Source organism: Mobula birostris, chromosome 2 (assembly GCF_030028105.1).
Source record: "Mobula birostris isolate sMobBir1 chromosome 2, sMobBir1.hap1, whole genome shotgun sequence".
Lineage (NCBI taxonomy): Eukaryota > Metazoa > Chordata > Chondrichthyes > Myliobatiformes > Myliobatidae > Mobula > Mobula birostris.
In genome coordinates, this window is record NC_092371.1 from 25,555,179 (window position 1) to 25,843,536 (window position 288,358).

Consider the following 288,358-nt stretch of genomic DNA (forward strand, 5'->3'; position numbering starts at 1 on the left):
CACAACAGGCACATTGGCTGCTGGTATAAATCCATATTTCAGATACTCCAAACTGTCTTGTCTACACTTATTTTTGTTTGGTCTGCTGCCGCTATTTGCGCCCATTGTTTGAAGTCCAATCTCAAGCACTGCGATCATTAATGGTGAAAGTTAGGATGTCATCATTCTCTTCAAATGTTCAAGGAGCCTGGATGGTTAAAATTGCCTCATTTCAAATAAAAATTCACACAACAGACATTGTCTGCTGTTGGTGCTTGGTCTTGGTATAAATGCAAATATAAATCTTATTTTAGATACTCTGCACTATACTGTCTACACTTTGTTTTCATTCATTTTGTTATGGATTAACAACCACAGGCAATAGCCTGCTATTTAAGTCCAACCTCAAGTGCTGCGATTAATAAAGGGGAAAGTTGAACCCTGATGAAGGGTTTTGTTCCGAAATGTCAACGGTACTCTTTTTTCCATAGATGTTGGCTGGCCTTCTGAGTTCCTCCAGCACTTTGTGTGTATTGCTTGGATTTCCAGCATCTGCAGATTTTCTTTTGCTTGGGAAAGTTACGATGCCAGGTAAAACCTGAAGCGGCCTGAAGTGGTTTGGCGATATCTCGGTTGGGCTATGGAAATGCGGTCTAGACCATTTGAAAGGGCAGATTCTGAACTTTTCTCCATTAAACGCCACACATTAACGCAGAGGAATTGTGTCACTATGTGACTAGAGTATGGTAATTGTACTAGCTAACACTGTCTTCTCCTTCGGCTGTCCATTGATTTTGATGTTGACTGTGCTGAGAGTTTAGTCTCTGCAGGCACGTTTATGGGCCACAAGAGCAGCATTGGATCGGCACTGTCTCCCACATTGGGTTGCATTTGTGATTTGACTGGTCTAGCACCGAATGTCTGCGTTCATGACCTGCTTCATATTTCTTCTGCCTTTTCTCCTTGATAGCTGGGATTGACTTCTTGACAAAGCAGTGCCAACTTCCTCTGTTCAAAGCATCTTTCTCCCAGGTGTTGACATTCATGTCAGTGTTCTTCATATGGTGCTTGAGCACATCTTTGTAGTGCAGCTTCTGACCACCATGCTTCCTCTTTCCTTCATGTAGCTCGCCAGCTTTGGGTAAACGATCATCGCTCATTTGTGTGACATGACCAGTCCAACGCAGCTGAGAAGCTGTAATAAGCGATTCTACGCTGACTGTCCCAGCACGTTTGTGCACCTCCACATCTGGTACCCTCTCTTGCCACCTGATGTGTAATATTTGGCGTAAATGCCTATGTTGTGTCTTGGTCAATTTCTTGATGTGTTTCCAATACAATGTCATCATTTCAGTTGAATAAAGCAGAGATGGTAAAACAGCTGTGTTGTACACTTTGACCTTGGTTGCCATTTTAATGTCGTGACGAGACCAAAGTCACTTCTGCAAAGCACCAAAGACTCCTGTAGCTGATTGAATTCTCCTCTCAACTTCCAGATCTGATGAGTTGGTGTTGGTCACAGCGCTTCCTAAGTATGTGAAAGAGTCAGAACATTTCAGTGCTACCCCATTGACCGATATGACTGGTGGTTGGGTCTCACTGGGACTACACAGAGGGCGAGGCAGGTACAGAAGTTCGGTGTTGGAGACATTGATTCTTAGGCCAAAAAGAGTGGCAGCAAACGAGAAGCGGTCTACAATTTCTTGAATCACATTGACATCAGTAGCAACCAGGGCTGAGTGGTCTGCATACAGAAGCTCTCTTGATTTGGTTGAGGCTTTGAGTCTTGACAGGTTGAACAATTTTCCATCTGAGCGAGTCCTGATGTACACACCTTTGTCCAAATTATGGTCCATTATTTCCAAAACTGCAGCAAGGTATAGTGTGAACAAAGTTGGAGCAAGAACGCATCCCTGTTTTACCCTGTGGTTGATGGTGAAAGCTTCACTGATGTCTCCTCCAATAGATACTTTGCCAGACATGTTCTCATGAAACAACTTGATCATTGTAACCAGCCTATCTGAACAGCCATAAGTTTTGAGCACTTCCCAGCATGTTTCTCTGTCCACTGTATCAAATGCTTGTGAGAAATCAACAAAGACAATGTACAATGGCTGCTGCTGTTCTACTGCCTTCTGGAGTTGCCTCAAAGTAAAAATCATTAGTAGTTGCTCTTCCAGCCCTAAAGCCACATTGGCTTTCAGGAAGCACATCTTCTGAGATGATCTTGAGCCAATTGAGCAGTATCTTCACCATAATCTTGCCAGCTGTGGACAGAAGGGAGATTCCTCGGTGGTTTCCACAAACACTATGGTCACCTTTCTTCCTGTAGATGGTGACTATTAGCGCATCTTTGAAGTCCTGAGGGAGACATTGACTCTGCCAACGAGCATTATATAAGTTCAACAGTTCAGTCTTCAGAGCAGGACCACCTTGCTTCAGTACATCTGATGGAATGCCATTTTGCCCGGGTGCTTTACCACTTCTGGTGTCTTTTAAAGTCTTAAGTTCTGTCATAGTGATGAGTCCACATAGCTCGTCTTACCGGTCTAGTTGTGAGCCTTTCACATGCATTGCGGTCAGCCGCACCTTGTTGGTTTAGAAGGTTACAGAAGTGTTCCCTCCATCACTCAATGATGTCTTTCCTGTCAGTGTATAGCTTGCTCCCATCTACAGTTTTTACTGGGGCCACTGTATTGCTTCTTGGACCATAGATAGCTTTCAGTCCTGAGAAGAGCCCATGGTAGGCATTCCTGTCTGACATTGCTTGCAGTTCTCCTGCTTTCTTATTCCACCAGTTGTTCTTCATAGCCCTGATCTCCCGTTGAACTTTGGCTTTCAGGGCCTTAAATGCTGCTTTGCTTCTTTCAGAGTTCTCTTTCAAATGACACATATAAAGCCTTTATTTCATCTCCAACAGTTCTTGAATTGAATCATTTTGGTCTTGAAACCAGTCAGGAGTTTTTCTCGTTGGGTGACCAAGCACCGCACTTGCGGTTGAATGGATGGTTTTCTTGAGCTGCTTCCAGCATTCTTCAATATTGGTTGTGTCAGTGAGAGGGTCTTTGTCTTCTTGGAGAGATAATGTCAATGCTAAGTCTCCTCTAATGTCCCTCTAAAGTAACTTGTTGATATCCATTTTCTTGGGTGTTTCACTGGGTGTTTTTCGCCTTGGCAGCAACAGTTTAAGTCTAAGCAACACACATCAAAGTTGCTGGTGAACGCAGCAGGCCAGGCAGCATCTCCAGTCGACGTTTCGGGCTGAGACCCTTTGTCAGGACTAACTGAAGGAAGAGCTAGTAAGAGATTTGAAAGGGGGAGGGGGAGATCCAAAATGATAGGAGAAGACAGGAGGGGGAGGGATGGAGCCAAGAGCTGGACAGGTAATTGGCAAAAGGGATATGAGAGGATCATGGGACAGGAGGCCCAGGGAGAAGGAAAAGGGGGAGGGGGGAAACCCAGAGGATGGGCAAGGGGTATAGTCAGAGGGAGAGATAGAGAAAGAATGTGTGTATATAAATAAATAATGGATGGGGTAGGAGGGGGAGGTGGGGCATTAGCGGAAGTTAGAGAAGTCAATGTTCATGCCATCAGGTTGGAGGCCACCCAGACAGAATATAAGGTGTTGTTCCTCCAACCTGTGTGTGGCTTCATCTTTACAGTGGAGGAGGCTGTGGCTAGACATATCAGAATGGGAATACGTGTGAGTTGTGATCGTACCATGTAATGATCAGATGAGCACTCTGCTCCACGCATTGCTTTTGTCGATAGAACCGCCGGCATATCTGCTCTGCGAGTCACAACGTAGTCAAGCAAATGGAGATGCTTTGACCTTGGGTGCATCCAGGTGAAGTAGTTTTTCCCGTAACACTGTATTACAGTAGTGAATGGTAATAATGCAGGGCATTTCTTCAGGTCAGGTTTCTCATGATATGCCAAATACAGAAGTGTCACTTTGCTTTCCCACAGTTGTAATGCGCTTCGAGCATTCTAAGAGAACGGTGGGTTAGCAAGAGGCGAATACGTTATCACTGTAATCAATTCTGAGGCACTGAGGCTCAAATGCTTATAGTAAGCAATTCATTTCTTAAATTAAGCCTGTAATTCCTCAATTGCCACCCCCCTATATCTTTATTGGACTTTAGAAACGCCCACTGACCTCTGGGGCTGATAATCGCCCACTTTAATACTACCGCCCCACATTTCCCGCAGCAGGAGGCACGGGGACAATGGCCCGTCGTGGGCACGGCTTGTAGTCAGTGGGCGGCTTAGTACGGGCCAATGGGCGAAGCCTCTGGGGCCGGACCAATCTGATGCGCCGATAGGGGGGCGTGTCTTTAGAGCCGCAGGCGTGTGGGTGGAGCCTAGACCGGGCCATGGGGGCGGAGTCTCGCGAGAGCTGAACTCAGCTGAGGCGGGCCAAGATGGCTGGCGTGGAACTGTGCTTCAGCGCCGGTAGTGGGGATTCGGAGCCTCCCAGCCGGCCGCTGCTTATCGTCGGACAGCTGCCCAACCTGCAGAAGCTGCGGTGGGATGAAATTAGCGGCAAGCTGTCGCCTCAGGTGACGGAGGAGGTGAGAGGTTGCGGGCAAGGGCGTATGGATAGCTGGACTTGGCCCCGAGGTCAGGGCATGAGGTGACACTGATCTTCCCCGGGCATCGGGTACCCGAGCTCTCTCCCCTTCCCCTAGGTATCGGGGACCCGAGATCCCCGTCCTCCGTCGGGGATTCCAACTCCAAAACTCCCCCCCGCAGCGGCAGGACCTTCGACCCCTGTCCTGCACGGGATGCAATTTTTTCTAGTTGCAAAGATTATTAATACGACTGCCAATGACAACCATTGCACGGGAGAGTATTTCATAACTGTTGCACAGTTTACGCGGCTCTGAAACAAGCCATTCAGCCCAATCCAGTCAGTTTATTCATTACCTAATGCCCTAGTCATCGCCAAACCTCGAGTTGCTCCCAGAAGACTTGTCTCCTGCCTTTCCGCATCTATAAACGTTGTTACTTCTCCCTTGTAGGCCAGTGCCGCTTACCCCAAAGTGCATTTCTGTTCTTTGCTTCAAACAGTCCCTGTCCCACAGTCATACCACACTTTGCTGGGTTTCTTCTGAATTTATCGTGTGTTCTGGTTATGCTTTTCCTGAGTGAAAGTATTCTCTCCTTCTCCTCCATTATCAAAACCCTTTTATAATGTTAAAGGGTAGGTCTTTCTGCTTGCATATCCTTACATTATTTGGCATAATCTCCATTGTTTCGATATTCCTGCTTGTAATGTGGCATTTGGAACTGCACATTTTGCACCAAGTATAGGTCAACAGGTTTAGATCTGAGTTCAATGCAAGTTTGCATAACTTCATCACTTTTTAATTCTCCTTTTTTGAAACAAGTACAAGTGCTTGGTTTCTTTATTTTATAAGCATTGTTGACTTGTGGTTCAAATGTTAATGATTATATGTTTGTCCCTTTACTCTACGGAGGCTCACGCCTTCCAGGTAATAAGCAATCTCCCTGTTCTTCCTTTCAAAATGTACTATTTTGTATTATTTATCCATTCTGCAAGTAATGGCCTTTGTCGATATTTCCAATCATCAGCATTGATTATCCTCCCAATGTTATTTTCAAATTAATTTCATATCATTTTTGTAAGTTGCAAATACTTGTGCAAAATTGATTCCTATTTTTCTTTCTTTCTTTATCAATCTTTTTATTGATTTTTTAAAAAGTACATATACAGACAAGAGGAGGATTATCTCAGATATCTATATCGATAACAATACATATAAAGGTAAAATAAACATTATCAAGATCATACATAGTATTAATCATTAATTATATACATAGTATAAATGCTCCTCTTATTTCATAAAGAGAAAAACGATAAAAAAACTTTTATAATTTTATATATAGGAAAAAACCCATTATTCTCTATAAACAAAAGCAAAAAAATAATAAAAAAAGGAAAAAAAAAGGGGATTGGGCAGTCCATATTGAGAATAGAGTAAGAAAAAAGAAAAACTTTCTGATCAAATCCAAAGTTTTGAGAGAGTAACTGGGAGAGCAATAAATCAAACCATATGAAAATATTGAATAAAAGGTTGCCAAGTTTCTTCAAATTTAATGGATGTATCAAATGGCCGACTTATTTTCTCTAAACTTAGACAGGACATAATGGAGGAAAGCCAATAAAAAACAGGTGGATTAGAGTCCTTCCACTTAAGCAAAATGGTTCTCCTAGCCAATAAAGTTGTAAATACTATCATCCGTTGAGCGGAAATAGGAACATATCCTGCTTCCGGTGGAATGATCCCAAAAATTGCTGTAGATAAATTCAGTTGTAGGTCCAAATTCAAAACTTTTGATAAAGTTTTAAAGACATCTTTCCAAAAATTATCTATCGTAATACAAGACCAAAACATATGAGTTAAAGTAGCCACCTCAATATTACATCTGTCGCAAATAGGATTAATATTAGGAAAACTATGGGTTAATTTATCTTTTGACACAAATGGATGAGGTATTTATCAAATGAAAAATTTTATCCCATTGATTATCTGAAAGTGACTCTCAAAATTGACTCTCAAAATTCCAATTCCCATGCACCTTTAATTTTATCGTTAGATACCTTTTGCAAATTCAATAACCATTTATACATTATAGCTATCAGTCTTTTTTGAAATGGTTTAACCTGAAAAAGAGTATCTATCATATTGGGTGGACAAGCAGAGGGAAAATTTGGAAGTAAACTACGTAAAATATTCCTAATTTGTAAATATCTAAAAAAGTGTGCATTAGATAAATCATATTTGTCCACTAACTGAGTGAAAGAACCTATTTTTCACTACAAATAGCTACAATTTACTTCCATATGTTGCTCTCTTCCTTGACGCCAGCCAGCAATCTGTTTTGGTACTTGTACCCTTACTCTGCATTCTATGGCATTTGTTAGTCTATCATAAGATACCTTATCAAAGATCTTTTGAAAATATAGATAATTACATTTGCTGAATTAAAGTTGTCTATCTTTTAAAAATCTTATCCCTGAAATAAAAATTCAATGTGGTTCCTCAAGCAAGACTTTCCATATCTTAATTCATACTGTTCTCATTATTACAGTTTTGGACTTTAGATTTTTTTAAATACTCTTTAATAGGGATCCCATTGTCTTTCTTTGCACAGACTGGTTTATAATTTACCTGATGTGAATGTAGCCATTATGTTGGCTATCATCCAATGTCATGTTTACCTTTTCTACCTCCCCAATAGGAAAATAATGATTGACTGTCTTTGGCATTCCCCGTTAAACCTGTTTTTTCCCCCATTTGTCCCTTAGTGGTCATTCCTCATCCTTTTTAATTCTCATGTTTGTAAAATATCTCACTCCTTTACCATATTTTAATAATTTAATTTCATCATTCCTCTTTGCTTTCCTTTTTTTTTACTTCTCTCCTGATCCCTTTGTCTCCCCTCTTGTAAGGAAAATATTGAAGGGGAATGAAGAAATGTCAAAGAAATTAAATGAAATGTCAAAGAAATTAAATTTTCCATCAGTCTTTAGTGTGTAAAATGCTACAATCAACCTGAATAATAACAGGAGGAATTAAATACCAACACTACCCAAAGAGTCGCATTAATGAGACCAGTGCCTGATTCGTCCCCCAAATGGTTTGCATTCTCGGATCCTAAAAGGAGTGTTGCTGAGTTACCAGATTAATTGTAATCTTCCAAAAATCCATGAAGTGTCAGAGGATTGAAATGAGCCAATGTGATGCCCCTATTCTGAAAGTAGCTAACTAAAGGAAGATTAGCATAACCTACAGGGTACATGATGCTGTGCTGACCAATATAAACTACACCATGATCAATCTAACTCTTATACAGACCATAACCTTCCATTTTTCTTACATTACTGTGCCTATTTAAGAGTCTTTAAAATGTCTCTTTTGTATGGTCCTGTATCACCACCCCTGGCAGTGTGTTCTAGGCACCCACCATTCTATGTGTGTTTTTTTTTAAAAAAAAGTCTTTCCTCCACTCACCTTAAATGGATGTTGTCTGGTCTTGGCCATTGCTGCCTGTGAATAAAGTGTGGACTCTTCACTCTATCTTTGCCTCTCATATACCTCCATCAAGTTGCCTCTCATGCTCCAAAAAGAGAAGCCCTAGCTCACTCAACCTTCCTTCATAATATATACTCTTTGATCCAGGCAGTATTTATTATTAAGGAAGCACTAACAACGCATTTAGTAAATCATAACCTAAGCAAGCAAAAATTTGCCCTGACAAACTTGTTAGTTTTCTGAGGCAATCTTGAATGAGGAGATAGAGCAGAACCAGTAAATGTATTTGGACTTCAAGATGATTGATGAGGTGTATCAGAAAGAGACCTTACAAATTCAGAGCCAATGGTGTTGGAGGCAATATATTGAAATGGGTTGAGCAGAGGCCTATATGTGGAAAGCAGCAAGCTGTAATGAATTTGTAGTAAGTCGGCTGGCAGAAACAACCAGTGGGGGTACCAGAGGAATCAGTACTGAGACCAGAACTGCTTGCAATTGATAATGAACTGAAGGAAGGTGGCCAAGTTTGTAGATGGTGCAAAAAAAAATGGGAAAGTGAGCTGTGAGGAGGGTACACGCAGCACCCAGAGTAATTTACTAGGGTAAACGAGTGACCAGAAATCTGGAAAATGGAGTGCAACTTATGAAAAAGTGACGTTGTTGTTTTGGAAAGAAGAATATTAAATGGAAGAAAGCTACAGCACTACGTTGGTTGGGCATCCTTAAACATGGAACACAAATCCAGAACACAAGCAGCTGCTAACTAATGGAGTGTTGTTCCTGGGGATTGGAGAACAGAAACACAGAAGGCTTACTGCACTGGTGTGATGACATTCAGAGTTACAGCAAACAATTTTGGACCCCTTGTTTAAGCAAAAATATTCCATTGGTGGTTGTTCAGTGAAGCTTTGATAGCAGGTTTTGAGTGATTATCCTACAAGAAAAGGTTTTAATGAATTGGAACATGACTCATGGTAGTTTAAAAAAAATATGAAAAATGATCTTGAAATGTAAAAGATTTTAAGGACAAATGCTGAGATGCAAAAGAATTTCTTTGGAGTTTAGTACCTTTGGAATTCCCTGATGAAGAGAGCTATAGGAGCAGCCTCCTTTTAGTATAATTTATATGTCTATGAAGCCTTCTGAGTGGCAAAGTTCTACGTTCCTATCGGCACAATATATTTTTTCTCTCTAATCTGATCATTTTAACTGTTTCCCAAACATGAACGGTGAGTTAATTTGTATTTGGTGTGGAATAAACATGGGCAAGAACGTCTCTGTGAGGGAGATACTTATGGAGCACTAGGAGGAGGCACAGGAGTCTGTACTATGGAAGATACTGTGATCATATTATTATTGAATAATGTCACGCAGGAATTAAACATTAACACAAGAGGAAAAAGACCATTAACAGGGCTTGTGCTTGTTAAGTTCCTGGATGATTTGCATTCTAGGATCCTAAAAGGAATGCTGCTGAAATGGTGGATTAGTTGTATCTTCCAGTAATGATTATGCAAGTGAAGTGGCAACCCTGCTTGCAAAGTTTCTCGTTCCTGTTCCTCATTCCCTACAGAATGCAAAGGGATAAAAAGCGATTCTCCTTGACATGGCTCCCTGCTCCTGGTTGCTTCATTATCATTTTAAGCCCACTCTTTTGATTAAATATTAGTAGTCATTGTTAATGTGTACACTATCATAAAGAGAGGGAGGCTGAAAGATTGCACTGAGCTTGATCTTCTTTTATCAACCAGTCATTATAATTTTATGATGTTCAAAATGGCAAAGTTCAATTGACTCAACCAGTGTTACACTTATTGTCAGCACTTTTGCAGGAGTTTCTTGATGATGAAAGACAAGGCTTGTCTAGCACTCATACTATGATGCAAATCTGGTCATTTGGCTGTCCTCGTCCATCCAGCATACAGCTAGAGGTTAAAGAGCAAGGCGCCAGAGGTAAGGGCACCAAAGAGGTAGTTGCAGGAGGCAGGTGAGCAGCTACAGTATTGTTGGAGTCAGTGGACTGGGCCATGTTCAAGGACTCATCAGAGGATCTAAATAAATACTCCACGGTTGTAACAGGCTTTCTAACGTATACAAGTATGTCCCCACAAAAACATTCAGTGTCCCCCAACTCAAAGCTCTGAGTGAACCAAAAGATCTGCACTCTGATGAGGGGGCAGATTGATGGTGTTCAGGTCTGGCAACCAAGGAAAATATGTACAAGAGGTCCAGATACGACCACTGAAAAGCCATCTCATATGTTAAGTGTCAACTCTTACTGAACTTGAATCACAGAAGGATGCTCGACAACTGTGGCCAGGTTAGAATGCTATCAGCTGCTACAAAGTAAACCAAATGACATGTGACAACAAGTTATCACTCCCCAGATGAGCTCACTGCCTTTTATGCTTGCTTTGATCGACAGAGCATGGAGACACCTTCACAAACTCCCACAGCCCCTGACAGCCCTGTGTTTTCAGTCCCTGATACCTACATCAGCGCATCCTTCAGCAAGTTGAACCCATGGAAAGCATTTGGTGCAGACAGTGTACCTGCTGAATACTGAAGACCTATGCTAACGAACTGGCTGGTGTGTTTACTGATATCTTTAACCTCTGGCTTCAGCAGTCTATGGTACCCACCTGCTTCAGTCATACTGGTGCCCATAAAGAACTTGGTAACCTGTCTCAGTGACTATCATCCAGTAGCATTAACATCCACTGAGAGGAACTGCTCTGAGGTTGGTGATAAAGCATATTAACTTCTACTGGAGTAATTCGGATCTACTCCAGTTTGCCTATCATCACAACAGGTCGACAGCTGATGCCGTATCACTGGTTCCTCACTCAGTCCTGGAACACCCAGACAGTGAAAGGACATGCATCTGGATGTTCTTTATTGACTACAGCTCTGCATCCAACACTGTTATGCCATTAAAACTAATCAATGAGCTCCAATTCCTAGACCTCAATGCCTCCTTGTGCAACTGGATCTTCAATTTTCTCACTTGCAGACCTCAGTCAGTTCGGATTGTCAACATACCACCACAAGGCTGGCTGCTTACTTGCTTTACCTGCTCTACTGGCTTTATACTTATGACCGAGGTTAAGTACAGCTCCAATACCATATTTAAGCTACACTCACAACACGCTGGAGGAACTCAGCAGGGCGGGCAGCATCCGTGGAAATGATGAGTCGACGTTTCGGGCCGGAACCCTTCGTTAGGACTGAAGAAAGAAGGGGGGGAGGGTTGGAAGAAGGCTGGTAGGTTCAGTTGAAAAAACAGTAATTTGAAACACAAATGGGTGGGGGAGGGGAAGCAGGGACGTCATTGGCAGGAAAACAATGGGTAGTAGAAGAAGGAGGCGGAACCATGACGGAGGTGATAGGCAGCTGGGGGAGGGGGCAGAGTGAGATAGGGATAGGGGAAGGGAGGGGGAGGGAATTACCGGAAGTTGGAGAATTCTATGTTCATACCAAGGGGCTGGAGATCTCCCACCCGGCACTTATCCCTGTAAGCGTAAGTGCTACAGCTGCCCCTACACCTCCTCTCTTGCCACCATTCAGGGCCCCAAACAGTCCTTCCAGGTGAGGCAACACTTCACTTGTGACTCTTTTGGGGTCATCTATTGCATCCGGTGCTCCCGGTGCGGCCTCCTCTACATCGGTGAAACCCGACGCAGATTGGGGGACCGCTTCGTCGAGCACCTCCACTCCGTCCGCCACAACAGATAGGATCTCCCGGTAGCCACCCACCTCAACTCTGTTTCCCATTCCCATTCAGATATGTCCATACATGGCCTCCTCTACTGCCATGATGAGGCTAAACTCAGGTTGGAGTAGCAACACTTCATATACCGTCTAGGTAGTCTCCAGCCCCTTGGTATGAACATAGAATTCTCCAACTTCTGGTAATTCCCTCCCCCTCCCTTCCTCTATCCCTATTTCACTCTGCCCCCTCCCCCAGCTGCCTATCACTTCCCTCATGGTTTCGCCTCCTCCTACTACTACCCATTGTTTTTCTGCCTATGACGTCCCTGCTCCCCCTCCCCCACCCCTTTGTCTTTCAAATTACTGGTTTTTCAACTGAATCTAACAGCCTTCTTCCAACCCTCCCCCACCTTCTGTCTTCAGTCCTGACGAAGGGTTCCGGCCCGAAACGTCGACTCACCGTTTCCACGGATGCTGCCCGACCTGCTGAGTTCCTCCAGCGTGTTGTGAGTGTTGCTTTGATCCCAGCATCTGCTGATTATTTTGTGTTTACCATATTTAAGCTGCTTGTTGGCTGAAATCAAAGGAAGTGACAAATCAGCATATAGGAAGGAGATTGAAAATCTGCCTAAGTGGTGCCACAACAACTTCTCACTCAATATCAGCAAGACTCAGGAGCAGATTATTGACTTCAGAAGGAGAAAACCAGAGGTCCATGACCAGTCCTTACTGGGGAATCAGAGTTGGATAGGGTCATTAACTTTAAATTCCTCAGTGTTATCATTTCATCAGATCTGTCCTCTATCAGACACGCAAATGCCATTATAAAGAGAGCACCCAGTGCCTCTACTTAAAAGTTTGCAAAGATTCAGCATGTAGTCTGAAAGTTTGACAAACGTCTGTAGATGCACTGCGAAGAGTACAGTGACTGGTTGCATCACAGCCTGGTATGGAAACACCAATGTCCTTGAATGGAAAATCCTACCAAAGGTCGAGGACACAGCCCAGTCATCACAGGTAAACCCTCCCCACCATTGAGCACATCTACAAAGAGTGCTGTCACAGAAAAGCAGTATCCATCTTCGAGGGCCCCCACTATCCAGGTCATGCTCTCTTTTCGCTGAAGCCATCAGGAAGGGCGTACAGGAGCCTTGGGTCCCACACTGCCATGTTTAGGAACAGTTATTACCCCACCTATCAGGCTCCTGAACCTGCTACCTTCACTCACCCTAACGCTTAGGTGCCAGCTGATTTTATAAGCGATTGATTCACTTTCAAGAACTCTACAACTCATGCTGTCAATATTATTTATGACTTATTTATTATTACATTTTTCTTTTTGTATTTGCACAATTTGTTATCTTTTGCATATTGGTTGTGTGTCCATCTTGTGTGATGGTTTTCATTGATTCTGTTTTTTGTATTTGCTGTGAATGTCTTTCGGAAAACCAATCTCCGTAGTGTATGGTGACGTATATGTAGTTTGAGAAATTTTCTTCAAATTTTGACATATCATTAACAATTGCTTTCCTTTGATGGGTCTACAATGCATTCAGTATGATTCAAGGTGAGGAAAAACCAGTGTCATATTTTGTGAGTCAGTTATGTAGACATCTACCAAACATGCTACATTTTACCAGACTTACCTTAGAAATCCATCTACTCTGCATTGAAAAAAATCAATACAAACTGCATCTAACATCTCCTAAGGAGTCTGTTCTGCAGGCAGACCATTTGGTCACATTAATATTATTTTGAGATTACATTTCCTTCAAGTGCAGACCATGTTTCTGGGTATGAGGCCCGTCAGCTACACTCACCTGGTTTAACCCACCTGTCCAAGATGTGTACTGGGGTGTGGCTGCTGACTCATGCAAACAGCTACTTGGAGCCACAGGTGAGATCTGAGTGAATGGTGGGGGCCAAAGGTGGGTGAGCTGCCCCAGAATGGACAGCACAAGCCCCTTCACCAGAGGTGCTAGCCCTCCCTGTGCACCCATTAATGGCAGTGTACACTGGACGAATTCCTCTGCTGATAACTATCAGGAGTTAATACACAGTTTTATGGCATTGGTGGTGTTCTAATTAATTCTTATTTCATTTAAGTACATAATTTGTTACTCAGTTAAACAGTAGTTTGTCTTTTTAACACCTTTTAAACTATTTCCTTGAAACTTCAGCTAATTGAGGCAGCCACCTAATTAGGCTAAGATGTACTGGCCCCGATGTATCCCAGAATCTACTGTATTGTACTGACCAGGAAACACTGGGCTTGTCCTCAGTAGTAAAAGATGTTCGTAAATGTAACTTGCTTTCTTTTTACAGGTCTGGAAGACAGCACTGAGCAACCTCAACCCCAACCCTACAGATAACTGCCCCCTGTACCTGACATATGCCACTGTCGCTGCCCTGCCCTCTCGAGTCAGTCGTCACAACAGCCCATCTGCAGCAACGTTCCTCACCCGCCTAGTTCGAAGCTGTCTGCCTGGGGGAGCCAACCGCTGTATTGTGGTGAGTACTAATCTCTGAATAAGGTCATTGAGTGTATTTAAGGCGGAGGTTGATCGATTCTTAATGTAACACGCTGTAAGGATTCACTGCTAATGTAATAGCTTCTCTGTAATGTTTCACTGCTAAGGCTAATGAAATGGCTTCTCTGTAAAGTTAACTGCTGAGGTCAATGGTTTCTCTGTAGCAGCAATGTTTGGGTTATGGCTGGAAATAACAGGACTGTGGTTATGCATGCTAGCCAATCAGGAGATTGTTGCTCTGTCTTGTGAATCTGGAAGGAGGTTTTTCGTGGTCTTTTGTCGAGGAGAGATGAAGAGGGAGGACGCGTGTGGAGAGAGCTGGTAGACCACCGGATGGAGTGGACTGGAATCTGAGGGTCCGAAGGTCGGTGACGCTCGGAGGAGATCGATAGTGGAAGAATGGCGAAGTTGTGAGCTCCAACGTGCACTTTTGACTTTTCCTTGAAATGGACCTTTTTTAATTTTCATTACTAACCCTATATTCAGATTAAGATTCATAAAGTTCAATCATTTAATTGCATATGATGTACTGTCTGATATTTTGCGTTGTGGGTTTGTAACTGGGCGGTACATTACACAGCATCCACACAAACGTGATTTCTCAGTTTGGTGGGGCCAGAGGCTGTTTTCGACGAACACGAGCTGGGCGAGCATGAGTGTTATGTTAATGCCAGGGCATGTAAGGTTACTAGGAGAAGGCAGGAGAATGGAGTTGAGAGGGAAGTGGATCAGCCATGATCAAATTGCAGAGCAGACTCGATGGGCTGAATGGCTTAATTTTGCTCCAATGTCTTATGGTCTAATAAAATGGCAGTGAATGAGGAATGACCAGAAGGAAAAGGTGAATTCTCAGACATTTCATATATTTAAATATCCTTTGTTTAGTATGGAACCAGCTTTAAAAGAGTCAGTCATTTCCAACTGTTTGTATCCATTTGTTAAGTTATCTTGTCATTTGAAGGCTACTGCTCGGTGATTAAATGAAGCTCAAAAAAAAAAAACTGTAGATGGTGGAAATCTGAAATAGAAACAAATTGCTGGAAATACTCAGCAGGTCAGGCAGCATCTGTAGAGAGAGGAATGGATTAAATGTTTCAAATTTGGGACCCTTTACTAAAACTGGAAAGAGTGGAAAACAAATTAGTTTCCAGCAGCCAAGAAGTTGAGGGTGTTGTGAGTAGAACACAGAATAAAGAAGGAGTAAGAGGAGGAAAAATCTAACTGAATTATTATCATAATCACAAAAATTTGGAATGGTGCTGCATGGAAACAACATTATATTTGTCTGCGTAATGTGCTCCTAATTGCATTTCTAATTGCCGCCTTTACCCATTTTGTCTTGCCCAAGTATAGTTTCATACAGAATTGAAATGGGCCCATGCCGTCCTTGTACCTATCGAAACTAATCCTATTTATCTGTATCATTTCTGCTTCATCCAGCTCCGTCGCATTTTGTGGTCCATTTCCACTCACCTTACTCTCCCTGCAGATTACTATTGCTTTTTCCTTGGCTAGTGGCTCCTTTCCTCTGTCCATCCCTGCACCTGGTGCACTCTACATGAAGCACTGCACCATCACTCTCATCGGTCTACTTTCTGCCTCTAGTTTGTCAGATCCATTCCGATCATCCTGCTCTCTCTGTATTCTTCCTTTCTGTCCGCTACCATTGTGCTCCTCTTGATTGCTGTGCTTTCTCAGGGTGTTCATATTTCATGTGATATGCTCCTTGCCCTGCGTTACCTGATTCTCGTTCAAATGCCCTACTCTCCCTTCTTCACCCTGAGGCCCCTGGTTTGCAGTTGCTTTGCTCTGTCCATCTCTGTTCCTGGTTCATACACAGTCTGCCCTGATATGTCTCTTCCATGTCTGCTTGAGTTTCATCTTGTCTGGTATGCCCTGAGATGGCCAGAGCTACCTCAAATCACCCAGCTCCCTTCAGCATTTTATTTCAAAATACATTTTATTTACAAAAACATCCAAAACATATCAATATAGAGCATTCAAGTTACCCTATCATTTATATACAAAATTTTTAAAGTTTGAAGTTTTGAAACAACTTGTTAATTTTTCCTTTTTTCAAAATTAATATAGTCTGGTTTGCTGGACACGTTTCACAGGCTTAACATAATGTGCTTCTAATGCCTCCCTCCCCATTAACCTATCTGGTCTTGCTCCATCGGAGATACTCCTTTGGTTCCACTCATCCCTCCCCCATTTTTTCTGTTGCTGGAAACTAATCTTCTTCGCTCAATTGTCCACTTCTGAGGAAGTGTTGTGGACATGAAATGTTAAGATTCACTCTCCCAGTGCTGCCTGGCATGAGTATTTCCAGCATTTTCTGCTTTTAGCTGAGTGAGTAACTCTTAGGCTTCATGTTACTGTTTCTTTTTTGTGAAAATTGTTTTGCACAGATGACAAGTGTAAAGTCTGGAGTTTGAGTGCATGTTGACAGGAGACATTTTAAAGCAATTTCAGTCAGTTTACATACGGTGTTTTGTCTTGCTGTCTCTCTCTCTCTCTCTCTCTCTCTCTCTCTCTCTCTCTCTCTCTCTCTCTGTCTCTGTCTCTGTCTCTGTCTCTCTCTCTGTCTCTCTCTCTGTCTCTCTCTCTGTCTCTGTCTCTGTCTCTGTCTCTGTCTGTCTGTGCTGGAATGTCCACACTTTCATCTCTTCTGCTCCATCTCCTGGACAATCCCAACATTGGTCCTAAACTGTCTTTTTGCATGTTCCTTCCCTCTTCATATTTTTTTCTTAAGTTTCCTATTTATTCCCATTATTCCTTTCTAGATCTTTTTCTTTTTAAGAAATGAATGAAAACAACAAGATAAAAGTTGAATTTGTGCTGAAGCATTTTTGATTGAATCCTTTATTGAGAATGTTACTGTTTAATCTTCAAAGGTCAAAGGTGTTTTTACCAATGTTTCTTCCTCATCTAGTACCACCTAAACAGAGCAAGTTGCCATTGCCTCCTTGGTGTCTATTGAATCCAACACAATTGCTAATTTATCTTTACAACGGTGGCTGCACTTAAGTGCAGTTGATAATAAAGTACCTTCGGGTGTTTCTTTTGGAGAGATGTGATGAAACTTGATGCAAATAGGGTAAAGGAAGTTTAAATGTAAAATGTACAATGCAGGTAAGTATATCTTTCTAAATGCTAGCCTTCTCAAAAATAAGAATTTATTTTCTAGTGTGACACCTCTTGTTACTGTGAACACTACAGCTTGGGTGCAATTCTGATTAAGTTTGGGGTGAATGCGTCTCTTCTGCACCAGTGATGTATTTCCACATTCTACAAATTCTGTGCATACACTTTCTTATAACTTGTGTAGTTTTCTAGGTAGATATATTGTGGTTCTTGCCCAAGAAAATGTTTGGAAGCTAAGTGCCTTTGCATTAGGTTAGTAAGAGTCAAATTTCAAAGCCCTCCTTCCTAACCCTACTGCCACATAGATACAAAGCCTGATTTACCACTCCTGTGCAGAAGTTAAGGAGCAGGGTTGGGGCGACCTTGTGCCAGGCAGTTGGTGGCAGGATGGTGTTATCTCACAGCTCCAGGGTCCCAGGTTTGATCCTGACCTCCATTTGATCAGTGACTGTGTGAGTTTTCTCTGGGTGCTGCAGTTTCCTCCTACATTCCAAAGACATGCCGATCTGCAGGTTAATTGCTGGTCTAAATTACATCTCATGTAGGTGGGTGGGGGTCAGAATAATCAGGGGAGTCAGAATAATCAAAGACCATGTTATTAGGAAACAGTGAATCGATTTCTCTGACAGTCTGCATGGACTTTATGGGCTGAATGGCTTGTTCTGTGAGAAATATAAGGTGCTGCATCAAAGGTTATTATGGTAAATCAAAGCTCACGTAGGAGGCAATATGCTTACAAAATCTGTCGGCTAATGGGAAAGAAAGTAGGTATAAATGGATTTCATTTAGGCTAGCAAGATATAATGAATTATGTGTCACAGGGATTGGTGCTGAGATATCACTTTTATGTATGGGTTAAATGGGTAGGTGAGCAGGCAAAGCTTTGGTAAATGGGGTATAATGTGGGAAGATGTGAATTTTTCCATTTTGGGGGAAAAATTGTATTTAAGTGATGAGAGACTGCAGAGCTGTGAGATGTAGAGGGGTCTGGGTCCCAGTGCATAATTCACAAGAGGTTAGCATGCAATTCAAAGACTAAGGGATTGTTTAATTTATTGCTAGAGGTATTGCATATCAAAATAGGGAGATTGTGTTCATTCTATCCGCTGTGCCAGCCAATATCTCCTGGTGGCCAGCCATTTTAATTCCACTTCACATCCTAGACTGAAATGTCTGCCCACACCCTTCTCCGTTGCTAGGACATGGTCAAATGAAAATCAGAGGAGCAAAGTGTTGTATTCCGTCTGAATAGTCTCCAGCCTGGCAGCATGAGTGTCGAATTCTTAAACTTCTGGTAACCACCCCCACTGTGTTGCTTTCCCCCAGTTTTCTTGTTTCTCTCTCCTCCTGATCCAAGTGGTCTCCAGTCACCTTATGACTCTCCCCTTCTTTATCCTCTCTATTTGCCCATCACCCACTGGTCCCCTCCCCAACTCCCTCCCTATTCCATGTCCCACTTCCTCTCATCAGATTTCATCAACTTCAGCCCTTTGTCACTTCCACCAGTCACCTTCCAGTTTCTGACATCATTCCCGTCCCACCTATCCCCTGCCAGCTCTTGCTCTGCCAACCTCTCCCCACCCTTTTATACTGGCTGTCTCCCCTCTTTCCAGGTCAGATGAAGGGTCTCGACCTGAAACATTGACTGTCAATATCCCTCATTGGTCCTGACCCACTGAGTCCCTCCAGTCCCTGACCTCCTCCATCCTGATCAAAAAGCACCTTTATTTCTTGTGGAGCATCAAGAAAGCTCACCTCTGTCCCAGGAGACTGATGGACTTTTACTGCTGTACCATGGAGAGCATACTCACCAACTGTATCTCAGTGTGGTATGGCAATTGTCCCATATCGGACCGACCGCAAAGCACTCCAGCGTGTGGTGAAAACTGCCCAGCGGATTATTGGCACCCACTTGCCCACCATTGAGAACATCTACCATAAACGCTGCCTGGGCAGGGCAAAAAGCACTATCAAGGATGCATCTCACCCTAACCATGGACTTTTTACTCTCCTCCCATCTGGTAGGCACTACAGGAGCCTCCGCTCCCGCACCAGCAGGCTCAGGAAGAGCTTCTTCCCTGAAGCTGTGACCGTGCTGAACCTCTCATCACAGTGCTAAGCAGTATTGCACCCATATTGTACTGTCTCAGTACTTTTATATTTGTCACTTTTTACTGGCAGTTATCTTGTAAATAACACTATTCTTTGCATTTCTGGTCAGATGCTAACTGCGTTTCATTGGCTTTGTATCTGTACTCAGCACAATGACAGTAAAGTTGAATCTAATCTTAAACTTAAACTGTCACTTTGTTTGGTCTTGCCTCAGTTATACCCTTAGTTCTACTCATTCCTCCCCCACCTTCGCTGTAACTGAATTTTAATTTGTTTCCTCGTTTTCTCAGTTCTGATGAAGGGTCCTGTGTCTGAAGCGTTGGGTTTTTCTTTCCTAAGCCTGACCTGAGTGTTTCAGGCATTTTTATTTATATTTCAGACTTTCAGCATCTGCAGTTTTTTAAACATTTCATTATCAAATTCTTTCATTAACAGAAATGCTGAACAATTATTGGTAAACGCCAGAATCTGTTTCTCCTCTGCTCACAGAAGTTATCTCATCCAGTTTGAAAGAATTGGTACTTGATGTGGATTTTATTTTTATCTCCTGGCATGATGCAAGGAGTTTCCTTGCTGTGTGTTCAATCAAGGCTACCATCCTTCTGAAGTACAGTGTCATGGTTCGGGTGAGATGAAATTGAGGCCTCATCTGACCTCTTGGCTAATTTAAAGAGACTCATCCATTGTTATCAAACACCTTGCCATTTGGTGGATGTTCTCGTGGTGTGCGAGTGGTCAATGATGTTTTCGATTTTAATAGTGGCTGCATTTCAAAAAAATATTATTGTCTTTAAAGTAGTTTTGGAGGTCTTGAAGGTATTCATTTTAACACAAAAAACAATCATCATGTAAGGTCCTACTATTGTTTATGAGCTAAAAAGGAGCTTTCCTGTGGAACGTGCCAGATCCTACTGATAGTTGCAGAGTTTGGCTGAGGTTTCTAGGGTTGGCTTTGAAGTGGTGTCATTTAACAATTGCCTGTCCTTTCTTGCTCTTTAACACCGATTACAGTGGTGGTAGAGAGTGGAGGATTAACTGGTGTGTCCACCTCATGATTATCGGATGAATAATCCCGACAAATAGGATTAAACTGTGGGGTTTCCCACAGTCCATTCCAGGGAAAGCAAGGTCAAAGGATATTGACAAGTAGTATTCACTGCTGCGGTTTAAGTCTATGGCTGGGAAAGGAATGGTTTGGTGGAGGTTGGTGAAGATGTGTGTGTGTGTATAATTATTTAGAGGGGTTAGAATAAGCCATACCTGAGAATGATAGAAAATTACTTTTTATTAACCTGGCCTGTTGCATCCTTTCAGATGGTTTGTGAGTGGTCTGATGTCTTTGCTTCTGGCTGTGCAATTGCAAGGGCCTTTCCACTCTTTTCCCGCCGATCCAGTGCCTCTCGACGCACGGACAAACGTGTAGTTACGGTGGAGTTCCTGCTTGTTGGACAAAACAATGGCCCGATCGATGCAATGGCACTCGAGGTAACTAATCAGAAAACATTCCTGTTGAACTCTACCCTGAATAGGACAGATTACAGTGCAAGTTATGGACAGAGATGTACAATGTAAGTTATGGATTTTTCTTCCTGGAAAGTAGTTCTAAATATTTTCATTGTCCAATTTTCTTTCATTCCTTCTGTTTTCAGCTACCTAACCCACTGTTAAATTTTAGCACTGGTTGCTTGAGTCACCAAGTGACTGACAAGTCACACTTGTATATACGGGCCATACCCAGATTCAGGATGCCCGACTGTGGACACACCTACATACGTACAAACAAGCTCGCATAAAGTTTTCAAATAAATAATTTGTGACTGCAAACGACAGAGCTAGTTTTCTCTACATCTGTTACTTTTTGTAATTGTTCCTATCAGTATTACGTGATTTTGATGCTACCCATTCTAAAACTGTGCAGTTATGGTTACCACAGAGTGTTGTTTTTTGTGCACAGTATTTTCCTACTATTGGATGAAAGCTATTTATGGATAGCTGGATCAATGGAGCCTGATTGTTGTTCAGGGACAGTCTATCTTGAATCCATACTTCATATTTTCCTCCACTCCAAAATTTTACATTGACAGGTTCAAACAAGATGGTTTAACTTGCTTTTAACCTTCTAGAGTTACTTGGCTTTGATAATGTTACCATGGATAATGTACTTTCCTGCTCTGGGAGAATAAGGACCAACAAATTATGAATGATGATTTTTAGTGATTTAGAAATTATCATATCAGAATCAGTAATTTTGCCTCTCCAGTCCTAATTGTTGTGAGCAGTAGTTGTAATCCTACGGCAAACTCCTGGTGTTTCTTTGATGACCATTTCCCTGGCGCACTTGCAGCCAGAGGCAGTACGGATTTCATTTGCTCTCAATGGTGTTGATGTAATTCTGGGTGTTTCTAGGGAAGAATGCAAGTGGTAGGTGCAGAGCGGTGGGATGAGCAGACGGCTTTGATCAGTGAGATTGAAGATTTACACATATTCTCCTTTATTTACAGTGTCTGGAGAATGCAGCAGATGGAATCCGACTGGCAGCCCGAATTGTGGATACACCTTGTAATGAAATGAACACTGATACTTTTCTCGAGGTGAGTGCCCAATGGTCGATTCCAGTGACCTGGATGTGAGAAACACTCACACCCAAGTTGCAACTGAAGAATCGGAGCTGGAACCTGTATAGACCTTGGACCATGTAATGTGAAAGGTTGTTGAAGCAAGGCAGGTCAGAGGCATAAAAATACCAACCTGTCATCTGCTTAAAGGTGTGAATGATCCCCTCTCATTCCTAGACTGCCTAAGTGGGTGGAGAACATTCATGGCAACTGAAAATTAAGTACTGTTGTGTTATACAGCCTTTCACCTTTGCCTACTGTGCCCACCCACTGTGCCATCTCTATCCCAACTGTGCCCACCCACTGTGCCACCTCTATCCCCACCCCCACCTCTGGCACTCATTTGGCATCTGTCCCACATCCCTCTCACACACTCCACCCTCATAATTCCCAGCACCCTTTGCTCCTACCAGATCTACAAATTTCCCCTCCGCTCCACGTTGACAAGTACAGTTCTGTGCCTAAGACTTTTGCACGGTACTGTATCTTACTTTATGTGGAGGTACAGTGCGGGACAGGACAGGCCCTCCTGGCCTTCCGAGCCATGCCACCTAGCAAACCACCGATTTAACCCCTTAGCCGAATCTCTGGATAACTTACAATGACCAATTAACCTACTAGCCAGTACAGCTTTGGACTGCTGGAGGCAATTCACATGCACACAAGAAGAAACGTACAAACTTGCTTACAGAAGACACTGGGATTGAATTCCGAACTCTGACGTGCTGAGCTGTAATAGCGTTGCGCTAGCGGCTACGGTCCTGTAGACCCCACTTTGAAACTTTCGAAACTCCTTCACTTCTAAAGAGATCTGCTGATCGATTTAGAATATGGTAGTCAGGCACACTTTCCTGGTCTTTAGTTCACATTGCTGGGTCTCTAATTCTCTTTCTGAAATCTAACCCCTCACACAGCTGGGTTTGAGTATTAGACCTCTAAATCTCCTGACTGTTCCATGTCAAGCGATATTTATGAGGCTATCAACAGAACTTTCTACTGAGATTTTGTTCACTCAAGTATTTTATCTTGCAGGAAATTAAAATGGTTGGGAATGCGCTAGGAATTGTTCCCACCATTATTCGTGACGAGGAGTTGAAAAAACAAGGATTTGGAGGTAGGTGTGTACTACTTTATCTTGTGTCCAGGATGAGATACTTTATGCACGGCTGATTCTAGCAACGAACACAACACCTCTGACACATTAAGTAGTGTTTTCAATGTGCATTGCAAAACTTCCTAATACGTTGACATGTCGTTACCTGAACCCACTTTTGTTTCATCATTTCTAGGCATATATGGTGTTGGGAAGGCAGCAATGAATCCTCCGGCACTTGCAGTTCTCAGTTATTTACCAGAGGGCGCCACACAAACGATTGCCTGGGTGGGCAAAGGCATTGTGTATGACACAGGAGGCCTGAGCATTAAAGGAAAGGTAGGAATATCATTGTGACAGGTAATAGGGGCCAAGTTCTATACATCAAGACATGACGATTTCTATTTGTCATTGGTGTATCATTCCTAATCCCATTAATATTATTCCTGGGAGAAATGGTAATCTCAAGCCCAAGTTATTGGTTCACTTCACATGAAGGGCCTGCTTACTTCATGTTGACTGCACTCTGCTGAAGTCTGACTCGAAATCCTGCTGAGTGAGAATATTTGATCTTGAATAGCCGTGATTGTTCATTGTCAAGCTGTGCACTTACCAGTCCACAAACAGAACTTGTTTCATTCACTGTGGTACTTCATTTTGCAAGAGATTAAAATGGTAGGGAATGCAGGCAGCAGTGCCACATATTGATCGAGCATGTACACTGCTGATTTTGTTTCTTACCCAGGTGTCCAAAGCTCAGCTGGACCAATGTGTAACAGCAGTAAAAGTATGCCTGATCCAACCTGCACTATTCCTTTAAAGATTTCTTCTGAAGAGCAGCCCCACATCAGGCATTATGGGCAGTGGTTCAATTCAGGTTTCCCGGTGAAGGACTAATCATACTTCTGATATTTCCTGTGCTGTGTGCACCCTTGATTCTTCTTTGCTGCAATTTATTCAGTATAGGAAAATCCCAACTTGCAACTGTACAATGTATTCCTTTTAAGTACAGGTGCACATCCCTTTATCCGAAATTCTGAAATCCAAAAAGCTCTGAAAACCGAAGTTTTTTTCGCCAACAGTTGACATCACTCAGGTGTGACGTGGCAGCACTATCAGAGGCCGCCAGACGTCAGTTGTGGCTCAGCGCTCGTACTGGTTACACGTGCACTTGCTGTCGGCTGATATTTTGTGTTCACTGTTGACTTTGTGTTTAATTTCACTGTGAAGATGTCAAAAAGAGCTGCAGATACCCCTGTGGGTAACAATGAGAAAAAGAGAAGGAATCTTCTCTATCAATAACGCAGAAAGTGGAGTTATTGCAGAAGCTTGATCGTGGTGTGTCTGTGCGGCGTCTTACTGAAGAAAATAGTGTCGGAACTACCACTATATATGATTTAAATAAACAGAAAGACAAGTTACTGAAATTTTATAGTGACAGTGACGTTCTACATTTATTCCAATAAGTCATTTACCATGTGTTTGATTCGGTTTGTTTGAAGCTGTATATTTTTATGTTTTATTGAATGTTTTTGTTGGAAATAAAATTTCTTCTTGTCATTATTCCCTAAACAATACAGTATAACAATTATTTACATAGCATTTACATTTAATTAGGTATTATAAGTAATCTAGAGATGATTTAAAGTATATGGGAGGATGTGGGTAGGTTTGGTGCACCGCTGGGTCCTAAAGTCCACCACACTGAGACAGGTTAAATAAGGTACTTGAGCATACGTTTTTTTGGTATCGGTGGCGTGGTGGGGGGGGGTTGTCTGAAATCCGAAAAATTCTGAATTCCGAAATGCAACTGGCCCCAAGGATCTCGGATAAGGGATTGTGGACCTGTACAAATTATATGCAGACCTCAAACAGATATAGGGCTTTGCTGTCCATCATGCAGTTTCCTGGGTGAGGTGATCCTCTCTCCCATTGCCTGCTGCAGCCAGAAAGGAGGCCCTCCATGGGGAGTGCTGCAACTGATAGTTGTTTGTCCTTGCTAAAATGTTACTACGTTATGGCAACTTGACATTCATAGTTATAATTGTGGCCACAACAACAGGGTACAAGGTGGATAGGAAAGGTTTGGAGGGAGTTGGGCCAAACATCAATAACTTGAAGTGATTTAGATGGGCATCTTGATTGGCAAGAACCAGTTGGGCTGAGGGGCTTGTTTCTGACTCTGTGACTCTGTTATTATTTTGCACTTTTTACCAGACCACCATGCCAGGAATGAAGAGAGACTGTGGAGGAGCAGCTGCTATTCTTGGAGCTTTCAAGGCAGCAGTGAAACAGGTGAGTGCTTCAGAGGTTATAGCTAAAATTCTTAGGCGATAACAGTAATATTGCTGAAGCCAAACCGGTCTTCGTTGTCCCTCATTACAGCCTATTGACTAGCGTGGTATCTACATTCTGTTTGCTACCACAACAGCAACGTCAGTGTGAAGTCTAAAGCAAGATCCATCCTAACAGCAGAGAACTTGGAGGACTAAGTTGTGCTAGACTTTGGTGTTCGTTTGAAACCCCATATCCGATTTAGCCTTGTGTAAATAATTTTAGTCCACTAATCCCATCAGCTTGTTCCGCATAATTGCTGAATTAATAAAATCAGGCTAGTTTGGAAGGAAAATCCAGGAAATTCCATCCCAACTAAAGTAATGGGATGAGTTCAGGAGGTTGCACTGGTCCTGATGAATGCCACAGGGTGTGTTTGTCAGCAGTCACACCGTGCTAGCCTTCTGTAGTGTGAAGTTGATCTCTATTTCCCTTCAGTCATCCTTAAAGAGTTGCCAACATAGCAACAGTTGTCTTACAGAGGTTCCAGATCCCAGACTTGGCAGTCATTGACCTGAATTGTTAATCTGATTTCTCTGTTCAGATGCCACCTGACCTGCTTTAACTCTCCAGCAGTTTCTGCTTTTTTCCAAAACACAAACAGAAGTTTTTCTTTGAATCCCACAGAATGTTTTGCAGACACTATCCCTGATTTTTCTTGGCATTCTGAAATTAAAAATGATTTCTGGAGATACACTTGAATTGATTGACTTTGTTAAATACTTGCATTTGGTGTGTGGATCAACTGGTCAGAGAGGATATGACATTGATTCTGCTTTTTACAGAAGTCATGAAGAATAATTCGAGTTCAAATTTATTGTCATCTGACTGTACACATATACAACCAAGGGAAACCACGAATGGTTAACAAATTATAATTCAAAATGCATGTAGTGTAAACAGCTTGCTGAGCTAGTGACGAGTTCTTGGTGGTGGCAGAGTATTGTTACCCAATATGGCAGTCCTAGTCCTGATGCTCCTATACCTCCTTCCCGATGGTAGTGTCATAGAATCATAGGAAGTACAGCATAGAAACAGACCCTTTGGCCCATCTAGTCTGTACTGAACCATTTAAGCTGCCTACTCCCATGGACCTGTGCCCGGACCATAGCCCTCCATTCCTCTGCTGTCCCTGCACCTATCCAAACTTCTGTTAAACATTGAAATCAAGCTCGCATGCACCACTTGTGTTGGCAGCACTTTCCACCTTTCACACTTAACCCATGATCTTTAGTTGTAGTTGTAGTCCCAGCCAAATAATGGAAGAAGCCTGCTTGCATTTGCCCTATCTATACCCCTCATAATTTTGTATACCTCTATCAAATCTCCCTTAATCTTCTACACTCCAAACAATAAAGTCCTAACCAATTCAACCTTTCCTTATAACTCAGGTCAGGACCCAGAAACATCCTTGTAATTTTTTTCTGTACTCTTGCAACCTTATTTACATCTTTCCTGTAGGTAAGTGACCAAAACTGCACACAATATTCTAAAGTAGGCCTCACCAATGTCTTAAACAACTTCAACATAACATCCCTCCTCCTGTATTCTGTACATTGATTTATGAAGGCCATTGTGCCAGAAGTTTTCTTCACAACTCTATCTACCTGTACTGCTACTTCCAATGAATTATGATCCTGTATTCCCAGATCCCTTTGTTCTACCGCACTCCTCAGTGTCCCACTGTTCACTGTGTAAGACCTACCCTGGTTGGTCCTACTGAAGTGCAACACCTTCCACTTGTCTGCAATAAATTCCATCTGCTATCTTTCAGCTAATATTTGCAACTGGTCCAGATCTCACTGCAAGCTCTGATAGTCTTCCTCACTGTCCACTACACCCCCAATCTTCATTCGCAAATTTGCTGATCCAGTTAGCGACATTATCATCCAGATCGTTGATATGGATGACAAGCAACATTGGACCTAGCACCAATCTCTGTGGTACTCCACTAGTCACAGGCCTCCAGTCAGAGAGACAAACATCCACTACCACTCTCTGGCTTCTCTCACAAAGCCAAAGTCTAATCCAGTTTACTACCTCAGCTTGAATGCCAAGAGACTGAACATTCTTGACCAACCTCCCATGCAGAGCCTTGTCAAACGCCTTTCTAAAATTCATATAGACAACATCCACTGCCTTGCTTTCATCAACTTTCTTAGAAACTTCCTCAAAAAGCTCTATAAGATTGGTTAGACATGACCTAGTACACGTAAGACCATGCTGACTATCTTTAATTAGTCCATGTCTATCCAAATACTCATATATCTGGTACTTTAGAATACCTTCCAATAACTTTCCCACTACTGATGTCAGACTCACCAGCCTACAATTTTTTGGTTTATTTTTAGAGCCATTGTTAAATAGTCGAACAACATTAGTTATCCTCCAATGCCCCGGTACCTCAACTGTCGCTAAGGATGATTTAAGTACCTTTGCTAGGGCCCCTTCAGTTTCTGCGCTTGCTTCCCACAGAGTCTGAGGGGATACCTTGTCAGTTCTTGGGGATTTATCCATCCTAATTTGCTTCAAGGTAGCAAACAACACCTCCTCTGTAATCTGTATGGGGTCCATGACCTGACTGCTGCTTTGCCTTCCTTCTATGGATTCTGTGTCCATCTCTCGAGTAGATACAGATGCAAAGAATCCATTTAAGATCTTTTCCATCTCTTTTGGCTCCACGTATAGAATACCATTCTGATCTTACAGAGGACCAATTTTGTGCCTTGTAATCCTTTTGCTCTTAACATATCTGTAGAATCCCTTAGGATTTTCCTTCACCTTGTCTGATAGGGCAACTTTGTTCCTTCTTTTAATCCTCCTGATTTCTTTCTTGAGTGTTCTCTTGCATTTCTTATACTCTTGAGTACCTCATTTGTGTACCTGCCTAGACCTGCTATGCACCTCCTTTTTTTTTCCCCCTTAATTAGTGCTTCAATATCTCTTGAAAACCAAAGTTTGCTACACCTGTTATCTTTACCTTTACTCTGGCAGACACGTATAAGCTTTGTAATCTGAAAATTTCACTTTTGAATGCCTCCCACTTACTAAGTGTACCTTTGCCAGATAACAGCCTGCCTCAATGCACATTTGCCAAATCCTTTCTGATACCATCATATTGGCCTTCCTCTAGTTTAGAATCTAGACCAGTGGGTTAGAGAGATTGTGGGTTTGTAGGGATCCTCAACCATGTTTTGGGCCCTTTATCTACAATGCTCCCGGTAGATGTCACAAATGGGGAGAGAGAGACACCAGTGGTTTTTGCTCTCCACAGTAGGGTCTGGCAGCTTCTGTAGCAGTCAGTGATGCAGCCAGACAGGGCACTCTCAATGAGGTTTCTGTATCACGTGCTTGTCGATCTCACATCACAGGCATTTACAGTATAATCTTGCTGTTGGTGTAGATTATTTTGGTACTGGAGATGAATAATTGTCGTAGTGAACAATTTGAATTATTCTTTTAAAATCTGCAACCCAATCGTGCTGTCCACTTTACTTGACGTTGTGTACTTTGAATTTGTACAAGTTAATCCTGTCCTTTGGAACTAAGTTTCTGGTATTTCAAGCCCTCAGTTACAGGAAGTTACTTTGAATGGTTCTAACATTGTGGGTATGTGGGTGGCACGGTAACATAGTGGTTAGCACAACACTTTACTGTACAGGCAACCCGGGTTCGTTACCTGCCATTGCCTGTCAGGAGTTTGTACATTCTCCCGTGGCCGACTGGGTTTTCTCCGGGTAATCCAGTTTCCTCCCACAGTTCAAAGACATACGGGTTGGTAGGTTGGTCATTGTAAGTTATCCTGTGATTAGGCTAGGATTAAATCGGGGCTTTGCTGGGTGGCGCAGCTTGAAGAGTGGGAAGGGCCTGTTTTACACTATCTCAATAAATACAAAATAAATTATATGGTTCTTTCAGTGGGATTAATGTGCTAAATAAGCAATCTACTGGAGAAACTCAGTGGGTCGAGCAGCAACTATGAGAGGAAAAGGAATTAATTGTCAATGTTTCAGGTCAAAACCCTACAACAGGACTGAGTGGACAGGCGAGGTGACGAGTGGTGACAGGAAGGATAATGTGCTCTGCATTGAATGACACAGTGACAGGAATGTCCTGTTTGTTGTTTCAGGGTTTTAAGGACAATCTGCATGCTGTGTTCTGCCTGGCTGAGAATGCTGTTGGACCTCGAGCAACCAGACCCGACGATATACATCAGATGTACTCTGGAAAGTAAGCCATATATTATAGCGCAAACCTTTGTTGCCAGTGGGCTCAGTGCAGTGTAAATATACACAAAAAAACACAAACTGCTGGAGGGACTCAGTGGGTCAGGCAGCATCTATGGAGGGAAATGGACAGTTAATGTTTCAGGTCGTGATCCTTCATCTGGACTGCTCCCTTCTAGCAGTTTGAATTTTGTTGCACATTCCATTATCTGCAACCCCCTTTGTCTCCTGTAAGTATATGCAATCAGTTCATTGTGCATGGTGTATTTCATGAGATTCATTACTTAAGAGTATTTACAAGTTTAATGCCCTGGTTAGAAAAGGTATTTTTAGGTGGCAGTTCACCATGAATCCTAGATCCTTTCTAAACTGCTTTCTGTCTAATAAATCTCTGTGTAGTGACTTGCATACGAAAGGAAGGGCCAAGGAGAAAAGTGCTGTTGGTGGAGATGATAATTGGGCAGATTATAAGACATTTCTCTCTTCCTTTTGTATCATGGGGTCTTCACTATATAAACATGCAGGGGAACTCTCGGAAGGATGGCAGCACTGTGGGGTGCATTGTGGGCAATTCTGGAAGAGAGATTTCTCCAGTGCCTGTATTTTAAGTGTGAATTAATTTGCATTTTAATAAAATTACCCACAAGATGTTTATTTACACTGTGAGCACAGCCACCAGTATTGGTCTTGTAACTTTTTACCAACAAAGGACAGGAAAAATCCCCAATTAATATCCTTTTCAATGAACTGCCTGGCTTTAAGAGGAACATGTCATAGGACATGAGTGGTTCAGTTTTGGATAGCGTGGCGAATGAAGAACAGTATTGGAAATTGGAAGGCCTGGGGATGGTGGGGGATGTGGTGTCCATACATCAGCATTCGAAGATGTAAGTGTGTGTGTGTGAAACGTAAATGATGCGGGAGATTTAATGTTGAAAGGTGTGGGTAGGTGTGTGTCAGTGTTACTGTGTGGCACGTGGGTGTGTCAGTGTTGGATGGCTGGGTATTGTTAAGTGTGGTTGAATGACTATTTGTAAACCTATAGAACAGTGGATCATACGGTGCAGATATGATGTATTGGCTTCTGTTCATTTGTAGGCTGTAGTTTTAACACCTCTTAACTATGAGAACCTTTAATATGCTTAGGGACTGAGTGTCTGCACTCCAGGCAGCATGTCAGGGTTACCATTTTTTTTTTGTTTGTTTTTGCCATTTCTGCGTTAACACTTCCTTTGTTTATGTAATTATCTGATCAAGTTGCCTTTGATACAGGACAGTTGAAATCAACAATACTGATGCTGAGGGCCGCTTGGTACTGGCGGATGGAGTTGCCTACGCATCCAAGGATTTGGGAGCGGATATCATCCTTGACATGGCAACTCTGACAGGAGCTCAGGCACGTGCTGGCTTTTCAATGTTTATGTTTTTGGTAATACTGGCACTTACCGTCTTTCCCTAACTGCTGCTGGCTGAGAACAGTTAGCTCAGAGCTGCTAAAGATGAGTGAACCAAATGGGTTCTGTCTGATCTCCGATCACTAGTTTCATGGTTCTGTAACTGAGACCAGATATCTTCAATCCAGATTTTTATGTTGAAGGAATTAGCTCTGTCAGCATACTCCTGCAGTAGAGGGAGTAGAAACAGGTGTATGTAAAGGAGCACACTACTAGATCTGTGACCTTATTCTTAGTGAGCAGTATTGAAACCCATTATTACAAAGCCTCTTATCCCCACTCCCCCCACATCCCTGTTTTCCTCTCTGCCTCTCATTCCTGCTGAGAGCCATAACTCTCGCTAGAGTACAACCATTCTTGTCGGCCTCTGATGTTTGGTTATCTCCTCCAGCACCTTGAACTGCTGCTGTTCATTGCTCCACTCGACAATGTTCTATCTGTGGATTGTGTTACTGTTGAACTCGGACACGTCCACCCCTAAATGGGTTCAGCAGTTTTGCTTTTAGTCATCTGTCTGCCCAGACAAGCTGCATGCAGTTGAGGGGGTCAACACTAATTAGATTAGATGAGATTCAACTTTATTGTCATTATGCCGAGTACAGATACAAAGCCTATGGTTAGTGTGAGGTGCATCCTTGATAATGCTTTTTGCCCTGCCCAGGCAGTGAGCTGCTAATGCTGGAGGCTTTACAAGTAGAGCAGACCAGAGGTCAAATCCACCATGCATGATATTTTATCACTATATCCACAGCACTTGCTTAAACCCCATGTGACTTCGACTCTTTCACACGCTCATGGAATTCTGTATCACCCACTCCTGCTGCATCTGCTAACTTATTCTCTCTCTCAAACTGTGACTACGTGTGTGCACATATGAACACACACTATACTACATCAGTGTTTTGATCAAGAGATAATGACCTGTGATCTGTCTGTTTGATAGTGGGCGCAGTAGACCTAATTTATCAGAGTATGGTACAATTGGAACTTCTGCTGTCTCTGCAGGGTATCTGTACTGGGAAGTACCATGCTGCTGTCCTGTGCAATACTGAGGAGTGGGAGATGGCCTGTGTTAAAGCTGGCCGGAACAGCGGAGATCTCGTCCACCCACTCGTCTACTGTCCTGAGCTCCACTTCAGTGAGTTCACCTCTGCTGTGGCTGATATGAAGAACTCTGTGGCTGTAAGTGTGTGCTCACTGATCGGAGGTGGTGGGATTGTGCTGTTCTTTCCTCTTGGTTTTTATGCCTGATACTGTTGGGAAGGAGATGAGCCTTGATCTCTCTCTCTGCTGGGCAGTAAACTATTAGATTGTCTAATGGGCTTTTGATGACCATGAAATAGTCAGCAATCTGCTGTCTGAAATGTAATTACAACAGTTACATAGCAAATTTAGCTGCCAGTTTATATGCAGCAAGCTTTGCCAAACAGCATTGTGATTATCACCAGATACTGGACTGAGAGATGCCTACTGAGCAGAAACCAGGGAGAGCAGATAGGATTTTCTGAGAGGGCAGATTGGACTTTCCCAGTGTCACCCTTCAGGCGGGACATTACATTGTCAGTGGAACACTTCCTCGCTACACCAGCTGGTAAAGTTACAAAATGGGAATGATAGGACATTTGCCTTGAGATTTCAGTTCCAATCTTCGTATTTCCTCTCTGGCAGGATCGTGACAATGCTCAAAGTTCCTGTGCTGGTCTTTTCATCGGTGCCCACATTGGATTTGACTGGCCTGGTGTGTGGGTCCATGTGGACATTGCAAGCCCTGTGCACACAGTGAGTACATGGAACAGCTTCAGCAGCACACAGAATCTGTGTGGGGGTAGGTATGGTTGGCGGTGAGGGAGAGTGTATGCGGGAGCAGGGACAACGTCTTATGGTAAAACAATGTTCAACCCCATCTGTTGGCAAATCTGTAGTGGCACAACACCTGGAGCACAGTTGGAGATCAAAAAAATGAGGCATTTTAATTTTTAAACACTAATATTATGATTGCCTCATTTCTTTATGCACTTCCGATAACATTGATCCCTTCACCAAATTAGTAAAACAGTGTAGATTTTAAATGATCATACAGCAATTTGTTATTCATCCTTGTTTCTCTGATAATGTAGAATTTTTTTCCCCTTTATTTGTGCATTATCATTGTATTTTCTTTGCACTGTCATGCATGCTGCTTGTGTTGTGTGTATCTCTTTGCTGCTGATTCACTGTGCATTTGATAAATCCAAAGACTTGTGCTGCCCCCCCTCCCCCCCAGATAATCGACTAGACTGTGTGGGATAGTGAGCTGTTCATTCTCTCTGCAGGGGGAGCGTGCAACAGGCTTTGGCGTTGCCTTCCTGCTGGCCCTGTTTGGTCGGGCTTCCAAAGATACCCTGCTGAACCTTGTGTCTCCGCTGGGCGCCAATGCAGACACTCACCTGGTGCCAAATGAGAGTGATGGCAGCTTGTCCAAGCGCAGGCGGCTGGTATAAAGGAAGTAAAGCTCTCCACGTGGTCACGTCATTGATGTATCTGCACCAGTCAATTGACTGCCCACCCAGGTATAACAGATCTCATGCATCACTAGCTGCCCTGCTTTTTACCCCCAGAGAGACAGTTTGCTTGTCATCATGAGGGAGTGTTCAAGTATTATTCTTGAGAAGGACAAACCTTGTACTGGTATTTCACTGATGTTTCTGCTCTTTCACCAATCAGAAAGAACAAGGTTTAAGACCTCCAGCTGAGGCGGAGCCTGTACCAAATGCATAATCTTCTCCTCCCCACCACTTCACTCTGATATGTGGTAATGAACATGAATTCCACTCAAAAACAAACTGCCACGAACCAGCTAAGAGAGTAGGCACGTACTGTAAATGTCCCCAACCAAACTGAGAGACCATCTCCAATGAAGCTGAGAGCTGTTGTACCAAATGGCTCCATTCTGTTATAGGACCTTCTCTGTTTGATCAAACACAATACCCCGATTGAAATGCCTGATCTTATTAAAATGTTTTGCACAATTTTACTGCTGTTAGCTACTTATTATTATCATGTGTGTATCATTTTTTTCCTTGTAGATTTCATTTGGAGCATCCTGTCTCATAAATCTGAACTGTAGGCTTGATTATCAGTAAATAGATTTACTTGTATCTTAAAGCAGCAAGTTCTGTCTCAGACACTCACAGGGTAGGGGGAAAAGATTCAGTTCCTTTTTCATCTTGTGGCAGAATAGGCTACCTTGGGATTCCTTTTCTTCAGACCAAATAAAGTCCAAAATTCTCTTATACCCCACCTTGTTCTTCCAAACTGGACAATGTTAAAAACCTGCAGAGAGACCAAGACAGGAACCAACTTAAAATAAGTAACAGTTTCAAGGTTTATTTATAGAAATGCAAGGTGTGCTGCTGGCATAGAAACAGGAAATGGTTATTTACTGCATGTCTGTACAGCATTTTAATGAAATGATAGTTAATCTGTAGATATTCCCTTTTCCTGTATTCCAAAGTACTGACTCTCTCTGCCCCCATCAGTGTGAAGCACCAGCCTGCTCAATGTGCAAGGTTTCTGAAAGTGCTAGCTTATAGAACTACAGCAATCTGTGAACATAGGGTGTCACTCCAGAATAAACCTCGTTGGGAAGTCCCACTGGAAAGGTGAAAGAGGTGCCCCTTGCTGTCAGTTTTCCACATACAACTGCTGCATGTTTACAGGACGTGCCTGCTGTTCCTTTAATTGCACCCAGCTGTGACAAGAAGATCCGGAGTAAATCCCATTCTTTTCCACCATAAAAATTAATTCACCATCATAATTGCAATGCAGGTAAAGTAAGTTTTTGTTAGAGGTGGCAAGGCAGATGAGTTAGCTTCTGTGCCAAAGTACTCCTGCCCTTTCCTTTATCAATGAATGTCCAATGCACCACGAGTCAGACAGTAGCAGTGTTGAGCAGCCACACAGTTTGAGTGCTCAGCAGCAAATGGTGAGTCACTGACAGAGAAAGGAAAGATGTTTAAACTGGGGAGGGAGGAGGATGGACTGTTGCCAAACCATTAATCTCATTTACAGCTGTCTTTTCCTGTTACTTCTGAGGTGTTAGATTCTTGAAACAGAAGGTAGCATTGACTATAAAACTGTACAATGCCTGAGACCAGAGTCATCTGAGAGGTAATGTTCTTTTTGACAGCAAGTAAGTTGACCTATAATGCAGACGCTAGTTCCTTCCCACTTACAGAGCAGGAGCCACCTCTGGGGCATATATGACAAACAAAAGGTTCAGTCTAGTGCATTCTGAAGCCAGCAAACATGCAAATTTTCTTTCATTTATGGCACTGTAACAAAGAATTTGATGGAACCCAGGACTGTATAAAGTTCCCTCTGTGTAATCGGTCCTTTTCTGAGTGTCCAAACAGTTCAGCTCAGCCTGAATCAGTTAATGCTGTTTCTCCCGAGTCCACTTGATCATGGTCTCAGGAGATCGGTAAAGGAAAATGAGTTTGGCAAAGAGTTGTTCTTCCAGTTCCAACTCCCCCATCTCACGGACCAGGAAGATATCGGTGCAGAGCTTCAAGATTCGATCAGGGTTGGGTAGCTCCTCAAACATAATGGAGCGGGAGATGCCATTGAAGAACTCACGGACAAACTTCCCAATGACAAGCACAACAGACATATACAGACCAACGATTCTGTCAGAAAAAAAGGAAACATTAGTTTGTTGACCACAGTAATCATAATAATCTAGCAACATTAACAAGATGCTGGAGGAACTCTGCAGGTCAGGCAACGTGTTGAGGGAAATAGACAGTGGGCATTTCAGATTAAGATAGTGAGGGGGTTGCTGGGCCAGGAGCTGGTTTTATACCTATGCCTTCCTGTAGAGGTATTACCTGCTATTTATTTTGCTGCAATGGTACACATAGTTCAAACAGGTATCTGGTTTCCAGCTAGGAGTGAGGATTACTATAGCCATAATTGGAAGATTATGAATGGAAATCACTTACCCATATCCTGCCAGGAAGCCCAGACTGGAAGGGCTGACTTTATCATTAAAGATAATGAGTTGCATGTTGCTGCAACCCTGGCTTGCACAGTGGGGGCTCCATTCTTTGATCTTCCACCACTTAACTTTGGTGTATGAGGTGTTGCCTTGCCCTGGTTCCTCTTCCAAATGCAGAGAGAGATTCCTGTAGAAGGCAAGGTTGTCCTGGTTATTTCTAGAAGCACGTGTACCTGTTATGAAAGCAAAGCACACATGTACATTAGTATTCTACAGAGTTGTTTCTTTAGGGTTGTGCTCATTATTTACCATTTAAAAAATTCTGCATGGTTAACCCCTACAACTTTGTATGCAACTAATTGGGTGGGGTCTCAGTTGATGACCAACTGACTCCAATGGAGGTGCTACTTGAAGATCTGAATCTCTGGCAGAGTGGCTTTACACTCTGGCAGTGGGGCAAGGACCCTATTTCCCACACACTTTTTAAACTGACCCAGTTCACGGGGAAATGTATTATAACAATGTGCACTCATCTGACACCTAAAAAAGCTTACCTATGCCTGATAGTTGGAATTTTCCTGCTCTGGCAGGCTCAGGAACAAACAAGTGGAAGGATTTTTAATCTGTGCGTTACCCATGCTATCTATACATGTTGGATGACCTGTCCTGGGCCCAGCACGTAAATGCAATCACTAGGAAGTTGTACCAGCATCTTTACTTTCTTAAAAATTTAAGGAGGTTCGTCTTATCACCGAACTCTATTAACAGACTTCTACAAGATGTACTGACTGGTTGCATTGTGGGTCTGGTACAGCAGTTTGAATGTACAGGACTACAAGAAGCCGCAGAGAGAAGGGGACTCCATCCGATAGATCATGAGCACATCCTGCCCACCATCAAAGGTATATTGAGGCAATACCTCATGTCAAAGGCAATGTCTATCATCAAGATTCCCCATTATCCGGGCTATACTATCTTTTCATAGCCAGTATCCCATTTCTTGCACTTCCTTTAAATTTACTTGGATCCCTGGGAAATGTATTATAAAAATGTATGGACAAGAGGTAGAGAAGCCTTTTGTCCCACACTATCACCAACCTGCACAACCCTATCCTAATTACTACCTCAGTATAGCACTACAGTTTTGTTCTAATTGTGTTCTTTCTTTTATAATTTTCTATCATTTGCTTTTTTCATTGCACCAGTGCAAACAACAGTAAACTTGACGTTGATCATTGTGACTGCTGGCCCGAGTGTCCTGGTGAGCAGGTTCACCTTGTGGACACCTGATGTAACAACACTCCTATGCACTTGAAGCAGAAAAAAAATCTCTGTCTCTGTCACTCTGTGTCACTCACACAGCTAAGATCAATTGTTAGACATTATGCTCACCTAATCGCAGACGATAAGCTGGTTTGGCTTCAGTCTTGTGCGTTGCTCGAATGTACTTTGGGAGTAATCCCTGAATTACCCTAGTTTGAAAGAGAATGCTTGTCAGTGCTTATCTTCAATATAAATAAAAATCGATCAAGGCCAAATTAAACAGTGGATTAGAGTTACTGGGCAAAATTCACTGATTTATAGGGAGGTGGGAATAGCAGGGCAGTGGGGGTAGGAAGGGAGGTATGAAAGACCAATTGAGAGGAGAAAAGGTGAGGGGAAAGGGAGGGTGACAAGGTGATACAAAGGAAGAGGGGAAGTGAAAGGTATCAGAACTGTAATGAGTGACTGCTGAAAGAAAGCTAGGCATGGAGAAAAATTTGAGGCTGGGTATCATGAGCAGAAATAGCACTGAGAAAGGAGTGTGTACAGGGTTTTGGGGCTTGAGGAAGCAGGGCAAGAGGCCAGGAGACTGGTCCAGATGGGACGAAGTCAGAGCAAGACAGGTGGGGTATTTGAAATCAAGGGTCAATGCTAAGATGATCAAGAGGAAAGGAAAGTACATCCTTATCTGAAAAAAAATATCCACAGAGTCTCCCCAAAGTGTATAAAATTTTGGAAGTTCCTCTGGTTGACTACTTTCAACAGATCGATCTATTCCTCTATTTGTCTCTTGAGTTCACTGTACAGGTGACAACTCAGCACTGGGCATTTCTGTGAGAACAGGCCAATTAGCCTTTGCATGTCTAAACTAGGCAGTAATCTGTGCCCCTTCTCCCTAGAATCACCTGAACATTTCCTAGATCATTTCCCCCTCAAAATGTCACATTCCACAGTTCCTCATCCTTCTATCCCTGTAATCCTTCTGGATCTACCTCAGTTTCCTGTTTCCTCTCATTACTGCTCTCCTTCCACAGCTGAGAACATACATGTGAACAAATGAACAGTGATAAATCAATGGCATTGAGTGTGATAGGCTCGTAACCCATCAGTATCCTTGTAATCAAGAATTTATTTATCACTGCCTTTTTAAAAAAAATCTGCCTCTACCGTTTCTTGAGGAAGAGTCCTAAAGACTCTTGACCCCAAAACCAAGAACTTGCCTAGCTTCTGTTTTATTCTTAATCTAAGAGCCCAGTTTTACATTCTTCCACAAGGAATCAACCTCTCCATAACCAGCTTATTAGAACCCTTCAGGATCTGTCATGGTTAAACTATGTCTCTTCCAAACTCCAGCAGACCCAAAACCTCCATGTACAATCTATCCTCATGCGACTGCTACCTATTTTGTGCATCATGGGGTCACTGAGGACTACAGCACAGAAGCTGACTTTAGCCCACCTAGAGCAGAACAGTCTGGTTTTCTGTCTGGACCCATCTACCCTGCACCCAGACCATAGCCCTCCATAACCCTTCCACCCATGTAGCTATCCAAACTTTTCTTAAATGTTCTCTTAAAAACCCTAATGTTACAATTTCAACTTGCATCTAGTACTTCTGCTGGCAGCTCCTTCCACACTCACACTTACTCTGAGTGAAGTTCCCCCTCAGCTTACCTTTAAATATTTTATCTTTTCCTAAGCCTATGGCCACTAGTTCTATTTTTACTCAGCTTGAGGGGGGTAAAACCTGCACGTATTTACCCTGTATATATCCCTCATAATTTTGTATACTGTACCTCTGTAAGATCTTCCCTCATTCTGTCGTACTCCAGGGAATAAATTACTACTCTATTCAACCTTTCCCTGTAACTCAGATCCCCAAGTCTTATCAGCATCCGTGTAAATTTTCTCTGCACTCTTTACTGTTTATTGATATCTTTCCTGTAGGTAAGTGACCAGAAATGCACACAATACTCCAAATTCAGCCTCACGAACATCTTCAATGTAAAACAGAACAGCATAGTACAGGACATGTGGTCTGTTGTGCTGACCTTTTAACCTACTTAAAGATCAATCTAACCCTTCCCTCCTGCATAGTCCGCCATTTCTCTTTCATCTATGTGCCTATCTTAAGAATCTTTTAAATGTCCCTAATGTATCTGCCTCTACAAGACCAAAGGCAGTGCATTCCACACGGACCATTTTCTGTATTTTTAAAAATAACCCATCTCTGACATCCCCACTATACTTTCTTCCAATCACCTTAAAATTATGACTCCTCATATTAGTCATTTCTGCAACGGGGAAAAAGGTGCTGGCTGTCCACTCTATCAATGCCCCTTATCAAGTCACCTCTCATCCTTTTTCATTCTAAAGAGAAAAAACATACTGTGCTCTGTGTTTCCTCGTAAGACATGCTCTCTAATTCGGACAGCGTCCTGGTAAGTCTCGTCTGCATCCTTCTTGTAATGAGGAGATCAGAACTGAACACAATACTCTATGTGTGGTCTAACCAAAATTTTATAGAGCTGCAACTTTATCTCACACCTCTTGAACTCAATCCCCTGATTAATAAAGGCCAGCATACCATACGTCTTCTTAACGACCCTAGCAACTTGCGTGATAACTTTGAGGGATCTGTGGATGTGGACTCCAAGATCCTTTTGTTCCTCCACACTGCTCAAAATCCTGCCACTAACCCTGTACTCTGCCTTCAAGTTCAACCTTGTAAAATGTATCACTTCATACTTTTCTGGACTGAACTTCTGCCACTTATCTGACCAGTTCCTCCTCCTATCAATGTCCCGTTGTAAACTACATCTCTCAATGCTATCGACACCAACAACCTTATACAAATTCAATATAACATCCCAATTCCTGAACTTTTATGCCCTGATTTATGAAGGCCAATGTGCCAGAAGCTCTTTTTATGACACTATCTGTGATGCCTCTTTCAAGGAATCACAGATTTGTATTTCCAAGTTCCTTTGTTCCACCATACACCTCAGTGTCCTACTTGTACAAGTCTTAACCTGCTTTGTCCTCCCAAAGTGCAACATCTCACACTTCCTGCATTAAATAAAATATGCCTTTTCGGCCCATTTTCCTAACTGGTCCAGATTAGTTTGCAAGTCAGTCTACTAAATTTGCAGAGGCTAGAATTCTTCCAATGCATTTAGATATGGAGACCTGTACTGTTGATGTTGTTTCACTGTTACCCTTTATAACTTGTGTATTTCAATTCCTGGTTGGCTTTCCTAATTAGTTGCATGCTAGCCTTTCTCCACTCTTAAAGCTTCCACATGTTCTCGGATCACTATTTTACCATGGGTCCAGAATTCTGTCTCCCTTTCTTCCATCCCAACACTAAAGCCAAATGTCTCAAGCAGCTCTAGGACATAAGGCGGTAAGTAAGACACAGTTTGGCAATTGTTGACAGTGATGATTCAAGTTCAGTTTTGGAGCTAATATTTGGAGATAACTGAGTTTTGTGAGTTAAGATGGTGAGACACAAGAAGTGAGTGAGTGTAAAAGGGAGACAGAAAAAGATAGAATGGGTGAAAGATGGGTGTAGGAGACAGCTGAGCGAGATGGAGTGTAAGAGGGAGAGGCATTGAGGGAGAAGGGCATAGAAGAAATGGTGTGAGAACGAAAGAGGAACAAAGTAGTGGGAAAATCAGAGAAAGCGGTGAAGGAGAATGGTGAGGTAGACTGACAAAGGGTGAGAGAATAGGGATAGGAATTTCCTAAAGAGAAAATGATGGTGATATATGCACTCTGGTCACATTATTAGGTACACCTGTACATCTGCTCGCTAATACAATTATCTAGTCAGCTAATCATGTGGCAGCAACTCAATGCATAAAGGCATGCAGGCATGGTCAAAAGGCTCAGTTGTTGTTCCGATCAAACATCAGAATGACAGAAGAAATGCAATCTAAGTGACTTTGACAGTGGAACGATTGTTGATTGCAGAAGAGCTTCTCTGAACGTACAACACATTGAACATTGAAGTGGATGGGCTACAGTAGCAGAACACCACAAACATACACTCAGTGGGCACTTTATTAGCTACAGGAGGTATGGGTACTTAATAACGCGACCACTGAGTGTATTGTGACATGGAATCAATACAAGAGGAGTGACAGAGAGGGTAGAATTATTTAGTTGGAGCTGTGATAGATGTTAAAATGTTATAGTGCCTAAGGCAGCACAGAATTACTTACACGGGCTTCTTATGGGACCCTTCCAAGAGCTGAAGCAACTTCTTTCTGACTTCCTTATCTGTGCAGAGCACGGTGTGTTCACCAAAAGTTTCAGGATTCAACATGAGAGAAGCATTCCTATGGGAACATGAGAAATAGGGTTCAGGAACCTACCAGAACAACTCCATTCAGAAGTGATTTGTGAAGTAGGGTCACAAAGTTGTGCAGTTCTGTAATTGGAACAGAGGTCGGAAAAAGCACAGAGTCCACAAGAGAAACATAAAATACAAAGGAAACAACCTGTAAATCATGCCACCTGTGAGGGCATGCGATATTGGAGATACTCTTCCACTGGAATTGGATGGGGTATGGATTAGACACATAGCAGAACTTCCTCCACATTGTCCCATGAAAATCTACCAGCAGAAATATGGAAACAGTGATGCTTCCTCTGCCCTGTCCCATCAAATATTCTCAGTAGGGGTGAGCTAAAGAGTGAAGGCCTCTGTTTAGTCCCTTTTAATATTCTGGAGTGAGAGTTCAAGAGAGGTACAGAGTGGAACTCCCCCTGCACTGCCCCATTATAGTTGTATTATTTATTAAGACCTTGATACCAGCCATTGTTTAGTTACCATCTTGAATAAAGGATTCTTTGTCTACAGTTCCCATTTCAGCAATATATCAGTCCAATAGAAACTACGCTACTCCTCTCTCACATGAAGGTGTTGGAAACAAGTGCCCACAAGGCTTCTCTTCTCCTTCCCCCCTTTCAGATGGCTTTACTGTTTGGCTGACAGCAAATGCCATTATGTGTCGGTGCCAAAGGTCCAAGCTCTCCCACTGTTCCCGGCTGATGGTTTACCTCAGGATGGTCCAGTGAAGGTGGATGTAAACCTGCGAAGAGTTAATTAATTCCTCTTTCATGGCCCTGAGGCTAGCCGGACTAATGCTCCACAGCAAGTGGGCATCACTCTTCATGTGAGCTATCATTATGTCTTCAGGCTTGTAATTCACCAGAAACTGCATAGCAGACTACAGAAATTTAAAAAAAAAAGGTGTTATAAAATACATAGGAACTGACTCCCTGCCATGTTCATCCCATTCATTTCTTCTCATCACCGTCAACTACCTCCGTGAGGCCTTTGTTGATTCCAACCCTGACGCTCAACTCCCCTCATTACAGTCAAGTTTTGTTTCATAATTAAATTTGCACAGCTGTTTCCTGCATCTGAGGATAAGTCGATCATATTAACCACCCTGCATTATACTACAATAAACTAATTCCAGGTCTGAAAAACTTATGGGTATCACCACTCTTTAGCTCCTAATCCTTATCCACATCACTGCCTTGAGCTTAATTTCCTGGAGTTTCATCTGCTTAACAAGCATCCTGTGTGATTAGACCTTGAGAGCTGGGAGAATAATTGGCCCATCTAGTTTGTTCCCCATTCAATCATGGCTGATTTATTTTCCCTCTCATTTTCTGCCTTCTCCCCATAATCTTTGATGCCCCTATTAATCAAGAAATTATCAATCTCTGCTTTAAATACATCCAATGTCTTGGACTCTACAGCTTTCTTTAGCAATGAATTCGAAAGATTTACCACACTGTGTGTAAAGAAATTCCTCTTCATCTCTGTTCTAAGGAGACATCCTTCTAATCTGAGGCTGTGCCCACTGGCCCTAGACTCTCTCACTGCAGTATTGGAAATATCCTCTGCACATCCATTCTATCCAGGTCTTTTAATATGAAGAGCGCCTTTAGATCCACCATTTGATCTTGCCATACTTTTTCTTCATGAAGCACAATACTGAGAAACAGCTTGCCTTTCACAATTGTGCACTGGCTAACCAGATTTTCTGCATGAAAGCTGAGTTATGGTGTATATTGAATGTGTGTGTGTGTGTGTGTGTGTATATACCCTTAAAAACAAGTCTGCCTTGTGGTATGACTTCATGGTTATATAAGAGACTGATTAAAAGAAAGATCAAAGTGGTGCACATGGTCAGCGTGAGTACACCTTTAAGAAGTAGGACTACCATATGATAGAACTTTTGGCACTCAGTTGTGCCAGCCAGTGCTGTAATTAAGTGTCGTCTACTTTCAAAAAAGGATATCTTGTAGTAACCTTGTAATTCGTCTTACAAATTGTGGACAATACTTTTAGCATTTTCTAATAACATCCTAATCCACTATGTGACTGGTCTGTGGTTGACCACTCTCTCACCTCTAGTTTGAATATGGATGCAATAACAGTACCTGACATGAAGACAATGAAAGGATCTGGCCAATGACTCTGTTGCAGCTTCTGGAGGGTACTCCTCTACCCTGCAATTCCCTTGTCCAGTTTAGATCCCTCCCCTTTTCCCTTTCCTGGTGGGATGCAGGTGCACTCCGTGTCTACTCACCGGGTAAAGGGCATACTGACTGCTGAGACGATTGTAAGCGGCAGTGGAGAAGGGGCTGAGGTTCTGCTGCTGTGCACTCATTGTGAACAGAGGCTGCACCAAAAGAAACAATTTTAGAGCATCTGTTTTGTTAAAACAGCTTCCAACACAGTAAATTATAAATTTCGCACGGTTCTTCACAGGAGTGCACTCAGACAGGATTTGATGCCAAACGAGATAGAGATTTTCTCCTGAGGTTCCCTCTCTTCTTTGCCCACTATACTGAGGCCTGTATTGGTGTGACCTCCTTCTCTCCCACAGAAATTGACACCGTGTCAACTTTGCTACAAATCCCCCGCTCTCACCTTCACATTGTCCATCCCCAACTCCCCTTCCCTTCCCTGTTTTGTCTTCATCGAGTAAAGATCAACCAACACCCTGTGACTGACAGCTGTCTTCACTACATCCTTCTTTCTGTTGGGTCCCTTGCCATAATGAATGTTGAATTTTCCAATTTTAGGTAACTCTTCCCTCCTGTGTCTCTTCACCAACCACTCCCCAAGCCACTACATACACACACCCCTTTGGTACCACCCACCCACCTGGTCCCGTTTTCTGATACACCTCCAACCTCACATCCCCTGTTACCCATTTTTGTTGCCCTCTCCTAGTTCTATTCAGCTAGTAGCTGACCATTTCAAATAGATCCTCTCCTACATATGGTTTCATATGCTCTTTATCTCTCTCCTAATGGTTCCCACGGTCATCTTTCCTACTTATCAGGTCCCATCTCTTTTGCATTACTACCTGCCTTGTGGTCTCTATGTTTACCCTCTCCTTCCTCCACTTCTGGCTCCGCCTTTCTTGCGTCCGTCTCCCAACCTCCCTCCCAGCTCCTTCACCCTTCACCCTTCCCCTCAGTCCACCTCATCCCTGGCTCACCATCCCTCTCTTCTTTTTTACTGACTATCCCCTCTCTGCACTCTGTGCCCTGACACAGGGTCAGCAGTTCTTTATACTGACTATCCCCTCTCTACACTCTTGTTTTCCCCCATTCTGGTGGCCTTTCATCACTCCTCCTCCTCCTCCGATCCCATAACCTGGTTATCACCTCCCACATGTTCCCCACCTCCTACCCCTTATTTCACAGTCCATGGTGCTCTACTTCACCACTTCCGCCTATCACCTCCCAGCTTCTCATTTTATCTCCCCCTTCCCCACCCACCTCCCCCCTCACCTGGTCTCACCTATCACCTGTCAGCTTGTACTCCTCCCCTCCTCCACCTGACTCTGATTTCAGCCCCTCTCCAATCCTAATGAGAGATCTGCACCTGAAACATTGACTGTTTATTCCCCTCCAAAGATGCTGCATGACTTGCTGAGTTACTCCAGCATTTTGTATGTTGCTTAAGATCTCTGTGCAGTCTGAGTTGCAAGGTTGCCTCTGTCAACTAAATACTCTGGCCACCTCCCACTGCCTTCCCCATGTTTGGCTTGCTTTGCTGTCCCTATTTCAATGTAGCTTTCAGGAATGACACCTCACTTTTCCATGAGACTATAGGACACAGGAGCACAATTGGGCCATTTGGCCCATCAGGTCTGCTCCATTCAATCATGGCTGGTTTACTAATCCTCTCAACTCCTCTCCTGCCTTCTGCCCAAAGCTTTGATGCCTGTATTTTTCATGAACCTATCAACATCCACTTTAAATATACCTAAAGACCTGGCCTCCACAGCCATTTGTGACAATGAATTCCACAGATTCGCCACACTCCGGCCGAAGAAATCCCTTCTCATTTTGTTCTAAAGGGACAGCCTTCTATTGTAAGCCTGTGCCCTCTGTCCTAGACTCGCCCACTGTAGGAAACACCTCCATATCCACTCTGTCTAGGCCTTATATTTGATAGATTTCAATTAGATCCCCCCTCATAATTCTAAACTCCAACAAGTATAGGCCCAGAGCCATCAAACGCTCCTCATATGTTAACCCTTTCATTCCCAGGATCATTCCTGTTGACATCCTCTGGACCCTCTTCAATGCCAGCGCATCCTTTCTCCAATAAAGGGGCTCTTTCAACTGGGCATTGTACACCTGTCCAGATACAGTCCTTCCTGCTTGCAGCTGCTGTCAAGCCACCTTTTATCTCTCTACCTCCTCCCAGTTCATTTGCTTTAACCTGACGCTGATGTTCCGTTTGCATTTCATATTTCCTGCTGACCTCTCTCCCTGTTTCCTCTCCCTCCCTCTGCAAGTTAAAAACCTGCAGAACTCCCAGTTCTGAGGATGAGCCTTTAACCTGAAACATTACAACTCTGCTTTTCTTCCCACAGCAGCTGCCTGACCGGTGAGTATTGCTAGCACGTCATCTTGACTAACTCTGCCTCCATTACCCTCTGTCCACTGAAGGAATACCCCATTGCCTGTCACTGACTTTGCTCCAACTCCTGTTTACCATTTAATCCAACCTCCACTCTGTGCAGAAAGCACAGTAAGACAAGCACGTGCTGAACTGACTAAGGGAATGCTGCTCTGTTGCATTTTGGATGATGTGTTAAACTAAGGCTTCACTTTTCCTGCCCTGAGAGTATAAACACGTTCTTGCCACTAGTTTGAAGAGAGGGGAATTTTTCTGGTGCCTTAGATGAGAATTACTGCCCAGCCAACAGCAGAGAACATATCCTTTGGTTCTCATCTGACTTTGGATCTTGCTGTGCACACTATAAGACCATAAGATGCAAGAGCAGAAATAGGCCATTTGGCCCATTGAGTCTGCTCTGCCATTTCATCATGGCTAATCCTTTTCTCTCTCAGCCCCAATCTCCTGCCTTCATGCCCCGATTAATCCGGAATCCACTAAACCCCATTTATCTGCTTTCTTAATGCAACCTTTGAGACCCTTAGTAATTAACAGTCTATCAACCTCTGCCTTAAATATACCCAATGACTTGGCCTCCACAGTCATCTGTGGCAATGAATTCCACAGATTACCACTCTCTGCCTAAAGAAAATCTCCTTTATCTCCATTCTAAATGGACATCCCTCTATGTCCTCTGGTCTTAGACTCCCCCACCATAGGAAACATTCTCTCCACATCCACTCTATTGAGGCCTTTCAATATTCAATAGTTTGAATGAGATACCCCCTCATTCTTCTGAATTCCAGTGAGTACAGGTCCAGAGCCATCAAAAGCTTTTCATATGACAAGCCTTTCAATCCTGAAATCATTTTCATGAACCTCCTTTGAACCCTCTCCAATGTCAGCACATCTTTTCTTGGATAAGGGGCTCAGGACTGCTCACAATACTGCAATACCAGTGCCTTAAAAAGCCTCATTATTACATCCTTGCTTTTATATTCTAGTCCTCTCGAAATGAACGCTAACATTGCATTTGCCTTCCACACCACTGACTCAGCCTGCAAGGTAACCTTTAGAGAATCCTGTACGGGGACTCTCATTGGCACCTCAGATTTTTGAATTTTCTCCGTTTAGAAAAAACTCTTTTATTTCTTCCACCCAAGTGTATGACCTTACACTCCCTGACACTATTCCCTCTGTCACTTCTTTTCCCATTCTCCTAATTTGTCTTAAGCTTTTCTGTAGCCTCTTGCTCCCTCAACACCACCTGCCCCTCCACCTGTCTTTGTATTGTCTGCAAACTTGGCCGCAATTCCATTATCCAAACCATTGACATGTAGCGTAAAAAGATGCAGTACCCTGTGGAACACCACTACTCAGCAACAGCCAACCAGAAGAGGGTCTCTTTATTCCCACTCTTCGCCTCCTGCCAGTCAGCCAGTGCTCTATTTATGCTAGTATCTTTCCTGTAATACCATGGACTCTTAACTTGTCAGCCTCATGTGTGGTATCTTACCAAATTCCTTTTGAAAATCCAAATACACAACATCCACCAATTCTCCTTTGACTATTCTGCTTGTTATTGTGCTATTCCCACTATGTTTACCTCATATCCACCAAAGCTGATCTTGATGGAGACATCCAGGGGTTGACTGGTCACTCCCCCCACAGACTTGACCAATGACATGAAGAGCAGCGGGAACCATACGATGCAGATCAGCAAAGTGATGATGAGGCCCCCCATCCCGTATTTCACCAACATGTTCTTCTTCTGGCCAACTGCCTGTGGATATCTCTGAGGAGAACATGGACATGTTTAACATGGAGGCTGCAGAAGATCATCTGAACTTGGGGAAGAGACAGGTGGTGCCCTGTGGACTCAAGGGGCGAGGTCGGAAACTCCTCTTTCAAATAAAAAGTCAACTTCCAGCCCAAACTACAGAACTCAATTGGAATGCAGCCCAATCCTCAGGGGCAGATTTCATGAGTTAAGATCCACCCTTGTTCGCAGGGCTTTTGCAGAATAGGAAAATGAGTTGATAATCCAAGATGAGAGGTCTAGGAGATGGATTTGCGCCACATTAGTCAATGGATTGAAACTCCTGCAGCAGACAGCAGGATACATGGACCCTGCTATTTGAAGCTTTGCTGCAGGGTATAGAGATCACACATACATCACATTCTTATAGAGTCATCAAGTTGTACAGTCCAGAAATGGACCCCTCACTCTATCACGTTCATGCCATCTATTTTGTCCATCTACACTCATCCCATTTGTACCTTTAGAATTGAATCTTTCTTTAACTTGCCTTTCAACTGTCTGTCTAAATGCTTCTGAATAGAATCATTGCATCTGCCTCCCTCTGCTCCTCTGGCAGCACGCTGCAGATATCAATCACTCTCTGCGTGAGAAACTTTCCCCTCAGATTCCCTTTAAACCTTCTTTCTCTCAACCTAAACCTCTTGTTTTGATACCCTCGGCATGGGGAAAAGATTCTGACTGTCTAACTTTCCTTTGCCTCTCATGATTTTATCTTCCTCCATCAGGTCGCTCTCAGCACTACTCTTCACCAGGAAAACAAGTCCAGCCTATCCACACTCTCTTGATAACTGAAGCTATAGTCTCATCAGCCAATGGGAAACCGCATTGTATCCTGTCCCACTGATCCCTGCACCTATAAATAGCAAGAGAAATTAAGGGTTACTTTCAAGATCATGCGCTCAGAGGGTGGTGATGGGTTTGAGGAGATCATTACTCTCTGGTATAATACTATGGATAATGTGTGTCCCACCCTGAGCCGTTGGTTAAAAACGGGACTGAGCACATTGACGATGTGAGGAGACAATGTGGTTTCATAGAGGATGGGTAGCAATTCCCCACTGTAAATGAGACAAGCTAAGTCTTCCAGCGGATTAACCTATACTCACTGTGTTCTAGAGGAGGTTCCGACTCTGATTTTATTGTCAGCAGCAAGAATTATAACAACAACTTTGCTAAAATGGAATGGGCAGAAGTAAAATTGGGAGAGACGGGGCTAACAACTGGGTGTCTGATACACTGGACTACCATCCAGTCAGATGTCTGATCAGGAGAAACCACAATGTACAGTGGAGGTTACAGTAAAGGAAGCTAGAACTTTGCTGTCTCATAAAACTTTTACTTATTCCATTTCTGGTATTTGGGTGCTGCTGATAAGGTCGACTTGCAAACCACCAAGCCCCTCCGGTGAAGGTGATCACACAGTGTTGCTGACAATGGAGTTCCAAAATTTAGTCCCAGTGAAGGAACAGTGATACTGTACAGTTTCAGATATAGATTCCCCCAGCAGATTGTTTCTTGCTAATATATTTTCCAGGTTAGGATGGTGTGCAGGTGCTGGTAATAATTTTCCATTGCACCTCCTGTCCTTGTCCTTTTTAGTGGCAGAGGCCATGAGTTTGGGAGGCAAGGCTGGAGTGTAACTGCAGCACATTTTGTCAATTTCATGCATCAATTTCAGCAGCAATGGAGGGAATAGGTGTTCAGGGTAGTGGACCAATCAAGTGAACTGCCTCATCTTGGGTGGTGTTGAGCTCCTTGAGGGATATTTGAGCTGCACTCAGCCAGGCAAGTGGACAGTATTCCACCACATTCCTGATGTAGGTGGAGATGGTGGAGAGGAGTATCAGGAGGTGAGCTGTTTGCCACTGGATATCCATACCGTGGGTTTTAGAGGGCCAGCTGCCTTTCTGGAGAATGGTGGTGCCATTGCGTATGAAGCATAGTTGCTGGGACTCTGTGTTGTTGGAGATTGTCATTGCCTGGCATGTTTGAGCTATAATATTACCTCCACTTCTCAGCCAATGCCCGAATATTGTCTGTATCAAAGACATGGGCTGTTTCATTTGCTGAGGACTTCTATCATGCATTAAAGAACATCTCTACTTCGGACCTTACCATAGAAGGAAGGTCATTGATAAAGCAAATGAAGATGGTTTGGCCCAGGATGCAACCCTGAGGAACCAGGGTCATTGGCCTACGCCCAACAGCATTATTTGTATGTTTCCCTGAATAATCACTGTCCAGTTACATACTTTAAAAGACAACGACAGAAGTGCCGACTGAGCTCCATCATAAATCACTGCAAACCCACCCAACACGGACAATCAAAACCCCACTGGAGAGAGGCTGCACTCACCTTCTCTGACTCATTCCAGCATTTCAGGATGAAAATGTTGGCGTAAATGTCCTCCACGCAAATCCAACTGGAGATGCTGAGTGTGGTGTCTGTCCAGACCCAGTCCATCACTGCTCTCAGCTCCATCAGGAAGGGAACCAACCGGAACCTGTAACCATCCGAGGAAAATCGTGAATGTGGAAACCCTGAAGTGTGTCACAGATGCCCAAGTTTAGGAAGAACATTCAGTCAGCATAGCTCCACATGTAACGCACAAGTAGACTGAAATAATAGAACTAGCCCTTTACCATTCCTCAGTCTCACATTCAACCTGAAAATTGTTTAGAAAACAACAAAAACTGTAGATGTTGAAAACTGGAAATTGGGAAGATTAGGTACTGTCTGCATTTACACCAGTCCGATGTCACTGTGGGAATGTGTATCCCACCAGGGCCACGGGTTATCAGCAGGGTTGAGCTCAGTGCCACTGTGAGGAGAGAATGCAATTTCACGGTGGAAGCAGAGGTTTCTGAGCACGGGTAGCAATTCCCCACCGTGAATGAGCATTGAAGTCTTCCAGTGGATTCACCTATGCTCACTGTGTTCTAGAGGAGGTTATCCTCATGATTCTTTATTCCTTGATTTGATTGTCTGCATCACGAATTTAAGCAATGAGTTGGAGAGAAGTTGAGCAGGACTGGGGCAGACACTGTGTTGAGCTACAGGTGAATAGAGGATGCACTAGACTTCCATCTGGAGGTCTGAACATGGGAAATAGCCATACACTGAGGGAGTTACAGTAAGGGGAACTGGGACTTGACTGTCTCATAGAACATAGAAATCTACAGCACATTACAGGCCCTTCAACCCACAATGTTGTTCCGACCACATAACCTACTCTAGAAGTTGCCTAGAATTACCCTACCGCATAGCCCTCTATTTTTCTAAGCTCCATGTACTTATCTAAGAGTCTCTTAATAGACCCTTTTGTATCCGCCTCTACCACCTTCGCTGGCGGTGCATTCCACACACCCACCATTATCTGTGTGAAAAATTAACCTGACATTCCCTCGGTACCTACTTCCGAGCACCCTCGGAAAACTATACCCCTCGTGTTAGCCTTTTCAGCCCTAGGAAAAAGCGTCTGGCTATCCACACGATCAATGCCTCTCATCATCTAATACACCTTTATCAGGTCACCTCTCATCCCCTGTTGCTCCAAGGAGAAAAGGCCAAGTTCAGTCAGCCTATTCTCATAAGGCATGCTCTCCAATCCAGGCAACATCCTTGTAAATCTCCTCTGCAGTCTTTCTATGGCTTCCACATCCTTCCTGTAGTGAGGTGACTGACCAGAACTGAACTCACAAAGCTTTTGTTCTGTTTATTCATCTGGGTGCTGCTGATAATATTGACGCTAGCTTCCCTTATGAACCGTTGTGCTCCTTCTGGTGAAGGTGTTGTTGAGAAGGGAGTTCCAAACTGGAAATACAGAGAGAAGTTGCTGGAAATACTCAGGAGGTCACCAACCTTATCAGTTGACTCACCTTCTCTCTCCACTGATTTGCCTGACCTGCCGTTTGATTTCAGCACTTCCTGTTGGTTTCAATTTTCTGTACAATGCACCCACCCGCCACCCTTAGGGCAGGACCATGATGCTGACCCAGATTTTACAGGGACAGGTTGGTGATTTCACAAACCTAGCTCTAGGTATGGATGACCCATTGATCTCTCCTTAACAGACCTCCCTGTGCTTTGCCATTTCCTTCCCTTTATTCCATGGCCCATGGTACTTTCCTATCACATTCCTTCTTCTTTAGCCCTTTATATCTTCCAGCTAACACCCCCGCCCCCCCCCCCCCCCAATTTCTCACATCATACCCACTCCCCCAGGTAACCACCTTCCCTCTCACCGGGTCTCACCCATCACCTGCCAGCTTCTGCTCTTTGCGCTCCCCCACCTTCTGATTCTGGCTTCTGCCTCCTTCCTTTCCAATCCTGATGAAGGGTCATGGGCCTAAAACATCAACTGTTCATTTTGAGTGCTCCAGCAGTGAGGTCCTCCAGCATTTTTGTGTGAGAGTCACAGCTTGGGGCTTTTCAGAGAAACAATTTACTGCACAAAGCCCAGTAGTTGTGGTTCACCTTCACTTTGGCATGATGCCAGGGCAAGCCTTCGATGTGTGCATCTTTCCATGCTGAAGGAAGCAGGGCAATGACTTCATAATTCCAGCACATTTCAGCTTGAAGTTGTCATTCATTTTTACGGTTTTACATGATCTTCTTGTGAGCATTCTCTGAATTTCTCTATATTTGGTCATATAATCTGCAGCAATACCATCACTGTTTGTACTGAGGGACTGGCACCTTCTAACTGTGTGATAATCATACAGTGCTTACGGTATGGCTGAGTAATTGCAAATTCCGAGTGCCAAATTCAATTCATGTCTGTCAATTAAGTACAGTGATCATGCTGCTGTGATTGAGGCTGACATTATGGATATGATTTGTACATGCGTATCCTTAACTCACTGTATTTCTTCTTGAAAATTTATCCTGCTTTCATTCAGAGAAGTTGCTGTAATTTCTGTCATGTTGTGTTTTATCTCCTATTTTGTTTATTATAACTGTTTGTTATGTGCACAGTCATCTGCTGCATGCTGCTTCTAATGATCTGGCTGTTAATCTGAACATAAAACCTCAGCTGGTGGACTTATCTCTACCTTGCTGAGGCCGGGTGGCAACTCTCAGATGCCTCCTCTTACTTACCCCTTGAAAAAGACTGCACTCTGGACCATCAGGACATTGTCTCCAACACCATCATCAACCTCATCATCTCTGGAGATCTCCCATCCACTGCCACCAACATCATCAACGCCTTTACTGCTCATTTCTACCTCCTACCCAAGATCCATAAACCTGACTGTCTGGTAGGCTCAGTATCTCTAACTACTCCTGCCTCACTGAACTTGTGTCCACATACCTCGATTCCATTCTAACCTCCTTGGTTCAGTCCCTTCCATCTACATCCACGACACTTCACATGCTGTCGACCTCCTGAACATCTATCAATTCTCTGGCCCCAACGGCCTCATTTTCACCATGAATGTCCAGTCCCTATATACTTCTATCCTCCATTAAAACAGCCTTAAAGCTCTCTTGCTTCTTTCTTGACAACAAACTCGAGTAATTCCCCTCCGCCACCACCCTCCTCCATCTGGTGGAACTGGTCCTTACACTCAACAATTTTTCTTACTGTCCCTCCTACTTTCTCCCAACCCAAGATGTAGCCATGGGCACCCACATGGGCCCCAGCTATGCCTGCCTTTTCATTGGCTATGTGGAACAATCCATGTTCCTGCTAATGCTCCCCAAATCTTTCTGCTTGTTCTATATTGGTGCTGCTTCATGCACCCATGTTGAGCTCGTCCATTTCATCAACCTTGCCTCCAATTTCCACCCTGCCTTTAAGTTGACTTGGTTCATTTCTGACACCTCTCTCCCCTTTCTCAATCTCTCTGTCTCCATCTCTGGAGACAAACTGTCTTCCGACATCTTTTATAAACCCACCTACTCCCATGGCTATCTTGCCAATACTTCTTCCCATTCTGTCTCCTGTAAAAATGCTATTCCATTTTCTCAGTTCCATCATCTGCTCTGCATCTGTTCCCAGGGTGAGGATTTCCTATCCAGGCTGATGTCCTTCTTCAAAGAACAGGGTTTCCCTTCCTCCACCATTGATGCTACACTCACCCATATCTCCTCCATTTCCTGACATCCACCCTCACCCCATCTTCCCACTGTCTTAATGGAGATAGAGTTCCTTTTGTCCTCACCTACCACCCCATGAGCCTCTGCATCCAACACCTCATTCTCTGCAACTTCCGCCATCTTCAACACAACCCTATGACCCAAAACATCATTACCTCTCCCCCACTATCTGCTTTCAACAGGGGTCACTTCTTTCATGATTCCCTTGTCCATTTGTCCCTCCCACTAATCTCCCTCCTGGGAAGTGAGAGAAAAGCTACACCTGCTCATTCAGCCTCCTTCACTTCCACTCGGAGCCCAAAACAACCCTTCCAAGTGATGCAACACATCACCTGTGAATCTGTTGGGGTGGTCTATTGTGTCTGGTGCTCCCAATATGGCTTCCTCTGATGAGACCTGATGTAGATTGGGGGACCACTTCGTTCAGCATCTCCACTCCATCCACCAAAAGCTGAATTTCCCTGTGGCCAACCGCTTTAATTCCTATCCCCATTCCTGTTCTGACATGTTGGTCCACGGCCTCCTCCAACACTCCAACCCTCTAACTCTCAATACAGGAGCCCCTCAGGGCTGTGTACTGAGTCCCCTCCTTTACCCCCGTATACCATGACTGTGTTGCCACCCACAGCTCCAATCTGCTAATTAAATTTGCCGACAACACTACATTGATTGGCGTTATCTCAAACAATAACGAGGTGGCCAACAGGGAAGAAGTCATCTCTCTGACACAGTGGTGTCAAGAAAACAACCTCTCCCTCAATGTCGCAAAAACACTGAGCTGTTTGTGGATTACAGGAGGAATGGAGACGGGCTAACCCCTATTGACATCAATGGATCTGGGGTTGAGAGGGTAAACGGCTTCAAGTTCCTCAGCATCCACATCACATCCTCACGTGGTCTGTACACACCAGCTGTGTGGTAGAAAAGGCACAACAGCGCCTCTTTCACCTCAGACGGTTGAGGAAGTTTGGTATGGGCCTCCAGATCCTAAGAACTTTCTACAGAGGCACAGTTGAGAGCTTCCTGACTGGCTGCATCACTGCCTGGTATGAGAACAGTACCTCCCATAATCACAGGACTCTGCAGACAGTGGTGTGGCCAGCCCAGCGCATCCATAGTTGTGAACTTCCCATAATTCAGGACATTTACAAGGACAGGTGTGTAGGATCGTTGGGGACACGCTGATTTGAGTGTATATATTACATTGACTGTTCTATTTATTATAAATTATTATAAATTTCTATGATTGCACATTGATTGAACAACGACATCTATCTTGGAATGTTCTGTGGCAGATGGAACTGCTCCGCATTTCTTTTCTATGCAGAGCAGCGTACGATCTGCTCCGAACACCTGCCAACCTCAGCGCCTGGTATGAAAATAAGACAGACAGGACTGCTGCTTGTGGCGAGAAGGGAACACTTCAACATATCTTGAGTGCATGCAGAGTCAATCTTTCCAGTGGCATGTACGCTTGGAGACATAACAACGTTCTCAAAGTTGTAACAGAAGTGGTTGAGCAGAGAGTACTGCAGCACAACTTATCTTATGCCCCATGCTGCACAGAACATCGCATATCAGTTGTGAAAGAAGGCTCCAAGTCAAGGGTGTACAGCGCAGGCTCACGATCAAGCATACTTTCTTCAGCCAATGATTGGTGTGTCAAGGCTGACCTGGACGGGAAAGGCAGTTTCCCAGAGCAAATAGCTTTCACAACATTGCGTCCAGATATAATCGTATGGTCTGACACCAGTAGAGAAGTGGTTATTGGTGAACTCACAGTCCCCTGGGAAGACAACATCGATGAAGCCAATAAGCACAAGTTAGCCAAGTATGCAGAATTAAGATCAGAGTGCAGAGACAGAGGGTGGAAGGTCTTATGCTATCCATTCGAAGTAGGCTGCCCTGGGTTTATTGCATTCACTCTCCAGAAGTGGCTGCGTGACCTTGGCTTCACTAGAAGAGAGATCAAGTCAACCAGCAGGGCTGTAGCTGAGGCAGCAGAGAAAGGATCAGCATGGGTGTGGACCAAGTATGTCCAGAGGGGCAGATAGTCAGACAGTGTATACATATCTTGCAAACCCTTCAGTAGTTGCATAGGCACCTGGAGAGCAGACTATCTGTTGGATGGAAGTGACTGATAGAGGCAGATGCCAAGTTTTTAAGCTCACCAGTGGGAGGTGGTGATTTAGCACTGCTGGCCCACCACCTCGAGGGAGTCTTGATCATAAGCGGGCCGAAACTCCTCAAGACAGGTGGCAGATCAACTGATGATCCCACTGGTGAAAGCACAGGACAGTTAACAACTTAGTCCACGTGTATTTTGTAACTCATTGCACGTTGCACATTTAGATGGAGACGTAACATAAAGATTTTTACTCCTCATGTATGTGAAGGATGTAAGAAATAAAGTCAATTCAATTCAACTCAATTCTTCTGCACGATGAGGCCACTCTTAGTTTGGAGGAGGCACACCTCATATTCTGTCTTGGTAGCCCCCTACCTGATGATACGAACATTGATTTTTCTAACTTCTGGTGATTTTTTTCTCCCTCCCACTTCCCTCTTCAGTTCCTCTCTCTGGTCCCGCTTGTACTTCTTCTCTTCTCCACATCTGCATATCACCTCCCTGTGCTGCTAATCCTCAGTCCATTTTCCCCATGGTCCACTCGCCTCTCCTATCAGATTCCTTTTCCTCCAGCCCTTTATCTGTTCCACCTCTCTCCTCCCATTTTTCTTAATTCAGCCCCTCTCCCCCACCCACCTGATTTCACCTATCAACCTTCTTGATTGTATTCCTTTCCCTCCCCCCTCTCTTTTTCTGGGTTCTTCCCCCTTTCTTTCCAGTCCTGGTTAGGGTTTCGGCCCTAAACATCGACTGTTTATTCCTTTGAATAGATGCTGTCTGACCTGCTTCGTGTGTGTTGCTCTAAACCTCAACTAATGTTCTTTAAATTCCTTCCTAGCTGTGGAGCAGGCACACTCCTCGATGCAATAAAAAATAAAGAACAGCCTTACCCAAGACATTTATATCCTGAGAATGAATAACTTGTCAAAATGAAACAATGAAATGTGATTCACTGAGCCGTAACAGGGAGGGACACAAAGATTTGGCATTGATGTTTACTTAATTCTACTCACGAAGAGTGCTGAATGGATTGTCTACAATAAAATGGAGGTGGGGGGTGGGGAAGAGTGTAGTGCTAGGGTCTAATTAACAAGGCTTACAAACTATTTCCCTACACACCACCTCTGCAGTGTGAATCAGAACAGCTAACTAATGTACCACCAGACACACTAATGACTCAGTCACCCAGTGGTCATTTTGTTAGCTTCAGTTACTTCAGGATTACTCCTCATTGGCTAAAGTGTGTCTTTCCATCCCCACCCTCCACACTGTGTGTTGGGACCCTCACTTACCCCTGAAAGAGGAACAGGTTGAAGTAGTTGTAGCTCTTTGTCAGGAAGTTGCCCAGGACTCGGTTTGGGTAGCCACATTTGATCTGATATGCCGACAGGCCTAAGTAAATGCACTTAACGAAATACCATAGCTGGGCAATTTGGTTTTGGTTAAACCTCCTGCAAGTATAAAATAGAAAGGCTTTTAGAAGACTCATTCTGGTTACCCTCTCACCCTCGTGACCTGCCCATCATCTCCCTCAGATTCCCCACTTCCTTCCCTTTACTCCACTTTCATCTCCTTTCAGATTCCTTCTTCTTCAGCTCTTTGCCTTTTCCACCTATCACCTGCCAGCTGGCATTTCTCCCCCCACCCCTTCACCTTCTTATTCTGGCTTCTGCCCCCTTCCTTTCCAGCCCAAAGTGAAATTTATTCTCCTGTCTGATCTGCTGAATACCTCCAGCATTTTGTGTCTGTTGCCCAAGGTTTGCAGCATCTGCAGAATCTTTTTTTGTCTTGATCTGATGAAGCACGTGTTTCGAACGGTTGACAGAGAGACAGAGGGTGTCAATGGCTAAGTGAATGGAGTAGGTGTAGGAGCTGAAAGACAGTGGTACCTGTTTCTTAATATTTATTTTGAGGAGCTTTCTACTCAACATTTCTTTAACTTATTCATGTTATGGCATCTGGCATTCATTGCCCATCCCAGATTGCCTTTGAGGAGGAGAGGGGTGAGCTGCCTTCTGGAACTGCTGTGATCCTTCTGGTGGAAGTGATCCCACTATGCTGTAGAGGAGGGAGTTCCAGGGTTTAGACTCAGTAGCAACCTCACTCAGGCCGTCTCACAATCAGAGGTGCTGGAATAACCAAGAGAAGAAGCAGTGGTGAATTGGAGCTGGTGTGATCAGCGCTGTTCCTTGAACACTTTCAGGAAGTGTTAGACACAGTTGACAGCTCATCTTGGAGAAGGAAATCTCTGATCTCAAATCTCTGCTGCCTTGCCGCTATTTCCACTCATGGGGAACGCTTTGAGAGTAAGCCCTGAGGAAATATCTCTTGCTGGAATCCCTACGGCAGTCCTACGTTGAGTTCAACACTGACTGGCAGCTCCTGTGATGCCAATCGTGCCAAACTGTATTGGTCTCTGCCATTCCTTTGGATTCCTCAGCTGTGCTGAGAGGGGCAGCCTGCTGCATGGGCAACAGCTTGCTCTCCATATCTACTGCCCTGGCTTGTAACGTAGACAGCTAGGATGCAATATCCAAGGCAAACCTTGACCAATGGAGGGCCTCTCCTTGAACACTGATGGGCCTTACTGCTAGAACTCTCCACATTGTGACTGAACCTTCCTCAGACATACTATGGTGTCTCACATGTATGGGTCATGGTCAGTAAACCCACCTCCTGTAAAAGATTCCAGAATCATCAGAGGGGAGGGGAAATAAAGCAGGCTAATATAGTGAAGAAAGCAAAAACTTTGAGTGTTTAGTGAGTTGGGGGTTAGCGGACCTCTCTTTGAACTGCATGTCAAGAGGGTGCAGGCAGAACAACATCAACTGCTGTGGCCCTTCATAGTTTCTACATTGCTGCACGAGAGAAGTTTCTGTTAACTGGTTCTGGTCCAGCTCTTCATCTTCCCCCACCGTCCCAGAGACACACAGGCTGAGAATGAGTTTGCATGTCCCCACACTCCCAACACCAAGTTGGAGCAGACTCTACACAGCTTTGAGACGGGTAATGACGGCACCTTCACTACTCCCTATGTGTCAGTGCAAACAAATAAATGGCTGTCTTTAACCAACCACAACGGAGCAAAGATGATTGGTGGCTTGCGATCGCTTATGTCACCTCTCTGTTATCCCGGGGAGAATAAAGAACATCCAGAAGTGGATCCCAAGCACCAGAACGACCTGAAAGACAACTTTCCCCAGGACGGTCTTGCGGAGGTAGAGAGCGCGGTCGACCACCATGCTGGCAAACTGGACCAGCACCATCACCAGGAAGACATGGGGCACGTGGTCCTCTGAGATGGACTCTGTGATGTCGGCCACAGCCGTGTGCTTCTGTTGGAGGAGCAGGAGACAAGCTGGTTACGGACAACAGTGAAATTGTAAAACAACATCAGAAAGGCACAAAGACTTAATGAGAAAATAACACTTACAAGTAAATGAAGTAAAAGCCTAAGCATAGAACAGAACAGCATATCAACAGGCCATTTGGCCCATCGTGCTGATCTAATTAAGAAAGTAATTAAATGCCTAACTGAACTAATCCCTTTTGCCAACACAATGTCCTTATTCCTCCGTCTTTTCACACTCATCCAGATTCAGATTCATTTATTTATCACATGCTCATTGAAACATACAATGAAATGTGTCATTTGTATTAACAACCAACATGACCTAAGGATGTGCTGGGGTGAGTATTTCATGCCCCTATTTGAAAGCCGTTTAAACACAGTTATCATACTTGCCTCCATCACCACCACAGGCTGCACATTCGAGGCACCCACTACTCTCCGTGTAAAGAAAATTGTCCTGCACATTTCCCTTGACTCCTCACCTTAAATGCATGCCCTCTAAAATTAGAGACCTTGAATCTGGGAAAAGGATACCCACTTTCAGTGGGAGAACTAGAGAGGGAGAGAGAGTGAATGAGAGTGTCTGTGAGAAGGAAAACGAGAGGGGAGAGAGACAGAAAGAAAGACAGAATTAAAGTACGGTTTGACCACCACAAATCCAGAATGATTGGGACCTGTGCTGTGCCAGATTAGTGATTTTTGCCGAATCATGGGTGGTTAGGTTGAGATTAAATAAATAAACACCCCTAACCCACTTGATGATCACCTCAGCCTTGGACAATAAAGAAAAAAAAGAAATGACAAATGAAAAGCAATTCTTTCACAAGTTACTGAACTGGTCTGCCAGAGTCAACTGCACTCAGTTGCTGCTTTGTAAACAGGGAATGATATTTAGCCTCCAAAGAACATAGTATGCCATTGTCCAGGGTTTGAAATAATGATGTATGGTTAAGTGACAGGTAGATACCGTAAACGTGATTCTTTACCAAGAGTTCTGCTTTTGGATGAGCAGAGCAGTTATCTAAAAGCAGCAGTATTTTACAATTTTTGTCCAGACCAATAGTGTCATAGTGAACTCTCACTTCTGGAACAAAGTAATGTTCAAATCATTCCACTATAATGTCAGTTGTAATCCATCCTTTTTTTGTTGGCACGATATATTACTGGAAACTGCTTCATACCTTTGAAAGCTCTGGGACGTAAGCTTTTGCCAATGTCTGACGACTTATACCTGTGGGTTCCCGTAGCATTAGAGCAGCCCAACACAGTGCCATGATCTTTTGATGCTTTATAACTTGTTGGTGATTCTGTATCCTCTGTAGTCTATGTTTGTCTTGGAGTACAATGGCAACATAAGGTGGTTTCATCCACATTGTAGACATGCTTAGGACTTAAATTTTCATCAGAAACTAACTTAGCGAACTCATCAACAAATTCAACAGCTGCCCCTTGTCTGCTGACCGCTTTTCACCACACTCTGCATGAAATTCTGTGCCATGTCGCTGCTTGAAACACTAAAGCCACACTTCGCTGTAATCACATTCATAATCCAGTCCTAAGTCCTCATGAAATAATTTCGCTCATTCCTTCACCATCTCCCCTGACAGTTCTACAACTTCGCTGATGTGGAATTTAAATCACTTTATGAGAACTCTATCTAGTTGTGAACATCTTCCCTCTTTCATTGTGTTCCTTATGCATATCTGTTTTCTGATTCACTGTCAGCAAAGAACTGGAGCAACTTTTCTTTTTGTTTCTTTATATCATAAATAGTGGAAGAGCCAATGTTATACAAATCACAAATTCCTTAGACAGATACACCTCTGTTGAGTTTTTTCAGAACTTCCACCTTATCTGTGTAGATAACGTATGGTGTTTGCACTTTACACCATGAGAAGCACTTCCTCCATTCAATGAAGACATGCCTGGAGCTAGATAAGCATAAGTTATAAAAAATAAATGCAGAATAACAGTAATGATTTGCTTCCTTTAAAGACTGTGCCAACAACTGATTCTGCTAATGGTGCCACCAAAACAGTGGTGAAGCGGGAAATTCGAAATTAGGCTGGTGAAAATTATGTCTGAACCAGCAGTGGAACCGGATTCGAGGTAGTCAAACTGTAGAAGAGTGAGCACTAGAATGAAAATATTGAACTGTTCTAGATCTTTAAAAAAGATTAGATTAGTGGATCAGGTTAAAGTGACACAGGCATTAAAAAAGAGAGGACAACACAGTGGTGGTCGCAGGAAGCAAAGGCGTGGCTATGAGGTTGCTTCAACTCTGTGTGTTGGGCCATGTTCAAGGACTCATCAGAGGATCTGAAGGAGTATGCCACAGTTGTCACAGACTTTATAAAGTCAGTCACGGATGAGAGCATCCCTGCAAAATGATTTGGAGTCTTCCCCAACCAGAAGCTCTGATGAACCAAGAGACCTGCAATCGGCTAAGGATCAGATCAGTGGCATTTAGGCCTGTTTTCCGAGTAAAGTGCAAGAGATCCAGGTACAACTTCCGAAAAGCCTTTTCATATACGAAGTGGAAACTCACAGAATCACAGAATGTTGCTCAACAGGGCTTCTACAAAGTAAAACCAAGTGACATATGTGACAACAAGCTTTCACTCCCCAGATGAGCTCAATGCCTTTTATGCTTGCTTTGACCCACAGAACATGGAGACACCATCACAAGCTGACACAGCTCCTGATGACCCTGTGATTTCTGTCTTTGAGGCCAACGTGACAGCATCCTTTGGCAGGGTGAGCTCACAGAAAGCATCTGGCCCAGATGGGATATCTGGCCAAGTACTGAAGACCTGTGCTGATCAACTGGCTGGAGTGCTCACTGAGAACTTTGACCTCCAGCTTTGGCAATCTAATATACCCACCTGGTTCAAGCAGCGTTCAGTTACACTGGTGCTCAAGAAGGACATGGTAACCTGCCTCAATGACTATCGTCCATCCACAGTGATGAAGTGCTTTGAGAGTTTGGTGAAGAAACGTGTCAACTCCTGCCTAAGGAGTGACTTGGATCTACTCTTGTTTATCTACCTTCACAACAGGTCAACAGTAGGTGCCATTTCATTGGCTCTTAGACCATAAGACCATAAGACAAAGGAGCAGAAGTCGGCCATTCGGCCCATCGAGTCTGCTCCGCCATTTTATCATGAGCTGATCCGTTCTCCCATTTAGTCCCACTCCCCTGCCTTCTCGCCATAACTTTTGATGCCCTAGCTACTCAGATACCTATCAATCTCTGCCTTAAATACACCCAATGACTTGGCCTCCACTGCTGCCCGTGGCAACAAATTCCATAGATTCACCACATACTGACTAAAAAAATTTCTTCACATTTCTGTTCTGAATCTTCCCTCAGTCCTGGAACATCTGGACAGCAAAGAGTCATAGGTCAGGATGCTCTTCATTGACTACAACTTGGTATTCAACACTACTATCCCCTCAAAACTCATCAATAAATTCCAAGCTTTAGGCCTTACTTGGATCCTTGACTTCCTCACTTGCATTCCCCAATCAGTTTGGATTGGCAACAAGGTCTCCTGCACAGTCAGCATCAGCACAGGTGAACCACAAGACTGTACTCTACTCACTTTATACTCCAGAAGAAACCAGAGATTCGTGAGCCAGTTCTTATTGGGGAGTCAAAGGTGGAGAGAGTCAGCAACTTTAAGTTCCTTGGCATTATTATTTCAGAGAATCTGTCCTGGGCCCAGCATGTAAATTCCATTTAGAAGAAAGCACGGCAGTGCCTCTACTTTCTTAGAGATTTGCGAAGATTCAGCATGTCATGCAAAACTTTAATAGATGTGCAGAGGAGAGTATACTGACTGGTTTGCATCATGGCCTGGTATGGAAACACCAAAGTCCTTGAATGGAAAAGCCTACAAAAAGTAGTGGGTACAGCCCAGTCCATCACGGGTAGAGCATTCCCCCCCTCCACTGAGTGAGGAGGTGTTGCAGGAAAGTAGCATCCATCAACAAGGACCCCCACCATCTAGGCCATGCTCTCTTCTCATTGCTGCCATCAGGAAGGAGGAACAGGAGCCTATCAGGTTCAGGAATGGTTATTACTCCTCAACCATCGGGCTCTTGAACCTGAGGGGATAACTTCACTCATACCAACAGTGAGCTGTTCCCACAGCCAATGGACTCACTTTCAAGGACTCTTCATCTCATGTTCTCAATACTTATTGCTTAATTATTTATTATTTATATTATTTTGTTTTTTTTGTATTTGCACAGCTTGTTGTCTTTTGCACACTGGTTGTTTGTCAATCTTGAGCGTGGTTTTCCATTGATTCTATACTATTACTGTAAATGTCGCAGGGCAATGAATCTCAGAGTTGTATCTGGTGATATATATGTACTTGGATAATAAATTTACTGTGAACTTGTTTTGGAACCCTGCACTCACATTTTCTCTATGGGCAAAGGTGTAGCTGTGGAGGACTGAACTACTGAAACATCGCTGATGTTCTACAGCTGTTTAAAAAGGCTGATAGAATAAATAACTACAGTGGGTAACATCTGGAAAAAAAATTCCTGAAGAAATCAGCAGTTACACAGCCATATATCAATCTCAGGCAGTGCACATGGTTATGCAAAAGGAAGGTTGTGTCTGACTGAGTTTTTTGAAGTAATAAGGAAGGCCGATGAGGGCGGAGTATTTGATGGCACCTACATAGAATTTTAAGATTTTAACAAGGTTGCACAGATCAGATTGTCAGACAAACAAGGGATCACAGGACACCATGGAAATTGGTAAGTTGAAGTTGTTGCAGGGGCAGAAAGCAGAGGGTAATGGCCGACAGGTATTTTTGTCACTGGGTTATATGCAATGGGCTTCCATGGGGCAAGGGACGAGGTTTGTTTCATTTTGGGGTTTTTTTTGATGATCTGGGTGAACATGGAGAACAGGATCAATAACTACCCAGTTAATTCCAATGTTGGCAGAATGGGTACCGAGAGGAAGGGAGTTCTGAACTGAAAACATCAATGGAGTGAGTAAGCAACAAATCAAACTGAACACAGAGAAATGGGAAATGGATTCGGGAAGACCGAACAAGGCAAGAGAAGGACTAGTGCAATAGGAAGGACTGAATGAGTGGACTGCCTCAGATCCCCAAATGTAACAGAGCAGGTACGACTGATGGTGAAAGAGATACACGATAGTTGCTTTTATAAACTGCGGATTAGAATTCTCCGCATTTTTTTTCCACATCTTTACTTCCACCAAACTCTCCACTTTTCGTAGCAATCACTCCCTTTGTGATTCCCCTGTCCACTTGCCTACCCACTAATCTCTCTCCTGGCACTTATCCCTGCAGGTGACAGAATGCTACACCTGCCCATTCACCTCCTCCCTCATCTCCATTCAGGGCCCCAAATAGTCCTTCCAGGTGAGATAACATTCCACCTGTGAATCTGTTGGCATCATCTCTTGTATCCAGGGCTCCTGATTCAGCCTCCTCTACATTGGTGAGACCCGACATTGATTGGGGGCCACTTTGGTGGGCATCTCCTTCCCATCTGCCAAAAGCAGAATTTCCCAGTGGCCAGCCATTTTAATTCCTACCCCCATTCCCATTGCAACATGTCAGTCCATGGTCTGCTCTTCTGCCTAGATAAGGCCACTCCCACACCCCATATTCCGTCTAAGAAGCCTCCAATCTGATTGCATGAACATAGATTTCTCCTTAATGTAATTCTTCTTCTCTTTTTTTCTCTACCTTTCCCCACCCCTCTTCTTCCATCCCCACTCTGGCCTCTTAGTTCTTCTCCTCACCTGCCTATCACCTCCCCTGGTGCCCCTGTCTCCCATGGTCCAATTTCCTCTCTTATCTTATTCCTTCTTCTCCAGCCCTTTAACTTTCCCACCCACAGGGCTTCACCTATCACTTCAGCTTTCCTTCTTCCCCCCTCCCCCCACCTCTTTTATTCTGGCATCTTCTCCCCTCCTCTCCAGTCCTGATGAAGGGTCTTGGCCTGAAACGTTGACTGTTTATTCATTTTCATAGATGCTACCTGACCTTCTGAGTTTCTCCAGCATTTTGTGTGTGTATTGCTGGTGATTAGAATGTAATTTGAAAACAGGACAACAGTGTGGGAACTGTGTAAAATGATTAGACAGTTGTGGAAGGTTATGACAGCAACAAAGGCGCAGTGTCTACCAAACTGTTACCAAACTTGAGAAAGTTGGTTACAGGAAGAGATTAGCCATGCCAAAGTTGGGTGCTTTGGAACAAGAGAGACTGGATAGAGACTGATTTAGTGTTGTAAAATGAAGAGAGGCTTAGATTGGAATGAAGTATTCCCTCTGCAGAGAGGTCAATAACCTGCGAGCATTGACACAAGGTGGTGGTCAGAAGTTTTAGAGGGGATTGGGGAATCCAGTCTGTTCTAGGTGCAGGGTTTGGAACTCCCTGTTTGAGGTGATGGTGGTGAAACCTACATCACATTAATGTGCTACCCGAACAGGTACCTGAAATGCTGTAACTATAGGGCTATGAGCCAGGGCTGGGAAGAGAAGTGAGTTGAACAGGTTTATACTTGTCTTACGTGAACACAGTACAACAGATTTCTGTCATTCTATGACACAAAATATCGCTGACCAAGGGAACTGCTTCTGAAGAAGTTTACGAGTATTCTCTATCCTGAGCTCAGTTGTGGTGTCTCGGTCAACCATTACCCCCCATCCTCAAACCCAATGGAGTCATCATTTATTTGGTAAAGAAATTGAACTGTTTACCTTATCCCATGTTTCATTCTCTTTCCGAATATTTTATAATGATGCAAAATTAGGCCGTTCATGCCATTAAGTCAATGCTGGCACTAAGAGCAATCCAGCCTCCCTTCTATGGACTCTGTCTACACTTGCTGCCTCAGTAACGCAGCCAATATAATTAAAGATCCCACCCACACCCGGTATTCTCTCTTCTCTCTTCTCCCATAAGATACAAAAGCCTGAAGGCGCATGCCACCAGGCTCAGGACAGCTTCTACCCAGCTATTATAAGACGATGAAATGGTTTCCTGGTATAAGATAGACTCTTGATCTCACTATTGACCTTGTTACGACCTTGCACTTTATTGTTTCCCTGCACTGCCCTTTACACTTTATTCTGCATTGTTATCATTCCACCTCCTTCTATCTCAGTGCGCTGTGTAATGATCCGATCTGTATGAACAATAATGCAAGACAAGCTTTTCATTGTATCTTGGTACATGTGACAATAAGGAACCAAACCTTTTCATGCTCCCATACATGCCCATTAACTGACGCTCCCTTACACCCAGCCCCGCGACTCACCTGCTAAGCATCTGGGATAAATTAGAGTGGCAAATTAACCCACTAAACTGTGTGTCCTTAGGATACAGGAGGAAACTAGGGCTTCTGGGAGAAAGCCAGGCAATCACAAGGCAAAGGTGAAAGTTTCACGCAGACCGCAACGGAACTCTGGTTGTCTGGAGTCATAAGGCAGCTGTTACACTAGTGACAGCACTGTGCTGCCACATGACTCAGTCCCCACTGAGACTGCAGCTCACAGTGAATCACTGGAATGGAAACTGGTCTATTACTGCTACTGAGATACAGCGAAAAGCTTGCCTTGCACATAGACTCTAGGGATTCTGCAGATGCTGGAAATCCTGAGCAACACACACAAGTTGCTGGAGGAACTCAGCAAGTCTGGCAGAATCAATGGACGGAAATATACAGTCGACATTTTGGGGAGAGACCCTTCATCAGGACTTGCATCTTGTGTCTGTTGTCTGTATACTGTTTACACCGTGCATTGAGGTAGAACAAGGCAAAACAGTAACAATGCAGAATAAAGTGTAACAGCTACAGAGAGAGTGCAGTGCAGGTACACAATAAAGTGCAAATTAGATTGTGAAGTCAAGAGTTCCTGTAGGGAACTATTTAATAGTCATATAACAGTGTGGTAGAAGCTGTTCTTTAGTCTGGTAGTCAGTGTATCTTCTGAGAGGTGAGAAGAGAGAGTGTGTAGGGTCAGTGCATCTTTGATTATGCGGGCTGCTTTACTGAGGCAGAAACACACAGTATTAGCTGGTAAATGCAACTGTAGGAGCAGATTCCTTTACTTACTCCAAATGCCCAATATCCAAAAACAATGATGATGAAGTTAATGACATCGATCAGAAACATCAGAGCGTAGACATCGCACACAGCGTTATACTCAGGATGGATGATGTTGTAGAAGAATTGCTTCATGGGCAGGAAGATCTGAAGAGCTCTGCAGAGTGAAAGACTTTGGAATCAATATTTCACACGTGTGCTTTGACGGAAATTCTGTTCACATGCATCTTACTAACATGAGCAAACTCTTACTACCATTGCACAGCACAGTGTATGCGTGGTTCTCCCTCTACCCAGATAAGTTAACACTTCAAACAGCAATAGGAACAGAAAGACCCCAGTCCTGTCCACTCAGTCAATGTTGCAATGTTACTAATTTGGCAAGCTATGGCCCATTTTTGTTTCCACACAGAATGAAACACAGAACACAGAATAGTAGGGCACAATATGGGCCCATCAGCCCACGACATCTATTCCAAGATCAATCTGATCCTTCCCTCCTGCACAGCCAATAACCCTCTATTATTCTTTCAACCATGTGGCTACCTAAGAGTTTCTTAAACATCCTTTACCAGCAGTGTGTTCTGGGCACTTAGCACTCTCTGTGTGAGAAAAAGCACCTCTGACACCTTCCCTAACTGAGAGGTTAGACAGACTTGGGTTGTTTTCTCTGGAGAGGCAGTCTGAGGGAAGATCTGATAAAGGTTTATAAGATTATTAGAGGCATAGATAGAGCAGATGGATAGTATCTTTTTTTTCCAGGGTTGAACTGTCTAATGCCAGAGGGCATACATATAAGGTGAGTGTTGCGGGGGGGGGGGGTACCTTTGCCACCACTTTCAATGAATTATGAATTCAGACCTGAGTGCCCTACCGTCCATTGTGTAAGACCTGCCCTGGTTGGTCCTACTATAGTGTAGCACCTTGCACCTGTCTGCGTTAAATTCCATCTGTCACTTTCCAGGCCATTTTTCCAGCTGGCCCAGATCCCACTGCAAGCTCTGATAGTATTCCTCACTGTCCACTACACCTCCTATCTTGGTGTCACCTAAGAACTTTCTGATCTAGTTAACCACATTATCATCCAGATCATTGAGATAGATGACAAACAGCAACAGATTATTGGTAGCTTCACTGTCATGCACTTGAAGAGTGACAGGAGCAGAAACAGCAGCAGGTCTTTTTTTTTTTTGCAATTTAGTGGGACCAGGCCCAACTTGTGACTTCATTCTATACACTTGTCCTTGTCCCATTTTCTTTGACCCCTTGATAAACCAAAACCAATAGTCTTCTGTTAAAAATAAATAAATATGTTGCAATCAGCTGCTGATGGGAGATGGAACTCTCAGCTTGCAATTCCCTTTATGTAATGGAAGAATGTACTAACAACTACCCTAAAATGGCCTTGACTCTAAATTTAGCTCTACCTAGTGCCAGACCTCAGCAGGAAGAGCTTCCTTCTGCCTGGCCTCAATACCCTCAAACTAATTATCTCAACATACTAAGTTTCAGAGAACATGGTCCTTGCTCATGCAACCACTGATTCTTCATGGAGGCTAAGAATTATTCTGGTAAATCTGCTGTGCAATAAATCCAAGCCCAATGTACGCTTCCTAAGGTGTGGTTCCTGAATTCTCTCACAGGCATCCAGATATGACTATCCAGCCTTGTTTGGCTGAAACACAATTTCTAACCTTTGTATTTTAACCACCACCCTTTTACTAAACATTTGGTCTGCTCCCTCCACCCGTGAAGACATTTTAATTGTCACATAAATAAACCCCAAAATTTCTATTAACCTTCTTTGCTTCTTGCTTTTTACTTTTTCAAAATCATATATTGATTCATTATCTTTAGGCCACCGTGGAAGCCACAATATTGCTTGTTGTGGAATCTATTTGCTACTGATTTATCCATTCATAGTCCAGAAATTAGATTGCACATTGCGATCAGATTTAATTTCAGTAAAAGAAAGAAATGTAAAGGAAGATCAGGGATTACCATTGTTAGTAATTCGCCTTGCTAATCATTCATGCATCTGCCACAGGGCACCCTAGACATTTTTGGAGTGTTCACTTACACTCAGGATTTTCACAGGTACGTTCCTGTTACAAAACAGACCTTCACTGCTCAAAGCTGTGCCATATTAGTTGGGGAGCAGTGGTAGACAGCTAACTTGAAGTCTTGCCAAATATGTTTGATTGGGTTAAGGTCAGTATTCTGACTGGGCCACACAAGGACATCAAATTATATCATTTGAAGTCACCCTGTGGTTGCTCTGGCAGTGTGCTTTGGGTTGTTGTCCTGCTGAAAGATGAACTTCCTCCCCACTTTAAGCTTTCTAGCAGAGACTAGCAGGTTTTTATCCAAGATCTCTCTGTATTCAGTATCGTTCATCTTCCCATCAACCCTGATCAGATTTCCAGTCCCTGCTGCTGAAAAACATCCCCATAGCATGATGCTACCTCCACTATACTTTACAGTAGGGATGGTGTTACCTGGCTGATGCGCAGTATTAGATTTACGCCACACGTACCGCTTAGAGTTGAGGCCAAAATGTTCCACTTTAATCTCATCCGACCACAAGATTTTCTTCCTACCTTTGCAGTGTCTTCTAAGTGACACTTTGCACTCTTTATGGGCAAGGGGATATACTTCTTTTTCAGCCAAGGATTTCTCCTTGCCACTCAGCCAATAAACACCCTTTTTATGCAAGGTCTTAGAGATTGTGGAGCCATGAACTTCATCTCCAGCTGAAGCTACTGACTTCTGCAGCTCATTCAGTGACTGTTGATATCACAGTAGCCTCTCTTACAAGTTTCATTCCTCAACAGCGACTACGTTTAGAGAGTGGCCTGACCAAGGCAGTGTGGCTGGGGTTTCATATTTTTTCTACTTTTTCCACAATGGACTGTACTGAGCTCTGAGGTATGTTCAGTGCCTTTGAGATGGTTTTCTATCCTTTCCCAGATCTATGCTTCTCTATTATTTCCTTGACTTGTCTTGAATGCTCTTATTGTCCTTATTTTGGTTTGGTGCGTTGAAAATCTACTATACTGTTGGACCTTACAGAGAGAGGGGGTGTTTATTCTGATGAATTCATTGAAAACAGGTGATCCTCCAATTTTCAACATCAACAAATTGGATGAGTTGGCACCTGAGATTACAAAGGGGATGAATACTTTATCAGCCTCACAATTTTGGTTTTTAATTTTTAGTAAATTGTTTTGGGTTTTGGAATTTTCCTTTTGATTTGACATGATGTACAATCCAACCTCAAATAAGACAGTAAAATGTGAAAATAGTTGTGGGGACTGAATATTTTTTCAAGACACTGTATTTCAACCCAACGTTGTTACCTGAACATGGTGGTTATGTTACTAAGTTAACCAGTTCTTCGCATATTTTATCATTCCTACAAAATCAGGCAATAATGGCTAGCCTTGCTGATGATGTAACATCAGTGCTCTCAAGCCAAATGGAAAGAAATTCACATGAACTAACATCTTTTGTTAGTTGTTCTGCAATTTTGGTTTCGATCATTAATATTCTTTCTTTTACCATTTATGCTCAATGGCAAATCCTTAAAGCACTATTTTTTTTCATTTTCTGGAAAACTGTCAGATAGGAAAGCAGTACAATCTGGCTGTGATTCTTTAACATACTCCCCATCACTGAGTGATTTTCCATGTTGAACCATCATATTTGAAACCTCAAAACAAGCAGCAACTACGTTCGAATTTCGTGAAGTAAATATTATCAAAATATTTGACTGCATTTCTTGCTGCTGATTTCATGAGAAATGTGTTTGTTCTTGCTCACTTGTATCACAAAGCATGATGAACAGTTATGAGGGACGTCCCCCACATCACTACTTTTGAACATAAGATGCATAATACTTTCTCACTCTTTTCAATCTTGCCAAATCTTTCACTCTATCACTCTTGAAAATTTCCAGAGGACATCTCCAGATCCAATAAATGGAGTCAGTTCATTGCAACTTAGCCCCTTAACACCCCTCACTCATTGAAAAGCCAGTTTGTAGTCTCAGGGAGTGTGTGCCCACTTAGAGCAAGGGCAGACTCTCGAACGACTCTTCAAATCAGAAACCAGCAGGATATGCTTACAGGGTGATGATGTATCGTTTCACTCTCCGCCCTTTCTCCCTTATCCATTCCTTGATGGTTTCTCTTAACCCACTGCGTGACTTTGGTTGTTGCCTTTTCTTTTTCGATCGCTTTGAAATTTTTGTTCTGTCTGAAGAGAAACACGTCAGTGACTCATTTCCACAGTAATGAATATTCCACCAGTTCACTCTACAACACTATCCCATCCTACACATGCAGGGGTTTGGCCAAATTTGGTCATGCCTGCTTCTTCAATTAGTCACAGCTGGTCCTGTGCTTCATTACCTGTCCAGCCCAAGCACTCTTCTGAAACTGCTCTGTCATTTGCCTTCACCAAGGCCAATATGTACCTGATTAAATCCAGAAGTCACTGCCTCAAGCTATGGACAGAACTGAGAGGCTCTAGATTTTCAGCTCACTCCATTTCAGAGGCTGTAGATGCTTTGCCATGGAGTAAGATCAAGTTTGAGATCAATGGGGAAATGAGGGATACGGGGATCGGGCCAGAAAGTGGATGTAGTATCAGGTCACGCATGACATGAAGAAGCAGTCCAAGTGTCTGGTCAACACTCTCTCCCATTCTTCAGTGTTTACATGTTTGAACTCCATCAGTGGCCTTAATCTCTGTTGCTTGATCTCCAAAATATCTCCCTGAAAGCTTCCTTTATCCCAGGCTTTTCCAAATTAATTTACAATGCATGAATTGTTTTCAAGGTGCAGTCAATGTTATAATGTAGGAAAATACAACTTCTAACTGGAGCACAGCAGGAGTTCATGACCAGCAACTGACCAAAACGAGCAATGAATCTGCTGTAACAGGTTGGCCAAGGGAGGGGTTTTGGCTCAGCTCTGGGAAGGGCCTGAGTTCAAGAGTGTGATCGTGGGTGGCTGTTACGTGTATGTGGAGTGACAAGAGGCCTGTTGAGGGAGAGATTGAGTATCCAAACTGGGCTGGGCAGGTGAGTGAGGTCAATGGGCAAAGTGTGAGGGAGTGAGGTGTGTGGGGGTGATGGGGAGTGGGTTACAGATGAGTGATTGTGTGCACAGGCTGTGAGGGGAATGGGGGAATGCCGGAGGGTAGGAGGGTGGGGGTGAGGAAGAAGGAAGGGAGAGAATGGGAGGAAAAGAAGAGGGGTGGAGGGGGAGGAAAGGAGGGGTGGAGGGGGAGGAAAGGAGGGGAGGAGGGGGAGGAAAGGAGGGGAGGAGGGAGAGGAAAAGAGGGGAGGAGGGGGAGGAAAAGAGGGGAGGAGGGGGAGGAAAAGAGGGGAGGAGGGGGAGGAAAAGAGGAGGGGAGGGGAAGAAAAGAGGGGAGGAGGGGGAGGAAAAGAGGAGGTGAGGAGGGGGAGGAAAAGAGGAGGTGAGGAGGGGGAGGAAAAGAGGAGGTGAGGAGGGGGAGGAAAAGAGGAGGTGAGGAGGGGGAGGAAAAGAGGTGGTGAGGAGGGGGAGGAAAAAGGAGGGTTTTTTTCTGATAGGTCTTGCTGAGTTACCGGAGTAGAGAGAACACACAGAGAGGACTCCTGGATTGATCTATCCTTCCTTTGTCCAAACTCACCTCCCCTGTCTAGTCGTCTTGACAATCGCCTGGAAATGCCTTTCCTCCCTGTTGCCCTTGCCATGTCCTCTGTGCTCTCAGTGTAGCTGTTCTCTTCCTTCGCTTCTCCTTTGCCTTGTTTCTGCTCCTTCTGTGCGTCATGGGAATCCCACAGACCGTGACGCTGTCAGAGAACAAAGGAGATGACGACCATCAGCAATCAGACTGCCAAAGAGAAAGATCACCCTGTTCAGATTGTATCTGCCCAGTTGAGAAGTGAGTATTTCCTCCAAGAGAAAAACCCAGAAATCTCTGTGAAACAGGGGCACTAAATCCAAGCTGCTTCTCTACACCCTGCTGATCGCTGGAAGTAGAAATCAGCCCCAAAATATCAGTGAATGTGTTGCATAATCAAAGACCCCCCACTAACCCTGGACATTCTCTCCTTGCCCCCTCCCATCAGGCAGAAGATACAAAAGCCCAAAAGCTCATGTTATCAGCTCAAGGAGAGACTGCACACTGCTGTCATGTGACAATTGAACAGGTTTCTTGTTCAATCAGATGGACCCTTGATCTCATAATCTATTCATCATGGCCTTGTACTTTATTGTCTGCCTGCACTGCGCTTTCTCTGTAACTGTAACACTTTATTCTGCTTTCTGTTATTATTTTTCTTTGTACTACTTGATGTACTGATGTTATGTAGTGTCTGTAGGGATGACATGCAAAGCAACGTTTTTCACTGTATCTTGGAGCGTGTGTCAACAGTAAACCGATTTAACAGATTCCATTATCTCACTAGAGCACTGTTGGTACAGATACAAGACAGGTACGATGAACAAAGTCTGCCTTGTGCGTGCGAACTGAGAGTAGGAGTAGGTCACTCTGCCACGCAGACATGTACAATAAGATCATGGCTGTTTGGGGGTAACCGAGCCACCACTTTTCGACCTATCCACGATAACCTTCATTTTCCTATGATAATACATTTACTTTGACTTTGACATTGAGAATTTATTTACATTTGCCTTAAAAATATTTAAATATTATACAGTACCTCCAGACCTTTGTGAGGAAAGATAAAGGAGCACCAGATGAAGGGGCATAGATCGAGTGGGCAGCCAGACACATTTTTCCAGCAAGGAATTGGCTAATATGAGGAAGTCAGCTGATTGGAGGAAGGTATAGGGGGGATGTCAGAGGTAAGTGTTTTTTTTACACAGAGAGCAGTGGCTGCGTGAAATGTAGCGGTAGAGTCAGATATATTAAGGACATTTAGGAGACTCCTTACTTGGATGAAAGAAGGCTCTGTGGGAGGGAAGGGTTAAAATGATCTTGGTGTAGGTTAAAGGGTTAGCACAACATCATGGGCCAAAGGGCCTGTACTGATATATGTATTATGTTACGAGAGACTCATAACCTTCAGAGTGAAAAACATTGCTTCACCTCCATCTTAAGTTGGCAGCCCCATATTAATTAAACAGTGACCCCCTTTGTACTGGATTGACCCACAGGAGAAACCACGCTTCACAGACCCTGTCAGGATCCCCCAGGACAAAGAGTTTAGCTCCCTGACTACTCTTGGCTGGGCCTGAGCAACAGCCCTTGCCCCTTTCCTCCCTCAGGGTCCACAGGCATCTCCCCTCTGCATCTGTCTCAGGCAAAACCTCTCAGTGGTGAATTATCCTCACCCAACAGTCTGCAACAGCCTCCCTAGCATCCATCACCTCTAGTTCCTTGCAGCACACTCTACGGGCAAGTGTCAAGTGCTGTGACTTGACCTTTAAACAGGGCACTTGCAGTGAGTTGAGCTGAGTGAAAACATGCTTCTCAGTGGTGGCTGGCGACCATCCAGTTTCAGCTCCTTCTAAGACCGACGGGTGACAAGTGAGGTCACCTCACACATCTCCAGTGGCCAGAGAGCCACCTGGCTACAAGTGCCAGTCAAATTTCAGAAACTGCAAGATGATCGTTTTTTTTTCCAGAGATTGGCGGCTGCCAGGGGCAGTAGTGGAGAGCTGTTTAAAAGGCTCTTCGCTAGACACATGAAAGTGCAGAGAATGGAGGGATATGGACGCTGTGTTGGCAAAAGGGTCGAGTTCAGTTAGATATTTAATTACTGCTGTAATTAGTTCAGCACAACGTTGTGGCTGAGAGTCCTGTTCATGTTCTGTTTCTGGATTTATACATAAAGGCCTTCAATTTAAATAGAAAACGACATGATCTATTTTCTATTTTCTCTGCCTGTTTCCCATTTAGTGATGTCTCAATAACTCGATTAGTAGGATTGCTGCCTCACAGTGCCAGTGACCTGGATTCGATCCCAACCTCAGGCGCTGTCTATAGATTTTGTACATTCTCCCTGTGACCATCGAGGTTTCCTCTATCTTCCTGTCATATCTCAAAGACATGTGGGTCAGTGGATTAATTGTCTGTTCTAAATTGCCTCTAATGCATGGGTGAGTGGTGAATCTGCGGGGACTTGATGGGAGTGTGAGAATTAATGAAACGGGTTAATGGGGGATCACTGTAAATGGGCGGTTGTTGGTCAATGCAGACTCACCGGTCTGAACAGTCTCTTTCTGTCCCATAATTCCGACTCCAAGATGCAAATCCCTGCTGTGTCCAAATAGACATCCTTCATGTGCAAACCGTGTCTGAGATTGAACACTCCCTGGCCGTCCAACAGCAGCTCAACAGAGACACATTCATCCTGGCATCCAGACACATGCACTGTCCAGAAAAACACACAAGACACGGAGGTGTTCCGGTGCAGGAGAGCTGGGGCTAGCTGGATAGCTCAAAGGAATAGCAAACACACAGAGCACCAAAAGGTCTGCCTCGTGCCATAAAGTTATTGTTCTATGAAGACCAGTGAAAATAAAACCAAGACTGGCAACATATTCCAGGGATTGGTCATTACGTCAGAGGGCATCATTTTAAGGTGTTTGGAGGGATGTCGGAGGTAGGTTTTTCTTTACACAGAGACTGGATGGAATGTGCTGCCAGGAGTGGAGGTAGAGGCAGATATATTAGGGACGTTTGAGAGATTTTTAGGTAGGCACATGGATGAAAGATGGCTGTGTGGGAAGGAACCATTAGGCTAATCTTGAGGTAGGTTAAATGTTTGGCACATTGCGAGCAGAAAGGCCTATACAATGCTGTACTGTTCTATGTTTGATGTTGGCATATCTGCTTTCTGAAGATTCCTTTCCCTCAACAGAGTACCCTCGTGATTGAAATTTGTAATGAGAATACTCAAAACTCTCCAAGTTGTCCAGCTATACCAGTGGTTCCCAAAGTGGACTATATCGCCCCCACCCCCAGTGTGGGGTGGGAGTTTCAACAGGGCAATAAAGATAAAGGGGGTGGTGGAGTGTGCTCAGAAACAAGAGGGGGCAGCTAAGGAATTGTAGGCCCAATTTAAGAAATTAATGACTTAGTATTAACATTTGATAGTCAGTGCCTCTTAATGGATTACAATGATCACATAATCACCTCATCTCTTGCTAACCCACCATTCTCTCAGACTTTACTCAAAGTGCTTTACGGTTGCTGGAAAGCAAAGTGACACTTCTGTATTTGGCATATCATGAGAAACCCAGACTGAAGTTGTGTTATTGCCATTCACTACTGTAGTACAGAGTTAGCTAGTACGATTCCTGTACTCTAATCACACAGTGATGTAATTTGAGTGATTTGGTGTATGCAGTCAATGGGGTAAAGTTCAGAATGGTCTTGACCGCATTTCTCTAGCCCACGGCCCAACCAAGATATCGTTGCCCCACTTTATGCAACCTTCAGGCAGAGAGTCAAGTTTTCCTGAGCTACTATGATGTCATAACTTTCCCCTTTATTGATCGCAGTGCTTGAGGTTGGACTTGAACAACAGGCAATTGACCGTGGTCATTAATCCATAATGAAAACGGCAGAAGCAGACCAAACAAAAAGAAGTGTAGAAAAGACAGTGTAGAGTATCTGAAATATGGATTTATACCAGCAGCCAATGTGTCTGTTGTGTGAAATAGTTTTTTTCAAAGGAGGCAATGAAACCAACCAGGCTCCTTGAACATTTGAAGAGAACACACTCTGACAAAGCAAACAAGAATTTTGCTTATTTTCAGTCACTTTGTGAAAACTTTCAGAAACAGAAAACACCTCAAGACATGTTGTGCAGCACTTCACAACAAAACAGTGATGGCTTGCATGCTTCATGAAACGTTTCATTGCTCATTACTAAATCTGGAAAGCGTCATACAATTGGAGAAGATCTGATACAGCCAGCAGTAATGGAGGTTCTGTGTACGGTTTTACATAAGTCACCAGACCAAATAATTAAAGTGATTCCACTCAGTGACACCTCTGTTCAAAGATGAATAGATGAAATGTCTGAGAATGTGGAAAACAAATTGTGCAACATACTTAGGACAACTCTGCAGTTGGATGTCAACTTTGCCAGGCAGCGAACCTTTGCTTCTTGTTTATGTTTGTTTCATAAAAGATGAAAGCATGATTCAAGAGTTGTTATTTATGAGGAGACTAGAAACAGATATGAAAGAGAAGTCAATATTTCAGGTTGTTAAGCAATTTTTCAAAGTGGAGGACATTCCGCCTAGCAACATTCTTTGCTTGTGCAACAGATAGGGCACCATCAATGATCAGACATTACTGTGGAATTATTATGTTCTTGAACAAAGCCGTACTGATATATTTATCATTCACTGTGTAATTCACAGACACCAACTTGTCACCAAAAACTTAAGTGATCAGCTTCACGAATAATAAAATACTTATATCACAGTGGTAAATAAAATCAAGTCCCGTACTTTTGATTCTTGACTATTTGGAGAGATTTGTATTGAGAATGATGAACAGTTTGAATTCTTGCTGTTGCACACAGAAGTCAGGTGGATCTCAGAAGGAAACTGCCAGTGATGTCTTTATATGCTTTTTGAAACTGATAAAATTCTTTGAAGACTTGAATGCTTCATTCAGTAATCAACTCAAGAATATTAGGCATGGCATTGCTTATTTGTCAGAATTATTCACAAAGTTTGATGAAATCAACCTTCATTTGCAATGAAATGCTATGAATCTAATCAAAGTCCAATCAGTCGTCTCTACGTTTCTGTCCAAGTTAACCTTATTTAAATGCAATATTGGCTGTTGTGACTTTTTCCAATTTCTGAGTCTCTTTGAGTTGGAAGAGAAAGAAAGAATTACAGGTGATGATCTTCAAATATACTGTGCCCACCTGGGTGAGGTGCATAAGGACGTGTCAGGGAAATTTCAGGATCTTCTCTCAGTCCAAGTTCCAGATTGGGTAATAAATCCATTCCTGAACACTGGTCATGAGGAACTAACAGGAAGGATGGAGGAAGAACTGATCTCGTTACAAAATGTCTTTGTGCTGAAGCAGAGGGTCAAAAAAGTCATATCAAGACTTTTAGTTATAGACTGTGAAAAAAGGTCAAGATGTTCTTTATTGTCTTTCCAACATCATACAGTAGGTAGTGGAGTGCAGTTTCAGTGCAGTCACCCAATTTCTTTCCAAGAAAAGAAACAGACGGCAAGTTATTGAACGTAGGGATCTGAGACTCCTACTGAGTGACATTCAGCCTGTTGAGAAGCTGATATCACTGCACCAAGCCCATCCATCTTAATGAATGGAGAAAAAGCTATGAAGAAGTGAATATTAATGTATGTTCTAAAATTGACGATGAAAATTGCTTTACTGCAATTAAATAAAGAAATAATTTTATTTGCAGCTTTAAATAGATCTGAAATTTTTTTGCAATTATTTGTCACTGCTTTGAATTTGCAGTTCTTGTTTTCTTTGCGTCATAAATCAAAATTCTTAATAGTTTTTATGTAATGTCTGGAAAGGGAGAGAGGTGCATTGGGAATGTGGCCTAACAGTGTGGGGGGGGGGGGTAACTCAAAAAAGTTTGGGAACCACGGAGCTATACCTTACTGTTTAAATTAGCTAATCTGTTTAATTTGGGGTGAAATTATACATTAGAACAGAAAGAAATATGACATTAAAACCTAAACTGCATCCCTGAGAACAGATATTGCAACTTGAATTAAGATGCTACTTTGTACAATTCTCTGAAACAACTTGCTTAGACAGCAGCAAAATGGGGAGAGAATGAAAGTGCTGGAGATTGGGCTTTATCCTAGGGCATCACTTGACTTCAGGTAGCGAGCACTGGCAGGAGAAATCATGTACCCATTACACAGTCCACTTGAATTTGTCCCATTATATAAAGGGAAGTGCTTGGATAGAATTTGCTACTGGCAGTTGAGCAACCCTTTCAGTTCCACACAGCCTCTTGCTACACAAGGACCAAAATCTCCTTCTGTATCAGGAACCCTAAACTCGGATGCCTGTTGGAAACATTGACTGTGGAGCCACAGTACAAATGTTTCATGAACTTCTTACAGTTTTTTTTTCTGGAAAACAACTCCTGTTCAAGGTCTATTAAGGGATGGAGAGCTTGGCACTGGATACATGGAATAAAAAGCCGTCTCTCCATTCAGCAGCTGACGTTCGGACCCTCAGCATATAGTGGCAAGTGAAGTTCAAAATTCAAAGTACATTTATTATCAAAGTATATATATATGTCACCATATACAACTCTGAGATTCAGTTTTTTGCAAGCAATCACAGTAAATACAAGAAACATAATAGAATAGGCCACACCCAACAGAACAGATGACCAATAATGTGAAAAAAAACACACCAATCTGGGCAAGTACAAAGAGCAAAAGAGTGAAAAAAAGAAATAATAATAATAATTATTATAATTAAATAAGCAATAAATATCAAAATGTTGAGATGAAGAGTGCTTGAAAGAGAATCCATAGGTTGTGGGAAAAGTTCAGTGATGGGGTGAGTGAAGTTATTCCCCCGATTCAAGAACCAGATGGCCGAGGAGCAGAGGAACTGCTCCCTGAACCTGGTGGTGTGGGTCGTGAGGCTCTTGTACCTTCTTCCTGATGGCAGCAGTGAGATGAGAGCACAGCCTGGTTAGTGGGTGTCCTTGATGGTGGATGCCGCTTTCCTGTGACAGCGCTCCATATAAATGTGCTCAATAGTGGGGAGGGCTTTACCTGTCATAAACCGGGCCATATCCATTACTCTTTGTAGGCTTTTCTGTACAAAGGCATTAGATGTTTTAGAAAGGACAGGGAGGGAGGGAGGCAAAAGAGGTGGGGGTGTGGCACTGCTGATCAGAGATAGTCTCACGGCTGTAGAAAAGGAGGAAGTCATAGATGGATTGTCTACTGAGTCTCTGTGGATGGAAGTTAGGAACAGAAAGGGGTCAATAACTCTACTGGGTGTTTTTTTTACAGACCACCCAATAGTAATAAGGACATTGAGGAGCAGATAGGGAGATAGATTCTGGAAAGGTGTAATAATAACAGGGTTGTCGTGGTGGGAGATTTTAATTTCCCAAATATTGATGGGCATCTCCCTAGAGCAAGGGGTTTAGCTGGGGTGGAGTTTGTTAGGTGTGTTCAGGAAGGTTTCCTGACACAATATATAGAGAAGAGGAGAGGCGGTACTTGATCTGGTATTGGGAAATGAACCTGGTCAGGTGTCAGTTCTCTCAGTGTGAGAGCATTTTGGAGATAGTGATCACAATTATATCTCCTTTACCATAGCATTGGAGAGGGATAAGAACAGATAATTTCAGAAAGCGTTTAATTGGAGTAAGGGGAAATATGAAGCTACCAGGCAGGAATTTGGAAGCATAAATTGGGAACAGATGATCTCAAGGAAATGTACGGCAGAAATGTGGCAAATGCTCGGGGGATATTTGCATGGAGATCTGCATAGGTACATTTCAATGAGACAGGGAAAGGATGGTAGGGTACAGGAACTGTGGTGTACAAAGGTTGTTGAAAATCTAGTCAAGAAGAAAAGAAAAGCTTACGAAAGGTTCAAAAAACTAGGTAATGATAGAGATCTAGAAAATTATAAAGCTAGCAGGAAGGAGCTTAAGAGTGAATTAGGAGAGCCAGAAGGGGACATGAGAAGGCCTTGGTGAGCAGGATTAAAGAAAACCCCAAGGCATTCTACAAGCATGTGAAGAGCAAGAGGATAAGATGTGAGAGATAGGACCTATCAAGTGTGACAGTGGAAAAGTGTGTATGGAAGTGGAGGACATAGCGGAGGTATTTAATGAATACTTTGCTTCTGTACTCATTATGGAAAAGGACCTTAGCGATTGTAGGGATGACTTAAAGCAGATTGAAAAGCTTGAGCATATAGACATTAAGAAAGAGGATGTTCTGGAGCTTTTGGAAAACATCAAGTTGAATAAGTCACCAGGGTCAGATGAGATGTACCCCAGGCTACTCTGGAAGGTGAGGGAGGAGATTGCTGAGCTTCTGGCAATGATCTTTGCATCATCAATGGGGACGGGAGAGTTTCCAGAGGATTGGAGGGTTGCGGATGTTGTTCCCTTATTGAAGAAAGGGAGTAGAGATAGCCCAGGAAATTATATACCAGTGAGTTTTACTTCAGTGGTTGGTAAGCTGATGGAGAAGATCCTGAGAGGCAGGATTTATGAACATTTGGAGAGGTATAATATGATTAGGAATAGTCAGCATGGCTTTGTCAAAGGCAGGTTGTGCCTTACAAGCCTGATTGAATTTTCTGAGGATGTGACTAAACACATTGATGAAGGTAGAGCAGTAGATGTAGTGTACATGGATTTTAGCAAGGCATTTGATAAGGTACCCCATGCCAGGCTTATTGAGAAAGTAAGGAGGTATAGAATCCAAGGGGACCTTGCTTTGTGGATCCAGAATTGGCTTGCCCACAGAAGGCAGAGTCGTTGTAGACGGGTCATATCCTGCATGGGGGTTGGTGACCAGTGGTGTGCCTCAGGAATCTGTTCTGGGACCCCTTCTCTTCATTATTTTTAATAATGACCCGGAATGAGGAAGTGGAGGAATGGATTAGTCAATTTGCTGATGACACAAAGGTTGGGGGTGTTGTGGATAGTGTGGAGGGCTGTCAGAAGTACAGTGGGTCATCGATAGGATGCAAAACTGGGCTGAGAAGTGGCAGATGAAGTTCAACCCAGATAAGTGTGAGGTGGTTCATTTTGGTAGGTCAAATATGATGGCAGAATATAGTATTAATGGTAAGGCTCTTGGAGGATCAGACGGATCTGTGCTGTAGGTTTTCTATGTTCTATCTGTTCTCAATCTGTGGACGTAGAGACTAATCTAACAGGAACTGTAGGAGTTACACATCTGTTCTCTGTCTGCATTGTGTTCTGCATTGTGTGTTTATTCTGTGCATTACAGTAACCAGTCATGTGAGTCGGGGCATGGTAAAAGTAAAGGGAATAAGTTAGGCATTCATGTTTTGGTAGTATGTAGTTGTAATTATTACAGTATAATAATTGGAGGCTGGCATGTAGTGCCCCAATTCTAACAAATCAATGCTGCTGCTGGTGACCCCCATAGATTATTATCCTTGCATGACATGCCCTCTGATCAATCCGATAATAATGCTCCAAAAGACCTGTATTCAATCCTTCTTTTAGCAACCTGCAAAACGTATAATCTTGAAGCAATGAAACCTAAGTGTAATTAAGTGCAAATTAAGCGTACTTAAGCGGTTAACAAAGAATATGATCTCCAGCTCCAAGCTGCACAGAACAAAGCACAAATATGGAACTTATTGCCTTCGCTTTTACCACACGTCTACTCATGAGACTAGTTACCACAATACACAGAATACAATGCAGATAGAAAAGACATGTGTGGCTCCTACAATCCAGCCCCCTAATTATGATGTTATAATAATTACAACTGCATACTACCAAAACACAAGAGGCATAGAATCTGAACATTCACACACATGTCCTCTTTCTGGTATGTGGTCTATCCTGGATTGTGACCTTCTCTTGAGAAACCAGGTTGTTCCTCTTGACTGCATTCAGGGAAATCTGTCTTGAATTACAGTTGCCAAAGTGCGTCAATGTTCAAAACTGAAATCCTATTAACTGTCAGCCCCAGCTGAGAGTAGTCTCTTCCACCACCATGGTCTCCTTTCAATGGTCAAGTAACAGTCCAACTCTTGCTAGGCTGCCAGCAGCGCAAGTTGATTCATTAGAATTACCACTGCATTTTGTCAACAAAAAATTTCAACAATTTTATCAAATGAACATCGGCATTTGGACGTGTCTGTGAAGATGGGAGCACTGCAGCCAAGAGCAGCTTGTGGCAAGTAACAACCTTTTGTTGATTCATGCTGTGTGTTTGGGTTTGGAATGGTCATCGCTGACTGTATATTCTGTGCTGTGGTGTTTGCTGAAAAATTCGGCATTTGGTTCTATTGAAATGTCGAAATACTTTGACTGCCAACATATGAATTGAATGTCATTGTTTTGTCTGGTTCGTGCACTTGGAAAACGACATGGGTCAAGTAGGACACAGTGACCTTGAAGTCAAGACTAAAAGAGAAATTAAACTTACTGAGAAAGCTTTGGTGGCTAGAATTGACAATATTTGGAAAGATTACTATGAGGTTGTTAAGAAGGTTAATGATTTAATACCATTAATTAGAAGTTTCCTGGTACCAAAAGAGCAACTAGATGCTTCGTGAGTGCAGTCTCATTTGGGCAATATAAAAATCTTCATGAAGATGTTGTTAAGCAATATAACTTGCTGTTGCCTTTAGTGCCCATCTCAGAGCAAGGTACACGAACTGAAAGCAATCCAAGTATTGATACACTTATTAATACAGTCATAGCAATTGTTGACCAATGGTTGAAACAAACATGTGATGTTGAACGCAAACAGGAGAAAATCTGCAGATGCTGGAAATTCAAGCAACACAAACAAAATGCTGGTAGAACACAGCAGGCCAGGCAGCACCTATAGGAAGAGGTATAGTAGACGTTTCGGGCCGAGACCCTTCGTCAGGACTAACTGAAAGAAGAAGTAGTATTATTACTGTAGTATATAGTATTACTATTTCTTCTTTCAATTGGTCCTGATGAAGGGTCTCAGCCTGAAACGTCGACTGTACCTCTTCCTATAGATGCTGCCTGGCCTGCTGTGTTCTACCAGCATTTTGTTTGTGATGTTGAAGGCCAGATTACTGGAGGAAATGAAAATATTTATAAAGCTACTGGTCATTCTGTGACCAAGTATAAATCTGATGGTTTTCAGGATGATGTTCACCCTGAAGACAGTGCGTCTAACAAGCATGCAGTAGGTTCTATTAGTAGCAGGGTGTCCCATACATCAGATACCTCCTCTGCATGCATTAAAACAGAAGCTGACTTAGCTGCTTTATTTGCATGGCAGCAATTATTGAAAGAAAAACACGCGCTGGAAGAACAAGAGGAGCAGCTACAGAAAGGAAAGGAGCAGCTACGGAGAAGAAAGGAGCAGCTTAAGTTGCAGGAAGAAATTGCAGCACGAATGGCCGAAGTTAAAGTGCTGAAGGTTTCAAGTGCTGCGGGTGCTAAGCGTGCTTCAGCGGGACAGTGCTATGGTGTGACTTCCTCTGTTGACATGCCACTGAGAAAATCCAACATACTCGATGTCAACATGCATACATTTATTCCTCAAATGTCTATGAGCCACGAGCTTGGACCCCAAGGGGTAGTTCAGGATGTTCACTCTCAGCCTGCACTGAGGAGGCACTCTGAACCTATGCCATATCCCATAGCACAATGTGCTTCTGAGGATATTGATTTACGGTACGGTGACACTCGTGTTTCATGTGCTAAAATTCTATATCGTGTGTTGGAGGCCATAAGGACATGGAAGAAAATAGCAAGCTAGTGATGCAACAATGCATTGCAACTCTGCTTAAAAGAGAGCTTCAAATCTTCAATGGTAATCCATTGCAGTGTCATTCATTTATAAGAGCTTTCAAGTATAGCACTGAAGACAAGACTGATGATTATGGCAGCTGTCTCTATTTTCTCGAACAGTTCACTGGAGGTTACACAAGAGAGCTTGTCACAAGTTGCTAGCAAGCCAACCCAGGGGAGGGCCATCTGCCACAAGAACAGTTTGATCAGGAGCAGAAAATTGATGTGACCCACATGGGAAAGGCTCTTCTTTGGCCAACTATCAAATCAGAAGGAATGAGAGCTCTTCAAGACTCTTTTTCTTAGGGCCTGTTGTAATGCAATGACAGATGTTCGGTATCTGTGAGAGCTGGACATGCCTATTAATATATCGATTATAAAGAAGTTGCCTTACATGCTTAGTGAGAAATGGAGATGTCTTGCCTGTGAGCTACTGGATAATCACAGCCATGAGGCTGCTTTCATCGACCTTGTCGAGTTTATCCAGGAACAAGTAAGGATTTCTACACACCCAATGCATGGAAGTATACAGGGTACTACCCCACCAGCAGTAAGGAAAAGTGTGAACAAAACTAAATCACAAAGTCATTCTGAAGCTAAAGGAAGGAGTTTTGCCATTACTGTGGCTATTGTGAAAAGTGAAGCTAAAACTGAGTGAGCCTGGAACTGATGAAAAGGGTGCGGATTTGAAACAAGTGTGAAAGAATCAAACACAATGGTGAGTAACACCCTGGTGTCCAATAGCTTTACGGGAGCTGGCGACCATGATTGTGAACTTCCTATAATTCCAGTTCAGGTGAAGTCTAAGAAGGGTAACAAGACAGTGGTTACTTATGGTTTCCGAGATCAATGACGTACAGAGTGTTCTGCACAGGGAGCCTCATGACTCATGAACAAGCTCAACCTAACAGGAAAAGGAACACACATTCTCTTACACACCATGGGTCAGATAGTGAATACCACTGTGAACTGCCTAACATCTATACCCAGGAAAGTGTGTCTGTCCACAAAGGGAATAATCCTCGTCAGTGAAATCTTCAGGAATGGTCTCACCTGAAGCATGTTTATCTGGTGGAAATTGATTCAGAAATTGAGCTGCTAATAGGGGTGAATGTGCCTAAGGCATTGGAGTCATTGCAAGTGATTCGCAGTGCTAATGATGGACCCCACACAGTCAGAACAACGATAGATTGGACTGTTAATGGACCATTGAAAGACGACCATGGTGATGGAAGGGACTACACTCGGCCAGAACTAACAATTAACAGGATCTCAGTTTTGAACTTGGATGAGCTTTGGCAGCAACATTTCGAGACAGATTTCCCTGAATGCAGTCAAGAGGAACAACTTGGTTCGTCAAGCGAAGGTCACGATCCAGGATAGACTGCTTACAAGAAAAAGGACATCAGTGTGAATGTCTCCTGTGTTTTGGTAGTATGAAGTTGTAATTATTATAGTATCATAATCAGGGAGCTGGAATTATGAGCCATGCACGTGTTTTCTATCTGCATATTATGGTAACTAGTCACGTGAGTGGAGGTGTGGTAGAAGCAAAGGGAATAAGATATGTATTCATGCTTCGCTCTGGACAGTTTGGAGCTGGAGGATGTAACAGCTTTTCTTGACCACTTAAGAACACTTAATTTACGATTAGTCATGCTTCAAGATTGTATGTTTTGTGAGTTGCTAATAACGGATCGAATACAGTTCTTCGACTTTTGGAACATTATTATCCGATTCATTGGAGGGGTTGTCATACAAGGATAACAATCCATGGGGGGGGGGGTCACTCGCAGCAGCACTGAGTTGCTAGAATTGGCTGCTGCAGGGACATTTTAAAGACTCTTAGAAAGTCACATGATATAAAAAAAATGGAGGGCTATGGGCCATGTAGGAAGGATTGATCATGGAGTAGGTCAGCACAGCATGATGGGCTGAATGGCCCGTAATGTGTTGTTCTATGTTCTGAAGCTAGGCAGAGTACACACCCTTATCTGTAGCAACATTACTTAAATGAAATAGTTGAGAACTTCAAGTTTCTAGGTGTAAGTATCACCAACAATCTGTTCTGATTGAGCCACGTAGATGCTATGACCAAGAAAGCACACCAATGTCTTTACTTCCTTAGCAGGCTAAGAAGGCTTGGCATGTTCCCAATACCCAATTTCTACATATGCATCATAGCTTGCTATGGTAGGCCAACAGCTGTGCCAGTTTCACATGAAATTGCAGAGTTGTGGACATAGCCCCGTCTGTTGCAAAAAATTGTGTACAGTTCTGGTCACCGAATTATAGGAAAGATGTCAACAAAATTGAGAGAGTACAGAGAAGATTTACTGGATTGTTACCTGGGTTTCATCACCTAAGTTACAGAGAAAGGTTGAACAAGTTAGGTCTTTATTCTTTGGAGGGTAGAAGGTTGAGGGGGGACTTGATAGAGGTATTTAAAATTATGAGGAGGATTGATAGAGTTGACGTGGATAGGCTTTTTCCATTGAGAGTGGGGGAGATTCAAACGAGAGGACATGAGTTGAGAGTTAAAGGGCAAAAGTTTAGGGGTAACATGAGGGGGAACTTCCTTACTCAGAGAGTGGTAGCTGTGTGGAACGATCTTCCAGCAGAAGTGGTTGAGACAGGTTTGATGTTGTCATTTAAAGTTAATTTGGATAGATATATGGACAGGAAAGGAATAGAGGGTTATGGGCTGGTTGGTGGGACTAGGTGAGAGTAAGACTTCAGCATGGACTAGAAGGGCCAAGATGGCCTGTTTCCATGCTGTAATTGTTATATGGTTATATGACTATAGATAGATACATTTGCCCGGTTACGTTTTCACTTATATTCTGTGCTTTTATGTGTGAGGGCAGGTCCTCAAAACCATGGATTTGCCAAGCAAGAGTCGGTTGTCGGGGCAAGGACTGGTCCTCAAAGCCATGGTGTTGGGGTCCATTCGACAGATGATACCAGTGGGCTAGGGGTTCTGGACTATATATGCATATTCTGTGTCATTGTGTTCTTACTGATATTCTGTATGGGTTTGTTGACTTGCATGTGCGAGGACTGGGCATCAACCTGTGGCATCGCGGGATGGGGATGGGGAGGTGGGCATCGGGACTTTTATTACGTGATTGTGATCTTGTGTGTGCTTACTGTGTGCAACTGCTGGTAATGTGTCTTTGCACGTTGACCCCACAGTAATGGTGTCCCGTTTGCCTGCATTGATGAGTATTCATGTATGGTTAAGTGAAACCTGAATGGAGTTGAATTGAACCTCGTCATGGCCCCTGACATATAATTGTCTACCTGCACTGCACTTTCTCTGTAATTGTAAAGAGAAAACAATATCAAGATTAGCTTTACTTGTCACATGTACGTCAAAATATACAGTGAAATGCTTCAATTGCACAAAATCGAATCAAATCAGTGAGGACTGTGCTGGGCAGCCCACAAGTGTCGCCATGGCTCCAGTACCAACATAGGGTGCCTGCAACTCACTGATCCTAATGATACATCTTTTGGAGTGTGCAAGGAAACCCACACAGTTACCCACTCCTTGCAGACAGTGGCAGGAATCGAACCCTGGTCTTATAGGCTGGAGATGTAAAGCTAGGTGCTAACCACTACGCCACTGTGTCCTATATTCTGCATTGATTTCTTTACCTTGGTGACCTACTGTATTGAATAATCTATCTAGATGCATACAAGAAGCTTTTCATTGTACTTAGTACACTTGATTACAATAAACCAATTAGTTAAATATGTGTTCTAATAAATGAATAGATTTATAGTTCAGCATAATTACCTTGAGGACTGACCTATGCAAGAACAGAGCCAGTAACTGGATAAGGTCATAGTGCACATAACCATCCTTCTTCTCAATGCCGATGATGTTAGGCAGGTAGAAAGGTTGATTGAAGTAAAGCAATCGATAGGAAGAGGTGGTCCAAGGAAAGAAGCCAAACTGAAAGCAGTATTTCACAACCACGGTAATCTGTGGGGGAACAGGTGTAAGGAATTGTGAAATACTTGGTACACATGGAGGGACTAGGTCTGGGACAAAGGTCAGTGACAGATAGCATGAAATGGCAGTAGCTGTCTCCTTACTGTCGCGAGGAAGGGTGTTTTATTTCATGCAAGGCCATCAGATAATAATGAATTCCACACCTCAATAAACAAAGGAGCAATCTAAACTTGCAACAGTGAGCTGGTAAGGCTGATTGGGCCTGTAACAGCCAGGATCTCCTGGTGGCCAGTCATTTTAATTCCATTTTCCATTCCCGCAGTGACATGTCTGTTGTGGCCTACTCTAATGTCAATTTGAGGCTAGATGCAGATTAGAGGAACAATATCTTGTATTCCATCTTGGTAGTTTCAAACCTGATGGCATCAATGTTAGATTTCTCTAACTTCTGGTAACCAGTCCCCTCTGTCCTCCCTCCCCCTTTTCTTTACCCTCACCCCTTTTACACTTTTACCTCTTCTCATTCCCTTCCCCTGCTCTCATTACCCACGACTTTTCTCCTCTGGTTCCCCAACTCCTTCTCTTTATTTCATGGTTCACTGTCCTTTTCATCAGATTATATCTTTTTCAGTCCTTTGCACTTCCACCTGTCACCTCCCAGTTTCTCACTTCACTCCCATTTGTCCACCTTCGACCTCTCACCTTGATTCACTCACTCATCACTCACTACCCTGTGCTCCCTCTCCTCCCTCAACCCTTTCATTCTGCCATCTGCCCCCTTCCTTTCCAGTCCTGCTGAAGGCTCTCAGCCTGAAACATCGACCGTTTATCTCCCTCCATGGATGCTGCCTGTCCCACCGAGTTCCCCCAGCCCCTTGTGTGTGTGCTGCTGCATGGACAGCGCTCTCAGATTACATGGAAACAAGCACACATCATTTTGGAATTTTCCGCATGCTGTTGCAAGGATGGCAGGCTGTCAATGAAGATGGATATTGGTGCAAGCAGGAGCAACTTGGTGAGACAAAATATGTGACTTCATGAAGTTTGAGGAGAATGACGTGAACTTTTCGCTAAAGGTTCAGTTTTAACCTTTTGATCTTTCTGGTGTTCAAGGCTCCTCCTTGTCCATTTCTTTTTTATAGGAAGGAGATGGACAAGGTGGAGCTTTGAACCTCAGAATGATCAAGAGGTTATAATTGAACTTCCCACAGATTTTGGGGATGTGCGGGGCTAGAGAAATGGAGAAATCATGGAGGGATTTGAAAACAGGTGAGGAGAATTTAAAAAATTTTTTTTTTAGACTGGGAGCCAGAGTTCTCTGAGCATCGGGATAACACTGAAGGAGACAGCACAGGTTAGAAATGGATCAACAGAGTTTCAGTTGACCTTGAGACTAGAGATGGCAGTGCATTTTAAGGGTTAACACTGGAAGTGAGAAGCGATGAGGGTCAGTTTTGTCAGCAGATGAGCTGAAACACAGTTGTAGTGTTACTGAAGTGTGGATAGTGGTTCTTAGTGATCGTAGTTCATGGTTTGAATCTCATTTGGGGATCAAATAGGATACCAGAATTTAACATAATCACAATAAACTTCTAGGAAGAAGATTGGAGTCTGTAATGAAAGCAAGGAGTTTGATGACTGATGGCAAAGGATCTAGCCATTGAATTATACTGCACAGAAACAGATATGCCGCCCTACCATGCCTCTGCCTACCATTGTATTTATCTACACTAGTCTCATTATTTTGTCCATGGTCATCTATACCTTGGCAATTCAAGTCCTTTTCTAGATGTTTCTCAAGTGTCATGGGTGTATCATTGCCTTTCAAACACTGCATTCAAAATTCCAACCATTCTCTGTGAAAATGCGACCCCTCCCCCCCAGATCCCCTCTAAACATCAAGCTTCTCACATTAAGCTTATAACCCCTTGTCTTAAATAGCTCCACCATGGGAAAATTATTCTTGCGATCTGTCCTATCTATCCCCCATGTGATCATGTACAAACACTGTAAGGTCACCCCTCACCTCCCTTTGCTCCAGGAGAACAATCCCAACCTGTCCAGTCTCCTCTTATACTGAAATGCTCCAAATCCCAGAGGCTCTCCTCTGTGCTCTCTCTAGAATTACACATGATACTACAGGAGTGGTCTAACCAATGTCTTAACCCTAATACTCTCAAAGGTCATTAGGAAGAAATTTCAGCTCATCCAGCACTAGATGTCAGTTCCCCAATTCAGAGACAGTGGAGGGATAAAGAACTATTTTCACTGAAGGATGGGACATTCAGTACTCATCTTTCCCTTGCTCCTCCTTTGCCAATATCATTTCCTCTGTGATTTAAGGCACAATCCATTTGAGTCTTGCGGCATGTTCCAAAACAATATATTTGACCTCTTCATCAAACACTTTGATAAGAATAAATCCGTTTGTACATCTGGATTACACAGTAATCCAGAACCTAATGCAAACTGATGAGCTGAAGTCTCCTGTTAGTCTGCTTCACAGAACCCAGTGGGAATTTCCTCTATTCCTCACTTCCTCTAATTCTTAGGCAGCTTCTGCTTAAGTGCATTATTTAGTAAGGATTCCATGCATAACTAGTAGCTGATTAAAGATGTTTCCCCTGAACACCTTTTCATGATGATTGTATTTTTATGGCCACTGAAGTTATTTTTTACCCCAAGTATCAGATTTTTCCTGCATCTTCTCTATTGTGATTTTAATGATATGTGACCGATCAGTGTTGAATGTTTTCTCCTGCCGGGGTGAACGCCCAGATACAGCAGCCAAAGTCACGTGCGAGTGTTTCAGTTTTTCTCTTCGTACCTCAGTGTACAGGATGGCAAACATCCAGAACCGTTTCTTCGGCCTTGGCATGGAGAGCATTGCCCAGAGAAAGACAAGGATGGGGAGAACCAAGGTGAGCAACGAGGCAGAGACCATGTGGTTGAGGATTATGACAAAGTAGCACAGCATGTCTGACTGCGACATCATGGTGTTGTACAAGGCAAACAGAAGCTTCAAGAGGCAAGGCAAGTTACTGTAGAATTTATCCGACTCCTCCAGCTCAGTATCATGGAACATTCTGGAAGAGGACAGAAAGTTTGGCAACAAAAGATGGTTGACTTAGACATGAGTAAAATACAGGACAGCCAATTTTCTGCCATGAAACATAATACATGTGGCCATATTAAATGGATAATGTAAACATAATAATCTTCAAGTGGTGGGAATAAAGATTGGAACAGAAGGAGAGGTATACATTATTTATGAAGCTCATTTTTAATTCCAGCTCACCCAGTCTGCCATTATTATAATTCCTTTAGACAATTCTGTCCCAATCTGTAATGGAACTGCTTATAAGAGCTGTCATGCTGTGAGTGTGCCCTCCTGATGCATTTACTCCCCAGGAGTTAATTACAACATAATTATTTTTGATGAGCATTTATGTTGGACTCATAGACATGGGAATTACATTGGGAAAGCTAACTGGAAGTGGGCGCTGAAGCAAGCTCTTTAATTGTACACATCTAACAAATATTACCTGCTTCTGGACAGGCATACAGAGGTAAAGTCAAAACAGATATTTAGTCACCAGATCCAAAATGACAGTCCTCCAAAACTTGATTTTAGTGCAAAATTCATGAATTTGCAAGTAATGCTAAAACATTTCATAGTCCTACAGTGCAGAAGCCGGCCCTTCAGCCCACCATGTCCATGCTGACCACCAAGTACCCCATCTTTACAAAGCCATTTCTCAGCACATGGTCTTTCTGTGCCTTGACGTTTCATGTGCTCCTTAATGTAATTACTAAATTCTCTTTTGAGTCCCGGCCCCCAGAGCCTTTTCAGGCAATGTATTCCAACCCTAAACATTCTTTGGGTGAAAAACATCTTCCTTTTATCCTTGCTGAACCCTTTACTCTGTAACTTAAACCTATGCCCACTGGCACCTGCTCTGAGCAAAGTTTTATTACAATCTAGCCCATCTCTGCCCCTCATACTTTTGTACATCATTACCTGGTCTTCTCTCAGTCTCCCTTTCTCCAAAGAACACAAACCCAGCCTATCTAATTTCTCCTCATGACCGAATCACGCCCATCCCAGACAATATTCTGGTGAACCTCCTTGGCATCCTCTCCAGAGTGCTTTCTATACTGTGGCAAACAAACATACAAACAATATTCCAGATGTGGTTTCACCATACTTTTATGAAGATGTATAATAACCTCCTCCTTCTGTTCCCTTTGCCCATCTGATACTGGTATGCCTTCTTCAACATCCTATCTACCTAGGCTGCCACCTTCAGGGATCTTCTGACTGTACACCAAGGTGCCTTTCTTCCTCAATACTCCAGCCTTACCACTCATTGTGTACGTCCTACTTTCATTAGCCAATCGATATCCTTCTGTAGCCTGAGATAAACCTCCTGACTGTACACAACAGCCATGATTTTTGTGTCAGCTTCAAACCTACCAGTCAGACCTCCTACATTCACATCTAAATTGCTAATATATATTATAAACAGGATGGAGCCCAGCACTGAACCCTGTGGTACACCACTAGTCACAGGCTTCAAATCACAAAAGCAACCTTCCAACATTACCTTCTTGTCCTCTACTACAAGCCAACTTTGGATCTAATTTGCCAACCTGCCTAGGATCCCATATGCTCTGACCTTTTGTCTTGATTAAGGATATCTTACTTTGGGGTTACAGCTGCAAGAATAAACTCACTTTGAATCACAATCTTAAAACCTCACCAGCTCTGTTTCTATTTCCGAGCCCATCTACTTGTCCACCTGCTATCTGCATCCTCCTGACTTTCCAACACAATTCACATCCTCTTCCCTTTTCCCTCCTCTTCAGCTGTTCCATCTTCTCCATCCCTTATTTTCACTCTCTGCTTCATATCTTCATCCATCTCCTCCTCCCTTTAAAATGCTTGAATCCAATCCCAATCCTCACTTCGTTTTCATGCTGCCCCTCCCACACACCGTGGGAAATCAGCTAGTAATTGTTAACAATAGAAGAGTCATTTCTCACTTGTTCAGCATCAGATCACTTGCTGTTAGGAGACGGCTCTGATAGTCAAGAGTTCCTTGGCCTGTTTTCAATTTCTGCTCTTCAGGCTCTGAGTACAAGTTCTCCTCAGAGAGGCTGCCTACTACGGTGTTGTAGCCAGGCGGGATATCAGATTTGTGAGAACACAGAGTTATGCAGCCTTCGGCAATGTCTTCACCTTCTTCTTCCTCTATGGTTCCCTGCTGTGAATGTAGCAAGACAGACTGGGCTGGTGCACTAGGAAAGAAAATTCATTTCATAAGAGAGAGAGAGAGAAATAAAATATTCAAAGTCTGCATACGATGATAGAGGAAGACCCAGGGGTTGCAGATACATCGTTCCCTGAAAGTGGTGTTGGAAGTAGATAGGTTGGTGAATGTGACATTTGGCACAATGGCCTTCATCAATCAGAATTCTGTGCACAGGAGTTGGGACTTCTTGTTACAGTTGCACTAGATGCTGGTAAGGCTACGTTTGGAGTTCTACATACAATCCTGGTCAGCCTGCGATAGGAAGGATGTTATTAAACTAGAGAGGGTGCAAAAAAAGCTTTAACAAGGATGTTACCAGGAGTAGAGGGCTTGGATTATAAGGTCAGGCTGGATAGGCTAGGACTCTTTTTCTCTTGAGTTTAGGAGGCTGAGGGGGTGACCTCATAGGGGTTTATAAAATCACGAGGGGCATAGGTAAGCTGAATAGCCAAAGTGTTTTCCTCAGGGAAAGGGAATCAATAGTAAAAAAAAAACATAGGTTTAGAGTGAGAGGTTAAGGATTTAAAAGGAATCAGAGGAACAATTCTGTCACATAGAAGATGGTCAGTATATGAGGAGTGGTAACACAGCTATTATATTTAAAAGGTATTTGGACAGCTACATGGTAGAAAAGGTTTTGAGGGATATGGGCCAGATAAATGGGTCTGGCTTACTTAGGCAACTTGGTCAGCACAAATGAAATCAGGTCAAAGAGCCTGATTTTATTCTATACATCTTTATGGCTCTATGTCTCTGCAACTGAAACACATCTTTCCCTACCACCCTCCCCCTCCAACACTTTCTGCATTCTGCAGGGGATGCTCCCTACGCGATTCCCCTGTCATTCATCCCTCCCTACTGATCTCCTTCCTAGCACTTATCCTTGCAAGCAGAACAGGTGCTACACCTGTCCCTATACCACCTCCCTCACTACCGTTCAGGGCCCCAAACAGTCCTTCCAGGTGAGGCGTCACTTCACTGAGAGTCTGTTGGGGTCATCTATTGCATCCTGTGCTCCCAGTGTGGCTTCTTGCATATCGGTGCGACCCGACGTAAATTGGGAGACCGCTTCACCAAGCACCCAAGCCCCGTCGCCAGAAAAAGCGGGATCTTCCAGTGGCCATCCCTTTTCATTCCACTTCCCTTCCTCATTCCAACATGTCAGTTCATGACCGCCTCTACTGACGCAATGAGGCCAGGTGCAGGTTGGAGGAACATCACCTTATATTCGGTCTAGGTAGCCTCCAACCTGATGGCATGAACATTGATTTCTCAAACTTCCGGTAATGGCCCCCCTTTCTCTAATCCCCAGCCCCTTTTCCCTCTTTCACCTTATCTCCTTGCCTGCCCACCCCCTTCCTCTGGTGCTTCTCCCCCTTTTTCTTTCGCCCATGGCCTTTTGTCCTCTCCTATTAGATTCTCCCTTCTCCAGCCCTGTATCTCTTTCACCAATCAACTTCCCAGCTCTTTACCATACCTCCTCCCACCCTCCCAGTTTCACCTTTCACCTTGTGGTTCTTCCTCCCCTCCCCCAACCTTCACGCTCTGACTCCTCGTCCTGTAGTATGGCTGAAAGGGGAGGGAACGCTGTGCACCGGTTGGCTGGTAAAGTGTGTGTAAGTGGCTCTGCTGAAATCTATGGAAACATTGGTAAGCAGGGGGACAAAGCCTTCCACCAGTTCTCTGATGTTCAGTGAACTGCCATATAATACAATCAAATTTAGCAGCACCGGCATCTCCAATGGGGTCATTCTGGAACGTTACCCTTACCACAGTATCAAGGTGCAGTCGGGCACCAAGGCACAGATCTCTGTGCAATCAGGAAACAACCTGACAGGCTGTAATGTGCATTTATAAATGTAGACATACGTGTGAATTATGAACTGGAGTAGGCTAGTCCCTTGACTTCATTACGCATTGACCTGATATCTGCATTCCCACCTAACCCCTGATAACTTTTCACTCTGCTTATCAAGAGTCTATTTAGATCTGTCTGAAAAATGTTCGCACACTCTGCTTTCACCACCCTCTGAGCAAGAGAGCTCCAAAGACTGACAGGTCTCTGAGAGAAAAAGTAAGTCATCCCATCTCTGTCTTAGCTGGACAACTCCTTACTTTCAAACAGTAGTTCCTACTTCTAGATTCTCCCACAAGCTCCTCTCCACATCTACTGTGTCAGGAGCCCTCAGTCCTCCCTTGTAAGTAGTATTATTTCTGTGCTTTATATTGTATTAAAATGTAGAAACCCAGAATGATCATCCTATCTACTGTTCATTCCATAATGGACATCAAGGTGTTGAAGTGAATTTGTTCCTGGTCTAGAATGAATGCCAGTAAATGGTTGTTTGTCTCTGTGTGATATCTTTAACACAACCATCCGCCCTGTTTCATAAGGTATTGTATTAGAAGCCCCTGAGGAATGCGCAGAATGATCATGAATGCATTGTCAGTCACCAGCTAGCCCACAGCTGCCAAGCTAAAATGGACTAGTGAATCATGGAAAGAACACATCATGATTTACCTCAAAATCTCACTGTCCAAGGACATGTCAATCTGGGGCATCTTCTGCAGTGTCCGCCTACTGTAACTGCTGGGCCTTGGGACCTCAGTGATGGGCTCCTCAGTCTCATCTACATTATCGCAGGTCGGCTGTCTGGAGCCCAGTGTAGTGACTTCAGTGTTACAGCTGTGGAAACACAAAGAAGAAATACACGCCGCGGTCACTTCATTAGCAACACCGGAACACCTGCTCATTAATGCTAATATCTAACTTACCAATCATGTGGTAGCAACTCAATGCATAAAGTTCAGACCAAACACCAGAACGGGGAAGAAGTGTGATCTAAGTGACTTTGACTGTGGAACGATTGTTGCTGCCGTACGGGCTGGGTGTGAGTATCTCAAAAAATGCTGATCTCCTGAGAATTTAACACACAACAGTCTCCAGAGCAGGAGTTCCCAACCTTTTCTATGCTGTGGACCCCTACCATTAACCAAGGGGTCCATGATCCAGGTTGGGGACCCCTGCAGAGTTTACAGAGAATGGTGTAGGAAACAAAAAACATCCAGTGAGCTGCAGTTCTGTGAGTGAAAATGCCATGTTAATGAGAGGTCAGAGGAGAATTGCCAGACTGATTCAAGCTGACAGGAAGGTGACAGTAACTCAAATAACCAGACATTACAACAGTGGTGTGCAGAAGAGCATCACTGAATGCACAAAACTTGAAGCGGATGGGCGACAGCAGCCGAAGACCATGAACATCCAATTAAAAACAGCAGCTACATCTTCCTTTACCTAATTGATAAGACTACCTGTTACCCAGCAAGGGGATTTGCTGCTACAGGGTCTTTGACCTGACATGTTATCCCTGTTCCTCTGTCCACAGATGCTGCTTGACCTGCTCAGTCTTTCCAGCATTTTCTCTTTTTATTTTGGCTTTCAGTTTCTTTGAGTCAGATAATCTAGGCACACTGGGTTAGGAGACTTACAGCTTAGCATTTACACCTTCTCAACAATCAATGTGAGCGTCTATTGGTTATAAACAGAAGCACTGTGTGTATTAAGGAGTATATTAAATTAAACATAATTTGCTGTTGTAATAGCAACTGGACTGTTGCAATGGAGCCCAAAGCAAACTTGAGGAACAGCCTGTCATCTCAGTCTGGGCATATTGCAGCCTTCTGGATCCAATATTGAATTCTGCAGCCTCATGTAACCCGATCTGTCAGTCTGCATCAGTTGTCCATCTGTGATATCAACAAAGAGGAGTTGAGCATTCTTATTTCACAGTGGCCCCACTTGATGATTTGGGAATCAAGAATATTCCACCAGTGTTCATATTCACTTAGATCAGCTGATTCTTCCACCTGACAACAGTCTAGTACCAGCAAAAGAAATGGTTGTAAAGAACCCATGAAAGCAAACAGAAATAATTACCTAGCGCCCTCAGTCTAATAAAACATCGCTTGAGTTGTACGGGAACACAACCCAACAGTGAGACTGAGCCACAATTGGGAAGGTAAGACAGGCACCAGTGTCACAGGATAGGCTTAAGCGGTGAGATAGAGAGAGGTTTAGGGAGGGAATTCCAGAACACAGGACCACAGTAGCTGAATGCATGGCTGCCAGCCGTGGAGGTGGCGAGTCAGTATGCCAAGAGGTCATTACTTGAACAGCATTAAAAGGTGGTGGAAGTCACAGAGACAGGAAGGAGTGCTTTAAATTCCAGGTACAATGGTGAAATAGAAACCAGTTTCAACCAGCAAGTGAAGGGGTGAGAATTGATTTTCTCCCCCAGACATCCTTGAAGCCCCTCTCTGTCCGTCTCTGATCCCTTCTCTCTCTGTCCTCTCTCTCACCATCTCCGTCCTCTCTCTGTCTCCAACCCTCTCTGTCCATATCTGACCCCTCTCTGTCCCCACCCTCCCTCTGTCTGTCTCTGAACCCTTCTCTCTCTCTGACCCCCCTCTGTCCATCTCTGAAACCCTCTCTCTGTCCGTCTCCGCCCTCCCTGTCTGTTTCTGACCCCTTCTCTGTCCATCTCTGACCCCCTTCCATCTGTCTCTGACCCCCTCTCTGTACGTCACTGACACCCTCTCTGTCCATCTCTGACCCCCCTTTTCTCCCCCTATGCCTCCCTCTGCCCCTCTGTCTGTCTCTACCCTCCTCTCTGTTTCTAACTACTGCATCTACTGCATAACACGATATGTAGATAAGCCTACAAGAGGAGAGGTGTTGGGAAATCAACCTGATCAGGTGTCAGATCTCTCAGTGTGAGAGCATTTTGGAGATAGTGATCACAATTCTATCTCCTTTACCATAGCACTGGAGAGGGATAGGAACAGATAATTTCGGAAAGCGTTTAATTGGGGTAAGGGGAACTATGCGGCTATCAGGCAGGAACTTGGAAGCATAAATTGGAAACAGATGTTCTCAGGGAAACGTACAGAAGAAATGTGGCAAATGTTCAGGGGTGATTTGCATGGAGTTCTGAGTAGGTACGTTCCAATGAGACATGGAAAGGATGGTAAGGTACAAGATTCGTGGTGCACAAAAGCTGTTGTAAATCTAGTCAAGAAGAGAAGAAGAGCTTACGAAAGGTTCCAAAAACTAGGTAATGATATGAATCTAGAAGATTATAAGGCTAGCAGGAAGGAGCTTAAGAATGAAATGAGAAGAGCCAGAAGGGGCCATGAGAAGGCCTTGGCGGAGAGAATTAAGGAAAACCCCAAGGCATTCTACAAGTATGTGAAGAGCAAGAGGATAAGATCTGAGAGAATAGGACCAATCAAGTGTGACAATGGAAAAGTGTTTATGGAACCGGAGGAAATAGCAGAGGTAATTAATGAATACTTTGCTTTAGTACTCACTACGGAAAACGATCTTGGTGATTGTAGGGATGACTTGCAGTGGACTGAAAAGCTCGAGAATGCAGATATTAAGAAAGAGGATGTGCTGGAGCTTTTGGAAAGCATTAAGTTGGATAAGTCACCAGGACCAGATGGGATGTACCCCAGGTTACTGTGGGAAGTGAGGGAGGAGATTGCTGAGCATCTGGCAATGATCTTTGCATCCTCAATGGAGGGTTGTGGATGTTGTTCTCTTATTCAAGAAAGGGAGTAGAGATATCCCAGGAAATCATAGGCCAGTGTGTCTTACTTCAGTGGTTGGTAAGTTGATGGAGAAGATCCTGAGAGGCAGGATTTATGAACATTTGGAGAGGCATAATATGATTAGCAATAGTCAGCATGGCTCTGTCAAAGGCAGGTCGTGCCTTATGAGCCTGATTGAATTTTTTGAAGATGTGACTAAGCACATTGATGACGGTAGAGCAGTAGATGCAGTGTATATGGGTTTTAGCAAGGCATTTGATAGGGTATTCCATGCAAGGCTTATTGAGAAAGTAGGAGGCATGGGATCCAAGGGGACATTGCTTTGTGGATCCAGAAATGGCTTGCCCACAGAAGGCAAAGAGTGGTTGTGGATGGGTCATATTCGGTGACTAGTGGTGTGCTTCAGGGATCTGTTCTGGGACTCCTACTCTTTGTGATTTTTATAAATGACTTGGATGAGGAAGTGGAGGGTGCTGATGACACAAAGGTTGGGTGTGTTGTGGACAGTGTGGAGGGCTGTCAGAGGTTACAACGGGACATTGATAGCATGCAAAACTGAGCTGAGAAGTGGCAGTTGGAGTTCAACCTAGATAAGTGTCAGGTGATCTATTTGGTTAGGTCAAATATGATGGCAGAATATAGTATTAATGGTAAGACTCTTGGCAATGTGGAGGATCAGAGGGATCTTGGGGTCTGAGTCCACAGGGCACTCAAAGCTGCTGCGCAGGTTGACTCCGTGGTTAAGAAGGCATACGGTGCATTGGCCTTCATCAATCATGGGATTGAGTTTAAGAGCCGAGAGGTAATGTTGCAGCTACATAGGACCCTGGTTAGACCCCACTTGGAGTACTGTGCTCAGTTCTGGTCGCGTCACTACAGGAAGGATGTGGAAACCATAAAGTGTGCAGAGAAGATTTACAACAATATTGCCTCGATTGGGGAGCATGCCTTATGAGAACAGGTTGAGTGAACTCAGCCTTTTCTCCTTGGAGTGACGGAGGATGAGAGGTGATTTGATAGAGGTGTACAAAATAATGAGAGGCATTGATCATGTGGATAGTCAGAGGCTTTCCCCCAGGGCTGAATTGGCTAGCACTAGAGGGCATAGTTTTAAGGTGCTTGGAAGTAGGTACAGAGGAGTTGTCAGGAGTAAGTTTGTTTTTTTTTTTTTTTTTTTTACACAGACAGTGATGAGTGTGCGGAGTGAGCTGCCGGCTGCGGCGGTGGAGATGGAAACAATAGGGTCTTTAAAGAGACTCCTGGATGGAGCTTAGAAAAATAGAGGGGTATGGGTAAAGCCTAGGTAGTCCTAAGGTAGGGACATGTTCAGCACAGCTTTGTGGGCCGAAGGGCCTGTATTGTGCTATATGTTTTCTATTTTTTTTTTCTTTCTAAAACATTCATCCACACATTTTGTACAGATGTTTCAAGTGATCGACAAATTGTTTGAAATTCCAATCAGGCCTATCAATGCCCAGCATAAGCTAGCCATGGAAGGAAAGGTCAATTAAACACTGGGCCCTCAATCTGGTCAGTAAGAGTTGCAAACACATTTAACATAGAGGCACAGAGCCCATTTCCATTCCCACAGTATTCTTTGTCCATTGTGACCTGGAGCCAAACTGAACTAGACGCATATCCACTATATTAACTTGGACACTGAACTGGCCATTTCTGCCAGCTGTCATTTTTGTTCAGTTTTATACAGATTAGCCAGCTATGCATGTCTCACAGACTTAAAGGACATAACGCAAAGGAGCTTCATTGTTCATAACAAATAATTAACTGCCCCATTGACTCATTTGGTCTCACCCTTTCAGAGATATTCCCTTACCCCCCCCCACCTCCTTTGCCACCTAAATCCTTCACAGTTCTGATGAAGGGTCCCAACCTAAGATGCTGACCGTTTCTCTCTCTTCAGATGCTGCCTGATTTGCTGAGTGTTTCCAGCAGCATCTCCTTCCTTACCTTGACACACTGCTGTCCCTGGAGAGCATGGAATTAATACTGGCCAGTTTCCGGAAACCTGATGCCGCCGTTCTCCCTCTCTCCATCGTCCTGTTCTGTGTCCAGTCTCTGTCAGAGCTGCAGGATGCTTGGTTTTTCAGTTTGGCATTGTAAAAGCGATGGATACTGTCCTGGTCTGGAACCTTTCCCTGAGTGAAAAGGAAATGTTTCATTACCAAGAAAAGACTCTCTGCTTTACTGAAATACTGCTGATAGAGTTCCTACTCTATTTTTCTTCATGCCTTTACCCTTTTTTCCAAAGTACACTTTGCTGATTAAACTGCTGGTTTCCTAACATGTCCTGGGGAGAGTGCAAAGGTGCAAAGACCAGAATCGTGTCTAATATCACTGACATATGTCATCAAATGTGTTTGCAATACATAATAAAAAAACTAGAGATTACAATAAAAGTATACAAAAAATTAAATTAAATAAGTAGTGTAAGAGGAGTGGGAAAAGTAGTGAGGTGTGTTCATGGATTCATTATACATTCAGAATTCTGATGGCGGAGGGAAGGAGCTGCTCCTGAAACGTTCAGTGTATTTTCAGGCTCCTGTACCTCCTCCTTGGCGGTAGCAATGAGAAGAGGGCATGTCCTGGGTGGTGGTGGGGCCCTTAATGACAGATGCCTCCTTTTTGAGGTAGTGCCTTTTGAAGCTGTCCTCAACACTTGGGAGGCTAGTGCCCATGACAGACTGGTTGAGTTTCCAACTTTCTGAAACCTTTAACTGATCCCGTGCAGTGGCCCCTCCATATCAGATGGTCCTGAAGTCCAAAATCAATTCCTTGGTGTTCCTGACACTGAGTGCAGGACTGTTGTTGCAACACCACTTAGCCAACTAATCATTCTCGCTTCTGTACGTACCCTGGTTACCATCTGAAATTCTGTCAACAATATGGGAGTCATTTGCGAATTTAGAGATGGCATTTGAGCTGTGCCTAGCCACACAGTCGTGGGTGTACAGACAGCAGAGCAGTGACTATAAGACATAGGAGCCAATTTAGGCCATTCAGCCCATTGAGTCTGCTCCGCCATTCCATCATGGCTGATCCTGGATCCCACTCAACCCTGTACACCTGCCTTCTCGCCATATCCCTTGATGCCCTTGAGGTGCGCGAGTGTTGATGGTCAAAGCCAGCATAGAAGGGGTTGAGCTCATCCTGCAGTGAAGCCCTGTTGTCTGTCCAAGGCTGAGGGACAAGATAGGATAGATATACTTGGAAATGCCAAATACTAAAGAGCACAGCCTTAAGCTGAGGGACGAGGCAAGGTGTTTTTTAAAAACAGAGATTGGTAGATACTGCCAGAGTAGGTGATGGAACTAGATTCAATAGCAACAGAGGCATTTGGCCAGGCACATGAACATGAAGAGAACGGAGGGATTACGGATCATGTGCAGGCAGATGGGATTAGTTTATACTGGCATTGTGGTGGGCATGGACATTGTGGGCTGAAGGGCCTGATCCTGTGCCGTACCGTTGAATGCTCTGTGTTTACTTCATCGTTACTTGCTGCTTTTTTTTTTAAAAAGTGGGTATCAGGAAAGTAAGCTCGTGCACTATAGTCCCACTTAGGTCAGCTGGAGCTGGGCAGGATCATGTGAGACTATTGAGGCTGACTTCTGTTATTAATGCAGGATGGAATTAGAGTTACAACACAAAGCTGGAGAACATTACCATTGGCAATATTTTGTTGCATATCAAGGCCAGGGAAATTACAATTCCATTCCATCGATAACGAAGGAACACATTAAGTTCAATGTAACCAGTAGCAATGGGGTCCAAAGCAAGCTCGAGGAACAGCACCTCGACTTCAGCCTGGGCACACTGAGACCTTCGTTATACTTCATTTTCGCCAAACAATTGGTACTAGAACATACAACCATCACAGCGATAATTTGATTCTGCGGTTCACACTCCCTGGATTACAAATATTAAAAATAGTTAAAATTAGTAAATATTAAAAAATTAAATTATAAATCATAAATAGAAAATAGAAAAATGGGAAGTAAGGTAGTGCAAAAAAACCGAGAGGCAGGTCCAGATATTTGGAGGGTACGGCCCAGATCCGGGTCAGGATCCGTTCAGCAGTCTTATCACAGTTGGAAAGGAGCTGTTCCCAAATCTGGACTCAATATTGAATTTTACAACTTCAGATAACTTGATTTCTCTGTCTGTGATGTTGGCTCAGATTGCTTCTTTTGGAGTGGAGGGCATGGCCAGTCTGATTTGCCAGGCAACATTGCTTCAACATTGTGGGCCGAAGGGCCTGTACTGTGTTGTACTGTTCTATGTTCTATGCTTTTCGATTTGCAGTTCCTGCCTTCTTTAGTTGATGTTCTCTGATCACTCCCATTCGCTCATTAACCAGGTAACCTTGTTTACGGCTTATCCCCATGGTCAGCCTTGTTTTAATCTATCAGAGACATCCCTCACCAACACGAGCTTCCCTGTAGTTCATTGTTTGCCTCCTTCCCAGTTCTGACAAAGGGTTTTCAGCCTGGTACATTGCTGTTTCCCGTCCCACAGTTGCAGCCTGTATTTCCAGCATTTTCTGTTTTTACATTAAAAAACAGATGCATCCCTTCTGAGAGAGAGCCCATGGGTTACATATACCGGGTACCTGTTTCAATTCTCTTCTTAGAATGGATCGTTCTATCCTCAGCACGGTGGAGATATCAATGTTATCTTTGGAGATGGTGTTAAGTAATTCAATCAAACCGTCAACCAGTGCTTGAATAAACATCCAGGTGAAGGTCGCGATGTTGACACCTCTTCTGATGAGGTTATCTGGAAAGAGTAAAGATATGAATGTGTGAGAGACCAAGAAATGGTGAGAGTGGAACACAAGCATTTGGATTATTGGGAGATTCACAAGCTCTCTCAAAACTATAATAAACATGAGTATAAAGGGCATATTTCAAAGTGTTCAGGTGACATAAAGCCTGGAAACGTAGCAACACAGGTAGATACATAGTAGGAACATAGACAAACCTACAGCACAATACAGGCCCTTCGGCCCACAAAGCTGTGCCGAACATGTCCGTATCTTAGAAATTACCATAGCCCTCTATTTTTCTAAGCTCCATGTACCTGTCCAGGAGTCTCTTAAAAGACCCTATCGTATCCGCCTCCTCCACCATCGCCGGCAGCCATTCCACACACTCACCACTCTCTGCGTAAAAAACTTACCCCTGACATCTTCTCTGTACCTACTTCCAAGCACCTTAAAACTAGTCCTCTCATGATAGCCATTTCAGCCCAGGGAAAAAGCCTTTGACTATCCACACGATCAATGCCTTTCAACATCTTATACACATCCATCAGGTCACCTCTCATCATCCATCGCTGCAAGGAAAAAATGTCAAGTTCACTGAACCTACTCTCATAAGGCATGCTCCCCAATCCAGGCACCATCCTTGTAAATCTCCTCTGCACTCTTTCTATGGTTTCCACATCCTTCCTGTAGTGAGGCGACCAGAAATGAGCACAGTACTCCAAGTGGAGTCTGACCAGCGTCCTATATAGCTGCAACGTTACCTCTCGGCTCCTAAATTAAATCCCACTGTTGATGAAGGCCAATGCACCATATGCTTTTTAAAACCATTTAAGACACAAGGTGTGAAGTTATGAATATTAGAAAAGAATATGAGCAAAGTCAAACAAATTTTAATGTGCTGAGAAACAGCTGATGCCCCCAGAATAAATCATGGTAAGATGATTGAGCTGTTTATAAACAGCTTTGGGGAGCATTGGTTTTATACATTGGGGTGGGGGGGTGAAAACACAGGGGATTAGGCTAAACCGCTGGTGAGGTTTCAGTCTGGTATTGCATCCAATTCAAGGTATCCTGCTGCAGAGGAGACAATTACCAGAATGCTGCTCTGGATGAGCGACAGGTTTGCAGAGGGATTAGTAAAAGTCGGATTGTTCACTGTGCAACGCAGATATTTTAAAAATCAAAGCTTTGTTTTTTATTCCAATTCTGGGACCAATTACCTTGTACGAAGTCCCCACTGTAGGTGTGCAGGGAGGTTGTGGCAAGTATTCACATCTGGGGAAGGGGATTTGGCAAACCAACTGACCTCAGTTGTTCTACTCACTCTCATTTCTTCCCAACTTCTAAGGTTCTGCGATACGGAAAAGCACCTCAGCAGCATCGTCCTCAGATATCAGATTATAACTGCAACTGACAGAACTATTCAGTTGTGAAGATTGAAACAGTTAGGTATCTGATGATCAATTCCAAGCCAGGCTAAAGCAACCAAGGAGGTGCTGAGGGTGTATGTTTGTTCAGTGTAGTCCCATTAAACAGGTAGTTAGAGTGTGAGTCAGCCCACTCTAGCCCTGTTACATAGGCACTGGAGGTGTGAACCTTTGCATGATTGAAACAAGGTGTTCTCCAAGCTTTTAACCTGTGCTGATGCTAAACTGCCCATCAGGTTGTATAATTTATCTGTATTGCACCTGACTAACAATTGAATTGACTGACCTGGGTGCTGAGAATCCAGTTCCTCTGTGCTCAAGAGATCCAGGTCATCTTCGCTTGAATCAAATCTGCTCACATCTGAAATTCAGAAGGGCATTAACAGCTTCTGACCTCTTGAAATCGTATTTTATATATACATATGTGTGTATGTATATGCATGTATATATACACATATACACACACAGGCATTAATGTGGTCATACCTTTCTTATTTCTCAGTTCCACCCATAACACTCACTGGATGAGCCCTATAAACATCCATGTTTTGCTATCTAGAGAAATCACAATTCACATTGACACCCCTTCCATTATAATCACTCTCCCTCGTATCTCAGACAGTGCTGCTGGTAATTTGCTACTGCAGTTAGATCTGCTGTTCTTCAACAGTCTGTAGCTTCCTGGCAAGGTTTGCCCAGTGCCTCTTCGCTCTGTGTGGCACTGAGCCCCATGGGGCAGTTAGATGCCAGTGAAAAGCGTAGATAGAAATGACCTTCCATCCGTGACTCTTGTCTAAACTTCTTGCTGCCTTAGTAAATGAGCCAGCATAATCAAAGACCCCAGCCATCCTGGACGTACTCTCTTCACCCTCTTCTCATTGGGCAGAAGATACAAAACCATGAAAGAAATGAGAGTGGGTGGAATAACTGAGGTCAGTTAATTTGCCAAATCCTCTTCCCCAAATGTGAACACTGCCACAATCTTACTGCGCACCTATAATGGGAGTTCATCCAAAGTAACTTGTCCCTGAATTGAAATGAGAAATAAACAAAGCTCTTTGATTTTTGAATAGCTGTGCTGCACACGGAACAATCCCAGTTTTACTAATGCCTCTGCAAAATCCATTGCTCCTCAAGGGGATCATTTAAGGACAGCTTCTACCCTGCTGTTATAAGACTATTGAACAGTCTCCCTGTAAGATCTAAACTGTCTTCTTGTAAGATGGACTGTTGACCTCACCTTCCACCTTGTCATGGCCTTGCACCCTATCGTCTGCCTGCACTACACTTTCTCAGTAACTATAGCACTTTATTCTGCATTTTGCTTTTGCTTTTCCCTTGCACTAACTCAAAGTAGAGATGAGGTGAAATGATCTGTATGGATGGCATGCAAAACAAAGTTTGTCACTCTACCTCAGTACATGCAAAATAAGTCCAATCTACTGTTAACTGGAGCAGACAAATAGGAATTTTGGCTACAGATTGCTTGTAAGGTTTGGGGACAATGCAAAGGGGATTGTAACAGGGTAAAGAGATCTGGAATGAAAGACAAATCCATGCACTGAACAGCGTAGTAACACAAACATGGTTTGTATCAGAAAATCACAGAAATGCACCACAGGTCAATCAGCATCTGTAGAGAAGAAGAGAATTAATGCTTCAGGTGAACGATCCTTGATCGGAACTTTTGGAGCATATACGAGGTAATTTTGTGACCCAGATCCACCTACCTGCCTTTTCCCCATAACCTTTAATTCCCCTGGTATGTAAACATCTTTCTAACTGTGTCTTAAATATGCTTAATTAGGTAGCTTCTACTGCAGAGAATTTCACAGATTCATACCCTTTAGGAGAATCAGTTTCTCCTCATCTCTGTCCTACATCTATTCCCCCGAACCTTGAGGTTGTATCCCTTTGCTCTAGTCTCATCAGTAGAAACAACTTTACTGCTTCTATCTCATATATACCTTTCATAATTTTAGATAAGATCCCCTATCATTCCTCTGAATTCTAGTGAGTATAGTCCTAAGTGATTAAATCTCTCCTCATAGGAACCAACCACGTGAACCTCCTCTGCACCGACTGCAAACCAGTATATCTTTCCTGAAGCACGGAGACCATAATTGCACACAGTACTCCAGGTGTGACCTGGAATTATGATATCGTAGCAACTAGTGAGACTTGGCTGCAGGAGGGACAGGACTGGCAGTTCTGTATTCCGGGGTATTGTTGCTTTAGATGCGACAGGGCAGGGGGAATTAAAGGGGGAGGGGTGGTGGTACTAGCCAGGGAAAATGTCACTGCAGTTCAGAATCAGGACAGATTGGAGAACTCATCTGGTGAGGGTAATGGGTGGAACTGAGAAATAAGAAAGGTATGACCATGTTAATGGAGTTATATTACAGCCCACCCAACAGTCTGAGGGATTTAGAGGAACAAATTTGTAGAAAAATCACAGACAGTTGCAAGAAACATGTTGTTATAGCAGGTTATTTTACTTTCCACATATTGGCTGGGACTCCCAAACTGTAAAAGAACTAGAAGGGATAGAGTTTGTCAAATGTGTTCACAAAAACTGCCTTAATCATTACATAGAATTCCCAATGAGAGAGTATGTGATACTTGATATGCTATTAGGGAATGAGACAGGGCAAGAGATAAAAGTTTGTGTAGGGGAACGCTTTGCATCTAGTGATCATAATGCCATTAGTTTCAAAGTAAATATGAAACAGGATAGGTCTGGTTCATGGATTGAGATTCTAAATTGGAGAAAGGCCGATTTTGATGGTGTCAGAAAGCATCTGGCATGTGTGTATTGGGATAGGCTGTTTTCTGACAAAGGTGTACTTGGGAAGTGGGAGGCCTTCAAAAGTGAAATTTTGAGAGTACAAAGCTTGTATCTGCCTGTCAGAATAAAAGGTAAAGATAACAGGTAGGGAACCTTAGCTTTCAAGAGATATTGAGGCTCTGGTTAAGAAAAAAAGGAGGTGCCTAGTAGGTATTGGCAGTAGAAACAAATGAGGTTCTTAAGCAGTACAAGAAATGCAAGAGAAGACTCAAGAAAGAAATCAAGAGGGTTAAAAGAAGGGATGAGGTTACCCTAGCAGACAAGATGAAGGAGAATCCTAAAGGATTCTACAGATAGGTTAAGAGCAAAAGGATTGCAAGGGATAAAATTGGTCCTCTGTTAGATCAGAATGCTAATCCATGCATGGAGCCAAAGGAGATGGGGAAAATCTTAAATGGATTTTCTGCATCTGTATTTACTCAGGAGACGTACATGAAGTCTATAGAAGTGAGGCAAAGCAGCATTGACTTCATGAACCCTGTACAGATAACAGAGGAGGAGTTGTTTGCTGTCTTGAGGCAAATTAGGGTGGAAAATTCCCAGGGCCTGACAAGGTGTTCCGTCAGACTCTTCAGGAGGCAAGCGCAGAAATTGCCATGGCCCTAGCAGAGATATTGAAAACATTCTTAGCAACAGGTGAGGTACTGGAAGATTGGAGGATTGCTGATGTTCTGCTGTTTAAGAAAGGCTCTAAAAATAAACCAGGAAATTATAGGCTGATGAGCCTGACATTGGTAGTGGGAAAGTTATTGTAAGGTATTCTAAGGGATCAGATATATAAGTATTGGGATAGATGTGGACTGATTAGGGATGGTCAGCATGGCTTCATGCCTGGTAGGTCATGTCTAACCAAACTTACAGAATTTTTTGAGGAAGTTACCAGGAAAGTGGATGAAGGCAAGGCAGTGGATGTTGTCTACATGGACTTTAGTAAGGCACTTGACAAGGTCCCACATGGGAGGCTGGTCAAAAAGGTTCTGTCCATCAGCATTCAGGATGAGGTAGTAAATTGGATTAGACATTGACTTTGTGGAAGAAGCCAGAGAGTGGGAGTAGATGGTTGACTCTCTGTCTAGAGGCCTGTGACTAGTGGTGTGCCAAAGGGATCAGTACTGGGTCCTTTGTTTGTTATTGTTGTTGTTCCTTTTCATGTCTTGTGGACGGCATTGGGTGGCATTCTAGTTGTTTCCATAGCATTTTGACTGTTTTATGAGGCCAGGTTGCTAGCTCGATGCTCGACCCAGCATGGGTGGACAGCATGCAAGGAGCCGGCCGGAATTGAAGTCCTGTGCTGATGTCATTACACCACCGGCCAGCATAAGGTCAGTTGTTGTTTGTCATCTATGTCAATGATCTGGATGATAGTGTGGTTAACTGGATCAGCAGATCCGCTGATGGCACAAAGATTGGGAGTGTAGTGGACAGTGACGAAGGCTATCATGGCTTGCAGAGGGATCTGCATCAGCTGGAAAAATGGGCTGAGAAATGGCAGATGGAATTTAATGCAAACAATTGTGTGCGATTTTGCACTTCAGTAGGACCAACCAGGGTAGGTCTTACACAGTGAATGGTTTGGTACTGAGGAGTGCAGTAGAACAAAAGGATCTGGGAATACCAGTCCATAATTCATTGAAAGTGGCATCACAGGTATACAAGGTCTTAAAGAAAGCTTTTGGCACATTGGTCTTCAGAAATCAATGTATTGAGTACAGGAATTGGGATGTTATGTTGAAGTTGAGTAAGACATTGTTAAGGCCTACGTTGGAGTACTGTGTGCAGTTTTAGTCATCTTCCAACAGGAAAGATGTAAATAAGGGTTAGGGACTACAACCAGAGTTCATAGGTTATACTTTATACTTTATTGTTGCCAAACAATTGATACTAGAACATACAATCATCACAGCGATATTTGATTCTGTGCTTCCCGCTCCCTGGAGTACAAATTGATAGTAAATATTAAAAATTTAAATTATAAATCATAAATAGAAAATGGAAAGTAAGGTAGTGCAAAAAAGCCGAGAGGCAGGTCCAGATATTTGGAGGGTACGGCCCAGATCCGGGTCAGGATCCGTTCAGCAGTCTTATCACAGTTGGAAAGAAGCTGTTCCCAAATCTGGCCGTACGAGTCTTCAAGCTCCTGAGCCTTCTCCCGGAGGGAAGAGAGACAAAAAGTTTGTTGGTTGGGTGGGTCGTGCCCTTGATTATCCCGGCAGCACTGCTCTGACAGCGTGCGGTGTAAAGTGAGTCCATGGATGGAAGAATGGTTTGTGTGATGTGCTGGGCTGTGTCCACGATCTTCTGCAGCTTCTTCCTGTCTTGGACAGAACAACTTCCATACCAGGTTGTGATGCACCTTAGAAGAATGTTTTTTTTTTAGGGGACAGGCCAAATTTCCTTAGCTTTCTCAGGAAGTAAAGGCGCTGGTGGGCCTTCTTGGCAGTGGACTCTGCTTGGTTAGACCAAGTCAGGTCATTTGTGATATTGACCCCAAGGAACTTAAAGCTTTTGACCTGTTCCACTTGCGCACCACCGAAGTAAATGGGGTCGTGCGGTCCACTACTCCTTCTGAAGTCAACAACCAATTCCTTCGTCTTGCTGACGTTGAGGGATAGGTTATTGTCTTCGCACTATGTCACCAGGTTCTTGATTTCCTCTCTGTACTCAAACTCATCATTACCCGAGATACGGCCTACAATTGTTGTGTCATCAGCAAACTTATATATTGAGTTCAATGGAAACTTGGCTACACAATCATGGGTGTACAGTGAGTACAGCAGGGGGCTGAGTATACAGCCTTGTGGGGCACCGGTGCTCAGAGTGATTGTAGAAGAGATCTTGTCCCCTACTTTTATAGCCTGGGTCCTGTCTGTGAGGAAGTTGAAAATCCAGCTGCAGATCTGAGTGCTAAGACCCAGGTTCCAGAGCTTAGGAATCAGTTTATTTGGAATGATTGTATTAAAGACAGAGCTGTAGTCAATGAAAAGGAGCCTTACATATGCGTCTTTATTCTCCAGGTGTTCTAAGGAGGAATGTAGGGCCAGAGAGATGGCATCTGCCGTTGACCTGTTGCTCCAGTAGGCGAATTGCAAAGCGTCGAGGTTGACCGGTAGGCTGTGGTTGATGTGTGCCATAACCAATCTCTCGAAGCACTTCATAGCAATTGATGTCAGAGCCACAAGTCGATAGTCATTCAGGCATGCCACTTGCTCTTCTTTGGTACCGGGATTAACGTTGCCTTCTTAAAACACGAGGGGATCTTAGACTGAAGCAAGGAGCAGTTGAAAATGCCAGCAAACACTCCAGCTGGCTTGCTTGCACAGGCCCAGAGAACCCGTCTTGGGACGCCATCTGGGCCCGTCGCCTTCCTGGGATTTATCTTCAGGAAGGCCCTTCTAACGTCCTCCACAGTGACGATGAATCTCGATGCCACCAGGTCCGGTTCATCCGGAGGGAGCAGGACACTCCTCTTCTGTTCGAATCTTGAGTAGAATACGTTAAGTTCATCAGGAATAGAAGCGCCACAGTTATTGATATTCCCAGTCTTTTCTTTGCGCTCAGTGATATCATTTAGACCCTGCCATAGTCTACCGGCATCCCCAAGTCCTTCCAACTTGGCTCGATATTGCCTCTTGGCGCCCTTAATGGCTTTCCGGAGTTCACGCCTGGATTTCGTGTAGCGACTGGTATCCCCGGACCTAAAAGCCGCAGCTCTAGCCTTCAAAGGGGACTTGAACTCATACTTCATCCAAGGTTTCCGGTTAGGGAATACCCGGATCGTCTTGCAAGACGCACAGTCCTCTGTGCATTTCCAGATAAAGTCCATGACAGCTGAGGCACACTCATCGAGGTTAGCTGCCGAGTCCTTGAATACTAACCAGTCGACTAATTCAAAGCAGTCACGGAGGACTTCATCCGTTTCCTCCGTCCAATGCAACACCACTTTTGACACCGTGACCTCCCGCTTCAGTTTCTGTTTGTAAGACGGGAGGAGGAGTATGGCCTGATGGTCCGATTTTCCGAAGTGAGGTCGTGGGATGGAACGGTAGGCATCCTTGACTGCTGTGTAGCAGTGGTCAAGTATATCCGGGCCTCTAGTGGGGCAGGGGACATGTTGGTATAACTTTGGCAGCGCCTTCCTGAGGTTGGCCTGGTTAAAATCCCCGGCTGTAATGAGCAAAGCCTCCGGATATCTGGCCTCAAGTTCACTGATGTTGGCATACAGTATGTTCAGAGCACACTCCACGTCCACCTGGGGGGGAATGTAGACCGCTGTCAGTATGACTGAGGTGAATTCCCGTGGCAGATAGTAGGGACGACACTTCACCGACAGGTGTTCCAGGTCCGGGCTGCAGGAGCTTGTCAGTGCCACTGTGTCCGAGCACCACGCAGTGTTGATCAGTAGGCAGACACCACCTCCCCTCGTCTTGTCTGAAGACGCTGTGCGGTCCATCCGATGGATCGAAAATCTCTCCGGTCAGATGGCACAGTCGGGGGTGGCAGGGGAGAGCCAGGTCTCGGTGAAACAGAATACACAGCAGTTCTGCATCTCCCTGCAGTAGGTGAGTTTCCCTTTAAGATCATCCACTTTGTTCTCTATGGCTTGCACATTAGTTAGTAGGATGGTGGGCATAGGGACCCTGAAGCCGCTCAGCTTCAATCTGACTAGCAGCCCAGCTCTTTTCCCATGCTTCCTCAGCAAATAGAGCACCTTTCCACTATTAAGTTAAGGGTCAAAGGTGAACGTTTAAGAGGAACATGAGGGGAAACTTCTTCACTCAGAGTTGTGAGAGTGTAGAACGATCAAGTTCAGCATTTAAGAGAAGTTTGGAAGGTACATGGATGGTAGGGGTATGGAGGGCTATGGTCCCAGAGCAGGTCAATGGGTGTAGGCAGTTTAAATGGTTCGGCACAAACTAGATGGGCCAAGGAGCCTGCTTCTGTGCTGTACTTTTCTATGGCTATATGACTCTGTACAGTTGCATCATAACCTCCCTGCTATTAAATCCAAACACCTGGTCCCCTTTTCCAAATCATTATATCACGAACAGTTGCAGGCCCAGCACCAACCCTTGTGGCAATCCACTCACAACTGACTGCCAACCAGAGAAACACCCATTTATCCCAGCTATCTGCTTTAACCAGTCCTCTATCCGTGCAAATACTTGTCAATGAGAAACACAGCTGTAACACTGAAAATGCAAACATGAGGAAATCTGCAGATGCTGGAATTTCAAGCAACACACACAAAAAATGCTGGTGAACGCAGCAGCATCTATAGGAAGAGGTATAGTCGACGTTTCGGGCCGAGACCCTTTGTCAGGACTAACTGAAAGAAGAGATAGTAAGAGATTTGAAAGTGGGAGGGGGAGGGGGAGATCCGAAATGATAGGAGAAGACAGGAGGAGGAGGGATGGAGCCAAGAGCTGGACAGGTGATTGGCAAAAGGGATATGAGGCTGGAGAGGATCATGGGACTGGAAGCCTAGGGGGAAAGAAAGGGGGAGGGGGGGAAGCCCAGAGGATGGGCAAGGAGTATAGTGAGATGGACAGAGGGACAGAGGGCTCTGTCTGCCAGAGAAAGCAGGATCTCCCAGTGGCCACACATTTTAATTCCACATCCCATTCCCATTCTGATATGTCTATCCACGGCCTCCTCTACTGCCAAGATGAAGCCACACTCAGGTTGGAGGAACAACACCTTAAATTCCGTCTGGGTAGCCTCCAACCTGATGGCATGAACATTGAATTCTTAACTTCTGTTAATGCCCCACCTCCCCTTCGTACCCCATCCATCATTTATTTATTTATTTATTTTCTCTCTCTCTCTCTCTCTCTCTCTCTCTCTCTCTCTCTCTCTCTCTCTCTCTCTCCTTTTTCTCCCTCTGTCCCTCTCACCATACTCCTTGCCTATCCTCTTGGCTTCCCTCCTCCCCCTTTCTTCCTCCCTAGGCCTCCCGTCCCATGATCCTCTCCCTTCTCCAGCCTCATATCCCTTTTGCCAATCAACTTTCCAGCTCTTGGCTCCATCTCTCCTCCTCCTGTCTTCTCCTATCATTTCAGATCTCCCCTTCCCCCTCCCACTTTCAAATCTCTTACTATCTCTTCTTTCAGTTAGTCCTGATAAGGGTCTCAGCCCGAAACATCGACTGTACCTCTTCCTAGAGATGCTGCCTCCTGGCCTGCTGCGTTCACCAGCATATTTTGTGTGTGTTGCTTGTAACACTGAAAAGACAGCATTGCCGTGTACTGTCTTTGAAACGGATTATTCTTCTGAAGTCACACAGCTATTGATTTCTCTGAACTGAGTAAAGTATTAGTCAATTTAGAGTCAATAACCACTGAACTGTTATATTAAGACTGGCGATAAATCAATGGCCAGATTATAAAATTAACCCAGTTTAAACATTCCAGGGTATATTACACAGAGCTTTATGAGTCAATACTAAGATCTATTTATAGGAAGAACTGTGAGTACATCTGCCATTTCAGGAGTTGGAACACTGCACAATGACAATGTGAAGTTTCACAATGTTGGACAGCAAATAGAAGCTAATGCAAATTTGTCAGATAGAGTAAAACTGGGGACAAAACCATACTTCACATTTTTGCCTGAGTAATCTACAGTGCAATAGCATGGATATTGTATTTCAGGAAACTCTCCTCTTTGCCCACCCACTTTCACCCATCTTTATTCCACTCCCCCAACCCCAAAGGTTCTATCCTACCAAACGCAGCTTTCTTTCATCTTGCGGCCCCCACCCCTCAATCTGACTCCACCTACCTTTCACCTCTCCCCTAACCGTTCCCATTCTCCTCTCCAGCTACCAGAGTCCAGCTCTGGCAGCGTTTTGTGTTCCTGCTTGTCTCCCTACAGCAGCTGCCTCCAACCTTCACTCTCTCTGCCCCCACCTTACTCCATCTTCTTCGCTTCTTCTTTCTCTTTTTGCCTGCCACACTCTTCCACCTCCACCCCTGCTTCCTTCCTCTACCTGACACTACCTGCCTGTCATCTCACGCTCTTCCTCAGTCCACCAACTTCCTTGCCACTCCCCTTTTACACTGGCCATCTCCCCTCACTGTCCTAGTGCAGGGTTTTGACCCGAAGCTTTGACAGTTCCTTTCTCTCACGGATGCCGTTTGACTGATTGAGCTCTCCCAGCAGGTCATTTGCTGAGAAACTGAGGAGCTGCTCTTGGTCCACAGAAAAATAACCTGTGGACCTAGCGCTCAAGCTGGCAAAGGTGATGAAAATGGATCTTCATGAAGTTGCATTGCACAATGGAGAAACATGGATGCAGTCACATGGAAGAGATGCAGACACAGATAGTGGGAGTTGGAAGAGAGGCTTGGGCTTCAAGGGTCTGTTGTAGGACTTACAGTGCATTCAAGTTATGTTTAATTTTTCATATTAAGTAAATATGTAACCTCTGGTATTCATTGCTATGAACCCAATTAATATGTGGAGCAAATTATCAGTGAGGATTCACCTATGTTGCTCCGTTCCACTGAAATCAGAAGTATGAGTTTTACTGACTCTAGTCCAACTGCTGGTAATCTAGTGGAATTTTGGTGCACGAGTTGCTCCTGAGATTAACCATCACCCTTTTAGGCTGGTGCAGTTCCTATACCAGAACCACGACGATAATTACCTTGCTGCGTCCTCTCCTTCTTTCTCTGTGCTCTCTTCACTTGCTTCAGCTCCTTGTGTCTTCCCTTCACTGCTGCCTTTGAGTCTTTGACTAAGGCTATGTAAGCAAACTGCAAGGGAAGAGATTAAGCAACATGTTAATTGTGCTTAGTTCATGAGCCACGAAAACAAGCAAGCAAGAGGAAACGAGCTGCCATACTTCGCAGACCGTAAATATAGACTGCTTTCCACCTGCGAACACTGGGTTGTCATGTTCCTTCTTGTAGGTTTTATTCTGCCTCTGAGGGCTGAGGACTTCACACACTACAATATCTTCCAGCGTAATCTATCTTTTTACTGGGACCTTGTTTTATTTCATTCTGGGCCAGTTTGGGTGATTTGAGATTCGGAGGACGTTCCTTACAATGATACCAGGAATGAAAGAGTTAACATACAAGGAGCATTGGATGACTCTAAGCCCGTACACACTGGAGCTTAGAAGAATAAGGGGAGATCTCATTGAAACCTATAGAATATTGAAAAGCCTAGATGGATTGAACATTGAGAGGATGTTTCCAATAGTAGGGGAGTCTAGGACTAAAGGACACAGCCTCAGAATACAACAACATCCCTTTAGAACAGAAATGAGGGAACTTCTTTAGCCAGAATGTGGTGAAATTGTGGCATTCTTTGCCACACACGGCTGTGGAGGCCGAGTCATTGGGTATGTTTAAAGCGGAGGTTCTTGATTAATAAGGGCATCAGACAGGATGGGGAGCAGGCAGGAGAATGGACTTAAGAGGGATAATAATAAATCAGCCATGATCAAATGGTGGAGCAGACTCAATGGGCTGAATGGCCTAATTCTGCTCCTATGTCTTATGGCCTTATTTGCACCAGGAGCCACTCCTGGACATTGTGGAGACAGTGAATAGATGGACATTCACTCAAATACTGTTTGAAAGGCTTCTTGAATTACTCAGTAACCATGCATCATTGTACTGATTTGGATTTGTAGATATTAATGACTGTAGTTTAAAGGTGTTGTACTTATAGGTTATTTACCGTCTTCCACAAGGACCTCATCTAAGCTGACAGCAACAGATCAGATAGCAGGTCATGGCTTCTAGTAAATCATTGCACTGTAATAAACCCAAGTATGAATTAGTTAATGGTTGGATCTGTACCAGTGCTGTCCACAGAGATGGGCATGTGTAAAGTGAAGGCTTTGTAGTTATGAGCTGATCAATTAATTATAATAACAGGAACATGGAGAACTAAATCTTTATTTTGCCAGTCAATGACATTATAGCTGATATGTGACGTAGTCGATGTAAGTGTCTTTTTCTCATGCCAAAATAAAAGGTTAATAGCAAGTACTCAATCTCCACCATGGACAGTCCCTTGCTACAAAAGGAGGAGGGTTGGACACAGGGCTACCAACCCATCCCATAAAAGCCCAGTGCTGGAGAAATGCCAAAGACCTCATCCCTGGGAGAGGAAGAAACCTGGCTGTCAGAGGCCTAGGCCCCAGTATGGATGAAGGGCCGAAGAAGAACAAATGACCAATCTTAGTTTTAAAATTTACAATCTTGATTGTGAAAGCAAGCTCCTCAATGTTTGGAAGTGATTTCTAAAATAATCTCTCTTCCTTTCTGCTGTATTTTCACTTGGTCTTGACAGGTGTTAAAATGACTGACAAGGTGAATAGAAGATAAACTGGAATGGGAGTCAGAGAGTCATACAGCACAGTAAAAGGCCCTTTGGCCCACTGAGTCTCTGCTAGAAAACAAGCACCCATTGACAATAATCCTACACTGACCCCTCATTCTGAATCAGAATCCGGTTCATTAGCACCGGTACACATCGTCAAGTTTGTTATTTTGCTGGCAGCAGTACAGGGCAAAATATAAGAATTACTGTAAGTTTCAATAAATATATAGATTGATAGATAAATAGATGGACTAACAAATAAACAGAGAAATAAATAAATAAATAAATAGTGTAAAAATAAAATGGCAAGGTAGTGTTTGAACTTGGTATGTAGGAGACACTACTGCAACCTATTTGAGATAGATGGCTGAATTCAGAGAACAGACTGGAGAAAATGTTTCAGGATCACAAAGGAGAAACTGAACTTGACATTTAAGTTACCAGTGGTTGTGATCACAGGAATGCTACACATACCATGTGCTAGTGCGGCCAAAATTAGGGAGACGATACAGTTTAACAGGTGACTTTAGCCATGGGTGAAGTGCTGGAGGATTGGAGGATAGCTAATGTTGTTCTGTTGTTTAAGACAGCTATAAGGGTAAGCTGGGAAATTATAGGCCGGTGAGCCTGACGTCAGTAGTGGGTAATTTGTTGGAATGTATTTTAAGAGACGGGATATATAAGTAACACACATCAAAGTTGCTGGTGAGCGCAGCAGGCCAGGCAGCATCTCTAGGAAGAGGTACAGTTGACGTTTCGTGTCCTGACGAAGGGTCTCGGCCCGAAACATCGACTGTACCTCTTCCTAGAGATGCTGCCTGGCCTGCTGCGTTCACCAGCAACTTCGATGTGTGTTGCTTGAGTTTCCAGCATCTGCAGAATTCCTCATGTTTAGGGATATATAAGTACTTGGATAGACAGGGACTGATTAGGGATAGTAAACTTGACTTTGTGCGTGTAGGACATGTTTAACCAATCTTATAGAGTTTTTCGAGGTAGTTACCAGATAAGGGAGTGGATATTGACTACACGGATTTGAGCGAGGCCTTTGACGAGGTCCTGCATGGGAGGTTGGTCAAGAAGGTTCAGTCCCTTGGCATTCAGGTTTAGTAGTAAAATTAAACATTGGCTTCACAGGAGGAGCCAGAGAGCAGTAGTAAATGGTTGCATCTCTGATTGGAGGCCCGTGACTGGTGGTGTGCCACAGGGATCGGTGCTGGGTCAGTTGTTGCTTGTCATCTATCTCAACGATCTGGATGACAATATGATTTTACTGGATCAGCAAGACACCAAGGACACCAAGACTGAGGGTGTAGTGGACAGTGAGGAAAGTTATCAAACTTACGGCGTGACTTGAACCAGTTGAAAAAATGGGCTGAAAAATGGCAGATGGAATTTGATGCAGACAAGTGTGAAGTGTTGCACTTTGGGTGGACCAACCAGGCTTAGGCTTACATGGTGAACAAGAGGATGGTGAGTGCTGTAGAAGAGGGATGCGGGAATACAGATCCATAATTCCTTGGAAGTGGTGTCACAGGTAGACAGGGTCATAAAGAATGCTTTTGGCATGTTGGCCTTCATAAATCAAAGTATTGAATACGGGAATTGGGATGATGTGTTAAAGTTGTATAAGACATTGATGAGGCCTAAAAGCAGTTCCTCCTCATCTATGTCCTAAATTTACTCCCCTGAATCTTGAGGCTATGTCCCCAGTTCTGTTTTCTCTTTGTGTGCAAGTTAGTATAAAGTCACGAGCATGTGGTATGCCTCAACAGATCTGTGGTTTATTAGTGAGTCAATATAAGATGCTGACATGCTGTTTTAGAGTGGGGACAATGGGCTGTTTTCTGTAGCAGTGGCTTGCGTTCTTGCAGCTATGTCGGGGTGTGCGTGTTACAACAGTTACTGGTGCAAATGGGTCAGTGTTCTGTAATGGATCTGTAGCTATCTATGACTAGAGACTGTAACGCCCTCTAGATCACTAGCCATATGGACTACTGTATTGTAATTGACTTGCTGCTCTGAATAAGTGAGTGACTCTGAATAACTAATGTACAGCAAGGGATTTGCAGCCTAAGCAATGTAGAGCTTGTCAATTCTAACGCAGTACAGTGACAATAAGTATCAGATCCAGTCACAACAGCTTCCATTACGTACACACCTGGAACGCTGATGATTTCTGAGTTTCATCTTTAGCAATTTCATTTTCCTCCTTTGTCTCATCCTCACTGTCAGTATCGAACAGGTAGTAGCTCCCACTGTGTATCACTGCATGGAAAGAAAGCACAGGGCCCAAGTTGTACATTGTGCAGCAACCAGAAACTTCTAACTGGATTCTAATAGCTTTCTCCAGATCAAAAGCAACTACTGTAATAAATGGCAGGATGTTTAAGAGCATTGATTGAGGAGCTCTTGGGGTGCTTTTCTATAGGCTCTTAAAAATGGCAACACAAGTCAATAGGGCGGTGAAGAAGGCATATGGCAAACTTGCCTTCATCAGTCAGGGCAATGAGTATAAACGCTGAGAAGCCATGTTGCAGATATATAAAACTTTAGTGTGACTCTGGTCGCCACACTACAAGAAAGATGTAGTGGCTTCAGAGAGGATGTACAGGAGAAGAGTTTCACCAGGATGCTGCCTGGATTGGACAGTATTAGCTATAAAGAGAGGACGGACATATTCGGACACAAGAGATTCTACAGAGGCAGGAGATCTTGAGCAACACACACAAAATGCTGGAGGAACTCAGACAGACTCTATGGAGGGGAATAAACAGTCAATGTTTTGGGTCAAGAAAACTTCATGCCCAGTTCTGCTGAAGGATCTCAGCCTGAAACCCACTGTTTATTCCCCTCCATAGATCCTGCCTGACTTGCTGAGATCCAGCATTTTGTGTGTGGACAAATTTGCATAGATTTATGAACCAAGTTTCTTTTACTTTTGCCTGAAATGCACTGCCAGAAGTGACAGGAGAGGACACAATAGCAACGTGGAAGTGGCATTTGGATAGACAGATGAGCAAGCAAGGAATAGGGGAATGTAGACCATGTGCAGGCAGGTGGGATTAGTGAGATTGGCGTCATGATCTGCACAGACATGGTAGGCTGAACTGCCTTGTCCAGTGCTCTACTTTCCTTTGTTCTGCAAGCAATGAATACCATTAAAGCTTCACTAACAAGCATCTAAAGCTGTAATGATACCGGATGACTCTTAAGGCTTGAAGCTTGACACCCATCCTTATTCCTTGAGTTACATGGACATTCCTTCGAGCCACAGTGCTCAGCAGTCCTCCGATTTAATCCCAGCCTAATCAGGGGACAATTTACAATCAGCAATTAACCTACTAATTGGTATGTCTTTGGACCGTGGGATGAAACCGAAACATTTGGAGAAAACCCTCATGGTCTCACGGGGAGAAAGTACAAACTCCTTACAGGCAGCAGCAGGAATTGAACCCGGGTCATCTGTACAGTAAAGCGTTGTGCTAACTACTGTGCCGCCTCTCCACGGCCATCAAATCAGTTAACGCAGGGTGTTAGACGTCACATAGCTCTTTCACATAAAGAAGGTACATGTGCTGCGGAGGTCATTTTGTGGGCAAGGGTTTGGTATTCATTCAATGGGATGAAAGGAAGACCTTTGAACTTACTTGAGTTATGAGTTACCCAGGGCTGCCACCAATTCTTCTGGCTACCTTTGTCCTTTTTATTATCTGTGGAGAAATAAATTAAAGAAACACATGAATCAGTGATTTCAAGAAAACTGCTGAGCACTTGTAGTCCCTTTAACAACTGAACTGGGAACCAGAGTGTGGCTGTGGTGTTTATCTATAAATCTAGGAGTTGGAATGAACAGCAAGGCCAACAGAAACCAGGGAATAGCACCATTACCACCACCAGCATCTCCATCACCACAATCACCACTGTTGTGTTTGATATTGAGGGTTAGTGCAGAGCACACCAGGATGCCAGCATGCATGATACTCAACTGACCTTTATTGATATCATTGTTTGTACAGTATGTGAACTCCACCCATGTGGCAGTGGCTAACACAGTGACATAGAAATAACAATATTAACCACCACATCTCTCCCCTTTAAAAAAAACAAGAAAAACTAAGTATGTACTTCTTGTCTATAGGATCCATTGAAATTATAGCCATTGAAACTGAGTGATCAGTTCTCTTTACTCAGAGTACGTAACTTATGCTGCTTACATAAACATAAAAAACTGCCATTATAAATGTCTTTCCCTTTGTTTTTAACAGTCTTTTTTCTTCAATTCCCCTTTTTCTTTATAAAAAAAGTCTCATTTTGTCAAAATGTTTTCAAAATTAGAACTGTTTAAAAAAACACTAAGTCTAATAGACATTAGGGTAGACTACCTGAACACTCTGGCAAAGTGAGAGGGTGATTCTGTCTCTTTAGTCACTTGCCCTAAGCTGTTATGGAGTACATCTCTGTGGTGGGACAGGTAAATGACCCGATCTGGTAAAGTTTCTTGGAAGTGTTGGAGGGGAGGGGATGGAGATTCTTGAACAGATGTCTCCACCCCAGGTATGTGGTTCTCATCATAAGGATCAGGCCCCACTATTTCTGTCTCTACCTTTCGTGGACTTAGAAGGCGCACGAATGCACACCTGTTCCGCCCATTTCACCTTGTGAAGTTCTGATCACAAACGTCATGGTGTATGCTGCCCGACTATTGTTCCTTTGGTGAGTTGGTCTAAAATCCAAACAACTTCATCACTCCTGAGGATTTTTCTCTGTGTCTGAGATCATGCAGGCTCTTCGTTTTCTCATGCTGTGTTGTCTCAATATTTCTCACTTTGCCTAAGTCCAGTAAGTGAGGTGGGAGAAGGGAAGGAAGAACGGGTATGCTTGTTCTCATTCTCCAGCCCATTGACAGCTCTGATGAACTGTAGCCATTCTCAAGAGGCGTGGAGTGATAAGCTAGGAGTGCTTTGTAGGGGTCCTTTGCCTTCAGTAGGAGACTCTTAATGGCTTGCACTGTTCTTTCTGCTTCTCCGTTTGCCTGTGGGAATGGGAGACCTGGGCTAGACGTCCTGCTCACTTAAGGAAGGAAGGTGAAGCATCTTCCATAGCATCTCCTTTCCAGGTGTAGTGATCGCTGCAGGACCACTGTTTGGCTTGCCATGCAGGACGTCACTCGATTATGGCCTCTCCTATACTACTGTGACCATAGCAACACCTTCAAGTGGCGTCCCTGTCTTACTGGGATTGCTGTGTCATGGTGTGACCGAGTGTCCAGTGGTATAACTGGATGGGCAGGCTGGGCTCATCAGCCTTGCCATTAAGCCTGCATAGGAAACACCAATTCCAAACCCGGGTAGATGGAAGGTGTAGGGGCAGGTGTGGCACTTGCTCTGCTTGCAAGGGTAAGTGCCAGGAGGGGGGATGGAGTATAAGGTGTCACTCCTCCAAGCTGAATGTGGCCTCATCGTGGCAGTAGAGGAGGCCATAGACTGAAATGTCAGAATGGGAATGGGCAGTAGAATTAAAATGTGTGGCCACCAGGAGAAAAAAGACACACTCCATGCGATTCCCTTGTCCATTAGCCCCTCCCCACCGATCTCCCTCCTGGTAATTACCCTTGTGAGCAGAACAAGTGCCATACCTGCTCCTACACATCCCCCATCACTACCATTCAGGGCTACAAACAGTCCTTCCAGGTGAGACGACAGCTCACCTGTGAGCATCTTGAGGTCATCTACTGCATTGGGCACTCCTGGTGTGGACCCTTGTGTACTGGCGAGACCTGACATAGATTGGAAGACTGCTTCACCAAGTACCTATGCTCCATCCACCAGAAAAAATGGGATCTTCCCCTCTCCTGGTTTCACCTATCACATACTACCTTGTACTTCTTTCTCCTATCCCCCCACCTTCTTACTCTGACTTCTCATATTTTTTCTCCAGTCCTGATGAGGGGGTCTTGGCCCGAAACATTGACTGGTCATAAGCTTCTTTTGGATCCGCTGGCCATCCATGCTCACAGTATTGCATGACCTTGCTGTGGATTTGGTCCTTTTTCAACTCAGCGTGAATTTTGTCAAGTTTACTCTGTGATGCAGGAAAGCTTTCATGTACTGAGCTACATAGATGTTGGTATCTTCCATGACGGTGGAGTTAGCTTCCCTCCACTCACTTTTGCGTGGCATCCTCGACAGTGTGTCTGGTGTTGTGAAAGATTTGCAGGGGACATGTTCAATGTCATAACTGTATCACATAAGCCTCATACTGAGGAGGCTGACAGGTGGTTTGTGCTCTGTTCTAAGTACAAATTTTGTGCCTATCAAGAAACAGCTGAAGCGTTCACAAGCCCACACGAGAGCCAATGTCTCCTTTTCGATTTAGGCATAACACTGTTCAGTAGGAGTCAGTGCTCTTGATGTACGTGCCACCGGTTTCCATACACCACTGCAGAGTTGCATCAGCACTCCCCCGAGGTCAAAGGAAGACACGTCTGCTGAGATTTTGATTGCTTTGTTTGGATCAAAGAACGCCAATGTTGGTGGGGAGATAAGCTCTGCTTTAAGTGATGAGAATGACTTCTCATAAAAACATAGAAAACATACGGCACAATACAGGCCCTTCGGCCCACAAAGCTGTGCCAAACATGTCCTTACCTTAGAACTATCTAGGCTTTACTCATAGCCCTCTATTTTTCTAAGCTCCATGTAGTCATCAGAAGTCTCTTAAAAGACCCTATCGTTTTCGCTTCCACCACCGCCACCGGCAGCCCATTCCACGCACTCACCACTCTCTGTTTAAAAAACTTACCCCTGACTTCTCGTACTTCCAAGCACCTTAAAACTATGCCCTCTAGTGCTAGCCATTTCAGCCCTGGGGAAAAGCCTCTGACTACCCACATGATCAATGCCTCTCATTATCTTGTACACCTCTATCGAGTCACTTCTCATCCTCCGTCGCTCCAAGGAGAAAAGGCCAAGTTCACTCAACCTATTCTCATAAGGCATGTTCCCCAATCCAGGCAACGTCCTTGTAAATCTTCTCTGCACCCTTTCAATGGTTTCCACGTCCTTCCTATAGTGAGGCGACCAGAATTAAGCACTGTACTTCAAGTTGATCTGACCAGGGTCCCATATAGCTGCAACATTACCTCTCGGCTCTTAAAGTCAACTCCATGATTGATGAAGGCCAATACACCATATGCCTTCTTACCCACAGAATCAACCTGCGTAGCAGCTTTGAGTGTCCTATGGACTCGGACCCCAAGATCCCTCTGATCCTCCACACTGCCAAGAGCCTTACCATTAATACTATATTCTGCCATCATATTTGACCTAATGAAATGAACCACTTCACACTTTTCTGGGTTGAACTCCATCTGCCACTTCTCAGCCCCGTTTTTCATCCTATCAACGTCCCATTGTAACCTCTGACAGCCCTCCGCACTATCCACTACACCCCAACCCTTGTGTCATCATCAAATTTACTAACCCATCCCTCAGCTTCCTCATCCAGGTGATTTATAAAAATCACGAAGAGAACGGCTCCCAGAACAGATCTCTGAGGCACACAACTGGTCACCGACCTCCATGCAGAATATGACCCATCTACGACCACTCTTTGCCTTCTGTGGGCAAGCCAGTTCTGGATCCACAAAGCAAGGTCCCCTTGGATCCCATGCCTCCCATTCTCCTGTGGTGTGTCCCAAGTCCAAACATTTCTCTGAGAGAGGAGATCATAAATTGGCTTCGTTTTCTCTGCCAAATCTGGAATGAACTTTGCCAGCTGGTTTACCATGACAAGGAAACTGCAGATCTCTGATATATTCATAGGTTGTTCCATGTTCTGAGTTCCTGCTGGTTTGTTTGAATCCCTCTGAGGATAGTAAGTGGACTGAGGACTTCACCTACGTCTTTGCAATTTCATATTTCTTTTTGTTCAGGGTGATATCAGCCTGTTTCTGCTTCTCCTTCTCCAAGACAGCTTTCACTCTTTTGTCATGTTCCTCACTTGAACCTCCAAAGATGAGTGCATCATCCATGTGGCAGATACTCCTTCCAGTCCCTCCAAAATCTGGTTCATCCTCCTCTGAAAAAGTTCAGGGGCTGATTAAATGCCAGAGGGAGTCTCTTGAAGGCATAGCGTCCGTATGGTGTGATAAAGGCTGTGAGATTCTGAGACTCAGGAGCTAAATGGATCTGTCGGAACCCTGAGTTTGCACCTAGTTTGGTGAAGAACTTTGCTGCCCTCAGCATATCCAAAGTGTTCAACAGAGGGCAGAATAAACTTGTCCCGTCTCACTGCATTATTCAATTTTGTTGGATCAACACAGATCCTCACTGTACCATCTGGTCTGGTAACAGGAACAATGCCCGCACACCAGTCAGTAGGTCTGTTCACTCCAGTTACGATGTCAAGCGCCTCCATTCTCTCAAGTTCAACAATGGGACTGGTATACACCTCGCTGTGGTCAGACAGTAGGGTGTGTCTCCTGGCCTCAGTTGGACAAGATACTCTCCTTTCAGTAACCCCAGTCTGTGAACAACTCTGGGTACTTCTCCTGCCACTGAACATTGTTTAGCAATTCTAACCTTGCAATGAGGTCCAGCTTCTTGATGGCAGTCTGGTGAGGAGAGATTCTGAACAATATAGACATCCTATTGCTCATTTTTATGGATGGAAGTAATAAATATTCCTTTCACACTGAGCTTATGTTTCCCTAGCCCCTTGAGCACTTCCTTTGTTGAGTTTAATGTAATACCTGTTTTCTTCATCAGTTTTGTTAACAGACATTCGGGAATGGCTTTGACATCTGCCCCAGTGACCATTTTGAATCTTACTGCCTCATTTTGCAACTGAACCACAGTACACCAGCTTTGTCTATTTGAATCTAGAACCCCAAGGAAAGCTCTCTCTTCGTCTGAATCATGGTCTTCTTTGACCTCCTGAAAAACTGTTTTTGAGTGGCACTGGCTTTTATAATGTCCAACTCAATTATATTGATGGTATTTCACTTCTTTTCCTGGACAGAGCTCCTTGACATGAAATGGAGACTTGCCGCATCTTCTGCAGTAGGACATTTTACTTGCATTTGTTTTGCTTGTCTATTTTGTTTGAGCTGAGCTCTACTGTCTCATCTTTCTGTAATGTTTCTGACTGCACCTCATTTGTAGCCTTCTTTTGGTACAGCTTCTAGCTTTACCTCAGTATCGTTTCCATGCCTGAGTTCTACCTGTGGCTGACTAACATTCTCACTCTGCCTGACTGCAGTTATAGCTTTCTCTAGTGTGAGATTTGCTTGCAACTGAAGTCTCTCTCAGACAATTTGGTATCTGGTAGCTTGACAACAATCCTGCCTTTAATGATCTCATCTTTCAGAGATCCATATGCACAGTTGTCTGATAGGGAATATATTGCTGTGATGAGATCATTTACACTTTCATCTGGCTCCTGTTTTCTGGAGTTGAACTTTGCCCTCTCATATATCATATTTTGCTTTCCTGTGAAATACTCTTTGAATTTGTCCTGAGCTGTTTTGTACTCTTTTTTTACTGAGCATCTGTCAGTCCTAATCCACCCATGGTGTCATCTGCTTTGTCATCCATGCAGTATAACAGTGTGCTTACTTGATGCTTTTCTAAAGTCTGAGTGAGATTGCTCACAATCTAAATCTCACCAAGCATCTGAGCATCCTAAATCTCTCAAATTCCTGTGGTTTAGAGAAATCAAGTATCTCGGGAAGGGGAGAGGGGGATTTATTCGAAGTAGATGTAGATACTGCAGGTATTTGCTCAATTTTCCTGTTTGTTTATCTATTATTTTATTTATTTGGACTACAAAAGTCTTCTTTTCTCTCCCTGAGAGCTTGACTGACTTCTATGCTGTATCTGTGTCTCTGTGCACTTCCCCAGGCTAGTGGCCCACAGATGATTTATTACAATGTATCCACTTTGGGGTGTAGCTTGAATGTGTTGCTAAGCGACCCTGGTCCTTTCTCAGCTTATACGTCCTTAGGCATACAATCCGAAAACTGGCATAGGCAGTTTTTGCCAAGTCTCTGGATATTCTTTCATACACATATGTGAACAAGAACTGTCTTACTGTAAATTGTTTTTTTTGTTGGGGAATCTCACTTGGTCTGTTGCAACAATTCATCCACAATCAACCACTTTTGACACCATGTCGTGTTCATTATTGAGGGATAACGCAGAGCACACCAGGATGCCAACATGCAAGATAGCCAACTGAACTTTATTGATAACCCTGGTTGTTTAGTATGTGAACTCCTCCCATGCAGTAGTGGCTAACTGATTTGCATATGAATAACACTATTAACTATTACTACAATCACCATCAGCAGCAGCACCATCACCATCATCACTCCCATCATCCTCACACCAACATCATCCCTATCATCACCATCATCATCAGCACCATCACCATCATTACCATCACTATCATCACCATCATTATCATCACCACCACCATCGTCACCATCATCACCATCACCCACCACCATCATCACCTTCATCACCATCACTACCATCATCATTATCAACATCATCACCACCATCATCACCAGCATCATCTCCACCAACATCACCACCATTACCACCGGCATCACCACCACCATCTCAACTGGCAGGGCGCTGACTATCCCTGGGAAACATATCATCACTCCCTCATTGATTCAAAGTCCAGAAGCACCCTCTGCCCAACAGCATCATGGAACAGCTTCTTCACATGAAAGTCACCACCACCTCCACAGGAGCGATTCACAATAGTTTAATTTCTAACTTTCTCATTTAAACCCATTTTAAGTTGCTACTGTGGAGGTGTTGGTGAGACTGCAATCTAGGAACTGAGTAAAACACAGATGGATCAACATACAACGTGGCCTGTTCCATTAAAACACTGCTTTAAAATTGGTCTTCAAGTTGAATGGGATTCTGGTATGGTGGAATGGGGACTGTTTAACAGAAAATAGCAATTAGCAAGCCACTTTTGGGTTGGGAGGTTGTAACTATGAGGATTTTATTGGGGGTCAGTGCTGGGGCCCCACAATGGGAGGGAACCAAGTATAATATATCCAAATATAAAGTTGGCCAGCACTTTAACAAAAGTCTCAAGATGAGGTTTTTTTCTTATATAAGGTGGTGAGAGATGGAAAGGCTTTGGGGCTCAGAGGGACCTGGATATCTTTGTACATGATCACACAGGTACAATATACACTGCTTTCACAAAGAGGTAGTTGCACAAGGCAAAGGAGCACCTATAGGTTTGCTTCAAGTCAGTAGGCTGGGCTGTGTTCAAGGACTCACAGGATCTGAACAAATTCACCACGGGTTGTCATGGGCTTTATAAAAACATTCATAGATGAGTGTGTCCCCAGAAAATCATTAGCAACCAGAAGCCCTGGATGAACCACGAAATCTGCAGTCTGCTGAGGGCCAGATCAGTGGCATTCAGGTCTGATGATCAAGTAAGATACAATGGTGCAGCTATAAAAGAGGCAAGTGAGCGGCTAGATTTCATCAGCAGTTTGAGGAGATTCAATTTGACACCAAAAAACACTTAATAATTTCTGCAGGTGTACCGTGGAGAGCTTTCTGACTGGCTGCATCACCGCCTGGTATGGAGGGTGGGTCTACTGCACAGAATTGAAGTAAGTTGCAGAGTTGTAAAATTAGTCAGCTCCATCATGCATACTAGCCACAGCAGTATCCAAGACATCTTCAAGGATTGGTTCCGCAAGAAAGTGGCTTACATTATCAAGGACCCCCGCCACCCTGGACATGCCCTCTTCCCATTGTTACCATCAGAAAGGAGATACAGAAGCCTGAAGGCACACACTTAACAGTTCAGGAACAGCTTCTTCCCCTCTGCCATCCGATTCCTAAATGGACTCCTAAAAAAACCCTTGAACACTACCTCACTACTTTTTAAAAAATTTCTGTTTTTGCACTAATCTTAACTATTTAATATATATATATATATATATATATATATATATATATATATACACACATATATATATACTTACTGTACTTTTTGTTTTTTAAATTCATGTATTGCATTTTACTGCTGCCACAAAGTTAACAAGTTAACTTGTGCAGTGATATTAAACGAGATTCTGAGTAGGTCCAGGTACAATCTCCAGAAAGAGATCTCGTGCTAAGTGTCAATTCCAGACCAAACTTAATATTCAAAAGCAGTGGCAAGGCTTGAATACTATTATCTCTTACAAAGTGCAACTAAGCAACATTAGTGACAACAAGGCTTCGCTCCCAGATGAGCTCCATGCCTTCTATATTTGTTTTAATGGTCAAAACATGGAGGAACCTTCAAGAATTCCCACAGCCCCCGATGACCTTGTGATTTCAGTCTCTGATGCCCATGTGACAGCACCCTTCAGGAGGGTGAACACGCTGAAAGCACCTGGCCAAGCACTAAAGACCTGTGCTAATCAACTGGCTGGAGCGTTCACTGAAATCTTTAACCTCTCACTTCGGCAGTCTGAGGTACCCACCTGCTTCAGGCAGACTTCAATTACGCCAGTTTCTAAGAAGAACGTGGTAACCTGCCTCAATGTCTATCATCCAGTAGCATTAACATCCACAATGATGAAGTGTTTTGAGAGGTTGGTGATGAAACACATCAATTCCTGCCTGAGAAGCAACCTGGATCTGCTCCTATCTGCCTATCATCACAACAGGTCCACAGCAGATGCCATTTCAGTGTCTCTTCATTCAGCCCTGGAACACCTGGACAGTGAAGATGCATACATCAGGATGCTCTTCATTAACTACAGAATGGCATTCAGTACTATCATCCCCTCAAAGCTAATCAATAAGCTTCAAGACCTTGGCCTCAATATGTCCTTGTGTGATTGGATCCTCAATTTCCTCACTTGCCGACCCCAGTCAGTTCAGATTGGCAAAAGCATCTCCTCCACAATTTCCATCAGCACAGGTGCATCACAGGCTGTGTGCTTAGCCCCCTGCTCTACTTGCTTTAACTTATGACCGAGAGTAAGCACAGCTCCAATGCCATATTTAAGTTTGCTGCCATTTGTCGGATCAAAGCTGGTGATGAATCAACGTGTAGGAGGGAGATTGAAAATCTGGTTGAGTGGTGCCACAACAACAATCACTCACGAAACATCAGCAAGACCAAGGACCTGATTATTGACTTCAGGAGGAGGAAACTAAAGGTCCATGAGCCAGTCGTCATCAGATGATCAGAGGTGGAGAAGGTCAGCAAGTTTAAATTCCTCAGTGCTATCATTTCAGAGGAACTGTTTTGGGTCCAGTGTGAAAATGTCATTATGAAGAAAGCACAGCAGTGCCTCTACTTCCTTAGAAGTTTGCAAAGATTTGGCATGACATCTAAAACTTTGACGTACTTGTATAGATGTGTTGTGGAGAGTATATTATCTGGTTGCATCATAGCCTGGTATGAAAACATCAATGCCCTTAAATTGAAAATCCTACAAAAAGTAGTGGGCACGGTCCAGTCCATCACAGGTAAAGCCCTTCCCACCATTAAACACATCTACATGAAGCGCTGTCACAGGAAAATAGCATCCATCATCAAGGATCCCTCCACCCCACCATCACCCAGGCCACGTTCTCTTCTCACTGCTGCCATCAGGAAGATGATACAGGAGCCTCAGGACCTACACCACCGGATTCGGGAACAGTTATTCCCTATCAGCCAGAGGGGATAACTTCACTCGACGCATCACTGAACAGTTCCCACAACGTATGGACTCACTTTCAAGGACTCTTCATCTCATGTTTTCAATATTTTTTGCTTATTTAGTTACTATTATTTTCTTTTGTATTTGCACAGCTTGTCATCTCTGGCATGATGGGTGGTTGTCCTGTTGGGCGCAGTCTTTCATTGATTCTATTGTATCTCTTGTATTTACTGTGTATGTCCACAAGAAAATGAATCTCAATATTGTATATGGTGACATATATGCACTTTGGTAACAAATTTACTTTGTGTTTTGAACCTGTGAACTTGTGAAGTCTGTGCATGGGTTCTGCTGGGACTCGGTGTCTATCACTAACCAACCCCCACTATTTCTCCAATAAGGCCAGCTTGACTGCAAGAACCAAGTGGTGAAGGTCACAGAGTCAGGGACAACCCTACCTTTGTTGAATGACTACAGCAGTTTCCAGACAACTGGAGAAGCTAGCAATGTCAGTAAACACTCGGCATTAACAGTTCCCTTCAACTGTCCATGAACAGACAAACCTGGAGATGATTTCTCACCGTCTGACTTTGAGTTTCCGACTCTATGTGAGTTATTGACAGATCTTGGTACTGATTTCTTGTACTTCTCCTGTTTGGCCTTGATCCTTTCCATCCTAGTGATGAGATTCAGGGAGAAGTGTGGAGAAAAGAGAGAAGATTGTCAGGGTCAGTAGAATAATGCACCTTTACTTTACTGTAGTAAAACACTGATAATCCACTACCCGATTATTTGGAAATCCTGAAAGGGTTGGCATCTGACTTGCTGGGTATGCATCCTGCACTCCCTGTAAAACACAGGGGTCCGAGCTCCTAGGATCCTTCCAGTACACAGGGGCCCCAGTTGGTGCAATCCCTCGAATACACAGTGGTCCCAGTTCCCATGTTCCCTCTGATACACAATGGCTCCAGCTCCCATGTTACCTCAAATACACAGCGGTCCCAGCTCCCACATTCGCTCAAATACACAGTGGCCCCAGCTCCCACATTCCCTCTAATACACAGTGGCTCCAGCTCCCACGTTCCCTCAAGTACACAGTGGGCCCAGCTCCCATGTTCCTTTTAATACACACAGTCCCAACCTAGACAGGGCCCCAGTTCCCACCCTCTCTCTAATACATAGGGGCCCCAGTTCCCACGTACCCTCTAATACGCAGGGCCCCAGTTCCCACACTTCCTCAGAAGTGGAGACAGAAGAGTGGGGTGAATTGGGTTGTTCCCGCAAAGAGCTGTAACAGATACAACAGCCCGAAAGGTCTCCTTCTGTTCCATGCATCATGTTGCTAGCGTATCTTCCACCGGCAGCTTTGCTTGTCAGCATAGACAGCAATAGACAAACACGCTCGGGGCAATCACGAGGAGCACTGTCCATTCCAGCTTTGTTTAGCATTGTGAATTTGATGTGCAGGGAATTAAAGATTAAATGTCCTGAGTGAGGAACTAGCCTGTTTCAGCACGTCACCTGTCTTCCTTGCCTGCACTGATTAAATTAAACTTACTGTTTCTTCAGCATCTCCATGGATCGCCTTTCTTTCTCCAGTCTCATTGTGATTCCCTTTTTAACTTTTGCTTCAAACAGTTCAGCTCCTCTGTGCAAACAAAAGAATTATATTTATGCAAACCTGGTCATCTGAATACATCATTTGTAATATAATCATCTCTTTGCATTTTAGATTTCAATTTATCACCTTTCTGCATTTCACGTTTACACATGTTGGGTTTTGTAATTGGTTTATTATTGTCGCATGTATCGAGATACAACGAAAAGCTTGTCTTGCATACTGATCATACAGATCAAATCATTACACAATGCATTGATGTAGAAAAAGGTAAAGCAACAACAGACGCAGAATAAAGTGTAACAGCTACAGAGAAAGTGCAGTGCAGGTAAATGTGAGGTCTATTTCGACATCAATTGACAATCTCTCAGGACTCTGCTTTGAAATGCAGATCAACACTAGAGGCAAAACACAGAATTCTTTGCCAATAATGAGTCAAATAGCCTGTTATTTTGGACATTATCCATTGAAGGAGAAATGTTAAGTAAGACATTGGAGAACCTGAAAATAAAAAAAAATGATGCAGATGCTGGATACCGAAAATATAAACAGGAAATGGTGTTAACATTCAGTAGGTCCTGCAGCATTTGTGAGAAGAGAAACAGAGTTCATGTTTCAGGTCAAAGACCTGTCGCCAGAACTAGAAAGGAGACAGATGAAGCTGGCTCACCAGCAGGGAGCATAAGGAGAGGGAATCTCTATCTGTTAGGATATACCACAGTGAAGAAAGTTATCTGGTCAGTGAATAAATGTGAGCAGTTCGAGAGTGATTAAAGACAGGCAATACGATGTAGGGCTTCTCCTGAATGCAGAGCAGGAAGACATGCCCAGCATATCACTGGGGAGCTCTCTGTTCTGTTCATAGTTAGTGTAAGAGCTTAAGCCTAATTAAGTTCCATTTGGCTTAGTTAGTCACACTAGTGATATAGTTGGTATAAATTGGGAGCAGATATTCTCAGGGAAATAAGACCATAAGACCCATAAGATATAGGAGCAGAAGTAGGCCATTCGGCCCATCGAGTCTGCTCCACCATTCAGTCATGGGGTGATCTAATTCTTCCAGTCATCCCCACTCCACTGCCTTCTCCCCATACCCTTTTTTTGCCCTGGCTAATCAAGAACCTACCTATCTCTGCCTTAAATGCACCCAATGACTTGGCCTCCACAGCTGCTCGTGGCAACAAATTCCACAGATTTACCACCCTCTAACTAAAGTAATTTCTCCGCATCTTAGTTCTAAAAGGATGTCCTTCAATCCTGAAGTCGTGCCCTCTTGTCCTAGAATCCCCTACCATGGGAAATAACTTTGCCATATCTAATCTGTTCAGGCCTTTTAACATTCAGAATGGTTCTATGAGATCCCCCCTCATTCTCCTGAACTCCAGGGAATACAGCCCAAGAGCTGCCAGACGTTCCTCATACGGTAACCCTTTCATTCCTGGAATCATTCTTGTGAATCTTTTCTGAACCCTCACAATGTCAGTATATCCTTTTTAAAATAAGGAGCCCAAAACTGCACACAATACTCCAAGTGTGGTCTCACGAGTGCCTTATAGAGCCTCAACATCACATCCCTGCTTTTATATTCTATAGAAATGAATGCCAATATTGCATTTGCCTTCTTCACAACTGACTCAACCTGGAGGTTAACCTTTAGGGTATTTTGCACAAGGACTCCCAAGTCCCTTTGCATCTCTGCATTTTGAATTCTCTCCCCATCTAAATAATAGTCTGCCCATTTATTTCTTCCACCAAAGTGCATGACCACACACTTTCCAACATTGTATTTCATTTGCCACTTCTTCACCTACCTTTGTATCATCGGCAAATTTAGCCACAAATCCATTAATACCATAGTCCAAATCATTGACATACATCGTAAAAAGCAGTGATCCAAACACCAACCGCTGTGGAACTCCACTGGTAACTGGCAGCCAGCCAGAATAGGATCCCTTTATTCTCACTCTCTGTTTTCTGCCAACCAGCCAATGCTCTACCCATGCTAGTAACTTCTGTGTAATTCCATGGGCCCTTATCTTGCTAAGCAGCCTCATGTGTGGCACCTTGTCAAAGGCCTTCTGAAAATCCCAAGTACACCATGTCTACTGCATCTCCTTTGTCTACCCTGCTTGTAATTTCCTCAAAGAATTGTAGTAGGTTTGTCAGGCAGGATTTTCCTTTCAGGAAACCATTCTGGCTTTGGCCTATCTTGTCATGTGCCTCCAGGTACTCCATAATCTCATCCCCAACAATCGATTCCAACTTCCCAACCACTGATGTCAGACTAACAGGTCTATAGTTTCTTTTCTGCTGCCTCCCACTCTTCTTAAATAGCAGAGTAACATTTGCAATTTTCCAGTCATCTGGTACAATGCCAAAATCTATCGATTCTTAAAAGACCATCGTTAATGCCTCTGCAAACTCTCCAGCTACTTCCTTCAGAATCCGAGGGTGCATTCCATCAAGTCCAGGAGATTTATCCACCCTCAGACCATTAAGCTCCCTGAGCACCTTCTCAGTCATAATTTTCACTGCACAAACTTCACTTCCCTGACACTCTTGAATGTCTAGTATACTGCAGGTGGTTTCCATTGTGAAGTCTGATGCAAAATAAGCATTCAACTCCTCTGCCATCTTTGCGCTCTCACTACAATACAATATCTCCAGCATCATTTTTTATTGGTCCTATATCTACCCTCAACTCTCTTTTACCCTTTATATACTTAAAAAAGCTTTTAGTATCTTCTTTGATATAAGTCATCAGCTTCCTTTCATAATTCATCTTTTCCTTTCGAATGACCTTCTTAGTTTTCTTCTGCAAGTTTTTAAAAGCTTCCCAATCCTCTATCTTCCCACTAGCTCTGGCTTCCTTGTATGTCCTCTCTTTTGCTTTTACTTTGGCTCTGACTTCACTTGTCAGCCACGGTAATGTCCTTCTTCCCTTTGAAAATTTCTTCTTATTTGGAATATATCTGTCTTGCACTGCCCTCATTTTTTGCAGAAACTCCAGCAATTGCTGCTCTGCTGTCCATCCTGCAAATGCCTCTTTCCATTCATCTATGGATGGTTCCCCTTTCATGCCATTGTAATTTCTTAAATGCACAGCAGAAATGTGGCAAATGTTCAAGGAATACTTGTATGGCATTCTGCATTGGTATATTCCACTGAGGCAGGGAAAGAATGGTAGGGTAAAAGAACCATGGAATACAAAGAATGTAGAAAATCTAGTCAAGAAGAAAAGAAATCTTATGAAAGGTTCATGAAACTAGGTCCTGTTAGAGCTCTAGAAAATTACAAGGGTGCCAGGAGGGCACACAAGAATGAAATTAGGAGAGCTAGGAGCCATGAAAAGGCCTTGGTGAGCAGGTTTAAAGAAAATCCCAAGGCATTCTACAAGTATGTGAAGAGCAAGAAGGTGAGCCGTGTGAGAATAGGCCAATCAGCAGTGATAGTGGAAACGTGTGCGTGGAGCCGGAGGAGGTAGCGGGGGTACTTAATGAATACCTTGCTTCAGTATTCATCAGTGAAAAGGACCTTGACAATTGTGGGGACGACTTAAAGCAAGACTGAAACGCTTGAGTGTATAGACATTAAGGAAGAGGATGTGCTGGAGCTTTTGAAAGGTATTAAGTTAGACAAGTCACCAGGACTGGACAAGATATACCCCAGGTTACTGTGGAAGGTCAGGGAGGAGATTTCTAAGCCTCTGGCAATGATCTTTACATCATAAATAGGGGTGGGAGAATACCGGAGGATTGGAAGGTTGCAAATGTTGTTCCCTTGTTCAAGAAAGGGAGCAGAGATAACCCAGGAAATTATAGACCAGTGAGTCTTACTTCAGTGGTGGGAAAGTTGTTGGAAAAGATCCTGAGAGGCAGGGTTTATGAGCATTTAGAGAGACATAAACTGATTACGGATAGTCAGCATGGCTTTGTCAATCACAGGTCATGCCTTACGAACCTGACTGAATTGTCTGGGGATGTAACAAAACACATTGATGAAGGTAGAGCAGCGAATGTAGTGGATATGGATTTCAGTAAGGCACTTGATAAAGTTCCCCATGCGAGGCTCATTCAGAAAGTAATGAGAGTTGGGATCCAAGGAGACCTTGCTTTGTGGATTCAGGATTGGCTTGACCACAGAAGGCAAAGAGTGGTTGTAGATGGTTCATATTCTGCATGGAGGATGGTGATCAATGGTGTTCTTCAGGGATCTGTTCTGGGACCCCTCCTCTTTGTGATTTTTATAAATGACTTGGGTGAGGAAGTAGAAGAGTGGGTTAATAAGTTTGCTGATGATATGAAAGTTGGGGGCATTGTGGATAGTCTAGAGGGTTGTCAGAGATTACAGCGGGACATTGATAGGATGCAGAACTGGGCTGAGAAGTGGCAGATGGATTTCAACCCAGATAAGTGTGAAGTGGTTCATTTCATTAGTCAAATTTGAAGACAGAATGTAATATTAATGGTAAGACTCTTGGCACTGTGGAGGATCAGTGAGGTCTTGGGGTCCATGTCCATAGGACACACAAAGATGCTGCATAGGTTGACAGTATTGTTAAGAAGGCGTATGCTGTGTTGGCCTTCATCAACTATGGGATTGAGTTCAAGAGGTGTGAGGTAATGTTACAGCTATGTAACACCTTAGTTAGACCCCACTTGGAGTACCGTGTTCAGTTCTGGTCACCTCATTAAAGGAAGGATGTGGATACTATAGAGAGAGTGCAGAGGAGAATTATAAGGATGTTGCCTGGATTGGAGAGCATGTTTTATGAGAATAGGTTGAGTGAATTTGGCCCTTTCTCCTTGGAGCAATGGAGGATGAGAGGTGACCTGATAGAGGTGTATAAGATGATAAGAGGCATTGATCATGTGGATAGTCAGAGGCTTTTTCCCATGGCTAAAATGTGAAAATGAGGGGGCATAGTTTTAAGGTGTTTGGAATTAGGTATAAGGGGGATGTCAGAGGTAAGTTTTTCCACACAGAGAGTGGTGGGTGCATGGAATGTACTGCCAGCGGAGGTGGTAGAGATGGATACAATAGGTTCTTTTAAGAGACTCTTAGATAGGTACCTGGAGCTTAGAAAAATAGAGGGCTATGCAGTAGGGAAATTCTAGGCAGCTTCTAGAATAGGTTACATGGTTGGCACAACACTGTGGGCCAAAGGGCCTGTAATGTGCTGTAGATTTTCTATGTTTCTAACTCCTTTCAGGTCACAAGCCATGCTGCACTTTACTGAGGCACTGAAGGAACACAGCAACAAAGGTGTGGAATTTCTATTTAACTATCTCTCAAGCGGATAGTTAAATCATAGAAGTCATTTGATGAGCATTCAACATCAACCCTGATCTTTCCCTAGTGCCAATAAGCATAGATTTTCCAACAAAAATTCAGAGACAGGTGTGCAGGTAAACCAGCCTTGGAAGATCACCCCTGTGTGGGAACTAATGAATTGCAGCGTATTAGTAATCACCTTGAAGGAATCAGCTAACACCCTGTTTGAAATGAATTGGACATGGGAACCTTTGAACCAACATATTCAATGGTGCACACACCCCTGAATAAATGCCACAAAGAAGAGGTTATCCAGAGCCTATAATGATTTAAGCCTACAGGAATTATGCTCACCTTGCTGCCAGGAGCTTTGAAGCCTTCAGATCTGCGACCACATGCAGAAAGTAATAGCTCAGAAAGACTCTCCGCTGGGCTAGTAGGAAGAGGAAGCAGACACTATCCCAGATAATGCCCGCCTGCTTGCTTGGGACTTCACAGGCTTCATGCAGGTTGTCTGTATTTGCTGGAAACATATAGGGACATATGTAAAACATATAAATTTAGTGAGATGCCATCAGAGACCTAAGCACCAACATCTCAGTGCCATCCAATTGCCATGTTCTTCCTATCAACTTTCTCTGCTTCTCTTCAGAGGGTCTTCTTCTGTGAAAATATTGTTTGGGGTTGCAGATCTCCAGGTCCTACCTGAAGCCCACAGAGATTTAAAATCTAACATATCTCCTAGATTCCACTTAAAGCAACTTAACAGAAAATCCATGGACCCTTTAGAAAGAATTCCCTTTGAACCATTTTGTTTTTAAAACTATAGGAGAAAGAGGAAAAGGTCACTGGTCAAGAATCTTCTGATTGCATAATGGAGTGCCTTTGCTACATCCAAGTTGTGTAGCATGGTGGGACACCACAACCATGGCCCATGTTGATCAACCAGTGTAAATGGTGTGGAGCCAGGCACTTGGAGGTAGAAAGTCACGTTATTCCCTGTCATCAACCATCTTACAATGGTTTAGCCACTAGCCTCATACCAAGAATGGAGTGAGGTAGTGTGAACCAGCAGAACGTTTTGTACACCACTGCCATGAAATTCAACTGAATCATGCTTTTTATCCAACAAAATACAATTAAAATTCTATTGATTTTCTGGACTGAGTTTCCAGTTTGTTTCATATCAATTAAAAAATGAGCTAGAAACATTCCAAAATGTCACCTTTGTGATGCTGATGTGATTTCACATCAGGTCTCATGTGACAATGTTACTTTCCTTGCTATGATTCTATGAAGCAGCACAGGGGAGGCTAGGACTAGTTGTCTTAGGAGTGTCAGTCGCTGGGCAGACCATGAAAATGTTGTCTTCCCAGCACATTTCCTCACTTTGCTAATGATCTCCCATCATATTCCCCTGGTCTGCCAAACAACAAGCCCCTCTCACCAATCTGCTGGCAGCTCCAGTGAAAAGAGTGAGCAGCACTTCCCATATCACCCCTCCAGGAGGTTGGGTTCATCCTGATCCCAATCCCACCACACAAATTCTGATCTCATCCAGGACCCTCCTAACACCAGTTGCTAACCTTCCCAGTTTCTGCCTTGCCAATGTCACTGACCTTCCTCAACACAGTCCACTGAACCCTCCCTCAACAGGAAGCACCAATCTACCCCATTCCTGGCAACAGCAGGCTGATAAACAGCCAACTCATCAATAACAAATACTGATCAGTGCCCATCTGTCTCCACACCTCGCTCATCCCCCCTCGTCCCCGATCATCACCTGCCTCAATCTCTACAAATATACTGCTGATATTGACTAAATTCCCCCAGCACCAGATGCTTGTCTCCCCTGATCCTTGACAACACTAAGTACTGAACTTCCCCGATCTCTCCCAACACCAAACAATGATCTCCTCTGATCTCCCTCAATACCCGACCTCAATCCTCCCCAAAACCAAACGCCAATCTTGCCTTGATCCCCTTCAACACTGGCTGCTCATCTATCCCATTGCCCCTTTCCCCTAAAATGCCATTCTGTTTTCCTGCTCCCAATCCACCCTCCCCACCAAAGCTAGGTCTGATTATTTTCCTCATCCCCCATTCTCATTGACAGTGGTCCAAGAGGTCTGTGGTCACCAGGTTCAGCATTGGGATGGGCGATGGCTGCCACATTTTCAAGTTCAGCATGTCTGTCGGCTCTCTGTAGGAGGCCAATGCCCATCCCAGACACACACACCAATGGGTGCTCTGGATCTTCCTGACAAGTACCTCTAGGTATCCTAATATTTAATTAGAGGATAATTCTGCTAATTTGGTACTGGATGTTGGTAAGCAGCATGATAGTTCTGATACAGTGGAGAATTCCTCCCGTCATGCACTCCATGCAGGGAATCTCACGTCTGACTTCTAAGTCTGGTGAAACAAACTATTATCTACTCACGCAGATCATACTCCGTGATCGTACAAGCCATTCCAAACGTCTGCACCACCCAGCAGTTCCCCTCAAGCAAGCTTTTCAAGTAGACACAGGAGCCAATCTGTCAGGGGTCAATCACAGCACGAGTTAATTTGCCATCAAATTTGTTGCAGCGGGTTTGACCGCCTCTGTAATGTTTCCTTATTTCCCTCTCCCATTTAAAAAACATTGTCAGCAAAGTGAGACCAAAGGCTGGAGCGAGTGCACGTTCTGCTGGTGAACAATGACTGGGGGATGCCATGCGTCAGCAAAAGCACCTGCTTAAATATGTTCCTCCTTTAAGAAAATGTACTTTTGGAAGTGCATTCACTTAAATGTCTGTATGCATTAACAGTTAAATACAGATTCTTGGCTAAGCATGCTCCGCTGATTAACCACGCTCACACATTGTTAAATGTGCTGAATAAAAGGAATACAGGACACAGATCCCCAGTCTGTGTGGCAAACAGAATTCTGGGGGGGGGGGGGTGGAAGCAACCTGGCAGATCGAAGTCAATGAGTTTAAACCAACGCTCCTTATATTCTCAAATTTTATTTCATGTCTGTAGATGAAAAGAAAGAGACAGGAAATTAAAATGTTCATTAAAGCCAAACAGGGTTATAGGAGTAACTGTATTTTATATATTATTTGTTAATTGAATTAATCCAATCAATAAAGATACCACAGGGCACCTTAGTTCCATGGAATGGCCGTGCTGTGTTCGGGACTATCGGGATAAGGGAATGGTTATCACTGAGGGCATAAGCTCTAGAAGCCTAACCTTGACATCACTACATTCTGCCTGTGAGACTGTGTGCTCTGAGAACAGCACATTTCCAGAGATGCTCACGAGGGTACAGGCAGAGAGGGAATGGGTGACCATTAAAGAGCAGGTCATTGACAAATCTCCCAGAGCATTTTGCTCCCTCACTAGTATTTAGTTCTGAATTCTGTGTTTGGGGGTGGGGAGAGACGAATTCTCTGAGGAGCAAAGACTACAGACGAGACCACAACACCATGTCAATTTGAAAGTGGCAGGGTGGAGGGTGGAGGGTGGAGGGAAGGAAGGATAGACCAAGCTGCAGTATTGAATTAAATTGACTTTATTACTTACATCCTTCATATACATGAAGAGTAAAAATCTTTGTTACATCTCCATCTAAGTGTGCAATGTGCAATTTATAGTAATTCTTAATAAATAGTATTTACAACAGGACGGTCAATATAACATAAAAATACAATTGTATCAGCATGAATGAATCAGTCTGATGGCCTGGTGGAAGAAGACATCCTGGAGCCTGTTGGTCCTGGCTTTTATGCTGCGGTACTGTTTCCTGGATGGTAGCAAGTGGAACAGTTTGTCATTGGGGTGACTCGGGTCCCCAGTGATCCTTCGGGCCCTTTTTACACACCTGTCTTTGTAAATATTCTGAATAGTGGGAAGTTCACATCTACAGATGTGCTGGGCTGTCTGCACCACTCTCTGCAGAGTCCTGCGATTGAGGGAAGTACACTTCCCATACCAGGCAAGTGATACAGCCAGTCAGGATGCTTTCAATTGTGTCCCTGTAGGAAGTTCTTAGGATTTGGGGGCCCATACCAAACTTCTTCAACGTCTGAGGTGAAAGAGGCGCTGTTGTGCTTTTTCACCACACAGCCGGTATGTACAGACCACGTGTGATCCTCGATGATGTGTATGCCCAAGAACTTAAAGCTGTTCACCCTCTCGACCCCAGATTTATTGATGGCAATAGGGGTCAGCCTGTCTCCATTCCTCCTGTAGTCCATAACCAGCTCCTTTGTTTTTGCAAAACTGACTGAGAGGTTGTTTTCTTGACACCACTGTGTCAAGGTGATGACTTTTTCTTTGTAGGCTGCCTCATTATTATTTGAGATTAGGCCAACAATGTAGTATCACCAGCAAACTTAATTAGCAGATTGGAGCTGTGGGAGGCTACACAGTCATAGGTATACAGAAAGTAAAGGAGAGGGCTTAGGATACAGCGCTGAGGGGCACCTGTGTTAAGGGTCAGAGGGGTTGAGGTGAGGGAGCCCACTCTTACTACCTGCTGGTGATCTGACAGGAAGTCCAGGATCCAGCTACGCAAGGCAGGGTGAAGGCAGAGGTCTCCAAGCTTCTTGTAATGAAAGATGATTTCCTCTAATGGAGGGAAGTGTATTTGGACTTGCTGTAGGTGTTTCAGATACAACTTTCGTAACAGTTGATGACTCAGAAGAGTGATGCATTAAACTGTGAAGAGAATAGTGATAGAGTGCTTGGAGATAGAGACAAGCTAGTGGATCGGTCGCAGATAGAGCTTGATGCTGAAAAATGAGGTGCATTACATTTTGGAAGGATGAATAAGGTGAGTCAACATGAAGCACAGAAATTAGAAGCAAGAATCAGTCAGTCAACTTATTGGGCCTGCTCCACTATCCAATTCAATCATGTCTGATTGTCCAGATTCAATCCCTTATTCACACTTTCTCCCCATATCCCTTGATTTGACTTCAGCTGCCTTCTGTGATAGGGAATTCAAGGTTCTCCACTCTCTGTGTGGATAAATTTCCCCTCATCTCTGTCCCAAATTACAATTCTTACATTATTAACAGTGACATCTAGTTTGAGACTTTTTTGGAACATCCTTCCTTCATCACATCTGTTCAGTCCCACCAGGATTTTATAAGTTTCACTGAAGTTCAGTTTTCTTCCAAACTCTAACAACTATAAGCCCAATTCCTCTTCCTATGTGGATCCCATCATACCATGAATTAGTCTGATGAATCTGTACTACTGTCACCCCATGATAATAACATTCTTTCTCAGATAAGGGGACCAAAACTGCACACAATACTTATGGTGCATTCCCACCCTGATCCTATAAAAATGCAACGAGACATCCCTGCAGTGGAAATACATCTGTAATCCTGAGGTTTTTATGAATTTATAACTTTTGTTAAATGTAATATGACAAAATCGTATCTGTGTGATCCCAGAGTGCTTTGTTGGTTTGCTGATGTGTGTGTTTTGTGGCAGGGAGTATTTTGACAGCAGAGAAAAACAGGACATTGGGGTGGTGAGATGGATGCAGATAAGTAAGGAATGCAGTTATGGGATGGAATGATTTCAAAGACATGAAATTGATGAATTACTGAAGTCTGTAAACATATAAAAATGATCTGCTTTGAGCTGTAAGATTGAAGCTACCTACTGACAACTTAACATATGGAGGTAGATTTCCCCTTGCAAGTAGTAAATATGATTATAATTTGATTCACTCTGAGTTTGTTGTAGTCTGTTGCTGTATATGAGAAGACCTAGGTGAACAGTACACGCACTACGCCTGTACTCAACCCTCTGGCTATGAAAGCCCACATACCATTTGTCTTCTTAATCATCTAAGACACCCAAAACTCATTGCATCCCCTTCTTTCTCATTCTATTGCCAATCAGATAATCTACCTTCCTGTCTTTATCACCAAAGTGGATAACCACACATTACTTTATCTACTATATATCTGCCAACTCACTCATCCTGTCCAAATCATTGGATCCTCCACAACTCTATCCAACGCAACATCCTTCCTCCACAAACTTGGAGATATTTCCATTTAATTCCTACATTTAACTCATTATTATCTATCATAAATAAGCTGGGTTCCAATTAACAGAATGACTACCACTTGGAAAATAATCTGTGTAGTACCACTCTTTGTTCAAAGTGTATCTATCATCAAAGTTTGTGTACTATATACTGTACAACCTTGAGACTCATCTTGTTGCAGGCAGACACAAAACAAAAAAGCACACTAGAACCCATTAAAAACCGCACACAACAAAGACTGTCAAACACCCAAAGTGTAAAAAAGAAAAAATCATGCAAAAGATAAAAATGTAAACAAATAACACGCAGAACATGAACCAGAGAGCCCCTGAAAGTGAATCCCGAGCCACGAAGCAAGCTCAGCACTGAGACAGGTAAACCTCAGAGTAGTGAGCTGAACACGATCCATCCTTTGCCCTCGGCCTTGATATCTTGACCTTTTTAACCTGGCTTGGCACTTAAACATGCCAAACATCAGTTCACTTTTCACTCTTGTGCCTGGGCCCCGCCGCTTCGATCTGGCCCCAAGTCCGCTTTAGCAGTGACTGCTGTGGCCATGCCTGCATGCTCAAAAAATCCAATCACAAGCAAGAGAAAATCTGCAGGTGCTAGAAATCCAAGCCACACACACACACACACACACACACACACAGAGAATGCTGGAGGAACTCAACAGGCCAGGCAGCATCTATGGGAAAGAGTAAACAGTCAATGTTTCAGGCCGAGACTATTCATCAGGAGCTGTCCTGATGAAAGGTCTCGGACCAAAACATCAGTTGTATTCTTTTTCATAGATGCCACCTATGAGGCCTGCTGAGTTCCTCCAGCGTTCTGTGTGTGCTTCTGTAAAATCCAGTTCGCTGAATCCTACAGGATATTGTAAAAATGCTAGGTTATACTGACAGTTCGAAAAAACAGTTTCAAAAGGGGAATTACAGACTGTGGATTACAGTGAATGTAGTCCAGAAAATGTGTAATTAATGGAATAGTTAGTAGTTTTGTCAGCTGCCTGTACCTGCAAATCGTCTCCGTGTCTCACCAGCTCCATCTTTTCGATACCTGTCTGCCAGTTGGACCTTGTCTAGATCAGTACATTACCCCCAAACCATTTGTTTTAGCTTTGCACACTGATCTCTTATTTCATTCTCCTTTACTGGAAATAACATTAAACTATCTCCAATCTTATCACAGGCCTTTTGAAAGTTCCAATACACCACATCTATCAGTCTCCCCCATCCACTTTACTATTGAAATCGTCACTAAATTCCAGTCAATTTGTCAGGCATTTGTCAAAGACAAAGAGGCCCAAACTTGTTCCTTTGCTGTATTGTTCTATGTTCCTTTAATTCAGTTCAGGACACTGGTCTTGGAATTAACTCCTTCACACTATATTTTGATGCATTTTATTATATGATGGTCACCCCTTTCTCCTGAAATACTGTAGTATTTACAACAAGATTGCTCATTACTTCCTTCTTATTACACAAAACCAGTGCAAGGATGCCCTTGGTTGGTGTAGGAAACCCCCTTCCACAGTATTGTAACTAGTTTGGTTAGCCCAACCGATTTGTTAACTTAGCCCGATTTCTAGGCTCAGCATGCAATTTAGCTTTTGTTTAACAGACATTGTTGGTCAGGTTGATTTAACAAATTTTCTTGCTTCGCCTAATGCTCCTGATTAATTATGCAGCCCAAGGCATGAAAGTGGCTTCCCGGTATATTAATGTTAGAGTAGTCAGGAGCCACTTCTCTCTCCCACACGATTGGAACCTGCTCCATATGTGAGAAATTGAGTCTCAGCTCTTGCTACAATTATCACAGATCTCACTACTTGTATCTCATGTTAAATCACTTCCTGAAGCAAAATTCACCCTGTTCATTAAATCTTCCCAGTGATTATCATCCCTCCTGCTGAATCTTATGTTTTTAACTCTCCCAAATCCAGCATGCTTCCAGAGCTATTCTACTTTAGATCTATAAACTGTACAAATCAAATATCCTTTCACTACTGTAAAACTCTGTTAACCCTGCAAATGTAGGACTTTACTGATGCTAGACTAGCAAATTTTCAGCATTAGAAGATGTATTTTGTTAATAGCAGTAGGTTTTCCAGAATAGTATTTTGTTAATGCTGAAATACACTCTTTATTACTTTCTTTGAAAAGATAGTACACAGTTAACCAGGAAGGTTCAAGTGAACATGGCCAAGAGAACTGGGATCTTGAGGCAGCGCAGGGTGAGGGGATGGATGGGCAGCGTTGAAACAGAGTCCCCAGCGAGTGGTAGGAGGGTGTGAGGAGCAGGCTCCAGTGAGTGGATGGGGAAATTGGTGAGCGAGTGAGGACCGTGGCAAAAATTACACGGTGAGACAGAGTCCAGCCATTGGAGAGTGGATTACTGGAGTTTGATTATAATACGGTGCCCAAAGCGCTCCCTCTAATCAAAGAAATATCTCGTAGAACATTGCCCTCGTATTTACCAAACCAAGAGCATGAGTGTGATGTGGCGGCTGTGCAGGGCCCTCCATTCTGTTTCGAGGCCTGTTGGTGTACTGGAAAAGCTTCAGATCGTTTCCCACTGTGTGCTTCACTGGGAAGCAGGAAAGCCCAAGCGTCACAGGGTCAAAGCAAAAGGTGGGGTGAAGAGGAATTGATTAAACTGGGGGTTGAAAGTCAGCCTCATCGCTGGGCTGGGGAATCTGATAGTGTGACATAAAGAAAAACTGCCGCACTGGGTCTGTTTTTAAGTAAGAAGTACCTGCTTGGGGTGGATTCCCAGGGCTGTACTCAAAGGCAGAAACAGAGACATACAGCAAATAAATTCATGGCCAGAGAGACTGCGGGGAGGGTGGTCTTTAGACCTCTGAGCCATTGGAAGTATTTCTGGGATGGATAGAGCCTGTGTGAATCAGGCAAGTTACATCTTAGCCCATATAACAATAATATCCTGGTGGTTGGGCAAGGTTTGCTGGAGCTGTTGGAGGGGGTTTAAACTAGCTTTACAGCAGGATGGAACACTTTGGGGTGTTCAGCAGGAGAGAATCAAGGTGGAAGTGAAAGGTAAAAAGGTAGTCATCCAAATCAATGGGAAGAGGAAAATGGCACTGAGGAAGATCAGCTACCCTCTTGATGAATGGTGGGGCAATCAAGACAAGTGTTCTCCTGCTCTGATTGCCTATGTTGTGGGTTGCAGAAGCAGACCTCACACTTGCTAAGGAGGCTTGCTCCTGCATAGCATGGAGAATGGAAGATGGCCCTCTGACCCACTGTGTCTGTGCAACCATTAACTAGCAATCTACACTAATCTATAGTACATTAATCTGGGGATTAATGCAGGTAGCGGTCTGGTATCATCCAAAGGCCATGCATAGGGTGAACAAAACATTCACAGGATAGGCTCTCAGCTGTGGTTTGCAAACCACCCATATTAGTGGAGGAACCAATCATGCAGTACAAGAATTCCATTTTCCCTTTTCCAACATTTTTCCCCACAGAAATCCTACCAAGCAGCAGAGTTGCACACAGAGCCAGCCAGTGGGATTTCAGGACCAGACTTAGACTTTTTGGACTGGGGGGTTGGCCATGCCAGTGAATGAGACCAGCAGAGTGAAGAGCACGTACAGAGAAGATGTTCTTTGTCACAATCACCAGGATAGTGTAGCCAATCAAGTAGTCCCAGTGGTCGACTATAACCCTGACAGGTTTCAGCAGCAGCTGTCCTCCGGAGAGCAGGAAGTAGAAACAGGCCACCAGGTAACCCATGCAGAAGATGTTGATCCTGCTTGTCCCAGTGATAAAGATGAGGCAGAGTACAAACCAGAACAGGTAGCTGAAGACCACCACTTTCAACATGTCTAAGTAACACCTGATGGAAAAACAATCCACGAGGTAATTACCATTAGTGCAGTAACTTCAGCAGGGAAACACTCACTTGACCAACTTTCACTTCCAGAAGCAATCATCAAAAATTCCAAAAGGTTAGCGTTGTTTGTCACATATGCACCGAAACATCAAAACATGCAGAGAGATGCATAGTTTGCTCCGATGACCAACAGTTTGAGGATACGCTGGGGACAGCCCGCACGTGTTACCAAGATTCCAGTGCCCAGAACTTACTAACCCATTCGTCTTTTGGAATGTGGGAGGAAACCCAAGCAGTCTCAGGGAGAACGTACATGCTCCTTAACGACAGTGGCAGGAACGGACTGTCCATACATGCCCTCCTCTACTGCCATGATGAGGTTAAACTCAGGTTGGAGAAGCAACACCTCATATACCGTCTAGGTAGTCTCCAGCCCCTTGGTATGAACATAGAGTTCTCCAACTTCCGGTAATTTCCTCCCCCTCCCTTCCCCTATCCCTATTCACTCTGCCCCTTCCCCCAGCTGCCTATCACCTCCCTCATGGTTCCGCCTCCTTCTACTACCCATTGTGTTTTCCCCTATTCCTTCTTCACCTTTCTTGCCTTTCACCTCCCTGCTTCCCCTCCACCACACCTTTATCTTTCTTCTTACTGGTTTTTCACCTGGCACCTACCAGCCTTCTCCTTCCCACCCTCCCCCTACCTTCTTTATAGGGCCTCTGCCCCTTCCCTCTTCAGTCCTGATGAAGGGTTCCGGCCCGAAACGTTGACTCATCGTGTCCACGGATGCTGCCCGACCTGCTGAGTTTCTCCAGCATGTTGTGAGTGTTGCTTTGACCCCAGCATCTGCAGAGTATTTTGTGTTTATTGATCCCTGATTGCTGGGGCAGTAGACCATTATGCTAGCCACTACACTACTGTGCCATTCAGTAGCTACAGAGTTGCATTCGATAAACTGTAAAAAAAAAAATCAGAATTGGGTGGGGGTGGAGTGGGTGGTGGAAATTATTTTCACAGCTTGTTTAAAAACGGTATACAATATTTTCTTTTCAGAGTGGGGACGAGACTAACAGTTTATGTATTTGTCAATGTGAATGAAGTTTCACATGTTATGGTGCCCGTTCAGACTGTAAAGACTCTGAAAGAAAATGCTGTATGACCAATTAACTTGTCCCCCAAACTCCCTCATCCCTGGAGTTCAACATTAATTTTTTTTTGGCCAGTTAGCTGTTTGACCATAACAGTCGTGTAACCCCTGCTGAAAGACACTCGTGAAAAACACACTTAATTTTCACTCACAATGACAGACACTGATATTTTAGTCATGTATATGAAGTTACAAGTTGTAAGGTTATGATCAGATTTCTATCAAACAACCAGGTAATAATCTCATTACTTAAAATGCAATGAATTGTTAATTTCATCTACAAATTATGTATCCAACAGCATTATTTGCCTGAAATTATTTTTAAATCTCGAAACAGTCTGGACTTTGGTCCCACTATTATCTATTTCTGAATTTTAATATATTCACTGCCTTTTCAATCCACTGCTGTGATACGGTCAATTCCGGTTGATTTGGGCACATCAGGATCAGTACGTTTTGGCCCAGTTAAGCAGCCGCCCAATCAGGCGAAGTTTTATGGAAATAGTTAAAAGACAAGCTACCATTTAGCTGATTAACAAATTATGTACTTAAATGAAATACAGAAAAAATTAGAACACTACCAATATTACTATAGTACTATAAAACTATTAGATTGCAATGGTTATTGACGGAGGAACATGTTGGTGTGTTCTTTTGATTGACTGTATAAACAGAGTCAGTGCAGACACCCAGTGCAGATAATGAACTGCCTCCATTGCCTTCCTGCTCGAAAGTGTCGTAATTCAACTAGAAGCTCCCTGGCATCCTATTGGTCACTTACTCAGCTTCAGTTGTGTCATCCTCATCACTTTCCTCATCTTCATATTCCCTGCCTTGGTGTTTTCATACAATACTTTTGAGCAACTGCATCACCCAAATATTCATTTTCAATGTAACATTCAAGATAATTGTTGGCACCTCCAATCTCTTCATTGTTCCTAAATTGTTAAGTTAGTGTTAAGTTAGCATCTGCAGAATTCCTCGTGTTTAAGTTAGTGAAATTGTTTCATTTTCACTCCCAACTGTTTCTGACATCTCCAAGCCTAAATGTTTGAAACCACTGTGAACAAAACGGCTCTGAATTATTACAAACTATCATAGACAAACTGTACTGCCTGTAAAAGGTTAACGCTTGCACTCACTTCCTTGGCTGTGGAAGATGTCAGTAGATTTTCTTCAATTGCTTTGAGAATGTGGTTCACCAACTTTCTGCGATGGAAGGTCTTTAAATTTTTTTATGATTCGCATATCCCGTATCTCATGCCTGTGCTGGTGGTGTAGTGGCATCCGTACCCAGACTTCAGAACAAGTCGTCCCAGGTTAAAATCTGGCTGGCTCCTTGCACACTTTCCAGCCGTGCTGAGTTGAGTGTCGAGCTAGCAACTTGGCCTCATAAACACACCCAAGCGCTAAAGAAATGGCAGGGTTGCTGCCCAATGTGCCAAACAAGGCGCCGGAAGGATCCTTTACCTTTACCCATATCCATTAGGTGCACCAACGATGTTGTATTGGCAGGCAGAATTTCCATCTGGATAGTTCTCAAACATTCTACATTAGGGTGTACTGCACAACTGTCAACAAGCAGAATTTTGCTTGATTTCCACAGCAGGTCCATATGCCAAGTCATTAGCCATTTCTGAAAAATTTCCGAAGTCATCCATGCATTACTAACATAGTACTCGATTGGTAAACTATTCATTGGCAGCCTTTTAAAGCATCGAGGTTTAATGCTTTTCCCAATAACCAATACTTTTTTTTAATCAGTTCCTGAAATATTTGAACAAGGCAACACAGTTATGCCATCCATTGCTTTCTTTGAAGCTGATAGTGTGTGTTTGTAGCAAAGGGAACCGTCTGCCATGGCACGATGAAAAAGGCCTGTTTCTTCGGCAGTGTAGATATCATCTGCACAAAATTTTGGAAACAAGTCGAGGAGTTTTGTAGATTTCCATGTTTCTGCACTTACAGCATCAGCACTACCTTTCCTGCTGGTCGCTTCTTGAATTCAATGTGGAATTTACATTTCCATCGAGACAACCAACCATCTGTTCATGACCCAGCTTCTTAGCCAGCTCCTCTGATTGTTTTAAAAACATTGATCATTGATCCATTGTCAGTTCCAGTTACAATGGAAAGCCACTGAGCGAGGGCCACCTCAGCATCTGGATACTTACATTCACACTTCTGTTTTTGGGATATTCCCCGTTGTCCCTCGTGTAATGCCCATTCTTCTCAGTTTATTTTGCTGACGTATCAAGCGTGTAATTGTAAATTTCGGCACTCTAGGTATCTCTGCCAGCTGACGATGAGTGGGTTTAGGCAGATGGCTTTCAATTTACTCCAGGGAGGTAACTTTTTTGGTCAGTGTCAAATCTTTTCATGGCATCTTGGAAAGGGTCTCAATTTTTTTTGTTTTAAAAGTCAAAAATAAACAAACAAAATTATCAAAAAATCATTTTCTTTACTTTTCAAAGTCAATTTTAAGCCTAATCCTCTGACGGCCCTATTCGGTATTGCTGCAGGACAAGATATCAAGTTGAAGACATCTGATTTACATATTTTGGCCTTTAGCTCTCTTATAGCTAGGAGGGTGCTTTTGTTTAAATGGAAGTATGTTTCTCCTCCTACTCATGCTCAATGGTTATGCGACGTTATGTCATGCTTAGATTTAGAGAAGATTCATTGTTCAATTTCTGAATCTCGTCAAGCCCTCCAAACATTGCGGGGACCCTTTCTGAATTATTTTCAAAACTTGCAAAACCCTCAATTCGTTGTTTAAATTTAGATGTTGGCTATTATTAATTTTTATTATGCGAGAAGGTATTTTACCTTTTTTTTCTCTTTAATAAACAGCTTTGGTCTTGGTAGGGGTTAGACTCTTTTTTTGTAATAAATTAGTATAATTCAATATAACTGACTAATCTACATGAATATGGGGTAATGAGATTGTTATTATGAATAGATATAATGTAATTGGTAGTTGTTTTGTTTTACCTTTATTTATATTTTCTTGTACTCTGTATTCTTCTATGTAGAAACTACTAAAAATATTGAAAGAGACAAAAAAATCACTGCTTTTTGAATCAGCATCCGTCGGCCCCTAGGCGGTGGGGTGGAGTTCTGTCTCTACCAAAGGAAGTGTAAGGCGCTCCTTCCCACCGCTAGCCTGCAGGTCACCCTTGGGTAAGGTGTAGCATCTCCTTAGCCCCTCTTCCTCCCCCGCCCCCCATCCTCGATCAGGGTCACATAAGTCATAGGAGCAGGTGGAGCATATCACAGGTCTTGCTTCTGCAACCACTGATGCCAGGCAGACAATCAGACAATCTCAGAAGAGTACTGATAACGGCTGGGGTCACCTGTCTTGTAAGGACGTAGCCCAGAAGAAGGCAATGGGAAGCCACTTCTGTAGGAAAATTTGCAAAGAACAATCGTGCTTATGGGACCATGGTTGTCCACATTATACGACATGGCACATAATGATAATGACGATGGTCCATCGACCCACATGGATAACATAAGCACACGCCACTAACACAACTGTTCACTCTTAGCCAGGTCAACAACAGGAATTCTGCAGATGCTGGAAATTCAAGCAGCACACATCAAAGTTGCTGGTGAATGCAGCAGGCCAGGCAGCATCTCTAGGAAGAGGTACAGTCGACGTTTCAGGCCGAGACCCTTTGTCAGGACTAAGGGTCTCGGCCTGAAACGTCGACTGCACCTCTTCCTAGAGATGCTGCCTGGCCTGCTGCGTTCACCAGCAACTTTGATGTGTGTTACTCTTAGCCAGGTGTAGTGTCTGATGGTCACACAAGTACACATTACTGACCGTCTTCTGTCCCAATTAAGTAGCATAGTATCCCAAATAAATGAAAGGAATCCTGGCTATTTTCTCAATTTGTTTTTGTTCTTTAACAATTGTTTTTGTTCTTTAAGAGTTGGAGGCAGAGTTAAGATGGCACTAAACGGGGACTCCTTTGCTTGCAACTTTGGAAACAGCTCTATTTCCATCTCTATTTTTCCCTTTCAGGGTTCTTTTGAAGACCCTATATATTAGGTTACATGCAGACTTCAGTTCTTTGCAGAAATGGGACTCGTTCTCGGGATTCCATGACTGGCCACTATTCGACATGCCAAGGGTTTGGCCTGAGAGTCTTGATTGTGTTTGGAAGCCTAAGATCTCGGAGCTCTGGAGACAGGTGGATTGACGGTTGGTGTCATGGCAGGAGACTCGTGTGTTGTTGGGGAGGCCGGAAAATCTTTCGCTATGGGCCCGAAGACCTGAGATCTTTGCAATCTTCGGGCACAGAGCTTGGAAAAAGTGACGAAATTGTCTTTTTAACATTGTAAACCAGCAGGTTGTTGTTATGACTCCCACTCGCTGTGAAAATAGGGAACACTTCCCTCTCCCTTATTAGGGAGAGAGAGAACCTGTGGGTTGTCAAATGCCGGATGAATTGCAGTAGTCTTTGGGGTAATTGCAAGGTGCGTGACTTTGCTATTGCCTAGCTCATGCTTGTGCTTAGTAGCAGGTGTGCTATTTTTTTGCTAGGGGCGGGGATATCAGTGCCTTGCTGCCGTTACACGTGGGGGCGGAAGCTGGGATGACCTTGGGGTTCTCACGTTTAACTGTTGATCATCCTTTGGGGCACTTCCCTGTTTTCGTGGATGTTTTTCGAAGGAAAAGCATTTCAGGATGTATATAGTATACATTTCTCTGACATTTAAGTTGAACCTTTGAAATAAGCCATGCCCCAATTAACTGATGGCCCAATTAACCAAAATCTACTGTATACACTTCTTAAATTGGCAACAATGTTTACTTTCATTTTTTTTTTAAAAGACTTGCACCAGTTCTCTCTCCATTTTTTTTAGCCACTACTTACATTTACTAAAAAGTCTAGATGGAATTAGCACTTTAAAGTAAGAAATCACTACTGGCATTCACTTATTTCTCATTAGAGATACTGTAGATGAACTTCTTTCCATGGTCATCTGTTCTGATTATTTTGCAATTACAAACTGGGAAGGATACTGTATTCCAAAGTTCTTTAGTATCTGTAGAACTTTAGTATCTGTTGAGACTTCCTTCTTGCATACTTCCTGTTAGGACTTTTACCTTATTTACATGTGGTAAAAAATGGGTGTACAGATAAAGTCACAAGTTCTGGAAGTCGCAGTTGTTTCTTTGTCAATGTGAATTAAGTTTCAGATGCTATGGTGCCTATTCAGTCTCTTAAAGAATATGCTAAATGACTGATTAATTTAGCCCCCTAACTTCTCATTCATATATTTGTATTTTTTGGCCAGTTAACTGGTTGACCATAAACCGCAATCACCTTTTAAGAGTTTTCAGATGAAGCTATTGAAAGAAAAGGTAGCACATTGCATAATTTTTGATGGCCCAATATGCTTTTCTTCCTGCCCGTGACACAAAAAGATGCCATTCTGTCCATCAAGTCCATGTCAGCTTTCAGAGGAGCAATCCCATCAATTCCATTCCCCACTCCTTATATCTCTGCAGCCTTGCAACTCACCCTCTCTCTCTCCTTATTGTTCTTCCACCTCCAGACAACCCAATTGTGTGACTTGTGTCCATCTGAAAATGAGGGATCTGCACATAAGGCCCTCTCAAACTTTGGTTTGTCAACCAGCATCCAAAGTCAGGGAAACAAAACACTGAGATCACTGGTATCTGAAATAATAGTGACCGGGTTTTTCAGGAGTGGCATACCTGCAGTGTAGGAAGTTGGCAACGGGAATATACTGACTGACGGTGGCTGTATCCAGACTGCGGCCGATCTCTGTGTTCTCCCCGGCCAAAAGCCGCACTGCTCCTTTGTTCTCATCCTCAAACACCTGCCACTGGTTGGACGCGTACAACAGCAACATGAAGTCATCTGAGAGCAAATCAGGTAAAAAAAATCATTCTTTACTCTACTTATAAAGGAAACAATAGAGTTTTAACAATAATTACACAGGATACAGAGCAATGGCCACCACTACAGCAAAAGATCATTCAGCCCAGGAGTCTCCGGTGGTCTACATTGTGGAATTGATTCAGTCTCTTTCCTCCCCTCCTCCAAAGCTCTGCTCAAAGTCCTGAAAATTATTTTCCCTTAAAGGTGTGGATGACGCTATTTTTCCACCTGGACATATGGTGAGCTCGAGATTATTCGGAAATTGCTTTTATACTCCCCTGATGTGCTAAAGCAATGTAACATGATACACTAATGCTGTTGGAAGAGACTGCAATGTGATCATTCACCAGGCTGATAACATTCCCTGACCTCAAAAGACCTGGCATTAGCAATGTATTTGAAGGGTCACTGGTTAATCTATTCTGTATCTTACAATATTTAATATGAATTCACTTTAGTTTGTTATTTACATGCAATTCATCTGTAGATTTTATCCTTACCTTTATAACTTATCGTATGTTATATGTGTTAAGTACTTTACACCCTGGTTCATAGAAACGTTGTCTTGTTTCTATATACATTATATGGTCATGTACTCTAATACATGTATATAGTTAAATGACAATAAACTTGACTTGATTTGACTATATTACACAGGATGCCACTAGATGGCATTGCATTACTCACCTACATCCTGTTATAACTGCTAAAGAATGTTCCATTTTCAATATTCATACCATTATGTAAGTTAGCGGCATAAATGAGCTACTTTACTCTCAAATTTATCCCCTTCTTCTTCTCTAAATCCCCCCAGTGATCTGGCCTGCACAACTCTCTGGAAAGAGAATTTCAGGGATTAACCATTCCATACACCTCAGTTTTAAACAACCTCTTTCTAAGTCCTGTGTGACTATGGTCTCATTCTAGATTCTCCTACTTGTGCTGGCCTCCCCCCACCCCCAAGTAAACAGAGATATTTCTCCTATTATTCCAAATAGAAACCTGGCTTTCAATCACACTTATATAGCCCTCTCACGGAGGCTCATAACAAACTAGGCTCATTAGCTAACTCTGGCTAACAGTCACGTGACTTAGCATTGCATGGGTAACAGTGAGAAGGCCATTTTCAATAAGCCATGCACGTCTAGGGTCAGTATGATTTGGGTTCAACCAAACAGGAAAGTTGGAATGTTCCGCTGAGGGAACAAACATTGTGGTGAATGGTCTATCAATACTGCCCCCTGCAAAGTTACCATTCCCCAGGAAGCAACAGACCTTACACCAGAATAAAGTTAATAAAGGCATCCGTTAGTCTTGCAAGACCATGGATCTGCACCTGGAAAGTCTTCACTTTCCAGGGTGCAGTCCTGGGCAAGGTTGTATGGAAGACCAGCAGTTGCCCATGCTGTAAGTCTCCCCTCTCCATGACACCAATGTTGTCCAAGGGAAGGGCATTAGGACCCATACAGCTTGGCACCAGTGTCGTCGCAGAGCAATGTGTGATTAAGTGCTTTGCTCAAGGACACAACATGGTCCCTCGGCTGGGGCTCGAACTCATGACCTTCAGGTCGCTAGTCCAATGCCTTAACCACTTGACCACTGCACCGGAATAAAATTACGGTAGAAGTATATTTACAGATATTTCAACTTTAACAGTTAATAGAAAAAGAAAAGGAAAAAGGTCCATTACAGTTAACCCAGTCTAAATGTGCACATAAACATTGGAGCTCGTTTCTGAAGTAGTTGGTTGTATCACTTTAATCACTCATGCCACTGAACCCACGTCACCAGGCACAGTTTAAACTTCCCTTGAAGACTGTTATAAACTAATTGGCCAACTCAGGAGTATTTGCACTTCCTCCATTCCACCATTCAACCACACAAAGCACTCCTAGCACCAGGGTCTCCCTTTTGAGCAGGAGTCTGTGAGTGTCTTCCCTTGAGCTCTTCTCCGCTCCTCCTTCCTCTTCCAACCCCTGCCTGCAAAGACCCAAAACTAACCAACTGTCTGATCCCGCCCAGCTCTCTCGAATGTTCCATGGCATCCCCCTGGACAGAATGTTACCAAGACAAACCTGATTGGGTGACAGAACATTCCTAAACCAAGCAAATGGCTCCTTGTCGTAGCAGAAACCAAAATACTAGTCTATGAAGCTTAGTTAACAGAACAGACTGTGTTCTGCAGAAAGGCTGCTGAAATAAAGTGCCTAACAGCATAGCAGTTGCAATCCTATAAAACATGTTCTTAACCAGGGCACTTACCTACAGTTGTAAACTGGAATCTTAGCTCTGATCAGACTTTTAATCTATCATATCTAGGATATGAAGGTGTAAAGATAAATACATTCTCTCACTGGAATTTCAATACCTTATATGCTGGATACTCACAGACAAGGAACATAGGATTGGGTCTCCTTATGAAGTCTGGCAGATACAGCCACTTAATCAGATTGGAACTCAGTCCAAGGCTGGATCTCCAAGGATAATCTGTAAAGAATACCATACATGAAGGAAGGACTCTCTCCTGCTTCCTGATGCAAACAAGCTATTCTTCATTGTGAGACTACACTGGGAGTAATTCCCACTCCACCTTTTGCTTCTGTTATTGGTATTTGTGTTTGAATGATGGGACAACAGGGAGTATTTAGGGATTGTAGCCAGCTGCACCCAGGTGAAGCATTGCTCCAGGGAGGGCGGACAAGCCTGTTGGAAGCTGTGAAGCACAGAAATGGGGCAGGTTGGTAGGGACATAGAGAGCAATTATTGACAGGAATCAGGTCACTTGTGAAATAATTCAACTTGTTTAGCTGCATTTTGAGTTTTGGCTATATTTGCACATACAACAGTTTATGGTGGACCTTATCAAGAGTTAATGCAAGCATAGGAACCATGTCAAAGTCACATGCATAGGTGGATATTCAGGGTGAAACATCTTGACGTTTCCAAGTCTCTGTATCCAATAACAAGAGGAGATACCATAGTCCCCACTGTACATTGATAACAACCACCGTTGAGGGTGGAGTTTGCCACTTCCCCTCAGGTTAATTGTTGGTTGGTGGGTTAACTGGCCACTTAAACGAGTCCCTGTGTGTAACTGAGTGGGAGAATCCATGGAGGTGAAGGGGAGGCTAATGGGAGTGGAGGGGGAGTAAAATGGGTCTGTGTAAGATTTGTGCAGAACTGGATGGTTGATAGGCAACACAGGTTGGTAGGCTATCTCTTGGAGTCTTATTCTGTAACACCCAAGGAGCAGTTTACGGACCATATGTTGACATCACCAGAATGCACAGTGGCACGAGTTACCTCAAGGTTAATCTCTCCCTAAACGTCTATCTAAACGCTTTGTTGCTTTATGTTACTCAGTTGGTTTGAGGAGGCACCTTTGCAGAAAGAGGGAGGGATCCCGAGACACAGCAGATACTGGAATGAAATGATGCAGGCGATGAAACAACAATACTTGGGCCATATCTCAGCAATGGCCTTCCTGCGACGCCGCTGGACAATGGCGGTCAGGCATAAGGCATGAATTGCAGAGTACAAGTCCATTCGCTGCCCAACCAAGTTGATGGCCATCATGAAACAGACCTGGAAAACAAACAAAATGATGCCTGTCATACTCCAGTTTTCACCCTGTCGTTTGGCTTAGCACTGACCTGTGCTCATCTCATTGATGCAGATTTTCCAGAGCTCTTCAAGAAGCTTGGGTCCAAGCCACTGTTATTATCACATTTCACCTCCTGTGGTCAGCAAAGGTTCCACTGGACCTCCAGTTCCAGGGCATGCACCAATTCACATTTACTTTGGACCTCAAAGGTTTTCATGTCATGTGAATTATGTAACTAGACCACAATGTTCCCATGCTTTCCACTTACTTGCCTCACACTGCTCTATACAGATTTTAGAGCGGTACAGTACAAAAACAGGCCCTTCAGCCCACCACAGCCATGCCGACCTTTCCCACCTACATGAATCTCATCTGCCTCATTTGGTCCTATGAAGCTGCCTATACAAGCACCAGTCTCAACAGTTTCTATATTCAATATCTACCAATCTCTACATGGTCCTTCACAACACTTCCTAAACCTGTGCATCAATTCCCATACAACTTCAACTGTAGCACCAGCACTCTCTGAACCTTCTCTAAGTTATCTCACCATAATCCACATTATTACATTTGTGCAGTCTATTCCATTACTCCTGTATTTAGCCAATTCCAAAACACTTGTAATTATCTATTCCATAATATGCTCATCTCACATTATCCTACCTGCCCAACCAGTCCGAACATAAACCATTAATTTGCCAGAGCTGTGTCTGCAGTAACCTGGTTCTAGCTTTATGAACTAAACCTGTTAGCAACATAATACCCTGTACCAAAGAAAAAGTAGTGGACACAGCTCAGCACACCACAAAACTAGCTTCCTCTTTATAGACCCTGCCTATACTTCCCAATGTCTCAGTAAAGCAGCCAACATAATCAAAGACCCCACCCACCATAGACAAACTCTCTTCTCCCCTCTCACATCGGGCAAAAGATACAAAAGTCTGAAGGCACATATCACCAGGCTCAAGGATAACTTCTATCCCACTGTTATCAGACACTTGAACAGACCTCTAGTATGATAAGATTGGCCCTTGGCCTCGCAATCTACCACGCTCTGATCTTGCACATTATTGTTTACCTGCACTGCACTTTTTTGGTAGCATTTACACTTCAATCTGCATTGTTATTGGTTTAGCTTATTCTGTCTCAATGCACTGTGTAGTGATCTGATCTGCATGAACAGTCTGTAAGACAAGCTTTTCAGTGAATCTTGGTACATACGACAATATTAAACCAATACCAATATTGTTCTTTATGGATGGCATGCAAAGCAAAGTTTTTCACTGTACATGTAACAATAAAAAACTGATTTACTCATTTGCAATTAAATGCTTTGATTTATGCTTAATTAACAGTCACAATACACTCCCAAACTCAGCTTCCTGACTTTAATGTTTAACCAACAAACATGCAACAAGGGTTAGTCTGAATGTGCGTAAGATGAATTCAGCAGTAAAGCAGCTTTGACTGATCAAACATTTTAGCACAGCTAAACGGGTTTGCTAAAGGTGTTGGTGACTGGCTAGCTGTGCCCACAGTAGTTCCCCAGGCCAGATGTGTTGTGTGGTTTCTGAAAATGGGCAGAAAAGAAAGATGATCACACAATCAGATCACTTCTATTGGGTAGAGATTGGCTCAAAGAACCAAAATGGGATTGGAAGAATGTAATTGGTGTAAGCAACCACATCGACTATAGATAAGCTGACAATGAAATATGCTGATACGTTCAAGATTTGTCCAATGGAAACAGAAAGTCCCCATCTGAATGGATCTAGAGATGGATGATGTACCCAGTTCTAGGATTAACTTTGCAAATTTGGCAACATTGGGAACTGGTTTCACTCTTTTCTTTAAAAGGGACAAGCAGCATAGTAAATGTAAATTAGTGGGCTGTTAATGTATTCATTCATGTGTCGGTATTAATATATGTGCAGGCACAGTAAATAATGGTGAATAAACCAAACAACTTCTACACATTATACCATTGGGAATGAGAAAGCAAGGGCTGTAAGGGACAGAGGAAATCAAGAGTTATAGAATCTCAAACAAGAGAAAATCTGCAGATGCTGGAAATCCGAGCAAAAGACAGAAAATGCTGGAGGAGCTCAGCAGGCCAGGCAGCATCTATGGAAAAAAAGACATTTAACATTTCGGACTGAAACTCATCGGCAGGACTGAAGAAAAAAAGCTGGAGTAGGTGGGGGACGGGGAGAGAGAAACAGAAGGCGAGGGCTGGCTGGTGGCGCAACGACATCGGCATCGGACCCGGGAGTGGAGGTTCCCGGTTTCGAAACTAGTCGGGTCCACTCCCGAGTACGCTTTCCATCCGTGCCGGGTTGAGAGTCAAGATCACAACTCGATCTCGTAAAAATAAATGGGAAAAAAATACTGCGAAAATGTCTGTGTGAGGAGTGGTGCACCACACAGTCTCTCTCTCTCGCTCCGCGCCTTGTAAAAGCCATGAAAAAGACATCATCACGGACGCACACGTGGACACGCAGATGCACACGCACAGACGCACACGTATGCACACGCAGACGCAACGCACAGACTCGCACATACAGAGGCACACGCCAAAAAAAGAAACAGCAGGTGATAGGTGAAACCTGGAGGGAAGGGATGAAGTAAAGAGCTGGGAAGTTGATTGGTGAAAGAGACAGAATGCTATGGAAGAAAAAAAAAGGGTAGGGGGGGAGGGGAGGCACCAGGGGAGGCTATAAGAAGCAAGGAGGTGTGAGGGGAGGAAAACGGGATGGGAAATGGTGAAGGATATGGGGGGGGGCATTACTGGAAACTGGAGAAATCGACATTCAAGCCATCAGGTTGGAAACTACCCAAATGGAATATAAGGTGCTGTTCCTCCAATCTAAATGTGGCCTCATCACTACAGTGGAGGACACCGTGGATGGACATATCGGAATGGGAATAGGAAGTGGAATTAAAATTGGTGGCCACTGGGAGATCTCGCTTGTTCTGGCGGATGGAGTGTAGATGTTCGGCGAAGTGGTCTCCCAATCTACATTGGGCCTCACCGATATACAGGAGGCCATAATGGGAGCACTGGACACAGTAAATGACCCCAACAGACTCACAGGTGAAGTGTCACCTCACCTGGAAGGGCTGTTTGGGGCACTGAACAGTAGTGAGGGAGGACGTGTAGGGGCAGGTGTAGCACTTGTTCCTCTTGCAAGAATAAGTGCCAGGAGGGAGATCAGTGGGGAGGGACGAATGGATAAGGGAGTCGCGTAGGGAGTGATCCCTGCGGAAAGCAGAAAGTGGGGGGGAGGGAAAGATGTGTTTCATGGTGGGATTCTGTTGGCGGTGGCAGAAGTTATGGAGAATTATGTACTGGAACCTCAACAGTCTCTGTCTACAGCTTCTACCAAATGATCATATTTCCACTATTCATGCCAGGGGTGTGTACTGGTAAGGCTGTCATCTCCAGTCCAAGCTGTTGTAAGTCACTAAGAGACATCCTTGAACTCTTAGCAATGGCTTGAGACACCTGACTGCCTACCCAGTCAAACCCAACCATGTTGTGCAGAACTGGAAGTCCACATGAGAAAGTGTGGAGAGCTTTCTTCCCTAAAGGTCCTGAATTAGTTTCCTCAATAATCTGACAGACTCATGCTCACCTTTACTGAAACAACCTTTATATTTTGTTTCTAAGAACAGGATTTGGATTTTCACACACAAACTTTGGATGGTTCAGTAGTCCCAGTGGTCTGGTCACCGACTTTAGAGTCCATTCCCTTGAAGCTCACTGAGACCCCACTTCTGTGCACCCTTTCAGCTCACGGGGACCCTGTTTCCTGCAATCTCTTGAAATTCTCTGGGTTAACTGGAAAGTTTATTACACCACTGTGAAACATCTAAAAAAAGTCATAAATTAAAAGTGCAATATTGTATTAATGAGATAACATCTAATGGTCTGGGAAATCTGCCAGTCTGGTATCAATGTAACCAGTGTGTCAGATTAATGGAGTTTTAGTGTATTAACTAAAGAACTAAAGGCATTTTTTTCAATCACCCGTTCATTTTCCGTTTTGTTGTGTGAGGGGAAGTGTTGATGTTCTGTTAGTTTTTTGTGTGGGGGAGAGGGTTTTGGAAGTTGATGCCGTTCTTTTTTGTACGGGGGGGGGGGGGGGGGTGGGCCTGATGTTTCTCCCTGAACAACTTTCATGTTCTTTCTTTGTTTTGTGGCTATCTGGAGAAATACAAATTTCTGAGTTGTTCATAATATATGAAAATCTGAAACTTTTTTTAACCTTTGAACTGGAGCTCACAATGTGAAATGCAAACCATTGTGGCACGTTTTCTACCCTTGTGTCAGTGTTGTGGACACATCAAGTTGACAATGAAATCCACATTAACTGATGTTCTTGAAATTCTCAAAGAGGAATGGATGCCTATAGGCAAACTGTACCTCTAGCCCAAACTTGTAGAAGAAATAGTTTATAAAGTATTTGATGCAGTTCCATAATCCATCGTCCAAATGTAGCCGAGTGATATTGTCCAGCAGGGTCCCTGTCAAGGGTGTCTTTAACCCCTTCTGGAGCCTGTAGTACTGCTGATGGCGATAAACAGTCACTTCGAATGCCAGCAAACCCAGGATAATCAGGTGGCTCTAAACAAACAAGATGAAACAGGTGTAATTACAACATAAAGGACTGGATGATGATCTGTTGTGGTATCCTGACACAGGCCAGTATATCACATTATCACCGGTATATAGCATTGATTACAAATCTATTTTCAACTAGCTAAATCAATTAAACCATCGAGGATATCTTCAAAACGCGGTGGCTCAAGAAGGCAGCATCCATCATTAAGGACCCTCACCACCTGCGATGTGCTCTCTTCTCATTATCACCATCAGGGAGGAAGTATGGTAACATGAAATCCACATTTAATGCTTTAGGAGCAGCTCTTCCCCTTTGTCATCAAATATCTGAACAATCCATGAACCCATGAAAATTACCTCAGTATTCCTTTTTTTTTTTGCACGATTTGCTTTTCTACTGTAATTTTCAGTAACTTTTGATGTCTTACTCTATACACAAAACAACAAATTTCACAACATATGTTAGTGATACAAAATTGATACTGACAACACCAAAAGTACAGATGATTTGGTTCTGTAAAGTATTGGAAGTATTTCAGAAGCAAAGAATGAGGAAGTGTATAGGAATACAATTGGGTACTGAAATTGTTAATACAGAAGGTCCAAAGAGAACGATTGTGGTAGCCAGGGCACTTCTGAAGAACGGACACCTGTCATTCTCTCTTCTCCTCTCTCCCATGGGCCAGCTTCTATCCTGCTGCTTTCAGGCTTTGAGTGGACTTCGCATACTGTAAAAGATGAACAGTTGATCTCCCAGTCGACCTCTTCATGGCCCTTGAACTTTATATGTCTACCTGCACTGCACTTTCTCTGTAACTGCCACACCTCACAATGCATTGTGTGTTCTTTTTACTAACTCGATATAATTATGTATGGCATGATCTCATTGGATGGCACACAAAAGCTTTTCACTTTATCTCGGTATGTAAGTCAGTACGAAAACTAGTATAGACGGAAATGTACCAGGCAATGAAAGCCTGGCATTTTTATATCTCCATCAGGTATCTCAAAGTGCCTTACAGTAGAGGATGATTGCAAGTATGGCTATTGCTGTAACATACTAAATACCCCAGTCAATCTGCAGACAGCTTCCCCAACAGAAACATGACACCAATTAATAGATTAACATTGCTTTAGTCCCTGGGGTTAACTGCCTAGGATTTCTTCATAATGGTTCCTGGATTTTATCTGAGAGAACAGATGAGGTTCTGATTTTTACACCACATGCAAAAAAGTGGCACCTCAGATATCATACCACTCCTCAGATCACACACTTGTGCGTCAGCCTGGCTTTCTGTCCAAAAGTCTCTGGAGTGAAATTTGACAACAGAAAATCTGCAGATGCTGGAAATCCAAGCAACGCACACAAAATGCTGGAGGAACTCAGCAGGCCAGGCAGCATTTATGAAAAAGAGTATATTTGACATTTCTGGCCGAGGCACTTCATCATGACATCGAAGTGAGATTTGAACCCACGGGAGGGTGAGTGACACTAGCTGGGGTCAGGATTTCCCAGTGGCCGCCTATTTCAATTCCACTTCTCATACCCACACCAACATGTCTATCCACAGCCTCCTCTACTGCCCTAATGTGGCCAGACACAGGTTAGAGAAACAACACGTCATATTCTGTCTTGGTACTCTCCAACCTGATAGCAACATCATCAATTTCTTTAAAATCCAGTGACAACTTTTCTCTGTTTTCCCTCATTCAGGTGGCCCCTCACCCCTTCTCTTCCCTTTCTCCACCCTTATGAGCTGTTCATCACCTCCCTCTGGTTCCCCACCTCCTTCCCTGTATTCCATGGTCTACTGTCTTCTCCCATCAGGTTCCTTCTTTTTCAGCCACCTATCACCTATCACCTCTTCCACCTATCACCTGCCAGCTTCTCACATTCCATTTCACCCCCCCCCCCCATATTGTCACCTGGTCTCACCTATCACCTCCCAGCTTCTCACAATCCATTTCACCCCCTCCATACTGTCACCTGGTCCCACCTATCACCTGCCAGCTTCTCACATTCCATTTCCCCCCCCCCCATATTGTCACCTGGTCTCACCTATCACCTCCCAGCTTCTCACATTCCATCTCACCCCCCCCCCCATACTGTTCCCTGGTCTCACCTATCACCTCCCAGCTTCTCACATTCCATTTCACCCCCCCCCCCCATACTGTCACCTGGTCTCACCTATCACCTGCCAGCTTCTCACATCCTTTCCTTTCCAGTCCTGATGAAGGGTCCTGACTCCAAATGTTGACACTTCCCTTCCCCCAAGGGGATTATGATTACCCCTCTGTAGGTTGTAAGGTAGGGATGCCGGTTTGAGCCAGCAACTTTCATAGCCACGTAGTCATACAACACTGAAACAGGCCCTTTGCTAAGTCTCTGCTGACAATTAAATGCATAGCTATACTAGTCCCATCTGCAAACTCTTGGCAAGTATGCCTTGGTTTTCTCAGTAATTTCATTTCACTCTGGAAGTGAGAATTATAGCAAATTTTGAACACCTGCTCCTGGTAGCAATAGTGATAAAAACTCATGCCGATTTCTCCGAGTGAGTAATAGACACACTTATCAGAGATAATCTCTGCTGGAAGCTGGCAGCAAAGAGCTAACCGTGGTCTAAATTGTACACTGGGGTCAGTCCTATAGTGTTCCCACCAGTAATTCCAAACAGCCAATCAAAGAGGGCGAGAAGCATGACATTGATCAGCAGTGAGAGCACAGTCTCTCCAGATAGAGTCCCAGTGTTTTAAACATGTACCTGCAGGCAGGGCAGGACATCATCTTCACACTTCCTCAGTGCTCCATACCAAGACACAGGGTCAATGGGTCCTGCGTACAGAGCAGACGTGGACTGCAGCTCCTGGCTTCCATTCTGAGGAGTACAAGGTAAAATGTTAATGTGACTGCGTACGGGACAGAAGAAGCAACAGAAAGTAATACAGCTCCAAAAATATGGTATCCACCGGTTTTGAAATTCCAGTGGTTTGTCATCCAGCTCACTGGAATCTGTTTCCCATGATCTCTTCAAACACGTCAGGTTCAATGCATTATCCTATTTTGTAATACATACAACTGAAGTGGTGTCCTGCACTATTAATAGAAGCAAGACTTAACAATTCAGAACTTGCAAAAGAAAGGAATGATGTACAAGAGAGAGTGAAGTCTGAAGAGAATGATATATGAGGGAGGGAGGGAGGGAGGGAGGGAGGCATAGAAAGAATGATGTACGGCAGAGGGAGTGATGTGCAGAGAGAATGATCTACAGAGAGAGAGAGTGAGATGTGGAGAGAGGAATGGAGAAAAGGCTGTGCTCCCTTCTCCCTATGGCCATCAGGCAGGAGTTACAGAAGCCTTACAACCCCCCACTAGGTTCACCCTACAACCATCAGGCTCCTGAATCAGTGCGGATAACTTCACTCACCTCTGCTCTGAACTGATTCTTTGACCTACAGACTCACTTTCAGGGGCTCTTTACAACTCATGTTCTCAGAATTATTCTTATTTGCTCAGTTTGTCATATTTTGCAAATTGGTAGTTGTCAGTCTTCAACTGTTTATGTGTAGTTTTTTTGTAAAATTCTACTGTATTTCTTTCTTCCTGGCAATGCCTGCAAGAAAGTGAATCTCCTGGTAGCGTATAGTCATAGAATCAAAGAAAAATATGACACAGAAACAGGCCCTTCGACCCACCCAGTCCACACCAAACTATTTAAACTGCCAACTCCCATCAATCTATACCATGACCATAACCCTCCATACCACTCCAATTCATATATCTATCCAAACTTCTGTTAAACTTTAAAATCGAGTTCAAATGCATAACTTTTACTTGCAGCTCATTCTACACTCTCACGATTCTCTGAATGAAGAAGTTTCTTCCACATGTTCCCCTTACACATTTCCCCTTTCACCCATGACCTCTCATTGTAGACCCACCCAACCTCAGTGGAAAAAGCCTACTTACATTTATCGTATCTATCTGTAACACGCTGTGAGGTTTTGCTGCTAATGTAATGGCCTCTCTGTAATGTTTTACGGCTAAGGAAATGGTTTCTGTAGCAGCAATGCTTGGGCTATGACTAGAGATAATGGGGCTTTGGAATGTGTGCTATCCAATGAGAGGGATATTGTTTTTTCTTGTGGGTCTGAGAGCAGGGATTTTGCAGTCTTTTGTCGGGCAGAGATGAGGAGAGAAGACGCGAACGGAGAGAGTTGGTAGACCACTGGACAGAGTGGACTTGGAGCGAGGGTCCGAGGGTCAGCTACACTTGGAAGAGGTCGACAGGGAACAAACGGATGGAACTGCAAGTTCCAATGTTGCACATTAGACTGTTTCATGAACATGGGCCCTTTTCTTTTTTTGTTTCTTTATTAACCGTATAGTCAAATTAAGAATTATAAAGCTCAATCCTTTAATCACATATCGTGCACTGTTTGTTATTTCGTGCTACTGATTTGTAACAGGGGAATACATCATGCAGCATCCACCCAAACAAGATTTCTTAAGTTTGACTGGGCTGGGAGCTGTCTTCCCCAAGGTGAAGCCACTCGTCGAATCGAGAGTTACATATATGTCTCATAATTTTGTATACTTCTATCATATCATACCCTCAATCTTCTACATTCCAAAGAATAAAATCCTAACCTATTCAATCTTTCCTTATAACTCAGGTCCTCCAGACCCAGCAACATTCTTGTAATTTTTTTCTGCACTCTTTCAGTCTTACTTACAACTTTCCTGTAGGTAGGTGACCAAACCTGCAAACAATTCTCCAAATTAGGCCTGACTTCCCACAATACTCACAAATTAGGTCTCATAAGACTTCAACATAACATCCCATCTCCTATACTCAATATTTTGATTTATGAAGGTCAACATGCCAAAAGCTTTCCTTATGATCCTATCTACCTGTGCTGCCACTTTCAATGAATTATGGACCTGTATTCCCAGATCCCTTTGTTCTGCCGCACCCCTCACTGCCCTACTGTTCACTGTGTAAGACCTACCCTGATTGGTTCTAACAAAGTGCAACACATGCACTTGCCTGAATTAAATTCCATCTGCCATTTTTCCAGTTGGTCTGGATCCCACTGCAAGCTCTGATCGTCTTATTCACTGTCCACTGCACCCCCAGTTTTGGTGTCATTCACAAATTTTCTGATCCAGTTAACAACATATGTATATGGACAGGAAAGGAATGGAGCGTTATGGGCTGAGTGCAGGTAGATGGGACTAGGTGAGAGTAAGTGTTCAGCAAGGAGTAGAAGGGTCGAGATGGCCTGTTTCCGTGCTGTAATTGTTATGTGGTTATTATCATCCAGGTCATTGATATATATGACAAAAACAACAGACCCAGCACTCCACTAGTCATGTGACTGGACCTTCCTGGCCAACCTCCCATGCGGGACCTCGTCAAATGTCTTGCTACAGTATATGGTAACATACAAGTACTTTGATAACAGATATACTTTGAACTTTAGTGTATGAAGACAAGAGGCTCTGAGAGAATAATGTACGAGGGAGGGTATGAGGTATGGAGAGAAATGGGTGAGAGAGGAAGAGAGGGAAGGAACAGGTGAGAATGAAGTTCCCCAATCTGCCTGCCCAGCTGAGACACATTACCTGCAGCAGCTTTCCTTCCCGTCCCCACCACGCCCCATCTTCCAATGAGATGCTCGTCATGAACTGCACACCATAATGTCATCGTATCCCCTTATTTTCCACTTTCTGGCAATTAAAACTGTGAATCATCCCCGTTATTTCAAATGTGTGACAACACATTTATATTTAAATTAAATTTACATTGATTTCAGCTGCTTCTCATCAATTCAAAATAATTAATTTCTCAAAATTTGCATCTGACGCATGCCTGAATTCACTTAAAAAAGTTCCTTGCTTCTTTGAATTTTCCATCCCGAGGATGACCCTGAGCCTCGCAAAAAAAAACAATGTCAGTGATTGGTTAAGTGAGCTGCCAGTCATCTGCAACCACCCCATTGGCTCTGGATTCTCTGGCAAGCACATTGGCTGCTCAGCAAATCACAGAATGAAATATGAAAGACTGTTAGATACGGGAGTGTTTGGCATGTCGAGTCTGCTCTGTCTTTCAATCATGGCTAATTTTTTCCAACCCCATTCTCCTGCCTTCTCCCCATAACCCTTACTAATCAAGTACCTACCAATCTCTGCCTTAAATACATCTCAAAGACTTGATCTCCTCAGCCTTCTGTTGCAACAAATTTGTCAACATCTGGCTAAAGAAATTCCTCCGCATCTCAGTTCTGAAGAAACATCCCTTGTTCTCAGCTGTGCCCTCGGATCTTAGACTCTCTTTCCATTGGGTCTCCAGGCATCCACTTCAAGTCCACTCTGTCCAGTCCTTTTAGTATCTATTAGGTTTCACTGAGAAACTCCCTCATCCTTCTGAACAGGCCCAGGCACATCAATCATTCCAAAATTAAGCATTTCATTCCCAGAAATAAGCCCTACGAGTACAGAAACAGGTTCTGAGCCTCCAGACTGACCATCAAAAACCCATATTTGTTGGAGAGTAGAAGAATGAAGGTTGGGGGCTAGACAGAGTGGATGCTGAAAGGACACCTCACTCAGTGGAAGAATCTAGAACTCGGTAGATAAGTTTACAATGGTGGTGGTGGTGGGGGGGGGTGTCATTCGTTGAAGAAGTTCTTCTGTCAGAGAGCTGTGAACCTTTTAGAATTCCATCCCCAGCTGGCTGTGGAAGCAAAATCATCGAATGCACTGAAGACAAAGAGAGATATTAAACATCACTAGTGTTCAGGAAAATGCAGCAGGGCCAAGGTCAGATCACATCTTGCAAAAAGGGTAATCCGGTCGACTACACTCCAATTTCTTACAACATCATGCTTACCAAAGTGCAGTTCCTAGAGTACTTGGATATCTTCACCACCTTTAGCTGGTACATCATCTTACAGATAATCATGACACAAGCCCATAGAGTAGAAATGCTGGATGCCAATGGACGGAATGAGGAATAGGGCAGGGCAAAAACCCAGAGGATTAGGAAGACGTAATTCATCAATGAGACCTGCAAAAGATTCAGAGACACTCAGTGGCCATCAGATGATTTAACAAGAAACCATGAAGATAACCCAAGGTCCTGATACCTAAATGCATACATTTCCATGCAGTCAGTTCATCAGAGGTTGGGCCACAAGGTGGTGATCATATCTGCTGTTTCTTCTTTCCCAGTCAAATACTCCTTACCCGATTCAACACAAAGTCATCCTGAATGTGTTTGTTGTTGTCTGTCAGGGTCCCCAGACTTGGCCATGTGGGTAAAAATATTGATGATTTAATCAATTGGATGGGTCTATCATGTCCATTGGCTAACATTCAATCCTTTCCCTTAGATCTACCCACCACAGCAATCCTGAATTCCAGCATCTTCATCTACATCTCCAGACCAGAAGATCTCTATGAATCAGAAGATTGGTAGGGCCTCATTCAACTGCTGGCCCCAGCCTCTTGTCAGAAGACAGAGCCAGGTTGCCTCCCAGATGCTGGAAGCTACAGCTGTCCTAAATTAATTTTCACATCTTTGAACTTGTGTTTCCTAGCTTTGAATCAAGTGTAATCTAAATCAGTATTCCAAGTTAGTTTTTTCTTCAATTTCAGGATGTGAAAAACCAAAATTTCTCCTGTCTCCCACCCTGGTCATCCATGCTACTTATTATTTAAAAGACATTCTATTTGCTTTGCAACCAGGTCGGGTGCAGGAGTACTAAGTATGAAGGTGCAGTGTGACAAGAGCTTCCTGAGTTTAGCCAACCCAGTCCAGCACTACTTATTTCTGCTCTTGTGAAAGTTGTGCAAAGGCAGTGTTAGGATAATGTCCTCTAGACTACAATAATTTGCTGTTAGTGTGCAGATGGCCCAGGCAAGAAAGGTCTTTGAAGAGTAAAGCTTCCCTTTGCACAGCAGGGGACTGCAGCCATTTAACATATGGAAACAAGATTAGGTTGTAATCAACGGATGTAAGGCACAAACTCTAACTAAAGGACAACTAGCTTAATTTCCACGTATCATCGGTTGTTAGCCTGTAGTTTCTATTGACTTCTAATATCTGTATTGTGAATGGTGAGTGTTCTTGCAAATAAGGAATTTGAACTACACAAGGTTACCAATTGGTCAATATCCGTAACTGCTGGTCAATTCTGTACAAAAATGGCATTTCTCTGTTCAGACTTCAGAACAGTGTAGTTGGCAGGTCCATGCTGTTCTCCTTGTGTGGTTGAGTTGTCAGAGTCCTCACATTCTCACTGAGTTAATCTGCTCACCTCTCTCAGTGTGATCCAGATGATAAAGGACGAAACGATCTTGATGATGTGAAGTTCCAGCAGTCTCCACACCAAGACCTGGGCTTTGTTCACCAACTCCAGGAACTTCAGAAACAGGGTGGTCAGTCTGTCAATCACCATACTCCAGGGACAAGGGCTTGCTGCAATGGAAAAGAGAGGAGATTCTTCACATTTCCTAGGAAAAGAACCCTTTGCTCCTCCTTCTATTCCACTGAGGAAAACACCGTCTCAGGGACAGATCTGTCGGTACAAGGATTACAGTTCCTTCTTCTAATATCCTGAGATAAATTATTATTCAGCTACTCTCCAATGTCACAGCTAAGATACATTCCAAAGCTACACACATTTCCAGTCAATAATATGTCTCCTTCGGAAGTCAATGTTGAACTTGGGATCAGATCACTGGGGGAAGGAATTGTGGCCCAGGAAGTAGCTACTCTCTCCAAGTCAAAGCCAAGATTTTGCCTGCAGAACTCCACCAGTTCCTCCTGGGTATTCAGAACCAAATTCAAAGCCTCTCCTTTCTTTACCTGTTGACCTGTCCAGGGGGTCTAGCTGCTCACAGCTCCCTTCAAAATGGCTTTATTTCTAGTCTGGTGACACCTGGAGTAGGGCTGACCATAAGGAGAGGCAAAACAGCACCAAGACCACAGTGAAGGAGTCAAATATCAATTCAGAACCTTGTGAATTTGCAACTCGAGACTGCTCTTCAACATCCCTCCAATTCACTTGCTATGTAATCTCCCGGTCCAGTCTCAATCCCACCTTTTCATTTCTTGTTTCTTTTTCATGGGATCTATCACTCGTACACAATTATCCTACCTTTCTAACCACAGGACATTTTACCCAAATTCCACTGACACATCACCATAGCCGCTAGCTGAACAGATTGGACCATGTTCATACAAACAAATGTGGTACTTACAAAGCCAACCCATGCCTTCATCTTGGCCTCTCTAACCACATCCCCATAATGTTAATCCCACCATACTGACCACTGCTGAAAATGGAGAAACCGGTCAAGAGGACCATCACTGTGTGGCCAAATGAGGCAGTCTCTATGCTTCAGGACTGTTCCGAACCGACTATCTGGTAGATGTTCAAGGAGGCCGCCACAAATGGAGAAGATGCAGACCTCGAAGAATGTGCCTCATCTGCCATTGGCTACATCAATGAGTGTGTAGATGATGGTACCCCAAGAACAGTCATCCCACAGCCCAACCAGAAGCCCTGACTGGATGCAGGGATGCATTCCCTACTACAAGCCCAGTACGCTGCCTTTGAGTCCGGCAACAGAACAGTTCTCTGAGCAACCAGAAGAAGCCTCAGCTTAGGCTTCAAGAGGGCAAAGGTCACCTATACACAAAAAAATTCAGGGACGCCTGCCCAATAACAACTCCCGCCATACGTGGCTGGGCATCATGGGCATTACTGACCACGAGGAAAAAGAGTGTCGACTGTACCAGTGACGCCTCCCTCTCCGACGTTCTAAACAAGTTTTATACACGCCTCGAGGTATGCAACACCATGCCAGCCACAAAAACTACTCTCCCCCCGGGCGAGCAGCCGTTGTCTGTAACAGCGGCAGTCGTGAGAAGGTAGCGGCAGAGACTCAACCCCCGTGCGGCAGCTGGGCCAGAAAAAACAGCCCAGGTTGAGTACTCAAGGACTGTGCACACCAGCTCACTGATGTCTTCACAGGCATCTTCAACACATCACTCATCCAACCCCACTGCTGTCCCCACATGCTTCAAGTCAGCCCTGTACCAAAGAACTCTACACCTTCAGAATGAAACAATTACTGCCTGGTGGCACTGACACCAATCATCATGAAGTGCTTTGAATGGCTGACAATGGCTCACATCAAAACCTCCATTCCTGCCACACCGGACATTCACTGGTGTGCTTACTGACAGAAGAGCTCTATGACAGATGCCATGCACCTGGCCCTGACACACCTACAAAACAAGGACACATGTCAGAATGCTATTTCTGGATTTCATTTCAGCATTCAACACTATTATCTCACAGATCTTGGTGAACAAACACCCACTCTTCAGTGTAACTAGGTGTTGGGACTTCCTAACCAACAGACCTCAGATAGTCAGGACGCACAATCGCTCCTCCCTCCCCTTCATCCCCTAGGGTTGTGTGCTGAGTCCATTGCTGTACACTCTTCACACGTGACTGCACAGCCAAACACCTGAGCGATCACCTTGTCAAGTTAGCTGATGACACGACACACAGGGGGTCATCAGTAACAATGATGAGACAGCCTACAGAGAGGAGGTGGAAGCGTTTGAGGCCTGGTCCCAGGTAAATAACCTCCTTAATGTCAACAAGACAAAGGTGATGGTTAACAACTTCAGGAGAACTTGCATCACCCACACACCCTTTTACATTGACAGGACAGCAGTGGAAACGCCAAGCAGCTTCAAACTCGTGGGAGTGCACATCACGCACAACCTCCGATGGTACCAGAACACATCCTACACACCCAAGGTAACGCACTTAACATACTTATGACAGCATTGTAGGAAGCCAGTTGGCCCATCAAGTCTATAGCTGCTCTCATCAGTCCCTTTTCCCCTTACCATTTAGTAAAGTTCCTCAGAACCACATTCAGAGTAAGTCCTAGTGTCCAGCTCACACCTAAAATTGAAAAAAAAATCGCTGACAGATAAAATCATTTTGCCAGAAGCCAACCACTATTTCTCTTACAGACAGTACACGCTGTTTCTGCAATGGTATCCAGGGGCCCGGAATATTGATCCAAGGGTATGAGCTTAATCCCACAACAGCAGCTGGGAAATGCAAATTCAGGTAATGAAATTAATGTGATTTTCTTTCTTTCTTTTTATTGATTTAAAAAAAACATAGATACCATCAAATACAATCAAGAGGAGAATTAGTTCAAATATATATCAGCAACCAAAATTAAAATAGACACTGTCAAAATCAGATATTGTTAAACTAGTATAAAATATATAATAAAAAAAGAAAATAATAATTCTCCTCTTACCAGTTAAAAGGAGAAAGGAAAAAAATTGGGTTTTAAACAGAACAAACAAAAAAAAAGGGACTGGGCAGTCCATTTTGAGGATACAACCAAAAAAAGAGGGGAGAAAAACTTTCTGATCAAATCTAAAACCTCGAGAAAAAAAACTTGAAAGAGTAATAAATCAAATTAAATGAAAATATTGGATAAAGGGTCGCCATATTTGTTCAAATTTAAAGGATGTATCAAATCGGAAGAAAAGTCGAAGCTTAACTCGATCGGAAAGAACAGCAAAATGATTGACAAAAAGAAACACCTCAGGACTGCCCAGTCAAAAAAAACTAACCTGATAGCCCCACCCACCTCCTCCGAAAGCCCAGAAATCGTCCAATAGGCAAACGACATGCTAAACTACTGACCCTTAACCCGTCTCCAGATGGCAGCTCCATTTACAAAGTAAAAAAATTACCACCACCAAAAAGACATAACAAAGAATACATATTATATTATTACATAATACATTTATATATATTACATAATACATTTTAATAAAATGTTTAACAGTAATTAAGACCGTTAACGACGGCCATCTTAAATCCATTTAAAATATACAGCCATTTATTCAAAAAAGAAAGATAAATACTAATATCTACTACAACTAATATTAAAGACTTATGAATCAAGGAAAAAATAAGTAAATATATATGTATTCAATTCAGAACTACATTAACTGTTAAAGCTAACAACAACAGATCGAAGTCTGTATCTGAACATTGATAAAATGGACTTTCATCAATGGCATTACAAACCATTCCCAGCTAAGGATCAACCTTTCAAATTGCTTGCAAAGTGGACTTAAACTCTTTTATAAATTTCCAACCATCTTCTGGCGAGTCAATTCGTCTTAGACGAGCATTTGGTGGAGTAATCCTCCAACGTGCTGGATAACGCAACGGCAGACAATTCATTTTTTAAAATTCCGCCATCATTTCCCAATATTTAATTCTTTCGGCATAAACCTCTGGGGCAAAATCTTCCACTATACGAATCTGAACTTCATCATAGATTAACTTATCCCTTTTCCTTGCATTCCAAAGAATAGCTTCTTTGGTTGAGAAATAATGCAAACAGAGAATTACAGGACGTGGTTTAATTTTGGCTGGTGATTTAATTTCGACTGATGGTTTAAAACGTCGAATTCGGTGGGCTCTGTCCAGTATCGGACTAGCTTCGAGAATGTCAGCAAAAAGTGAATATAACATGTTCGAAAAAACTTAAGTGGCTCACCGGTTTGCGTATTTTCAGGCAAACCCAGTATACGTAAGTTCGTCCTGTAATTTCTGCTTTCCAAATCAATCACTTTCTTCTTAATCCTTGATAGTTCCAAAGTATTCTCATTAATTTTCTTTTCCATAAAAGACATCTTCAAATCCTGTTCTTTAATAGATTGATCCATTAATTCAAAATCTCTTTCAGCTCTGTGAGTACTCTGCTTAAGCGTCTGATATCGATCTTCCAAACTCTTCAAAGACTCCTGAATAGCAATGGTGGTTTTTTCAAACAATTCATTAGCTTTTGTCAATTTATCCATTTTGGTATCCAACGTACCGATCTTCACATTCATAGGTTCCATTAAAGAGAACATTTTTTCCGAAGTAAAAACTTCCTCTGATTTCTCTGCTTGCTGCGGCTCAGGAAGAGTTTTGCCGCTACGTAATTCAGTTCCAGCCATCGTATTTAAACTGTAAAATCCTTCAACAAATGTAATAAATCTTCAAACATAAAACAGATCTAGCAGTGGAAAGTAAGTTATAAAAGATGGAGCAGAGACAAAAAGATGCCTTACTCCATGCATAAGCTTAAATTCAGCACTCAAGGTCACATTATCTTGTCTAGAATTACCTTTATTATCTGGCTCAACCTCTACCTCCAAACGTAGATTCTTTTCTTCCAAGTTGAGCTTCTCCAAGGTGTCACTCCTGTTCCTAATGCTTTCACTGTGTTCGTCATTCAACCTGGCAAAGCAAAGCAACTCATCATGCAGCTGGATTCTCATAAGGTCGAAAAGAAGTTGCTCATTTATAAGGCTAACTTTATTCTGGTTATCATCTGTTTAAAAACTGGTAAAACTGGATGAACTTAATTTGGAACCTACCAGACAAGGTCTCTTTGCCATCATCCGAACTGCGATTTCTACCAGCTAGAAAGGCAGAGGAAGGGGGCACATTGGAACCCTGCCAATTTAACACTCTCCTGTTGTCAAGGACACTTATTTAAACACCGTTCCTTAATTATCTCTGGGTAAAATCTCTGGATCTACAGTACGAGTCGCAGAACTATGGGAATATGTTCACCACACTGTGGTTACGAAGATGATAACCACTGTCTTCTTATGGTCAATACAGGATGGACAATAATGCTGGCTCTTCTAGTAATATCCACATCTCATAACTTTATTAAAAATAACAGGCTGATTTATCTTCAGAACCAGCTTCTGATGGAAACTTATGCATTTATGCATTAAAGAACACTGTCCTGAGCTTTGACGTACTCAGTTTGAGAGTTCAGATCCAGTTAACTGCCCTCAAAATTGGCCAAGCAAGCCACTCAATTACAATTAACTTCTTATTGTCAAAAGGACAATTAGGAATGGGTTGCATATATTGACGTTGCGAGAAATACCCATACCATGTATTTATGGAAAAAAGGTCAAACTAACAATGAGAAGCTATCAGGAATTAAGGTTAATGGGAATGAAGGGTGGGATCACGTCTTGCAAAGAGGAAGATAGCTGTAGTTGTTGGATAGTAATCATTTCAGTTACAGAACATTGATAAAGAAATTGTCCAGAGCTGCATCATTTGCAGCAGTTTTAAGATCAGAACACAGGAACACATTGTACAAGACATTGGTGAGCTGCCAGTGGAATATTGCTTTGGGTTTTGGTCACCCTGCTATAGGAGAAATGCCATTAAGCTGGAAAGAGTGCAGAGGAGATTTAGCAGGATGAGTTGTGCAGAGGCTGAGCTGGTTAGGATTTGTTTCTATTGGGGCATAGAAGAATGAAGGGTGATCTTTTGGAGGCATATAAAATTCTGAGGGGCATAGATAGGGCAATTGCGCATAGTTTTCTTTTCCCAGGGGTTCAGGAACCAAGAACCAGAGGGCATAGGTTTCAGGTGAGAGAGAAAAAAAATAATACAGACCTGAGGGGCAGGTTTTTTCACCTGGAGGGTGGTCCATATATGAGGAAGTGGATGAGGCATGTACATTAACAACATCTAAGAGGTACTAGGACAGGTACGTGGGTAGGAAAGGTTTAGGGGGATGTGGGCCAAACATTGGCGGATAGACTAGCTTAGATGGGGATCTTGGTAGGTTACGGATCAGCTGGCCCAAGGGCCTATTTCCATACTTGTATGACTCCATGACGAGAAGCAGGAACAGAAGTGACTGTGCAATCAGTCACTCATGCCTGCTCAACTACTTAGTATTGTGTCTGGTCTTTCATCATCCCTACACTAACTCCACGTCTCTCGATTCCCTCAGTATCCAAACATCTATTGATTGAGTAGTGATTGGTGAACAATATTCAGCTCCGTCTGCACTCCAATAAGTAAAGAAGCGAGCTAGCAGGCCTCACCTAGGCATGAACCGATGTGACACGTTACAGAGGCAGGCTATGTCCAACCTCAAAAGAGACAATAATCAATGCCGAGAAACCCCAGTACTGTATTTTCAAAATGGTTTGTCACTGCTCACTAGGAATGTAATTACACTTTCCATATAACGAGCAGTCAGAGACAGTGTGTGACCCAGCTCCTGGCTCCCCAGACCTTGCCCCAACTATTGGACACATCTGCTGTGTGATGGAAAAACTTTCCAGCTGATCACAGGAGTGGAGCTTTAAAAATACTCAGGTGGTTTGACATGATCTCGGAGGAATACTAAAGGGTGCTTCATGATCAGTGTAGACGAGACAAAAGTCTCTGTTTCAATGCGGTATGTCTCTATGATGAAGTAGCCTATTTAACTGGCTTCCCATCAATCTCTGTAAGAAACATTCACTCCCTCTAAAACTTAGTGCAGCAAGGATTATTGGCAGCTATAGCCAGATGGTTAACACACCGGACCTGAAATCCAGTGGGGTCTCCTCACCACGTTCGAACCCTGCTCGCGGCAGTGATATATTTTGGGGTGGTACAAAGGCGTAGCCGTTAGTAAAACACTGTTACAACACCAGTGACCCGGGTTCAAATCCACTGCTGTCTGTAAGGAGTTTGCACACTCTCCTGTGACTGCAGGGGTTTCCTCCAAGTGTTCCAGTTTCCTCACACGTTTTGAAGACGTACGGGTTAGTAGGTTAATTGGTCTCATGGGCATAATTGGGCAGTGCAGGCTCATTGGGCCAGAAGGGCCTGTAATTGTGCTGTATCTCTGAATAAAAAGTAAAATACTGGAAATCATTTACAACGATGGGGCTTTTTTGACAACACTTCCCAACTCTTCAGTCACTATCACTTTTATCACAAGAGTGGTTCCAGGCAGCAGCTCACCACTACCAGACAGGCAACACATGCTGGTCTTGCCAGAGGTGTCAGGCAAGATCCTGTAGGTTAATAAAATAAAATTTATGGGCAGTTTGACGTTTATCTTTAGAAGCTTTTCGTATTATGCATGGCTCCGGGGTTGAACACCTAATGGTTTTTTTCCCCCACTTTTTCTTGCTTCGTAGGGTATGTTTCTATTATCACCAATAATTTTTCAATCTTTAAAATAATGTTTTTTTTCTTGAGACATTGTAAGTGTTGCTTACTTCGATGTACTCGTGTTAATCTTGGATAATAGTAATAATAAAAAGATTTGAAAAGGAAGAAAATAAAATTTATGAAGAGTGAAAAGCAGACTTGACAGTAGCAGGAATGTCTCTGAAAAAACTTCATTTCTTTACTTTTATCTTAAGTTTATGGATTGATTGGTTTTGTAATGTAGCAATATTTCTTATGATAATCAACTACAGAATCATTAGTTACAGAGCTTGCAGGTTGAGTCGGTAGTACGGAAGGCAAATAGGATGTTGGTATTAACTTTGAAAGGACTAGAATATTAAAGCAGGGATGTAATGCTGAGATTTTATAACACATGGATCAGTCTACATTTCGAATATTGTGTACAGTTTGGGCCCTATATCTAAGAAAAAATGTGCTGGCATTGGAGAGGGTCCAGAGGTGGTTTACAAGAATGATCCTGGGAATGAAAGGGTTAATGTATGAGCATTTCCTGGCTCTAGGCTTGTACTTGCTGCAGTTTAGAAGAATGGGGGGGGGGGGGGGGATATCTCATTAAAACTACCGAATACTGGATGTACAATCTTGGGAAAGTCTTGGATCAGAGGCTACAGACTCAAAATATAAGGATGGCACTTTAGAACAGAGATGAGAAGGAATTTTTTTCGCCAGAGGGTGGTAAATCTATGGAATTCATTGCCACTGATGTCTGTGGAGACTAAGTCTTGGGTATATTTAAGGCACAAGTTGTAGGTTCTTGATTAGTAAAGGTGTTAAAGGTTACGGGAGGAAGCAGGAGAATGGGGCTGAGCATGGAATCCAATGGCAGAACAAACTCAATGGGCTGAATGGCCTAATTATGCTCCTATGTCACATGGTCTTGTGTTCATGAATGCTTGACAGTATGGTATCAAGTCCACTTCCAAACAGCAGCTGAGGCCTTGCTTTTCAGATCTGATCCCAAAGTAACCCCATTCTCTGCACTGCTGGGAAGTGTTAGCTCAGACCCTGTGTTGAAGTCTCTCGACTGAGACCTATATACAGCACCTTCTGACATAGATGTGAATGCGAGAATACCAATCAATGGCCATGGCCTATAAAGGATCAAGTGTCTCACCCTACATGGAGAAAGTGAGCCGGAATAAAGCAGAGTAAACAGTATAACTGGCGACTTCAGAAGGAAGGACGATATTAGAGCTCACCTCCTGCTCAGCCTCCTAGCTTGAACTTTAATGCTGTAAGATAAAGATAAACATTATTTTTTTTAAATCATCGTGGTGTTTGTTGTTTATTTATTTTATTTAGAGAAACAGCATTGTAACTGGCCCTTCCAGCCAACGAGCCCGTGCCACCCAGTTATACCCATGTGATCAATTAGCCTGCCAACCCATACATCTTTGGAATGAGGGAGGAAACTAGGGCACTTGGAGGAAACCTATGCAGTCACAGGGAGAACATACAATGGCTTACAGACAATGGCAGATTTCATCCTAGCTCATAGTGCTGTAACAACGTTATGTTAACCATTACACTAAAATGTAGCCAACAACATTGGCATTTACCCATGTCAATCTGACCGTGAGGCAGAAGACAGCTGGATTTCCCCCGGGAATTATTTGATCTACGGGCTGTCCCCAAGACAGACAGACAGACAGACAGACACACTCTGCTGGAAGGCTATCAGCTCAGTGAAAGATGCCTTTTGATCCATGTTAGTCTTTCACCAAAGCGAGAGGTTAGTATGGGAATGCTGCTGACTGGTACAGTCAAGGCTCCAGGAGTAGGTGCCAAGGAATGAACTGAAACCTCAGTGCAGCCAATGCTATGGTTCTGTGGAGAAGGACCACAGAGGCTCCTTCTGCTACTGGATATAGAGGGGCTGAGTGGGTGGAGTGGAGGAAACCCCTCCAAAAATAAAAGAGTGCATTGCCCCAGGAGGCTACATGAGTAGCACTGGTGACACTACTAAATTGATTAACCAAATGACGAAATGTAAGGAATTTTGCGCTCTTTATATATTTTATTGTGGATGAAGTTTGTATTTGAAATACAAAAGTCAGGTCCTAGCTCAAGACTGAATCCCTGGGAAAGAGAAAGACTTGCACCTACACAGTATCATTCAGAACCTCCCTCTCTTTCCAAAGTGTTTCACGACTGTTGAAGAACAGCAACTCTTGTAATGGAGCAAAGAGCAGACAGCATACAACCAGAGCCAGCCCTGTGACAATGACCCGATGGTGAGATGGGATTTGCTGTTAGTCAGCATGTTGGCATGACATACCTGTTCATCTTTGAACTACCCCACCTCCTACCCAGGTGCATCATGTGAAGGAGTTAATATCAGACAATGTATTTACTGTATGCTCACTCTTATAGAGTCCACCCAGTCTATGTCTAGACCCATCGACCTGCACCCGGGCCATAGTCCTCCATACCCCTCCTGCCCATGTACCTATCTAAATTTCTCTTTAATGTTGAAATTGAACCCAAATCCACCACTTTCACTAGCAGCTCACTCCACACTCTCAGCACCCTTTGAGTGAAGAAGTTCCCCCTCATGTTCCCCTTAAACAGCTCATCTTTTACCCTTAACCTATAATCTCTAGTTCTAGTCTCACCCAACCTCGGCGGAAAAATCCTGCTTTCATTTACCCTATCTATACCATCATTATTTTGTATACCTCTATTAAAGCTCCTATGGCTTGGGAATAAAGTTCTAACCTGTTTAACTTTTCCCTATAATTCAAGTCCTCAAGTCCTGGCAGCATCTTTGTAAAATTTCTCTGCACTCTTTCATTCTTATTAGATGGGTGACCAGAACTGCACACAGTACTCCAATTAGGCCTCACCTATGCCTTATACAATTTCAACATAACATCCCAACTCCTGTACTTAATATTTTGATTTATAAAGGCCAATGTACCAAAAACTCTCTTTATGATCCTATCTACTTGTGATTTCCCTTTCAAGGAATTATGAATCTGTATTCCCAGATCCCTCTGTTCTAGTGTGCCTCAGTGCCGTACCACACACTTTGTAACTCCTACCCTGGTTTGTCCTCCAGAGTCTAACACCTCACACTTGTCTGCATTAAATTTCATCTGTCGTTTTTCAGTCCATTTCTCTAGCTTGTTCAGATCCTGCTTCAAGCTGTGATAGCCTCCCTTGATCTCCACTACACCCCCAATCTTGGTGTTACCCGCAAATTTGTTTATCCTGCTAATCGCATTATCACGCAGATCACTGACAAGCAATAGTAGGCCCAGCACTGGTCCCTGTGGCACACCATTTGTCATAGGCCTCCAGTCAGAGAGGCAACCATCTATTGCTACTCTCTTGCATCTTGTAATTTAATCAGGCACGAGATCCTCACCAGGTGAGGGTCTTATTAACACATAAAAGCTGTGGTCCAATAATAATTTTCAGATTATGACTGGACTTCAATCTCAGATGCTGTGATCTGTGCAAGGTGTTTGCCAAACCTTGGGAATTCCTACAAAACCAATCTAGAGCCAGAAGAAGCCCAATCCCTCCAATAAAGTATGAGCCTCTTAAACAGGCAATGGATCAGCCATCTAGCCAGTTGTCAAGGACTCCAAGTGTAATAATTTGAAACAAAAGGCAACATCTTGTCTATTTCCCCATGGTACACAGATAGGCAATAAAAATGCTTCATTCCAAGTATGTCCAATAACAGACTTTTTAAAGCCAATACAGCTCCCAGGATTACGCTTACTATCGGTCTTAGCGAGCCTGTGAAGATTCCAGAGCAGAAGTGATCACACGGATATCTAGGAATCATACGGCCACGTGAAACATGAGATGACTGGTTCTGCTGGGGAAGTCTGCAGCCTTTCTTTTTGCTCTACTAAATTAATTTAATTTTCTTTATTTATGTGTACTTCTTATTGTAATTTATAGTTTCAATCAAGGATGTGAACAATCTGGAAATTTCGGACTGGGGAATTAACCCATTTCTTTGCAGAGTGGAAGAACAGGAAGAAAACTTGCAAGCGAAAAAATTGAAATTCAGTGTGATGAGTCTGGTGAATAAGATCAATGATCTCAGAGCCAGGGTGCTGAATCAGAGGGATATTAGGACCATGTGTGTACTTTGTTTCACAGAATACTGGTTAACCCTTTCTGTACCGGATGCAGCGATTCAGATCGACAGGTTTACTATACGCTGTCAAGATAAATCTATAGAGTCTCTCAAAAGCAGAGGTGGAGGAATATGCCTCATGATAAATTCTTCTTGGTGCACAAATATATCAGTGCTGTCCCAATTCTGCTCACCAGACCTGGAAATTCTAGCAGTAAAGTGCCATCCTTTTTACCTACCATGAGAGTTCTCCAGGGTCATTTTGGTAGCAGTATACATTCCACCATATCTTCTGGATATGGTTCAAGATCTTGACATAGATGGGAAAGATATACATTTCTTAAGAAACTTATACTGGGACCGGACAGCATCCATCAGAATAGAAGGAGAAGTGAGTGAGTATGTAAATATCATGAGAGGAGTCAGGCAAGGTTGTGTCTTTTCACCAGACTTATTCAACCTGTATTGTGAAAATATCTTGCGAAGTATCAAAGACATCAAAGGATTCACAATTGGAGGCCATAATATAAATAACAAGAGATATGCTGATGACATTGTACTAATAGCTGACTCAGAAACAAAACTTCAAGAACTACTCACTATAGTGGCAGCAGAAAGTAATCGCAGAGGCCTCTCAATCAACACTGAGAAAACAGATAGCATGGTCATCTCCAGAAAGACAAACATCCCACAATGTGTGATCAAGATCGGAAATACAAACATCAAACAAGCCAACAAATTCAGATATCTTGGCAGCCTAATAACAAGTAATGGCAGGTGTGACCATAGATATCGAACACAGAATAGCAATGGCGAAAGAAGCTTTCCAAAAAATGAAGACCATATTAACAGACAGAAAGATGAACATGTACACTAAAAACAGAATACTGCAGTGCTACATTTATTCTATCCTGACTTATGGAAGTGAATGCTGGACCATTTCCCCAGCAATAGAAAGAGACTAGAAGCAGCTGAGTTATGGTTCTACAGGAGAATGTTAAAAATATCATGGACCACACACACATCAAATGAAGAAGTTCTCAGAAGAGCCCAAGCAGTTCGCTCACTCGTACCAACAATAAGAGAAAGACAACTCAGATTCCAAGGACACATCATGCGGAAAGATGAGCTAGAAAAACTCATGCTCTCTGGAAAGATTGAGGGGAGCAAACCTAGAGGAAGACCTCGGCTTATGTTCATCAAAAGCATAGCCAGGTGGCTACACATCGAGGAAATGGAAGTCATCCAAAGAACGAAGGATAGATCTATATGGAAAACCATGGTCACCAACATCCGCATCGGATATGGTACCGAGACAGACAGATACATTCCATCTCAGGCCAATGTCAATCAGGCTTTAGATGATCTGAGCAATGGGATCAACAAGCATGAAACAGCACACACTAATGCCTTCACCATCGATTTTAACTAGGCCAGTCTGAAAATATCACTAAGCAATTACCATCAACAGGTTACTTGCAATACCAGCGGAAACAACACACTGGACCACTGTTACACCACCATCAAGAATGCCTACCATGATATTCCACACCCTCACTTTGGAAAGTCTTAATCACCTGGCTGTACTTCTACTCCCTGAGTATAGGCAGAGACTGAAGACTGCAGCACCAGCAGTGAGGACCAAGAAGGTATGGACAAGGGAAGCACAGGAGCACCTACAGGACTGCTTTGAATCGGTGGACTGGAATGTATTCAGGGATTCATCTTTGAACCTGGATGAGTATGCTGCAGTTGTTACCGACTTCATTAAAACCTGTGTGGATGAGTGTGTGCCCACAAAGACTTACTGTACAGTCCCAAACCAAAAGCCGTGGATGAACCAAGGGGATATGTTATCTGCTGAAGGCTAGATCTGTGGCATTCAAGTCTGGCGACCCAGGCCTGTACCAGAAAATGAGGTATGATTTGCGGAGGGCTTTTTCAAGTGCGAAGAGGCAATTTTGAATGAGGTTGGAGGTGACATCAGATGTACGACAACTCTGGCAGGGTTTGCAAGAAATTACTTCCTACAAAGTGAAACCCATTAGCATGAATGGCAGTGACGCTTCACTACCAGATGAACTCAACGCCTTCTTCTGCACACTTTGAAAGGGAGAACACAACAATATCTGTGAAGATCCCTGCTGCACCTGATGACCCTGTAATATCTGCCTCAGAGGCCGATGTTAGGCTGTCATTAAAGAGAGTGAACCCTCTCAAGGTGGAAGGTCCAGATGGAGTACCTGGTAAGGCTCTGAAAACCTGTGCCAACCAACTAACGGGAGCATTCAAGGACATTTTCAACCTCTCATTACTACGGGAGGAAGTTCCCACTTGCTTCAAAAAGGCAACAATTATACCAGTGCCTAAGAAGAATAATGTGAGCTGCCTTAATAAATATCACCCAGTAGTACTCACATCTACAGTGATGAAATGCTTTGAGAGGTTTGTCATGACTAGACTGAACTCCTTCCTCAGCAAGGATCCGGACCCATTACAATTTGCCTATCTCCACAATAGGTCAACGGCAGACGCAATCTCAATGGCCCTTCACACAGCTTTAACCACCTGGACAACACAAACAGCTATGTTAGGATGCTGTTCACCAACTATAGCTAATACCATCATTCCCACAAACCTGATTGAGAAGTTACAAATCCTGGGCCTCTGGATCTCCCTCTGCAATTGAATCCTCAACTTCCTAACTGGAAGACCACAATCTGTATGGATTGGTGATAACATTTCCTCCTCGCTGACGATCAACACTGGTGCATCTTGGGGGTGTGTGCTTAGCCCACTGCTCTACTCTCTATATACACATGACTGTGTGGCTAGGCATAGCTCAAATACCATCTATAAATTTGCTGACGATACAACCATCGTTGGTAGAATCTCAGGTGGTGACGAGAGGGCATACAGGAGTGAGATATGCCAACTAGTGGAATGGTGCCACAGCAACAACCTGGCACTCAACATCAGTAAGACAAAAGAGCTGATTGTGGAGTTCAGGAAGGGTAAGACAAAGGAACACATACCAATCCTCATAGAAGGATCAGAAGTGGAGAGAGTGAGCAGTTTGAAGTTCCTGGGTATCAAGATCGCTGATGACCTAACCTAGTCCCAACATATCGATGCAATTATAAAAAAGGCAAGACAGCGACTATACTCCATTAGGAGTTTGAAGAGATTTGGTATGTCAACAAAGACACTCAAAAAATTATACAGATGTACTGTGGAGAGCATTCTGACAGGCTACATCACTGTCTGGTATGGGGGAGCGGGTGCTACTGCACAGGACTGAAAGAGGCTGCAGAGGGTCGTAAATCTAGTCAACTCCATCTTGGGCACTAGCCTACAAAGTACCGAAGACATCTCCAAGGAGCGGTGTCTCAGAAAGGCAGCGTCCATTATTAAGGACCTCCAGCACCCAGGGCATGCCCTTCTCTCACTGTTACCATCAGGAAGGAGGTACAGAAGCCTGAAGGTACACACTCAGTGATTCAGAAACAGCTTCTTCCCCTCTGCCATCCAATTCCTAAATGGACATTGAACCCTTGAACACTACCTCAAGGGTTATTAATATATATTATTTCTGTTTTTTTGCATGATTTTTAATCTATTCAATATACGTATACTGTAATTGATTGATTTATTATTATTTTTCTTCTATACTATCTATTACATTGAACTGCTGCTGCTAAATTAACAACTTCCATGACACATTCCGATGATAATAAACCTGATTCTAATTCTGAAGAAGCAAAAATGCTTTTCAAAGATGTCTGCTTTTGTGGTATGCGACTACATTGTCATATGAAGTTTCCTGGCCTTTGGACAAGAGTCAAACTGCTCTTCATTACATTTCCAACCTCCTACCTTGTTGAAAGAGGCTTCAGTACAGCCAACCACATACTCACAAAAAACAGAAACCACTTGGACATTGTTACACATGGGGAATTAAGGCTTTTGCTGTCACAACTTGAACTTGAACCAGATATTTCGACTCTTGTTAAATACCATCAAGCTCATATTGATATTGAAGCTGCTGTATAAATAAAAATTTAAAGTAGAATCGTTTTTCTCATACTAGAAGATGGTAGACATGTTTTTACACTATGGGGGTGCCGGAAAGTATATTGTGCCTAGTTGGCAAGTATGAAGGTGCTTTAGGGGGGCATTGGGCTAAAAGAAGTTGGGAATCACTAATCTAGAGAGTCTTATAGACTTGACAAATTGACTCACGCACCTTTAATTTCATCGTTAGATACCTTTCGCAAATTCAATAACCATTTATAAATTATAGCCATCAGTCCTTCTTGAGATGGTTTAACCTGAAAAAGAGTATCTATCATATTGGGTGGATAAGCAGAGGGAAAATTTGGAAGTAAACTATGTAAAAAATTCCTAATTTGTAAATATCTAAAAAAGTGAGCATTAGATAAATCACATTTGTCCACTGAGTGAAAGACATTAAACTATCCTCCATAAACAAATCCAAAAAAGTTATTATTCCTTTGGTTTTCCAAGTTAAAAAGGTCTGATTGGAAATTGATGGTTTAAAAAAATTATTAAGATGGATTTCACTAGAAAGAACAAAGTTATTAAACTCAAAAATCTACGAAACTGAAACCAAATTCTTAATGTATGTGTAATAATGGGATTGAGGTCTCGACTACCAATCTTAGAAAGCAAAAAAGGAAGAGGAGCTCCCAGTAAAGAGGCCAAAGAATACCCCTTCACCGAGTTTTTCTCCAAATCCACCCATAAAGGACAATCATGTTTGTCTGAATAATGAATCCAAAATGAAATATATTGAATATTAATTGTCCAATGATACATTCTAAAATTTGGCAAAGCCATACCACCATGCTTTTTTAATTTCTGCAATAGAGGTTTACTCAATCTAGGATTTTTATTATTCCAAATATAAGATAAAATTTTAGAGTCTGTTCTATCAAAAACAGTTTCAGAACAAAGAAGGGATTGCTTGGAACACATATAAGAACTTCGGTAGCACTATCATTTTAATAGCATTAATTCAACCAATTAAAGATAATGTCATAGGAGACCATTTAGAAAGTATTTGTTGCATGTATTCAATTAATGGAAGGAAGTTATATTTATACAGATCCTGAAAATTTTTGGTAATTTTAATACCAAGATAAGTAAAGTTATTTTTAGCAATACTAAAAGGAATTTGATCGTATTGATCCAAGTAGTTATTAAGAGGAAATAACTCACTTTTGTGCAAATTTGATTTATATCCAGAAAACCTACTAAATTCAGAAAATATAGATAACATAGAAGAAATAGATTAAAGGTGAGTGGGAATTGGAATTTTGAGAGTCACTTTCAGATAATCAATGGGATAAAACTTTTCATTTGGTAAATACCTCATCCATTTGTGCCCGTCATTCCTTGATACTGTTCAAGATAGTACACCGGGCACATATGTCAAAGGATAAATTAGCCCATATTTCTCCTAATATTAATCCTATTTGTGACAGATGTAATATTGAGGTGGCTACTTTAACTCATATGTTTTGGTCTTGTATCAAGATAGATAATTTTTGGAAAGATGTCTTTAAAACTTTACCAAAAGTTTTGAATTTGGACCTACAACCAAATTTATCTACAGCAATTTTTGGGATCATTCCACTGGAAGCAGGATATGTTCCTGTTTCCGCTCAACGGATGACAGCATTTACAACTTTATTGGTTAGGAGAGCCATTTTGCTTAAGTGGAAGGACTCTAATTCACCTACTGTTTTCTACTGGCTTTCCTCCATTATGTCCTGTCTAAGTTTAGAGAAAATAAGAAGTTGGACATTTGATACATCCTTTAAATTTGAAGAAACCTGGAGACCTTTTATTCAATATTTTCATATGGTTTGATTTATTGCTCTCCCAGTTACTCTCTCAAAACTTTGGATTTGATCAGAAAGTCTTTCTTTTTTCTTACTTTACTCTCAATATGGGCTGCCCAGTCCCCCTTTTTTTCTTTTATTTTTTTCTTTTTTATTATTTTTTGTTTTTGTTTATAGAGAATGTATGATCTTGATAATGTTTATGTTACCTTTTATATGTATTGTTATTGATATAGATATCTGAGATAATCCTCATCTTGTTTGGATATATGTACTTCTTTTAAATAATAAAAAGATTGATAAAGAAAGAAAGAAAGACAAATTGACTCAATAACCAATTAACAGAAAGGAGAAGGGACAGACGAAGGGCATTATTCCAAAATGATTCTCCTCTTGACTATCCTCTGTCCTCTCCTATTCCCCGGGCCAATCCCAGCCTCTGAGGAGCCTATGCAAATACACCGGACCATGCTCTCTCGAGGTGAAATAGAGACAAGAAGGGAGAGGTGCTGCATTTACTGTGGAGAGCCCAGGCATTATTGGACTTCTTGTCCCAAGCCGCTGGGAAATTCCCAGTACTGTCCAGCATAGGGAGGGCTGTGACAGTTGCTAGCCTCACTCCTGGTTCAGCTCCCTCCAGATAGTGTTCCCCGTGTCACCTTCATGGGGAAAACATCCCCTAGATGCCTTTATTGACTCCAGTGCAGGGGTGGGGGTAGTTTGGGCCTTGGACTGGCCAAAAGATTGAAAATTCCCCTTTCACATGTCAACTAGTGGCTCGTTGCCACGACCCTGGATGGGAGACTTTTGGTGCCAGGGCAGGTTAACCACCACACATCCTTGTTTAAGCTCAAGCTTTGCCAGCATGTGGAATCAATCCAGCTTCACCTCATTTGCTCCCCAGAAATACCACTTGTTCTGGCTCATCCCACGACCCTGGAGTCAATTGGACTACTGGGGTTGTTCTGGGCTGGTCAAACCAGTGCCAAAAGAAATGCCTCTAAAAGGGGGTCCTTCTGAGTTACCTCCTGAAATAATTTCCGAGACTGCCACCACCATGCTTCCCGAATATACCTGTTGAACGTTCCACCTCCAACACCAGTGCATCTTGAGTACCTCCAGAATATTCAGACCTGCTGGAGGTCTTCAACAAGAAGAAGGCCACCACTCTACCACCTCACTGGGACTATGACTGCACCATCGAACTGCTTCCGGGTACTTGTCCTCATCAAGGGACAGCTCTATCAGCCCCAGAGAAAAGCCATGGAGGACTACATCCAAGAAGGTCTGGCATCTGGTTTATTCAACCATTCACATCTCCCACTGGGACCGGTTTTTCTTCGTCACAAAAATAGATGCTGGACTAAGGCAAGGCACTGACTTTGGGAGGATAAATAAGATCACCGTTCAAAGTAAAACTTATTATCAGAGTACATACGTGTCACCACATAGAACCCTGAGATTCTTTTTCTGTGGGTATACTTAGAAAATCTATAGAACGGTAACTGTAAACTGTAACACCAGGAGCCGGGCATGCAGTAGTAGCCTAGAGTTTGTCAAGAGGCATTACTGGTGGCCAGGTATGACTAAAGATATCCGGCAATGAGTGTGATGTCTGCACACAAAATAAAGAACTCCGAGCACATCCTCAAGGTCTGCTTCGACCTCTCCCCTTTCCTACTCACCCTTGGTCCCATATCTCTATGGACTTTGTCAGTGGACTTCTGGTATCTCAGTATGATACAGTAATCATGGTGGACATAGACCGATTATCCAAGGCCTGCTGCTTCGTACCCCTTTCCAAATTACCATCGGCTTCGGACACCACCAAGCTCATGTTACAGCATGTCTTCAGGATTCTCCCCAGACATTGGCTAAACTCACGGTCCCCAGTTTACCTCTAGGTTTTGGCAGGCCTCTTGTGAGCTCACTGGGGCCTCTGCTGGTCCATTGTCTGGGTTCCATCCGCAGAACAATGGGCAAATGGAGAGAGTCAACCAGGACCTAGACTCATATGTCTAGCTTCGGAGAACTCTACCACTTGGAGTAACAAACGGATCTGGGTGGAGCTTACGCAAAACATACTTCAGTGTTCGTCTATCTGGAAGACCCCTTTTGAATGCTAATTTGGGTACCGTCCTCTGCTGTTCCCGGAACAAGAACCAGAGGTGGGGACCAACTGGTCCAAAGGTGTCACCAAAAATGGGTTAAGGTGAGAGAGATGTTGTTGGCCAATTCGCGGCAACAGGAAGACCAGGCCAACTGCCAGAGAAGACAGGGACCAGCACTTCTTTCCAGTCAGCGAGTCTGGCTCTCAACTAGAGATATTCTTATGAAAGTTGAATCCAGAAAATTGGGCCTCATTACATCAGTATGTTCAAAATCCCACAACACGTCAACCCAGTTATCTATCGTCTCCAGCTCCCAAATTCTATGCAGATTCACCCCACATTCTACATATCCAGCCTTAAGCCCTTGAGTGCCAGCACCTTGGCTCCAGACCCCAAACTTCCTCTGCCTCCCAGAATTGTTACACCTACACAGTCCGGCAACTTTTGAACAGTATCTCATGGATCGGGAGGGATATGGCCCAAAAGAAAGAAGCTGGATTCCTTCATGGGACATCCGGGACCCTAGCTTGATAGAGGACCTTCCTGATCACCCTGTGCCATTAGGAGCCAGCCATAGGATGAGGTTTCCGTCATGGTCCCAATGGAACAGCAACAGGCATTCAAGTTTTGGCACTCCAGTTCCCTGGGGTATGGCTAGTTGCTGCTGTCCCTTTAAGACTTAGACTGCCAATTATTGCCTGCCGCATTTCCTCATGGAAAGTCTGTACTTAAAGACTACATGGTTGAGCACTCAGTGCTCAATCGTAGGAGTTTAATTTCTAGTACAACGGTTTGGGATTTTGCCTTTGGACTTTGTTTGTGCCATCTAGTGTAAGTCTGAGTCAATTCTAGACCATACTCTGTTCACCACCATCCATAGCTCTCTCTCATTACGCTTTGATGTGCAGTTGAAGAACTGTAGCCTGCAGGGCCATGTCCCAGTACTGAAAGACAGGATTTTACTTTACTGACCAACACCAACGTGATGGGTTGAATGCCCTCCTTCTGTATCATAAACTTGCTGCAATTCTATTTCGTGAAGTATAAGAGAAGATGCAGGGTAGATTGTTCCCTCATTGGCATTGTTCCAAATGAATATTCTGAATATAGTCTATGAACTCATCCTTCAAGCCAAGTTTTGGCCATCTGGCTTACCCTACCTATCAGAAGGTTGAAGTCCCCTTGATCATTGTGTTACTGTAGGTGCTGCCTTGAAGAATGTCATTGGCTTGGAATCAGGAGAGTGTGTAGATATAAGAGATTAGAAGTTACCTTTTAGTTGACACTGTGAGGAAAGTCATGAATCATTTCAACCAAGTGTTTTCATCCTTTTTAATCTTTTATTTCCATGTACTTATCAACACAGGATTTAAATCATCCTTTCAAGGGCTTCAGCATACTGTACTTTCTCATCAAATACCAATGACCCTGGCACATTTAATGTACAAATTACAAACTGCTGTAAGAACTCAGCTATCTATGGAGGCAAAGTGATGGTCAACTTTTAGAGTGCCATAGAGCCATACAGCATGAAAACATGTCCTTCAGCTCAACTCATCCTTGCTGACCAAGGTGTCTCTCTACACTAATCCCAATTTCCTACATTTGGCTCATGTCCTTTTTCCCTTTCCTATCCATATATCTATACAAATGTTTTTTTTAAATCCTGTAGTTGTACCTGCCTCAACCACCCCTCCACCAAAGATGTCAGTGAATGAATCCACAAATCCCCAATCTTGGTGTCATCCACAAATTTGCTGATCCAGTTGAGCACATTATTATCCAGATTATTGATATAGATGAGAAACAACAAAGGACTCAGCACCGATCCCTGCGGCACTCCACTAGTCACAGACCTCCAGTCAGAGAGGCAACCATCTATTACCACCCTCTGGCTTTTCTGACAAATTTGATACCTCATCTTGATTGCCAAGCGACTGAAACATTTTGACCAACCTCCCATGTGGGACCTTGTCAAATACCTTGCTAAAGTCTATGTAGACAACATCTGCTGATTTGTCTTCATCAACTCTCCTGGTAACTTCATCTGTGAGATCGGTTAGACATTGTCTATCATGTAGGAAGCCTTGCTGACTATCCCAAATCAGTCCATGCCTATCCAAATACTTGTATATCTGGTCACTTAGAATACCTTCCAATAACTTTCCCACTACTGATGTCAGGCTCACTGGCCTATAATTTCCTGGTTCATTTTTAGAGCCTTTCTTAAGCAGCAGAACAACATTGGCTATCCTCCAACCCTTTGGTACCTCACCTGTCGCTAAGGATGATTTTAATATCTCTACTAGGGCCCCTGCAATTTCTGCAGCTGCCTCCTACAGGGTCCAAAGGAACACCTTGTCAGGTCCTGGGGATTTATCCACTCTAATTTGCCTCAAGACAGCAAACAGCTCCTCCTCTGTAATCTGTATAGGGTCCATGAACTTGATGCTACCTTGCCTCACTTCTATAGACTCGGTTCTCATCTCCCGAGTAAAAACAAAAGCAAAAAAGTTGATTTAAGGTCTTCCCCATCTCTTGGCTCCACACATGGATTACCATTTTGATCTTCCAAAGGACCAATTTTGTCCCTTGAAATCCTTTCACTCTTAACATATCTGTAGAATCCCTTAGGATTCTCCTTCACCTTGTCTACTAGGGCAACCTCATGCCTTCTTTTAGCCTTCCTAATTTCTTTCTTAAGTGTTCTCTTGTATTTCTTATATTCCATAAGCACTCCATTTGTTCCTACCTGCCTATACCTGCAATGTACCTTTTTTTTTCTTAACCAGAGCCTCAATATCTCTTGAAAGCCAAAGTTACCTAAACCTGTTATCTTTACCTTTTATTCTGAAAGTCATATACAAGCTTTGTACTCTCAAAATTTCCCTTCTGAAGGCCTCGCACTTACCATGTACATCGTTGCCAGGAAATAGCTTATCCCAGTCCACAATTGCCAGATCCTTTCTGATGCCATCAAAACTGGCCTTTCTCCAATTTAGAATCTCAACCCACAGACTAGACCTATCTTTTGCATATTTACTTTTAAAATTTTGGCATTTTGATCACTAGATGTAAAGAGTCCCCTACACAAGCTTCTGTCACCTGCTCTGTCTCATTCCATAACAGCAGATCAAGTATCACACACACTCTCATTGGGACTTCTGCATATTGATTAGGGAAATTTTCCTGAACCCATTTGACAAACTCTATCCCATTTCATCCTTTTATGGAAATGGGAGTCCTAGTCAATATGTGGAAAGTTAAAATCACCTGCTATAACAACCTTATGTTTCTTGTGTAAGGGGGTTTCGATTTTTATGTTACTGCGAAGGCTAATTAAAATGGCGTTTTTGTTATGTTAATCTGGGGAATGCGGCTTTGTTGTGCTTTAACGCTGAGAAAGTTTGCGCTAGCAGCTTATTGTGGTTTAGAGGGTGATAAGAGGGTGCTATTAACCAATTGGGATAGTTGTTATGGTTTTGGTGTATTTGAAGATACTGTATGCGCGGGGGATTGGGGCAGAAGGCGGGAGAGCGAGACAGAGGATGGACCAGGTGCTGTGAGTCCGCTAACGGGGTCGGACCCCAAGCGGGACGTTCGGCGAGGAGAGGAGACGGAGACGGAGACGGACTCGTATGGAGCGTCTGGTCGACCACCGTTGTTGGTCCCAGGCGGCCGGTCGAGGTGGTCCGGGGGGGGGGGGGTCGCAGGGTGAAGAAGAAGGTCCTTGAGCTCCAACGGTTTTTGTGCACGAAGAGATTGAACTTTGATAAGTGTGGCACCTTTTATTTTCCTTTTATATTTTATTCTCTTTTAATTATATCGTTCCAGTAATATCTATAAACTGTAAATCATTTAATTGCATCTGGTGTATTGTCTGTTATTTGGGCGGGGTGGGGTACCTCACACAGCATCCACACAAACGAATTACCCAGTTTGGCGGGGCCGAGGCTGTTTCCCTAGACGGCAGCGAGCCGAGCGACCCTGAGGGTGGCCGGGGGGCTGCACTTGCAACAGTCTGCAATCACTATACAATTTTTTTGCTCTAAATCCTGTGATCTGTTAGATGGTCTGTAATATAGCCCCATATTACAGGTCAAACCTTTCTTATTCCTCAGTTTCACCTATAATGCCTCACTAAACAACTTCTCCAGTCTATCCTGACTAGCACTGCCGTGACATTTTCCCTGACTAGTAACACCACCCCTTTTCCTTGAACCCCTCCTGTGCCGTGACATCTAAAACAACACAACCCCAGAATACTGAGGTGCCAGACCTGCCCATCCTGCAACCAAGTCTCACTAATGGCTACAATATCATAATCCCATGTGTTAGCCCATGCCCTGAGCTCACCTGCCTTTCCTATAATACTTCTTGCACTGAAATACAGTACACACATTGGGCTGGCTGGTGGCGCAATGACATTGGTGCCGGACCCGGGAGCAGAGCTCCCGGGTCCGAAACCAGTCGGGTCTGCTCCTGAAGTACACTTTCCATTCGTGCCGGATTGAGTGTTGAGATCCCAACTCAACCTCGTAAAATAAAGGGAAAATACTGCGAAAATGTCTGTGTGAGGAGTAGCACACCACACAGTCTCTCCCTCTCACTCCGCGCCTTGTAAAAGCCATGAAAAAGACATCATCGCAGATGCACACATGGACACGCAGACGCGCACACACACAGGCACACGCCAAAAAAAAAGAAATACAGTATACACAGCTCGGGACACTAGTCACACCATGCTCAACCTTTTGATTCCTGACTTTGACTGAGGCCTTACCAACATCTGTCTCTACAACCGCTCCACTAACTGTTCTGGCACTTTGGTTCCCATCCCCTGCAACTCTAGTTTAACCCTTCACCCCTCCCCACCGCAGTACTAGCAAACCTTCCCGCTAGGATCTTAGTCCCTCTCCAGTTCAGGTGCAAGTCATCTTTTCTGAATAGGTCTCACCTTCCCTGGAAAAGAGCCCAATCATCCAAATATCTGAGGCCCTCACTCCTACACCAACTCCTTAGCCATGTGTTAACTGCATGACCTTCCTATTTCTAGGCTTACTAGCACATGGTATGGGTAGCAATCTTGAAATCACAACCCTGGATATCCTTAACTTTGCACGTAACTCTCTGAACTCCATTTGCAGAACCTCCTCAATCTTCCTACCTATGTCATTGATTCCTACGTGGACCATGACCTCTAGCTGCTCACTCTCCTACTTAAGAATACTGGGGACTTGATCTGAGATGTCTTAGACGCTGGCATCCAGGGGCAACATACCAGCTGGTACTCTCTTTCTCATCCACAAAACCTCCTTTCTGTCCCCCTAACTAATGACTCTCCTATCACCATAGCTCGCCTCTTCTCTCCCCTTCCCTTCTGAGTCACAGAGCCAGACTCAGTGCCAGAAACATCCTCAGCTAGGTCATCTCACCCGACAGTGTCCAAAATGGTACACCTTTGGTTGATGGGATGAGCACAGGATGACTGTGTAACCCCTTTTCCTTTCCTGACCGTCACCCAATTTCCTGTGTCAAGCACCTTGGGTGTAACTACCTCTCTATACGTCCTATCTATCACTCACCCAGCCTCTCGAATGATCTGGAGTTCATTCAGTTCCACCTCCAACTCCTTAGTGCAGATTATTAGAAGTTATGGCTGGATGCATTTCCCACAGATGTAGTCGTCAGGGACACTGGACGTCTCCCTATCTTCCCACGTCCTGCAAGAGGAGCATTCAACTATCCAACCTGGCATCCCTACTGTCCTAACTAAGCAAATATAAAGATGTGTCAATCATGTTGAGGTAGAGTGGTCTGACAGTTTCGAGTTCCTAAGTGTAAACATCACCAATAGCCCATCCTGGCCTAAACTTATGGACACCATAGCTAAGAAAGCACATTTGCATCTCTAGTTCCTCCAGAGCCCAAAGAAATTTAGCATGTATCCACTGACCATCACCAATATGGACACATCAAGGCTTGGTATGGCAACTGTCCTACCCAAAACCATAGGAAGTTGCAGAGAGTTGTGTACAACTCTAAAATAACCCTCCCCTCCATGGACTCTTCACTTTTTCTTGCCTTTTTAATCAAAGGAGCCAGTTTAATCAAAGATCCCTCCTCAGAGGCAGAAAAGCCAAAAAAAACATGCACCATTAGATTCAAGGATAGCTTCTCTCCCACTGACTACTGAATGGACCTTTTTTTTACCATTAGCTTTATTTATCGCACATATATTAAGACACAAAGTGAAATGCTTTGTTTGCGCCAAATCAGATCAGCAAGGATTGTGTTGGGCAGCCCACAAGTATCGCCATACCTCTGGGCCAACATAGCATGCCCACAACTCACTAACCCTGACCATAGTTTTTTGTAATGTGGGAGGAAGCTGGAGCACCCAGAGGAAACCCATGTGGTCATGGAGAGAACGTACAAACTCCTTGTAGGCAGCAGTGGGAATTGAACCCCATCTGGTGGTCAGCGGCACTGTAATAACATTACGCTACAGTGTTGTACCGTACCATATTTTGTACAACAAGATGGACTCTTGACCTCACAATCTACCTTGTCATTCCCTTGCACCTTGTTGTCTGTCTCCATGCAGTTTCTCTGTAAATGGACACTCTTCATTCTGCATTCTGTTATTTGTGCTACCTCGATGTACTGATAAGATGTAATGGATGGCATGCAAAATGATATTATTCACTGTACCTCAGTGCACGTAATAACAATAAACCAATTGCTGATACACAAGCAAAGATCTGAAGAAATGTACAGTACCTGCAGATGATGTTATCTTGGCTGGGACTGACATGCCTTAAATCAGTCAGGCTGAGGAATGGATTGTGGAAGTAATGAAGCTGGAGGATGCAGGCCAGGAGGAAGGCTGAAGGAAGAAGGATACTAGCAAACAGTTCGGCCGTATCATACTGCTCCAACCCCAGGTCCTTCAAACTGAAAATGGAACAAGACTCACGTTTCTCAACAATTCAAACCCGTCATAGACAGTACATGCCAAGCTGAAGGTGCTTCAGAAATGCAAGACCTTCCAAAGTCAACGTGCTGGTGTTCATGAGCAAGCCGTGGAATGGAGTCGAGTTAGGTCTCTAAATCCTGCTGAGTACTTTCTCATTACCAAACATCGTACGGACTCTGAAACCAACAGGCAGCCAGCTCTGCTGGACTCCAGGTTGCAGCTTTGACCCAAAGCGATGACAATTCATTCCTCTCCATCCAACCCACAGGTGCTGCTCGACCCACTGAGTTCCACCAGCAGGTTGTTGCTGTTCTGGATTCCAGCATCGGTGTTCTCAGTGTGATGAGATGGGGGTCCAGTGCCTGGACACCCCATTCCACCCCAGCAGTCCAACACCACCCAGACCACCTGTGAGGCTGCAATGGGACAGATCACCGCAGCCACCAATGTGCGAGCTCTCTTCAGTACATTTATAAAGCACCTTTAACCTGACAGTCAGCACTTCAATGACTAGTAAGGTTTTTACAGAATGAGGATCCAGCAAGGGCCCAAGGCTTAACCAAAAAGGTAGGTGGATCTTAACTGCTAAAGAGAGCAGAGAAAAGGGAAAAATTTTTGGGGAATCCTAGCAGAAAAGGACCGAGCATCTGAACTGAACTACTTCAATATCAACTTCATGCATAAGATAAAGGAAGATTAGTCCTCTACCTGTCCTCGGACATTCCCATTGTTCGCTGAAAGAGCCAGGATACTGTCTTAAACTGGTATATGTAGATGGCGATGAGCACTGCCATTGAATAAGACACAACAGCAATCCAGAAGTACCTCAGGATCCGGCGCCACCAGTCATAATGTATCTGTCATCCACACGAGGGAATAAATTACAGTGGGTGAGCTGTGGCAAATCATCCCTCACTAACCCTCCTCACCTCCCTCTCCATCCCCCTCACCTCCCTCTCCATCCCCCTCACCAACCCCATCCCCAAAGCCATTCGTAACTGAGTGTGTCACTGTTGATGCTATCCATTTCCCCTGCGGTCTCACTTAGTAACTACCCCCAACCCCCCCCCCCCACCCCGCCATGGCTGGGTTTACTGCCTGTGTCTGGAAACACAACAGATTCTGCAGATGCTGGAAATCCAGATGAACACATGCAAAATGCTGGAGGAACTCAGCAGGTCAGGCAGCATCCACAGAACACAAAATAGAATTGACATTTCAGAATGAGACTCCGGTGAAGGCCCGAAAAATCGACTCATAAGAACATACGAACAAAAGAAACAGGAGCAGAAGTAGGCCATCTGGCCCGTCGAGCCTGCTCTGCCATTCAATAATCTGATCATGGACTCATCTCCATCTACCTGCCTTTTCCCCATAATCCTTAATTCCCCTACTATGCAAAAATTTATCCAACCTTGTCTTAAATATATTTACTGAGGCAGCCTCCACTGCTTCATTGGGCAGAGAATTCCACAGATTCACCACCCTTTGGGAAAAGTAGTTCCTCCTCATCTCCATCCTAAATTTATTCCTCTGAAGCTTGAGGTTATTTCCCCTAGTTCTAGTCTCACCTACCAGTGGAAACAACTTTCTTGCCTCTATCTTATCTATCCCATTCCTAATTTTATATGCTCCTATAAGATCGCCCCTCATCCTTCTGAATTCCAGTGACTACAGTCCCTGGAGACTCAACCTCTCCTCATAGTCTAACCCCCTCATCTCTGGAATCAACCTGGTGAACCTCCGCTGCACCGCCTGCAAAGCCAGTATATCCTTCCTCAAGTAAGGAGAACTGCATGCAATACTCCTGATCTGGCCTCACCAGTACCCTGTACAGTGCAGCATAACCCCCCTGCTCTTAAATTCAATTCCTCTTGCAGTGAAGGCCAACATTCCATTTACTTTTTGATAGCCTGCTGCACCTGCAAACCAACCTTTTGCAATTCATGCACAAGCAATCCCAAGTGCTTCTGTATTGCAGCATCCTGCATTTTTTTGCCATTTAAATAACAATCTGATCTTCCATTTTTCATTCCAAAGTGGATGACCTCACATTTACCAACATTGTACTCCATCTTCCAGACCCTTGCCCACACACCTAACCTATCTATATCTCTCTGCAGACTCTCTGTATCTTCACAATTTGCTTTTCCACTCAATTTAGTATCATCAGCAAACTTAGATACACTACACTGGGTCCCCTCTTCCAGATTGTTAATGTATATCGTGAACAATTGCGAGCCCAGCACTGACCTCTGCGGCACACTGCTCACCACTGATTGCCAACCAGAGTAACACGCATGTATCCCAACTCTCTGCTTTCTGTTTGTTAACCAATTCTCCATCCATGCTAATACATCACCCCCAACTCTATGCATCTTTATCTTATTGTAGTGCCCTGGTTCACATCTTTACTGTTATGCTGCAGGTATTTCATTCAGCAGCTCTGTAAGAGCTGTTTGTTCTGCTTTCAGCCTGCCTGGGTTATTGTTGAAGATAAGGGATGTTGTGGAATGTGTGCCATCCAATTAGCGGGGAGGTTTTCTTGGTGAGATACAAGGTTGGTCTTGGGCTTTTGTTCAAGAGGAGATGAAGAGAGAAGACACTGGGGAAAACCGGTCATAGCATACAATCTGGTGGGAGACCCGTTTGTTCAAGATGGATTGCGAGCGACATTCCGAAGGTGGTGTGTGCTTTCACGTTGACCAAGGGCCCAGTGCGTGAGTGACAGGGAAGTTCAAGATGAGCTCCAACTTGTGCACATTTGACTGTTTCATTAGAATGGGCCTTTTTTTGTTATTCTTTACTAACCCTTCAGTTAAGATTCATAAATATAATTCCTTTAATCATATGTGATGTACTGTCCATTATTTCGGGGCATTAATTTGTAACAGGGAAGCGAATTACACAGCATCCACACAAACAGGGGGTTTGGGGAGGGGACTCGCACCTCAAACTCACACGTTTGGTGGGGCCGGAGATTGTCTTCCCTAGACACATAGCCAAGGAATCTGGGGTGTTTCATTATGGATAAGACTTTTATGTAGCACCTTACCGAAGGCCTTCTGGAAATCCAAGTAAATAACATCCATCCGTTCCCCTCTATCCAGTGCACTTGTTATATCCCCAAAGAACTCCAGTAAGTTTGTCAAACAGGACTGGCCTTTGCTGAATCCATGTTGCATCTGCCTCGCTATTTCTTCTTTAATGATTGCTTCAAACATTTTCCTAACTACAGATGTTAAACTAACTGACCTATAGTTACCTGCCTTTTGACTACATCCTTTTTTGAACATTGGCATGACATTCACCTTCTTCCAATTCAGAGTCCAGAGAATTTTAGTAAACCAAAGCCTCTACTATAACCTCTGCCACTTCTTTCAGTACCTTGGGATGCAGTCCATCAGGACCAGGGGACTTGTCTTTCTTTTGGCCCACAAGTTTGCTCAGCACTACCTCTTTAGTGATAACTGTTGTATCAAAGTCCTCACCTCCCATCGTATTCATATCATTTCCTTTTGGCATGTTAGACATGCCCTCCACCATGAAGACTGACACAAAATAGTCATTCAAAGCCTCGGCCATTTCCTCATTGCCCAATATTAATTCCCCCTTCTCGTCCTCCAAGGGACCTGCATTCACTTCGGCCACCATTTTCCACTTTATATAATTATAAAAAAAATGACTATCCATTTTTATATCATGTAACCAAGTCTGGAGAGGAAGGGTGAAGAAACCAGAATAATTTTCATAATCTATCTACCCTTTCTTTATTGATCGCGTTATTCCTTTCCATACATGTTGCCAGACCTGCTGAGTTACTGAAGCATTATGTATGTGTTGTAAGTGTCTATATCCTTGATAACCCAGTAACTCTTTCCTCAGCATTCTTTGTGAATGACTGATTTATACCAATCTAATAATTACTGGAATAGTATTGAATCAATTATAATAACCCGTCAGGCCAGGTACTGGTTAAGTCCAAAAAAGCGTTCCCTGGTCTCAGTGTTTGTAATGATTATTCCAGGAATGGTTTAAGTACTTGGTTCTATGCTCGGGAATAGATTTTATTGTTTGGGAAGTCTGATCTGACCACCATTGTGACTGGAGTGAGCTGGAACCTTTCTTTGTGTTGTGTAGAGGTGCTGAGCATGGACCTACCTGATATAAAGCCACGCTGAAAAGGAACAGCTTGATGTAGAGAATCTTGTAGACCACAACTCTGCCATTGAAGCTAACGATGAAGAACATGGCTGTGCAGAAGCAGATCCAGTATTTTATCAATAATCCCTTAACAACACTTCCGACCATTGTCATCAGTGTCACATCCTCCTGTGTACCTTCTGCAGAGACAAGCAGAAAAACAAAAGGTAGCATATTTGCTGCAGGCAGGTTTGCTACATGTCAATGCTGAAACTTACATACACATTGCGGGTAGAAACCTGGGACTCTCTCCCACCATGGGCGGCATGGTGGCGTGGTGGCGTGGTAGTTAGCACGACGCTTTACAGTAGCGGATGCCTGTGTTCAGTTCCTGGAACTGAAGAGGCCGCTGCCTGTAAGGAGTTTGTGTGTTCTCCCTGGGACCGCGTGGGTTTCCCTTGTGCTGTGGTTTCCCCTACAGTCCAAAGGTGTATCTGTTGGTAGGTTAATTGGTCACTGTGAATTGTCCCATGATTAAGCTAGAATTAAATCAGGGGATTGCTGGGCGGCACGCTTTGATAGGCCAGAGGGCCTACTCTGCGCTGTATCCCTATAAAAAATTTAAAAATAAATAAATGAAATTCTGGTCTCTCCCATTCAGCAAGAGCAGGGCTGAACTCTTTCTCCTAAGATCGGAGAGGTTTTAGAGTAAATTTATTACATGTGCTGTGAAGCACAAGTAACTTTGAGAGAATAAGGAAAAACTGGTCCTCGTGGTAACGGTGGAACGTGGGTTTGAGATCGTCAGTAAAAGGAGATAGGAACAACTTCGCTCACACTGATGAGTTACTGCTTCAAGCACGGGTGATGGAAGCAGATTCAATAAATCTTTCAAAGAGATTTGGGGAAACGCTTGAAAAAGGAAAAGAAAATGCAGAGTGATGCTGACAAGCAGGGCAATGGTTCTCACTGTTTGGCCTTTTCCAGAGTTACAGCAGGAAGAGTGGGCTGAATGGCCTCTTTCTCTGCTGGATAACCCTATGATCCAGATGAAGAGTTGGAACTGATGGGGCTAACTCTGCTAAAGGGATAACAACAATTGTGATTCAGCCTGAGATTATACCTCACCATTGAAAATTGACATCCATTTTATACAGGAGAGGGTACTGAAAGAAATCAGTTCTCACACAGGCCATGTTTGTGGCTACATTGATGAAGGAAGGAGCTTTCTCACCTGTTCCCTGAACTCTGACCTCACTGAGTGACCCCTGGGTCCTTTTACTCATTTTCTCTTTCTCGATCAAGTGCTGACGCAGCAAGAGCCAGAACATTAAAGTGTAGAAGATCTGTTGCAGAGAATAGCCAAGCGTCAGTAACTAAAACCCACAGCAACAGCAACACACATAATATGCTGGAGAAACTCAGCAGGTCAGGCAGCATCTACGGAGGGGAATGAACAGTCTAGCTTTCAGGATGAGATCCTTCACCAGGTCTGGAGAGGAAGGGTGAAGAAGCCAGAATAAAAAGGTGGGGGAGGAGAAGGAGTACAAGCTGGCAGGCAGTAGATGAAACTCGGTGAGGGGAAAGGTCAGTGGGTGGGAGGGGTATGAAATAAAGAGCTGGGAGATGATGTGGAAGTAGTAAAGGGCTGAAAAAGGGATGTGATAGGAGAGAAGAGAGTGGACCATGGGAGAAAGGGAAGGAAAATGGGCACAAGAGGGAGGTGATAGGCAGTTGAGGCAAGAGGGGAACCAGAACGGGGAAGGAGAAGTTACTGGATGGTAGAGAAACCGATGATTATGCCACATCAGGCTGGAGGATACGCAGGCAGGATTGTGAGGTGTTGCTCCAGCAACCCGAGTGGGGCCTCATTTATAGATTTATTACAGCCAGAGCCTAGCACAGTCAGAGTCTAGCACGCTGTTCAATCCACCCCTTGTTTTTCATTATTTGTGTTCATTGTAAACCTTTAGAATCGATCATCAGACAAAGAAGAGAACAAGTGTTTACTGTTTAACCCTACACCGCAACCAGCCGATAACAAAGGACAATTCCCTATTCTTTCTCATAATTTCAGCTCATCCCAAAGCAATAGGAAGCCTGCAGTTCAAAACCTGATATTCATTGACAAATAGAGAGTGTGGATGGGAAAGATGAGAAATTATTATGTTTTGCAATTATTTGCAAGATTCTAATTCCTACCAATCTTCCTTTGCTTGACAGTGATTGGACGAGACTGATCATGCACTGTGTTACTGGGGATGATTACAACACTCCTTGTTTCAGAGGCTGGTAGTTGTTGCTGCTGCCTTCTGTCCCTGCCCCCTTCTTAAAGCAGCAGCCCAGACACTGGGTCGGTGAGCACAATGCAAGTGGCACAAAAAAACAACTTAACCTGGGTTAGATCAAGCTGGTGAATCAAAGCAGAGTGCCTGACACACACTCACACAGCTGAACACATCACTACTTACTAAACCCACATCTCTCTATCCCAACATAAACTGGATCTCAGATTCGCAACCGACAACTCTCGTTGAAATCTCAAGTTGAGCGCTGGTGCTGTCCCCACCCAAGGGCTGTGTGCTCAGCCCGCTGCTGTTCACACTCCTGATTCACGACCGCACTGCCGGATCCAGGTCAAACACCATCATCAAGTTCTCTGATGATACAACAGTGGTTGGCCACATCAGCAACAATGATGAGTCAGCATACAGAGAGAAGGGTGAGAGGCTTGTCAAATGGTGTGAGAACAACAACCTGAGTCAGAATCAGATTTATTATCACCGGCACATGAAGTGAAATTTGTTAACTTAGCAGCAGCAGTTCAATGCAATATATAATCTAGCAGAGAAAAAAATAAAACATAATAATAATAAATAAACAAGTAAATCAATTACATATATTGAATAGATTTTTAAAAAGTACAAAACCAGAAATACTGTATATTAGAAAAAAGTGAGGTAGTGTCCAGATCTTCAATGTTCACTTAGGAATCGGATGGCAGAGGGGAAGAAGCTGTTTCTGAATCACTGAGTGTGTGCCTTCAGGCTTCTGTACCTCCTGCCTGATGGTAACAGTGAGAAAAGGGCATACCCTGGGTGCTGGAGGCCCTTAATAATGGAAGCTGACTTTCTGAAACACCACTCCCTAAAGATGTCCTGGGTACTTTGTGGGATAGTGCCCAAGATGGAGCTGTCTTGGTGATCAGACTTCCCAAAGTAAGGGCGTGGAATATCACGGAAGGCATTCTTGATGGTGGTGTAGCAATGGTCCAGTGTGTTGTTTCCTCTGGTATTGCAAGTGATCTGTTGATGGTAGTTGCTTCGTGAGTTTTTCAGACTCACCTTGTTAAAGTCTCCCAAAACAAAGGTAAAGGTGTTAGGGTGTGCTGTTTCGGGCATGTTGATCCCATTACTCAGCTCATCTAAAGCCTGATTGACATTGACCTGAGGTGGAACGTAAACTGCTACCAGAATGACCCCAGAGAACTCCTGTGGTGGGTAAAAAAGATGGCACTTTACTGCTAGATATTCCAGGTCTGGTGAGCAGAATTGGGACAGCACTGATAAAGTTGTGCACCAAGAAGAGTTGATCATGAGGCATACTCCTCCACTTCTGCTTTTGAGAGGCTCTATAGATCTTTCCTGACAGTGTATGGTAAACCCATCGATCTGAATCGCTGCATCCAGTACAGAAAGGGTTAACCAGGATTCCATGAAACACACATGGTCCTAATGTCTCTCTGATTCAGCACCCTGGCTCTGAGATCATTGATTTTATTCACCAGCAAGATAGTCAGTATAGGGAGTTTAAAACTGCATTTCCTTAAACGCACTTGTAATCCCACTCTGCGGCTGCGCTGCCTCCAAGGTTTTCTCCATGGGCCCTTCCGACCACAGACTGTGTGGTTTCTGTCAGTTTTAAGCAGTGATAGTTTGTTTAAGACATCTTTGTTGACTGTACTGACCTTGGAAGCAGTTGTGCTCTTTAGCTTTAACAGGCTGAAACGGGAATATTTAAACGTATCCATTGAGAGGACTACTGCTACTCGAGTCGCTCCTAGGCACCTCGTGGACAAGACTCTGCCATGGAGAGAGTGAAGAGCACAAAGCTCCTTGGTGTGCACGACGCTGGTAATCTAACCTGGACCCACAACACCCCTCAGTAGTCGAGAAGGCACAGCAACATCTATACTTCCTGAGAAGAATGAGGTGTGCAAGCCTCCCCAACACCATTCTGACAACTTTCTACAGGAACACCATCAAGAATGTCCTGTCTGGCTGCATTACTGTGTGGTACAGAAGTTGCAAGGCATCAGACTACAAGACCCTGCAGAGGACAGTAAAAACAGCCAAGATAATCACGAACTTCTCCCTCCCCCCTATTGTGACATTTCCTGGGAGCATTGTAGACGAAGAGCTCAAAGCATTTAAGGATCCCTATCACCCATCTCACTAACTCCTTGACCCACTACCATCAGGAAGGAGGTACAGGAGCATCAGGACTAGGATTGCCAGACTGAGTAACATTGTCTTCCCTCAGGCTGTGAGACTAATGAATACCCTGTCACCACTGACATCTCATCACTAAGACAGCGAGTTGTTTACTGTTTACTACAATGTTTATTGTTTACCTGTGTTGTACACTACATGCTCTTTGAATTATATTGTATTAACTTATTTGTGGTAATATTTTGTTTTGTGTGCTGTGTGTGATATGTGTTTTGTGGGTGCATTGTGGTCTGGAGGACCATGTTTCTTTTGCTTGTATACATATACAGTTAGATGACAATAAATTTGAACTTGACTTGAATGATCACACAAAAAAGGAGGATATTGCGCTGAAATCCCAATGATTCCATATTGAGAGTGGTGTATTGATCAAAACCTCTGTTGCATTCATCAATACTTTCCACCTTCCCTCACTGTTCAGTCGTTTATGTGCTTCAGTAAATGTCACTGTGATCTTAGGCTTGCTGATCATCCCACAACTCACTGTCTACCAGAAGTTTAAAAAGTTCAAAGTTAAAAGTAAATTTTATTATCCAAGTTCATATATGTCACCATACACAACCCCAAGAATCATTTTCCTGTGGGCATACTTAGCAAATCTATAGAAAAATAACTATAACATGATCAATGAAAGATCAACCAGAGTGCAGAAGACAACAAACTGTGCAAATGCAATTATAAATAAATAGCAATAAATAATGAAAACAAAAGATAAAGAGTCCTTAAAGTGAGGTAATTGGTTGTGGGAACATTTCAATGATAGTGCAAGTGAGTGTAGCTAACACATTTTATTCAAGAGCCTGATGGTTGAGGGGAGTAATTGTTCCTGGAACCTGGTGGTACAAGTCCTGAGGTACTTGTACCTCCTACCTGAAAAGCATGGCCTGGGTGGTGGAGATCTCTGATGATGGATGGTGCTTTCCGACGACAGTGTTTCATGAAGATGTGCTTAATGGTTGGGAAGAGTTTACCCGTGATGTACTGGGCCAAATCCAACAGCTTTTGTAGGATTATCTGTTCATAGGTATTGGTATTTCCATGCCAGGCTATGATGCAGCCACTCAAATTGCTCTCCACTGCACATCTATGTCAAAGTTTTAGGTGTCAGGAATCTCTGCAAACTCCTGAGGAAGGAGAGGTGTGGTCGTGCTTTCTTCACAACTGCATTTACATGCTGGGTCCAAGACAGGTCCACGGACATGGTAACACCCAGGAATTTAATGTTGCTATCCCTCTCCACCTCTGATGAGGACCGACTCACAGACCTCTGGTTTCCCTCTCTTGAAGTCTACAAGCAGTTCCTTGGTTTTGCTGACATTGAGTGAGAGGTTGTTATGACATCACTATCAAATTTTCAATCTCCCTCCTGTAAGCTGATTTATCACCACCTTTGATTCAGCCCACAATGGTGGGGTCATCAACAAGCTTGAATATGGCATTGGAGCTGTGCTTAGCCAGACAGTCATAGGTCACAGCCGGGTCTGCTCTCCAGCAATTCATCTTGTTGGCACAAGTGACGATGGGAGAATTGGAGAGCGTACAACTATCATCATGTCTCCCTCATTTGCTCTCACCTACAGGGCAGCTTTCACACCATGGCTACCTTGTGATAGGCCTGTTTAGATCTACAAAATGTGGCACCAACAAAAGATCCTGTTGGGGAACTTGCAGAACTTCCTTAGCACAAGTTTCAGGGTGTAAACCATTATTTAGGTACAGTTTGAAGACTCTTTGACCAAGTGTATGAATGGAAGTTAGCATCACTTAGTGAATGCTTGCAGGTATTTTCCCCCTCATGTTTGCTGAGACTAGAACTAAAGCTCAAAGGTTAAGGGTGAAAAGTGAAATATTTAAGAGGAACCTGAGGGGAAATTTCTCCAGTCACAGGGCTGTGCAAGAGTGGAATGAGCTGCTTGCAGAAGTCATAAATGTGGGTTCAATTGTAACATTTAAAGAGAGGTTTGGATAGATACATGAACGGCAGGGATTTGGAAGGATATGGTCTGGGTGTAGGTAAATGGAACTAGATAGGAGATGAGGTCAACATGGACTAAATGGGCCAAATGGCGTATTTCTGTGCTGTATCACTTCATCATGAAAAGTGGCTTGTTAACCTCGAACAATAACAAACCCATTTTCTAGTCAAGGATTTTTTTAGCCAACTTTTATGGAGGGCTAGATAAATGCCTGTTTGGGTGGTAGATGATATGGGGCCTGTGTGTTCCATATATTTAAAGCAAGACCCACATTGTGTACACAGGGAGTACTTCTTTAGATAGAGGAAGGAGTCAGAAGATAGTGGAAGATATGTGCAAGCACTTTGCCTTTTGAGACAGATGCCTCTGTAATTGCCACAACTGCAACAATTTGCCTTGTCTCCCTTCTTAAATATGGTCCCTATTAGAGCATAATCTGTGCCAATCATGGCCTTTGTGATAGTCACAACATGGTGGTCCCTATCTCATACAATGATATAGTCAGTGAAATGTCACTGTTCAGATGGGGGTGCTGCCAAGATGCCTTGAATTTGCTTTTCTGGTGGAAGAGTGTTTGATGGTAAGATTGCGTTCAGCACGTATGGTGAGAAGTAGTACTCCATCTGAGTTGATGTTGCCAATGCCTTCCTTTCCTAGGGTGCTCTTCCAAAGGTTGAAGTCTCCACCGACCCAGGCACTGACGTCCCCGAAGAGAATGACCTTATCCTCCTTGGGATGCTTGGCAGTATCATGTCTATGCAAGCATAGAAGGCCTCTTCTTCATGCTCGTCTGAGTCCAGAGTTGGTGCATAAGCACCCATTATGGTTGTCATCTGGTTGTTGGCAGGCACCAAACGGGTTGTCATGAGAGTTCACTGATCCCCAGAGGAAATTCAGAGAGCTGACTGATTCTGGACACGGATCCTGGACTTGTCAGCTGCCTTCCCTTTCCAGAGGTGGTGTAACCACCCTTCTCCTCCATCAATTGCCCTTTGTCTGGATAGTTAGGGAAAAACATGCTTTTTGGTGTGAATCTGGCTATAAATCTATTACCACATTTTTCATTATTGAAAGCCCCTGGAGCTTTGCATTGTTAATATTCACCCCCCCCCATACACCCTTATTGCATAGAAGGAGGCCACTTTGGCCCAACCAATAATTACTGACTCACAAAGCAATCCCATTCTATTTTCCCATCTCCTTTCTCCGGCTGCATGATATTCTCTGCACTGTCCCATCCCATTTTCCCAAAGTTCTCCAATAAAGTAGATGCAACCATCTGCATCCCAGTTCCTCAATATGGGAACCTCTGATATGCTCTCTCCCCACCCTGATTAGGCTCACTGCTGCAAAAACATTGCCTCTTAACACCAATCCGGTTTGTCCCAGCCCCCACGAACCTTGGCAGCCAGGTGCACACACGGTGTATTTGATTTCTTCAGGTCAAAATCGATGAGGATGTTATCAGACACCCCAGGGAAGAGCTCGTCCTCGGTGAGCTGCAGGCCCACAAAGAACTGCTGAGTGACCAGCAGGTTCCCATAGATCACCAGAACCGGAGAGCTCAGCTTCGTCCAGCGCTGCCGATCCCGGACCATCCAGATCACGCAGGACCAGATCAGAAGGGCGAAGGTCAGCCAGCTGTTGTAGGTGATGCTCCAGACCTGTGGATGAGAAGCATGCTCAATAAACAGCTACATCAAACACCCTCTAATAACCGACCAATACACCTCGATTACCAATGGAACAATAGAGCAAGGTTATGCCAGGCACAGATATTGTGGCAGGAGGTTCGGAGCTGGGATTGTTCACTGTGGAAAGTCTGGTAATGGCCCAAATGATTATGAAAATATGTAGCAAAACTGATCAAGCAGTCAGTGTTTTTGGATAAGCATAAAATTATTATTTCCAAAGAATCTCTGGATCAGTATCATTGGATCCAACAGTATTCATTGTGAAAGAGGGTAGGGGAAAATTTAAAAAGGACAGGCAACACAGTCAAGGACTTTTTATAACTACTTATTAAAAACTGCAAATAAGAGTCATCAATAGGTCTTGAAACTAAGGCTACGTCCACACTAGACCGGATAATTTTGAAAACGCCAGTTTCGCGTAAAAACGATAGGCGTCCACACCAAGCATTTTTCAAAATACCTCCATCCACATTAGAACGGGTATTTGGGCGAATCTCCTCCTACTGGGCATGCGCAGGACACACAGAAAACAAGTGAAGAGGAAACGAAGTCCTGACGAAGGGTCTCGGCCTGAAACATCGACTGTACCTCTTCCTAGAGATGCTGCCTGGCCTGCTGCGTTCACCAGCAACTTTGATATGTGTTGCTTGTATTTCCAGCATCTGCAGAATTCCTCGTGAAGAGGAAACGGTATACTTGGCACGCGTTTGTCCAGTTACAGACTAGAAAAACTTAAAAGGAAATTGCCAAACGAAAGACTTGGTGCACGTTTGTCGAGAAACATTTCCTACAGCCAAAGTCTCTTCACCGATGAAAGGGACAACAGCTACAGCTAAATGCAATAAGGCTTGTTACTGGGCAAAAGTGAAATTTGCTGTTACCTCATTTGTTTGCCTCTACTTTTGCCATGACTCTGTGTATTATTTTGCTGTATTTAACATGTGCAATAAAATGAATTACTGGGCAAAAGTGACAATTGCATCTATTGAATGTTTGCATAAGCAATACATTAATAATGTTACACGAGCGTGGCGGTGGACGAACCCAAGTGCAGAACACGGGCGCGGGGGCAGAGTCAGGAGGCGCTATCACCATAGTGAGTGTGGAATTGGTTTCCAAGAGAGTCCTTACCCGAAGTCTTGGGTTTGGAGAGAATCCAGGAGCGATGCTAGACTTAGAACTAACAGCCCTAAGAACCATGAAACAAGGTTACTCACACTGGAGTCAACCAACAAACTGACAGCTCCTTGTTGTGATCACAGGGTCTTTATCTTGCATTTTCTGATGGAAAGCAGGTGTGTGTAGTTAGTGGAACCTGGGAATGATTGGAAATTTAACGAGGGGATTGAGGCCCAATTCCTGAGGTAAATATTAAGGTGGGGGATTGCCAGAAGGGACCATGACAAATAAAGCACCTTGTTAAATGTATAAAACATGTCTGCATCAGTGTTATCTTGTATTTCCATACAATGTTACATCAGGCTGTTACACATTGTCAGATATTGTTGTTGTGGTGTTGGAGGTTACGTTCAAGAACAATGAAATGCCGCGTTGCCGCCACCATTTGTTTGGCATGTCATGACAGCGGTTTTAAAATTAGCCGGTTACCCTGTACGCACTACAACGCCCAACCGGCGTTTTCAGATTTAAACACCCTGGAGAGTGTTTTAGAAAAGCTCCTTTATCGGGGGAGGAAAACGCCATTTCAGTGTGGATGGAGGGTCAAAACAAAGAGAAAAGGCTTCAGTTACAGATTTATCCGGTCGAGTGTGGACGTAGCCTAACAGTACAGAAATGATTGACTACTGAATACATTGAGAGCGTAAAGACTGTGGAACATGGAGTGGTAACTCTGTGAGTTGTGAGTAGAGGTGGGATTCACGCCAGTGAGAACGTACGGATGACAGATGTGGTGGGAAGGTGAGTGGGTGGGTGGAATTTAGAAACACAGCAGGAAGGAGAATTGCTGGAATTGATTAGGTCAAAAAAGGGATCCTATTATAACAATCTTTATGTTTCTTCTACTGAGCTATTCCATGAAACGAGGTCATTGAGGTCATTAACAGACAATACTGGGACACCATTAGGCCTTCAAGTAATGTACAGAAACTTAAGTGCAAAATAAACTTTACTTGCTTACAGGGCATATGCCAAATATTTTTTGGCTTAGATTAAGTGTTTCACCAATGGTCAGTGTGATTAATACCTTATCAGCATCAATGCAAAGACATTAATGAAGATGCTCTCATTGTGCCAGGCATTATAGTGACGTACATGAGCTCTACGTCCAGTTAATATTCTCTAAAGTGGGAGCAAATAGAGAGTTTCCCTGTGGAGTGGTGTGCATGTGGCTGACTGGAGTTGAATTCTGCAGTGTTCAGGGGGCATAGAGCTAAAGGGCAGCCCTGCCTTCACCATACCATCATGAAGATGAGTGCACAAGTATAGCTCTGCTGCATCACCATGTGGCCAATGACAGAGAAGCTACTGGATGGCTTCCCCATGTCATCCTCTGACATTTCCATCTCTTGGCAGACACCTGCAGAGGAAAAGGAGAGGGGCATCAATATTGGGCTGAAACGTTTCAGAGAGCACTTTGGGCTGCAGGGAAGAGCAAGTCAAACAGATTTTGGTGACAAAAGGTTGAGCAAAGCTGAGAGACCAGAGAAGCTGAAGTTACATCAGAAACAACAGTCGAAGTGTCTAGCTGGTTGGACTCGGATAAACAATACTAGAACATCAGTTCAGGATAAAGAAATAAAGATCTTAACATCAGTTTGCCAATGTCAATTTCATACAGATTTTAATGCTCTACGGTACTGGGGTTTCTCAGCGGGTCACACAGCATCTATGGAGGGAAGTGGGCAGTTGACAGATGAAGGGTCTTGACCCAAAGCTCAACTGACTATTTCCCTCCATAGTTCCTCCAGCACCTTTGTGTGTTTCTTCAGAGTTCCAGCGCCTGCAGTCCCCTATGCCTTCAAATATGTTGTTACAGCACTGAAATAAGAAATATTTGAGATAGGTCTACCAGACTGGTAAAAGAGGCAAATATAGATGTTCAAATACTGTTCGACTTCACAAAGCAGCAATTAACGTACAAGAGACTTAGGCTTTGACTGGAACGTTTATTAACCAGAAAACTGATCAGGTGGAAGAATTGATTTCTTTTTCATTCATTCACAAACAGCAGACATTGCTAGTTAATGTCAAAATTTATTAGTCATCCCCAAAATCCACTTGAATTAAGGGCCAACTTGATCATCTAGAGGACAGTTAAGAGTCAACTACGTTTCTTTGGATCTGTAGGCATTTACAGTTGGTTGAGGAAGTTTGGTGTGAGCTCCCAAATTCTAAGAACTTTCTACAGGGGCACAATTAAGAGCATCCTGTCTGGCTGCATCACTGCCTGGTATGGGAACTGTACTCCCCTCAACCGCAGGACTCCGCAGAGCGTGGTGCGGACAGCCCAGCGCATCTGTAGATGTGAACTTACCACTATTCAGGACATTTACAAAGACAGGTGTGTAAAAAGGGTCCAAAGAATCACTGGGGACCCAAGTCACCCCAACGACAAACTGATCCAGTTGCTACCATTTGGGAGACAGTACCACAGCATAAAAGCCAGGACCAACAGGCTCCGGGACAGCTTCTTCCACCAGACCATCAGATTGATTAATTCATGCTGATACATTGTATTTCTATATTATATTGACAGTCCTGTTGTACATACTATTTATTATAAATTACTATAAATTGCACATTGCACATTCAACATTCAGGGGGAGACGGAACAAAAAGATTTTTACTCCTCACGTATATGAAGGGTGTAAGAAATAAAGTCAGTTCAATTCAATTCAATTATGGTATGAAGGCACATTAGTGAAGGAGATGAATTTTTATGGCAATATTGTAATTACTTAACTTCTCTAGTTGCTATGAACTCAGCTCTGGACCAAGGACAAGCCCAGTGAGTTAACCACGCCAGAGGAAGCTTCACTGGACAAACTCTGAAGAATTAATATACCACACTGATTCTTGAGAATTTGAATAAAACAGGTTTTAATTTTGAAAAGAAAAAATTTTAAATGTTAAGAAATCTAAACTTAAATGCTTATAGAACAAGATCTCAGCAATCAAGCAATATTTTGGTGCAACCTCCTGATTTTGTAATTTTTTCATAAAATATGTGTTTTTTCTGTCATTACGCAGTTTTTGTCAACACAAGTCAGACACAATAAAAAGCTAATTAATCCTATTTATTTAGTCTTATATAGATTTAGAGCTTTTAAATCATTGTGCCTACACCATAGGTACACATATATGCTGTTAAATGTTGAATATTCATTTTTTATACTATTTCACATGTACTCCTTTAAAAACTCTTCAAGCAACTTTTATCATTAGCATTAAATATACAAAATAACAATATTGGACATAAAAAAACACATTTTTAATTTTAAAGAGACAATTACTTTAATAAATCAACTGTTTTGGAGGAACAGATTGTAAGCATATTAATTTGAAACAAAGAAAGTTCCACTGACGGTGGTGACTGAGACCTGACGGTGGTGGCAGGTGGCCTAATTACAACAAACAATTCCAACCTTTTCACCACTCAAGTCAATGCTTCCTTGCTTAACAACTTTATTTAACAATTTGATACAACAAATAACAATTTGTCATGTACATTTTATCCTTCTGTAAATATTAACAATGGTAAACAGCAAAATATAAACTACAGTACAACTGCAATATTTAAGCATAAATATCAGAAAACACACTAGGAACTAAAAAAAAAATTCCATCCACTTCTGGGCTTGAAAATCTTCGAAAACGTTCAGTCAGCTTTATCAGGAAGCAGATGATTAACATGCTCCTCCTCTATGAAGTCCATGACTTCAGCAGACAGATCCTGCTTGCACGACCCGGTGATGATGGCTCCATCAGTTTGACCAGAATATCTTCAACTGGCATGGAGCACATATCCTTTCCACCTGGTTTTGGATGGAAGCGCGTGTTGGGCCCATGAGGGTGGAAAAACTCCACTTGAACATCTTGATGATGAGCATCCACAGTGACAGGTTTTGTTAACCACCAATTTTGGTCATAAATGACTGCAACCCGATCTCCACAATTAATGACACCAGCAGACATATCTGTCGTAGTCCCATCAGGACCACTCTGGGGTTCCTGCTCCATTTCCTCCATCAGCATTGCCAAAGGCCCTCTGTTCTTTCCCATTGTGGTAGGGCCATAATTCTCCTCAGCCTGCACTCTGGCATGTGTATTTTCAGTCAACTGAAATGTTGCTGGGCTGAAACACTGGCCCATCCGTGGCTCACAGCAGAAACATGACAATGATCTGCAATGGATGCTGTTTCCGAAAGGTATGACCTGATGGATTTTCCTCGTTGCTGGTACAGGTTTTAGTGGTTGAGGAGGGAGTGCATCATAATGTCTGCATGTCACCTTCAGCAATATGATAGAGCTGAGTACTGCAAAAGCTTCTCCCAACCATCTCAAGGAAGATCTTGCCATCCACAATGTCATTCCCCCGTAGTACAAGGCTGTCAGCAGTCCTTTTCACAGTTCCCCCAATGACATCTGAAGCTCCCTTCTCATGTGAAGTGGCGAAGAAGTTCCAGGTTGTTCTCTGGAAACCCAGTGTTGGAGGGACATTGCAGAGGAGAGAGAAGTTCTTGTTTCTGTACTGTTTGCTGGGGCCACCTGACCAAAATTGAATGGTATCAACTTTTGGAAATTTTAAATGAATATCTCTGAGGACTGGTTCCATGTGAGTCCAATGGCAGAAGCATCCTGTCGCTTGGATTCTGATATTGTACAAAATCCTGCTTTCTCTTCTTTTATGTAGTACATGCCAGTGTGCAGATTGAGCTGTGGGAGGTTCTGACCAAAATGGCATGACTGTACCTCAGAACTATATTACATTTCCATGCCTCAGAAAAGTCCACATGCACAATTACAGTGCTTTCATTGCAGTTCTGTATCATGCTCCTGTATTCCCTGGACTGGTTCTGAACCACGCACACGTGTTGGTGTTTCACTCTTTAGTTTGTCTTCATACAGTTTGATGAGCTCCGCCAGTGTGCCATCGTGCTTCACAAGTCTTGTATTGTAGTGAATTCCATCTGCTGTTTGGTCCTGAACTCGTTCCCATTGCTGCCACTCAACATCGGTCAACTCTTGCTGTGGGGTGGGAAGTGTGTGCTTGTGGAGACACCGGGCGCAGGAGCACAGAAAACATGTCTCACTTGTCTGAGATCAACACACAACTTCAAAACTATCCTCCAATTTGTTAGACTTGACAACACCGTATGTTCATAGGACTTCAAACATCAGCATTGCATTTTCATGGTATTGGCATTGGCATGTCTTTCGATCTGATGTTTTTGGTGCTGTGACATAGAATGGACATAAAGCACAGAAGGATGAATAACTGAGTTTTACAATTGGTTCCTTTTTGATGAACTCCTGGTGGAGGTTGAATATTGTGTCAGTCAGAATCATTCTCTGATGCTTTATTTTCTTCCATGTTATCGTGTCGTTTGTCAGTCGTCATTCATGCAACATTATGGTAGAAATCCTGAACCATCTGGGTTATTGCTTGAATTTAAGTGGATTTTTTTGTCCTTCTCTTTCGCAGTGTGTTGTATGTCAGCCCGAACTGCTTTGTCTGGTGTATTAGGCGATATTTCTTTAGAAGCCTGCCTGTCAGAGTCAAGTTCTTTAATTTTTGAGCAGACTGTAAATTATTTTTGTTTTGATTACATTCTTGAATGAGACAGTTGTGGAAGAGCAGTGTTTTCTTGATGGAGGGGTTTTTGAGTTTGCTTCCCTGTACAATCTGCTCGGTTTTATTTCTTGGTGATTCTTGTGTTTTTTTAATTTCTTGTTTGCTCTCGTTGCCAACACTTTTTCAATTTGTTCTTATCTTTTATTATTTCTTGAAATTTATTTTTCAAAGCTTTCATCTCTCAAGTATCTTGCTCTTGTTTTCTTTCTTTCCCTTTCCCCTGCTATAGCCTGCCTACTGCGAGCTGGCTCCTGTATAGTCAGATCCAATGGATCTGGAGGAGTGTCTGAGCGTTCTGGGCCCTTTCTCTTACGCTCTCTTGACGCTTGCTGTCTACGTTTCCACACCTTTCGCTTACTCCTCTTTTCCCTTTCATTCACATCACTGATAGTTTTTATCTTCCCATCCTCTACTCTCTTCTTCCATCTTTGCTTTTCCTTTCTCAGGTATTCCTCCTTTAACTCTGGCTCACTATACATTTTCTCTCTCCGCTTTTTTTTGGTATTCCCTGTTTCTTCTCCTTCGCTCCTCCGCTGATAGATGCTGCCTAGCCATAACTTCTTAAAATACATAAAAGGAAGGTCAGAATTTAATGGAATTACTATGAAATTGTGCAAAATTACTATGAATTTAATTATGTTTAATTTGGTGAAATTTTATAAAATGATTAGGAAATGGTGCAACTAAATTCATTTATGGTTTTAGTCATTGGGGATACATATAGTAAGGAAATATTGTAGGCCTGTGTGTGGAAGAAATAAAGGGGAAATTATGTATATTATAAATAAAGAGGTTAATGAAACATTACCAGCCATATTACTATTTAGTGTGATCATAAATTATATTCAAGCCTCCATTAAGGATGATTTGGATGTTTTTGTCAAAACCGTCAAACTATGTGTCACCACCATCAGACAGATAACCTGACGGTGTTGACGTCTGACAGTGGTGACAAAAACACACATTTTTACATGACATGCGTGAGTTGTAAACAGGAGCCATCTTGTTTTCCCTCTGTTGCTAGCTGCCTCTGGCCTCTACTTGAAATGCATGAATTTATGTCATAATTTAAAATAATTCTTTCTATACAAAAGAGGCAGTGTTGACACATCATGGTTGTGACAGTAGCAACACCAATAAATTTGTTAAAATTATTGAAAAAATAGCAAACTTACAGGAGCTTGTTTGACCTTCATGCATTTAGCAGATGTGGAGGGTGGAAAGGGGGTCCTCAGGAATATAGTTGACCATCTGGTTGCCTGATTTTATTGTTTTTATATAAACATCTGACGGTGTTGACAAAAAAAATTGGGACACATTTTGAGCAACCACAAAATAAGAGTAAATATTGTTGAAAATTCACTGCTTTTAGATTTAAAGAGATTTTTCACTCTACTCTTTCATCTGGCAAATATATTATACATTTTAAATTATTTTTTCAGTTTTTTTATCGAATTGAAATGATAATCTCTTGTCTGAGGACAACTGATTTTGTAGGTATTGGGCTATCATACAATGATATCATTTATCAAATTAAAAACAATCACATGAAAAAATGTTGCATTTGTGCAAAAGAGCCTCAGATGATCAACCCTGATTATTTTAAATAAGAAAATGTTATTCATTTTCAACGGAATTAGCACTTTTCTTAGTGGGGCATGTTTTCACCGAAGTCTCAAGAATTAGTGACCACAGCTAATCAATTTACTGATGCAAAAGGCAATTCACCCCACCATCAAAGGGAACTTCTTCACTCAGTGGGTAGTGAGAGTCTGGAAAAGGCTGCCAGCAGACATGGAAGATACAGACTCAATTGTAACATTTAAGAGAAGTTTAGATAGGGTCGTAGGTGGGGGGGATTTGGAAGACTATGGTGTGGGTGCAGTAGATGGTAATGTGCAGAAAATCAGGCCAGCAGAGACTAGATGGCTGAATGGCCTGTTTCTGTGATGTAGTACTCTATGACTCTGTAACTCTAATGAAGTGTTGCAATAGTTTCTTCCTGGAGCCACAAAAGTTTTGATTTAATTATGTTTAAGCAGTTTGTCAGTGAGTTAATCATGAATAAATTTGGAGGACAATAACTCAATCACAGCAGCAATAAATTTCACTTCTGTTCTGATTTTGGAGCTAATTAGGGCCATGTGGATAGAAATATCTGCATGGAGCAACAAGCCACAGCACCTATGAATATCAGTTGACTAGCTGGAATGAGTTGTCAGTCGATAAACCCCAAACCCACACCACCCTGCTACACCAGGGCCAGTGACCACATAACATATTCAGTAAACCCGTGGTGATACTTTTTTTCAGAGCCATGGTAATTATCCAAAACATTTCCCGTCACTTGCCCACGTTTTATTCTGGACTAAGAACTTTACCAGAGGCAGAGGAACAAGAAGTGTACTCTGGAGTGCAGTTCATCTGTACCGGCAGGCAGTTATTGTTCTCTTGTCGTACACAGAAGGGAACAGCCAAATCCACTGTCTGGTCACCTCCTGGATAAATCAATGGCTGCTGAAGTCAGAGGGAATATCAAAGTCAAGACACTGGCTTGTCTTGGGCTGTACTGAAACCCAATCTCTAGTGTTACACGATATACAGAGATCAAAATCACTTAACAAGCTTATGGACACTACTCCTTGGGGTCCATTGGTACAATATTAACAAGTCTTAATCCATTCAAAATTAGGACTTTGGCCTGTCCTTAGTTTCCATGTCCGGGATCCATTCCAGTTAAACAGTAAAACACTGTTGACCAGAAGAGGCTGTGGGAATGCCTTCAGTGAAGGTGCCCCACCGGGAGGATAGGGAGCAAAAGTGACTCCTGGGTGAGGGAGGCAAGTGAAAGACAGCTGAGGTGACGGAGTCAGGCGGAGGGGTCCTCTGGCAGAGGGATCTCAGTGAAGGAGCTCCCCGGTGGAGGGAGCGGGTTAGGGGGCCCTGGTCGAGGGAGCTAATTGAAGAAGCCCCCTGGCAGAGGGATCTCAGTGAAGGAGCTCCCCAGTGGAGGGAGTGGGTTAGGGGACCCTAGTCGAGGGAGCTAATTGAAGGAGCCCCCTGGCAGAGGGATCTCAGTGAAGGAGCTCGCCAGTGGAGGGAGCGGGTTAGGGGGCCCTGGTCGAGGGAGCTAATTGAAGGAGCCCCCTGGCAGAGGAAGCTGAATAAAAACTACTGGTGGAGGGAGCTGGGTGAAGAAAACAACTGGTGGGGGGACCCAGCCGGCAGAGGGAGCCCCGTGAATGCCATGGGTGGAGGAGCTGGCTGAAGAAAACCCCTCCCCCCCCCCCACCCCTACCGGAAGGAACTGGCGACAACAACTGTTCTTTTGGCCATACTTTTCAGTCAGCTTCTAGTGGGACAGGAGTGAGCCGAAGTGTCATTCTTTTTGATGACCATGAACGACGTGAATGAACTGCACACAACGGATTTGGTTTACTGACCTCTTTGTTCTCACCATCCACCACCTGCAAGCTTGCTTCGGCACCGACGTTGTCCGTCTGCTTTTGCACGGAGCTGAGTTCCATCCTTGGACATCCAGCCTTTAAATAATCGGCAACAGTGAAACCTCCACGTCATTAGACCATTGCATTACACGTTCTACATTTTGATATAACTATTATACTGTATATTGCAAGTAAGCATGTACAGCCTACTTTATTTACAGTACTGTGCAAAAGTCATAGGCAGATGTAAAAAAAATTCTGTAAAGCATGAATGCTTTCAAAAATAATGAATTGAAAAGTTTCTAAGTATCAAAAAATTTACCTTAGAAAACCAAAACAAATCAATATTTGGTGTGACCTCCCTTTGCCTTTCAAACTGTGTCAATTCTCTTAGGTACTCTACTTTATAACAAGATTGGCTGGTAGATTGTTCCAAGCATCTTGGCAAGCTTGCCATAGTTCTTCTGTAGGCTTTGGCTGGCTTGCTTGCTTCTCTCTCTCCAGGTAATCCCAGACATCCTCCATGATGCTGAGATCTGTGGAGGTTGTACCATCTGAAACCAGACAGAGAAAGAATCTATTGTGCCTAAGACTTTTGCACAATACTCTTTGTATTTAGAAATATAGCACAGTAACAAGCCTGTCCAGCCCAACGAACCTGCGCTGCCCGAGTACACCCATGTGACCAATTAACCTATTAACCCGTACATCTTTGGAATGTGAGGAGAATGTACGACCAGACAGCAAGGAGAATTGAACCCCGGTCACTGGTACTATAATAGCAATACACTGACCGCTATGCTAACATGAGCAAGTCAGGCACAGTTTAATTTGAAAGATTGTAGAAAGGTTTCTATTTGAAGGTAAAATAATCAGGAAAATGCATTAGTTTCTTTCTTGGGCCAGGTAAGGTTCGCACTGTGCTGCAGTGCCTGGGAGATGAGAAGATCCGGGGTTTAACCTTGGTCAGTGTTGAGTTAATCAATTTTACTATGACTGAGCAAGCAGGTCCCTGGGCTACAAATTCAGCCAGCCTCCCTGAAAGGGTGTGGGGCATGGTGATCTGCTCGTGTTCGTCTGTGCACTGATGCACGTTACAGCTGAAGGGAATGTGGATCAATTATCCAAGGTGACAGTGTACCTGAGAAATGTTACACCCCGAAACCTCAGGAACATTCATCCTTTTCTGCAAAATACAAGCTAAGCCCATGAATTATTGTAGGCAGTTTCAATGCCAGACATCCCACCCTGCAAAAACTCATTTCAGGGAGGTAGCACCATCAATTTGCGGGAGACTCCCGGAACTTCTGGGAGAGGTGGGATGTCTACAATAGAGTAGCCCCTTAGTGGCTAGCCAACTCGTTTAAATAACGTTAGCTATGCTAATGAACGAATGACACCTGTTAAGCTCACCTCAACACATCTTTTACAGTCTTAACCCACCATGGGCAATAGAAAAGTCACTGTTGCAAACAGTGCAGCGAGCAACACTGTCATTATTTTTGACCCCTATTAGGCAGGGGTACACTTTAGGGTAGTCTGGGGTGACGTACGTTTTATATTTTCTTTTTTTGGAACACTCTGCCATGGCGCTCTCTCTCTCCCTCTCTCTCCCTCTCTCTCTCTCTCTCTCTCTCGTGGTCGCACTCACGCTCGCTCTCTCGCTCTCTCTCTCGTGGTCGCTCTCGCTCTCTCGTGCTCTCTTTCTCTCTCGTGGTCGCTCTCGCTCTCTCTCTCTTTCATGGTCGCTCTCGTGCTCGCTCTCTCTGACGCTCTCTCTTGCTCTCGCGTGCTCTTGCTCGCACGCTCTTAAAAAAATTGATTTCCGGGATATTGTATATAATTTGCAGACATCAGGGAGCCACTATCAATATGCAGGAGACTCCCGGAACTTCCAGGAGAGGTGGGATGTCTGCAGTGCCAAGTTTCTGTACATTAATGACAATTACAAAACTAATGCAGTTCTCATTACACTGGCTCTTGTAACCCTCAGACCACCACGGTGAAATAAACAAGCTCACACGGGCGCTTCGGCAGGGATGGGTTGCAGTGCACAACAGCTGTGGGGGCCAGCACTCAAAGGCCTTGCCAACGCTCTCACAATGCTACAATTACCCCAGATTCTTCGCTGAGGAGAAGGTGTCGAGTTATAGTTGCGACGGTGAAGTACAGAATGAGGAGGGCAATGGGGTTCAGGAGGACCGGCCAGTGAAGCCCTGGGTGGGTCATTAATTGCCACGGTTCCGAGAGGTCGTTGTGAATCACCGCTGTCAATCCAAACAATCTGGATCAAGAGAAAGGACAAATTAACCATCAACAATGCGCTCAAAGTAAGAGCAGACGTAGCCAAGTTATTGGATAGTGGCTGTTATGTACAATTCTGTTCCACGCTTTCAATCAATCCAGCATCACGACTGTTCTAGACTTACAGTAAATTCTGTGTGATCCATTGATTCTTGATTCCACTTCCAGTTCTAACCACACCTTTCCTGGGAAAGCGGTTAAATTTGTACATCTATCACCTCATCTTGAACCCACCCACCACCACTACAACCAGCAGACGAAACAAACCAAGGGCTATGTTTCAGGAGGAATTCTGAAATGCACAAATTGGAGGTGCTTTCTTCATCATACAAGGCAGTAGAAGCCAAAAGGCACTGCTTTTGTAGCTGCACCGCAGAAAGCGTCACAACCAGATGATCTGCCTGTGACCACAAGAAACTATGGATACAGCTCATCATATCATGGAAACCAGCCTCCCCTCCATGGACTCTGCTTACATTTCTTGCTGCCTTGGAAAAGCAGCCAGCATTATCAAAGACCCCTCCCACACCAGACAATTGCTCTTCTCCCCTCTCCCATTGGGTAGAAGGTGAAAGCACGCACATTAGGCTCATGGATAGCTTCTATCCTGCTGTTATAAGAGTGATCTCCTAGTGTGTTAAGATGGACTCTTGTCCTCACAACCTAGGTTAATGTTGAGTGCCTTTTCACTATGTCTTATAAAAAATAACAATTAGAGTGGATCAAATAATTTATTTTACTTGCAGCAAAGGAAGACTAGCATTGCACAAGAGCTGGTGATAGTTTCAAAGAAAGAAACAGCATAGTCACTCCTTTATACCCAAGTATAGCTTTAAGAGTTTAATTGAGCTTAAGAGCCGAGAGGTAATGTTACAGCTATATAGGACCCTAGTCAGGCCCCACTTGGAGTACTGTGCTCCACTACAGGAAGGATGTGGAAACTATAGAAAGAGTGCAGAGGACAGTTACAAGGATGTTGCCTGGATTGGGGAGCATGCCTTATGAGAATAGGTTGAGTGAACTCAGCCTTTTCTCTTTGGAACGGTGGAGGATGAGAGATGACCTGATAGAGGTGTAGAAGATGATGAAAGGCATTGATCGTGTGGATAGTCAGAGGCTTTTTCTCAGGGCTGAAATGACCAATATGAGAGGGCACAGTTTTAAGGTGCTTGGAAGTAGGGACAGAGGAGATGTCAGTGGTAAGTTTTTCGCAGAGAGTGGTGAGTACATGGAATGGGCTGCCGGCGATGGTGGTGGAAGCGGATATGATAGGGTCTTTTAAGGGACTCCTGGATAGGTACATGGAGCTTAGAAAAATGGAGGGCTATGGGTAACCTTAGGTAATTTCTAAAGTAGGTACATGTTTAGCACAGCATTGTGGGCCAAAGGGCCTGTATTGTGCTGTAGGTTTTCTATGTTTCTATGCTTTTAAGTCAAGGATATTCTGCATGTCCTTTTAACTAGTGTACTTGACATTCTTCCAGTCATCAAATCTGCAGGTCTGCAGTTTGTCAAGGTCTCAGAGTCCATCGACAATGTTGCATGAACACTATTAGCAAAGCACTGGTACAATACAGGTTCCGTTTTGTTACAGACATTTTGTTACTACCAGAAAACTGCATTTACACAAAGCCTCCTTTCTGTCATTTCATGACAAACTACATTTCACCAAATACAGTAATTGAAATATGCATATATATGTATATAAAGCAATGATGCAGTTTCAAAGCCCTACCCAAAATTCCCTTTTCATCTCTCCACTTCCACAAGTACCCATTCCTTTCATTAATATCCTCTCCTTCGTACTGTTAGTTCACACAAAAATTGTAAAAGAATAATAATCATTATTACAATACCAATAGTTTTACCAAAATGCAGAATAGATGCCATCCTTTCACCTCCTGGAGTGTAATAGCTGTAATGCAGATCTCCTACTTTCTTAATCTCTTTCGTAGAATCTCAGATATGGTTGGTAAGTTAGTTATATTTTCAGATTCATCAGCTATGTAAGTACATCAACACAAGTCCCCCTTTTTCCGATTGAATAAAATCCAAAGCCATTCTGTTTTGTAATGCTACTGGACGAACAGCCATCAGTCCTGCTGACACTTATGATCAAAGGCATAGGTGGTTTCATTCGCTATTTTCTCCAAAGCTGATGCCATATTAATCAGTTCCCAGGACAGCCTACAGTCCCATATCCCAGAAAGGCAATTATCCTGAATCTCTCAGCCTTTGGTGCCATCAGATCAGAGGGTGAACAGAAGAAATAGGAGCAGGAGTCGGCCACCTGGCCAGTCGAGCCTGCTCTGCTATTCAATAAGATCATGGCAGATCTGGCCATGGACTCATCTCCACCTATCTGCCTTTCCCCTATAATCCTTAATTCCCCTACTATGCACAACATCTATCTGACCTTGCCTTAAATATACAGTATTTACTGAGGTAGCCTCCACTGCTTCACTGGGCAGAGAATTCCACAGACTCACCATTCCAGATAAAAAGGAAAACCTACAGCACATTACAGGCCCTTTGGCCCACAATGTTGTGCGGACCATGTAACCTACTCTAGAAGCTGCCTAGAATTTCCCTATTGCATTCTCTGGGAAACTTTCCTGCCTCTATCTTATCTATCCCTTTCATAACTATATATGTTTCTATAAGATCTCCTCTCATCCTTCTGACTTCCAGCGAGTATGGTCCCTGGAGACTCAATCTTTCCTTACGGTCCAACCCCCTTATCCCTGGAATCAACCTGGTGAGCCTCCCCTGCACCACCTCCAAAGCCAGTATATCCTTCCTCAAGTACGGAGACCAGAACTGCACACAGTACTCCAGATGCAGCCTCACCAGTACCCTGTACAGTTGCAGCATAACCTCCCTGCTCTTAAATTCAATTCCTCTAGCAATGAAGGCCAACATTCCATTCGCCTTCCTGATAGCCTGCTGCACCTGCAAACCAACCTTTTGTGATTCATGCACAAGCACTCCCAAGTCCCTCTGCATGCATCAATCTTTTACCATTTAAATAATAATCTGATCTTCCATTTTCCCTTCCGAAGTAGATGACCTTGCATTTACCAACACTGTACTCCATCTGCCAGACCCTTGCCCACTCACTTAGCCTATCTATATCTCTCTACAGACTCTCTGTATCTACTGCACAATTTGCTTTTCCCCTCAATTTAGTGTCATCAGCAAACTTAGGCACACTATACTCGGTCCCCTCTTCCAGATTGTTCACGTATATGGTGAACAGTTGCGGGCCCAGCTCTGACCCCTGTGACACACCGCTCACCACTGATTGCCAACCAGAGTAACACCCATATATCCCAACTCTCTGCTTTCTATTAGTTAACCAAACCTCTATCCACACTCATACATCATCCCCAACTCTATGCATCCTTTTCTTATGGATAAGACTTTTATGCAGCACTTTATCAATCGCCTTCTGTAAATCCAAGTAAATAATGTCCATCTGTTCCCTTCTATCCACTGTACTCATTATATCCTCAAAGAGTTCCAGTAAGTTTGTCAAACAGGACCTGCCTTTGCTGAATCCATGCTGCATCTGCCTGATGGATCCATTTCTTTCCAGATGCCTTGCTATATCTTCTTTATGCATAGCTTCAATCATTTTCCCAACTACAGATATTGAAGTAACTGGCCAATAGTCACCTGCCTTTGCCTACGTCCTTTTTTGAACAATGGCGTGACATTCACTGTCCTCCAATCCGTCGGGACCTGCCTGGAGCCCAGAGGATTTTGGTAAATCATCACCGTAGCCTTCACTATAACTTCTGTCATTTCTTTCATCAGAACCAGGGGAATTGTCTATCATCAGGCCCACAAGTTTGCTCAGCACTACCTCTTTAGTGATCCCTGTTGTATCGAGGTCCTCTGCTCCCATCTTATCTATAACCTATTGAGGTAGTAGCACCAAGTGTCACATGTAGGGCACTACGCAGGCAAGATAACAGAAGCCCTTCCAGGGCCACGACTCTCTCTACTTCCCTCTTACTTGGGGGGATATACCCAGCAGCCAAGGATAGGCCTGGTAACCACATACCCAGCAGCCAGGGATAGGCCTGGTAACCACTTACCCAGCAGCCAGGGATAGGCCTGGTAACCACATACCCAGCAGCCAGGGATAGGCCTGGTAACCACATACCCAATAAGTGCTGTACAATGGACAGAGGACTGAAACTTTACAGTTCCTTACATGTACCTGTACTGCTCCCCAGATAGGGGCCTTGTCCTTTCAGATGCAGTTAAAGTGGCCTGATGCCAGCAGTCTGGTTCCAGAAACAACCATCTGAATCCCTCTCTCAATCATTTAGGAACCATCAGTGTCTAGAATCAAATCTTTGGCAGAGTAATAAACAACAGGATGCTGTAGTTCTCCATGTTCTCGAATTAAGACTTCCATCATATGTTTCTCATTGGCATACAGGGTGAATTATCCAGCTGTATCAGGGATTGATGCTGATGCGAGAAAGCTGTTCTTGGACTACAATTTAGCATTCAACACCATAATTCCCTCCAGGCTCAACAAGAAGCTCAGAGACCTCGGCCTTGACCCTGCCTTGTGCAGCTGGATCCTGGACTTACTGTCAGATCGTCGGCAGGTGATAAGAGTGGACTCCCTCACCTCTGTCCCTTTGACCCTCAACACAGGAACCCCTCAAGGCTGAGTCTTAGCCCCCTCCTTTACTCTCTGTATACCCATGACTATATCACCACCCACAGCTCCAATCTGCTAATTAAATGTGCTGACGATACTGCACTGATTGGCCTAATCTCAAATAATAATGAGGCAACCTACAGGGAAGAAATCATCACCCTGACACAGTGGTGCCAAGAAAACAATCTCTCCCTCAATGTCACAAAAACAAAGGGGCTGGTTGTGGACTACAGGAGGGATGGAGACAGGCTGACCCTTATTGAAATCAATGGATCTAGGGTTGAGAGGGTGAACAGCTTTAAGTTCCTTGGCATGCACATCACCAAGGATCTCATGTGGGCGCCTCTTTCACCTCAGACAGTTGAAGAAGTTTGATATGGGTCCCCAAGTCCCAAGGACTTTCTACAGGGGCACAATTGAGAGCATCCTGACTGACTGCATCACTGCCTGGTATGGGAACTGTACTTCCCTCAATCGCAGGACTCTGCAGAGAGTGGAGCAGACAGCCCAGTGCATCTGTAGATGTGAACTTCCCACTACTCAGGACATTTACAGAGACAGGAGCGAAAAAAGGGTCCGAAGGATTATTGGGGACCCAAGTCATCCCAACCACAAACTGTTCCAGTTGCAACCTTCCAGGAAATGGTACCGCAGCATAAAAGCCAGGACCAACAGGCTCCCGGACAGCTTCTTCCACCAGGCCATCAGACTGATTAATTCATGCTGATACAATTGTATTTCTATGCTATATTGACTGTCCTGTTTTAAATACTATTTCTTACAATTTACTATAAATTGCACATCGCACATTTAGACAGCGTTGTAATGTAAAGATTTTTGCTCCTCATGTACGTGAAGGAAGTAAGAAAAAAAGTCAATTCAATTCAATTTGATTGCCAGGATGCTCTCTACTGTGCATCTGTAGAATGATGTGAGTATAGATGTGTATGGTCCAGCTCTCTTCATCCTCCTCAGAGAGTAGAGGAATTTGGTGAGCTTTCCTGATTGTGTAAGATGTGTCCTGGGATCATGAGAGGTTGTGTGAGATGTCCACTCCCAGGAGTTTGAAACTGCTCGCAGTTTCCACTGCTGTGTTGCTGATGTAAAGACAGGTGTGAGTGGTGCAAGCTCTCCTGAAGATGATAACCATCCCCTTTCTCTTGTTAATATTGAGGCAACAGGCCTCGAGCTCTTCCACTTCCTCTCTGTAAACTGTCTCATCGTTGTTAGAAGATTGAGGGGGGATCTTATTGAAACGTATAAAATTCTAAAGGGGTTGGACAGGCTAGATGCAGGAAGATTGTTCCCGATGTTGGGGAAGTCCAGAACGAGGGGTCACAGTTTGAGGATAAAGGGGAAGCCTTTTAGGACCGAGATGAGGAAAAACTTCTTCACACAGAGAGTGGTGAATCTGTGGAATTCTCTGCCACAGGAAACAGTTGAGGCCAGTTCATTGGCTATATTTAAGACAGAGTTAGATATGGCCCTTGTGGCTAAAGGGATCGGGGGTATGGAGAGAAGGCAGGTACAGGGTTCTGAGTTGGATGATCAGCCATGATCATACTGAATGGCGGTGTAGGCTCAAAGGGCTGAATGGCCTACTCCTGCACTTATTTTCTATGTTTCTATGTTTCTATGAACCCCACCACTGTTGTTTCATTGGTGAACTTGACGATGTGACTGCTCAGGTGTTTGGCTGTGTAGTCACGTATGAGCAGACTGTACAACAGTGGGCTCAGCACACAGCCCTGGGGGGGGGGGTGGAGGACACCCCTGTTGAGGATGAGGGGTATGGAGGAGCAGTTGTGCATTCTGACTACAAGAGGTCTGCTGGTTAGGAACGCAACACCCAGTTGCACAGTGGTGTGTTCAGACCGAGGAGTAGGAATATGTCACCAAGGTTTGGGAGACAATTGTGTTGAATGTTGAATTGAAATCCAGAAACAGCATTCAGACATAAGTGTCCTTAGTTCCTAGGTGTGTCAGGGCCAGGCGCATGACAGAGTCTATGGTATCTGTCACGGAACGATTGTGTCAGTAAACATATTGGTTAGTGTCCAATGTGGCAGGATGTGTGCCATTACCAGCTGTTCAAAGCACTTCCTGATGACTGGCGATCGGTGCCATCGAGTGGTCGGCGTTTAGCTCTGTTATTACTTCTCCCTTGTGTATCTCAATTCACTGCTGTAATCAAATGATCTGTATAGATGGTTTGCAAAACAAAATTTTTCACAGTACTTCATTCATGGGACAATAATAAATCACTTCCCTTCAACTAAAACATTGTTGCAGTCTTATTGCGTGAGGTTATCAAGGAATATGGATTAAAATCAGGGGAATGGACCGCAAGTCAATTACAGGCTTGATTCAATTAAGTGTCAGAGTAGGATATGGATATTGAATAGCGTTTTCCTTTTCTCCTTCTAGTACTTGAAATAGGAAGTGAACACCTCATTTCAGTGGGTATTCTGAGTACCCTTCGATAACCCTTCTCAGCTCCCTCTCCATCCCACCTACTACCCCCAGCCCCAAAGCCAAATGTCACTGACTGTGTCACTCTTCATCCTATCCACTTCCTCTCCAGTGTCACCTAGTAACTTCTCCCCATGATGGCTGGGTTTACTGCCTGTGTCTATAAACAGAAGAGATTCTGCAGATTCCAGAGCTATACACACAAAATGCTGGAGAAACTCAGCAGGTCAGGCAACATCTATGGAAATAAACAGTCACCATTTCAGGTCAAGACCCCACGTTTGGACCGGAAAGGAAGGGGCAAGATACCAGAATAAGAAGTTGGGGGGGAGGGGATGAAGGACAGGCAAGGGGTGATAGGTGAAGCCAGATGGGTGGGGGAGGGAGGATGAAGTAAGAAGCTGGGAGTTGATAGGTGGAAAAGGCTAGAGAAGAAAGGATCTGATAGGATCCTTTATCACAAGACAAGACAAAGGAGTAGAGGTAGGCCATTCGGCCCATCAAGTCTGCTCCGCAGATTCCCCCATGAACTAAACTATTCCCCCACCTAGTTCCAATTTCCAGCTTTTTCCCCATATCCCTAGATACCCTGACTAATTAGATACCTGTCAATCTCCTCCTTAAACACCCTCAATGATCGGGCCTCCACAGCTGTATGTGGCAACGAATTCCACAAATCCACGACCCTCTGGCTAAAAAATTTCTCCTCATCTCTGTTTTAACTGGGTACCCTCTAATTCTAAGACTATGGCCTCTTGTCCTGGACTCAGCCACCAAAGGAAACAACCTTTCCACATCTACTCTGTCCAACCTTTATACTTTATAAATCAAAGTATTGAGTATAAGAGTTGGAATGTTATGGTGAGGTTGTATAAGGCATTGGTGAGGCCAAATCTGGAGTATTGTGTACAGTTTTGGTCACCAAATTACAGGAAGGATATAAATAAGGTTGAAAGAGTGCAGAGAAGGTTTACAAGGATGCTGCCGGGACTTGAGAAACTGAGTTACAGAGAAAGGTTGAATAGGTTGGAGCGAGGGAGAATGAGGGGAGATTTGATAAAATTATGATGGGTATAGATAGAGTGAGTGCAAGCAAGCTTTTTCCACGGAGGCTAGGGGAGGAAAAAAAACAGAGGGCATGGGTTAAGGATGAAGGGGGAAAGGTTTAAGGGGAACATTAGGGGGGGCTTCTTCACATAGAGAGTGGTGGGAGAGAGCTGTAAAGCGACTGCGCTAACCACTAGGCAACCAAGCTGTCCCAGTTTTTCTCTAAAGAAAGTAGCCTTCTTTTCCTTCACACTTGACAGGGTGGATGCTCTATTATTATGAATGGTGTAACAATTTCCCTACAAACATTGCAGCCTCACCTCATCCAAAAATTGTTGGGTGGGAGTAGCCCCTGGAAGAGTGGCAGCTGGTAGATGTAGATCAGGACCAGGTGCCCACCACTGAAGAACAACATCAGCAGGCACAAGTGTCTGAAGAAGAAGAGGCCATAGAATCGAGCACATGCCCACCAGGACCCCAAGCCCAGGAAGGTGAAGAAGTAAACTGCAGAGAGGACAGATGGGTGTACAATACCTAGAAGAGAGAGATAACAATCATCACATCACTCTTCACTCTCCACTACTTCCATCCTACCATCACACACATCTTTATCACCCCTCCATAGCAAAGAGTCCTCACCCTATCCCAAGCGTCAACCAATCATCCAGATTAACTGCTCACAATCTCAAGCGTAGTAAACTGAAATGGCTGTAGGCATTAGTGACTACACACATTGCAGCTTCACTATCAGCTCTCAAATCTATTGGGACGTCCCAAGTTTGTGAAAAGTCTTGATCGAAGTACAAGTAATCTCTTTTATCACGGGTCCTTACTGTCCGTATCCGCTCCAGAAGTTCCTTTCCCCTATCTCCATGTCCTTAGTCACGCACTTCAATGAGCCACACACCAGCCACTCCAGGTTTCCCTCATGCCATCGGAAAAGAACTCTACACGTTTGGAGTGCACTAGAGTATGTGAAGTCTGCTGCTCTAGAGTTCCCCTTGTGAAGGCAGGGCAGGTGAAATAAATAGAATGAGAAGGACCCAGCATCCTGCCATTTATATGGACCTGAGGAAGAGAGGATCAATACAAGCCATTGCTGCCCAGCTATATGGGGACAGCACCAGCACCTTGACCGAGAAAGTATGATTGAGGGTTGATAAGGGAAATGTGGTTAATGTGATTAACCTGGGGCCTTATTAAAGATAATATGCTCATCAGCAAGATCGAGACCCTACCCATGGAATAAGAGTGGCAGCAGCAACAAGGAATTCCAGAGACTGGGATGGAGCCCAGAGAGTTGTGATAAATGATTGCTTTTCAGGCTGAGGAAAGCAGATACTGCTCTTCCCAGTTGGTGTTGCTTGGACCACCTTTCTTCCTGATAATATATTAATGATTTGGCGTTAGAGGAAGCAATTTTGAAACTTACAGGCGCCACTAAACCTGAAGTACAGCCAACAGCGGGGAGGATAGTGACAGACTTCAAGAGGACTGAGGTGGTTGATGGAAATGGGAAGACAAGGTGGGTATGCAGTAATGCTTTCTGTGAGGAAGGGGAACAGGCACTTTGCTATAATGAGGACAATTCCAAATGAGTGCAGAAACAGGAGGGCCTTCACAACCTGTTAAAGGTGGAAAAGCTGATTGAAAATGCAATGGATAGAAAGAAAAAGGGAAGCCAATGGAATTCAAGGGTACATGCACAGGGCACATAACATAAAGCAGGTGGGTTTTAATCTTTCTTGAGTGATACTACAAAGGGACAAGTTATAGGGAAAGGCTGGAGAAACCATAGAGCAGTGAAGGTTGGGAGATGTTATACAGGAGCTCAGAATCACAGAATGTGTAGTGTTGGCGCGTGGCCAAATGGTTAAGGCGTTCGTCTAGTGATCTGAAGGTCGCCAGTTTAAGCCTTGGCTGTGTGCCCTTGAGCAAGGCACTTAATCACACATTGTTCTGCGACGACACCGGTGCCAAGCTGTACGGGTCCTAATGCCCTTTCCTTGGACAACATCAGTGGCGTGGAGAGGGGAGACTTGCAGCATGGGCAACTGCTGGTCTTCCATACGACCTTGCCCAGGCCTGCGTCCTGGAAACCTTCCATGGCGCAAATCCATGGTCTCATGAGACTAGCGGATGCCTATATATCAAACACCTCAAATTTAGAGGTGATTGGCAAAAAACACACCAAAAGTGACTTGCACACAATGGGTTAACATCCAATAGGCAGCGACTCACTGCATGGCAGAAGTGGAGTCAATCTGGGCTTTACAAGGGGAATTGGATAAGATGCTGAAAGAAGGGAAATTGCAGGGCATAGGATTGGACTAGCCACATTGCAGGGAGTTAGCATGAAGTAAATGGGCCAAACAGCCTCATGCTGTTACTAATCCACACGATTCTATATGCCCTTGCAATACATGTACATAAATAGATAACACGAGGATTTCCCCCCTTGAATATGCTGGTTTTGATTAACTCTTATGCCAAAGGCGACTCCCCCCTCTGGAAAGGCACCTCAGACAAGTGTTGCCAGCTGAATGTCAGCCACCGAGGCAGAACATTGTAAGCTCAGAGACTAGACATATAGCTTAGGGTTCTAGTTCACTCCTGCAGCACTGTCAGATGTGTCATCTTGCTGAGGTTGGCCATCTGGCCTGTCAGCTGGGGTGAAAAATGCCATGACACCCTCTGGGGAGATCTGACAGTGACCTGGCTAATATTTAACCTTCAGCCAAATAAGTTCAAAATGTTTCCCTTCAACTCATGTGTACATCACAATCTTTATGTTGCTTTTCTGGTTCCTCCTGTTGGTCTTTCACCTTTGAGGCTGCTGTGAATTCTGTACTATGATTGGTTGAACAGAATGTATGAACATTAATGAACCCTGCTGTCGAAGCCAGGAAGTGCTTGAGTCTTTTTAAATGATGTGGGAAATGTTTCTGACTGCTGTAAAATATGGGTGGTTATCTTCTCATTTATCACATGACTCCTTCTGGGATCTTACTATGTACAGATTGGCTATCATGCTTCCTATATTTCAAGAATGTAAACCCACATGGGCAGTATTCAATTTGTTTCGATATGCCATGCTCATGAGATGCTAATTACAAGCAGGTCTCCTCTCCCTCTGGCAATCATTCTCACAAAAATAAGTTTCAGAAACTTATGTGTATTCAGTAAGACAATGATACTCACCTGCAAAGCCTAATAGGACAGTAACAACAGCTTTCCCTGCTGTAGTTACCAGATCTCCGATCAACTCCTTCATCCCCATCATTAATAAAGCTAGTCTCTGAGTGAATCTTTGTTTGTTGCCTTCCTTATCTTCGGCCAATGTTTCTTCTTCTTCTTCTTCATCATCATCCTCTTCATTCTCTGTAGATTGTGAGTCCGAGCACGTTTCTTCTTCAGATTCTGTACCGTACACTTCTTCCTGACAGAGATAAAGGTGAAAGGTAAACTTATTGGGTACAGAGAAGGAATGAGATTTAGTGGGATGTCCAGGTAAATGAGTACAGATTATGGATTGAATGGTTTATATTCCCATATTCCTACCAAAAACTGAAGATGACCCAGAATAGTTTAGATGTTTTAGTGGGAAATTGCATAAGCTTATACTGTACATCGAAACAAATAAGTTTGACTTCCAACTGATAGTTCAGCAAATAAGCTCTGAAACTACTTGCACGAACCTGAAGTTAGACCTACAAGCAACCTATGCAACTTTTCCTGATAAAGAGATACTAATCTTCATCAGACTAAGACAAAACAGAAAACACTGATCCATACTAGTTAAAAAGAAACATGATTTAGTATCAAAAAGCTTTACTGTGACCCTCCATGTAATAGAGTTGTCTGGCAAGTTGGTCTGCAGGTTTGAAATAACATAAAACAGAGAACATAGAACACTACAGCCAAGTGCAGGCCCATGATGTTATGCTGACCTTTTAACCTACTGTGAGGGTAGGTTAAAGAAAGAGTTTCTCAATCTCTAACGAAAGTTCCCTCCTTACCTCACTCCCAGACTGATCCACGTCCCAGGCATGATCTTGATCTCCACTATCCATCCTGGGAACAACCAACAATTTCCTACACACAATTAAAGCAGCCAAGCTTCCAATCAAAATTCCAATGTCTGGGAAAACCAGGCGAATCCCATTTCCAGCACCGGCTTCTTTCAACCTGAAAACAGTGGAAAACATTAAAGACATTTTACAAGAAGAACATGGATCTTGATAAAGGTCTGGGATACCCTGGGCAGTAGGCATTATAGAAATAAACATTTACTGCTCTAGACTGCAGAGACTGTGTCACTGTCACTGGTCTAGACAGGCAGTGGATGGAACGTGTTACTGACATTCGTCTAGACTGACTGGGCATGAAGTGTGTCAGGGTGTCCAGACCGTCAGTGGATGGACTGTGTCACACTTCCTTTTACAGAGTAGCAGTGTGTAGATGTCTCTCGTCTGGACAGAGAGGGGATGGAGGCTGAGTCCCTGTTCTAGACTGAGATGCACAGTGTTTTGCAGTCAGTGTGACACATTTATAGACAATAGATGCAGGAGTAGGCCATTCGGCCCTTTGAGCCAGCACCGCCATTCACTGTGATCATGGCTGATCATCCACAATCAGTATCCAGTTGATTAGCTAGACCTGCAGAAAAGAAGTAGGTTGTATTAACTGGTCAACCTTGGCTGTGGATGGGATGCTTTGTGTACTCTTACTACTCTGTAGTGTATCACCATCACTTATCTACACTGATACTGGTTGTTACATTCTTGCACCCAATGGACCATGCATTCTCATAGTGGATTCTAATAGTAAGCGAATCTGTGGAATTCATTGCCATAGATCAGGGGTGGTCAACCTTTTACATTCCATACGTCAATTTTTTCACCCACGAGTTCAGATGCGCTATACAATTTTTGTACCCCCATTCAATTCTTGTAAAAATATGTTAATATGGAACTCGTGCATGAAAAAAATTGCAACTGAACTCATGCGTGAAAAAATTGACGCATGGAATGTAAAAGGTTGGCCACCCCTGCCATAGATGGTCGTGGAGGCCAAGTCACTGTATATATTCAAAGCAGAGGTTGATAACTTTTTGAATAGTAGGGGCATCAACCGTTGCAGGGAAAAGGGAAGAGTGGGGTTGAGAGGGATAATAATGGTCTAATTCTGCTCCTATCTCAGGTACTTGTAATTAGTTAATAGAGATATCATTGAACTCATGACATTGTAGGAATAGAGTTGGAGGAAATGCGATGATGTGGTTACACATCACACACAGAAACACACTCCTATTAACCTTTGGTTAATTGAAATAAGTGACATTCATATGGACATTGGTGACAACAGCCACGGTGTGTGAGGGATCGAGCTGAAACAGGAAAGGTGGAAGGTGTTCCTAGTTTGAAGGTTTATTTCTCACCGGAGCCTATCCCACCTATTCTCGAGAACCCTGCCAACCTCTCACCCCACTATGATCACTTACCTGACTATTCCTATTTGCTGCAGGGCATTCTCCCAAGCTGTCCCTGTGGGAATGATAGAGATTGTTTTAGCCTGTATTTTCTTTTAGCCTTTAACCAATACATCCTTACCATAAAGCATTAAAGCATCAAATCTACTGATGAGGAGTTGAAATTTGCATCTCCTCCTTGCAGTAAAAAAAATCATATTTGACACATGTCGCACTTGCCTTTGTTCAGGGAGGCAGAACGAGAGAGCTGGAGGGTTTGGGTGAGGGGGAGGGTAAAGGAGAGGTCTCTCAGGGTGTTGTAAGACAAGACTTATGTTTTCAAAGCAGCAAGGAATGCGTGTGATAAACACAATCATCCTTTGTCACTGACTGTAAAAGCCTTAACCATGAACACATACCAACACCAATTTACCCAGTGTCACAGCAGTCTGGAGCCTCTTTGAATTTGTGGGTGGGATTTGGGACAGCGCCGGGTAAACCTTAACCTGTCTCTGCGGTAATGTGGAACTACACCTCCACCCCATATTAATGGAAACAACACAAGATATAGAGGAAAAGAAATTCAGTTCCATGTTTCACCATGAATTAGAGAACAGAGGCGATGATGAATCTGTAAGTTAGATTCGCAGCAATGAACAAGCTGTATCACTGGTCCGCACTGTCAGTGGGTCACTGTTTCCAACTGTACATGTTCCTTCACACCAACAGAGACTGGATATCTTACCGTTGTTCTGTATGTAAAAGAACATTGTTTGAAATCCCATCTGAAGCAACAGGAAGGTAAAGCTGGTGATGCATAAAGCTTTGAGGAGACAGCCTGTGTGCCCTGGAACAGAAGGAACAGCAGTGAAATGGGTGAGTAATAACATCATGTGGGACATTGGATTACATTTATACAGCATCCTCAAGGACCACAAAAAGTTCTGAAACGATTTGCAACCAACGAGTGAAGCACAATCTCTACGGCATTGCAGGAAACCAGCAGAGTTTATTCCCATAGCAAGGTCCCACAAATGTCCTTAAGCAGGACAATTTCATAAAGTGATACAGGATGGAATGCAGCCCACCAAGTCCACACCAATCATCAATCACCCATTTTTACACCAATTTTATCCCCACATTCCCTCAACTATTCTACCCTACCTCCCTGATTTTATCACCCACCTACACCCCAGGAGCAATTTACAGTGACCGATTAACCTCCCAAGCCGCAGCTCATTGGGATGTGGGAGGAGGCATTAGGTTCATTGGCGGCTGTGAATTGCCGTTAATGTGTTGGTGAGTAGATACCTGGGAATAGTTAATGAGAGAATGGGGAGAGGGAGAAAAGGGATTAGTATAATTGAGAGATTATACAAATGGGAAATGGGATTAGTATAACTGTACCTGTCTATCTATTTAAAGTGGAGAAAATACAGAATGCCACCAAGAGAACTCCATGCAGAGAACACTTGAAGACAGCACTGAACCCGGGTCACCGGACCTGTGAGGTAGAGGCTATGCTGACTGGACTAGAGATAAGCACTCAAGAGAATTTCCCGTCCTCCTTTCAAATTTACATCGGTGGAGCACAAGTGGAACAAGTCAAAAGCTTTAAGTTCCTCAGGGTCAATATCACAAATGACCTGACTTGGTCCAACCAAGCAGAGTCCACTGCCAAGAAGGCCCACCAGAGCCTTTACTTCTTGAGAAAGCTAAAGAAATTTGGCCTGTCCCCTAAAACCCTCACTAATTTTTATAGCTGCACCGTAGAAAGCATTCTTCTAGGGTGCATCATAATCTGGTATGGAAGTTGTCCTGTCCAAGACAGGAAGAAGCTGCAGAAGATCGTGAACACAGCCCAGCACATCACACAAACCAATCTTCCATCCGTGGACTCACTTTACATCGCACGCTGTCGGAGCAGTGCTGCCAGGATAATCAAGGACACGACCCACCCAGCCAACACACTATTCGTCCCTCTTCCCTCCGGGAGAAGGCTCAGGAGCTTGAAGACTCGTACGGCCAGATTTGGGAACAGCTTCTTTCCAACTGTGATAAGACAGCTGAACAGATCCTGACCCGGATCTGGGCCGTACCCTCCAAATATCCGGACCTGCCTCTCGGCTTTTTTTGCAGTACCTTACTTTCTCTTTTCTATTTTCTATTTATGATTTATAGTTAAAATTTTTACTATTTACCATAGATCTGTAATCCAGGAAGTGCAAAGCGCAGAATCAAATATCGCTGCGATGATTGTATGCTCTAGTATCAATTGTTTGGCGACAATAAAGTAAATTGCAAGCAGATCTTAAATCTGGCATCAGAGGGGGAAGGCAAGGCCTCAGGCAATGCATCAGTCCCACAGTACCACAGTGGTGAATCAGAACTCACATCAGGACTGGGATCCATAGGCCTCTAACCCAGAAACCGGAGGCTGTAGGATTAGAGAACCCTCTTGGAGTAGCCCTCAGACTGGCTTTGGGAAAGGTACATAACTCCACAGCCTGCAGTGTGGATGAGAGGGCAACCTCAGCCATTTCTGTAACTGTATAGGCCATAGGTTTTAAACTGAATTGATTCTGAATTGGAATTACTGGAGGCTAAAAAGAGTACAAAACTTTAACATCATAAGATATAGCAACCCCATTAAGACCATAAGACATAAGAGCAGAATCAGGTCATTTGGCCCCTTGAGTCTGCTCTGTCATTCCATCATAACTGATTTATTTTCCCTCTCAACCCCATTCTCTTGCCTTTTCCCCGTAACCCCTCACGCCCTGATAAATTGGGAACCTATCAACCTCTGCCTTAAATACACCCAATGACCTGGCCTCACAGCTGCCTGTGACAACAAATTCCACAGATTCACCACTCTCTAGCTAAAGAAATTCACCCTCATCTCCTTTCTAAGTAGACGTCCTTCTCTACTAAGGCCATGCCTTCTTGCCCTAGATTCCTCCACTATCGGAAATGTCCTCTCCACATCCACTCTATCTAGGCCTTTCAACATCTGATAGGTTACAATGAGGTCCCTCCTCATTCTCCAACCTTCAACCCATAACCCTTAACCCCTTTACCAATCAAGAACCTATCAATATCTCCCTTATATACATCCAATAACTTGGTCTGCATAGCCCTCTGTAGCAATGACTTCACTGATCACCCTCTGACTGAAGAAATTCCTCCTTATCTCAGGTTTAAAGGGATATCCCTTTATTCTGATTTTGAGGCTGTACCCTTGGATAATAGACTCTCCTACTAATGGAAATAACCTCCCTATGTTCACTCTATCCAGGCATTTTGGTATCCAGTCGATCCCTCCTCGTCCTTCTAAACTCCACCAAAGCCATCAAACGCGCTTTATATGTTAAGCCTTTCATTCCTGGGGTTATTCATGTGAACCTCCTCTAGGCCATCTTCAGGGGCAGCACGTCTGTACACCTGCACTACAGTAGCGTAGCAGTTGGTGTGACACTAACTTGAGGCATTCCAGAGTTCAAAGTTCAATTCCGGTGCCAGTCATAGTCATAGTCATACTTTATTGATCCCGGGGGAAATTTGTTTTCATTACAGATGCACCATAAATAATAAATATAAATAAAACTATAAATAGTTAAATAGTAATATGTAATTTATGCCAGGAAATAAGTCCAGGACCAGTCTATTGGCTCAGGGTGTCTGACTCTCCAAGGGAGAAGTTGTAAAGTTTGACGGTCACAGGCAGGAATGACTTCCTATGATGCTCTGTGCTGCATCTTGGTGGAATGAGTCTCTGGCTGAATGTACTCCTGTGCCCACCCAGTACATTATGTAGTGGATGGGAGACATTGTCCAAGATGGCTTGCAACTTGCACAGCATCCTCTTTTCAGACACCACTGTCAGAGAGTCCAATTCCATCCCCACAACATCACTGGCCTTACGAATGAGTTTGTTGATTCTGTTGGTGTCTGCTACCCTCAGCCTGCTGCCCCAGCACACAACAGCAAACATGATAGCACTGGCCACCACAGACTCATAGAACATCCTCAGCATCGTCCGACAAATGTTAAAGGACCTCAGTCTCCTCAAGAAATAGAGATGGCTCTGACCCTTCTTGTAGACAGCCTCAGTGTTCTTTGACCAGTCCAGTTTATTGTCATTCTGTCAGGAGTCTCCATGTGTCGTCACTGTGGAAAGTGTGAGTTTTCCCCGGGTGCTCTGGTTTCCTCCGACATTCCAAAGATGTACAGGTAGGTTAATTGGTCATCGTAAGTTGTCCTGTGGGGTTGGGGTTCATCAGATGAATTAGAGGTTGCTGGGGCAGTGTGGTTCAAACGGCCACCCCATGCTGTACCACTAAATTAATCTTTCCTTTGATATAGGGCCCAAATCTGCTCAGAATATTCCAAATGCGGTCTGACCAACCTCAGCAGTTACATCCCTCCAACACCACGCCCTACCATTTTCCTGCTTGTGAGACCATTACCAAGGCTTCCAAGCTTACAGAGATCAAGTCTCAATGGAGAAGATGCCACATTGTAGGAGGTGTAGACTTGACTTGGTTCCTGGGGAATGGGACCTGTGAATCTTCGGAGTGGGTAATGCACAGGGAGACGAGAGTGACGTTCAATTGCAAACGTTACGTATAGAGAAGATCAGAGGAAAACATCAGGAGCAGCAACTTAAAGATATAGATTTAAACTACCTTTAAAAAAATCAAATGTGTTAGAAAAATGTCTAAAGTACCAAGGAGTGCAAATAGATATCAAACATTTAATTGCCTCAAAAATATGAACAACTGCAGATATTGAAATAAAAAGAAAATGTTAAAAATCTTCAGGAGGTCAGGTGTTATGGGTGGAAAGAGCGTTCCATCAGGACTGGGAAAGAGAGACTGCAAATTAGTTTAGGTCGCAGAGAAGGAGGGTGAAATACAGCGAATATTTCTGAAGGGGTGAGACCAATGACATAGCGAGGAAGTTAGGAGCAGTTAAAATCAGATTAGGCTTCCTGGGCTGTGTAATGTAAGTTGGATAATGCAACAAGACAATGATTCGAAAGACAAGAGTAAATTAACAACAGAATGGGTTACAAAGAGGTAATTCATATTTTTGAATGGCCGAGTCAAAGCCCCGACCTTAATCCTATAGAAATGTTGTGGAAGGACCTGAAGCAAGCAGCTCATGTGAGAAGGACCACAAACATCCCAGAGCTGAAGCAGTTTGTAAAGAGGAATGGACCTAAAATTCCTCCAAACCGATGTGCAGGACTGATCAACAGATAACAGAAACATTTGGTTTAAGTTATTGCTGTACAGGTGTCCCCCGCTTTTCGAACATTCGCTTTACGAAACCTCACTGTTACGAAAGACCTACATTAGTTCCCTGTTTTCGCTTTCAGAAGGTGCTTTCACTGTTACGAAGACAAAGCAGCGTGCAATAAAAAATTCAGTGCGCGAAAAAAATTGGCTCACGATAAAAGGCAGCGCGCGCCCCGAGCAGCTGCTCTTCCCCGGATTCGGAACGGTATTGTTTTAATACGTGCCTGTGAGCAGCCATTTGCAAGATGAGCTCTATGGTGTCGGAAAAGCCTTAAAGAGCTCGTAAGGGTGTTACACTTAGCATAAAACTAGACATAATTAAGCGTTTCGATCGTGGTGAACGAAGTAAGGACTAAGTGAGTTTGGCTTGTGGAAGCTGACGAAGATGATGTTGAAGAGGTTTTGGCATCCCATGACCAAGAACTGATAGATGAAGAGCTGATGCAATTGGAAGAGGAAAGGATAACAATCGAAACCGAATACAGTAGTGAAAGTGAAGCAACTGCATGAGATTTTCGCTGCAATGATAAAGTACGACTTTAATTTTGAAAGGGTGCATAGTTTTAGGGGATATTTGCAAGATGGTTTGAGCCCTTACAAAGAACTGTGTGATAGAAAAGTGCGCAAGGCTCAGCAGTCAATCAAGCCTTCCACATCAGCCACAGCAGACGACGAACCTCCACTTTCGACATCGAGGCAGGCAGTCATAGGAGAAGATGAGCTACCTGCTCTAATGGAAACAGACGACAGCCCAGTATCCCACCACCCCAACACCCAGGCTTCGGACAGATACTGTGCCGATTTGCGGAGAATGCAGCCATAGCCGGGAGGCACACAGCACATCTTTAAGAAAAAAGCCGAAATAAACGTGCTAATTAATTAGGCACCGCCCCACACGTAAACGTCGACCCAGATCAAAGGCGATGCAATCAGAAATCGGCACTAATCTGGGCCGACATTTACGTCCCGGGCAGCACCTAATTAATTAGCATGTTTATTTCGGCTTTTTTCTTAAAGGTATGCTGGATGCCTCCCGGTTACCACTGCATCCCTGCGTGCCTCGCGGCAATGTATCGCTCGGCAGCCTGAAGGGTGGGGGCCACTGCACCACCCAAACTCTGACTCAGCCTAACACACCATCAGCAGTGCGCTCCGCGCTTTCCCAATTCTGGTAAGTGATTCTACACTGTACATACATTATTTTTACTTTATATCGGCTGTGTATTTTTACGTGTTATTTGGTATGATTTGACAGCTTCATAGCTTAAAGGTTACTAGAGAGCGCTTGCGTGAGATTTTCTGCTGACGGCACTTGCGCGAGATTCTCGGTATGGAGAACAGTCCAGTAATGATTGTGGAAAAGTATTTCTACTTTATGTAGGCTGTATATTTATCATATCATTCCTGCTTTTACTATATGTTACTGTTATTTTAGGTTTTATGTGTTATTTGGCATGATTTGGTAGGTTATTTTTGGGTCTGCGAACACTCACAAAATTTTCCCATATAAATAAATGGTAATTGCTTCTTCGCTTTACGACATTCCGGCTTATGAACCGTTCCATAGGAACGCTCTACCTTCGGATGGCAGGGGAAACCCGTACAAGGGGGTCACACCAGTTACTGAAAGCAAAGGTTCAAATACTTTTTCCAACAAATATATCATTTTTCACAATAAATAAATGAACAACTATAATGTTTATTGTGTTATTTTTAAGTGGGTTCTCTTTATCTAGTTTTAGGACTTATGTGAAGATCTGATCGCATTTTAGGTCATATTTATGCAGAAAATTCTACTGGGTTCACAAACTTTCTAGCACCACTGTAAGTTCTTTTAATCAGTACACTTTGCTCACATTCTTGACTTAATCGAAAGAAGCAAGAGGGTCCACATTGGCCTTATTAATTATTCAATCTCTCTGGCCTGATAAATGCAGCTGAGGAACATCATATTCCGATGACGTCAACAGTCAAGAATAACTCCTCAAAATTAAACATGATTCACTTAAATATAAACTATTTAATCTGTTTCATGAGCTGGAAGTATCTCCTCCTTAGCTGGGAAGGGAGACCCACTGATCAAAATAGGGATTATTGTCAGATAGGCAGACCCTTCTGGAAGAAAGCAATGAAGTAAGTTAGTCCTTCATGTGTTGTTTGATACAGTATACTTACAGACACTATACCAGATGGGGCTTAAAGTCTTGGCTTAAGTTTAGCACTCTCGAACAGGTGCACTCAGTATCATCTACACCTCCCATATTATCAACCTGGGCAATTAGAAAAAGCATAAAACATTCTTCACTAGCCCTGTTAAGGAACTGAACCTCATCCAGGAGATGGTCTTGATCCCAAATAAAGCATTTTCCCTTTGAATGAGTTGATATGTCCACCCAGGAGGCGGATTTCTATACTGACAACAATACCATGCAGGGTCCTTACCTTGCATTGTGATGGTGGTAGGTTCAGAGAACAGTGGCAAGAGAAGGAGAAAGATGAGATAGACGACCGAGAACCCATTGTACCGGAAAGAAATAGCTGTAAAAATGAGCAGGAAAGTGAAAATTATTGGTGGAAGAGGTAACATAAATCAGTAATTCCATCACCAATTTGCCTTGTCGACTTTTAAAATTTTAACATGGCTGCATTACCTTCTATTGCCCAAAGGAAGTTTAAAATGCCCTCACATTGCATTGTCAAGTCTCTTTTTACCAATGAATGTAATAATTGGTAACAATCTGCCATTCACAGAGATCGTGGGCAACCTGTAACCTAACTCCATGAATCTGCCTTACTCTAGTGATTATTAAGAATTTGTCAACCCTATGTTTAAAATTAAACATTGACCAGACACCAGCTGCTGGTTGAGGAAATTTCCAAACATCTAGCCACCTCTAGTAGTTAAAACATTTACATATAATGTCGTTCTTCTGCCTGGCCCTTCATCCTACACTGCTGCTGTTCAGATTTGTCCTTTCAATTCCCCTGAATCTCTTGGAAATTTTACTAATTGCCACACAGACTTCTAAAATATAAACAGAAAATGCCAAAACCACTCAACAATTCAGACAGCATCTATAGAAAGATAAACAAAATTACTCTTTCTCTTTCCATGGATGCTGCCTGACTTGCTGCATCTTGTATTTTCATTTCAGTCTTCCAAGTTTTCCACTTAATCTTTTAAACTTCAGTGAACACAAGTTTAGTTTCTACATTTTCTCTTCAAAGTCTATTGTTTGGAATCCAGGTGTCACTCTGGTAAGTCTTCACTGCACATCCTTCAGGCCAGTATATCCTCGCTGGAGTGTAGCGCCCAGAACTACTTGCAATTTTCCAAGGCCTTGAGTAGCAATGGAGTAACTCCAAACTTTTTGCATTGCAGTGCTTTTGATAACAAAGGCAGCATTATAGTAATATCTTTGGGTATCTTTGTACCCATCCACAACTTTTCAGTACGCTACATTAATAATAGTCTATATTCTGGGGTGAGATCCTTCATCAGGACAGGAAAGGAAGGAGGCTTAAGCTAGACTAAGAAGGAGCAGAGGGGGAGGTGTACAATCTGACAGGTGATAGGTGAGTCAAGGTGAAGGGCGAGGTGGGATGAAAGAGAATGACGTGAAAAGCTGGGGGTGATAGGTGGAAGAGGTAAAGGGATAAAGAAGGAGAAATCTGATAGGAGAGGACAGTGGTGTTGGAATAAAGGGAAGGAGATGGGACAACAAAGGGAGGTGATGAGCAGGTCATGAAGGTAGGGGAGGAGAAGTGAAGCCATCGGAATGAGAGAAAACACGGGGGTGATAAAGGAAAATAGGGGGGCTTAGTTACCAAAAGTTAGAGAAATCGATGATGATATAATCAGCCCCTAAACCACTCCCTCACCACCGTTCAAGGTGTTCACAAAGTTAAACTTTTAATCAGTTTAAACGTTTAACTTTAGCTAAGTTTCACTTCTGGACTTTAGCATATTGGCAGAGCAGTACCATTGCTACTGCTCCAGCGACTCAGGTTCAATCCTGATCTCCGCGGCAATCTGTGTGGAGCTCTCAGTGTACTCTGGTTTACTCCATTTCCCCCAAAACAGATGAGTTGGTAGTCTAACTGGCCGCAGTGACTCGCCCCTCAGTTGTAGTTGAGTGATAAAATCTATGAGCAGCTGATGGGCTGCAATGGAGTTGGTGTAAAAGGGTGCTTGATTGTCAGCAGAGACTAGGGGTGCAAGGGTCCTGCTTCCGCTCTGCGAAAAGCTCTTTACAAGGGATAAAGAGCCCGCTTGTTTAAAAATACCTTAAAAATGTACTTTAAAATTGAAATGTATTTTATTAGTAAAATGTGTTATTAGATTAATAATTGGGTGTTTCTGGACATCAGATATATTCATGACTAGAAATATGACTATAACAGTATCTCTGCTATCAGATAAGTTCCCTAATACAATAAATTGGAGACTTGACTTCCTAATCTATCTTACTTTGATCTTGCACCTTACGGCTTATCTGCACTGCACTTTCTCTGTAGCTGTTACACTTTTTTTCTGTATGCTGTTGTTGTTTTTCTTTGTTCTACCTTAATACATTGTGTAATGACTTGATCTGTGTGAACTGTATGCAATACAAGCTTTTCACTGTACCTCGGCAGATGTGACAATAATAAACCAATTACAATATCATGAGCACTGCCTGAATTAAATTTGACATTTCCTACTCTGTTATTATGGGTTTTCTGGCCACCAAAGAATGGTTAAAGCTTCTAAGAGGGTAATAGATTGCTCCTCTTTTAGCCAGAGGGTGGTGAATCTGTGGAATTCATTGCCACAGAGGGCTGTGGAGGGCAAGTCATTAGGTGTATTTAAAATGGAGGTTCTTGATTAGTCAGGGCATCAGACTAAAGGCAGGAGAATGGAATTGAGAGGGATAATAAATCAGACATGATGGAATGGTGGAGCAGACTTGATGGGCCGAATGGCCTAATTCTGCTCCAGTGTCTTCTGGTCTTATGGTTACTAACCAAATGACATGAACAAAAAGATGAAATACAGCAACAGTCACTGTACAGGATTTAGCTTCAGGTACCCTGTTACTGAAAGGGTAGTAACAAGGGACAGCGCACAATTCAGTGGGGTGGTGTTTTTAACAGAAGTATATAATGAGGAAAGACTTCGGGAAAAGGTTAAGAATAGTCAATAAAGGTTTCTTTTAATTCATAGGAGGTAAAACAAAAATTCCTCCCACAGCACCTCATCACTATTGATTTAACAGTGCACAAAGACAAGGAGGTTGAAGGAGAAATGAAGTTTGATATGGGATGACTTGCGAATGTGAGTAGACTCCATGCATCCTCTCAGGACAAAAATTGTGATATTTTTACAGTGTAGGTTCATAGGGATGCGAGGAGAAAGTCTGGAATTGGTTCACCTAGCACCCACTTGATAACCCCATGACCTCTCTGAGCTCACTTTCTCCTATGACAACCACCCTCCACCATATTCCCACCAAGTTACTTCCCAACAATCCTGCTCCCTGATTTGCATTTCTGCTTAAAAAAAACACTCTTTGGGAAAGGTCACTGTTGCCACTGGGGTTTCCTGCCCAACACATTGGCATTAATCAGATTATTTATAATCTTAAGTGTTTTTTTACACTCCTAGCTACAGTACAGGTTATGCCATTGAACACAATGCTTTTATGTTCTATGAATTAGAATAGCAGATTCACAAGGGGATGACAAGAAAATATGGAATTTGTATAAGGAAATAGACCAAAGTTAGAATGTTACGTATCAATTTTGGTTAACGGATGCCATTGCCTTCTCTGGAAAAGAGACTTAAAACACTTAGCAAGTCTTTGTTTACTCTTATGAGTTACATTTACTTTCACGCTTAACCTACCCACTTTAACTACTCATTTGTTTCAAGTTCAAGTTTAATTGTCATTATTCAACCATACAGGAATACCCATGAATACAGCCCAATGAAACAGTGTTCCTCTGGGGCCAGGGTACAAAACACAGTACCAACAGTCACGCACAGCACAAGGCACATAATGCACATATAGCACAAATAAGATAGCAAGCATTTATAAGATAGCAGTAAAATACTGTGACATAAAAATATGTATGAATTCATGATTGTTGCAGCAGGTTGCAGTTGAACGCAATACAGTTTGTCTTCTGCCAAGCGAACACTGGGGGGCAGCACTGACTCCAACATGGATACCACTCCACACGGCCTCCAGCACTCTGGTGGAACACCCAACTCCGATGCCTCCCCCGGGTAGCTGCAAATAGCTGAAACCATGGTTTCAGGCCTAGTTCTTCCTTCATTGCCATCCCCCCCACCATTCGCCAATACACCAATCAATGAACCGGACTTGCAACATTCCACACCATCAATGTCCGACAGGGTCCTACGGTCACAACAGAAGTGACCGCGATGACCACTCGCTGTGAGACTGCACACCTTCGCGCTCCGATGCCTTCCTGTCACAGGCAGAATCCCCGGTCTGCACCAAGGCCAGCTCCTTCAGTTTCTCCACCAACGAGCAACTTGCTGATTGGATAGACCTGCAGCATTTTAAGTTCTTAATGTCCAGCAGGGTCATGTGATCATAAAAGATAAGTTTAAAAAAGAAAATAACACCCTTAGTTGACCCCGTAGAAGACGCTGCATCCAAGTGCGCCACTACCTTACCGGAAGTGTATGGTGTAGAATGAATTCTATGGAACATTATTACCTGTAGGAGAGGGGTACATTATTACCTGCAGGAGAGGGGTACATTACTACCTGCAGGAGAGGTGCTTTCATTATTACCTGCAGGAGAGGGGTACATTACTACCTGCAGGAGAGGGGTACATTATTACCTGCAGGAGAGGGGCTTTCATTATTACCTGCAGGAGAGGGGTACATTATTACCTGCAGGAGAAGGGTACATTATTACCTGCAGAAGAGGTGCTTTCACTATTACCTGCAGGAGAGGAGTACATTATTACCTGCAGGAGAGGGGTACATTATTACCTGCAGGAGAGGTGTACATTATTACCTGCAGGAGAGGGGTACATTATTACCAGCGGGAGAGGTGTACATTATTACTTGCGGGAGCGGTGCTTTCATTATTACCTGCAGGAGAGGTGCTTTCATTATTACCTGCAGGAGAGGTGCTTTCATTATTACCTGCAGGAGAGGGGTACATTATTACCTGCAGGAGAGGTGCTTTCATTCTTACTTGCAGGAGAGGTGTACATTATTACCTGAAGGAAAGGTGCTTTCATTATTACCTGCAGGAGAGGTGCTTTCATTATTACCTGCATGAGAGGGGTACATTATTACCTGTAGGAGAGATGTTTTCATTATTACCTGCAGGAGAGGGGTACATTATTACCTGCAGGAGAGGGGCTTTCATTATTACCTGCAGGAGAGGAGTACATTATTACCTGCAGGAGAGGTGCTTTCACTATTACCTGCAGGAGAGGGGTACATTATTACCTGCAGGAGAGGGGTACATTATTACCTGCAGGAGAGGTGTACATTATTACCTGCAGGAGAGGGGTACATTATTACCTGCAGGAGAGGTGTACATTATTACTTGCGGGAGCGGTGCTTTCATTATTACCTGCAGGAGAGATGCTTTCATTATTACCTGCAGGAGAGGGGTACATTATTACCTGCAGAAGAGGTGCTTTCATTATTACCTGCAGGAGAGGGGTACATTATTACCTGCAGGAGAGGTGCTTTCATTCTTACTTGCAGGAGAGGTGTACATTATTACCTGAAGGAAAGGTGCTTTCATTATTACCTGCAGGAGAGGGGTACATTATTACCTGCAGGAGAGGTGCTTTCACTCTTACTTGCAGGAGAGGTGTACATTATTACCTGAAGGAAAGGTGCTTTCATTATTACCTGTAGGAGAGGTGCTTTCATTATTACCTGCATGAGAGGGGTACATTATTACCTGTAGGAGAGGTGTTTTCATTATTACCTGCAGGAGAGGGGTACATTATTACCTGTAGGAGAGTGGTACATTATTACCTGCAGGAGAGGTGCTTTCATTATTACCTGCAGGAGAAGTGCTTTCATTATTACCTGCAGGAGAGGTGCTTTCATTATTACCTGCAGGAGAGGTGCTTTCATTATTATCTGCAGGAGAGGGGTACATTATTACTTGCAGGAGAGGGGTACATTATTACCTGCAGGAGAGGGGTACATTATTCCCTGCAGGAGAGGGGTACATTATTACCTGCAGGAGAGGGGTACATTATTACCTGCAGGAGAGGGGTACATTATTATCTGCAGGAGAGGGGTACATTATTACCTGCAGGAGAGGGGTACATTATTACCTGCAGGAGAGGTGCTTTCACTATTACCTGCAGGAGAGGAGTACATTATTACCTGCAGGAGAGGGGTACATTATTACCTGCAGGAGAGGTGCTTTCACTATTACCTGCAGGAGAGGAGTACATTATTACCTGCAGGAGAGGAGTACATTATTACCTGCAGGAGAGGTGCTTTCACTATTACCTGCAGGAGAGGGGTACATTATTACCTGCAGGAGAGGTGCTTTCACTATTACCTGCAGGAGAGGAGTACATTATTACCTGCAGGAGAGGGGTACATTATTACCTGCAGGAGAGGTGCTTTCACTATTACCTGCAGGAGAGGGGTACATTATTACCTGCAGGAGAGGGGTACATTACTACCTGCAGGAGAGGTGCTTTCATTATTACCTGCAGGAGAGGGGTACATTATTACCTGCAGGAGAGGGGTACATTATTATCTGCAGGAGAGGGGTACATTATTACCTGCAGGAGAGGGGTACATTATTACCTGCAGGAGAGGTGCTTTCACTATTACCTGCAGGAGAGGAGTACATTATTACCTGCAGGAGAGGGGTACATTATTACCTGCAGGAGAGGTGCTTTCACTATTACCTGCAGGAGAGGAGTACATTATTACCTGCAGGAGAGGGGTACATTATTACCTGCAGGAGAGGTGCTTTCACTATTACCTGCAGGAGAGGAGTACATTATTACCTGCAGGAGAGGGGTACATTATTACCTGCAGGAGAGGTGCTTTCATTATTACCTGCATGAGAGGGGTACATTATTACCTGTAGGAGAGATGTTTTCATTATTACCTGCAGGAGAGGGGTACATTATTACCTGCAGGAGAGGGGCTTTCATTATTACCTGCAGGAGAGGAGTACATTATTACCTGCAGGAGAGGTGCTTTCACTATTACCTGCAGGAGAGGGGTACATTATTACCTGCAGGAGAGGGGTACATTATTACCTGCAGGAGAGGTGTACATTATTACCTGCAGGAGAGGGGTACATTATTACCTGCAGGAGAGGTGTACATTATTACTTGCGGGAGCGGTGCTTTCATTATTACCTGCAGGAGAGGTGCTTTCATTATTACCTGCAGGAGAGGGGTACATTATTACCTGCAGAAGAGGTGCTTTCATTATTACCTGCAGGAGAGGGGTACATTATTACCTGCAGGAGAGGTGCTTTCATTCTTACTTGCAGGAGAGGTGTACATTATTACCTGAAGGAAAGGTGCTTTCATTATTACCTGCAGGAGAGGGGTACATTATTACCTGCAGGAGAGGTGCTTTCACTCTTACTTGCAGGAGAGGTGTACATTATTACCTGAAGGAAAGGTGCTTTCATTATTACCTGTAGGAGAGGTGCTTTCATTATTACCTGCATGAGAGGGGTACATTATTACCTGTAGGAGAGGTGTTTTCATTATTACCTGCAGGAGAGGGGTACATTATTACCTGTAGGAGAGTGGTACATTATTACCTGCAGGAGAGGTGCTTTCATTATTACCTGCAGGAGAAGTGCTTTCATTATTACCTGCAGGAGAGGTGCTTTCATTATTACCTGCAGGAGAGGTGCTTTCATTATTATCTGCAGGAGAGGGGTACATTATTACTTGCAGGAGAGGGGTACATTATTCCCTGCAGGAGAGGGGTACATTATTACCTGCAGGAGAGGGGTACATTATTCCCTGCAGGAGAGGGGTACATTATTCCCTGCAGGAGAGGGGTACATTATTACCTGCAGGAGAGGGGTACATTATTACCTGCAGGAGAGGTGCTTTCACTATTACCTGCAGGAGAGGGGTACATTATTACCTGCAGGAGAGGGGTACATTATTACCTGCAGGAGAGGGGTACATTATTACCTGCAGGAGAGGGGTACATTACTACCTGCAGGAGAGGTGCTTTCATTATTACCTGCAGGAGAGGGGTACATTATTACCTGCAGGAGAGGTGCTTTCACTATTACCTGCAGGAGAGGAGTACATTATTACCTGCAGGAGAGGGGTACATTATTACCTGCAGGAGAGGTGCTTTCACTATTACCTGCAGGAGAGGAGTACATTATTACCTGCAGGAGAGGGGTACATTATTACCTGCAGGAGAGGTGCTTTCACTATTACCTGCAGGAGAGGAGTACATTATTACCTGCAGGAGAGGGGTACATTATTACCTGCAGGAGAGGTGCTTTCACTATTACCTGCAGGAGAGGGGTACATTATTCCCTGCAGGAGAGGGGTACATTATTCCCTGCAGGAGAGGGGTACATTATTACCTGCAGGAGAGGGGTACATTATTCCCTGCAGGAGAGGGGTACATTATTCCCTGCAGGAGAGGGGTACATTATTACCTGCAGGAGAGGTGCTTTCATTATTATCTGCAGGAGAGGGGTACATTATTATCTGCAGGAGAGGGGTACATTATTCCCTGCAGGAGAGGGGTACATTATTCCCTGCAGGAGAGGTGCTTTCATTATTATCTGCAGGAGAGGGGTACATTATTCCCTGCAGGAGAGGGGTACATTATTCCCTGCAGGAGAGGGGTACATTATTACCTGCAGGAGAGGGGTACAGGACTCCTATGATGCACATTCCACATTTTAAGAACAGCTTCTTCCCCACCCCCCACTATCAGATTTCTGAACAGTCCTCAAAACCAGGAACACTGCCTCACTCTTCCTCTTTTGCACTATTGACTTATTATTGTGACTTAATAGCAACATTTCACCACTTGTACTTTACTGCTGCCACAAACAACAAAAGTTTAATGACACCTGCCAGCAATAATAAACCTGATTCCAATAACTTTCAAACTGTTCTTGTAAAAGGTGAGGGAAACAAATGAATAAATAAAGTACAGGGGCAAGGAGGCGAGGTAGTTAGCGCCACACTACTGCTGTAATGTCGGGGTTTTTTTCTTGCTGTTGTTGATGAGGTGTTTGTACGTTCTCCTCGTGACCGCATGGGTTTCCTCCGAATGCTTTGGTTTCCTCCCACAGTCCAGAGGGTTAGTGAGTGTCAGCATACGACGTTGGCGTTGGAAGCGTGGCAAAACTTGGCACAATCCTCGGTGATTTAGAAACATAGAAACACAGAAACATAGAAAATAGGTGCAGGAGTAGGCCATTCGGCCCTTCGAGCCTGCACCGCCATTTATTATGATCATGGCTGATCATCCAACTCAGAACCCCGCCCCAGCCTTCCCTCCATACCCCCTGACCCCCGTAGCCACAAGGGCCATATCTAACTCCCTCTTAAATATAGCCAATGAACTGGCCTCAACTGTTTCCTGTGGCAGAGAATTCCACAGATTCACCACTCTCTGTGTGAAGAAGTTTTTCCTAATCTCGGTCCTAAAAGGCTTCCCCTCTATCCTCAAACTGTGGCCCCTCGTTCTGGACTTCCCCAACATCGGGAACAATCTTCCTGCATCTAGCCTGTCCAATCCCTTTAGGATCTTATACGTTTCAATCAGATCCCCCAACGGGTGGCACAGTGAGACCCTATTGGTATGTAACAGGAGGCACGGTGAGAACATATTGGTGTGTAACGGGTGGCACGGTGGGACCCTATAGGTATGTAACAGGAGGCACGGTGAGAACATATTGGTATGTAACGGGTGGCACGGTGAGACCATATAGGTATGTAACGGGTGGCACGGTGAAAGCCTATAGGTATGTAACAGGTGGCACGGTGAGACCATATAGGTATGTAACGGGTGGCACGGTGAAACCCTATAGGTATGTAATGGGTGGCACGGTGAGAACATATTGGTATGTAATGGGTGGCACAGTGAGACCATATTGCTCACATCCAACATCTCGTACTCTCAGTCGCTTCACGCCATGGAAACTGGCATAAGCACTGGCCTGATGAGCCTATGAGGCTCGGGACAGACTTTAACTAACATTATTACGAGTTAGATTGAGGTTCCTGATATTAGGGAGCTGTTTAAATAACCTTATAACAGTGGGCTAAAAGCCGAGCTTGAGTCTGGTGATATGTGCTTTTAGGCTTTTGTATCTCCTGCCTGATGAGGCAGGGGAGACGAGTGAGTATCTGGGGTGTGCAAGGTCTTTGGTTATGCTGCTTGCTTTACCGAGGCAAACAGAAATGTAGATAGCCCATGGAGGGGAGGCTTTGTTGTCAGAACACATAAAATCGACATAACGTCTCTTATACTCCTTTACATTTGTACCTGCCTGGGTTTTCAGAATCAGAACCAGATCTATTATCACTGAGTTATATGACATGAAATGTGTCGTTTTGTAGCAGCATACAGTGCAAAGACATTAAATTACTATAAATTACAAAAAATTAAAGATTAAAAATAAAAAATTGCAAAACCAAAGGAATAACAAGGTCGCATTCATGGACCATTCAGATGACGGAGGGAAAGTAGCTGTTTCCCAATCACTGAGTGTGGGTCTTCAGGATCCTATACCTTCTCCCCACTGGCAGTAACGTGAATCTTTTAACATAAAATTTAAAAGGATAATGCTTTGGACATTTGTTGTTTCCAAATAATTATGACATCTTACTGAATGGAAAACACAGCTAAAATATATATGCTCCAACAGCCCAGTTAACGAAACATTCCTGTTCAGTTCATGCACATGCTCAGTCCTCACCATTACATAAAAATCAGTTCAAATCCGTGGCTAGGTTTCTATTAGTTATGGCTCAGGCATAGAACTCTGACCTCTGAACACAGGGTTAAAAGCCTAGACTCACTTCCGGAGACCTAACCATGTGGTCTGGACTGACACTCCACTTACTCTTGCCCACACTGCGCCAGAATATGTGGTTCCTGGATCAGCCTCTACAGCTGACCAATAGACACCAATAGACAACCCATTAGGAGAACAACATACTTGACTCGAGTGATCGCACTACCTCTACAGTGCAGAAGTAAGCACTGAGACATCTTTTAGATCAGACATTGCACCAATCCCGTTGTTCAGGGGATCCAATTGGTCAAATGGTTTGTTCTGAAAGAACAAGTCATCATTATTCTTATATATCATTAATTATTATATGTTATTATTTCTTCCTATTAATATTTACCTCTCTACCAGCATAAAAAATCACAAATAAAAACAGAAAAATTCTATGGAAAGAGAAAGAACCAATCTTTCAAGTTTCTGATGTATCTAAGTAAATGCACAAGAATGTCACCAAATCAATCAATAAGAATTCAGAAGAAAGTCCTTTATTTAGAGAATGGTAAGAGTCAGGAAGTTTATTGGATGGATAATTGAGAGAGTTAAAGAGAATCTGGATAAACATATGAAAGAGGTGGGGGATTTTATCTTGGTCTCCTTCAGGTTTCTGAGTTTTCTTTCTTGTTGCCGATGGGGTGGTTGGAGATTTGGGCTCTTTGTGGGCAATGTGTTAGTTTTTGTGCGAGGGAGAGATTGGGGATTTGGGGTTGGGGGTCTGATGTCTTTGTGGGCATTATGTTAGTTTTTGTGCGAGGGAGGGGTAATATTTGGGGACTGATGTTCTTGTTGGTGTTTTTCCATGGGAGGGATCTGTATTTTGTGTGTGAGAGAGGGGGTTGGGGGTTTGATGTTATTGTCACTGCTTTTTTTTCCCTTGTGGGTGATATGTTATTTTTTGGCGAGGGAGGGATTGGAGGGCTTGGGGTTTGATGTTCAAGCTGCTGTTTTCTGGGTGGGTGATCTGTTAGCTTTGTGTGAGGGAGGGATCGCAGGGTTGGGGTTTGTCAGTTTCTATTTCTTTTGCAATTTAATCGGGTGGGGGGGTTGATGTTTTCTCTTCCAAAGACTTCCGTGTTTTTTTTTGTATTTCCTGGCTCTCTAGAAAAGACAAATCTCAGAGTTGTATTCTGCATACATACTTTGATAATATAATGAACCTTTGAACCTTTGAGTCTAGTGGGGGGCACATATAGCGACAGGAGTAGAAATACTGAAGTAGATCTGAATTCTCTCACTTTGCTCTCTGCAGGAATATGAACATTGGCTGAAACACCTACATTACAGCACACACAATACTGGTTACACTGAAGGCCGTTGATGGTAAAGTTCTTTAGAATATCAAAACAATGTATAAACTTCCCTCGTCTGGGAACAGGCTCAAGTTAAACGCTTTATTTGGAAAACAAATAAAAATTCTAAGGTTGACAAAATGATGGATTTGATTACTTAATTCTAAAATGTCCAATGCTTTTCTTTATGAAATTTGATATTTAAAAAGTTTGGCTATTGAGGTAATAATTGTTGAGTCAATATGTTTTCACAAAATATTGAGTGATTCATGATTTAAAAAGTAATGGTTTGAACCTTCCTGGAAAAAGACAGGGTCTTCACTGTTTCTAATCTGTGAATCAGTCAGCAAGTTCAGGCCAAAGAAGTCCACCAGCTCTGAGCTGCCCATAAGCTGCTAATGAAGTCACATCTTGTGGCTGTTCATCTTTGGCCATCTGATTATTTTTGTAAGTTGCCAGCTTTGCATTTAAAAGAATGAAGTGTGCTGCAAAATTATTGAACTACTTAGCAACAAAACCACCCTTTTAATAATGTGTCAATCGCTAATGTAATTCTAATCAGAAACAAATTAAGTTATTCAGTCTTGTTGCTACATGCATTAAGTTGTTCCTAGCAAATAAAAAAAAGTAGTTCTATTTGCCCTTTCAGGGAATTTTCTGATGACACCATCCACTCTCAGCAAACAGTTTGTCAAACAAGATAAAAACAAGAGAATGAGAGAACATTGGGAATAGTCAACAGGTCAGGCAGTGTCTGTAGAGAAAGGTGCTGCTGCCAGATCAGCTGAAAACTTGCAGCATTTTGTTTTTTATTTCACATCTGCTGCTTCTGCAGTATTTTGCTTTTGTATCACTGTAGGGCAAAATGCAGTAGAATGTATGCAGCTCTCTTAGACAAATAGAGGGCTATGTGTTAGGGTAATTCTAGGTAGTTTCTAGAGTAGCTTACATGGTCGACACAACGATGTGCTATGGATTTCTATGTTCTATGTTCAAATTAATTCACCCAGAAAGCAGTCTAAAATGCAGAGGAAACATAATCTGCAGCAATTTTTCCCAATAAAAGCTGAGTTTTTTTTCTCCAGAGAATGCATGCTGTATGTGAATAGTTACAAACAATTTAAGAACATAAAACCATTCAGTTGCTAAAATGTGGCATTGAGTTCAAGAGTTGGGAAGTTATGTTGCAGCGTTATAAAACTCCAGCATCAAGGAGAATTGCATTCAGTTTTGGTTGCCCCTGTACAGGAAGGATGTGGAAGCTTTGGAGACGGAGCAGAAGTGGTTTACTAAGAAGTTGCCTGGATTAGAAGGCAGGTACTATGAGGAGAGATTAGATAAACCAGGGTTGTCTTCTCTTGAGTGGCAGAGGCTGTGAGGAGACTTGACAGAAGTTTATGACTATGAGAGGCATAGATAGGGTAGACAGCTGTACCTTCTTCTCAGGGTCAATCTGTCTAATACTAGAGAGTATGTATTTAACATGTGGGGTGGAGTAAATCTAAAGGAGATATGAAAAACAAGTTTCATTATTATTTAACATTGAGTAGTGGGTGCCTGGAATATGCTGCCGTTGGAGGCAGAGGAGGCAAACATGACTGAGATGTCTAAGAGGCTCTTCGATAGGCACATGAATACGGAGAACAAGGACATTGTGAGGACAGAAAAGTACTTGTTTAATTAGGCATTTAGTTACTAGTTTAAATAGCTTTTCACAACAGAGTCTGTTTCTGTTTCTGTGCTGTACTGTTCTGTTTCCCCTCAGTCCCATACATTTCACTTCCCGGGCATGGTTTACATCTTAAAATAAGCTTGTTTATGAAGGTCCATCAACCTGAAGGGTTAACTTGGTTTTTCTATCCACAGAAACTGCCAAACGTCCAGAGTATTTTCTATTCTGATCTGTTATTACTACAGCTCCTGTAAATACAGTTTTCTGCTTGATTCAACCTTCCTCTTTGTTCCTTTTTTTTCTGCTCACAATTCTCAAAGCAAATTGATAAAAGAAAAAGACCACTGTCACTGCCATTAAGGTCCCAAATGCCTGTCTTCATGGCAGCTTTGCTAGCCTCTAGCCATTGCTTTGGGAGAAGCAAGTGGCAGAAGGATCGGATCACCTCCTAAACTGCCCACGTTGGCGTCATCAGCCAACAAACCAGTGTGGAAGCAAGTCACTCTTGGTCCCAAGGGACTGAGAGAGAGAGACGACACAGCGTCTGTATTCATGGGAATCAATACCTGAGATAATGTATGCAGGAAAAAGCTAATTTTGCCATGCTTCAGCAAGATCACTGACTACACAGAGAGCCACTATCACTCTACCAATGAGGCAGTTGTCTCGTGGTCTGCCAGGAGGCGATAACAGTGAAAGTATTAAACAAACTACATTGTTTTTATGTAAATGAAATAGATAGAAAACTCCTCGATTCACATTGAGATAACTCCAGTTCATTATCGTATAAGACAATAAGATATAGGAGCAGAATTAGACCATTTGACCTATCAAGTTTGCTCCACCATTTCATCATGGCTGATCCGTTTTTCCTCTCAGCTCCAATCTCCTGCCTTCTCCCCATATCCCTTCATACCCTGACCAATCAAGAACCTATCAACATCTGCCCTAAATATACCCAATGACTTGGCCTCAACAGCTACCTGTGGCAAAGAATTCCACAGATTCACCACTCTCTGGCTAAAGAAACTCCTCCTCATCTCCAATCTAAAAAGATGCCCTTCTATTCTGAGAATGTGTCCTCTGGTCTTAGACTCTCCCATCATTAGAAACACCCTCTCCACAATAACTCTATTGAGGCCTTTCACCATTCGATATGTTACAATTAGGTCACCTTTCATTCTTCTGAATTCCAGTGACTACCGGACCAAGAGCCATCAATCACTCTTCATATGACAAGCCATTCAATCCTGGAATCATTTCTGTGAACCTCTTTTGAACAATCCACAGAGTCTGCACGTGCTTTCTAAGCATATGGAGGGAGGAGAAGATGGCGGCACGACGCAGCGCGCGCGGCCATTCCGAATGAATATCGATATGTGTAACTAGGGGTGCTGTGCATCAATCCGGATTTCATGGGGACAGCTGTGAAAGCGCAGACGAACATCTGGAGTAACTTCTGAAATGCCTGCTTCGCTGCCGCTGCTATGGTGCGATTGAGAATCTCCGAGGGTGAAGGCCCCAAATTCTCAGCTTTGCATATCGCCTGTTGCCGGGGCCGGGGTTGAAACGCTTGGCAGAGATGGTGCTCAGTGTCGGAGAGGTGGTCGGAGGCTCGGAGTTTCTCGGACTGTGGTCGGATGCTTCCGGGACGCTGCATCGGCAAGTTGGCGGCGCTGGGGGTTACCCTGTGCGTGAGATGATGGGACTTTAAAGAGACTTTAAGACTTTTACCGTGCCATGGTCTGTTCTTATCAAATTACGGTATTGCTTTTCACTGTTGTAACTATATGTTATAATTATGTGGTTTTTGTTAGTTTTTAAGTCGGTTTGCCATGTGTTTTTGTGATATCATTCTGGAAAAACATTTTTATCATTTCTTAATGCATGCATTACTAAATGACGATAAAAGGAGACTGCGTGTCCTCATAATCATAAATAAATAAAAGGCCAAAAACTGCTCACAAAACTCTAAGTGAGGTCTCCCCAGTGCTTTCTAAAGCCTCAGCATTACATCACTGCTTATAAATTCTAGTCCTCTTGAAATGACTGCAAAAATCACCTTTGCCTTCCTTACCACCGACTCAACCTGCAAATTAATCTTTAGGGAATCCTGTACAGAACTCCCAAAACCTTTGTGCCTCAGATATTTAAATTTCATCTCCATATAGAAAATAGATTACCCTGTTACTTTTTCTCACAAAGGGCATGACTATACACTTCCCAACACTGTATTCCACCTGCCACTTCTTTGCACATTCTCCTAATCAATCTAGCCTCTCTACTTCCTAAAAACTATCTGCCCCTCCATATATCTCCATGTCGTCTGCAAAATTTGCAACAAAACCATCAATTCCATTATCCAAGTCATTGACATATAACGTAAAAAGAAGCGGTCCCAAAACAGACTCCTGTGGAACACCACTAGTCACCGGCAGTCAACCAGAAAGGATTCCTTTACTCCCACTCTTTGCCTCCTGCCAGCCAGCCACTTATTTATCAATGCTAGAATCTTTCCATGGGCTCTTAACTTTTTAAGCAACCTCACATGTGGCACCTTGTCAAAGACCTACTGAAAATCCAAGCACACAACATAAACTGATTCTCCTTTGTTTATCCTAGAAACATAGAAAACCTACAGCACAATACAGGCCCTTCAGCCCACAAAGTTGTGCTAAACATTTTCCCACCTTAGAAATATCTAGTTACCCATAGCCCTCTACTTTTCTAAGTTCCATGTACCAATCCAAAAGTCTCTTAAAAGACGCTATCATATCTGCCTCCACCACCGTTGCCGGCAGCCCATTCCATGCACTCATCACTCTCTGAGTAAAAAACTTGCCCCTGACATCTCCTCTGTACCTACTCCCCAGCACCTTAAACCTGAGCCCTCTTGTGGCAGCAATTTCAGCCCTGGGAAAAAGCCTCTGACTATCCACACGATCAATGCCTCTCATCATCTTATACACCTCTATCAGGTCACCTCTCATCCTCCGTCACCCCAAGGAGAAAAGGCCGAGTTCACTCAACCTGTTTTCATAAGGCATGCTCCCCAATCCAGGCAACATCCTTGTAAATCTCCTCTACATCTTTTCTATGGTTTCCACATCCTTCCTGTAGTGAGGCGACCAGAACTGAGCACAGTACTCCAAGTGGGGTCTGACCAGGGTCCTATATAGCTGCAACATTACCTTTTGGCTCAAGTTCAATCCCATGGTTGATGAAGGCCAATACACCGTATGACTTCTTTACCACAGAGTCAACCTGCACAGCTGCTTTGAGCGTCAGACTCCAAGATCCCGCTGCCAAGAGTCTGACCATTAATACTATATTCTGCCATCATATTTGACCAACCAAAATGAACCACTTCACACTTATCTGGGTTGAACTCCATCTGCCATTTCTCAGCCCAGTTTTGCATCCTATCAATGTCCCACTGTAACCTCTGACAGCCCTCCACACTGTCCACACCCCCAATCATTGTGTCATCAGCAAACTTACTAACCCATCCCTCCACTTCCTCATCCAGGTCATTTATAAAAATCATGAAGAGTAAGGGGTCCCAGAACAGATCAATGAGGCACACCACTGGTCACCGACCTCCATGTAGAATACAACCCATCTACAACCACTCTTTGCCTTCTGTGGGCAAGCCAGTTCTAGATCCACAAAGCAATGTCCTCTTGGATCCCATGCCTCCTTACTTTCTCAATAAGCCTTGCATGGGCTACCTCATCAAGTGCCTTGCTGAAATCCACATACACTACATCTTCTGCTCTTCCTTCATCAATGTGTTTAGCCACATCCTCAAAAAATTCAATCAGGCTCGTAAGGCACGACCTGCCTTTCACAAAGCCATGCTGACTATTCCTAATCATATTATATGTCTCCAAATGTTCATAAATCCTGCCTCTCAGGATCTTCTCCATCAACTTACCAAACACCGAAGTAAGACTCACTGGTGTATAATTTCCTGGGCTATCTCTACTCCCTTTCTTGAATAATGGAACAACATCTACAACCCTCCAATCCTCCGGAACCTCTCCTGTCCCCATTGATGATGCAAAGATAATCATTAGAGGCTCAGCAATCTCCTCCCTCGCCTCCCACAGTAGCCTGGGGTACATCTCATCCGGTCCTGGTGACTTATCCAACTTGATGCCTTCCAAAACCTCCAGCACATCCTTTTTCTTAATATCTACATGCTCAAGCTTTCAGTCAGCTGCAAGTCATCACTACAGTCACCAAGATCCTTTTCCATAGTGAATATTGAAGTAAAGTATTCATTAAGTACCTCTGCTATTTCCTCCAGTTCCATACACACTTTCCCACTGTCACACTTGATAGGTCCTATTCTTTCACATCTTATCCTCTTGCTCTTCACATACTCGCAGAATGCCTTGGGGTTTTCCTTAATCCGACCCGCCAAGGCCTTCTCAGGCCCCCTCTGGGTCTCCTAATTTCCTCCTTGAACTCCTTCCTGTTAGCCTTATAATCTTCTAGATCTCTAACATTACCTAGTTCTCTGAACCTTTCGTAAGCTTTGCTTTTCTTCTTGACTAGATTTACTACAGCCTTTGTACACCATGGTTCCTGTACCCTACCATAACTTCCCTGTCTCATTGGAACATACCTATGCAGAACTCCACACAAATATCCCCTGAACATTTGCCACATTTCTTCCGTACCTTTCTCTGAGAACATTTTTTCCCAATTTAAGCTTCCAAGTTCCTGCTTGATAGCCTCGTAATTCCTCTTACTTTAATTAAATGCTTTTCTAACTTGTCTGTTCCTATCTCTCTTCAATGCTGTTGTAAAGGAGATAGAATTATGATCACTATCTCCAAAATGCTCTCCCACTGAGAGATCTGACATCTGACCAGGTTCATTTCCCAATACCAAATCAAGTACAGTCTCTCCTCTAGTAGGCTTATCTACATATTGTGTCAAGAAACCTTCCTGAACACACCTAACAAACTCCACCCCATCTAAACCCCTTGCTCTAGGGAGATGCCAATCAATATTTGGGAAATTAAAATCTCCCATCACGACAACTCTGTTATTATTACACCTTTCCAGGATTTGTTTCCCTATCTGCTCCTCGATATCCCTGTTACTATTGGGCAGCCTATATAAAACACCCAGTAGAGTTATTGACTCCTTCCTGTTCCTAACCTCCACCCACAGAGACTCTGTAGACAATCCCTCCATGACGTCCACCTTTTCTGCAGCCATGATACTATCTCTGATCAACAGTACCACGCCCCCACCTCTTTTGCCTCCCTCCCTGTCCTTTCTGAAACATCTAAAACCCGGCACCTGAAGTAACCTTTCCTGTCCCTGAGCCACCCCAGTCTCTGTAATGGCCACAACATCACAGCTCCAAGTACTGATCCACGCTCTAAGGTCATCCGCTTTGTTCACAATATTCCTTGTGTTAAAATAGACACATCTCAAACCGTCCGTCTGAGCACGTCCCTTCTCTATCACCTGCCTATCCTCTCTCACACACTCTCCTAGCTTTCACTATTTGTGAGCCAACTGCCTCTTCCCCAATCTCTTCAGTTTGGTTCCCACCCCAAAACAATTCAAGTTTAAACTCTCCCCAGTAGCCTTAGCAAACCGCCCCCCCAACCAGGATATTGGTCCCCCTGGGATTCAAGTGCAACCCGTCCTTTTTGTACAGGTCATACCTGCCCCAAAAGAGGTCCCAATGGTCCAGAAATCTGAATCCCTGCCCCCTGCTCCAATCCCTCAGCCATGCATTTACCCTCCACCTCATCCTATTCCCATATTCACTGTCATGTGGCACAGGCAGTAATCCTGAGATTACTACCTTTGCGGTCCTGCTTCTCAACTTCCTTCCTAACTCCCTGTAGTCTGTTTTCAGGACCTCTTCCCTTTTCCTACCTATGTCATTGGTACCAATATATACCACAACCTCTGGCTGTTCTCCTTCCCACTGCAGGATATCGTGGACGTGATCTGAAACATCCCGGACCCTAGCACCTGGGAGGCAAACTACCATCCGAGTTTCTTTCCTGCATCCACAGAATTGCCTGTCTGACCCCTTAACTATAAAGTCCCCTATCACTGCTGCCTTCCTCTTCCTTTCCCTACCCTTCTGAGCCACAGGGCCCCAAAACCACAACCTTAACAATCAACTCCAACATCTTCCCAACCACTGAGGTCAGACTAACTGGTCTATAATTTCTTTTCTTCTGCCTCTCTGCCTTCTTGAAGAGTGGAGCGACATTTGCAATTTTCCAGTCTTCCAGAAACATTCCAGAATCTAGTGATTCTTGAAAGATCATTACTAATGCCTCCACAATCTCTTCAGCCATCTCTTTCAGAACTCTGGGGTGTAGCCCATCTGGTCCAGGTGACTTATCTACCTTCAGACTTTTCAGTTTCCCAAGAACCTTCTCCCTAGTAATGGCAACTTCACACACTTCTCACTCCTGACACTCTCGAACTTCCACGATACTGCTACTGTCTTCCACAGTGAAGACTGATGCAAAGTATTTACTCAGTTTCTCTGCCGTTTCCTTGAACCCATTACTACTTCTCCAGCATTGTTTTCCAGCGGTCTGATATCCACTCTCACCTCTCTTTTACACTTTATGTATCTGAAGAAACTTTTGGTATCCTCTTTAATATTATTGGCTAGCTTACTTTCCTATTCCATCTTTTCCCTTTAATGATTTTTAGTTTCCTTCTGCTGGTTTTTAAAAGCTTCTCAATTCTCTAACTTCCCACTAATTTTTGCTCTATTGTATGCCTTGTCTTTCACTTGGAGATTGTATAGCCAAGAAGACTGTATTCACGATTCTTATAGTGTTCTGAGTGAGCACCAGCAGGGAGTGAAAGAGTTTAATGAAATTAAGCTCAATCCAGGGTTTGCTTTTAACAAGTTGGACCTCAACTAAAGGGAGAGAGAGGAGAAGGAAAACAAACAAACAACAAAACAAAGGAGAAACAGTGATTCTGCATGGGTGGCGTATTGTAACCCAGGGGTGGCTTCACTCGGTTCCATTGCAAGAGAGGTATATGTGTTACAAACGTAGAAGCAGCAATAGTATTTCCCAGAGAAATTCCCCAGGATCATGTGCCAAGAAATGTCTCTCATCTGTACAGTGCCATAAAGAAGTTACAAAGTGTATTCTCAACCTAAGCTATACTCAACTACATTCTTTAATAGAAGCTCAAGGAATGATGAAACCAAATCACAGGGATGCTAGTTTCCTCAGAGCCATGCAGGTATCCTGTTCTAAACGTCTACCGGAGAGTGCCAAATACATTCATAAAGATGGAGGCAAGTTCAGAACACCTAATTCCACGTTCTGCAGGTGAGCCTTTCAAATATAATCACAAATAAAACTATTCACAAATTCACTGAAGCTCAAAACTTTTCAACATACAGTGTTATAAATCAAAAGAACCCTTCAAATGGCAGATCACTACTTGTCACATCAACTTCAATTCTACAAAAATGCTAAACTTGGACAAACACAAGAGATTTTGCAGATGACAGAAATCCAAAGTAGCAGACACAAAATGCTGGAGGAAATTCAGCAGGTCAGGCAGCATTTACGCAGATGAATAAACAGTCAATATATTGAGCTGAGGCCCTTCATCTGGACTTCAATCAGGATCAGGAATTTCGACATTCTAATTTTCTTAGAAGTTCTCCAAAAAGAAAGAAAACAAACAAACAGTTCAAGGCAACATATTCAGTGGGGACATTTTACTGAGTGAGGCTACTACATTTTCTTGTGTAAATTGTTGTGGGCAAGGCAAAAGTAACAATTCCTGCTTAGCAATGAATCCCAGTGCCTATAATTTGTTAACTTGCGACACTGATACGCATGTGACATATCATAGGAAGGTAGTGAGGAATAAGCATAAAGAGAGGTAAGGCCAAAAAAACAACGACAGGTGCTTTAAGATATATATCACGATAGTGTCAGACTGGTAGCCAACATACCAGAAGAAGTATAACAGGGAACACAACAGGATACCGATACAGAGATCAGTGACACTCCCTAGTTTTAATGAAAGTTGGCAACCTGAAAACTTATTTCTGATTCTCTCTCGGCAGACCTTTACATTTCCAGCATTTTCAGTTCAGATTGCCAACAAATGCAGACTTATTTTCCTGCGCTGGAAGTAGAGGTCTGGACACTTACAGAAGACATAAGATTTATTTTTATTTTAGTGATACAGCGCTGGCCCAATGAGCCACACTGCCCAGCAACCACCTATTTAACCCTTGCCTAATCACAGGACAATTTACAATGACCAATAACCTACTAACCCCTACATCTTTGGAATATGAGAGGGAACTGGAGCACCCGGAGGAAACACGTTCTCGGGGAGAAAGGTAAAAACTGACAGAGGATGTCGGAATTGAGCTCCGAATTCTGATACCCTGTGTGTAATAGTGTTGCACTAACTGCATTGCTACTGTGGTGCCCAGTATGGCATAAGTCAGCTAGGACAAGGTAAAGTAGTTGAGCCTAAAACTTGGTTTGGACTTCACCAACAGGCAAGGACAGAACTAGACAATACATGGAACTAGGACGAATCACAAGAGAAAACCTGCAGATGCTGTAAATCAAGGTAATACACACAAAATGCTGGAGGAACTCAGCAGGTCAGGCAGCATCTATGGAAAAGTGTAAACGGTTGATGTTTCGAGCCGACTCTTCATTAGGACTGGGGAAAGGAGATGAGGAACTAGGTGATTGCTGTGTCAGAAGGGATCGGAGTTGGAACTTCAAGAAGCACTGACATTTAAAGTGACTTCTTTGTGATCAAACACACACTGATAAACTTACACTGCAATGTTAGCACCAAAGAGATTTTATGTACTGCATTCCATTTGCCCCTGATATCATGATTTTTTAATACTGAGCTGCCTTATTGCTCATTTCCACTTTATTATTAAATTATGATGAATTTTTCACCCTCTCTCTTTATGAGAATTATTTACAATTACTACCGCACTTTCTGCTTCTGCCTTCAGGGGAATTTTCAATATTCTAATTCCAATCCATGGAATTCTCTGCACTACATCGGATAGGTCACTCTCCTGTCAGAACCACCCTCCTGCATCAAACCCAAATCACTTGAAAATATCCAAAGTCTTATTAATTTTTCTCTTGAATATACTCAGTGACTGAATCCTAACGATGCCCTACCCTTTGACTGAAGAAATTTCTTCTCATCACTGCCATGAATGATTGGTTGTACATCTGCAGACACCGACCCATGGTTTCAGATACAATGATCAGCAGACACATCATCTCTTCATCTGCCTGGCATAGAGATTTCAATCCGGCTACCTCTCACTCTTCTAATCTCAATGGAGTATTGGGCTAGTCTGTTTAATCTCTCCTTCTGGGTCACACACCCATCCCAGTAAATCAGTCTGCAATCCCTCCTTCTCACTTGGACCCTTGAAGTGGATCTACACGTACCCACCCCACCCACCACCGGGGAGCTGAGAAACAGACCCACGCAATCCCCTGCATCTTTCGATCTTTCGCCTGGAGGCTGGGGAACGAGAGACTGCCCGTATGTGAAGATTCCATTATCATCCTGCCTTTTGTTAAAAGCAGTTTCTTCTGTTGTTCCATGATTATAGAATCTCTGCAGGGTAAGGTGGAGCTGGCAGAGGGGAATGTATACTGTACAGTACCACCATTTATTCTGGGTGCACAAACAGATTCATGAGAAGCTCCCTATTCATGGTACACATAGGTACATACGGTATCTCTTACTGAGCCTAGACGTGGTTACGCAGAAGTAAACAATTGAAATCCAACACAAAAAGACACCAGCGATCCTCCCCCTATCCCATCAATAAGTCCCCTTCTTATTCCTTCTCATAAAATATCTTTCAGTTCACAACAGGGGGTTTCCGTCGAGCTTCAGTCACTGACAGTGGTCCAGCAAGGAATCACTGGACCCCAGAGCTATTTATGATGCCAGCCCAAAATGAGAATCAGGTGCCTCATTTAAGGCGCCCAATGGAACAAGGGGAAAAAGGAATAGCCAGAAAATGGAATCCACGGACCGGACCATGAACTGGAATGTGGACGTCACGGACCGGACCGTGACAGTCAAAGGTGTGTGAGATTGGATCAAACCACACTACAGTAATCATATGTAGTTAATGGGTGGGTGAATGATGGGACGAATGGCCTTTCCTCACTCCACACTGCATCATAGGGTCAAACAGCACGGGAACAGGCCCCTCGGCCCAACTCATTCATTCAGATTAAAATCCATTTATTTATCACGTGTATGAGGAATCATGCAGTGAAATGCGTCATTTGCGTTAACATCTAACATATCCAAGGATGTGCTCGAGACGGCCGCTGGCGTCGCCAAACATTCTGGCGCCAAAATAACACGCCCACAATATTCAGTAGAGCAACGCAATAACAACAACAAATAGTAACAGCAAAACAAGCCCCCCCCCCCTTTCCGAACCTTCCACCCCCCACCTGCCAAGATGCCCACCGGTAATCATATTTTCCCTATATCTTTCCAAGGCCTTTCCTGTCTGTCCAAATGTCTTTTAAATGTTATTAATTGTACCTACCGCAACCACTTCTTCAGCCAGCTTATTCCATACCACTTTGTGAAAACAACGCACTTCGGGTTCCTATTAAATCTCCCCCCCCCCATCTTAAAAATATGCTCCCTGGATCTTGATACACCTTTCCTCGGTAAAAAGACTACGACTTTATCCGTGTTCCTTAAGTTACCCCTCTATAAGATCACTTCTCAGTCTCCTACATTCGGAGGAATTAAAGTCCTAGGTTGCCTCTCTCCTTAACCCAGTTCCTCCAGTCCCGGCACCATCCACCTAACTATTTACTGCTTAGTGGTATCTTTCGTATAGCCGCTGACCAAAATTAATCGCGATATTCCAAGTGAGACGCTCAAAACTCAACGTGTCACAATTTCTTCAACCTGCAAACCGCAGCCCTCCGCGTAAAGCCAGCAAATGCAACAGGTCCAAGCAGGGAGCAAGATAGCCCTGTCAATTAGATTATGGGTTCGCTTGTAACAACTATCTCCGAACTACTTCCGATGTAGCTCAAAACCGGAGCAGAATGACAAGCTGAACCTTGTCCTCGGAGAGCTCGGTTTGAGGTTTTGACGCGCCAAGTGCACTTCAAAACCGGCTGTGCTGTAACCCCCAGACTGAGAGAAAAAGGTGAATTTACCTGACAGGAGACAGAGTGGGAGCAGGATCCTGAAGATCAAACCGCAGGACAGTTGAGATGCCATCGCCAGGTGAGAGACATGATACGAGGAGCGACCGTGATTTACAGGCTCTACCGCTGTTCCTGTTTGCGTTTTGGAAGAACACGGATGATCCCATCCAACGACCCCCACCCCTTCCCGTTTTCGCTTTCACCGTCCGAGCGGCTTCACAGGAGTTGTGGACGAGGTTCAGATCCTGTTACCACCTCTGCCCGCCGCCCGAAGCGGACTGCCTTTTCTTCAATTACCTCGCTCAGAGGGAGCGGGGGCTTTATAACGCAGCCGCCGCCAGTGAAGCCAGCGTCACCACAGTCGATAAGGGGAAGAAACCAAAAGCGCCCGAGGCGAGCTTGCTCCGTCGCTAGTGCTGGAGCCCTGACAAGTAGCACAAGCACCTTCCGGGGAGAGCATGTGATGTTGGTCCGCGGGGAAGCTCCCCTGCTTCGGGTTGTGGGGAGCGAGAGGAACAGGTGGCACTCGTGGGGCGGATTAAATTACCTCACATGCACGTTTAGACCTGTTTCCAAGATTTTAACCACTGCCCCTCTTCTAGATTAATGAACCAGGTTTAAATCTCAATGCAAAAAAAGTTCTTGTATTTATGCCTCTCTTTCACAGCCCAGTACGTCCCAGAACCTGTTTACCATCAGCCAGGCACATTTGGAAGGGTATTCACTATTAGGTAGGTGGAGTGCTGTGATGACGCTGGAGGGCTGGACAAGGCGGTGTCCGAGGGTGATGGCCCATCCCATTACTCCTCGAGTTAAAAGTAAGGGTTAGTTTGGAAGTTGAATTTATAGAATCCACTCAGAATCAGGCTTATTATCACCGACATACGTCGTGAAACCTTCCTCTCTCTAAATATATTTGTCTCTTGGCACTGTTAGCACCTCGAGGTCGGTAGGAATAGTATTTGGCACCATACAGGAACATGCTGTGCTAGATATCCAACGACAGGTTTAATAACGGATTCCATTGGGAGGATTTCTCCAGGAAAGGTTGATCATCGGAATCAGATTTATTATCACGGGCATGTGACGTGAAATGTGCTGTATTGCGGCAGTCCAGTGCAAAGACATAACATTAATGTGAATGACAAGGTTAAACAAACAGCGCAACAAAGGGAATGGGTGACCAGTCAGTTCATAGGCCGTCCTGAAATCAGACGGCGGAGAGAAAGAAGCTGTTTCTGAATCAGGCTTTTCTACCTTGGTAGTAATGAGAATGTCTGTGATGGTGAGGGTCATTAGTGATGGAAACCACCTACCTGAGGCAACCCCTCTCGTGGTGGGGAGGGATGTGTCTGTGATGGAACTGGCTGAGTCATGCCAGGATATGGGAGTGATGGGTTTAAGCATCGATTTCCAGTCTTAATCTAACTAAAACCAGTTATTTAGGTAGGAATGTCTGAAGAAAATGAGGTTAAAGGACGAGATAGGTAACTAACAGCAAGCAGCCACCACTAACCAAAACAATTCTGACTTTCTCCAGACTGATCCCACACCAATAACAAACCTGAATGGTAGAAAGCTCACCAGGCGTGGAATGGTTGGGGAAATCACCGCGATGTTAACAGAGTCACACAGCAAGGAGCCACAATCAATCAGCTGCAGGGACTCAGCAGGCCAGGAAATGAATAAACGATCGACGTTTCGGGCCAACGCGCCTCTTCAGGTCTGGAAAGGAAGTTGGGGGGGGGAATGACAGAATGAAAAGGCGGGCGATGGGGAGGATAGCTAAAAGGTGATAGATGAAGCTAGGTGGGTAGGAAAGATAAAGGGCTGGAGAGGAAGGAATCTGACAGGAGAAGAGAGTGGACCATTGGAGAGGAAGGGTCCTGGGGGGAGTGATAGGCAGGTGAGAGGACAGAGTGGGGAATAAAAGAATGGGGGGGGGGGTTACCGGAATGAGAAATCGATAGTCGTGCCATCAACTTGGAGACTACACCGACGGAATTTAAGGTGTTGCTCCTCCACCCTGAGGGTGGCTTTATCGTGCAACAAGAGGAGGCCATTGGCCAGCAGGTCGGAACGGGAATGGGGAATCGGAATTAAAAACTTCCGCTTGGAAGTTCCACTTTTGGGTGATAGGGCGGAGGTGCTCGACGAAGAAATTTACGTCGGGTCTCGCCAACGTAGCGGAGGCCATATCGGGAGCACCGGACACAATAGGCGACCCCAGCAGAATTGCAGGTGAAGTGTTGCCTCATCTGGAAGGACTGTTTGGGGCCCTGAATGAAGGTGGGGGAAGAGGTGCAGTGCTTTGGCCCCTTGCAGAGACGAGTGCCGGGAGGGAGTTTGGTGGCGAGAGACGAATGGACAAGGGAATCAACGGAGGGACCAATTCCCGCAGAAAGCGGAGAGGGGGAGGGAGGTAAAGATGTGTTTGGTGGTAGGGTCGCGTTAAAGGTGGCGAAAGCTGCCGAGAACGATATGTTGGATGCGGAGGCTCATGGGATGGTAGGTAAGGACAAGAGTAACTATCACTGTTGAGGTGGTTGGCAGCTGGGATGAAGGCGGATGTTCGGGCAATGGAGAAGATGCGAGTGAGGGCAGCGTCAATGGTGGAGGAAAGGAAAACCTTTTCTTTGAAGGAGGACATCAGAGATTCGCTTGGTCCATTTCTGACACTTCCTGTCTCGATCTCTCGTCTCCATCTCGGGAGACAAACTATCGATCGACATCTGGGAATAGACGCGGTCGAGACAAAGGAACTGAGAAAAGAGAATAACTTTTTTTTCCAGGGGTCAGGGAGGGAAGAGGTACGGCCAAGGTAACTGTGGGAATCGATAGGTTTATAAATTATGTCGATCGGCAGTTTGACTCCTGAGATGGAGACAACAGATCGAGAAAAGGGAAGGAGGTGGCATAAGCTGTGGCGAACGATTTGGAGAAATGGACCGAGTGAATTTAAGGGCGGGTTCCAACTGGAGGCAAATCTGATGACATTGACGAGCTTATCAGCAAGGGTGCATGAAGCAGCACCAATGAAGTTCTCAATGCAGCACTGGAAGAATTGGGGAGCGTTACCGGTGAAGGCTTGGAGCATGGAATGTTCTCCGTAGCCAACGAAAAGACGGGTATAACTGGGGCCTATGCGAGTGCCTATGGCTGCCCCTCGAGTGTGGAGAAAGTGGAGAGAGCCGAAGGAAAATTGAAGCCTTGGTCTTTTATTGAGAAGAAGTAAAGAGCTCCAAGGCCTTCTTGATAGGGGTTGGGAGTGTCTGGGAAATGGACATCCATGGTGAAAATGAGGCAGCCAGGACCAGAGAATTGAAAGTTAGTGAGGAGATCGAAAGCATGAGAAGTGTCGCAGACATAGGCGAGAGGGACTGAACCAAGGGGTATTGAATGGAATTGAGGTATGAGGACATGTGCTCAGTGGGGCAGGAGCAGGCTGAGACGATGGCCTACTTGACAGTCATGTTTGTGGATCTCGGATTAGAGGTCGAAAGGAGCAGTGCAGAGTAAGGGAACTGTGAGTTTGGTGGCGGTGGTGGGGGTTCTCCAGACTTGATGAGGTCAGTGATGGTGTTGGATACCGTTTTCTGATGGTCTGGAGTAGGGTGCTCTTCGAGGGGTAGGTATGAGGAAGTGTCTGAGAGGTGCTGCCTGCCCTCAGCAAGGTAGAGGTCAGTCTGCCACACTATCCCTTTGTGGGTTTGATGCCAAGGTTGGGACTGGTGCGGGGAGAGTGGAGGGCAATGCATTCAGAGGGAAGGAGAGAGCAGTGCTGAAATTGAGCTGGTTGATTTTCTCATCGGCAATTTCCAGAGCAGGCAGAGAACCGGAGCGGGGTGTCCAAGAAAAGGAGGGGGTTGGAGACGGGAGGAGGGGTCATCAGTGCAGGGTCTGAAATTCTTGCCAAACTAAAGTGGGCTTGGACACGGAGACGACGGAAGGTGAACTCACTGAGGCGCGGGCGAAGGGGGACGAAGGTAAGGCCCTTGCTGAGGACAGAACGTTCTGCCTCGGAGGAGAGGGAAATTGTGAAGTCACAGTAAGGGTTAGAGCTGGGACGATCAGAGGGAAGAAGAGAGTTGGTGGCGCCAGAGGAGAGGGGAGGGAAATGTTCCTCAGAAACATTTCCGTCAATCAAATTCAAAATGGAATTAGAATCCCTCTCTACTCTCTCATCTGACTGATGTTAATACTGGGGATGATTCTGGCTACTCAGACTATCTCTGCAGAACTACTGTATATTCAGGCTAGATGTTAAACTGATCTTAGTCACAACATACAACATCCATGTTAGTCACAACATACAACATCCGTGTTAGTCACAACATACAACATCCGTGTTAGTTACGACATACCATGGTACCAGGAGAACTATACATACACTATTGTCAGATTACCTGTTGACACGACATCAGGCAATCAGTGTGTAAGAAAGTGTTATTGCTGAGTTCTGCTTGTGCTCTTGGGCTCCCAAATGCAAATTTATGTGAAGAATCTGGCCAGTTTCAGATGAACTAGCAGCACCCTCGGGAGGTACTGCACAATTTGCTTTGGATTAACTGGCTCTCCCTCTCCTGTAAATACAGATCTATAAAGGGCAGTGTGCCATAAATCCATTAGTAACTGCCCTTTTATCTTGGTTTTTATCTACATTCACCACCTTCCTCTCCAGAGAACATTTTGAACAATCTGCTCAGATCCCACAGATCTTCACATTCCCACCCCCCCCCCCTGCACCTTTGTCCATCTACACTCAGTGACCATTGTATTAGCTACTGGGCTCTAACTCTAAATGCAAATATCTAAACACCCAGTCCTGCGCCAGCAATTCAATGCACAACAGCATGGAGACATGGTAAAGAGGATCTGTTCTTGTTCAGGCCAAACATCAGAATGGGGGGAAAATGTGCTCTAAGTGACTTTTTCCGTGGAATGATTTTTGGTGCCAGATGGGGTGGTTTGAGTATCTCAGAAATTACTGATCTCCTGGGATTTGCATGGACAGCAGTCTCTAGAGTTTACAGAGAATGGTGTGAAAAACCCAATAAAAAACATCCAGTGAGTGGCAGTTCTGTGAGTGAAAATGCCTGGTTAATGAGAGAGGTCAGAGGAGAATGGCCAGGCTGTGTCAAGGTGAAGTAATTCAATTTGGTTCACACGTTATAACAGTGGTGCGCAGGAGCAGCTCTGAAGGCACAACATGTCAAACCTTGAAGTGGATGGGCTACGGAAGCAGATGACCACAAACATGCACTCGGTGGCCATTTTATTAGGTACAGGAGGTGTCTAATAAGGTTGGCACTGAGTGTACATCTCCTGTGTGCTGACCAAGATTTGCCATAGCCTGTGAATTGGCATTAATGGTAGCTTGAGTTCTCAGATGACTAGGCTCTAAAACTGAAAGAGCAGGAAAATAGTTCCTCGAGATGGGTCTTGCAGCATTACGTTCTGAACACAAGAAATTCTGCAGATGCTGGAAATGCAGAGCAGCACACACAGAGTGCTGGGGGAGCTCAGCCAGTCGGGCAGCATCTATGGAAATGAATAAACAGTTGACATTTTGAGCTGAGACCCTACATTAGAACTGAAAAGAAAGGGGGAAGATGACAGAATATGAAGGTTTGGATGGGGGAAGGAGGACAAGCTAGAAGGTGACAGGTGAAGCCAGGTGGGTGGGGGAGGGGGTGACGAAGTAAGAAGCTGGGAGGTGATAGGTGCAAAAGGAAAAGGGACTGGGAATGAAGGAATCTGATCGGAGAGGAGAGTGGACCAAAGGAGAAAGGGAAGGAAGAAGGGTACCAGAGGTGGGAGGGGGTGATGTTCTGAATTTGGTTCACATGTACTGATAATTAAACTTTTTCTTGTGGACCTGCCTTTTCCTGAGTCCAGTGGCAGATGAGGTTGCCCCATATTTTCACAGTTTGACATCGAGCAACTCATAATCTGGGTAGGTTTTGTTATAAAGCTCACACACACGTATATCATTACTGTGACTTTTGATCTCTGCCCAGAAGGACTTGGCAAAATTATAATGAAGTATCTGGAACAAGGAGGATCCCCTCCTGTATCTTCACATTTTCTTACAACAGAGAAGGAGGCCATTCAGCCTATTGAGGCCATGCTGGCTCTCAGACTAACTCCAGTAACTCTGTTAATCTTATTTCCTAACTTGATTTCCTCTAGCTCAAGTCTCTTCACTTGTCATCAACCCCACTCTGATTCTGCTACCACTGACCTTTGCTAGAGATCACTTATAGTAGGCCATCACCCACCAGCAAGTTTTGGGCTTACAAATAAATATTTATAGGTTAGAGCTCTGGTCTTATTTATTTGTTTTATTATTTTTTATTTAGAGATACAACACAGTTACAGGCCACTCCAGCCTAATGCTCCCGTGTCACCCAGTCACACCAATGTGACCACTTAACCTACAGATCCATATGTCTTTGGACAGTGGGAAGAAACCCGAGCACCCGGAGGAAATCTACGCAGTGACGGGAGAACCTACAAAACTTCTTATCAAACAGTGGTGGAATCAAACCCAGGGAACAGTAACAGCATTACACCAATGGCTATGCTACATGTGCATCGTCCTTCAACCGCAGAGAACTTCAGCTAACTAAGCAGCGTGATTGTAAATCACGAACAGAAAATTATTACTAAGTGGCGTTGATGTGTGATTTGTGTGTAATCTTCCGGACGCAGGTTTGGGTCAATTTAGGCCAAACTCACCATCTCTCCCTTCCTGTCGGTTTTCCTGCCAGTCTGATCATGTTCCACACACAGACACCTCACATTCGTTACTTGCTGTATTACAAGACAATCATCTTTGGCTGATAGCAATTAGAATATGTTTAAAGTAAACAGGAGAATGCTTGGAGCTTATAATAATAGGCATCCGTTAGTCTCATGAGACCATGGATTTGCGCCTTGGAAGGTTTCCAGGGCGCAGGCCTGGGCAAAGTTGCATAGAAGACCAGCAGTTGCCCACGCTGCAAGTCTCCCCTCTCCACGCCACCGATGTTGTCCAAGGGAAGGGCATTAGGACCCATACAGCTTGGCACCGGTGTTGTCGCAGAGCAATGTGTGGTTAAGTGCCTTGCTCAAGGACACAACACGTTGCCTCAGCCAAGGCTCAAGCTAGCGACCTTCAGATCACTAGACGAACACCTTAAGCACTTGGCCACGCGCCAACTTGGAGCTTAGGGACATCATACAATTGCTCAGTATTATTGCTGTGGCATATCACATCGATTATCCTTATTTATATCTTCCTTCACCACATTACACTGGGAAATGAATGCCTCTGGGCTGTTCAGATCTCACTTCCAACACCATATATTGCATTTCCTGCCACTTTCTCCAATTACTTTGGGTAATATACACTCAGTGGCCACTTTATTAGGTACCAAAGTACGTTTGCCGTCTTCTGCTGCTGTAGCCCATCCACTTCAGGGTGAGACGCGTTCAGAGGTGCTCTTCTGTCACGTGATTGGCTGAATAGATATCTGCATTGATTGGCTAATTAGATATTTGCATTAACAAGCAGGTGTATAGGTGTATCTAATAAAGTGGCCACTGGGTGTATAGAGCGGGGGGGCACCATGATGGTGCCAGAACGTGGAAATTCCTGTCAGCTACTCTCTGCACATCTCTTCATTACTTCTACTATAATTGCTCTACTCTCTTAAATCTAAATTCTACAATTCTAAAAATGACTAATTTCATTTGCATCTATTTTCAGGTTGTGCGATTGTCCAGCCTCCTGCAGTAAGTAAACTATTGTCCTGAGGGGACCAGCCAGCAAGGCCTAGCAGGGGTCTGTATCGGATAGACTCCTCTCCTGCCGTTGTAGCTTCTGTCTGCCCGCACTGCACTTTCTCTGTAACTGTGGTGCTTTATTCTGCATCGTATTCTTGACTTCCCCTTATATTATCTCCATGTACTGAGGTGGTGAAATGATCTGTATGGACAGCATGTAAAACAGAGTTTTTCGCTATGTCATGGTGCACATTACAATAATAAACCAATTTACCAATTTTACCAATTTAGATTACAATCAGAGCTTGAGCAGATGAACTGTAACTCTGACTGCGTGACTGCCTGCTTTAGGTAGAGAACATCTAGTTAAAAGCAGATGTATTGAGTTTCCATTTCCTGTTGTAACAGAAATGGTCATTTTAAATAGAAATATACATAAAGATTCAGCAAAAAAAAAGTCCTCCAAATGTATTAGAAGATTCAGCATAGCCAGTCTCCAAATGTACTACTGCAGTGTCCTGGGGTTGAAGTGATTTGCCAAGCCAAACTAATTTCTCCTATTTTAGTCAACCGAGAGGTATCCTATACCACAGCCGTCATGTGGTAGATCAGTGTGTCGTCGTATGTTCTGTGTGATACCTTTCGCCAGCCCGCTGCGGACCATGTTGGGTGGCAATCCTATTAGCCATTGCGCACACTCTTTGAATTTCAGTAGCACGGGAGATCTGCAGATGCAGGAAATCTTGAGCAACACACACACAGTGCTGGATGAACACAGCAAGTCAGGCAGCGTCTATGAATAAACCGTCAACATTTCAGGCTGAGACCCTTCATCAGGACTGGAAAGGAAAAGGGCAGAAGCCAGAATAAGAAGGTTGGGGAAGGGGAAGTGTTGGATTAGGGTGTAGAATTGTTATTTTCCTTGGATTTCTCTAATAGTTTAACTTTCCTATGTTTGCTTGTATTTTTATATAATCACCTATATCGTTGTAATTGTTCGGTGAATTTTCCAGTAATTGTGATACAGTTGATTCTGTATTTTTCTGGAAGCTTCTCAGTTTTTCTAGAGCAGGTGTCTCACCACTTTAACTTGGCTTTTTGTAAGTGAATTGTGATCAGTGGAATTTTGTTATGTCTAGTCTGATTATAAGATGACCTCAACTACCTTTTATGTCCTTTCTTTGTTCTGTCAGCAGTTGTAACATACATAAAAGCCATAAACAGCAAGTCTTGTGTCTTATTCTTGACTTCTGAAGAAGTTTTGGGTCACAAAAACACCAGGATCCAACACGGGTGACAGATGAGACCTGGTGAGAGGGAAGGTGGGTGAGTGGGGGTTGATTTCTCCAACTTCTGGTAGTTTCTAACCGCTTCCTCCTTCTTTCCATATTCCCCATTCTGGTTATCCTCTCTCCCTTTTTTCCCCTCCTCACCTGCCCATTACACAGTGCATTGAGGTAGAGCAAGGTAAAACAATAACAGAATAAAGTGCAACAACTACAGAAAAAGTGCAGTGCAGGCAGACATTAAGGTGCAGTGGCCCGTCAATGTTTATTCAATAGTTCCGCCAACACCTAGAAAGATTGTGCTGTGTGTGATGGCAATATTGCTGACTTCAGTTACCTTTCCTAGGTAAGTGGAGCAGACGTATATTGTAAGCCTTACAGTCACCAAATCAAAATCCCTGACCAGCAATGTGGGGTTATTTTCACCCATCATGAATTGCAATGGCTCAAGTAGAAAGCCCACAACTACCTTTTAGTTCATTGTGGACCAGGCAGTAAATGCTGGCCCCCCTGACCTGAGAGTAAGTAGAGATGAAACCAAGTACGGCTCCTGAAAAGGACATGGAAGAAATGTGACAAAGTTTCACATAAAACAAATAGATGTTACATGGTCACAGGGGATTATGCAAGTCCTGCAAGTCCAGAACAACACAGACAAAATGCTGGAGGAACTCAGCAGATCCTGTGACAACATTCCAGTCCAGATGAAGGAACTCAGGCCAAAATGTCCCCTCCATGGATGCTGCCTGACTTGCAGAGTTCCTCCAGCATTTTGTGTGTCTTGCTCAAGATTACCAGAATATCACGTCACTGATATTCGAAGAGTGACTATAATGACTAATAGGATTGTCACAGAAGATGCTGACTTGCTGAATTCCTCCATCATTTTATCTGTGCTACACTATACGGTAAGTTTAAGGAGGTGCTTATCTTTATTCTAGAAGTGACTGATGGACCATGGAATTATGTCAGAAATTGGATTACAGTGATAACAGCAACATGCAGACTAGTGTTCAGCCCAGGCTGTGGTTGATGTGGGCACTTTACAGTACGTCTGAGACCAGGACTGGGATGACATTTCACTATTTTCAAGTTCACATCGTGTCAATTGTGACAAACCTCCAACCCAAGTAAATTTTCCCAGAATCTCTATAGCCCTCAGCTTGAGCAGACAGCAGAACAGGTGGAGGCTGCTACAACATACCAATTCGTGCAGATTATGACATAACATTAAAGTTTCAGGCAAGTGCCTCAGTACTTCACCAATCCCTTCAATGCTATTATTACTTTGGAGAAAACCATGGAGAGTAGCCTGTAATGCCACAAGGTTGATCCACCACCTCCTGGGAGAATTATACGGACGCCTCAGTGAGATAACCTGCTGCCAACAAGTTGCTGCTTTTGAACAGGGGCAACCCAGATGTGCAGTGCATGGGATATCTTCACAAGACAGTAATCATTCAACTCTTAACACATCCACCTAGAACTGCCCTCCACTGCTGTGCCTACCTAAACCATTACCCCAACAATTCCATCACTCCATCAAAATCAAAGTCAAAGTTCAAAGTAAATTTATAATCACAGTACATATACAACCCTGAGATTCATTTTCTTGTGTGCATACTCAATAAATCCATAATATAATAATAACCATATTAGAATCAATGAAAGACCACACCCTAAGAGTTTAACAAGTGTGCAAAAGACAACAAACTATGCAAACACAAAAAGGGAATAAATAATAAATAAATAAACAATAAATATCAAGAGCATGAGATGAAGAGTCCTTAAAAGTGAGTCCATAGGTTCTGGGAACATTTCGATGATGCGGCAAGTAAAGTTGAGTGAGGCTATCCCTTTTGGTACAAGAGCCTGATGGTTGAGGGGTAATAACTGTTCGTGAGCCTGATGGTGTGGGTCCTGAGGCTCCTGTACCTTCCTCCTGAAGGCAGCAGTGAGAGAAGAGCATGGCCTGGGTTGTCGGGTCCCTGATGATGGATGCTGCTTTCCTGCAATGCTTCGAGTAAATGTACTCAGTAGTGGGGAGGCCTTTACCTGAGCCATATCCACAACCTTAGGTAGGATTTTCCATTCAAGGCATTGGTGTTTCCACACCAGGCTGTGATGCAGCCGGTCAATATACTCTCCACTACACATCTATAAAAGTTTGTCAAAGCTTTAGATGTCATGCGGAATCTTTGCAAACTCCTCAGGAAGTAGAGTTGCTGTTGTAATTGCCCCAGCGTGCTGGGCCCAGGACAGATCCTCCAAAATGATAACACTGAGGAATTTAAAGTTGCTGACCCCCTCCTCCTCTGGTCCCCTGATGAGGACTGGCTCATGGATCTCTGGTTTCCTCCTCCTGTTGATATTCAGCTCCTCGGTCTTGCTGACGTTGAGTGAGAGGTTGTTGTTGTGGCACCACTCAGTCAGATTTTCAATCTCCCTCCTACATGCTGATTTATCACCACTTTTGATTTGGCCTACAACAGTAGTGTCATCAGCAAATGATATTGGAGCTGTTCTTAGCATCACACCCATAAGTGTCGAGTGAGTAGAGCTTTGTGGTGCACCTGTGCTGATGGAAACTGTGGAGGAGATATTGTTGCCAATCCGAACTGAGTGGGGTCTGCAAGTGAGGAAACTGAGGATCCAATTGCACAAGGAGGTATTGAGGCCAAGGTCTTGGAGCTTATTGATTGGTTTAGAGGAGATGATAGTATTGAATGCTAAGGCGTAGTTGATAAAGACCATCCTGATGTATGCACCTTTGCTGTTCAAATAATCTAGGATTGAATGAAGAGTCAACGAGATGGCATCTGCTGTGGACTTGTTGCTCCAGCAGGCAAACTGGAGTGGATCCAAGCTGGTTTTCAGGCAGGAGTTGATATGTTTCATCACTGATCTCTCAAAACACCTCGACACTGTGGATGTAAGTGCTACGAGGCGAAAATCATTGAGGCAGGTTACCAGTTTCTTCTTGGATAAACCATTTCCCCAATGACTCCATCACTCCACCAAGCTCCCACTGACTGATCTGTATGTGAAGCAGAACTTACTGATTCCAGTTGTTGCTTCTCATCAGCTGAGTCTTCCACTTCAATTGTTTTGAGTTATATTGAGTTCAATTATGGAACTAAACTGCTTCCCAGTAGGACATGGATTCAGGTAGCAGACTCATAGAGTTATAGAGATGAACTGCTCAAAAACAGGTGCTTTGACCCATCTAGTCCATTGCCAACCTGATCTTCTGCCTGGTCCCATCTACCTGCACTCAGACCATGTCTCTCCAAACCCTTCCCATCCGTGTACCCATCCAAACTACGATTAGGTGTTACAATTTTACCCACGTTTACCACCTCCTCTGCCAGCTTGTTACATACTCACATACCCTCCAAGTGAAGGTGTGCCCCTCAGATTACACTAGACCTTTACTCTAAAGCTATGACCTCTAGTTCTAGTCTCACCCAACCTGAAGGGGAGAAGATTGCATGCATTCATCCTGTCTAAACCCATCCCTTTGTCTTATGTTCTCGGGAATTAAGTCCTAACAACCTTCCCCATCTTCTCTCACAACTCACTGCTCGTATTAGCTGCCTGGTTAAACTTTGCCTATTATAAGACCATAAGGCATAGGAGCAGAAGTAGGCCATTCTGCCCATCAAGTCTGCTCCACCATTCCATCATGGCTTACTTATTATCCCTCTCAACTTCCCTTCCTTATGGGAGAGACCTTGCAATTTCTTAAATTAACTCCTTTTAGAAGCAAACTTTTTCTTAGCATCAAAATTATAACCAGTATTGGCAATCCTAAACCCCTAAAGTGTTTTATAAACATATTCCTGCTTAACTATTACATGCAATTAACTATGTTAAGAGTTTCTGTTAGCTGTTTCCTTCTGAGCTCCAACAACACACAGGAACTGCCATCCATTATAAAGCAATGAACCGACTGGTACCTGTGCACTATTCACTTTCCAACCACCATCATGTTGTGCCCGGAAGAAGATGGTGCCAGGAAACAACGCTACCATGGGCAATATCATCAAGGTGGTCCACGAAACTGCTTCTTTCACCCCTTTAATGTCTTTTTCTTGCAAATGTGGTTCTGGTACTGCTGGAGCCTGTGGTCTACAGTTGAATGGTGTGTTTTTTGAGTTGACTGAGTGATCTGGCACTCCATTGTGTCCAAGGGGGTTATGGGAGGCCAGCGGCCTCCACTAGGCCGAGAAGCTTAGAGATGGGGCGTGACCCCACAATCAACTCCACTTCTCACCAATCTTGCCTATTAAAGAGTCGAGGAAGTTTGAAAACATCGAGGCAAGTCTGGAGTGCGAGCAATTGTTCAACACCATCTTCCAGCATCTCACTCACTGTTGCTGGAGAAAGTGTCTACGTGTGACGATCTCTCACTCACTGCTTCCAAAGGAAGGTCCTCGTGTTCGAATGATCTCTCTGTCCCTCGATGCTGCTGGAGGATTGTGCCGGAGCAAGGCTTATCAATGCAGTTGTAAGGAAGGCGAGACAGCGACTATACTTCATTAGGAGTTTGAAGAGGTTTGGTATGGGTCAACAAGTACACTCAAAAACTTCTATGGATGTACCGTGGAGAGCATTCTGACAGGCTGGATCACTGTCTGATAGGAGGAGGCCACTGCACAGGACCAAAAGAAGCTGCAGAGGGTTGTAAATCTAGTCGGCTCCATCTGGGGTACTAGCCTACAAAGTATTCAGGACAGCTTCAGGGAGCGGTGTCTCAGAAAGGCAGCATCCATTACTAAGGACCTCCAGCACCCAGAGTATGCCCTTTCTCATCAGGCAGGAGATACAGAGCCTGAAGACACACACTCAGCGATTCAGGAACAGCTTCTTCCCCTCTGCCATCCGATTCCTAAATGGACATTGAACCCTTGAACACTACCTCACTTTTTTAATATATATTATTTGTTTTTTGCATGATTTTTAATTTATTCAATATGTATATACTGTAATTGATTTACTTATTTATTTATTATTTATTTTTCTTCTTCTACATTACGTCTTGCATCGAACTGCTGCTGCTAAGTTAACAAATTTCACAACACATGCTGGTGATAATAAACCTGAATCTGATTCTGATTCTCATTCAATGCAGTTTGTGGATTGGTTTGTAGTTCACATTGTGATGGTGTTTTCAGGTTTCTGGTTGCTCCTTTTTCACTATTTTTGGGCAAATTTGAATCGGGGCAGCCTGCAGATGATAAGCACTGAGCTGAACTGAAGTACGGGCTCTCAAACAAGAGAAAATCTGCAGATGCTGGAAATCTGAGCAACACACACAAAATGCTGGAGGAACTCAGCAGGCCAGGCAGCATCTTTGGAAAAAAGTAGAGTCGATGTTTAAGGCCGAAACCTGCCGAAGGGTTTTGGCCTGAAATATCAACTGTACTTTTTTCCATAGATGCTGCCCGGCCCACTGAGTTCCTCCAGCATTTACGTGTGTTGCTTGAATATGGGCTCTTCTGTTTGTGTGTTTTATATTTTGTGTTTTCACTCATTCTTTTTCATTGCCGTTTGCACAATTTGTTTTTTGCGTGGGTGGGGTTAATGTTTTTCTTTCTTTCGCGGCTGTCCGTGGGAAGATGAATCTCAGGTTGTATGCTGCATGCATACTTTGATAATAAATGTACTTTGATTCCTTGCAAAATACTGAACAGAGGACGTTAGTTCTTCCCCTCACTCACCAACGCTTCTTCACAGTTCTTCCCAAGCGTGCTATTCCAACACCTAGGGATAAGGCAGCAAGCACTCTGAATGTCCCCAGACTGATCCTTCAGTTCCATCAGTCTTGAAGTTTCAGAAAGTTAGAAGAACTGCTATTCTGATAAGCCTACAGTGTCATCGAAAGACTCAAATGCATTTCAGATTGCTGCATCTTGCCATCTCTCTGTGGTTAATCAGCTGCAGCAAGACCAATCCAAAGATTTAATCTCAAATCGAGAACTATTGTATCTCAAGAGAGTTGCACAGGTATCAAAGTTAATGCCTTTTTAATTGAATCATTAAACAGACAGATCTGTAATCATTGGTAGATGTAAAACAATGGCTGAACTGTTTGATGTGCTTGGGAGTTCTCTCCAGTACCACGACCACTATTAACAGTTACTAAAAATGGTCTGGTCATTACTGTATAAGTCTGATGTTTCAAATTGACTGCCAGTTTCTACCATTACAATAATAACTGCACACCATAATACTTCACCATAAAGTACATTGTGATGTTCTAAGTTGCAAATGAACTTGAAAATGTGTATTTAATATTTCAGTAATATTTGAGTAATATTGTAAATGTATTGTTTGATTAAACATTCTTGTTCATTTAAATGATTCATTATGGGTTATATGTAAAAGTACATGAATGGCATACACCATGTCAAATGTGTGCACCTCATTTAAAGTAAAAATTAAGTTAGACACGTTATTCCTACCTCCTTGTTTTTATTCCGATTAGTTTTTTGATTTGGAGTTACAAAACAGAACAGTGGTGTTAAGTAAGGTTTAAACAAACCCAAGACAACTACCTACCTGTTGAAGCACAGCGAGACGTATGAATCAAAAAGGTGCAGTGAGAAACACTGAAGTTAAAAAAAAAGCAGCACGAGTCTCTTTGGAAGGAAGAGAGAGAACATGGTTGAGTTTTTAAAAAAGGCAGAAAATTGGCAAATTCACAGGTTCATAAAGAATGAGTACCGGGTGATAATAATCATAAATAAAAAAAGAGCAGAAATGGCTCAAAGAGATAGATGTGTTAGATTGCACAAGAGATAACTGGATATTGTATGCTAAGTGAATTGGGCTGTATTTTAAAGCAAATGGAATAACCGATGAGAAGTGAATGGCAGTTTTGCTGAGTGCTTTCAAGTTAATGACATAAAGTTTGCTTGGACTTTTAATTGCTCCAACCAAACCAGCCAAAATGAGCTTTACCGATTTGTGAAAGTAACTCAGGACCACTTAGAACCAAAACCATTGTTGATTGCAGAATGCTTCAGGTTTCATAAGTGGAATCAAAAGGAAGGGGAAAGGGGGTGTCCATTTCAGCATACGTGGCTATATTGAAGGGATCGAGCATTGTTGGTTCTGTAATGGGCTTAATGATGGACTGAGAGCTTGTTTAGTTTGTGGAATCTTGTAAGAAAGCATTCAAAATCAAATCCTGACTGAAGCACAACTTACATTTACGAGAGCAGTTGAAATTGCTGCATCAATGAAAACAGCAAACAGAGTAATTGAGTTGCAGTCAGGAATGAAAATGAACATGAACAAAATTGCACCATCAAAACAGAAACTGGGCTGGCCAAACAAATTGTGTTACATTATGGTAAGGGCACACATATACCAGACCAGTGCAGATTTAAGACCATGAGATATAAGAGTAGAATTATGCCATGTGGCCCATCAAGTCCGCTCCGGTATTTTATCCATTTTTCCTCTCAGCCCCAATCTCCTGTCTTCCCTCTAGTATCCCTTCATGCCCTGACCAATCAAGAAGCTATCAGCCTCTGCTTTAAATATACATAAAGACTTGGCCTCCACAGCTGCCACACATGTTCTAAAAGGACAGCCCTCTATTTTGAGGCTGTGTCCTCTTGTCTTAGACACTCCCACCATAGGAAACACCTTCTCCACATCCACTCTATCAAGGCCTTTCACCACTCAATTAGGTCACCCTCATTCTTTTAAGTTCCAGTGAATACTGGCCCAGAGCCATCAAACACTCTTCGTATGACAAGCCTTTCAATCCTGGAGTCATTTTGGTGAATCTCTTTTGATCCTTCTCCAATGTCAGCACATCCTATCTTAGATAAGGGGCCCAAAACTGTTCACAATACTCCAATTGAGACCTCACCAGTGCTTTATAAAGGTTCAACATTATATCCTTGCTTTTATATTCTAGTCCTCTTGAAATGAGTCTTAACATCACATTTGCCTTTCACACCACCAACTCAGTCCGCAAATCAACCTTTGGAGAATGCTGCACAAGGACTTCCAAGTCCCTTTCCACCTCAGTATTTTTAATTTTCTCTCCATTTAGAAAATAGTCAACCCTTTTATTTCTTCTGCCAAAGTGCATGAGTATACACTTCCCGACACTGTGTTCATCGGCCACTCATTTGCCCATTTTCCTAATCTGACTAAGTTTTTCTGTAGCCTCTCTACTTCCTCAAAACTGCCTGCCCCTCCACATACCTTCATATTATCCACAAACTTTGCCACAAAGCCATCAATTCTGTCATCCAAGTCATTGACATATAACGTAAAACGAATGAGTCCCAAATCAGAACCCTGTGGAACACCACTAGTCACTGGCAGCCAACTAGAAAAGTCTCCCTTTATTCCCACTCTTTGCCTTCTGCCAATAAGACACTGCTTTACCTATGCTAG

The 288,358-nt window shown here is 43.5% G+C and overlaps 2 protein-coding genes across 2 annotated transcripts; one reads left to right on the plus strand and one right to left on the minus strand.

The window, feature by feature from the left end:
* The first annotated feature begins 4,367 nt into the window (after positions 1-4,367).
* npepl1 (aminopeptidase like 1) lies at positions 4,368-34,275 on the plus strand. Its single transcript, XM_072238889.1, has 12 exons — positions 4,368-4,553; positions 14,079-14,264; positions 20,858-21,028; positions 22,045-22,134; positions 23,191-23,272; positions 23,448-23,590; positions 25,469-25,546; positions 29,715-29,815; positions 31,084-31,207; positions 32,271-32,447; positions 32,934-33,044; positions 33,578-34,275. Exons 1-12 carry the CDS (start codon positions 4,404-4,406, stop codon positions 33,743-33,745), a joined length of 1,581 nt encoding a protein of 526 aa, XP_072094990.1. The 5' UTR covers positions 4,368-4,403; the 3' UTR covers positions 33,746-34,275.
* Positions 34,276-35,679: 1,404 nt separating this feature from the next.
* LOC140210488 (piezo-type mechanosensitive ion channel component 2-like) lies at positions 35,680-236,940 on the minus strand. The gene is made up of 50 exons (XM_072279479.1): positions 236,887-236,940; positions 236,069-236,306; positions 233,188-233,401; positions 224,476-224,644; positions 222,358-222,456; positions 218,151-218,307; positions 214,518-214,636; positions 211,804-212,067; positions 205,151-205,262; positions 203,935-204,116; positions 200,482-200,630; positions 199,578-199,751; positions 177,830-177,942; positions 177,215-177,679; positions 172,909-173,069; positions 171,480-171,656; positions 167,349-167,462; positions 164,386-164,586; positions 159,736-159,940; positions 158,744-158,842; positions 156,169-156,334; positions 149,047-149,290; positions 141,806-141,902; positions 139,717-139,885; positions 134,029-134,118; positions 133,052-133,146; positions 127,677-127,703; positions 122,425-122,490; positions 120,936-121,042; positions 117,084-117,192; positions 106,874-106,948; positions 105,005-105,171; positions 102,343-102,530; positions 97,283-97,447; positions 94,493-94,747; positions 92,274-92,532; positions 89,288-89,476; positions 73,652-73,814; positions 72,100-72,229; positions 67,982-68,144; positions 59,629-59,843; positions 57,801-57,959; positions 50,634-50,781; positions 48,062-48,250; positions 44,120-44,212; positions 42,573-42,742; positions 41,732-41,848; positions 37,636-37,715; positions 36,248-36,476; positions 35,680-35,932 (listed from the first exon to the last, which is right to left on the minus strand). The coding sequence occupies exons 1-50, from the start codon at positions 236,938-236,940 to the stop codon at positions 35,680-35,682; spliced, it is 8,043 nt and encodes a 2,680-aa protein (XP_072135580.1).
* Positions 236,941-288,358: the final 51,418 nt, after the last annotated feature.

Coding starts and splice junctions, on each gene's coding strand:
- LOC140210488 (XM_072279479.1), bottom strand. CDS start 236,940: ATGGATAGTGGAGATCAAGATCATGCCTGGGACGTGGATCAGTCTGGG. Junction 156,335..158,743: donor CAATCCTATGTTCCTTGTCT/GTGAGTATCCAG, acceptor ATTTGCTCTCAG/ATGACTTCATGTTGCTGTTG. Junction 122,491..127,676: donor TGATTCAGACGAAGAGAGAG/CTTTCCTTGGGG, acceptor TTTATTTCTCCA/CAGATAATAAAAAGGACAAA.
- npepl1 (XM_072238889.1), top strand. CDS start 4,404: ATGGCTGGCGTGGAACTGTGCTTCAGCGCCGGTAGTGGGGATTCGGAG. Junction 22,135..23,190: donor ACACTGATACTTTTCTCGAG/GTGAGTGCCCAA, acceptor TTTATCTTGCAG/GAAATTAAAATGGTTGGGAA. Junction 23,273..23,447: donor GAAAAAACAAGGATTTGGAG/GTAGGTGTGTAC, acceptor CATCATTTCTAG/GCATATATGGTGTTGGGAAG.